The sequence below is a fragment of the Coenobita brevimanus genome, chromosome 111 (genome assembly GCF_032717465.1).
Source record: "Coenobita brevimanus isolate Jiangsu-jjx chromosome 111, ASM3271746v2, whole genome shotgun sequence".
Taxonomy (NCBI): domain Eukaryota; kingdom Metazoa; phylum Arthropoda; class Malacostraca; order Decapoda; family Coenobitidae; genus Coenobita; species Coenobita brevimanus.
Window position 1 is genome coordinate 34,398,856 of NC_137064.1, and position 256,579 is coordinate 34,655,434.

At 41.9% G+C, this 256,579-nt stretch overlaps 4 protein-coding genes across 6 annotated transcripts; 1 reads left to right on the forward strand and 3 right to left on the reverse strand.

Annotated features, from left to right (window-relative positions):
- Positions 1–99,784: 99,784 nt before the first annotated feature.
- On the reverse strand, positions 99,785–115,054 carry Kyat (Kynurenine aminotransferase). 2 transcript variants are annotated; one of them, XM_080286418.1, is made up of 11 exons: positions 115,026–115,054; positions 112,445–112,663; positions 110,852–111,005; positions 110,101–110,227; positions 109,412–109,521; positions 108,626–108,748; positions 107,594–107,714; positions 105,455–105,621; positions 103,509–103,695; positions 101,425–101,588; positions 99,785–101,076 (listed from the first exon to the last, which is right to left on the reverse strand). In XM_080286418.1, the coding sequence occupies exons 2-11, from the start codon at positions 112,654–112,656 to the stop codon at positions 101,002–101,004; spliced, it is 1,440 nt and encodes a 479-aa protein (XP_080142544.1). In that variant the 5' UTR covers positions 112,657–112,663; positions 115,026–115,054; the 3' UTR covers positions 99,785–101,001. The 2 variants fall into 2 exon arrangements, with proteins under 2 accessions (XP_080142544.1, XP_080142542.1); XM_080286416.1 differs by having other exon boundaries at positions 99,786–101,076; positions 114,939–115,049.
- A 6,937-nt stretch (positions 115,055–121,991) lies between these two features.
- On the reverse strand, positions 121,992–147,681 carry LOC145417890 (nardilysin-like). The gene is made up of 20 exons (XM_080286504.1): positions 147,429–147,681; positions 145,750–145,826; positions 144,155–144,336; positions 141,585–141,725; positions 140,616–140,784; positions 139,890–140,149; positions 139,030–139,262; positions 138,084–138,204; positions 136,977–137,195; positions 135,933–136,062; positions 135,187–135,442; positions 131,518–131,668; positions 127,841–127,974; positions 127,495–127,639; positions 126,338–126,433; positions 125,412–125,555; positions 124,209–124,345; positions 123,449–123,656; positions 122,559–122,718; positions 121,992–122,191 (listed from the first exon to the last, which is right to left on the reverse strand). Exons 1-20 carry the CDS (start codon positions 147,662–147,664, stop codon positions 122,055–122,057), a joined length of 3,336 nt encoding a protein of 1,111 aa, XP_080142630.1. The 5' UTR covers positions 147,665–147,681; the 3' UTR covers positions 121,992–122,054.
- Positions 147,682–151,095: 3,414 nt separating this feature from the next.
- On the reverse strand, positions 151,096–213,351 carry LOC145417893 (uncharacterized). 2 transcript variants are annotated; one of them, XM_080286508.1, is made up of 4 exons: positions 213,221–213,349; positions 193,553–193,770; positions 156,476–156,637; positions 151,096–155,768 (listed from the first exon to the last, which is right to left on the reverse strand). In XM_080286508.1, the coding sequence occupies exons 3-4, from the start codon at positions 156,616–156,618 to the stop codon at positions 152,030–152,032; spliced, it is 3,882 nt and encodes a 1,293-aa protein (XP_080142634.1). In that variant the 5' UTR covers positions 156,619–156,637; positions 193,553–193,770; positions 213,221–213,349; the 3' UTR covers positions 151,096–152,029. The 2 variants fall into 2 exon arrangements, with proteins under 2 accessions (XP_080142634.1, XP_080142635.1); XM_080286509.1 differs by lacking the exon at positions 193,553–193,770 and having other exon boundaries at positions 213,221–213,351.
- Positions 213,352–224,239: 10,888 nt separating this feature from the next.
- Positions 224,240–242,859, forward strand: Vap33 (VAMP-associated protein 33kDa). The gene is made up of 6 exons (XM_080286494.1): positions 224,240–224,380; positions 227,029–227,099; positions 227,747–227,932; positions 233,438–233,590; positions 234,804–234,902; positions 239,650–242,859. The coding sequence occupies exons 1-6, from the start codon at positions 224,323–224,325 to the stop codon at positions 239,818–239,820; spliced, it is 738 nt and encodes a 245-aa protein (XP_080142620.1). The 5' UTR covers positions 224,240–224,322; the 3' UTR covers positions 239,821–242,859.
- The last annotated feature ends 13,720 nt before the right edge of the window (positions 242,860–256,579 follow it).

The window sequence follows — 256,579 nt, forward strand, 5'->3', positions numbered from 1 at the left end:
TTCCCCCATTTCCCTCCTTTTTCCATCCCCCACCTTCCCTCTTCCTCCCCTCCCCTACCTCCTCGTCTTTACGAAGTGTATCTGTAGTCTTGTCATCCCTCCTCCTCTTCCGCTCAACCCGGCTCTTCCTTTTCTCATCCCTCCTCTTCCTCTCTGTCTCCCTCCTCTTCCTTTCCTCGTCCAACTTCTTTCTCTCCTCGTCAGTCCTCTTTCCTCTTCCTCTCTGCCTTCCTCCTCTTCCTTTCCTCCTCTAACTTCCTCTTCTCTTCTCTCCTCTTTCCTCTTCCTCTCCTCCTCCCTCCTCTTACTTCCCTCCTTCCTCCTCCCCCCCTCCTTTTCCCTGCTCTTCCTTTTCTCTCCCCCATCTTCCTCTCTGCCTCCCTCTTCTTCCTCTCCTCCTCCCTCTTCTTCCTCTCCTCCTCCCTCCTCTTCCTTTCCTTCTCCAACGTCCTCTTCCTTTCCTCCTCCAACTTCCTCTTCTCTTCCCTCCTCTTCTCTTCCCTCCTCCTCCTCTTCCTCTCCTCCTCCTCCTTCCTCTTCCTCTCCTCCTCCCTTCTCCTCCTCCCTCTCCATTTCTTCTTTTCTGCTGCTTCTCCTCTTCTTGTCTCTCTCTTCTTTCCTGCTTCTTTTCATCTTCTCCTCCTCCTTCTCTTCTTCATTTCCTCCTCCTTTTATACACCCCTTCCCTCAACCTATACTTCCCCTCTCCCCACCTATATGCCCCTTTCCCCACCTATATGCCCCTTCCCCCACCTATATGCCCCTTCCCCCACCTATATGCCCCTCCCCCACTTATACGCCCCCTCCCCTCACCTGTATGCCCCCTCCCCTCACCTGTATGCCCCTTCCCCTCACCTGTATGCCCCCTCCCCTCACCTGTATGCCCCCTCCCCTCACCTGTATGCCCCTTCCCCCTACCTATACGTCCCCTCCCCCCACCTATACACCCCCTCCCCCACCTATACGCCCCCTCCCCCCATCTATACACCCCTTCCTACCTACCTGTTCATCCCTTCCCCCATCTACATCCTTTAGAAAGGTTATGAAGGTGTCATAAAGTTAGTGTATTTTTAAGTGTCCCAGATTTTATTAATAACCAGTCTTTCTAAACTTATGTTGTTCTATATAGATTATCTGTGAACGCAATAATTTGTATGACTTGTGAAGTTGTATCTCTGGATTCATAAGAATTTATAAATGTAAGTTATAAAGATGCCTAAGTTGAAAAATGTAAATACACAAAATCTGTGAAACAAATACAACCCTATCATAAAATACCTTAAATTCATTGAGATTGTTTCACAGATTTTTGTATTCACATTATTCAACTTAGGCATCTTTATGACTGTGACTAATTGTAAATAAAATATTAATAAAAGTTTTTTTTATGACAGGGTTGTATTTATGAACCTTCTATAGGGACCCCTGACACATATAGGTCGAAATTCCAGGGTGGAATGCACCAGGCAAGTTCATTTTTTTAAGGCGAAAAATCCATATTTATAAAGATTTTTAGGCATATATTTATAAAGATTCTTAAGAATCTTTATAAATATGGCTTAACTTGGAAATCGGGTAAGCCATATTTATAAAGATTCTTAAGAATCTTTATAAATATAACTAGTTTCAGCACCTTTATAAATATGACTTAGTCATATTTATAAAAATTCTTAAAAAGCTTTATAAATATGGGCCTAAAAATCTTTATAAATATGGATTTCTCGCCTTAAAAAAATGAACTTGCCTGGTGCATTCCACCCTGGAATTTCGACCTATATGTGTCAGGGGTCCCTATAGAAGGTTCATAAATACAACCCTGTCAAAAAAAACTTTTATTAATATTTTATTTACAATTAGTCACAGTCATAAAGATGCCTAAGTTGAATAATGTGAATACAAAAATCTGTGAAACAATCTAAATGAATTTATGGTATTTTATAATTGGGTTGTATTTGTTTCACAGATTTTGTGTATTTACATTTTTCAACTTAGGCATCTTTATGACTTACATTTATAAATTCTTATGAATCCAGAGGTACAACTTCACAAGTCATACAAATTATTGCGTTCACAGATAATCTATATAGAACAACATAAGTTTAGAAAGACTGGTTATTAATAAAATCTGGGACACTTAAAAATACCCTAACTTTATTATGACACCTTCATAACCTTTCTAAAGGATGTAGATGGGGGAAGGGATGAACAGGTAGGTAGGAAGGGGCGTATAGATGGGGGGAGGGGGCGTATAGGTGGGGGAGGGGGGTGTATAGGTGGGGGGAGGGCATGTATAGGTGGGGGAAGGGGACATAGCTAAGGGAGGGAACAGATAGCTGGGGGCCGTATAGGTGGGGATAGGGAGCGTATAGGTTGGGGTAGGGGGCATATAGGTAGGGGGAGGGGGCATATAGGTGGAGGAAGAGGGTAGCAGTGGTGGTGGTGGTGGTTTTAGGGAGGGTGGCAGGGTGGTGGTAGGAAGGGTAGCAGTGGTGGTGGTGGTAAGGAGGGTGGCAGTGGTTGTGGTGGTAGGGAGGGTAGCAAGGTGGCAATTTTAGGGAGGGTAACAGGGCGGTGGTGGTAGGGAGGGCAAGTGGTGGTGGTAGGGAGGGCAGCAGTGGTGGTGGTAGGGAGGGTAGCAGTGGTGGTGGTAGGGAGGGTAGCAGTGGTGGTAGTCGTATTAATGGAAGTGGTGGAAGGAAGTGGAAACAGGGAGAAGAAAGGTAGGAGGGAAGAGGAAAAAGGAGGGAGAAGAAAGGGAGGAGGGAAGAGGAAAAAGGAGGGAGAGGAAAGGGAGGAGAGGAAGAAAACGAAGGAGTAGATGGGCAGAAGCCTAACTATAAAGTACACAGGATATTATATACAAAAACCAGAAAATTACACAAGTATCTTTTCTTTGTGTTACAATGCCTACAAGAGGTATGAAGCATTTTCGTAATGTTTTTAAATTTGAGAAGGGATATAGTTTTGAAACTATGATCCAGTTCTTGCTTCTGTTGTAAATTTTTAAAAATAAACCCAAATAAGTAATTCCTCATTCATGATACTTTCAATAAGCACATTTTCACTATAAATCTGTCAGTCTAAACAGGAACACTTTTCACACTGTATACTTGAGCAATAAAGGTGCGCAGTAAAAGATCAAGGCTGATCAAGCAACACCGTTTGGACGATAAAAATAATATTACTAATTTAAACTGTCCTTCCACTTAACACAGATCTTGGTACTTAGCAGAAGTCTTAATAATTATGATCCTTAAATACCTGAGAAAAAAAAAAATCTTTCCTGCTGGAACCTAGCCCTCACTTAAAGGAATTTTCACCTGAAAGTAATTTACAAAAATATATACTAACTGTTAAAAGGAGGAATTACTTTTTGTTAGCATTAAACACAAAAGAAAATCACAATTTTATAAATTCAGTTTGTAATAGTGTAGAAAACGTGCCATTAGTTCTCAAATGAATGCATTTAAATATATTTCAGTCCTATGGGCATATATACTGAGGTGGTGCAATAGCTTTGGAAATTCAGACTGCAATATGGGCCTGTAGAAGCAGTTCAGTAGGATATTTTCATATATCATTTATAAAGGCTCCAACATGCATGCATCAGCCTTGGTCACCTAATGGTAGCCCTCCATGCTGCCTGATCTCTGGCAGCCTCCCTATTCAGTCCCTTATCACCGAGATCACACACTATGACCTTATCCCAGGTCTTTTTCGGTTTTCCTCTTGCAACCCTACCCTCGACATTCATGCTTCTCACTTTCTGCACCCAACTGTTATAAATATGTGATGCTGGAGAGAGACTTTCATGTAATAGCACTGATATAACCAGGCCATGTCCAGTGAAAAGAGCCAAACAATCAGTGACCATGTGCAAATATATTTCTCTACTTCATAATTATCTACTCTATAACTTTCCCATTCCAGACCAACATCAATGCAATAACCGCTGGTGTTCTCAATGCCAAAGACCTCCAGCCTATGTACCTCTTCAAAATAAGTTAGTTCATTTTTATGACAGAACTGGACCAATCCCATGAAACTTAGACAACGTTAGTTACAAGACAGGAATGAATTTCCTTGGTTACTAATTAGACAGACAGACTAATTAAACTGACTCTCCAGTGTGACCTCACTTTGTCAGAGAAAATAAGCACATTACAGTCATTCAGCTCACCAAGAAAGTTGTACTTGAGAACTCACTTGACCACTGCCCCCCACCCAAAAAATTACCTACCCACACAGGGCAAGTACTGTACAGCCAACAAGAAATATCCTGCCAAAAAGAAGCCTTCAAAAAACCATCACCAGACACCTACCCTTTAGAAACAACCTTACCCAGAGAAACAAAAGTGCACCTATGTTCTCTCTCCCTCTCTCTCTCTAACTTGGTCTAAAAATGCCTTCTGCATTCCCATGATATGATGGGTTCTAGGTATACAGTCCATAAGCATTAAAATGTGATGCCTGTCAAGAAGAAATGCTGTGGAAAGAAGATATTCAAAACCTACTCTGCACAGTGCATCAAAAACATTTCTCATCCTCGACCCAACACTAAATTTCACAGATATCTTTTTTTATTTTTTTCTCCACCCTCAAAATGACCCCCATTCAAAAGGAACTGTGCTGTGAAAAGTATTTGGTATTTTTTCACAGTACAGGTCATTGGCTCCGACCATCCTATTCCGCCAACGACTGTGGTCATCATCCACATTTTTTTTTTTTAATGGATACTTTATTTCTGCTATTTCAGACTGTACATAGTCACTACCTACACATGCATGGCCACTGCAGCCATCCAAAAATCTCCAGCCAAACAGGAACCTTCAAAAATCATCACCAGTCATCCACCCTTCAGAAAAAACCCTACCCAGAGAAACAAGAGTACATCTATTCTCTCTCTCTCTCTCTCTCTCTCTCTCTAACTTGGCCTAAAAATGCCTTATGCTCTCTTATGAATGCTGAGTTGTAAGAACAGCACATAAGCACTAAAATATAATGCTTGCCATGAAGAAAAACAATGGAAAGAATGTAGGTTTGTAATATTTTTTTCTGCCACTGAGCAATGTTAAAAAAAAAGCTGCAAAAACATGAAAATATCTGCCAAGTTAGAGTTATATGAACACAACCAGACTTGAACATGGCCATCATCTTTCTCTGCTTTAGTATCAACACAAATTACAACTTACAAACCATCCACTATACCCACAGTATATTGGCTTCTCCCACACCAGAACACACATGTACCGTACCACAGTGTAACGCATCTTCCCACACCACACCACATTCACCACATGTACCAAACTATAGCACCACACTACCATAACAAATACATGTACCACACTGTCACAACAGACAATCTTTCAACACTATATCTTTGGGGTTGCTAGGATTCCTATGGCCAGTCCCCTGGGTTAATGTCTAGATGAACCTGCAGCTGCAACCACCACCATCAACCAATTTACATCTATTTTATCCAGGGCCTAGGAGAGAGGGATGTTAACCATGTCAAAACACAGGAGCGTGAGTCCAGAGAAAGCCCACAAACCAAGCCAAAATTCACTAACATGTAGCAAATATTCTTCAAAACTGCATAATCTTCATCTCTTAGGTTCATCATCTACAGACAAAGGAATAAAATAATTCATAAGAATTAACTTTTCTGCCTGAAGGGAAGGTAGGGGAAAAGACTCAGCACAGGTGATGGGAGGGTCAGAGGCCTGTAATTATTTTTAGCATTAGGGCACCAGGCTCTCTCTCCCAGTTTTTTTTTTCTCTCTCTCTCTCTCTCAAATCTATTTCCAGCTAGAACCACTTGAGGTAGGAGCCAAGAATGGGCAGACATTAAATTGGGTGAACTATCAGTACCATGCCCACAAAGTGGACTAAACATCATCATCATCGTAAGCAATTATTTTGCAATCATCATCATAACCATTTTTTTTCTTTTTCAAGCAATCATCACCACCACCCTTCCTAATTTTTTTTTTCTACATATGGATGAACTCTACAGGGCCCATAATGCAAAGAAGAAGCCCAACAGTGAGAGAAACTAGCCAACTGCAAGCCCACTAAAATGGATCAAACACTCTTTCACTCACCATTCAAATCTCAGAATCTTCAGCACACAAACACACACACACACAATCCTTGCTCACTCCAACACTGATATCAAACACCTGTCATTTGCATACTTCCTCTCTATCTCATACCTCACATACCACATGTTTTCCAAATCCATTTCCTCCCAGTTCACTGACTCAAACTCCTTTAGTATCCTTAAATGATATTCAACTGTCATTGTTTTGTTTCTCTCTCTCTATTTTTCTACAGAATCACGACCACCACAACCTACCCTGACAAACACCAACACTATCACAGACACCTAAAAAAGACCCACAGACAAAGAAAAAGCAACAAAGTAGGAGAAATATCAAAACCACAGCCTAAAAATAACCTAAAGAATCATGACTACACCTTATAAGCATAAAAATCATCATCTGCATCAACAAAAACAACCTGTGAACAATGAGAGAGCATCAGAGTGTGAGAAATATCAACAGCATATGCAGTGAACAGCTCTACGAATATGCTCTTCTTCATATGCATTATATTAACTCTGAAAACATACAACTGGCTGTGACGTTAGAGAATTTATAACTTAATCCTACATAGGCTGCCCAACATAATACTGCATACCCGGTACTGCACAAAATCAACTGCTCAATACATAATATTGCAGATTTCTGAGATACCATGGGTTAATAGATGACAGGAAGGGACTTGACAGGCAAATTAGTTCTTGCACATGCTTAAGAATATACGGCAAATGACTATGTGCTTTGAAACAGTATACCAAAATAGTTTAGTCCACTGGGGCACCTTTACAGCTAGTAAAATGGCACGCTTTTCCACACTACAGTAATACAAATAAGAAAAGAAATGTAAAAACAGCATACATATTACAGTTCAATACATAAATATAGTCTGTTTTCATATGACAGAACCAGGCAACTTCTATAACTTCAGTACTAAATCATGGGTGTATAAAATTCAAAATGCCATAGTGTTAAGGTAGGGATCAGCCTCCTTGGTTACAAGTCAAATTATGTCTCCAGTCTGACTGCACTTGGCCATCAATCAAGCTAAGGGCTTGTGAATCTCTGTCATGTGAAAACAAACTGACTACAGTATAAATCAATAGAAATAAAATGGCACCAAAAGACATATCTGTATCATTATATAAATAAATGTAGCTCCAGTTGGCCACAGGAGAAAAAAAAATATTTAAGCCATACAAGTGTCAAATGTGTAAACAAGTAAATGAAGAGAAAAAAAAATTAGTATGCTCGTTAATCTCTGACATAAATGTGGGAAATCAACTGAGGATGTTTAATGAAGGGAATCAACTCAGAATGATTGTTATTCATGGATATAAATAAAGGGAAACAACTCAAGATGCTCATTCATATCTGACATAAATGGAGGTTAAGCAGGATGCACGTTAGTTTTTAATATCTCAGTGCTGTTCAGGGCAGTAATTTTCTTCCATGCAAAGAAACTGAAGACTGAAAGAAATAATAAACAGAAGTGATCCAAATTTAAGATATGTTAATTCTGAAATTCCTGCACACATTGTGTTTAAAAGACTGGAGATTATAGGTGGAGGGAAATACAGATTGGGGAAGACAATTTCAAAGTTGACTTGTTCCCAATTAAAATCTTCTAAACAAGGACTATAGGTGCATATTTTTTCAGCATATTTTTTCCTGTGGCAGACTGTGCAGTACATCAATATGACATGGCAATAATAAAAATTCAAAAATAACACACATTAAAAGAGAATAGGCATAAACATGTAACAACCAATATCAATACTTCAGGCATAGGATAATAAATGCAAAACAATGATTTTTATTGTTTGACAGAAAAGAATTATGGTTTCAGAAGTCCTTTTATTTGCCACATTTATTTATGATCTTTTGGGCTGATAATACATGCTGTTGTGGTGGTCCCAGGTTCATTTTAGCTACCAAGAATTACAGTAAATGCTAGAGAAACTAAATACTGGAATTTAATGAAAGAAATGAGGCAATATGAGCTCCAAAATTATCCATATAACACAGATTATCCTCTAACAATCTTTTTCAGACATGTGTGTGCATCTTACTACCAGCAGTCTATTCCGAAAAACGACATGCATATATCCTTAGCAAAGTTTCTCAGCTCATTTAGCCACATCTCATTCAAGAAGCTAGATGATCAGCACACACAGATAAGCTACACAAACAAAATGACAAAGCTTTGCTTAGTCAGGGGGCAAATACTGTATCAGCAAAAATGCTGAAACTGACATATCAGTTCAGAGAAGTGGTTTCATTAGAGTACTACCACAGAGGAATACAGGACCACAGCAACAGCAGCCCACAATTTACCTAACTATAATATAGGGCAGCCCATATATCGTCTGTGTTGTCGGCTCAGTCTGCTGGTATAGGGGATGTGGGTATTTTGATGACTTTCAGAAATAAAGTAGCTATTCAACTATACTGTTTAACTGGGCATTAAATTATCAACTTTCCTTTGTAAATGCTAGATGAAACAAGACTGTAATGGTGCTAGTCAAGAAGAAGTGCTACGGAATGGATGTCAAGCCACAGTATTATTTGTTCTGCCAGTGAGAAATGGAAAATGAATCTGCATAAAGGCAAAAATTTCATGTCTCTGTGTGTCATGTTTGTGCGTGTCAGGCCTTTGTGTCATATCTCCTTGGGTCATGTTTCTGTGTCATCCCCTTGTGTTATATTTTGTGTCATGTGTTTGTGGTGTTCAATTTGTATATGGATGGAGCTATAAGAGAGACAATGGGCAGGGATGTGAATATACTGGAGTGTCTAATATGAAAGGGTAAGATGTGGGAACTTATGAACTGTTGCTTGCTGATGATGCTGTACTGTTAAATGAGGATGAAAGTGAACTGCAAGGCTTGGTGATTGAGTTTAGGGGTGTATGTAGAAAACGGAATCTAAAAGGGAATGTATACCTGAGTCAAGTTATGGTCTTTCTGGCAAATGAAGAGCAACATACAGGGTGAGACTGGATGGTGAAGACATGGAGAATGAGAGTGCATCCAAGTACTAAAGTGGTGTGATAAGCAAGGATGGAAGGAATTGCTTGAATGGGTACAGCAGGTTAGAAAGGTTATTGGATCACTGAAAGCTGTGAAATGGAATAGGAAACTGAACATGGAAGTGAAGCCTGGATCCTGCTGGAAGGACACCGGTCAAGAATGAGTGTATTGGAAATGAAGTGTGGAGTGTATGGGGTTTTATAGACAGACAGACAGACAAATGAGGAAGTAGAGTTGTGGTCCTATTAGGAGAAATACTCTGGGATGGTTTGGTCATGCAGTGAGGATGGGGAGTGCGAGATTAACTAGAAGAGTATGTAAGTGAGATGGAGGGGGAGACCAGTGATGAGATGGAAGGATGAAGTGGAGAGATATATGAGGGAAGGGGGTGGAAGTGAGCATGGAAGTGAAGCTTGGATCCTGCTGGAAGGAAAAAGGCTTAAAGTGAGAGCAGCAGCAATGAAAAGAGGAATGTGTGGAGTTTTATGGACAGACAGACAGAGAGAAATGAGGAAGTAATGAAGCATTGTGGTGCTGTTAGGAGAAATGCTCTGAGAGGATTAGGCCATGTAATGAGGACTGAGAATGAGAGACTGACTAGAAGAGTGTAAGTGAGTAAGATAGAGGGGGGAAAGGAAGAGGAGGAGACTAAGGCTGGCATGGAAGAATGGAGTGGAGAGATACGAGGGAGAATGGTGTGAGTTGGAGAGAGGGCAGTCAAATTGCAGAAGACAGAGTGACATGGAGAGAATTTGTTTGTGGCCACCCCATGTGAGACTGAGCCATCTAGCAATAGACTGATAAGAGACAGAGAAGGGCAAAAATCTCTGCTTACTTAAAATGAGTGAATTTTATGCAATTACTGGAAGCAAATGCAAGAGGAGATATTTGATTACTTGACAAAAAATAATGCAAACAATGGATGCAAACAAGCAATCACTATAAAGTAAGAAAGGGTTATGGGAAAAAGAAAATGATGCAGCAGACACTGATAATGGTGACTGAGCCTTCACCACATAAATCATCATCATTTTCATCATCATCATTATAATAAACATACTCCATTATGCTCATCTTTGCAATCATCATCATCATCATCATAACCTCTCCTTCCCACCTAAGGATAGAGAAAGGTATGGTTCAAATAGCAACGACAAACACATAGAATCAGACATGTGATATCTGGACCACCCTGTATCTTTAGCATCTGTGGCATATAACCAGGACTTCCTGCATCTGTGATGTACAGGCATGTGCAAAAGTATGCCAACAATACTCTGCCAACACTAATTTGTATTTCACATCTATCACGCCTCCTCAAATGACAAGTGAGTAACATTCCTTCTCGTACTCATTTTACTGATGCTTAAGACAGACACATTCATATGGTAATGATCAGACATTGAAGCTGTCAGGTTATACTAACAGCCTTCAGTTCCTTTTACAATCCCTCTAAAGGAGGTTGGTGAACTATGAAGGAATGGTAACTTTGGTCAGCAGACACCACCTTCCATTCCTACAGTTAGCAAAAAAGTGTCTACATACTTTTGCTCATGCTCAAGACAGGAGTCTTGGTAAATATTATAGCCTGCAGCAGCATATGGCTGGCCAGTTGTCTCTAACCTTAGTCGCTAAACTCGAATCTGGTGAATATGCCTTCTTTCAGAGCTGACAGCAGGATGTAATGAAGTTGGTTGTTTGATACGACTACAAATGAAAGTGGACATTTCGTGACTACACTGAGTGAAAGCAAAGTGTCTTCTTGCTACCCAGGATGCAATTTACTACACTTGGTGGTAACATACAACTAGACAGACACATGGTGGTGTAAGGAGTTAAGGCACTACAGCTGGATGTGGCCCCTACGTTATTACATCTGTCAGTAGCTAGTCCCAGGTCTCTTGCAAAAAGGAGAAATGAAAAATTGATGAATGAATGGGTGGCTGTGAATGTGTTGTCCAGCATCTCATAGATGTGAACAAAGTGTGCAGCATCCGGCTTGCGATAGCCACATTAAGGGCGAATGCCCGATCATTGAAGCATTGCGTGGGTTGTAAAAATAAAGGAACAAAAGAACCGTGATAGCAACCCCCTCAGAAAGCATGCCGCCCCCTTACTGTACGGGCACAACGTGGTTATCGCAAGCAAGGGCTGCGTGCATGTTTACTTATATAATCATCCACCTGTGCGCCACTTATCCTTCCAACATAAGCAATGGAGACCCCTTCTCTTTGTCAAAAATTAGAACTCCAAAGCCTCACACATACCGACGTTGTAACCGATATATATCATGGCACACAATGGTGGGTTGTGTGTACTGTGAAAATGATACCCACCCCCCCACTCATTCCCCAATGCCCCAAAACCCCACTAGAAGCGAAGGGACCTGGGACCAAGCTACACGACTTATTGGAATGGCAGGCGAAATTGTACAACAGCAAATATTTCAACAAAAAATTAATTTATTTTATTAAGCTGTGGAATTTTCGTTCACTTATTGCCGGTGTAAAACTTTAATCTCTTGAGTCTTATTTGGCGCATATTTTTTTTACATGTGTACTTAGCATTCTAACTTCCAGCATAAAACTTTAACAACTTACATATTACTCTGCCGCCTCATGTCATATTTTGGTAGTTATTCCTACACCACACTAGTTACTAACCTTGCTCAAACTTTTCATACATTTTTAAAAGTACATGTCTAGTTGATGTTAGGAATACCGTAATCGCTTTTCCTGCTGCACACACTTTCATGGAACAATAAAGTTAACTACAGACAAAGGGGAATCAACAGGGTTGAGGTTTGTATACAACGAGCAATGCCAACATCGCAGGGTTGGTTGGTGTGGGTGACTGAATTGGAAAACAATAGCAGAGACCTCAAAAAGTTCAGGGAATACTGTAATCTTGAACACTGATAATGCTACAAGGAAACCCGAGTTAAAACGTATAATGCTAAGTGGAGGTTTCTGGAAAATTGATCATCATATTTGGGAGCTTACAATATATACAAATACAGTATGCTAATCCAGTATGCTAATCTGAAGTGTCTGAATTGAAACAACTGGGCATACCACAGGCTATAAGAGTTTATCCACTGCACATCTTGAAATATACCTTAGCAATAAATAATAACAATCACAAATATTAATAATAATAATAATAATAATGTGTATAATTTTCACTGGGGTTTCTTTTGGGTGGCATAGGAGGATTGCTATGAAATTATTTTTGAATATCTCCACAGCCACAAAGAAGACAAGCTACTTTCACTGAACTAACACCAGACATTGTTCAACTGAGAGAAATACTGTACTAGCAGTTAAAGGAATAAAAAATAACATGGGGTACATTTCTGTCTATCACAGAATTCTTGCAATATATCTACCTAGCTAACACTTATCTTGCAAGCTATCTGCTATGTGTATCTGTAATGTTTATCTATGTGTCCTTGTCTATCAAGCAATCTATCTATGTGTATGTGTAAGGTTTCTCTATCAGTGTACTTGTCTATATACTATCCATGTTTATCTGTGTAATGTTTTTCTATATATCTGTGTAGCCTACTTGTTTATCTATCTGTCTATCAACTTGGCATAAGGGTGAGCTGATACAACAGCTTAGCAAGGAGACATGCTAATCATGAAGAAGTGCAATGGAAAGGTTTCAAAACAATCTGCAACTGTATTGGCATTCCTGGGGAATTTGCTTCCTATACTCATCTAACCTGGCATAAAATTATCTCAGCAATAGTTTATGAAGTTGAATGCTGGTCAGGAAGAAGTGCAATGGAAAGGATGTAGACCTGTAATACTGTGTTATTCTACCACTGAGCTACATGAAAAAAGCTGGTGAAGGGACAAATCCTAGGCCATGTTAAGGTGCAGGAACTATGACAATTAACCACAGACTAATATAAATAATTAAAAAAGTTAAAAATAAAGATCATTATTATCCTTAGACCAGAGCATCACTCTCAGTTTAATCAAACCATCTGGTGTTAGTTGGAATAAAGACAGTTGCTCTCCCACTTACGAACATCTGAGCTACGAACTATCGTTGTTAAGATTAAAGACTTACCAGCTTGAAATTTTCTTAGGCTTTGTGGTTGTGTTCTTCTTAATAAGCTGAGAGCCTAGTGGTGCCAGGGATTGGTTCCTGAACCTGCATCATCCTACTCTATCATCATCATTGTCGTCATCGTCATCATCGTTGTTGATCAGCAAGTAAAATCAGTACCTAGCTTACGTTAACTGGCCTTGCATGCCCTATTGTGGAATGATCTAGTTATGGAGCCTAGCACTGCCACTGAGCATAATTATCATCCTCATTAGGCATTATCATCAGTCTTACCCACTATTCCCACACAAAGATGGGGTGGGGAATTCTCAATTAAAATCTCGTAAGTAGAGGAGCAACTGTTAACAAACTCTGTCCACCTCAACTTGGCTTAAAAGTGATTTGGAAAGGATGCAGAGCCACAGTACTGCTATCCTTGTCTTACTCTGCTGCTGGGCTACAGGGATTAGGCTGCAAAGTACAAAATTTTCCGCTGAGTCAAGGTGGACAAACCAAAAAATTTCTAACTCAGATTTCAGAAGGGTGGTAGTAGCTGTAGTTGTCGTAGTAGGAGGCGCAGGAGGAGATGAGGTGTAGATATTAATTTTCAAGACTGATGGCTTACGGGAACCTCTTAAGGCCAGTCAGAGGTACATCTCCAGAGGTTAGAGGCCACTGTTGTAATGAGAGAAAACAATGATCCAGCACCACCAGCATGGCAGCACCACCAGCACCAACTCCAGCACGGCAGCACCACCAGCACCAACTCTTGCACGGCAGCACCACCAGCATGAACTCCAGGAAGGCTGCACCACCAGCATCAACTCCAGCAGCAGGAACAGCAGCATGAGTAGCACAGGCAGCACCTGAAAATACGGCACTTTTTAGGAGATAATCTCAGGTTTGTTGACAATTTAACCCTTTGTCTGTGGAGGAGTTCAATACAGATCTTAATTAACCCCTACTGTACTGGTGCTGGAGTGGCACTAATAGGATGGGGGGTTCTGCCTAATTATATTAACATTTCCCAATCCCATCCCTATCCCCCAATAGGAGAATGGTGGACTACAGAAGGGTAACTCAGCCTGCAGTCCACTGGGTTAAAGTTCTGATGAGTTTGGGGTTGCAACTACTAGCACACAAGACCTAAGATGAATAAATCCAGTTTACATAATTTGTCTGGCTCAAATCCCTGGTTATAGTCCCTCAAGTACTTCCTTATTCCCAGAAAGGAAGATGGGTAACTTCATGCCTGCAGTCCACTGGGTTCCCATTTCAGATGAGCCTGGGGCCACAATAACTACCACAGCTTGGGGAAAAGTGTAAAATCTACATCAGAGGGAGAAAACAAACTTTAATAAGAGTCTAACAATCTAACAAACTGTATAAAGATGATGATGATGATGATTATAATTATAATAATAATTCTGTCTTTCTTTCCTTTATTCTTTCCTCTTCCTTCTGCCTATGGGTGACTCTACACTGAGTGACAAGTCAAATGGTTTCCTGTACACCAGGAAACCATTTACTATGCTAGGTGGTAACCATATAACCAAATTATGGTGCCTGGTGGTTTGGTGGGTATTTAAAGTGCTCCAATCGGCTTGAGCCAGTGAAGGTTTATATCCAAGGGATGGTTGGGGTTTATTTATTGCTTACGTAATGCCACTCAGGGATGAGTGAGGCTAGTCATTCTCATCTTAAATGCCAGGACCAACTTGCCTTGCCCCAGGCTCCAATGCTACTTGTGGGGCAACATAGGATTGGATGATGGATGGATGGAATAATAATAATAATAATAATAATCATAAAAACCATCACCCCATGGCTTTTTCCCACCCATACCCCAATGTTCTATCTAACCATTCCAATACAAAGTCTACAATCTGTACTACAAGGATTATTACAGCTATATCTAACCACTCTAATCTGATGGTGGAAGGTGAGGTGCGCATCATCAACTCACTTCATGTCTATCATTCTTTTTCTGCATCTGTCCTCCTCTCATTGTATTTCTACCATCTTTCTGTCACTATTTATTACCGGTTCTCTTCTCTCCATTTCTGGTGGCTCTACACTGAGTGACAAGCCTAATAGTCTGTTGTCCCCTCCCTCACAGCAACAAACCATTACAACACCTGACTGGTAACGATAACCAAATAACGGGGTGATGTGGGACCTGATATGGTGCCCATGTTAATGGGTGGAGCGATGCAAATGCAGCATCCACCCAGGGAAGAACCATCCACACTAATCCTCACGCCTCGCCACAGTGAGGCTCTCTCAGCTGCATGGAAACATCAGTTCACTACACAGAATGACCCTGCAGGAATGGTTACTTGCCTGCGGTTAATGGGTTTGCTTGATCAGAGACGGGGGTAGCACAACAACAACAGCTCCAATCTGAAAGGCCTAACTTAGGCCGAATCAAATCAGGAATTAAAAGAATGTCACTCACCTTCATGGGGTTATGTGAATTACCACAATGCTATTTTGCACCACATCAATCTGATCACATTATACATTAGTAGAATAGCCTATACTGTTTTCCTATTGGTGAAACCAAAATATACTGTGGATTACTGGTGACCAGTGCAGTACAGTATGAAGAATCTGTACCAGGTGACTAAATTACGAAGCCTTTGGAAACAAACTTCATGTGCATCTCAAGTTAACATCATCCAAACCCAATTTCCCATATTCACAAGGGGTAGGGGAAGATTTTTAACATGGGTCTTGGATCTGTAGACAAGAATCTGAGGAGAAAGGAATCCCCAGATACATTCTCTTTCCTCCCTGGGCCTCAGAAGGTATGAGGCAGTTTGCAACAATAGGCAGTAAGTGTTAAAAAATTTACTGTGAATAAGTGAGGGTCTTACCCATAGAACAGTGTATTGCTGATGATGATATATGTGGGGAAGACAACTCATCCAGTGTTGCTGTTTAAGTTGTACTATGTTTCAACCTTTATCATTCTCATCTTCTATCTCTGCAACATGCTGCCACTCCATCTTCCATACTTGATTCCTTGTTATGCCATCAATCTTCCACCTCCACATCCCAGGGCTCCTCAAGTCATCTTCACCGCCATCCACTCCCAGCATCTTCACTGCCCAAGCATCCACCATTCTGAAAGCAACACTGCAGTGAGAACAAGCAGAACCAAATGTATCTAGTACCATAATGTTAGAATGGCACAGAATGACTAAAATCACACCACGCAATAAACCATCTCCATGTGCACTCACCATCAATGAACAACATGTATATATATGATACTGTAATAAACTGAAAAGACTGCAACTACCAAAATAAATGTATTAATAAATATAATTATAATAAAAATACCCTCAACACATTAAACTTTACAAACCAGCCTATCAAATTCTGTCCCAGCCATCTCAATGGAGGATTCCCTGGAGGAGTAATAATGATAATACAACAAATTCCCTTAATACAGTAGGCCTACAGTATATTCTCCAGCACTACTACAGGACAACAGAATAGACTCATTGAAGCCTACTGATATACTGGCACTCCACTCTCAGGCTTCTACACCCTGAAGAAGACAGTAACTACAATCTCATCACCCTCCATGCCACTTGCCACAGGTAACAAGTCATCCCAATATCCATCTTTTTCTACATCATCCTAGCCAGCCTGTGAAGCATACACTGAAAAAAATGAAATCCTCAGTTTGCCAAACAATATTTTCACTGATATAATCCTTACATTCTCTCATTGCATTCATGACACATTCATTTTTCAACCAGCATTGGATACCCACACCACCATATCTGCCTAAACTTCCCTGCCACAATAGCTTATATCTACAGTCCCTCCCGGCAATAATTCTGGCTGATCCTCCCCTATATATGACCTCTTGCATGGAACCAACATTCACCTACCTCCTAGTCAAAGTCTCCGCCACTTCTGCTCTACCCTAAAGATACCCGCATTCCATGATGCTACTCTGAACCCCTTGGATGATTTAATTTCCTTAGACTTGCTTTTGTTGTTTATCCTCATTTCTTTACAAATCAGGAAAATAAAAGGGACAGACAGACCACAGGCCCTACCCACCTGCACAGTCCCAAATTCAGGCATGGGACCTGGCACCCTTAGTCCACCAGCTGTGGCCAGTGACCTTGAAGCACCGTGCCAGGACAACAACAGAGACTCTCTCCAAGCACACCTTTGTACTGTAAGTGTGACCTCGGGCAGGGACTGAACAGGGAGGCTGCCAGAGATCGGACAGCCATCACTAGGTGTGTTGGGGCCTTTATAAACAATACGATAAGAAACAATACAATACGTACGAAACTGATCGCTGTTCACTAAATTCTCATGCAATTAATAGTCACATACAAACTCGCAACAAAATACTTGTAGCTACCGAGCAGATGTAGCACACCCTCCTGTGAAAAGGTGCTACCACGTGACAAAAACAGCCCGTGGAGTCACTTTGGGTGGGAGACTTGAGTTCCATTAAGCCATCACCACACTCGGCTGAAAATGGCTAGTTGTAGTATTAGCAAGTAGCAGTAGTAGTAATAGTAGCTGCAGTAGTAGCAAAAGTAGTAGCAGTATGCAGTTGTAGTAACGGTAATACAATGTAGCGGTAGCAGTACGGTAGTTGTTGTAGTAGTACCGGTAGTAGTAAGAGTAGAAGCAAGTAGTAGTTTAATACCAGCAGGAGTGGTAGTAGTAGTAGTAGTTGTAGTAGTACAAGAAGAAGCAAATAGTAGTAGTAGTAGAAGTACCAGTAAAAGTAGCAGCAGTAGTAGTAGTAGCAGTAGTTGTAAAAGAAAGTAGTAGTAGTAGTAGCAGCTGTACCTAAATACTCGTGGTAGTTGAGACCTATGTACCTGTAAAGTTTTAGTTGCAGTAGTAGTCCCACATTGATCTGAAATGTGAACCCAGTGGAATGAAGGCTGAAGTTAGCCTAGGTGCGCGTCCACAAGTGTCCTCGAACATGTGTTGACAACACAGCTGGCAACATGTTTGGATGCATGTATGCAGCAGTATTTGGACAGATGTATACAAACATGTTTCAGTGCTGCTTCGAGCTTACTGGCAGCCGAGGTGATAAGGTGTGTCCATAGGAGGCAGCTGAGGTTCCATCATGATGTAGCCAACATGATCTGGACGCCGCTGTTCCATGCATGTTAGCAGCTTGTTCATTATTGTGTTGTTTACTTGTTGCCAGCACTTGTTCTAGCACACGTGTGGACGCGTCCAATTCTGCACTCCAACATCCTCGTTTCGTATCTATTTATTAAGCTTTTATGCCTTACAGCGCTTTATTAATTCGGTACATACTACTTAATCTACAGTGATATGAAAGTTAAATTATATATGCGAATAATACGGTGTAGTTTGCAGAATAAATCGCTTAGGAGCAATGTTACAGGACGGGGCAATGCGGGGCCAAGGATGTTTAAATGGCCGAGTTAAAGGGCTGAGGAAAACAAAGGGCTTGAAAAGCATTATATTCAAATCACATCTTGAATTAGACTCAAAATACTCTCCAGGTGTTCAAAAATATATACACATACTCCCACATGGCCACACATGATGTAGAGGCTGGGGAATCGAAATAAAGGTGAAAAATATTATCACACCCATACACACACGCACACAATACACTCGAAAACTCAATTTCCATTAACAGGTAACTCAAACTACTCTCCAAATATTCAAAAGTAAATATACTTACTCCAAGACGACCGTAGAGGGCATCAAGCCGAGAAAACAACACAATTAAGGGAACAAATCGAGCACACTCACTCCACCAACATTCGGTGGAGGACGACTGACAAGTGAAGCGGCTCATGCGTGTTACCCCACGCTTTCCTATTTCTTATTATCATATATCAAGGAAAAGCGTGTTCATAACCCCATATATGTTACACATTAAATATATACTGATATATAAGTGATATGCAAATGAATAATGACAGTATGCGTAATAACTGGCGAAGGAGGTAAAGATACACGGCCTCGTAGGTTGGGTAGAAGACGGGTTTATGTTCTGCGGCTTCTTCAGCATTGTTTATGATGTTAATTCTTCCTATATTGCGTTAATAACTCTAAATATGTGTTATTTATCAAATATATACAGATATTTACGTCTTAGGCAGAATAAGGACGAAGGTGGGGAGACAGGCAGCTCCGGGAAACTTGAAAATAAAATCAAGTATCAACATCAATATTTATTTATATAAACCTCTTAAATACGGGTGACCTTTTTTTTTTTTTTTTAGCTTTATTCTTAATAATACCATAATCTTTTCATAGCACTTCTTCGTGACTAGCACCATGTTCAACTGTTCGTTGTTACTCAGCATTCAAGATGGGGAGGTGACAATATAAGGGCCAAGTTACAGTAGAAGGCGTATATATATCCCCCTATTTTTCAGGACTTGGTGTAAAAATAATAATAACATTCTATAAAACATCAATGACATATAGATCGAAAACCATGTGTGTTACTCTCTACCACAATATAATCTTATCCCTCAATATTACTGTCACTATATTACTCTCAACCATAATATTACTTTCTACCATAGTAATACTCGTAAACAGAATATTACGCTACCATTAATATTACCATCTCTCCTTCAGTATAAGTCTTTCTGCCACAATATTACTCTCAACCACAATATTACTCAACCACAATATTATCATCCACCACAAAAACAGTATTACTTTGCCACAATGCAGTATTACTCTCTACCAAGATACAAATCTATTCTCCACCACAGTTTTACGCTACCTCATTATAATAATTACTACAATAGCATTACCGTCCACCATACTGTACTCTACTACAGTACTACTCAACCACACTGCAATATTACTCGACCACAATAGTGTTACAGCACTCTACCACAATACAAATATTACTCTACTACATTACAGTATTACTCGACCACAATACAGTATTACTCTACCACAATACAAGATTACCACAATACAGTATTACTGGCTACGACAATACAATATTAATCTTCACTACAACACAATATTACTATCCATCACAATACAGTACTATACCACAGTGCAATATTACTCTACCACAGTACAATATTACTCCATCACAATACGGTACTCTACCACAGTACAATATTACTCCATCACAATACAGTATTAATATTCACTACAACATTACTGTCTACCACAATACAATATTAATCTCCACTACAATACAATATTACTCTCTACCACACTAATGTACCACAGTGGCAGCCCCCCCCCCCCGGGCTTACACAGGGAAGGTAACAGGGGCTGGAATCCTGGCGCGGGAGCAGATGACATTCCACTCAGGTTGCCATCCACCCTTTGCAAGTTGGTTGGTAAAATAAGTAACTGGGGTAATATCTGGGGGAGGGAAGGTGGTAACTGGATGATGTAGTGGCCTTGTATCCCAGCACAGTGAGTGAATAACCCGCTCAGAGGATTAAGTTACGGAGAAGAGAACCACGGTTAAGCGCTTCATGGAGTTTGCCCCCAATCTTTATCACAAAATTACTTTCTACTATAATACCACTCTCTACCACACTACTACTGATACCTGACACAGACGGCGAATCAGAAGTGTGGTAGTATATTCAGTGGTGTGGTGGTGGTGGTCTCTACGTCGTGGTATTTGGCTGTGGTAAGGCGATGGCTTGTGAGCGTCCAACCTCTCATATTCAGTGGCAGTCAGCGGGGCTCGAACCCACTCCAGAGCATCCCAAAAACGCAAGGCCAGTACCATATCGACCAAGCCACCGAATACACACAGGGCAGTTCTCGGAGGATACACAGACTGGTTCGACGTGGCTCCTCACACACCATACGGCCCCTGACCACTCCAAGGGACCCTCCATCATAGTCCTGGCTGAAGAGGAGATACTTTGATATGTTGAAGAATGGATACAATATTGGGTAGAGAGCACTGGGAAACTCTCTCTCTCTCTCTCTCTCTCTCTCTCTCTCTCTCTCTCTCTCTCTCTCTCTCATAAGACTTTAACCCCAGTCTCACTTTCAAAAAATATTTAATGAATTCCCCTTGTTACATTAAGACTAGATCAGTACTGCTTATCAAACGAGATCACAAAAAATAAAAGTCAAATAGAGTAACTAAAAAAAAAAAAAAAGTGGTGGTTGCTGCATCGGTATATAGAGAAAGTTACACACACAAAAAAGCGAGACTACAACTGAGAGTCGATACTATTTTGGTGATAACATAAGGAAATGTTTGAAAATGATGCTCACGTGATGTTTAGTCTTCTCAGAGGATAATCTTCCCTGAATCATCTCAGCATTCCTCGCCAACCCCTACTGATGATATTCTTGCCACTCCGGGACGATTTCATTCATCCTGGGAAGGACCTCTCGTGTTTATCCGTGACTTCTGCTTCAGGATGGCCACGTGGTTTTGTTGACAGACGACCACGTGGTTGTGTTGACAAGTGACCACGTGGTTGTGTTGACAGGCGACCATGTGGTTATGTTGACAAGCGACAACGTGGCTTTGTTATTGTTTTGCCTCGGCCACGTGGAGGAGACACCAGCAACTTCTTTCATCCCCTTCTTCTTCACCATCTACAAAATAAAGGAACCTGATAGTATTTATGATCGCAGGCATTTTGAGGGGAAGGAAGGAAGTGTAAATAGAAAGAATGACTGGAGAATAAATGGATGAGAGATAGAGAGAGAGATAGATAGAGAGAGAGAGAGAGAGAGCGGGGGCAGACGGGGGACAAAAGGAAAGGCGTGAGGAAGCAGAAATGAAAAGCAAGGGGCAAAATTAAGGAGAGATAGGAGGAACTAAGAACAATATAAGAACTGGAGATAAAATAAATAAAACGAGAAGGGAAAACTGGAGAAATCAAGATGAAACGGAGGAAAGGAAGTGGGTGGAATAAAAAGAAGAGGTGTGGGAATGTAGGGAAAAGGGATGAAGGAAGGGATAAAGGGAAAAGAAAGAGGGGAATGAAGAGAAACGGTAGGAGGGAATGGAGGCAAAGGGAGGAGGGGTGAGAAAGGAGAGAATAGGAAAAAGAGGAAGGAATGGAGAGAAAAGGAAAGGCAGGAGGGAAGAGAGAGAAAAGGAAGAAGAGGAGGGAATGGGGAGAATAGGAAGGAAGGAAGGAAACCAAGAAAAAAGGAACAGAAGGTGGAGAAATAAAGGAAGGGGAGGAGGGGGTGGAGAAAAGGAAGACAGGAGGAAACAGAGAAAAAAGGAAGGATAGGAGGGAATAAAAGAGATGGAAGGAGGGGGAGATTGAAAGAATGGGAAGGGAAGGAAAGGAGGAAATGGAGAGAAAAGGAAGGATAGGAAAGGGGTGAATGGAGAGAAAAGGAAGGAAAGGAAGGGGGGGAGAATGGAGAGAAAAGGAAGAACAAGAGGGAAAGGTAAGAAAAAAGAAAAAAGAGGAAATGAAGAACAGGAGGAAAAAGGGGGAGGAGAGGATGAAAAGAATGGGAAGGAATGGAGGAATGATGAAGCAGGAATGAGGAGGAAATGGAATGAAAAAGGGGAGCGAGGAAGGAATGAAGAGAAAGGGAAAATTAGTAAATAAAAAGGGAATGAGAATAGGGAACTGAGAAAAGGAAGGAAGTGAGGGAAAGGAGAGAAAAAGAAGGAAAGGAGAGAATGGAGAGAAAACGAGGGAGAGAGAACAAGAAGAAAAGGAAGGGGAAGAAGGGGTGGAAAGAAAAGGAACGGGCAAAAGGAATAGAGAGAAGGAAGGACGAGGAAATAGAGAGAAAAGAAAAGAAGAGAGGAGACAGAAACGGAAAGAGATGAGGGAATAGAGAGAAATGAATGGAGGAGGGAATATAGAAAAGGAAGGAAAAGAGAGGAGAGAAAAGAAAGAAGGAGAGGAGATAGAAAAGGAAGGAAAAGAGAGAACAGAGAAAAGAAAGAAGAGGAGACAGAAAAGGAAGGAGGAGAGGAGACAGAAAAGGAAGGAAAAGAGGGAACAGAGAGAAAAGGAAGGAAAAGTGGGAACAGAGAGAAAAGGAAGGAAAGGAGGAAATAGCAGAGGAAGGCGGAGAGGATATAGAAAAGGAAGGAGGAGAGGAGACAGAAAAGGAAGGAAGGGAGGATATACAAAAGAAAAGAAGAGAGGGAAGAGAGAAAAGGAAGGAGAGGAGATAGAAAAGGAAGGAGAGGAGATAGAAAATGAAGGAAAACAGGGAGAAAGAGAAAAAGATGGAAGAGGGGAAAAGAGACAAAAGGATGAGGAGATAAAATGAGAAGAAAAAGAGAAAGTGGATAGAAAAGGAAGGAGAGGAATAGAAAAGGGAGGAAAAGAGGGAAGAGAGGGAAAGGAACTTGAGGGAACGGAAATAAAGGTTAGAGAGGATGGAGAGAAGAGGAGGGAGAGGATGGAATAGAGAGGAACAGAAGGAAGGGAGGGAAATGGAATGAGAGGAGGGAATGGAGAGGAAATGAAGGACAGGTGGGCTTGGAGAAAAAGGAAGGAGGGGGAAACAGGAGAAAATGGAGAGAAAAAAGTAAAGGACAGGATGAAATGAAGAGAAAAGGGAGAGGATCATGGGGAATTGGAGGAAAAGAGGGAGGAGGCAAGAGGAAATGGAGAGAAAAGATGAAGAAAGAGGAGGAAGTGGAAGGAAAAGAGGGAGGGGGAAAAGTAGAAAAAATGAAGAGGAATAGGAGGAAGTAGAGAGACAAGATGAAGGAAGTGGAGAGAAAAGATGAAAGAAGTGGAGCGAAAAGAGAGAAGAGAAAGGAGAAATAGAGAAAAGAGAGAGGAAGTGGAAAGAAAAGGGAGAGGAAGTCTAGAGAAAAAAGGAAATATTAGAGGAGGAATGGAGAGAAAAGAGTAACAAGAAGATGTGGAGAGAAAAGAGAGGGTAAGATGAAAAGAGTGATGAACAGGAAGAAGGGGAGAGAGGAAAGCAAGAGGAGGAAATGGAGAGAGGAGAGCAAGAGGAGGAAGTGGAGAGAAGAGAGCAAGAAGAGCGAAATGGAGAGAAAAGAAGAAACAGGAGGAAGTGACGATGAAATGTGGAGGCGGAGAGAAAAAGCAGAGAGGGGACGGAGAAAGGAAGGAGGAACAGGAGGAATGGAGAGATAAGAGGGAGGAAATGGAAGGAAGCGGAGAGAAAAGAGCTAGGAAGAGGAGGGAGTGGAAAAAAGAGTTAGGAGGAGGAAGGAAGTGTAAAGAAAAGAGGAAGATTAGGAGAAAATGGAAAAAAGTAAGGAAGAGGAAGGAACTGGAGAAAAGAAGGAGGAAGATGAAAGTAGTGGAGAGAAAAGAGGAAGAGGAAGAGGAAGTGGAAAGAAAAGAGTAAGAGAAAAAAGGAAGAGAAAAAATAGGAAGAAAAGGAAAAGTAGAGAAAAGATTGTGGAAGTGGAGGAAGTGGAGAGAAAGGAGGAAGATATGAAGGGGGCGGAGAGAAAAGAGAAAGATTGGGAGGAAGTGGAGAGGAGAGAGAAAGAGGAAGTGGAGAGAAAAGAGGAAGTGGAGGTTCTCATGAGAGGAAAGTAAGGAGTGGAAACAGAATAAATAATAAATAAATAAATATGAGGAGGAAGGATTGAAGAAGACGAAAAAATGGTTGTGTGTGTGTGTGTGTGTGTGTGTGAGAGAGAGAGAGAGAGAGAGAGAGAGAGAGAGAGAGAGAGAGAGAGAGAGAGAGAGAGAGAGAGAGAGAGAGAGAGAGAGAGAGGAAAGACTAAAAAGAAGAAAACTAAGAGGAAAGGAAGAATGAATATAATGGAGCAGAAAGGGAGGAACGGGAGGGAATGGAGAGAAAGGAAATAAGAAAAGGAGAGAAAAGAGGGAGAAACAGGAGGATATGGAGAGAAAAGGGGGAGGGAACAAGAGGAAATGGGGAAAAAAAGAGAAGAGGAAAAATTAAGAGAAACGAAGAGGAAACTGGAGGAGTAGAAAAAAGAGGAGGGCACAGGAAGGGGAGCAAAAAGAGGAGGGAAGAGGAAGGGGGGAAAAAAGAAGGGGGAAGAGGAAGGGGGGGGAAAAGAGGAGGGAAGAGGAAGGGGAGAAAAAAGAGGAGGGCACAGGAAGGGGAGAAAAAAGTGGAGGGAAGAGGAAGGGGAGAAAAAAGAAGAGGGAAGAGGAAGGGGGGAAAAACGAAGAGGGAAGAGGAAGGGGGGAAAAAAGAAGAGGGAAGAGGAAGGGGAGAAAAAAGAAGGGGGAAGAGGAAGGGGAGAAAGAAAAAGAGGGAAGAGGAAGGGAAGAAAAAAGAAGAGGGAAGAGGAAGGGGAGAAAAAAGTGGAGAGAAGAGGAAGGGGAGAAAAAAGAAGAGGGAAGAGGAAGGGGAGAAAAAAGTGGAGGGAAGAGGACATTGAGAAAAAAGAGGAGGAACAGGAGGTGGAGGAAAAAGAGAGAACAGAAGGAAAAAGAAAGAGAGAAAAAAGAGGAAAAAGATGAAAGGAAGGAGAAAAAGAGGAGAAAAGGAAAGAGGGAAAAGGAAAGGGAGAAAAAAAAGAGGGAAAAGGAAAGGGAGAAAAAAGAGGAGGGGAGAGGACATTGAGAAAAAAGAGGAGGAACAGGAGGTGGAGGAAAAAGAGAGAACAGAAAAAATTAAGAAAAAAGAGACGGAAACAGGAAGAAGTGGAGAAAAGATGCGGAATTAGGAGGAAATGAAGAGAGGAGAGGAGGGAGGAGGAAGAAATGAAGGAAACAGAGGAGGGAAGAAGAGGAAATGAACAGAGGAGGGAAGAAGAGGAAATGAAGAGAAGAGACGAAGGAAGAAGAGGAAATGAAGAGAAGAGACGAAGGAAGAAGTGGAAATAGATGAGAACAGAGGAGGGAAGAAGAGGAAATGAAGAGAGGAAGGACTGGCGGGGAAAAAAAGATACAAGAGATGCGAAAGACGAAAAAATAAAATGAGGAAGTGAAAATAAGAGGAAGAAAAAGAGGAGAAACAGGAGGGATGGAGATAAAAGTAAGGAGGAGGAGGAGGAGAAAGAGGAGGGATGGAGATAAAAAGATGAGGAGGAGGAGAAACAGGAGAGAATGGAGAGAATAGGAGGGAGAAGAGGAGAAGAAACAGTAGGAAATGGAGATAAAAAGAAGAGGAGGAGGAGGAGAAACAGGAGAGAATGGAGAGAAAAGGAGGGAGAAGAGGAGGAGAAACAGGAGAGAATGGAGAGAAAAGGAGGGAGAAGAGGAGGAGAAACAGTTAGAATTAGGAGACAAAAATGGACGAGATAGTGAAAAGGAGGAATTGGAGATAGAACGAAGGATATGAAGGAAGAAAGACATACTGAAGGATTAATGAAGGAAGGACACAGGGATAATGAAGGAAGAAGACAGGGATAATGAAGGAAGGACACAGTGATAATGAAGGAAGGACACAAGGATAAGGAAGGAAGGACACAGTGATAAGGAAGGACACAGGGATAATGAAGGAAGGACACAGGGATAATGAAGGAAGGACACAGTGATAAGGAAGGACATGGTGGTAATGAAGGAAGGACACAGGATATAATGAAGGAAGGACACAGGGGTAATGAAGGAAGGACACAGGGATAACGAAGGAAGGACACAGTGATAATGAAGGAAGGACACAGTGATAAGGAAGGACACAGGGATAATGAAGGAAGGACACAGTGATAATGAAGGAAGGACACAGGGATAACGAAGGAAGGACACAGTGATAATGAAGGAAGGACACAGGGATAACGAAGGAAGGAGACAGGGGTAATGAAGGAAGGACAGTGATAAGGAAGGAAGGACACAGTGATAATGAAGGAAGGACACAGTGATAATGAAGGAAGGACACAGTGATAATGAAGGAAGGACACAGTGATAATGAAGGAAGGACACAGTGATAATGAAGGAAGGACACAGTGATAATAAAGGAAGGACACAGTGATAATGAAGGAAGGACACTGATAATGAAGGAAGGACACAGTGATAAGGAAGGACACAGGGATAATGAAGGAAGGACACAGGGGTAATGAAGGAAGGACACAGGGATAATGAAGGAAGGACACAGGGGTAATGAAGGAAGGACACAGGGATAATGAAGGAAGGACACAGGGGTAATGAAGGAAGGACACAGGGGTAATGAAGGAAGGACACAGTGATAAGGAAGGACACAGGGATAATGAAGGAAGGACACAGGGGTAATGAAGGAAGGAGACAGGGGTAAGGAAAGAAGGAGAGGAGAGATAATGAAGGAAAGGTAGGATAAGAAGGAAGGTCTACTGAAGGACAGAAGAAGGAAGGAGAAAGGGATAAAGTAGGAAGGAGAAGAAAGATAATGAAGAAGAGGAAGGATAAGAAGGAAGGAAGGCATATGGAAGGATCAGAAGGAAGGAAGGAAGGCATATGGAAGGATCAGAAGGAAGGAAGGAAGTCATATGGAAGGATAAAAGCAAGGAGACAGGGATAATGAAGGAAGGCTAGGATAGTGAAGATGAAAGGAAGAATAATCAGTATGGAAGACACAGGGAAGGATAACAGATGAGAGGAAGGAAGGAAGGAAGGAAGACATGGAAGGATAAAAGAAGGAGGGAAGGAAGACACGGATGGGTAAAGGATGGAAGGAAGGAAGACATATGGATGGATAAAGGAAGGAAGGAAGAATGACAAGGATGGATAAAAGAAGGAAAGAAGGAAGGATGTCATGGATGGATAAAAGAAGGAAGGAAGGAAGGAGACAAGGAGGAAGAAGGAAGGAGAGGAGCGGTGGAGAGGTAAGGAAAGGAGGAATAAGAGAAGGAAAAAGTGGAGGGACTGAAGATTTTTAAAAAAAAGGAAAAGAAAAGGGGAAGGAGGAATTGGAGATACATGGAAGAGGAAGAGGAGGGACTGGAGGTAAATGAGAGAGTTAAAGAAAGAGAAAGATGAAGAACTGGAGATAAAAGGAAGGAATGGAGGGAGAGAGAGAGAGAGAGAGAGAGAGAGAAAAGGAAGAAATGAAGAGAAAAGGAAGAATAGAGAGAGGAAAAGATGAGGAGGAACTGGAGAGGAAAGGAAGAAACGAAATGAGAAAAAGAAGAGGAGAAAATGGAGAGAAAAAGAATGAAGAGGGAAAAAAAGATTGGAGGAACTGGAGAAAAGGAAGGAATGGAGAGAAAATAAACAGGAGGAGGAACAGGAAGGACTGGAGAGAAAAGGGAGGAATAGAGAAGGAGGAATAGGAGCGAGAGGGAAGAGGAAGAGGAGTGCGAAGGAAGAGGAAGAGAAGGGAGAAGGAAGATGAAGTGAAGGGAGAGGGGAGAGGAAGAGGAGGGAGAAGAAAGAGGAGGAGGAGGGAGAAGGAAGGGGAAGGGGAGGGAGAAGGAAGGGGAAGGGGAGGGAGAAGGAAGGGGAAGGGGAGCGAGAAGGAAGAGAAAGAGGAGGGAGAAGGAAGAGGAAGAGGAGGGAGAAGGAAGAGGAAGGGAATAGAGAAAGAAGAGGAAGAGGAGGGAGAAGGAAGAGAAAGAGGAGGGAGAAGGAAGAGAAAGAGGAGAGAGAAGGAAGAGGAAGAGGAGGGAAAAGGAAGAGGAAGAGGAGGGAAGAGGAAGAGGAGGGAAAAGGAAGAGGAAGAGGAGGGAGGAGGGAGAGGAAGGGGATAGAGAAAGAAGAGGAAGAGGAGGGAGAAGGAAGAAAAAGAGGAAGAGGATGGAGATGGGAGAGGAAAAGGGGGAAGAAGGAAGAGGAGGAGCAGGGAGAAGGAAGAGTAAGAGGAGGGAGGAGGAGGAGGAGGAAAAGGAGGGAAAATAAAGACGAGCAGGAGGAAATGGGGAGGAACAGAAGGAAAAGAGTAACTGGAGAGAGAATAAAGATGGAGGGAAAAAGTTTAAGAGATGGAGCTTAGCGAAAAGTGGAGGAAGAGAGAGAAAAAAATGGAAGAAAGGGAGAAACAAAAGAGAGGAAAAAAAAAAAAAAGAGTATGGAAGGGGCTAAAGAGAAAAAAGAGTAAAAGAGGAGGGCAGGAACTAAAGAGAAACAAAAAAAAAGAGGCAAAAGAACAAGAGAGAAAAAAAAGTGTAAAAGAGGAGGGAAGGAATTAAAGAGAAAAAAAGAGAGTAAAAGAGGAGGGCAGGAACTAAAGAGAAAAAGGAGCTACCAGGAGGGAAGAAAGTAGAGAGAAAAAGACAAAAAACGGAGGGAAGACAAAAAGCGGAGGGAAGGAGCTAAAAAGGACAAAAGAGTAAAGAGGAGGAGGAAAGTAAAGAGAAAATGAGGGAATGGAGCAAAAGAGAAAGAGAGGCGAAATTAAAGAGAAGAGGAAGTAATGCATAAAAAATAAATAATAGGAAATAATACAGATAAAGAGGAGGGATAAGGGAAAAAAAGAGAGTGGAGACAGGAGGAAAGAGAGGAGGAAGTGGAAGAGAGGAAGAAATGGACAAAACAGGAAGGAAGGGAGAGAAAAAGAAGGAAGGAAGAAAAAGGAGGGATTGGAGAGAAAGAAGGAATGAAGTGAAAAGGAAGGAATGGTGAGAAAAGGAAGAAATGGAGAGTAAATGTAGAAATTAAGAAAATGGGGGGATGGAGAGAAAAGGATGGAATGGAGAGAAATGGAAGGAATGGAGAGAAAACGAAAGAATGGAGAGAAAAGGAAGGAATGGTGAAAAAAGGAAGCGATGGAGAGTAAATGTAGAAATTAAGAAAATGGGGGGATGGAGAGAAAAGGAAGGGATGGAGAGAAATGGAGGGAATTGAGAGAAAAGGAAAACATGGAGAGAAAAGGAAGGAATGGAGAGAGAAGAAAGGAATAGCAAGAAAAGGAAGGAAAGAAGAAAGAAGGAAGGAATGGAAAGAAAAGGAAGGAAATGAGAGAGAAGGAAGGCATGAAAAGAAAAGGAAAGGAGAGAGAAGGAAGGAATGGAAAGAAAAGGAAGGAATGGAGAGAAAAGGAAGAAATGAGGAGATAGGAAGGAATGGAGAGACAAGGAAGGAATGGAGAGACAAGGAAGGAATGGAGAGACAAGGAAGGAATGAAGACAAGGAAGGAATGGAGAGAAAAGGAAGAAATGAGGAGAAAGGAAGGAGAGAGACAAGGAAGGAACGGAGAGAAAAGGAAGGAATGGAGAGAAAAAGAATAAATGAGGAGAAAGGAAGGAATGGAGAGACAAGGAAGGAATGGAGAGAAAAGGAAGGAATGGAGAGGAAAGGAGGGAATGGAGAGGAAAGGAAGGAATGGAAAGGAAAGGAAGGAATGGAGAGGAAAGGAAGGAATGGAGAGGAAAGGAAGGAATGGAGAGAGAAGGAAGGAATGGAGAGACAAGGAAGGAATGAAGACAAGGAAGGAATGGAGAGAAAAGGAAGAAATGAGGAGAAAGGAAGGAGAGAGACAACGAAGGAATGGAGAGAAAAAGAAGAAATGAGGAGAAAGGAAGGAATGGAGAGACAAGGAAGGAATGGAGAGGAAAGGAGGGAATGGAGAGGAAAGGAGGGAATGGAGAGGAAAGGAGGGAATGGAGAGGAAAGGAAGGAATGGAAGGGAAAGGAAGGAATGGATAGGAAAGGAAGGAATGGAGAGAGAAGGAAGGAATGGAGAGACAAGGAAGGAATGAAGAGAAGGAAGGAATGGAGAGAAAAGGAAGGAATGGAGAGGAAAAAAGGAATGAAAGGACAGAAACGAAAGGAATAAACAGAATGAAATGGAGAGACAAAGAAGGAATGAGGATGAAAGGAAGGAATGGAAAGTAAAGGAAGAAAAAGAAAAGGAAGGAACAAAAAGGAAGGAATGGGGAGAAAAGGAAGGAATGGGGAGAAAAGGAAGGAATGAAGAGAAGGAAGAAATGGATAGACAAGGAAGAAATAGAGGGAAAGAAGGACTGGAGAGAAAAGGAAGGAATGAAGAGAAGGAAGGAATCAAGAGGAAGGAAGGAAGGAAGAGGCAAGGAAGGAATGGAGAGAGAGAGAGAGAGAGAGAGAGAGAGGAATGAAGAGAAAAGAAAGCATTAGTTAAAAAAAAAATGAAGAAAAGGGAAGGAATGGAGAGAAATGGACGATACTGTAAAAAAAAAAAAAAAAAAAAAAAGCAAAAATAGAGAAAGGGGACGAAAGGAGACAGGGAAAAAAAAGCCGGAAAGAAATGGAGATAAAAGAAAGGAGTGGAAAGAAAAGGAAGGAATCAAGGAAGGAAATGATGACAGGAGGAAATGAGAAAAAGGGAAGAGCAGAGAGTGATGAGGAACTGGAGAGGAAAGGAAGGAATGGAGAGAGAAAGTTGAGGAGGGACTGGAGGAAAAAAGAAAGGAATGGAGGTAAAAACAAGAGGGGGTGGGGAAAATGGAGAGAAAAGGAAGGAATGGAGGCAAAAAAAGAATGACAGGAGAAACTGGAAGAAAGGAAGGAATGGAGAGAGAAAATGCAGGAGGAACTGGAAAGAAAAATAAGGAATGGAGAGGAGGAAGAAAGGGAAGACGAAAAAGAAAGAAATGGAGAGAAAAGGAAGGAAAAGAGGGAAAATGAGAGGAGGAACTGGAGAAAGGGAAGGAGGAGCGAGAAAAGTAGGGAATGGAGAAAAGAAAATGGGAGGAACTGGAGAAAAAAGGAGGAAATATAGAAGGAATGGAGAGAAAGGGAAGAAGTGAAAACAAAGAAAAGAACTGGAGGGGAAATGAGGAAGAGGAGAAAATGAAGTGGAAGAAATGGAGAGAAAAGAGTAATGAACATAAGGAAGTGGAGAAAAAGAGGAGGAAGTGGAGAAAAAGAGGTAGGAAATGGAGAAAAGGAGGAAGGAAGTAGAGAGGAAAGAGGAAGCGAAGAGGAAAGAGGAGGAAGTGGAGAGAAAAGAGGAAGTAGAAGGAAAAGAAAGAGGAAGTGGGGAGAAAATGAGGAAGAAGTGGAGAGGAAAGAGGAAGAAGTGGAGAGGAACATAAAGAAGTGGAAAGAAAGGAGGAGGAACTGGAGAAAAGGGAGGAGGAACTGGAGAAAAGGGAGGAAGAAGTGGAGAGTAAAGAGGGAGGAAGTGGAGATAATATTGACAGACTGTAGAGAAAAAAGAAGGAAGTGGAGAGAAATGAGAGAGGAAGTGGAGAGGAAAGAGTAGTAATTGGAGACAAAAAGAAGGAAGTGAAAAGAAAAAGGGGAGGATGTGAAAAGAGGAGGAAGTAGAGAGAAAAGAGGAGGAAGTGGAGAGAAATGAAGAGGAAGTGGAGAAGAAAAGAGGAAGTGGAAAGAAAATAAGAGGAAGTAGAGAGAAAAGAGGAGGAAGTGGAGAGAAAAGAGGAGGATGTGGAGAGAAAAGAAGTGGAAAGAAAAGAGGATGATATTTAGAGAAAAAGAGGAACTGGAGAGAAAAAAAAGAAAAAAAAAAAGAGAAATGAGGTGAAGAGAAAGAAGGGAGGAAGAGCAGGAACTAGAGAGAAAATGAGGAGAAAGAGAAGGAAAGAAAAAAAAAGGAGAAACAGGACGAACATGAAACAAAAGGAGGAGAAACAGGAGGAACTGAAAGAGAAACAGGAGGAACTGAAAAGGAGAAACAGGAGGAACTGAAAAGGAGAAACAGGAGGAACTGAAAAGGAGAAACAGGAGGAACTGGAAAGAAAGGAGGAAAAACAAGAGGAACTGAAAAGGAGATACAGAAGGAAGTGGAAAGAAAATGAAAAACAGGAGGAAGTGGAAAGAAAAGGAGAAACAGAAGTGGAAAGAAATGAGCAACAGGAGGAACTGGAAAGAAAATGAGGAAAAACAGGAGGAACTGGAAAGAAAGAGGAGAAAAACAGGAGAAACTGAAAGGAAAAAACGGAGAAACAGGAGGAAAGGGAAAGAAAAAGAGGAAAAACACAAGGAACTGGAAGGAAAAAAGAGGAGAAACAGGAGGAAGCGAAAAGAAAGGAGAAATAGGAGGAAGAGAAAAGAAAGGAGGAACTGGAGCAATGGGTGAGAAAGGCAAAAGAACTGAAGAGAAAATGTGGAACAGGAGGAGGGGATTGGAGACAGAGTGGGGGGAGGGAGGGAGTGGACAGATAGAGAGGGGGAGAGAGGGACTGGAAAGATAAAGAGAGGGGGAGGAAAGGAGCGGAGATAGAGAAGGGGAGGAAGGGACTGGAAAGAGGGAGGAAATGGGGAGACAGAAAATGGGAGAGACAGGAGAGACAGAGACGGAGAAGGAGGGAGTGGAGAGATAGAGGAGGGAGGGAGGGACTGGAGACAGAGAAGGAGAGGGAGGATCTGCAGAAATAGAGAGGGGGAGGGAGGAAGTGGAGAGACAGGAAGGGGGGAAAGGGAGTGGACAGATAGAGAGGGGGATGGAGTGAGTGGAAAGATAGAGGGGAGGGAGGGAGTGGAGAGGTAGAGAGGGGAGGGAGGGAGTGAAGGGGTAGAGAGGGGAGGGAGGGAGTGAAGGGGTAGAGAGGGGAGGGAGGGAGTGGACAGATAGAGGGGGGAGGGAGGGAGTGGACAGATAGAGGGGGGAGGGAGGGAGTGAAGGGGTAGAGAGAGGAGGGAGGGAGTGGAGAGGTAGAGAGGGGAGGGAGGGAGTGGAGAGGTAGAGGGGAAGGGAGGGAGTGGACAGATAGAGGGGAAGGGAGGGAGTGGACAGATAGAGGGGAAGGGAGGGAGTGAAGAGGTAGAGAGGGGAGGGAGGGAGTGGACAGACAGAGGGGGGAGGGAGGGAGTGGACAGATAGAGGGAGGAGGGAGGGAGTGAAGAGGTAGAGAGGGGAGGGAGAGAGTGGACAGACAGAGGGGAAGGGAGGGAGTGGACAGATAGAGGGGAAGGGAGGGAGTGGACAGATAGAGGGGAGGGAGGGAGTGGACACATAGAGGGGAAGGGAGGGAGTGGACAGATAGAGGGAGGAGGGAGGGAGTGGACAGATAGAGGGGAGGGAGGGAGTGGACAGATAGAGGGAGGAGGGAGGGAGTGGAGAGATAGAGAGGGGGAGGGAGGGAGTGGACAGATAGAGGGGAGGGAGGAAGTGGACAGATGGAGGGGAGGGAGGGAGTGGACAGATAGAGGGGAGGGAGGGAGTGGACAGATAGAGGGGAGAAAGGAGAGAGTAGACAGATTGAGGAGAAGGGAGGGAGTGGACAGATAAAGGGGGAGGGAGGGAGAGAAGAAGTAGAGAGGGGAGAGAGGGAGTGGACAGATAGAGGGGGGAGGGAGGGAGTGGAGAGATAGAGAGGGGAAGCGGGGGAACGGGACAGACAGAGGGGGGGAGGGAGGGAGTGGACAGACTGAGGGGAAGGGAGGGAGTGGACAGATAGAGGGGAAGGGAGGGAGTGGACAGACAGAGGGGGGGAGGGAGGGAGTGGACAGAAAGAGGGGAAGGGAGGGAGTGGACAGATAGAGGGGAAGGGAGGGAGTGGACAGACAGAGAAGGGGGAGGGAGGGCGTGAAGAGATACAGAGGAGAAGGGAAGGAGTGGAGAGATACAGAGGGAGAGGGAGGGAGTGGACAGATAGAGAGGGGAGGGAGGGAGTGGAGAGACAGAGAGGTGGAGCGAGGGAGTGGACAGATAGAGAGGGGAGGGAGGGAGTGGACAGATAGAGAGGGGAAGCGAGGGAGTGGATAGATATACGGGGGAGGGAGGGAGTGGAGAGATACAGAGGGGGAGGGAGGGAGTGGACAGATAGAGGGGGGAGGGAGAGTGTGGACATATAGGTAGGGTAAGGGATGGAGTGGAGAGACAGAGGGAGGAGAGGGAAAGAGGGAGTGGAGAGAGAGGGGGGTGGGAGTGGAGTGAGTGGAGAGATACAGAGAGGGAGGGAGCGAGTGGAGGAGGGGGGAGGGGAAGGAGAGAGTGAGAGGAGGGGGAGGAAGGGATTGGAGAGATAGGCAGGGGAGAAAAGGGACTGGAGAAACAGAGAGGAGGGAAGGAGGGACAGGAGTGACTAACAGGGAGAGAGAGAGAGAGAGAGAGAGAGAGAGAGAATGAAATGGGAGGAAGCAGGGAAGTAAAAGCAGAGTAAGAAAAGAGACTGAAGAAAAGGGAGCAGGAAAAGAGAAAAGAAGGGTAAAGAAGAAAAAAAAAAGATTGCAGGAAAGATAGAAAAAGAAGGCTAAGGAAAAGAGGTAAATAAAGAGAAGAAATTAACAGGAAAATAAAGAAAATAAAGAGATAAATAAAGAGCCTTTGGGGGAAAAAGAGGGAAGGGAGGGAAAAGGGAGGAAGAAAGAGAGTAAGCTGTAAGAAAGAAAAAGAGAAAAGGCTGAGGAAAAGATAAAGAGAGGCGACTGATTGAAAAAAGAGAGGGGACTAAAGGGAAAAAAGAGAGGAACAAAAAGAGGACGCTGATCGAAAAAGAGGAAACGCAGGGGAAAAAGAGGAATAAAAAGAGGACGCTGATCGGAAAAGAGGAGACTGAGGGAAGAAAGAGAGGAACAAAAAGAGGACGCTGATCGGAAAAGAGGAGACTGAGGGAAAAAAGAGGAGTAAAAAGAGGACGCTGATAAAAAAAGAGGAGACTGAGGGAAAAAGAGAGGCACAAAACGTGGAAGCTGACTGAAAAAGAAAGAAAAAAAAAGCTAAGGTAGAAAAAGGAATGCAAAAAAAAAAAGAGAGTGAAGAGAAGGGCCAGGGAAAAGGAGAAAGAGAAAAAAATGAGAAAGAAACGGAATGGGTGAGAAAAAAGGTGGCTAATGGAAGAAAAGATAGGTCAAAAGAAATGTGTGTGAGAGAGAGAGAGAGAGAGAGAGAGAGAGAGAGAGAGAGAGAGCGGAAGATGAGGGAAAGTATATAGACAAGACAGAAAAAGTGCCCCCAAAAAAGAGAGAATGAAAAAGAGGTGGCTGGGGAAGAAAGAAAGAATGAGAAGGAGTGATACAGAATAAAAGGGAAAGAAAAATGGAAAGAGAGAATCAACGAGAGGAAGCTGAAGAAGAGAGAAATAGAGAGAAGTACTGATCAAGAGAAAGAGAGGGGTAACTAATGAAAAAAAAGTGAGAGAGAGAGAGAGAGAGAGAGAGAGAGAGAAAGAAAGATGCTGTGGCATAAACTGTGAATGAGAGACCCTGAAAAAAAAAAAAAGAGAAAGAGGAGGCTACGAGAAAAGAAAAAGAAGACTGAATGAGAAAACATGAAAAAAAAGAGAAAGAACGGAAGGAAACTGTGAGTGAGAGAGAGAGAGAGAGGGGGGGAGGGGGAAAAATAAGGAAGCTGAAGGAGAAGCGTAAGAAAGACAGAACGAAGGACAGTCAGGCAGAGGAGGGGAAAAAGAGGAAGCTGAAGGAAGTATGAGAAAGACAACAGGATGAAGGAAAGAGAGGAGGAGGAGGAGGGAAAGAGAGAAGAAACTGAAGGAAGAGTGTGAGGAAGACAACAGAATGAAGGAAAGAGAGGGGGAGGAAGGGAAAAAAAGAGGAAGCTGAAGGAAGTATGAGAAAGACAACAGGATGAAGGAAAGAGAGGAGGAGGAGGAGGGAAAGAGAGAGGAAACAGTGTGAGAAGAAAATAGAATGAAGGAATGAGAGGGGCAAGAGGGAATGAGAGAGGAAAGTGAAGGAAGAGTGTGACAGACAAAAAAAAAAAAAAAGGAATGAGTAAGGAAAGAGGGAAAAAAAAAGGTAACTGAAGAAGGAGGTGAGAAAGGCAACAGAGTGAAGGAAAGAGAGGAAGAGCAGGGGAAAGAAGAGGAAACTGAAGGAAGAGTGTGAGAAAGACAATAAAATGAAAGAAAAAGAGAGAGAAAGAGGTGAATGAGGGAAAAGAGGAACAGACGAAGAAAGACAAGAGAGAAACAGAAGGAGGAGGAGGAAGGCGATAGAGAGAGAAGGCTGAAAGAGAAAGAAACTGAGAAAAATTATTGAAAGAAAACAGAAAATACAAAAAAAAAGAGAGGAAACTGAGTAAAAAACAAGATGACGGAAAAAGAAGACTGGAGGAGGGTGTAAGGATGGAGAAGACACAGAGGCTGAAGGAAAATGGGAAAAATATGAGAGAGAGGAGAGAGAAAGGCGTAAAAGAGAGGAGGATAAGGGGAAAGAGAGAAAAAAGAGAGAAAATGAGAAAAGAAGTAACGAGAAGAGGAGACAGTAAAGAGAAAAGTAAAGCAAACTGAAGGAAGAGAGGAGACTGAAGGGGAAAAAAGAGAGGGATGAAAGGGAAGAGGCTGTAAGGAAAAGAGAAGGGGGTTTAGGAGAGAGTACAAAGAGAGGATGCTATTAAATAAAAACTTAAGGGATGTGGAAGAGAAAGGGAGATGGACAGAGAACAATGAGAAGAGGAGAAAGAGGAAGTTGAAAGACTGGAAAAGAGAAAGGAATACAGAAAATGAGAAAGAAAAAGCGAGGAGGTTGAGGAAAAACAGAAAAAAAGAAAGAAATGAAGTTGGAAAGAAGAAATGAAAGAAGAAAGAAGAAAGATGAACGAGAGACATGAAAAAAGAAATGAAAGAAGAAATGAGAGTTAATGAAAAGGCTGAGAGAATGAAACACACAAAAAAGCTGAGAGGAAAAAAGAAAGAATGACAGGAGGCAAATAAAAAAAAAAATGCTGAGAAAAAAAAAAGAATGAGAGGAGGCAAAAAGGATGGAAGAAAGAGGGAAGACAAAAAGAGAAAGAAAAAATGGAAGAAAAATTACAAAGGAAGCGAACAGGAAAGTAAAAGAGTTGGCCGTACGAAGAGCAGAGAATGAAGATGGAGACTTAATACAGAAAGACGACTGGAGGAAAAAAAAAAAAAAAAAAGAGAAGATAAAGAAAGGGGGTGAAGGAAATGAAAAAGAAAAAAAAACGCTAAATGAGCCAGTGTGGAAGAAAAAGAGGAGACTGACGGAAAAAGAGGAGGATGGAGGAAAAAGAGGAGGATGGAGGAAAAAGAGGAGGATGGAGGAAAAAGAGGAGGATGGAGGAAAAAGAGGAGGATGGAGGAAAAAAGAGGGGGATGGAAGAAAAAAGAGGAGACTGAAGGAAAAGGAGAAGGTTAATGGAAAAGGAGGAGGCTGAAGGAAAAAGAGAGGACTATAGGAAACAGAAATGACAACAGAGAAAAAAGAGAAAGACTGGAAGGATGCTGAAGAGACAGAAAGAGAAAACAGAAATAAAGTAGAGAGGAGGCTGGGGGGAAAGGGAAAGGAAAAAGAGAGGAGGCTGACGAAAGAGAGAAAAGAGAGAATTGTACGAAAAGAGAGGAGGCTTTGAGAAAGAGAAGGAAAAAAGAGAAAGAAAGCAACCAAGAAAAACAGGGAAATACAAGAAGAGGGTGAGAGAAAAAGAAAGAGAAAGGTGAGGAAGAGAGAGAGAGAGAGAGAGAGAGAGAGAGAGAGAGAGAGAGAGAGAGAGAGAGAGAGAGAGAGAGAGAGAGAGAGAGAGAGAGTAGGGGGGAACGAGACTAAAAGAGATAAAGAGAGAAAACTAAGAGGAAAAGAGAAAGAAGTAGATGAGACTGAGTGGAAAGGAGAGAGAAAAATGAGAAAAGCAGCTAAGACCAGATTTGAATGAAAGGAACCTCAGAGAGAGAGAGAGAGAGAGACGAAAGGGAAGGAGAGAGTGTTAGAGAGAAAAGGGAATGAAAAAGAGAGCAAGAGGGATGGTGAGAGGGAATGAGTGGAGAAAGAGTGAGAGGGAAACAGCGCTGAGACAAGAATTAAGAAAGAAGAGTCGAGTGGGAGAGGAGAGAGAGAGAGAGAGAGAGAGAGAGACAGACAGACAGACAGACAGACAGACAGACAGACAGACAGACCAGAGATAGAATGGTAACTAGACAGAGATACAGACATAGATAGACAGTATAACAAACAGACTGATAGATAATAGACTAGATATAGTGAGAACAGATAAATTTATAGACTGACAGAAACACAGAAAGATAAAGATACGTGGATGGATAGAGACAAGCAGATAAAGACAAGACTGATCGACAGACAGACAAATAAATTTAGATAGACAAAGACGAAGACATATATATACACAGATAGATAATGGTACACAGACTGATGGATAGGCGGGTAGATAGAAAAACATAGATAGATATAAACAGATAGACAAGGAGGTAGGTAGATCAGATAGGCAAAGACAGAACATAGATAGATAGATACAGAGATACAGACAGTTAGACAGACAGACAAAGAGAGGACCTATACTGTAGATATGAACAGGAATTCACTGATAACCAGAAAAACAGATTTGGCTACATATGCAGACAAACAAATAGACAGAAAGACAAAAAGAAATAGAGAGAGAGAGAGAGAGAGAGAGAGAGAGAGAGAGAGAGAAACAATGTGAGGAAGAAGAGAGAAGGAGAGAGGAAGTGAAGGAAGTAAGAGAAAATGAGGAAAGGAGAGAGGAAGTCCCGAAGGAGAGAGGAAGTGAGGGAAGGAGAGAGGAAGTGAGGGAAGGAGAGAGGAAGTGAGGGAAGGAGAGAGGAAGTGAGGGAAGGAGAGAGGGAGTGAGGGGAGGAGAGAGGAAGTGAGAAAAGAGGAAAGGAAGTGAGAGGAGGAGAGAGGACGTGAGGGAAGGAGAGAAGAAGTGAGGGAAGGAGTGAGGAAGTGAAGGAAGGAGAGAGGAAGTGAGGGAAGGAGTGAGGAAGTGAGGGAAGGAGAGAGGAAGTGAGGGAAGGAGAGAGGAAGTGAGGGAAGGAGTCAGGAAGTGAGGGAAGGAGTCAGGAAGTGAGGGAAGGAGTCAGGAAGTGAGGGAAGGAGAGAGGAAGTGAGGGAAGGAGTGAGGAAGTGAGGGAAGGAGTCAGGAAGTGAGGGAAGGAGAGAGGAAGTGAGGGAAGGAGTGAGGAAGTGAGGGAAGGAGTCAGGAAGTGAGGGAAGGAAAGAGGAAGTGAGGGAAGGAGAAAGTGAGGGAAGGAGTGAGCAAGTGAGGGAAGAAGAGAGGAAGTGAGGGAAGGAGTCAGGAAGTGAGGGAAGGAGAGAGGAAGTGAGGGAAGGAGTCAGGAAGTGAGGGAAGGAGTCAGGAAGTGAGGGAAGGAGTCAGGAAGTGAGGGAAGGAGAGAGGAAGTGAGGGAAGGAGTCAGGAAGTGAGGGAAGGAGTCAGGAAGTGAGGGAAGGAAAGAGGAAGTGAGGGAAGGAAAGAGGAAGTGTGGGAAGGAGAGAGGAAGTGAGGGAAGGAGAGAGGAAGTGAGGGAAGGAGAGAGGAAGTGAGAAAAGAGGAAAGGAAGTGAGAGGAGGAGATAGGACGTGAGGGAAGGAGAGAAGAAGTGAGGGAAGGAGTGAGGAAGTGAGGGAAGGAGAGAGGAAGTGAGGGAAGGAGTGAGGAAGTGAGGGAAGGAGAGAGGAAGTGAGGGAAGGAGAGAGGAAGTGAGGGAAGGAGAGAGGAAGTGAGGGAAGGAGTGAGGAAGTGAGGGAAGGAGAAAGGAAGTGAGGGAAGGAGAAAGGAAGTGAGGGAAGGAGTGAGGAAGTGAGGGAAGGAGTCAGGAAGTGAGGGAAGGAGTCAGGAAGTGAGGGAAGGAGTGAGGAAGTGAGAGAAGGAGAGAGGAAGTGAGGGAAGGAGTGAGGAAGTGAGGGAAGGAGAGAGGAAGTGAGGGAAGGAAAGAGGAAGTGAGAGAAGGAGAAAGTGAGGGAAGGAGTGAGGAAGTGAGGGAAGGAGAGAGGAAGTGAAGGAAGGAGTCAGGAAGTGAGGGAAGGAGAGAGGAAGTGAGGGAAGGAGTCAGGAAGTGAGGGAAGGAGTCAGGAAGTGAGGGAAGGAGTCAGGAAGTGAGGGAAGGAGAGAGGAAGTGAGGGAAGGAGAGAGGAAGTGAGGGAAGGAGTCAGGAAGTGAGGGAAGGAGAGAGGAAGTGAGGGAAGGAGTGAGGAAGTGAGGGAAGGAGTGAGGAAGTGAGGGAAGGAGAGAGGAAGTGAGGGAAGGAGAAAGTGAGGGAAGGAGAGAGGAAGTGAGGGAAGGAGTGAGGAAGTGAGGGAAGGAGAAAGTGAGGGAAGGAGTGAGGAAGTGAGGGAAGGAGTGAGGAAGTGAGGGAAGGAGTGAGGAAGTGAGGGAAGGAGAGAGGAAGTGAGGGAAGGAGTCAGGAAGTGAGGGAAGGAGAAAGTGAGGGAAGGAGTCAGGAAGTGAGGGAAGGAGTCAGGAAGTGAGGGAAGGAGTCAGGAAGTGAGGGAAGGAGTCAGGAAGTGAGGGAAGCAGTGAGGAAGTGAGGGAAGGAGAGAGGAAGTGAGGGAAGGAGAGAGGAAGTGAGGGAAGGAGAGAGGAAGTGAGGGAAGGAGTCAGGAAGTGAGGGAAGGAGTCAGGAAGTGAGGGAAGGAGAGAGGAAGTGAGGGAAGGAGAGAGGAAGTGAGGGAAGGAGTCAGGAAGTGAGGGAAGGAGTCAGGAAGTGAGGGAAGGAGTCAGGAAGTGAGGGAAGGAGAGAGGAAGTGAGGGAAGGAGAGAGGAAGTGAGGGAAGGAGAGAGGAAGTGAGGGAAGGAGAGAGGAAGTGAGGGAAGGAGTCAGGAAGTGAGGGAAGGAGAGAGGAAGTGAGGGAAGGAGAGAGGAAGTGAGGGAAGGAGAGAGGAAGTGAGGGAAGGAGTCAGGAAGTGAGGGAAGGAGAGAGGAAGTGAGGGAAGGAGTCAGGAAGTGAGGGAAGGAGAGAGGAAGTGAGGGAAGGAGTCAGGAAGTGAGGGAAGGAGACAGGAAGTGAGGGAAGGAGAGAGGAAGTGAGGGAAGGAGAGAGGAAGTGAGGGAAGGAGTCAGGAAGTGAGGGAAGGAGAGAGGAAGTGAGGGAAGGAGAGAGGAAGTGAGGGAAGGAGTCAGGAAGTGAGGGAAGGAGAGAGGAAGTGAGGGAAGGAGTCAGGAAGTGAGGGAAGGAGAGAGGAAGTGAGGGAAGGAGTCAGGAAGTGAGGGAAGGAAAGAGGAAGTGAGGGAAGGAGTCAGGAAGTGAGGGAAGGAGTCAGGAAGTGAGGGAAGGAGTCAGGAAGTGAGGGAAGGAGAGAGGAAGTGAGGGAAGGAGTCAGGAAGTGAGGGAAGGAGAGAGGAAGTGAGGGAAGGAGTCAGGAAGTGAGGGAAGGAAAGAGGAAGTGAGGGAAGGAGTCAGGAAGTGAGGGAAGAATAGCGAAAAAGGGATGAAGTGGACGAAGGAGAGAGGAAGAGAAAGAAGAATGGGGAAGGAGAGAGGACGTGAGGGTAGGAAAGGCAGTGAGAGGGAATAAGTCTGAGGAAATGTAAAACAGACGAAAAGAGTGTGAGATAGAAGAGAAAATACCAAATATAGACAGACAGGTGCCGCAGACAGACGGATAGATTGAGACAGAAAGATGCTAAATGAACGCAGACAGAAATACAGACAAACAGATACAGATTTAGACACAGACAGACAGACAGACAGACAGAGACAGACATAATATAGGTAAATAAACAAACAGATAGATAGGTACATAGGTAAAAGAACGGGCAGGAAGATAGACAGATAGATAGATATTGATAGGCAGAGGCAGATATAGATAGAAAGGCAGATAGACAGACGAACATAGTTGTAGACAGAGAGATGTGGCAGACGGAAAGACAAATACAAAAGTAATAAAAGTGGATTCGCAGAGAGAGAGAGAGAGAGAGAGAGAGAGAGAGAGAGAGATTTATGACTGATAAAAATATAAAAACGACAGCTACAATCAAGAAAATATATTGAAATGACAGCATCAATAATCCAAAAAAGCGCTATATAACACACACAGGAGTTATAAAGACAGGAGACAGGTAAGAACGAGAAATATATAAAAAAGACAGCAGGTATAAGAAAATAGATAGCTATATACAACTGTCATCGCATATAAGACAGCATATGTATAATAATAATAATAATAATAATAATAATGATAATAGTAGTAGTAGTAGTAGTAGTATTGATAATAATAATAATAATAATAATAGAAATAATAATCATAATAATAATAATAATAATAATAATAATGAAAACTACAGCAACAGCAACACCAGGCATGCATATATTAAACAGCAATTATAGGACAGGAATATAATCAAGTCAACAGCCATAAGACAGCAGATATACAGAAGTGACGAGGTACAGCAATTAACAAAAAGCTATTAGACAAGAGGAATGGAAAATAGATATAAAAAAGTAACAGGAGCCGAGGAAAAATGACAGCAACAGCAAGACACGAAGTAGCCTTTATAATAATGAAAAAAGCCATATCAAGAAGACAGCAACTTTAAGACAATAGCCACAAGAAAGGAGCATATATAAAATGACAGGAACCATTAGACAGGACAAGATAGGAGTTATATATGATTGACAGCAAGGTATAAAACAGAAGCCATCAAGTAACAGCTCCTACAAGACAGAATTTAAAACTGACAGCAAGAATAAGGAAATATAAAAACGACAGCTAATATAAAAAGGCTATATACATAACACTGACAGCCATTGTTAGACAGCAATTGAGAAAGCATATGTGACAGCAGCTATAAAACAGGACTATAATGACTGACTATAAGACAGGAGGTAACAAAATAGACAGGAGAAAAAGAAGTGAAAGGAGATGCGGAAATTACAGGAAATACGGAACTGACAGGAGATATCGACATGAGGGAGACACAGAAGAGATAGGAGACATAAAGAGGTGATAGGAGAAACAGAGGTAACAAGAGATAGAGAAGCGACAGGAGATAGAGAAGCGATAAGAGATAGAGAAATTATAGGAGACAGAGAAGTGATAGGAGATATAGAAGTGATAGGAGATATAGAAGTGGTGGGAGATACAGAAGTGATAGGAGACATAGAGGTGATAGGAGACAGAGAAGTGATAGGAGATATAGAAATGATAGGAGACACAGAAGTGATAGGAGATAAAGAAGTGACAGGAGATAAAGAAGTGTCTGAAGATACAGAAGTGGTAGAAGAAATAAGTGATAAGAGATATAGAAGTGATAGGAGATACAGAAGTGACAGGAGATACATGATACAAAAGTGACAGGAGATAGAGAAGTGATGAGAGACAAAGAAGTAATAGGAGATACAGAAATGATAGGAGATTAGCAGATATCATACAAACAGAGAAGTGATAGGATATACAGAAATTATAGGAGATACAGATGAGATAGGAGATGCAGAAGAGATGAGAGATACAGAAGTGACAGATATTCAAATCAATACAAAGTGAGAGGAGATATAGATGTGATAGGAGATAATATACAAATGTGACAGGACACAGAACTGATAGGAGATACAAGAGTGATAGGAGATGTAGAAGTGCTAGGAGATATAGAGGTGATAGAAGATATAAAAATGCTGCTAGAAGATATAGATGTAATAGGAGATATACAAACATACAAAAGTGACAGGAGATAGCCTACTGAAAGGAGATATAGAAATGACAGGAAATTATATATACAAATGTTATAGAAGATAGAGAAGTTTTGTAGAAATGATAGGCGATACAGAAGTGATAAACGATATATAATAGAGAGTGACAGGATATATAGAAGTGATAGGAGATTATATTATACAAATGTGATAGGAGATAGAGAACTGACAGGAGACACAGAAATGATAGGAGATATATATATAGAAAAGCGAGTAGAGATATAGAAGAAATAACAACTGATATGAAAGGAGAAAGAGAAGCGATAGGAGACAGAGAAATGATAAAGATATATATACACAGAAGAGAAAGGAGATAAAGGAAAGATAACTGATGAAGAAGACTGATAATAATAGCAAAATCAGTGGCGAAGGAAAAATTCAAAGTTAGTGGCGAAGGAAAAATACCACGCGCGTCAATGACAAGGATAACACCCAACAAACATTCCCCCATACAAAGTAAGTGAGAGAAAAAGTAAAATGTGAGAGAGCAAGCAAGAAAGGAAAGGAAAGGAAAGGAAATAAGAAGAGAATAAAAAAGAAGAAAAACAAACCAAGAAAGTGAGAAACAGTACACAATAAAATCGAAAGAGAGAGAGAGAGAGAGAGAGAGAGAGAGAGAGAGAGAGAGAGAGAGAGAGAGAGAGACAAACAGACTTGAAAAAGGAAAAACTGAGAAAAAAATAAAGTTAAAAAATAGCAGACTAACAAAACAGGAACGAGAGCGTGAAAGAGGAAGAGGAAGAGATAGAAGAAGAAGAAGAAGAAGAAGAAGAAGAAGAAGAAGAGAGAGAGAGAGAGAGAGAGAGAGAGAGAGAGAGAGAGAGAGAGAGAAACAGGGAAAGAGGACGTACAGTATTGGAAAAAAAAAAAAAAGTGAGAAAGGAGCAGAAAAGGAGAAATAAGAGAGAAAAAGTAAGACAGTGAGAAAAGGTGAGAAACAGGCGAAATAAAAAAAGGGAGTGACACGAAGAAGTAGTAGTAAGAAAGGGAGAAACAAGAAAAAGGGAGAGAAAGGGAGATGTAAGAGTAAGAGAGTAAGAGAAAGGAATAAATATGGGAGATGTAGGAGTGATAAAGAGAGTAAGAGATAGGAATAAATATGGGGGATGTAGGAGTGATAAAGAGAGTAAGAGATAGGAATAAATATGGGGGATGTAGGAGTGATAAAGAGAGTAAGAGAAAGGGAGAAATGGAAGGAAGAAAGTGAGATGGGGAAAGAAAGGAAGATGTGGGAAGGACAAAGTGAGAAAGAAAGCAGGGAGAAATGAGTGAGAAAAAGCAGGGAGAAATAAGTAAGAAAGGAGGAAGAAATAAGTGAGAAAGAAAGCAGGGAGAAATAAATAAGAAAGCAGGGAGAAATAAGTGAGAAAGAAAGCAGGGAGAAATAAGTGAGATAGAAAGCAGGGAGAAATAAGTGAGAAAGAAAGCAGGGAGAAATAAGTGAGAAAGAAAACAGGGAGAAATAAGTGAGAAAGAAAGCAGGGAGAAATAAGTGAGATAGAAAGCAGGGAGAAATAAATAAAAAAGCAGGGAGAAATAAGTGAGATAGAAAGCAGGGAGAAATAAAAGAGATAGAAAGCAGGGAGAAATAAATAAAAAAGCAGGGAGAAATAAGTGAGAAAGAAAACAGGGAGAAATAAGTGAGATAGAAAGCAGGGAGAAATAAGTGAGATAGAAAGCAGGGAGAAATAAATAAAAAAACAGGGAGAAATAAGTGAGATAGAAAGCAGGGAGAAATAAGTGAGAAAGAAAACAGGGACAAATAAGTGAAAAGAAAGCAGGGAGAAAGTGAAAAAGAAAGCAGGGAGAAATAAGTGAAAAGGAAAGTAGGGAGAAATAAGTGAAAAAGAAAGCATGGAGAAATAAGAGAAAGAAAGCAGGGAGACATAAGAGAAAGAAAGCAGGGAGAAACAAGTGAAAAGGAAAGTAGGGAGAAATAAGTGAAAAAGAAAGCAGGGAGAAATAAGAGAAAGAAAGCAGGGAGACATAAGAGAAAGAAAGCAGGGAGACATAAGAAAAAGAAAGCAGGGAGACATAAGAAAAAGAAAGCAGGGAGACATAAGAAAAAGAAAGCAGGGAGAAACAAGTGAAAAGGAAAGTAGGGAGAAATAAGAGAAAGAAAGCAGGGAGAAATAAGAGAAAGAAAGCAGGGAGACATAAGAAAAAGAAAGCAGGGAGACATAAGAAAAAGAAAGCAGGGAGAAATAAGTGAGAAAGAAAGCAGGGAGACATAAGAGAAAGAAAGCAGGGAGACATAAGAAAAAGAAAGCAGGGAGACATAAGAAAAAGAAAGCAGGGAGACATAAGAAAAAGAAAGCAGGGAGAAATAAGTGAGAAAGAAAGCAGGGAGAAACAAGAGAAAGCAGGGAGAAATAAGTGAGAAAGAAAGCAGGGAGAAACAAGAGAAAGCAGGGAGAAATAAGTGAGAAAGAAAGCAGGGAGAAATAATTAAGAAAGAAAGCAGGGAGAAATAGGTGAGAAAGAAAGCAGGGAGAAATAAGTGAGAGAGTATGCAGGGAGAAACACTTGCGAAAGCAGGGAGAAATAAGTGAGAAAGAAAGCTGGGAGTAATAAGTGAGAAACAAAGTAGGGAGAAATAAGTGAGAAACAAAGAAAGGAGAAATAAGTGAGAAAGAAGGCAGGGACAAATAAGTGAGAAAGACAACAGGGAGAAATAAATTACAAAAAAGCAGGGAGAAATAAGTGAGAAAGGGAGAAATAAGAGTGAGAGAAAATTAAAAATACGAATAAGAAAGAAAGGAAGGAAGAGAGACAGGAGCAAGATAGAGAAAGGGAAATATAGAAGCAATTAAGGGAGGAAGGGAGAGAAAGGGAGAAACAAGACTAAAGTAAAAAAGGGAGAGAATGGGAGAAGAGTAAGAAAGGGAGAAGTAGGAGTAACAGAGGGAGAAACAGGAGTAATAAAGGAAAGGGAGAAATGGTTAGAAAGGGAGAAATAGTAGTAGGAAAGGTAGAAACAGAAACAAGAAAAAAAAAGGGAGAAGTGGAAGTGAGAAAGGGAGAAATGGGAGTTAGGAAGGGAGAAACAGGAGTAAAATAAATGTAGACATGGGAGAAGAAAGGGAGAAATATGTAAATGAATATAAGAAATGTGACCAAGAAGGGAGAAAAGATAAAGTGGAGTAAGAAAGGGAGAAAAAGAGAAGAGAGAAAGGGAGAAGCAGGAGTAAGAAAGGGAGAAACAGTAAGGGAGGAATAAAAAGGGAGAAATATTAAAAAGGGTCATGTAGTGAGAAAGGGAGAAATAGTAAGAAAGGGAGAAAGTTAGAGAGAAATATTAAGGAAGGGAGAAGTAGCAAAAAAGGAAAAATAGTAACAACAGGGAGATATAAAAAGGTGGAGAAAACAGCAAAGGGAGAAAGAGTAAGAAAGAGAAAAACAGGTAGAAAGGGAGAAACAGTAAGAAAGAAAAGAAGAAAGGGAGAAATACTAAGAGAAGCAAAATGGGAGAAATAGTAACAAAAGGGAGATATATAAGATGGAGAAAACAGCAAAGGGAGAAAGAATAAGAGAATAATAGACAGAAAGGGAGAAACAGTAAGAAAGAAATAAGAAAGGGAGAAATACTAAGAAAGGGAGAAACAGCAGTATGGGGAGAAAGAAAGAAAGGAAGAAATAAGAACGGGGGAAATATTTAAAAAGGGAGAAATAGTAAGAAAGGGAGAAGCAGTATGAAAGGGAGAAGCAGAAAATAGGGAGAAATGGTAATGGAGAAATAGTAAGAAAGGAAGATACAGAAAGAAAGGGAGAAATAGCAGGAGAGAAATAGTAGGAATGGGTGAAATAGTAAGAAAGGGTGAAATAGTAAGAAAGGGAGAAATAGTAAGAAAGGGAGAATCAGAAGTATGAAAGGGAGAAATGGTAAGAAAGGGAAAATAGTAAGAAAGGGAGAAATAGAGAGAGAAATAGTGAGAAAGTGAGGAACATTAAGAAAAAACAGTAGGAAAGGGAGAAATAGCAAGAAAGGGAGAAAAAATGAGAATAGGAGAAACAGTAAGAAAGGGAGAAAAAGTTAGAAAGGGAGAAACAGTAAAAAGGGAGAAATAGTAAGAATGGGAGAAACAGCAAAGGGAGAAAAGTAAAGAGGGAGAAATAATATGAAGAAACAAGGGAGAAGTAGGAGTAAGAAAATAAAGGGAGAAAGATATAACAGTACGAAAGGGAGAAACAGGAGTAAGAAAGGGAGCAAGAGGTGTAGGTGAGTAAGAAATGGATAAATAGGATGAAGTAAAGGAGAAAGGGAGAGATACGAGTAAGGAAGACAGGAAGAATAACGGTAAGAATGTAAAAATGGGAGAAGAAAGGGAGAACAGAAAAAAGGCTGAAGGGATAGATAGGAGTGAGAAAATGAGAAAAGGGAGTAAGAAAGGGAGAAAGGAAAGTAGGAAAAGGAGAAAAAGGAGTAAGAGAGAGAAAAAGGCAGAGAGGCGAGAAAGGGAGAGATGAGAGTAAGACAGGGAGAAATTGAAGTATAAGGGAGATTAAGAAGTGAAAACGTATGAGAGGTAGAAACAGAAGTAATAAAGGGAGAAAGAGGAATAAGGAGGAAAGACAGGAATACGAATGATACAGAAAGGGAGAAACAGGAGTAAGAAAGAAAGGGAGGAAATGGGAATTAGAAAGGGAGAAACAGGGAGAGGAAAGAGAAATAGGAATAAAAAGGGAGAAATGGGAATAAGAAAAGGGAGAAATAGGAATAAGAAAGGGAGAAACAGGAATAGGAAAGGGAGAAATAGGAATAAGAAAGGGAGAAACAGGAATAGGAAAGGGAGAAATAGGAATAAGAATGGGAGAAATAGAAGTAAGAAAGGGAAAAAGATGTAGGAAAGAAAAACCGGAAGAAGGAAGTAAGAGAGAAATAGGAATAAGAAAGGGAGAAATAGGAAGAAGGGAGAAACAGAAATAAGAAAGGGAGACATGAGAATAAAAAAAGAGGAGAAATAGGAATAAAAAGGATAAATAGGAGTAAAAAAAGGGAGAAATAGGTATGAAAAAGTGAGAAATAGGAATAAAAAAGGTAGAAATAGGAATAAAAAAGGGAGAAATAAGAATAAAAAAGGAAGAAATAGGTTAAAGGGAGACATAGGGATAAAAAGGGGAGAAATAGGACTAAAGGGAGCATGAAAGGTAGAGAAACGGAGAAATGAGTGAGAAAGGGAGAAGATATAAACATAAGAAAGTGACAGAATTAACAGAAAGGGAGAAAAACAGTGAAGAGGATAGAAAGGGAGAAACAGGAGAAAGAAAGGAAAGGGGGAGTGAGAAATACGACTCACAGAGAGAAATGTATAAGCAAAATTAATCAGAAATAGAAGAAATAAGAGGAAGAATGTGAGAAATAGGGAAAGAAAGTGAGAAAGAGGAAAAGAAATTGAGAAAGACGAAAAGAAAGTGATAGACGAGAAAAGTGAGGAAGAGGAAAAGAAAGTGAGAAAGAGGCAAAGAAAGTGAGAGGAAAGGAGTGAGAAAGAGGGAATGAAAGTGAGAAAAAGGAAAAGAAAGTGTGAAAGAGGAAAACAGTGGGAAAGAGAGAAAGAGGAAAAGAAAGTGAGAAAGAGGAAATGAGAGAAAGAGGCAAAGAAAGTGAAAAAGAGGAAAAGAAAGTGAGAAAGAGGTAAAGAAAGTGAGAAAGAGGTAAAGAAAGTGAGAAAGAGGTAAAGAAAGTGAGCAAAAGGAAAAGAAAGTGTGAATGGAAAACAAAGTGAGAAAGAGGTAAAGAAAGCGAGAAAAAGGAAAAGAAAGTGAGAAAGAGGTAAAGAAAGTGAGAAAGAGTGAATGAAATTGAGAAAAAGGAAAAGAAAGTGTGAAAGGAAAATAGAGTGAGAAAGAGGTAAAGAAAGTGAGAAAGAGGTAAAGAAAGTGAGAAAGAGGTAGAGTAATTGAGAATCGGGAATAAGTGAGACAAGAAAAGGAAAAAAATACCAGAAAAATAATAGGAATAAAGAAAGACAGGAAAAGTAAGAAAAAAAATAGAGAAAAAAGTAAATAGAGAAAGGGAGAGTAAATAACAGGGAGAACAGAAAGAGGAAGATAAAAAAGAGGAAGTGAAAGATTTGAAGAAGTGAGAGGCGAAGAAGATAAAGAAAAGGGAAAAGAAAGTGAGAAAGAGCAATAACAAAATGAGGAAGAGGACGAACAATTGAGAACATGAGAATAAAGTGAGAGAGAGAGAGAGAGAGAGAGAGAGAGAGAGAGAGAGAGAGAGAGAGACAGACAGACAGACAGACAGACGACAGACAGACAGATAGAGATGTAAGAAAGTAAGGGAGAAATATGAATATGAAAGAGAGGATGAAGAAAGGAGAAACGGAAGTAAGAAATTAAGAAAGGAAGAGATGGAAGTGAATGAGAAAGGGAGAAATAGAAGTAAGGGAGAAAGAGGAATCAGAAAGGGAGAAACAGGGGTAAAAATGTCAGGGAGAAATAGGAACAAGGAATGGAAAAATAAGAATAAGAAGTGGAGAAATAGGAGTAAGAAGTGGAGAAATAGGAGTAAGAAGTGGAGAAATAGGAGTAAGAAAAGGAGAAATAGGAGCGAAAAATGAGAATCATAAGTAAGGGAGAAACAGAAGTGAGAAAGGGAGAAAAGGGGGTATGGAAGGGAGAAATATGGGTACGAAAGGGAAAAATACGGGCAAGAATGGGAGAAACAGAAGTGAGAAAGGGAGAAATAGGAGTAAGAAAGGGAGAAATAGGAGTAAGAAAGGGAGAAACTGAAGTGAGAAAGGGAGAAATGGATGTAACGAAGGGTGAAATAGGAATGAGAAAGGGAAAAGTTGGGGTAAGGAAAGGAGAAACAGGAGTGAGAAAGGGAGAAACAGGAGTAAGAAAGGGAGAAGTCAGAATAAGAAAGGGAGAAACAGAGGTACAAACGTCAGAGAGGGGGGGAAATGAATCAGGAAGGGAGAAACAGGAGTAAACAATGGGGAAATAGGAGTAAGAAATGGAGAAATCAGAGTAAGAAAGGGAGAAATAGGAATGAGAAAGGGAGAAAGAGGACGAAGGTGAGAAATAGTGAAAAAGGGAGAAACGAAGAAATAGGAGTAAGAAAGGTTGACAATGAATTATTAAGGAGAGAAACAGAGAAACGAAGCAGGAAAGGGAGAAATGAGAGTAACAAAGGAGTAAATGGAGAGATACGAGGAAAAGGGAGAAAGGGAGAGAAAAGAGGAAGAAAGTAAGGTAGAAAGGAAAAGGAGAAAGACAGAATGGGAGAAATAGGAGTAAGATAGTAAGAAAGCGAGAAATAGGAGTAAGAAAGGGAAAAGTAGGAGTAAAAAAGGGAGAAACAGGGGTATGGAAGGGAGAAGGGAGAAGCAGTAGTAAGAAGGGAAGAAACAGTAACAAGAAAGGAAAAAACTAGGAGTAAGAAAGGGAGAATTAGGAGTAAGAAAGAGAGAAATAAGAGTAAGAAAGGGAGAAATAGGAGTAAGAAAGGGAGGAATGGGAATAAGAATGGGAGAAATAAGAGTAAGAAAGGAAGAAGTAGGAGTAAGAGAGAGAGAATTAGGAGTAAGAAAGAGAGAAAAAAGAGAAAGAAAGGGAGGAATGGGAGTAAGAAAGGGAGAAATAGGAGTAAGAATGGGAGAAATAGGAGAAAGAATGGGAGAAATAGGAGTAAGAATGGGAGAAATAGTAGTAAGAAAGGAAGAAGTGGGAGTAAGGGAGAAATGGGAGTAGGAAAGAGAGAAATAATAAGTAGGAGTAAGAAAGGGAGAAATAGGAGTAAGAAAGGAAGAAGTAGGAGTAAGAAAGGGAGAAATGGGAGTAGGAAAGTGAGAAATAAGAGTAAGAAAGGAAGAAATAGGAGTAAGAAAGAGAGAAATAAGAGTAAGAATGGGAGAAATGGGGGTAAGAAAGAGAGAAATAGTAAGAATGGGAGAAATAGGAGTAAGAAAGGGAGAAATGGGAGTAAGAAAGAGAGAAATAAGAGTAAGAAAGGGAGAAATAGGAGTAAGAAAGGGAGAAATGGGAGCAAGAAAGAGAGAAATAGGAGTAAGAATGGGAGAAATAGGAGTAAGAATGGGAGAATTAGGAGTAAGAAAGGGAGAAATGGGAGTAAGAAAGAGAGAAATAAGAGTAAGAAAGGAAGAAGTAGAAGTAGGAAAGGGAGAAATGGGAGTAAGAATGGGAGAAATAGGAGTAAGAATGGGAGAATTAGGAGTAAGAAAGGGAGAAATGGGAGCAAGAAAGAGAGAAATAGGAGTAAGAATATGAGAAATAGGAGTAAGAATGGGAGAAATAGGAGCAAAAGGAAGAAGTACGAGTAAGAAAGGGAGAAATGGGAGTAAGAAAGGGAGAAATGGGAGTAAGAAAGGGAGAAATGGGAGTAAGAACGGGAGAAATGGGAGTAAGAAAGGGAGAAATGGGAGTAAGAAAGGGAGAAATGGGAGTAAGAATGGGAGAAATAAGAGTAAGAAGTGGAGACACTGGAGTATGAAACAAAAACAGGAGTTTGAAAGAATGAGAAATAGAGAAACAAAATCGGAAAGGGAGAAATAATAGTGAGAAAGGGAGAAAGGGAGAAATAAGAGTACGAAAGGGAGAAAGAGATAAGAGGGAGAAAGAGAGAAACAGGAACAGGTAAGGGAGAAATATGAGTATGAAACAAAAATGAATGAAAGAAAAGGGAGAAGTAGAAGTAAGAAAGTGAGAAAGAAAAATATGGAAGTAAGAAAGTGCGAAATGGACGAATTGTATTTAAAAAGGGAGAAAAGGGAGTAAGAAAAGGAAAAAGGGTAGAAATACAGCTAAAAAAAGGGAGAAGGAGAGTGAAATAAGGGAGAAATATGAGTATGAAGGCAAGAATGATAAATATGAGTTTTTAAAAAAAATGACAAAGGGAGAAATGTAAGAGACGAAAATTGAGAAATAGGAGTACCAAAGGAAGAAAGGGAGAAAAGGAGGTAAGAAAAGAGAAAGATAGGGAGACAGAGAAATAAGAAAGAAATGGAAATAAGAAAGAAAGAAAGGTAGATGGGGTGAGAAAAGTAAAAGGGAGAAATGGAGGTAAGAAAAGGAGAAAGATAGATAGATAGAGAGAGAGAGAGAGAGAGAGAGAGAGAGAGAGAGAGATAAGAGAAGGAAATGGAAATAAGAAAGAAAGGTAGATAGGGAGAAAGAGAAATAAGAGGGAGAAATGGAGGTAAGAAAAGAAGAAAGGTAGATAGGGAGTAAGAAATAAAAGGGAGACATGGAGGTAAGAAAAGAAGGTAGATAGGGAGAGAGAATTAAAAGGGAGAATTGAAGGTAAGAAAAGAAGGTAGCTAGGGAGAAAGAGAAATAAAGGGGAGAATTGGAGGTAAGAAAAGAAGGTAGATAGGGGGAAAGGGAAATTAAAGGGAGAATTGGAGGTAACAAAAGAAGAAAGGTAGATAGGGAGAAAGAAATAAAGGGAGAAGTGGAAGTAAGAAAAAGAGAAAGGTAGATAGGGAGAAAGAGAAAGAAAAGGGAGAGAGAGAGTAAAAGGGAGAATTGGAGGTACGAAAAGTAGGTAAATAGGGAGAAAGAAATAAAATGGAGAAATGGAGGTAAGAAGAAAAAAGTAGATAGGAAGAAAGAGAAATAAAAGGGAGACATGGAGGTAAGAAAAGGAGGAAGGTAGATAGGGAGAAAGATAAATAAAAGGGAGACATGGAGGTAAGAAAAGGAGGAAGATAGATAGGGAGAAAGAGAAATAAAAGGGAGAAATGGAAATATAAGGAGAGAAAGACAGATAGGGAGAAAGAGAAATAAAAGGGAGAAATGGAAATATAAGGAGAGAAAGACAGATAGGGAGAAAGAGAAATAAAAGGGAGAAATAGAGGTAAGAAAAGAAGAAAATGGTAAATAGGGAGAAAGAGGAATAATAAAAAGGGAAAGTGAGAAAATGATAGAAAGGAAGAAACAGGAGTAAGAGAAAGAAAAAAAGCGAAATCAGAAATATAAACAGTACAAAACAAGGGATAAGCAGGTGAAGGGACAAGTAGAAAGTGAGGAGGAAGAAGAGAAAGTGAGAAAGTGGAAGAGAAAGTGAGAAATGAAGAACAGAAAGTGAGAAAGAGGAAGAGAAAGTGAGAAATGAAGAACAGAAAGTGAGAAAGTGGAAGAGAAACTGAGCGTGGAGAAAGTGAGAAAGGAGTAACAAAGTGAGAAAGAAGAAAAGAAAGTGGGAAAGTGAAGAAGTTGATAGTGGATGAGAAACTGAGAAAGAAGAAAAGAAAGTGAAAAACTGGAAAAGCAAATGAGAAAGGAAGAAAAAGTGAGAAGCTGGAAGAGAAAGAAAGAAGAACAGACTGTGAGAAAGTTGAAGAGAAAGTAGGAAACAAGAGTGTGAGAAAGTTGAGGAGAAAGTGAGAAACAAGAAAAGAAAGTGAGAAAGTGGAGGAGAAACTGAGAGAGGAAGAAAAACTGAGAAAGTTGAAGACAAAGTGAGAAGAAAAGAAAGTGAGAAAATGGAAGAGAAACTGAGAAAGTGGAAGGAAAACTGAGAAAGCTGAAGAGAAAGTGACAAGAAAAGAGCGAGAAAGTAAAGTGAGAAATTGGAAGAGAAACTGAGAAAGTTAAAGAGAAAATGCGAAAGAAGAAAAAGAAGGTGAGAAAGTGGAAGAGAAACTGGGAGGGCGGAAGAGAAAGTGAGAAAGGAGAAAAGAAAGCGAGAAAGTGGTGAAGTAAGAAAGTGGAAAAGTAAGTGTGAAAAAGGAAGAGATAGTGAGAAAGTGGAAGAAAAAGTGAGAAAGATGACTAAAAGAAAATGGTGAGAGAAAGATGACAACTCTGAAATAAAAATAACAAAAGCCGAGAAAGGAAAATTAAATAAATAAAAACAGTAGTAAATAAGGAGAAAAAAGAAGTGACAAAATAGGGAGAGTAAACTGAGGAAGATATAAGAAAAAGAATAACAGATGAGGAGGAAATGGAAAAGAAAAATGAGAGAGAGAGAGAGAGAGAGAGAGAGAGAGAGAGAGAGAGAGAGAGAGAGAGAGAGAGAGAGAGAGAGAGAGAGAGAGAGAGAAGGGGAGGGGAGGGAATAAGAAAATGACAAACTCGAAGTGAAAATAAGAGAACAAAGCAGTAAAGAGGAGGCGAGAGACAAATAGGGAATAAATAAAGAGAGAAAGGAAGGTAGAAGAAGAGGAGGAAGTGGGAATGAGAAAGAACAAAGGAGAAAAGAAATGAGAAACGGGAAGAAACTGAGAAAAAGAAAAAAAAAATCATGATGGATAATAAACTGGAGTAATCAGTAAAAATTAGAGAGAAGGGAGATGAAAAAAGAGTAAATACGAAATAGGGATAAAGTGAGAAATTGGAAGAACAAAGTAAAAAGAGCGGGAACAAGTGAGGCATGGGAACACGAAAATAAGAAATTGGGAGAAAAGACAGCGCGTAAAAAAGAGTAAAATTGGAGTTTAACAAATAATAGGAAGAATAATAAGCTTTGCGAATGATAAAAAAGTACATTCGGAAATATTATAAGGTGACAGAAGGCAGTAGGAAGTGAAAGAATGATCATTATAGTCTAAGCGGGACATATCAGAAGCAGAATAAATGAGAATAAATAATAATAAACTACATAGGGAGAAATAGTAATCAAATCATAGGCGGAATTGGCGTAGATTTTATCGTGCGTAGAATTAGTCGAATTAATCGTAATTAGTACGAAAATACATCGCACAATTAGTCGTAGAATAAATTACACAGGAATTGGTGGAAGAATAAATTGTACAGGAAAAACCAGAATAAATCACACATGCAGAATTATTCGTAAAGCAGAATTAATCGTAAAGCATATCATACATGCACAAAAAGTCGTATATTAAATCGCAGAGGAGGAAATTAGAGACAGAATGAGTCACTGGGTAAATCAGAATGAGTCATAGAAAATATCTGAGAAAGGTCTTAAATCAGGCAGAATGAGTCATCGAAAAAAAGGAAAATCAAATAATAAACTGAATGAGTCGGTAATAACGAAAAATACGTCACAAAATAAATCGAGACAGAATGAGTGCTAGAATGAGGAAGAATATCATAGAATAAATCAGTCATAAAATAAATCAGAGAAAGAATAACTTATAAATCAGAGGCCGAATAATTTGCAGAACAAATCATGCAGGCCGAATTAATGGCAACATAAATCATACAGGCAGAACTGTCGTAAAATACAACATACTCGTGCATGCAGAATCAGTCGTAGAAGAAACTGTACAGGCAGGAGTCGTACAATAGTCGTAGAAAAAATCGTACCGGCAGTTGTAGCTCGTAAATCATACAGGCAGAAATTGTAGAAAAAAAAATCATACGTGCAAAATTAATCTTAGAAAAAATCGTGCAGGCAGAAAGTCCTAAAAAAAAATAATACATGCAGAACCAGTTGTAGGAAAAAAAAATCCTACAAGCAGAGTAAGTAGTAGAAAAAAATCAATCATGCAGAATTAGTCGAAAAAAAAAAAAAATACTGGCAGAAACAGTAGTAGGAAAAAAATCATACTAGCAGGAAGAAGTAGAAGAAATCATACAAGCATAAATAGTCGCAGAAAAAATCGTACATGCAGACATACTGTACAGGAGTCGTAGAAAAAATCATGCGTGCTCACAGTCGTAGAAAAAAATCATACAGGCAGAAATATTTACAGGAAAAAATCATATAGGCAGAAATAGTCATAGGAAAAAATTATATAGGCGGAAATAGTTACAGGTTAGAAATCATACAGGGAGAAAAAAAGCATAGGAAAAATTCGTACAGGCAGAAATAGTCGTAGGAAAAAATCATACAGGCAGAAAGAGTCATAGGAAAAATCACACAGGTAGAAACTGCCGTAGGAAAAACTTATACAGGCGGAAATAGTCGTAGGAAAGAATCATAAAGGCAGAAACAGTCGTAGGAAAAAAATCATCCATGCAGAATTAGTCATAGAATAAACCATACACAAATCATCCAAGTAGAAATAGTCATGGAAAAAAATCATATACCCAGAATTAGTCGCAGAAAATATCATCCAAGCAGAATTAGTCGTTAAAAAAAATCGCACCGGCAGTCGTAAATAAAACATCCACGCAGAATTAGTCGTAGAAGTCGTAGAAAAAAAATTATACGTGAAGAATTTAGTCGCAGGGAAATATATCAAACTGGCAGAAATCATCGTTGTCGGAAATACAGTATAAATCATAAGGACAAAATTAGCGGTAGAAGAAGTCGTAAAACAAGTCGCAGAGACAAAAATAATTGTAGAATATATGGCAGAATATATCGTAAAAGTAGAATAAACAGTACAGTAGGCCATAAGAGTCATGAAAATAAATATATATGCTATGATGCAGAAGGTATCGTAAAATAAATCGTAGAGGTAGAAGAAGTAATATGTCACAGAAAAACTCGAAATACAGTGAATTAGGGAGAAAAATTTTAAATATAATAATCGTAGTAGCAGAATATACTAAAATGGCACAATAAGTAGAAAAATAAATTGTACATAAAGAAGATAGAAAAGAAGATAGAAGAGATACAAGTTAAAGGATACAAGAGAAGATCAAAGAGATACAAGAAAGGATAGAAGAGATACAAGAGACGATAGAAGAGATACGAGAGAACATTGAAGAGATACGAGAGAAGACAGAAGAGATAGGAAAGAGATAGAGGAGATATGAGAAGACAGAAGAGATAGGAGAAGAGATAGAGGAGACAGAAGAGATAGGAGAAGAGATAGAGGAGACAGAAGAGATAGGAGAAGAGATAGAGGAGATATGAGAGAAGATAGAAGAGCTATGAGAGAAGACAGAAATTACGGAAGAGATATGGGGACAGATAAGAAAAAAGCTAGAAGACAGAAGATATACGAGAAGACAGAAGATATACGAGAAAACAGAAGATACGAGATACGAGAGAAGATAGAAGATAGAGATGCGAGAGAAGATAGATGAGATGATAGAAGATGTGCGAGAAAAGATAAAAGAGATACGAGAAAAGATAGAAAAGGTACGAGAAAAGATGGAAAAGGTACGAGAAAAGATGGAAAAGGTACGAGAAAAGATGGAAAAGGTACGAGAAAAGATGGAAAAAGTACGAGAAAAGATGGAAAAGGTACGAGAAAAGATGAGAGACGCGAGAAGAAAAAATAAACACTAGAGGTAGAGGAAGACAAAGAACACGTAAGAAAGGGCAGAAGAAAAGAAATATTAAATAAGGAAGAAGAAAAGACAGAAAAAAAGGAGATAGAGGGAAGAGGACAGAAGATGAAAGAACATAAAGAAGAAATAAATAAAAAAAAAGAGAAGAGAACAAAAAGAAAGAAAACAAGGTAAAAAAAAGATAAAAGGCAGACGCAGAACGTAAGCGTAGAAAAGAAAGTAGAAATAGGAAGCACAGAAAGTATGTGAAAGGTAAGAGGCAGAAGAGGTGGAAGGAAGAAAACGATAGATGTACAGGGAGAGCAGAAGGTAGAAAATGAAGGTAGAAAGTAGAGGGGAAAATGAAAGCAAAAAGAAAGTAAACAAATAGAAAATACAAGGTAGAAGGTAGAAAAGCTAGGTAGAAAATTGTCGACGGGAGAAAGAAGGTACAGGTGCGTAGAGAGAAGGTGTAAGGTAGATGGCAATAGGCAGGGAGAAGATAGGTAGAAAATGGATAGGTAGAAAACAAGGTAGGTACAGGGTGGAAGGCAGAAGAAAGGTAAAAGGTAGAAGGCAGACAGTAAGTAAAATGTAAAGGTAGGTTAAAGGTGGTAGAAAATAGAGGGTAGAAGATAGGGAGAAAGTAGGTAGAAGGTAGATGGAAGGTGGAAGGTAAAAGTAGCAGGAAAGGTAGAAGGCAGGTAGAAGGCAGGCAGAAGGTAGGTAGAAGGTAGGCAGAAGGCAGACAGACGGTAGGTAGAAGGTAGAAGAAAGTAGGTATGCAGAATGTAAAAAGTTAACTGTAGGCAGGCAGAGGGTAAAACGTAAGTAGAAGGCAGGAGGTAGGTAGATGGTAGGTAGAAAACAGAAGATAGGAAGAAGGTAGATCGTAAGAGGTGAGTAGAAGACAGAAGGTAGGTAAAAGGTAGAGGTAGGTAGTAAACAAGGCATGCAGAAGGTAGGCAGAAGGTAGGAGGTAGGTAGAAGGTAGGTAAAAGGTAGAAAGTAGGTAGAAAACAGGAAGGTAGAATGTATGAGAGAGAAGGTAGGTAGGTATGTAGATGGTAGGGAAAAGGTAGAAGATAGCTAGGAAGTAAGAAGGTAGGAAGTACAAGGTAGATCAAAAGCTGACGGTAGGTAGAATGTAGAAGACAGAAGGTAGTCAAAGGTAGAAGATAGGTAGAAGGCAGAAGTTAAGTATAAGGAAGAAAGCAGGTAGAAGGTAGACAGAAGGCAGAAGGTAAGTATAAGGAAGAAGGTAGGTAGAATGTAGAAGGCAGGTAGAAGGCAGAAGTTAAGTATAAGGTAGAAGGCAGGTAGAAGGTAGAAGGTAGACAGAAGGTAGGTATAAGGAAGAAGGTAAGTAGACGGTAGAAGGTAGGTAGAAGGTAAGTATAAGAAAGAAGGTAGATAGAAGGTAGAAGGTAAGTATAAGGTAGAAGGTAGTAGAAGGTAGAAGGTAGGTAGAAGGTAGTAGAAGGTAGCAGAAGGTAGAAGGCAGGTAGAAGGTAAGTATAAGGTAGAAGGTAGTAGAAGGTAGAAGGTAGGCAGAAGGCAGGGTATGTATAAGGTAGAGGTATGTAGAAGGCAGAAGGTAGGTAGAAGGCAGAAGGCAGGTAGAAGGTAGGTAGAAGGCAGATGGTAAGTATAAGGAAGAAGATAGGTAGAAGGTGGTAGAAGGTAGGTAGAAGGTAGTAGAAGGTAGGTAGAAGGTAGAAGGCAGAAGGTAAGTATAAGGTGGAAGGTAAGTATAAGGAAGAAGGTAGTAGGTAGAAGGCAGAAGGTAAGTATAAGGTAGAAGGTATGTATAAGGAAGAAGGTAGGTAGAAGGCAGAAGGTAAGTATAAGGCAGAAGGTAGGTAGAAGGTAGTAGAAGGCAGAATGTAGGTACAAGGTAGGCAGAGGGCAAAAGGTAAGTAGAAGGCAAAAGGTAGGCAGAAGACAAAAGGTATGTAGAAGGTAGGTAGAAGGTAAAAGGTAGGTAGAAGGTAAAAGGTAGGTAGAAGGTAAAAGGTAGGCAGAAGGTAAAAGGTAGGTAGAAGGTAAAAAGTAGGCAGAAGGTAAAAGGTAGGTAGAAGGTAAAAGGTAGACAGAAGGCAAAAGGTAGGTAGAAGGCAAGAGGTAGGCAGAAGGTAGGTAGAAGGCAGATGATAGGCAGAAGGTAGGTAGAAGACAGAAGATAGGCATAGGGCAAAAGGTAGGTAGAAGGTAGGCAGAAGGTAAGGTGGAGGGCAGAAGGTAAAAAATATGTAAAAGATATGTAGAAGACAGAAGATAGGCAAAAGGTAGGCAGAAGGTAGGTAGAAAGTTGAAGGCATGCAGAAGGTTGAAGGTAAGTAGAGGACATGGTAGGCAGAAGGTAGAAGGTAAGTACATAGAAGGAAGCAGCTATGTAGAAGACAGAAGGCAGGTGCTAAGGTAAGTATAAGGAAGGAGGTAGATGGTGTGCAGAAGGTGAAGGACAGGCAGAAGGTAGGTAGATGGATGGCAAGGTAGAAGGTAAGCAGAAGGTAGGTAGAAGATAGGCAAGGTAGACAAGGTAGAAGGAAGGTAAATAGGCAGACGGTAGAAGGAAGAAGGTAGGAAGGTAGGAGGCAGAAGACAGGAAAAGGAAGAAGACAGAAGACAGGCAGAAGGAAGAACGTACGTAGAAAGCAGGTAGAAGGTAAAAGTAGAAGATGGTAGAGGATTAAAAAAAAAAAAAACGTAGGAGACGGAGGGAAGTTGGTAATCGAAGGCAACTGAAGAGAGAAGATGGAAGAAAGTAGATGGAGGAAGCAGAAGCTACGGCATAAAAGATAGGAGGAAGCTGTAGAAGAAAGAAGAAAAAGGCAGAAAAAGATACAGAAGGTAGAAGGGAAAGGTAAAAGAAGGTAGAAGCTGAAAAATAAATGCAGTAATAAGCACGAAAAATAAATGCAAAAATAAGTACAAAAAAAAAAAAAAAAGATAAACAAGAATAATAACAGTGTTCATGCGACGCTTTCATACATCTAGTGTCTAATCACAGTGAAAGGTGTCAGGCAGAGCAAACTAAAGGTTGGTGTAGCAGAGAAACAGGTAAAAGCAATACAACGGCTTCACAGTACATCCTCTCCACACCGATAACATTACCTCGAAACAAGCATCATAGTCTGGCGTTAACCTCTTATAAGAATTAAGTATTGAAGACGAAAAGGGCAATTTCAAGCCAAGTTAGAATAAAAATGGCACAGGTCTTACGGTTAGAAGAAAAGTAGACGGCTACCAGCAGGGACAGTCACATGTCGCACCTCCGCGTGGGAAGCAAGCCTCTCATGATGTGGGGACGTGGAAGGGAAGGTATTCATCCGCATGTCGAGATGCCTATGTATACTTTTACCCGAAACATTTATTACAATCTTCTAGGACTATTTACCGCGCTTTAGCAATGTTTTAGCAATTATTAACTTACTATTTGCCAATTTCTGTTGATTTTGGTTTGTAATGTCCTTTAACACCTTTTTGAGAGAAAATGTAGCTGACCCCTGATACCTCTGGCAACTCTAAAACACGGGTGTGTGTCTGCTCACCAGGGAAGCGCGTTGGATGTCGGAGTATAGTTTAGTCCAGCTGATCACATAACCATCAGTGTTTCACATTTATTCGTGATGACACAGCCATCACTATTTCACGCTTATTCTTTATATTTAACTATATGGGGGAAAGGGAATTAGGGAAGCTGATGACCCCTAACCCATACCCCACACCAACACAATTATTAGACAGGGGAGCATCCGGGACTGTGTTGATGAACCTGCTCGAGTACGTTGCTAGTTCATACTTTAATCTCTACCTTTACATCTGCTGTGTGTGTATTGCAGTGGAACGTACGAGGAAATAAAATGATTCCTGACTAGACACTTGCACGTCATAGGGAACTGACTTAGATCTTTTATGAATACGACCTCTGGATGCTGCTTCGCTCCCAGACAAGTCTCGGATTCAAAGGTTCGAACTTGTGGGTACCGTGTATATGGCTGCCTCCCCGTCTGAACTTTCTGTGCGAGCATTGTTTCCCAAATATTATGATATTCCTGTTCCCGTGTGTTACTGAAATGAGTGAGCGCAATTTAAACTATCATCACTTGAGCCGTTCACCTCACTGGGATATATTAATTCTATGTTGTACAGAAAGGGGTAGATATTACTGAGAGAGAGAGAGAGAGAGAGAGAGAGAGAGAGAGAGAGAGAGAGAGAGAGAAGGGGGGGGGGCGGGAAGGAGAGACGGTGGTTAGCAAGAGGTGTGTCGAGGCAGCAAAATAGGTGGCCAAGGTGGTTCATGAAGTAACTTGTTAGAACAGGGTCGTATGACTGATAGTTTCGTAATGCCTCTCCCTTGGCGATTTATTCTAACCATTTACATCTCAATTTCCTCTTGTATATTACTGATGCAAACAATGTAGCTATTGGAACGACTGACAAAATATACGAGAATAACAAAGAGGTAGTAGGCATAATAAATCGCTAAAGAATAAGAGCAACGAAGCATGCTACCTAAAATATGGCCTAAGCATAGTGTTACTGATTAATTAAACGAACGTGAATAAAAACAAATAAATACACTTACCTTTACTTAGATACTTACGCTTTTTACAAGGCTGAATTAAATCGTCCTGCCGTATCCAAAATAAATTCATATATGTATTCAAAGGGGACCAGATCACAGAAAAAGACTTATATAGGTGACTCCACGGGGTCATCAGGTGCAACCGAGAGAGGAAGTGAGATCTAGGCGTCTTCTGGTCAGATACACTAACTCTATCTGAAAGCTGAGTGCATTAGCTGGTGGCAAGAGAATTAAGCTAAGTTATAGAGGAGGCTGGCAGCAACAAGGCGTGGGACAGAATGAAACTTTGCCAGGTGTGGATGTAGGAGTGAAAAGTAGGGATAAAGTTAAATGTACACCAGTGTTAAGAAAGATCATGCATAGTATACATAAAAAATAAAGTTTCATATTGCCCTCTTGGTGTGTAAGGGTTCGGGCTTAAGTTATCGTGGGTTTCAAGGTTAGGGTATCGTAGGGTTCAAGCAAGGGTATCGTAGGGTTCGTGGCTAGGATATCATAGTCTATATTTAAGGGTAGATGACCGACCTGGTTCCCCTGATGGTATTACATGACAGACAAACCTTCAGTCTTATCTTGGCGATTGAGACTATGCACATGGATTCAGCTTCACTCCGATTCGGGCGCTGTACCACTCGACCACTGGATTATTGTGTGTGTGTGTGTGTGTGTGTGTGTGTGTGTGTGTGTGTGTGTGTGTGTGTAATTTCATGACCGAATGTAAGCTTTTACGTATGAATCGTGGCTGAGAAATGCTGTGTTTGGCTATGGCGACATTAAGCACTGCTGTCGATCTCTTTACCTGACAGAGCTGCGTCACTCCCACATCGTGAATACTAAGCTGTGGTTGCATGAAATTCGATGAGCCTTGGTTATGGGATAACAATGGGTTTCCTTGAGCTGAAAGCGGCTATGGATCTGCGTCAGGTTGGCAGTGCAATAGAAGAATGATCTCATGTAAAAATACAATATTAGGAACTGAGGTGCGGCTGTGTCTTTGTGTGAGGTTAAACTCAGTCGAACGTACGAAAGGTGACGTGGTAGAAATTGCGGAGAATCGATTGAATGTGGCACAAGTGTGTGGCCAGGCAAAAAACACGAATACAAAAAAAATCAACTGAAAAATACAAAACACAAACCATTTCGAGTTTTATATCTCACTCTTTCTTTCAAGAAAGTGAAAGGCGTGGCTGGCAACGCTGAAGAAATGAAAGTAAATGATAAATACAACATTATCACATTCGAGCAGCGAAAGTCGTGATGTGTGGGTGAAATACAAAAAACACTGATCATTTAATGACTTTCGACGATAAAGCAGCATCAAGCAAGCATAATCAATGAGTGACCTGTATTAACTGATGAAGCCAAGAAAACAGGGGTTAGGAAATAACAAGTGAGTGCAAATGCAAGTCTTTGGTCAAACTTAATCAAGAAATATAAAGAGATGTTGGACAAAAACCCCATCAGTTGGAGGTGTCTTTTCTGTTAGCGGTAGCCACAGTGAAATCAGACATCCTCGCAATGAAGGGGTACAGCAGAGCCGAACAGTACGTTTCTCAGTCCTTTCAGTACGAAAGACATTTTCTAAACTGTGAGGACAGTACAAAATAAACAGAAGGAACGTCATTGTACTTGAAGGGATAATGGAAATTATTATTAACGCCTTCAGTAAGAGAGAGATCACTTCTAAGAGAGTATGATAGGACTGAGGTAAGAATAAAATAAAGGAAGACTTCATGGTATTAAATGGGTCTGAGTGAGGGAGTAAAGGTGTGTGTAAGCCCTCAATTTCTGACGTTTATTTACAGATCAGTTAGTTATTAGCTGCGTGCACACACCTACATGCTAGGTCATAGAACTCATTCACCATGGGTAGAGAAGCCACATACATATTACTCTCATCATTTGGTTCATGTCTTGAGGGATTGCCTACACCTCTGAGGTATCTGTTTACAAGAGTAATGCTGAAACAGAAGAGATATAACACAAGCCGCATTCTCGTTGGCACGGGTTACCGTAGCGCCTCTCCCTTGGCGATTTATTTTACATATTACACGCTTATATTCTCTTGTTTACTATTTACATTATCTTGCTATGCACATAATCTGCGTTAGTACATATAAGAGCATATTAAGGTGTAACAGGCAAAATAAGTCGCTGAGGATTAGGTGTTACGAAACCTCCTGAGCCAACGAGAACACGACCCAAACAGATGGGAAGAGGGAGGCATATAAGGGTAGGGTACACAGGCAGGGTACACGAGAACAGGACCGACAAAAGTGTACCGTATTACCAGCACCAGCGGAGGGGCGAGGTTGATGACATCTTGAAGACACAGGACAAACATGCTGACCGACACACACACACAAGCAAGGACACACATGGGTTTCCTTAATACTATCGTGAGTACTTAGATTATACATGTGATTGCTTAGTCTATACATGTGATTGCTTAGAATCTTATAATTCCCATCTGCTGATTATTTACGGGCTGCTTCAAGAGTCATCACTGTGTCTGGACAGAGCTGGAGTGACAGTCTGCTTACATGGAGGTAAGTCAAGAGAGAGGGTCGAAGAACGAGAGCAGAAGGACAAAAGTTGTTCCAAGAATATCGTTGTTTACGTAATGTACATTGCACTAATTTATTCAGATAAAACACGTTGGCTATGTATGCATTATAGTGGCAGGCTTGCACAGGACTGGCATAGGTGGACTGCTCTTTTATACACGTTGAAGTCATGCAGTACAGATCGTGAAGAGCAAATGATTTTGTGACTTTCTGTCCCTGAAGAAGCAATAAAAGGATAATGTTGTACTAAGATAGGTCATCGAGATAAAGAATGGGAGAACAAGTATGGTACTCTAGCTTTCTGTGGCAAAGACTCTGTGCTAAGCATCTTTCAAGAGCAGTATATAATGAAAATTTGTTCAGGTCTTTATTCTGCGGGCTTGAAGAGATGAAGCTGTACATTTACAAGTTTAAGAGATGTTCTAACGACAACACCGCATGCAAGTGAAGCAGTCCCGAGATTATAGTCGAAAGGGAGAAGAAATCATTAATGGAAGCCGAGTGTGTGAATGTTACAGGAGACAGAAATACAGAGAGAAATAACAGATGTTTATTTGATGATATTCAAGACGATAGTAGAGTGTAGGGGTATGGCAGGACCCCGAGTTGTGGAGGGGTAGGGGAGTCTTTATCCCTCTGGAGCTGGTAGGTAGGTTGGCCGAAAAAGAAGCCACCCACGAGGAACAGGAGAGAGAAATAGACAGATGCCCACACTCATTAGACGTCCACAGGAAGAACAGACAGGCTGGAGGGGATGGTGGATGAGATGTGGTGGATGGGAGGCCGGGCTGGATAGGAGAGAGCTTGGGAACGTCCAGAACAAAGACAGATGAAGGCCAAGGGAGGGACGGTGTTTACACGATGTTAAGGAAGAGTGGCTCAGGTAAAAGGCAGTAAAAGTTTCATCCTGTCTCTGAGAACTTGCAGTTGATTTGGCCTCAGTATGTACACGATTTGTTTATAGGCGGTCATGAAAGGGAAGGAGCAATGCATTAGACGGAATTAAAGTGAGTGACATTAGGAGAGGACGACCGGATGACTCTGGTGATGGTGATGCTGGTGAGGTGTGGCGGCGATGAGATGAGGGGCAGCTAAGACAACACTCGACCCCTTGACGTCACTCGGCCCCTGCGATTGCCCAAGTTGGCCTGTAGGGCAACACATGACAGGTGTCAGAAACACACCAAAGGAGTCCGACGTAATCAAATATCTAAAAAAAAAAAAAATCAAGCACAGGCTGTAATACAAGGTTAAAAATAAAGTAATAACCTTGAATGTGATGTGATAATTATCACACGCTAACTCAGAACACTTTCTGGTCTAGCACTATACCTCCAACAAACTTGGCAATAAATCCACGCCTCTCTTAACAGTGGCTTCTATATGGGTGAGGTCATTTTCGTACTACCGATGGAATGGTCATGGGTGTCATAGTGTGTTCATAATATTCGTAAATTTCACACTCACCTTCCCCGAATCTTCAATGATGGCTGAGAGAGCGTGGTTCTACTGCCAAGCTGGCTGGCATGGAGTGTGGTTCCGTGATTTTACATATACAGATTAAATGACAACAGCTAAATTCTGACCTGATGTGGTCTACGGGCTGGCTGAGGTCTGTTGGGTGTCCTGTTAGCCGCCCTGGTGCGCTGGCCACCTGCCTCTGAGCGGCTGGCTGCCTGGCGAGGTGGCTGCCGGGCGGCAGGTGCAGATGGGGCACTGTTAGCTGCTGCTTCTGCTCGTGACTGTGAGAAGGCGCGAGGGGACTTGGCTCGTGAGACTTGGCCTGGAGGAAAAGCTGGCGATGACTGACCTGGAAATGAATGATTGAACGAGTACAGTAGGCGATCCTGGCACGTAGCGTTAAGGGTAATAGCACCCTTTTAGCATGAAAAAAAAGAAAAAACAAAAACAAAAACACATATACCACATTAACCGTCACATACGAGTCAAATATGGCACATTAAGTCCTCGTTGTATTATGTCATCTTTTTTACCGTCTGTTTTCCTACTAAGTGCACTGTACACTACGTAAACACTGTCTACTGAAAGCTACACTGCTGCCGTGGTTATAAAGCAGCTCTGCCAGTGTCCCACACTTACACAATGTTGACTGTATAAAAAATGTCTGCATTTTGGAACATTTCCCCGACATAACGCGAACTGCCAGTATGCACCAAGGGCTGTATTCGTGTTCACTAAAGAGGATTTGCAACACCTCTTCCTAGGTAGCTTATTTTGCCTATCATCATACTTTCCTGGATGTTACTGATGCAATCTACTGTCGATATTACAAAGATCTGGCGGTATGCAAGAAGATATTACGGTGTGATACGCAATATAAATCACTAAATAGAAAGTGCTACTAGGTTTCCCAATCCAACAAGAGTACGGGCCTATAATATTATAAATAACAGCACTATGGCTAACCTGACTGGCCTGGGAGGGAAGCCGCTGGAGTCTGAGGCTTAGGGAAGGCAGGAGATGCCTGTGCTGGGAGGGAGGCGGGTGATGCCTGGCCTGGGAGGATGCCTGGTGAGGTCTGGGCCTGGGAGAAGATGGGTGCTCCTGCGTCGAAAGCGCTGGAGCCTGGAGACTGGAAGAGGGGTACGCTGGGGCCCTGTCCTTCTGCCCTGGGCGAAAGGAAGAGGGGCAAGCCGGAACTCTGTGGTTGTGGTGGCGCCCCCCCTGGGAACACTGTGGGTTTAGGGGCGGCCACTGCTGGAACCTTCAATGGTGACTTTTTGGCAGATTTGACCGGCTCAGGCGGCTGAAACATGACAAAGATTTAAGAGTTAGTGGTTTATGCAGATAATGAATAGACTTACTGTCATTTTTACAGATTCGTGAAAAATATGACGTAAGGATGTCTGATAAACAAAGTTTTTACAAATAGTAGAATGAATATGCCCAAGGTGGTGAAATGGTAATATGGGAGTGAGTCTTAGGTCAGGAGAGGGCGTGGAAGGCCTAAATGATGGAATGATATCGCAGATGAAGGCGTGACGAAATTAGGTGTGGACGATGAGGAAGCAAAACAAATGACGATGGAGAGAACTGAAGAAATGAAGCGACAATGGAGAGAAGTGGAGGAATGAAGTGACAAAAGAGAGAAGTGGAGGAATAAATTGATGAAGTAGAGAAGTGGAGGAATGAAGTGACGAAGGAGACAACTGGAGGAATGAAGCATGCAGGGAGATGCCCACGAAAGGGTTTGTACCGGTACCATTTTTGAAGTTGGCAACCGATTGAAGATATCTGCCTTACATGTACTACGCTTTTTTTTTTTTTTTATGTACCCGACAATGTGTAGACTAGATAATCCATTGCCTGAGGTTTAGCAGTCCGCCACATACCCTCACTGTCTGACCACGAACACCAAATAGCCCATGGAAAATGCTAAGGTTATTTATGTGAACTCCGGTGTGTTAGAATTAGCGGAGGGGTTTTTATGACAAGTTGGTGGGTCTTGTAGTTCACTTAAGATGGGCAGACTGACGATACTGACAATTATAAATGTTTGGTTTACATCATTACAATAATCGGAAGTCCCATAAATATAAGCTTAAGTGAGATAGCCTCTGTCAATATCAGTGCTCATGAGTGAATTGTAATCACAGCATCTAAGGTAAGAGTAAACTTTCATCACTTTCTCTATAACGTAATGCAGTGTTTAGAGTTATGTAAGTTGATTTGGTCAAGAGAAGTTTTTACGTCAGGCTGTGTGTGTGTGTGTGTGTGTGTGTGTGTGTGTGTGTGTGTGTGTGTGTGTGTGTGTGTGTGTGTGTGTGTGTGTGTGTGTGTGTGTGTGTGTGTGTGTGTGTGTGTGTGCAGGGAAGTGAGACTGGTGAAGGCGTGCTGCGTGATGCCTGCCTGTGCACCACCGTGAGCAGAAAAACTGCTAGCCCAGCGCTGCGTGAGTGAGAGTGTGAAAACTGGCTGTGGCGCTGGAACACACACACACACACACACACACACACACACACACACACACACACACACACACACACACACACACACACACACACACACACACACACCTGAACCGTGAGCCAGTTTTACGCCACGCAGTCCTTTCCCTAACCAGCCTTTATCTGGAGTGGTTAGGAAGACTTGGAATGATGGAGTGAGGTGTTAGGTAAGCTTTTAACTACTGGGGTTTCTAATGACTGAGGACAGCCATCTGGTAGGCCCAAATAGAACCCTTTTGTTACGAACGGACACCTTTCCTGACGTTAAACGATGGCTCTTGAGTGGGATCAAACGCTAGGCTTCTCGGTCGACTGCAAGCGCCCTAACCCACTAGACCACGGCGACTACAGACTTCTACATCATCGCTTGTGATAATCCCCTTCCCCTGGCCTGCCCTCTTGCCCTAATTTCAGTGCCTATAACACCGCAGTTCACGCTTGCCATAACCCGTCAGCGTGTTGGAAGCGTGCATGTGGTTCCCGGCCTTGCTGACGTCACTGGCCATTACATCATCACTGCCTCAGCGGTCTCAGTGTGTTAAGAGTGTTACAACGCCTGGCCTGCAGCCTCTCACGGCGTTACCCAAGGCTTTGTTTAATGGGGTTCTTTCTGTATGTTTTTAATTAGAACATATTAGCGCAAATCTTTGTTTCTTCTTTTTTTTTCCCCCCCTCTCTTTTGACACTTGCCTACCCAACCCCATCCTAGTAAATGAGGTCTGGATGATGATGATGATGATGATGATGATGATGATGATGATGATGAGGATGATGATGATGATGATGATGATGATGATGATGATGAGGAGGAGGAGGAGGAGGAAGAGGAGAAGGAGGAGGAGAACTGACTGATTTTAACATTTGAGAGTTGAACGGGACACTTACCACTTACTTAGCTCCAGTTTCAAGACCAATTACAAATATAACCGCGGGTAATAACTAAACCACATAATTCCCCTAAAATGAACCTAATTATACCCAAGGCCACAAGAGGACGATTTATACATTTTATGCTTGCTCTCTCCTGACGATTTTATGTAATTTGGAAGGAACCTCTGTTAGTGGAAGGGTTAATGACGTCTTTATCTAACCTCCCCAATTCCAAAAGTCTCTCGTTAAGTGTGCTAAATCGTTTGAAGATAGCAAGTTAAACTATAAATAAGTCATCAGATTGAAAAGGTTGGATCACACTCAAACCATCATTCTAATTTCCTCTTTGCACGTATCTTTGGTCTGAGCCTGTCCCGTGCACGTACCTTGACATCCGTGGTGAATGTGGTGACGAGCTGGCAGCAGTCGGTGAAGGAAGCACAGCAGTATTCTGGGAAGTACTGGTCCTGTGCCGCCAGGTTGGAGCATTTCTGAGGGAAACAGGGCCGAGGAGGTATTTAGATGCTGTACTGACTAAGGCTGTATGAAGGCACTGTATAAGTAGGGGAGCAAGGCCGACGAGGTGTATTAGATGCTGTATTACCAGGGCTGTATGAAGGAGTGTGTAAGTAGCGGCTGTGTTGATTAGAGATGCTGAAAGTGGTGTATTAGGAGAGTACTGTACTGATCTGGGCTGTATAAGGTTTACTGACAAGACCTGTATGAATAGCCTACGGTAGTATGATAAGGATGCTGGTGTCCACAAATCTTACATCTTTAACATACTTATATGGTCTACATACCGCTAGATAATTCTATTTCGCTCAGAAAGGCTTCTCGTAGTCAACAGGTTAAATCCTTAAGTTTTCACTTTTTTTCCTGTAAAAATTCTAACCGTAACTGTCATGCCAATGTCAAAAAATGTTGATGGTTGTAGTGGGTGTGGTGGACAGTACTTTAGTGGGGCAGTCCAAACATAGGACAACAAAACTGCCACACTACACGCTGCCACTGCTGACACAGGGGATGACAGTGCTGACACTCAGGTGATTACAGGAAGTGTTGCCAAACATTTCGGAAGCCGGATATGCACCCTTGTTACGCATACCATTCTTGAGATCATTTCCTTTTCTTTACAATTACTAAATTCAAAATCAGCACGGTAATGAATGAAAGCAAAGAGATACAAATGAATATCGATTATGCCCTCTTAAAATTACCAGCAGAGAATTAGGAAGAAACCTCTTACATATAACTGAAAACCATTAAAAAGCACTTCATTTCTGTTTAAGCTGCCCTGCAGTGAGCAGTCTCTATACACAGGCAAAAATTCATCATGCAGCACCTTAAACGGTTAATTCAGAGTTAACCAAGAAACTGCATACAGAAACGTGCACCAGTACTTGACTATTAAAAAAAAAAAAAGTACAATATGTCATAATGGCATCCAAATGAAAACTTCATCATACAGTTTCAAAACAGTGTAAAGTTGTGGCTGATAACATGCGGTATTAAGTCTGTACTGCATGGCTCGGTCAGGACACAGTCGTTCTCCTCAGCTTACGACACTCACTGGCACTTCTTCCCTACGAGTTTATTTCTGCATACCGCACGTAAAAGTCGATATGAAGAAGATATGAATGACATTAAGATGAATAGTATGCTTCCTCATTCTGCTTTTCCCACTGCCTATTGCCTCCTATCTTTTAAACGTAATGTGTCCAGACATGTCAAAATGAACGAATCTTAAATCGGACTTTCTTCTGTTCAGTTTCGTATGGAAAGAACATATTTTGACAGCCCACAGTCTTGGGTTCTTTCTCTGGATTAATAAAGAAAAGGGAATGCTAAAAAAAAAAAAAAAAAAAATTAGGGAAGAAGTGCTTAAAAGGTCTCCCATGTCAACGAGAATGCGACCGATCATGGTGACAGAGCAAGAGTAATGGCATGCAAAGGAGAAGCTGTGAGTCTTCAGCAAGGAAGTGATCATATGCAGTGTTGTAATGAGTGACTCTGGTGTGTGGTGGTGACTTACTGTGGTGTGTGGTAGTGGTGGTGGTGGTGGTGGTGTGCGCTGCGATGTTGTCACTGGCGCGGGATGTTGTCAGTGTTTGCTTCATTACCCGTCGTGTTGTCAAGTGTTTTCTTCCTTACCCACGCTGCCTCACACGCCCTCACCCCCCACCTGATTCACCTATATGCTAGAACAAAACGTACACAGCAATGCCTACGTCCTCCATGACTTGGTAAGCACAACGTTTTTCATCAGCGAGAAACTCTGGAAATGTGACCTAGTCTGGATTTGCACACAATGCTCCTTTTACGTCCTTATACATTTCGTAACACCTTCCCCTTAGAAGTTTATTCTGTATATTATCCATCACAATTTCTCTTACAAGCCTGAAGTACTGGTCATACAGAGCTGCGTAGGCCTCAAAGTTTTAATACAGAAACTCCATTGGTTATATTTAAGAAAAAGGGTATTGAGATGTAAGGTGCTGAATCAGTCGCTAAACTAGAGATGCTACGTATGCATAAGTGAAATGTGCTGGATAAATCACTAAAGAAGAGGTGTTGCGAAGTCTCCAATGCCATCTAGAATCTCCTATACCATCTAGAGTACGGCTCTTGAAAATACGGGCGTTCGTCTCACCTTGCATGCCTGGAAGTACTGGTCACAGCAGGCGTTGTAGGCCTCGCAACACTCCGGCAGGCGGGACACCTCCAGAAGACTGCAGGACACAGAGCACTTTTGACACGCCTCGTCGCCCGCCTGGCAATGTATCGCCTGGCGGGTCCATCGGCTGAGGAACCCATGACAACCCGGCACCACCACCACCAGCATCAGCACGCCCAACACCGCCGGACCTTGCATCCTGGAGACAGACAGATAGACTGATGGATGGGTGGATACAGACACAGACAGACAGACAGAGACAGACACACGGACAGATAGATAGATAGACAGACAGATAGACGGGCAAGCAGAGACAGAGTGAGAGGGGAAGGGGGCAAGACAATCAAGTATTGCACCCACAGATTCGTTCACATCAGCCGTCACGCTCACTCAACAACTGGGCTAAAACACCGCAACAATGAACGTTTAACAAGGCATCTAACACGTGAGATACGCTGACGTTATTCTCACTCACACTTCCCTCTGACAACATCCACCGCAAATACCTCATCGGTAAAGTGAGACACGTAAATACGAGTTATGTCTGAAATTCATGAACACCTGCGGTCGAAGATGTGGCTAGCCTGCATGACAAGTTACAAAGAGACTTCAAGAATTTTCGGGGGTTTCATAAAATGTTCTTTTGCGACGTTACATGTGTATTATTATATAAAGTCAATCAGCAGAGGTTATCTCATGAGCTGGACTGGAGATATACGTGCTTCAGCTGCCAAACTGCAGTCTTATTAGTGTATAAGCATGGTAGTAACTTCCTTCATTCCGAGGACGTCACATATTTATTTAATTGCTGCTGCTGCCACAGTTCTACTCCGCTTAGAAAGGGTACCGGTATGTGGTAACGGACTCTCACAAGCTGATGAAAGCCACCTAGAATAAATCAGAATAAATAACTGACGTCATCGTACTGAAGGTGTTGAATACTAGACTCCCCCAAGGACAACCTCTTCTTTTGTTCCAGTCAACTTAAATCCTTCACTACGATGACGCCATATTTTTGCTACCTTCAAACAAATTATCTAAATTTGAAGACTACTGAAGGCTATATCCAACTCCACCAGTTCCATAAAGCTATCGTAACCCTAATAGATAGTCAGGGGATAGGAGAATCAGAATTACGTCAACAAGGGGAGGTGTTGCAAGGCGGCATTGGTCCTGCTTCTCATACCTGGCTTAGGGCATTGATCAATACAGCCTCAGCATTACCTTCACTCCATTACTAACGCCACAGAACAACGGCACGCCAGCACTAACACTATTAACACCGCCACGACAGCACTAGCACTACAAAACAGTTTAACACCGCTATGCCATCAATACCACTATAACACACACACACACACACACACACACACACACACACAAAAGCACCACATCACACCAGTCACCCACGGCACCCAAACAATGGCTATTATATCAGAATGTCCAAGCAAAGTCGTATCCAAAATGCTATGTAAACCAACACTAAATGTCTCTAACCATTTCGTAACAGTGACTTCTTTTAAATCCTCTTCTTGCTCTCTACACAGTTTTACTCAGCAACATTTTTTTCTTTTTTTCACTGGAGGGATTAGATAGAGCTTTTATTTACCCCACTGTTGGGAGCTTAACTTTGGGACTAATTTATGTCTATTTAGGTCCAGTAAGATGCTTCCAGAACCCGTCAGGCCACTTTTGGTCCGTTCAGGTCCATTTCAGATAAGTTTGCTCCAGACAGGTAAGTGGAGACCCATTTAGGCCCCATCAGGTCATCTCAGGTCCACTGCAGATAATCTAGGGCTTCTAAATAGCTAACCTATTCAGAACCTTTTTTTTTCATGCTAGGAAAATGTAACCAAAGGCCAGAAGCCTCCAAAATGGTTCCCTCCAAGAAAAATAAGTACCAAATAACAGAGAGACAAATTCAAGATACGTTCATTTCGAGTTGCCTGGCCACACTGCGTTTAACACTGGAGGTCATAGGCAATAGGAAATACACTGAGAAAGACAGTTCCATTTACATTCACTTAACATCCAATCAGAGTAATTCATGTCAAATTACGTTGAATCAGGTTCATCCAGGTTTATGTTACATTGTCATCTCCAATCACTTTAAGTCAGGTTTAAGTCAGGTTGTTTCAGGTTAATTGGGTCACTAACAAAGGTTCATTAATATGGGGTCACGTGGGTTCATTTGTTAAATCGACCAGCTCATGACCATCGAGGCCTTTCACATCCACTGGCACAATACAGGTCAGCTTATGGAGCAACTTTTAGCCAGGGGTTCAGTTTCTCGTTCAGTTTTTGCTTCCTGACAGATATACAGTACTAGGGCAGACCTTTTTCAGCGAGAGAGAGAGAGAGAGAGAGAGAGAGAGGTACCCTATGCGTGGGGGCTGACGCCATGAGGCGCTTGGCCGCGGTGCTCATCTCCGTCACATAGGTCTCTGAGCCTGTGGCGGGTTATTCACTCACTATCCTGAGATACAAGGCCACTGCAACTTCCAGGTTACCACAGTTACCTTCCCTAGCGGTGGATGTTACCTTAGGTACTGACTTAACCTACCAACCCACAAAAGGTGCGTGGACACCTGAGTCCAGTGACGACAACTGCCAGCACCAAGCCTCTAACCCTGGCGCTAATGGACCGGCAGCTTCACAATCAGTGATGCTAACCACGGCATCACAGATCCTGTTCTGGTGTAATTTGAAGAGAAAATCGTGTGCGTAAATCCAAAATAATAACCAAACAAAACAATACTGTGCAAATAGATCTGTCTATCTATCTATCTATCTATTGCCAGACGCCATAATCTCGTAAAAGACAGGTGGGTGAATTTTAGGAATACGGGCGAAAGACAAAACCATGCATTAGGATGGGTGGGGTTGATCAGAGGTATAATACGGCTGAAAGACAAAACCGTCAACTGTGTGGGTGGGGTTGATCAGAGGTATAATACGGCTGAAAGACAAAACCGTCAACTGTGTGGGTGGGGTTGATCAGGCGTATAATATGGCCGAAAGACAAAACCGTGCGCTATGTGGGTGGGGTTGATCAGGAGTATATAGATTCTGACTCGGGGTCACCGGGATCATAGCGCCTTATGGGTATCCTTGCCATTCGGAACAAATTCTAAACTATTTGAATCACCACAAAATCTGACCGACCAACAACCCTCCCGTAAAGGTCAGTCAGCTGTTCTGACGGCAGGGAGAGGTGTGTACATGTAAACTGAATAAATGACAGTATATGATATGCACAAGTGCCGACCCCTACCCCCTGCCACTGGCCGGTTATCTGCCGCAGGGTTGGCTTACCCATCCTAAGCCAGGCCTCCAGGACTGCAAGTGTTGGCCCATTGCCATCGTTACTGTCCGAATCAAAGTACACCAGGTCGCCATCAGTGCCCCGCCACAAGGCGTAAACGTGCACATTGACATGTTCCGGAACCTCCATGTCAAGGGCAAAGTCCTCTTCTCTTAAACTATGGCAAAACATCAACTTACCACTGCCAGGCTCCAGAACGAAACTGTACAAATCTTCCTTCGTTACAACTTCCCACCGCTTACTAAACCCAAACCGCTCCATGAACAACATCATTTCTTTTAGCTCCAACGCGGGTACTTTAAGAAGACGTGGATTGTATTCAAACAGTATTTCAATATCGCGATCCATTCTGATCGCGGAGGGAATAAAATGTAAAAAGATATCAACCAAGACAATTAATTACTTACGTGTACTGTCAACCAGAGCTTGGCGATAAGTGACCTTCGCCTGCGAGATGTGGGATATTTATAGGCTAACGAAGCGACACATTACCGGGCGGTAAATAACAAAATCTCATTTGCTCTAAAAAAGTTTATAATTAACAAAATACCTTTTCAATGAATTAATTTGCTTTATAAAATTAAGTATTTATAAAGCACTACTTTTCAATCAAATAAGGCACGATAAAGAGAAACTGCGCTAAGAAAAAGATCTTCACTACATCCCTGTCGAAAGATTATGTTATTATTGTTCCGCCATTTGTTTGCAAGGATTACGTAGTATTTGCCTGACGTTAAATAATTATATTACCTTTATGATAATTTTATCCTCTGTATGCTGTGATTTCATTCGATAAAAAACGTGAAATTGCAAGACAATGAAAGAGAGACAGAGAGCATTCTCTCTCTCTCTCTCTCTCTCTCTCTTTATCTATCTACCTATCTATCTATCTACAGTATTTATCACACACACACACACACACACACACACACACAAAACGTAGGTATCCAGCCATATAATATACATAGCATCACGACAGCATCACAAGACGCCACACGCACCATCAGGTGAGGGGCAGGGGGTGGAAGGGGGAGCGCTAGGCAACAGCACAGCCGCCAGTGAAAGGTTGTGGAGGAGGGGAGGGTGAAGGGGAGGGGCAGGGGTAGGAGAGGGGTGAGGGGTGAGAGTAGGGTGATGGGACAAGGTCGACTGGTTTGGCGCTCCCAGCAAGGAGAGGAAGTGGAGGAGATGGGTGAGGTGGGGTGAGAGTGGGGTGAAGGGGTGAAGGCGAGGAGGTGGGGATGCGAATAGGGTGAGGGTGAGTTGTGGGAGTAAGGTGAGAAGTGGGAGAGAAGTTAAGGAGGGGTGGTGAAGGAGAGGGTGTGGCGATGGGAAAGGGAGGGCTGGTGAGAGGTAAGGGAGGGGAAGAGACGAAAGGTGAAGGGTGAAGGGTGCAAATAGGATAACAGGTAGGGGAAGGGTGCCACTGGGGTGAAAGGTACGTAAGGGTGGGGGGGGCAAGAGGCAGGGGTGAGGGAGGTGGTGGGGGTGAAGTGAAAGGCTGGGCGAGGGTGACGGGTGGGGACAGGAGTGAGGTGAACGGTGGAGATAAAAGAAGCCATCAAAAGACATTATAAGGGTTCTTTCTACAGGTACCTTTCCTTTCACCCACCAGGCCTTCCTTCTCTGACTTCCTCCTTTACTACTAAACCTGTGAAAATAAAATATCAAAAGTGTGAGTGTCGGGGATGGGGATGCTGTGATTGTGGGTGAGGATGGAAATATTAGGTTTAAATTAACACCTATCGACTGAAAAAGGGTTTTGATTGATGTCTGTGGGTCATTTAGGCTGATATTCAATGGCTGCCATCCTTATCTTGCCCCAGATTAAGAAACACAACCGTCAAGTTTGCAATGCTGGTCCCTGTTTCAGTTCTGGGTACGGAGAGGCTGAGGTATAAACATTCAGGTGCAGGTGAGGTAAAGGATAGATGTGTGACTGGTAGGGGTGGGGTGGAGTGGGGTGCCGTGAAGATAGGGTGTGGGGTGGCATGTGTGTGTGTGGGGATGAGGTAAGAGGTAGGGTGTAGGTGTGGGTTGAGGTTCATGACAGGTTTATGTGTTGAGAAGGTGGGGGTTAAGATGAAGGACAGGTAAAGGAGTAAGGATAACAAGGAGTGGGGTGACGGGTCGCGGTGTAGGGGTGATCGTAAGATTTAGGGGTGGATGTGGGGATGTGGTGAATAGGTGTTTGAGAGCGAGGTGAAGTAGGAGAGATATGGGATGTGGGATGAAGAGCAGGGGTGAGGGCGAGATGATAGGTAGAGGTTGATATGATGGGGTGGGTGTGGGGTGAGAGGTAGGAGTGGAGGTGGAGAGAGGGTAGGGATGGATGTGGGGGAACAGAGAAGATTAGGAGGGTAGGGGGTGGAGGTGGAGGTGGGGTGGGGGTGGGGGTGGGGGGGGTGGGAATTGAGAGGTGGGGGGTGCACAGAGAGGGCAGGTCCCGTTACTTATCCCGTTCCAGCAACTTGTTGGGAACCGTTCACTTCACTCTCAGGGACGTCCGTATTCTTGTCAGCTTCTTGGGCTCTCAACACCTCTTCCTTATCCATTTATTTCTATATCACACCTTATCATTCCCTTGTATGCTGCCTACAGCCTTTTAACCCCTTCACTCCAAGGATGCATATTTCATTCTTGCTTCCTTCAGACGATTTTATTCAGCTAAGGACAGACTTTTCGAACTGGAGGGGTTAGATACAGCCTTCATCAAGCCCTTCATTCGTTGAACTCCCTCAGAAATTTACTCAAACGATCTGGACACAGGAAAGGGGAAAAAAATACGTCCATGGAATTAAGGGTTAAAATAGACACAGATGAATAAAGTAAACGATAATATTAAGATCAGATAAGAAAATAATCGATACTATTAACTTGTATGTGCAAATAATAAGGTAAGACTTGCAATAAAACCTACCAAGCCGACAGATCACAACCCCAGACACTGCGCATTAGGCAGGCTGGAGACAGAGAAATATTTATTTATGGGGCGACTAATGCAATGTCTAGATAACCACCTCACACCCAGGGCACATTTTCTAGATTGTTCATTAATATCTCCTGACGATTTTTGTTTTGTTCAGGAGACTTTCTGAACTAGGAGGGCAGACATTTTCTAGTTCATTCTTTACTATCTCCATACAATCTTATTTTGTTCAGGAGACTTTTTGAACTAGGAGGGCTGACGTTTTCTAGATTGTTAATTAATATCTCCAAACGATTTTACTTTGTTCAGGAGAGACTTTTTGAACTAGAAATCTTAGACAATGCTTCACTATTTCCTAACACTTATAAGGTAATACTTGCATGTCAATGTCTTATGAGGCAGGCGAGTGTTTACGGTATCTGTTTCTTCATTCAAATAATAAGTAAAAGTATACTAAACGAATGTGACACGCCACGAAAGGACAACAGCCGCTTTCATAATACCTGAATGGAATGCTGTGACATTCACTTTCAAATTAGAAAGTAACTTTGGAAACAGGTGATCCGATAACACGCTGCAGTTTGTTCATTCCTATTCCTGACACTGTTTTGTGACCACCAGGGTTTAATGGCTGACAAGAGTCAAATCATTATGAGGATCAACTATAGTCCTTTCACAGTAACTTTGCCTAGACTTTCATCCTTTTACATCTCATTTCCAGTGGCTCAGTGGCAGACAAAAGATAATTGCTACGGCTCTACATCTTCTCCAGAGCACTTCTTCGTGGCAAGCATCAAATTCTAGTGATAATCTACTGCCATAACTCAGCACTGAAGGAGCAGACGCGGCAATTTTAGGCTAAGTTAAACGCAGCATAATACCATACATGTCATGTCATATTTGTGGGAGCTGTGTGCATAACTGTAAATAAAAGTCATGTTCCCGGATTGCATAACTTTACAATCCGTCACACAAGCTGGAGGACGCTGGGTTTTTCCACTTCTCTCTCTGTCTGTCTGAATGTCTGTCTGTCCGTCTGTCTGTCCACCGGATGCATGAAGGTAATGGGGGATCATGGAGAAATTTAGTGGCAATTAATTCAGCTGACTCAAGGATAAAGTGATTATATTCCTCTGTAAGTGTGTCAAAGTACAGGGAGTCAAGGACACAGTTGTGCTTTTAAACAATACACACACACACACACACACACACACAATCGATCTGAGAAACACTGAGACTGACTTCCATACAGTTCCTTATATGATCGACTTTAGACATGTACGAATTTTTCAGTTTATCGGAAGTATGGGATTGACATAAATGATCTTTCTCGTTAAATAAAGAAGCAATTCAAAAAAGATCTTACTTTACGATACACACTCCACTGATGTCACACTAACTCAAGCCACCAAGACCAACACCATGGCTAACGGGTGTGCTGTGCTGTGCTGTGCTGTGCTGTGCTGTGTGTGTGTGTGTGTGTGTGTGTGTGTGTGTGTGTGTGTGTGTGTGTGTGTGTGTGTGTGTGTGTGTGTGTGTGTGTGTGTGTGTGTGTGTGTGTAAAAGAGTGCTCCCGTCACACCTGTTGCACAACGTCCCAGCATCAGCGTGACACCCTTCTGCGAGGTGAGGAAGCAGAGCAGGAATCTAGTCTTCCGGGTGGAGCAGCCTTGTGGTGGTGGTGCTCTTTGTTCCGCTCACTTAGCTCAAGGGTAACAGTAAGTGGGGGGCTGGCAGCGTAACACCATATACCACAGTTACAGTAACACAAAGCACAATGTTACCGTTCACGTTAAACTTAATGCTGGGGCACGGTAGGCAAACCAAATAAGACAGAATTCGCTTTTTCTAATGGGAATAAAATCCAAAGCTGAGAGCCAGCAGAATTTGTAGTTTACAAAGAAAAACAGGGAGAAGACAAAATTCGAGATTCGTTCATTTGGGGATGTCTGAACACAAAGCGTTTAAAGGACTGGATGTCACGGGCAATTGGAAAGAATGACAAGGACCATTCCAAAGTTGACCAGTCGCATACTGAGAGTATTAGTTCAACTTATTCAGTAGAGCTGAACAAAGAGGTGGTGAGAGTGCTTAGCACGACAAGCAAGACTTGATTTCGTCAGTCAACACTGAAAAGATTTTAAAATCATACCGCATAAAATAGCATATAAAATGGACTGAAGAAAGAAGTAAAAGTGAGGTGTGTGTGTGTGTGTGTGTGTGTGTGTGTGTGTGTGTGTGTGTGTGTGTGTGTGTGTGTGTGTGTGTGTGTGTGTGTGTGTGTGTGTGTGTGTGTGTGTGTGTGTGTGTGTGTGTGTGTGTGTGTGTGTGTGTGTGTGTGTGTGTGTGTGTGTGTGTGTGTGTGCGGGGGGGAAACACTTTCACTGGTGGCTCAAGAGGCTGCCTCCTGTATGGACGTAGATCTGGTGGCAGGGTGAGTGTGGAGAAGCCACCCGGCAATATTATGTACAGGGAAGCAAATCGAGTTTCCCCTTCTGTGATGAAGGATTTTCTTGTTTTGTGTATTTTAAATAAAAAGGACGGCTACGACAAAAGTCAAGGGCCACCGTTACTTGGGGTGAAAGATCAAGTGTTGACGGCTACCAGTTGGCCTCCACCAGACAACATTAGACAGCCTTTTTACCATCGCCTCACCTCAGCACATCCTCATAACCTCACGTCACCCCAGCACATCCTTCATCTCACTCCAGCACATCCTCATAACCTCACCTCACCCCAGCACATACTTCATCTCACTCGAGCACGTCCTCATCACCTCACGTCACCCCAACACACCTTCATGACGTCCCTCACAAAGATAACCAACATCCGTCTCATTTCTGTCAGCCTCAACGTTTTCCACCAACCCTCTCATCACCTGGCGTTCAGCATCACTAAGTCCTCTAATTTATCTGATGTGCTAAATTTTCCCATATATAAAGGTTAATCAGATCCCCACTAACAACGCTATTCTAGACCATAACAGCCTCACTGTTAACAAAGCAACTTCCCGTCACTTTAACAATGCAGGCCTAAACAAGTACACCTACAGATTACCAAAGGTGGGTTGACACGTTATGTATTTGAGACCTGACACAAATACTTCAATATATACTACTTCTGCCGCAGCTTTGACAAAAAAATATCTGACTTTGTTTTGTAATCTACTTCATCCAGAAGAAAAATTTTCTGTACGGTATTAATGCGCCTCTAAGGCAGTAGAAGTTTAGAAAGTGTAACCTGGGGTTCGATTTGATTCGTCTCGATAGCGAACATGTCACATCAGCTGTAGATACCGTTTGGACAGTGGCTGTGACGTCACTGTTATGTTCCCGTTAGCTCTTGATCTCTGCCCTCCACCCACCCCACACCCCTCACACTCCCCCATCCCATTCCTTGTCCCCCCTCCACACCCACCCCTCTTCGTCCTCTTTCCCACACAACCACTCCACTCCTCGTCCCCTCCCCCACACAACCACCTCACTACTCGTCCCCTTCCCCACAGACCCACCTCTCCCTGCACTCTCCCCGCACCCCCACACAAAAAGCTGTCCCGGTTCTGCTTCTCCCTCGTCACAAATATAGATGGGTAAGTTCTTTGTTTTGGCAGCCAGCAGGATAAGTTACGGGAGTCCTGTTCTGGAAATCTATATATGCACTGAATGTTACGGCTTACGAATGAGTGTATAGCGAGATCTCATGGCAACGTAACGGACAAGTCATGGTTCCCGGTAATAGCCCTTACTGGTATTGCTGAACCATTTTTTTTTATTTAATAGTTAACTCCTGGCGATTACATAAACTATATCTTTACAAGTTAGAAGGTTAAGGTTATCTTACAAACTTCATGCTGGTTGCAAATAGTATACATCAAATTTTAGGACCAAAGAGTCGAACACAAAAACTTATATTCGAGAGCTACAAGACAAAAGAAGCATTTTTCATAAAGTTACCTATTATTGTGTTACAGCCTCTGCTGAATAAGTAATATCTTAGAGCCCAGTATGTCATTCTTGGTAAGACTAGAACAAATCACAGGTGGCTCAGAAGAAAAGATGCTGGCAGATAGTCCGTGCTGAATATGTACAGTACGAGCAGTAGCCGGACAACGGGAACGTATACCAGTATTGTCTCACCAGTCGCTAGTCAGTCAAACAGCTGCATGCGATTCACGAGTCAGCTTTTGGCCATCCCTATTTACAGTATATTCTGATGGTCACAGCAGATGTGGACACAGCTGGAAAGTCTAACTGGTATCAGCTGATCGCAGCGTTTAGAACACACTGCACTGAAATGGCGTGTTGCGTCTTCGTCAGGCACCGTCGACGTCGCTGTCGTCGTCGTCATCACGGGGAAATTGGTCACGAACTGACACACTCACGCGGCACAAGATTTCGTCACGCCCGCGAGAAAGCTGATCTTTCTCGCTAACGGCTGAGGTGAAATGAAACCAGGGCGAAAAAAACATGACAAAGGCTCTACGTGTTTTGGATGTCATACTACGACCTCGGCTGAAATTGAAAAGTGTTGGGTGTTACAACGCGGTAACTCTAACCTGAAAAAAGATCTCCAGCGCCTTCCAGTTCAGTTGATGGTCGTGTAGTCATACTGGAGGGTTGATTGGCTAGTAACCAAGGAGACTCGTACCTACCTCATAACTGAGGTTCATCGTGTGTCGTGCAACCGCGATTTAGTACTGACGTCATGGGAGTGGCTCAGTTCCTTCCGGTGTAAACAAACTGGCTATATCTAACCGTATTTTCGTCACTTTTGGAGGACTTCAAACACCTCTTTCATGGCGATTTACAGTAGTTTGATATCGATAAATTATACATAAACAACATACGGGAGAAAATTACCATGTCATATACAGACATAAACTGGTAAGGAATGGGCAAGTGGCAGCCTTCTAACCCAGCCAGATTATAGACCAAAGAGCAATAACGTTCGAGAGTTTTTGCCTGACCTATCCTAACTTAACCTGATCCATCAAAACCCAATCTAAACTGGCCAAACCTAGTCCTAGTCCAACCTTACCCAACTCAAACCAACTGAACCTAACCCAATCACACCCAGTATAACCTGTTCTAACCCAACCCAATCCTGTCCATCCCAGCCCAACCCAATCTAATCCAACCCAACCTTACCTAACCCAACCACACCAAGAATAACCAGATCTAACCCAACCCAACCCAACCCAACCAAACCAAACCAAACCAACCCAACCAAACCAAACCCAACGAGAATACGTCTCAACGCCAACAAACGCACAACAATTCATTCCCGCTGAGTTGAAACAAAGACTTGGAAGAATTTGAGCAGTGAGAGGCAGAACAATGGCTCATAAAGTGGTGTGTGTGTGTGTGTGTGTGTGTGTGTGTGTGTGTTGAAGGGCTTGTGAGTGTCTGTGATGCAAGCTAATGGCGCCAACTGGGTCACTCTCACTCTCTCACATTAATTCACTCACACTCACTCACTCACTCACAGTTACTCATTCACACTCTCTCAATCACTCACATTCACTCTCTCTCACACTCACTCACATTCACTCACTCTCTTGCACACTAAGTCAACATTTACTTTCCTTACTGCCCGTGTTTTAAGCTGGCCATATAAGGGTTACTTCCTCGCCCATTCACTCGTACTCACTCTCTCAGTCACTCTCCCACTTTCACTCACTCTCTCACACTTCATTAAGTCACACTCTCCCTCCTTACATCGTCCCCTGCCTCACTTTCATCTTTATCTGTGTTGCAAGGTGATGCCAACTGTGTCACTCTTAACCCACTCACTGACTCACTCTCACATACTCTCACTCACTCACTCTGTCGCTAACTCACTTGTCCACCCACTAGTCTTTCAGTTACACACTTCCTCCCCCCTCTCAAGCTTTCCCCCTTACACACACACACACACACACACACACACACACACACACACACACACACACACCTTACTTCCTGCCCCCATTCCGCCCCCTAACCCCCCTCCCCTTCCCTCACACTCTCCCTCTCCCTTCAACTTCCTCAGTGTTTAGTGTTGCAATTTAGTGCTAAGAAGGTCACTCTTACTTTCTCACTCACTCACTTGCTTACACTCTCACTCACTCACTCATTGCACTCATTCAAACTCACACTTACCCACTTTCACACCCATTCACTCACACTCTCTCTCATCTCCTTACACTCTTAGTAACACTCTCACTCTCTCACTCACTCACATTCACATTCATCACCCTCTCAAAACAAACTTTCAACATATTTACGAAACATTTATAATTTCTTACGCACTGAGACAGGAATTTTTTCGATTGTATAACGCCGCTAGGGGGATTAGGCTGGTCATATATCCTTAAATTACTGGACTACAGAAGCCTAGCCTAGGGGCCCTACGCTCGAAGCGATTTCTATTTACTTATTTATTTATTTTGCCTTTAGTGTACTTATCTTCATTGCCAACAACAATCTTCGCTCACATTCTTCTCTCACCGTCTACCACTCTCTCTCTCTCTCTCTCTCTCTCTCTCTCTCACACACACATACACACACATACGAGAAGGAATGTGTCCTCGAACCACATTATTACCTTGATATTTCCTCGGACAAGCACAAGAGTGACCTTCCTCCCAGCAGCAGTAAACAGCCTCACAATACGGAACTCTACATCACACACCACCACACTTCCTCATCACACACCACCACACAACACCACACTTTATCACACATCCTCCCTACTACACACATCACCATACAGCACCACATCATACCTCCCCATCACACACTCTCCCCACTACACACCACCATCGCTCCAACTTCATCACATCCTCTCCAATACAAATCTCACCACACAGCACCATGCCTCACTACACCATACCATCACACCTCTCAAAATAGCATCGTCACACATAACCTCATCACACACCTCACCCACATCGTCGTCAAAACACGCGACACCAAACTACTGCCCACACTTCCTTATCACATACCATCACAACTTACCACCACACTTCCTCACCCTGCACCATCAAGGTTCCACACTGCACCACACCACACACTCTACAACACACCACCACACCACACGCCACTTCAACACACATCAGCCCACCACACTCCATCGCACCTAACCACACCCAACCACACATTACCATACACGCCACCAAACACCACGCCTCGACACACCGCACACCACCATAGTCTACTGCATCACATGCCTCATCACACACCACCACACCTGAGCTCCTACAGTTCATCCAAGGTACACCTGAAGGTTTCCCAACAACTTTCACACGTCACAACTTTGCACAATTACCCACCGACCGTACTGGGATATGGCACAGAAGTCTCGTTATGGGCAAGTGTGATGGTGCTGGGAGAGGTGATTTTGGGACGTGTTGGTGGGGTTTACAGATCAGCGAAAATAGTCTTGAAAATGAAATGGAATCCTTAGTCAGCTCCCTACAACATTCGAGATTTGAGCTAGTGGTCTTAGTAACTGCAACCCACCCTCCACTGATCCACCTCCTGTCCCACTGTCATACCTCCCTCGTGCAAGTAACCCATAATGACATCTGTGTTATGCAAGAGATGTGAGTCACGCAGCACTGTCTGAAGGTCTGTGCAGTATTCATGTCTGCTCGGATGTGACGTTAAATATGTCGGCCATGAGACAGTGTGCATTATAACCCACATTTAATATAGGTGACTGACATCCTGCTCTACTAGCCTTATCCTTGACTTCAGGAGATACCATAGCTATAATCTCCACTATAACGAACAGCCATGAGAGGACCAGATCAATGTATATGTCGCTACTTGCTTTCCTGTGTCCTCCTTTGTACGGTACATGTCGCAGAGCAAACGAGAAAGGTCAGAAGGCAGGCTCAGTCGTCGCCACATACACTGTCTACAGTAATAATCGGTGTGTTGGTTCACAAGATAATGATTAAAAAAAAAAAAAAAAAAAAAAAAAGCACTGAAATGGGATGCATATGAGATACACAATACTTTGAAATCATTCTTTTAGCCCAGAAACATTGTCAGAGAATATACTCATATACAGTGACTCAACTCACTGACACTGACATTTGTTTAGTCATTCTTACCAAACGGAAAAATAAACAAAAGTCAGAGAAAGTTTATGCAACGCCGAGGGTGACTCAAGATGACTGTACGGAAATCGCCCCGCAAAGTGAGCCAAGCCTGCGGTCACGGGTCAACCACAACACCGCGCTGGCAAGTCAAGGCCGGTCCACTCCCCCAGGGCACACCGTCAACCCCACTGTGATACCGTAACAGCCACTCTCTTGTTACCACCTTTGATTCCGAGACCCGAGGGTAGGTTACCGTAGTTCAAATATTAATGAGTAGGAGACCGACCTACATCCGATAGCATTAAATGGTCAAAAAATTTCCATTCACCTCTAGTGCACTGAACCATGCGAAGACAAGACCGTCACTTCGAGTGGTGCGTTCCGAACACTAGACCACCAAGAACCTTCAATAATTACACAATTTCTGGGTGACGAAACGTTCTCAAGGGCGCGTTTTCTAAAGTGAACCTCAACTGACTTCTGCAAGTGAGGGTAAAACGCGAAACACATTTATAATTCCGCAAACTGGAATAATCCCCCACTGACGACCTGCACAATGGACGGAGGATCACATGTTAGGCAGCATTAAGGTCTCTAGTGAAAGATCCTACAGGCGGCCATGGAGAATGTTCCTAATCTTCACTCTCATGGACCTCTAATGGTAACAAGAACAAAATAACAAGAACAAACACTGTAAGTAGACGACGCGGAAAAAAGGTCATTGTTACATGTCTATTTTCTGTTCTGACCCTTAGGACACTGGTCAGCACGAGTAGAAAAATTATTTAACGAAAAACATGGGATCACACACACACACACACACACACACACACACACACACACACACACACACACACACACACACACACACACACACGAGAGAGAGAGAGAGAGAGAGAGAGAGAGAGAGAGAGAGAGAGAGAGAGAGGGGCAAGCCAGCAGCGAGAGGGAGTCACGGCCTTAACCTACTTCCACACCACGTCACCACCACTCTCACTCTCTTCCATCCACATCTCTCTCTCTCTCTCTCTCTCTCTCTCTCTCTATCTATCTATCTATCTATCTATTTACCGTGTGAGAGCTCATTCTATCTTACTCCCCACATCCTCTCTTCATCTTACTCTTCGTTGGTTTACCTATTTCGGCCTCTCCACTCTCATAAACTCTCCTAGTCAGTCTCTCACCCTTCATACTTCTCCATATGGTCAAACAACATTCAGTTTACGGGGCAACCACAGAAATCTGCATCTTGAACAGTCTCGTGCAAAAATTCGCCTAATATTCCATCTTCCCCTCTCTTTCCTCTGGTAGCTACTGTTCCTACGCTGAGAGAAGCTCGATATGTTTCTCTGCCCATAGCTGGTTCTCTTTGATATGATGCGTCTGAGACAGAAAGTGACGGACAAACTTATTTTTTTTCCTAACTTAATAACAAAACCTTGCACTACACATTATTACGGACTCAACAGCTGACATTCCGAGTTTGGTCCAGACTGATGTCCTATGAGGGGGTGATTTAGATACTTCTGTGTTCTCGTGACTGAGCACCGAAGTGAAGTATGGGTGGCAGGGTGAGTAGAGTTTTGCAAGTACATTAGTCGGTGTGTGTGTGTGTGTGTGTGTGTGTGTGTGTGTGTGTGTGTGTGTGTGTGTGTGTGTGTGTGTGTGTGTGTGTATAAGAAAGAAGAGAAGACTGATGTCCTCTGAGGGGTTGTATTGGTCGCTTTCGTTCTCCTGCGAGCGGGCACGCCGTCGCAAGTGGTCGTCCCCATCAGGACAAACGCCTCGCAGGAAAAGCTTTTTTTTTTTTTTTTTTTTACTATCATTAACCAAATTTCTGGCAGAGAACTAACTACTACTAATTTTTTCGCCTAACAGGAGACAATTTTACAATGCTAAAAAACAACCATGGGCACCGAAAATTAATAAAATTATCACACTAATGTTTTGGACGAAAATAAAGAACTTATTTCCTTATAACTACGGGCGGCCGTTATCATTCAGGAGAAGGATACTTATACCGCAGCCAAAGGGTTAAATGTCATAATTAAAACAAAGAACTGCTGGAACAGGGATTCAACTGACCTGGTGTGTTGATGGTATGAGGGGAAGATGACGTGAATGGAGTGTGCGAGGGTGAGAGTGTGGTGTGGTGACGTTGAGCAGAGCCTGGCCACGTCCGCCCAGCACCGCTGACTCCCGCACACTGGCACCAGACTCCCGCATCACGCCCACCATCAACTCTGAACTTTCGCGGCAGGGAAGTGGCCATGAGAACTTGAGAGCCTCCAGTATTCATAAACTCTCCTGAAATCAATTATAAATTCTCCTGAAATCAACCTGTGTATAAGACCAATTGTTTATGCTTGTATCTTCACTCATACAGCTACCAAAAATTGCAAAACCAAACTAGAATGATTGAAAAAGTGAATAAAACATGCAAATAAAATGAGTAATGATATTATCAACTGGAGATTTACTGACAGAGTCACCTAAACTTACGGTGTATATAGAATTCCTTGTTCATGCTTTTATCCTCACTCATACAGCTGTCATACACTTCACAGCCCCACTAGAGCGACTGCCAAAACAAAGAAAGAACCAAACAAAATTATTCTTGATACTTGACGACTATAGAGACTTCATTACCTAGGAAATTGCTTAAGATTCTTGATAAATATAAAACCTGCTTCGTAACCGCTATGTTAGTAATGGACGGCAGGTACGTACAGGAGGGGACAAAAGTTTGACTACATTTGCACCTTCTTGGTTTATCACTTTCCTCTGTTTGCTGAATTCCTAGGCTTAAAGAGGTTTGATATGTTTCCCTAACCATACATGACGATTCTATAACTCTCCTCTGTTCACTAGTATTCCTAAGCTGAAAGACGCTTGGTATGTCATATTCCTAATCTAAGAGAGTCTTGGTATGTTTCCCTGCCCATACATGAAGATTCTAACTCTCCTTTTCTGGCTAATATTCCTAAGCTGAGAGAGGCTTGGCACGTTTCCCTACCTATGGATGATGAGTCTATAACTCTCGCCTGCTGGCTAATATTCCTAAGCTGAAAGACGCTAGGTATGTTTCTCTGCCTATGGATGGTGCTTCTCGTCGATATGATACTGTGCGTTAGTAAGGAGGAAAGTGACGGACATAGCCACAAATGTGAAGCAGACGCAATGGAATATTAGACAGTGACTTAGTATGATTCTCCGCCCACAGATGATTCTCTGTAATAACATGCGTCAGGGAGGGAAGTGACGAATATGCCCTAATTGTGAAGTAGACGCAGAAGAAAGAGGTATAGTATGTTTCTCTACCCGCAGATATTTTCTACTGATATGATGCGTTAGCAAAGAAAGCGAGGGACATGACTGAAGTGTGAAACATAATTATACTCTTTTCACGTTACTCTGGCCTAAACTTGATATTTATTTATCATGAATGATGGGTTGTAACAACAGATTAACGTTAGAATATGATGCTAGTCAGGAAGAAACGCTATGAAAAGGATGTAGAGCCGCAACACTGTCTTTTTCTGACACTTAGCCACATGAAATACAGTACAAAAGGGCGAAAATCCGGATCAGGGTAAGTTGAAAGGAGTACAGTGAATTATTAGACAGAGATTCAGTATGTTCTGCTACCCATAACTAATTCTCTTAGACAGAATACGTCAGAGAAGAAAATGATGGACATCCCTAAAGTGAGAAGCAGACGCAACGGAATAGTATGTGAACTTTTGTCTCCTACTGTCCATTAACGCAACGGAGCAGCAAGATCATTAGTAATCTGCTACTGGACGACCCTGTTACAGTTTCCACCTGTTGATAACAATGAGACGCCATGACGTAACTTTGTGGCCTAAATGACAAAGGTTATTCTTGTGTCACCTACGGACTGACCAAGCAAGCAGCCATGATTTATCTCTCTTCTAACGGTCCTCATTTCCACTGACTGAACCTAAAGAGATGATGTTTATGTGGCGGATCCAAAGAGGGTTTAGGGGGTTTGGATCTACCCCCCACTTTTTTTTAAAACTAGCTATGCCATTCAGGGAAAGATTACTGAAACGAAAAGGTAATTCATATATTCCAGTCCCTTATTGTATACATCTGATCGTACTGATAAGCCTTCGTAGTCTCTCACCCTACCATCCAGTCCTTCATTATCCCATCAGGCGTGTAGGGTCCTGGTGCTAGAAATTTAGTACTAACAATTAAGGTGAATGAATAACTGCTCTCTGCTGATAGGTGTTAAATGTACAGTCCCTAACCACCCCACAGATGTAAACCCTTATGAGGTCACATTCTCTCTGAGCACCAAAACCCACTGGACCATCAGGCGTTCATCTGGTTATATGTTTACTACCCAACGTAATAAATTCTTTCCCGAGCAACAACAATCCATCTGGCTTATCATTCAACGCAATCACCTAAAGGCAGCGCTACATCATCTGAGACCCACCTTATACCAAATGCTGGATCCACCTCCGTATTGTAGGTGCAGCACTTCCTATCCAGCGAGCCTGTGGAAACCTTGCTCCTTGTTCCTTCCCTCCCTACCTGGCGTCCTTGGTCCCCTGCTTGCCTGTTATGTGGCCTTTTTTGTTCACTTCAACACTACCAACCTCCCTCCTCTGTTGAGATCCCCTCCTCCCGTATATTACAGGATGATCCACGTTCCCAGGACCTGCAATACAAGTGAGGAGTTGATATAATGCTCAGCACGGGAAATTTATACTCTGTTCCCTTTAACTAATCGTAAAACTGCTCTCCCTCCATCTTGAATAATTAGCTGTAACAAGAGAAGAACATTAGAGTATCATGCTAGCCACGAAGAAGTGCTATGGAATGGATGCAGAGTAAAGTCTTATTCTGCCACTGAGCTGCGGGAGATACGTATAAAAGGAACTAAAATCTCCACTTACAGATGCTGTTAACCCGTTTAGTATGGTGTGGTCATTTTTGAATTAACCTGGCTAACGCTGAACGACTTTATGCTGCTTAAGTTTGATCTCCAGTCGTGAAGGTGTTAATTAAAAAGAAAAAGTCTCTCCTTCGCCAAGATAATCGTGGGAAGAGAAAAAGTATAAAATTAATGATACACCAACGGACTGAAGGGGTAAAGCGGTCTATGGCTCGGTTAAAAATCTTCGTTCATGAGAGTCAGACGGTAGACAAGAGAGGAGGATAAGAGAGATGGCTAAAGGTTAAAGTAAGAGTGAAGGAAGGAGATGAGAATAAGAGGGAGGACAAAAGTAAGAGGGAAGACATGAGATGAACGTATGAGGGAAGACGAGAGCTGAAAGTATGAGGAAGAGAAGAGATGAAAGTAAGAGGGAAGACAAGAGATGTGAGTATGAGGGAAGGCAAGAGATAAGAGTTTGTGGGAAGACAAGAGATGAAAGTAAGAGGAAAGACGTGAGAGGAAAGTAAGAGGAAAGACAAGAGATGAGAGTGAGAGAGAAGACAAATTATAAAGTAAGAGAGAGAGCAGGAGAAAAGAGTATGAGGGAAGACATGGGATGAAAGTATGATAAGATGCACAGTAAGGAATTAAAAGAAACAGTGATGAGATGCACCGTAAGGAATTAACATTGAAATCGTGATAAGATGCAGTCAGGTATTAAAAGAAACCGTGATAAGATGCACACTAAGGAAGGGGTACTGTGTCAAATGTTAATACTGCACAGGCGTATACATTAATCCGTGTAGGCACTGTGAAGAAACTGTGACAAGATGCACAGTGGGGAATTATCTTTATAAGGTTTTGCATTTTATGTCACTAAAGACTTGTTCTCACCAGTCCTCTGACGTCTGTGTAACGGTGCTGTCCGACTCTCTCTCTCTCTCTCTCTCTCTCTCTCTTTCTCCTTCAATCCGATGACGTCTTTGTTATATTTTTGCTATAGACTACTTGAATCGATTTTAGGGGACTGCTTTAGTGCTGAATGGGGTAGTGAAGGCTGGATCTGACCCATTCCGCTTGAAAAAAGTCGTCTGGAGGTAGCAACTGACTAAAAAAATATGTTACCAGTGTGAAGGGGTAAAACAAAGCATTTCCGATCATAATATGAAGGCTGTATCTAACCCCCCCGCCTTTCCAATTCGAGAATTCTCCCCTTCGCTGACAAAAAGAAAAAAAAAGTCGTTTGGATGCAGCAATACACTAAAAAGTAGGTTATCAGAGTGAAGGGGCAATAAAATAAAAAATAAAACGTAAAAGGTATTTCTGATAATATATAGACTTACTTATCCTGCAGACAGGTTTTTATATCCTTGACAGATACGGAACCTGTCGAACCGCAACTGTCCTTCACATAACATCCCGAGGGCCTATACCGGAGAGGGACGCCTTCACGTGGTGGCACCGATATGACAAGGAGGGTCCACTGTTCGGTTAGGCAAACATCCGTCATCTCCCTTCCTATCCCCCAGAAAGAGGATGGTGGACTGCAGCAGGAGCCTCGCCACACAATGCAAGCCTTCCTGGACCTGACGCCTGTTCCTCTAGTATCTAACTTTTTTTTTGGTCAGTGAAGCACCCGAGTTTTTTGCAATTTGCGTTAAGTTTCCCAGACGTGTGTGTGTGTGTGTGTGTGTGTGTGTGTGTGTGTGTGTTCTTCCCATCATAATTAAGCTCCATTAGCCTTACTGTTATCTATACCTAAAAACCATAACGAATGGATCCTTATTACAGTGGCGGATCCAGGAAGGAGGGTCTCTCCCTCTCCCTCTCTCTTGCCAGATCTTCTAAATACTGACACAAGCAATACGTTTGAGAATTCCTTGTGGTATGAATTTGATCCTGTTTATGAACGTTTGTGGCATATGATTTTAAAGGATTTGTTGGGCAGATGTGGCAAGATTTTAGAACCCCCCAACTCCCTTAATAAATGCTGGATCCGCCCCTTTAACCCGCTGATTTTTTTTTTTCTCTTGTCATCTCTAACGATTCTACTCGGCTTAAGAGACTTTTCGAACTGGAGGGGGTAGGAAAAAAAAAAAAAATAGCCAACCCCCTCAGTACGAGAGCCTTTCTCCCAGTGGCGTACCTGAGGGAGGCGGGGGGCCTGTTTGAAACTGCCCCCCGGGCCCCCAAAAGTCCTAAAAAATTATAAGCTAATATATATATATATATATATATATATATATATATATATATATATATATATATATATATATATATATATATATATATTTATCATCCCGACAATCCCGGCTGAGATATTAGATAAGTTTTGAGAATGAGGGGGCCTAGGTTCTTTGCGGGGGCCCCTCTCCAGGAGGGGGGGCCCCGTAAAGAACCTAGCCCCCCTGGGGGCCCCCGCAAAGAAAATGAACCTAGCCCCCAGATCTCTGCCCCTGCTTTCTCCTAACTTAAAATCGTCTGGCAGCAACAAGAATAACCTAAACTGACGTCAGCTGAATTCAAGGGAGTAATGAGAGCTTGATACAGTGACCTCCTGCTCTTCTGAAACTGAAACAGGGCAATGATGAAACTGGTTGTGGGCTAGAAGTGTGGGGGTGGGGAGTATTGGTTGAGGGGAGGGGAGGGAAGGGGGTGACACGTAATGCTCATGCTGTAAAGGGATTTTAGAACGGTATGGGGACTCTTGAGTGGGAGGCCTTCACGTGGTGGCATTTATGTGGCAGAGCGATTCTGCTGTCCGGCCATACAAAACGACCCTCAGCTCCCTCCCTAATCCCCCGAAAGGATGGCGGATCTCGGAAGGGCATTTTCAGCCGGCACTCCACCGGGTTCGCATTCAGATGAGCCTGGGGCCACAACACCAGATATGGCCCCTCCCGTCCCCTTCTTCTCTTCTTGGCTCCCTCTTACACCTTCTTCTCTTTCTGGCCTCCTCCTGCCCCTCCTCCCCCCGTGCTGTGGGCGTCCCTCACACGGCCACTTTCATATCTACACCGAGCTTGACCTCGACATCCTGGGTCATGGGTCAGGCGAACTGGTGGGGCAGGTTCCAACACCGGGTGTTGGTTCACACCTACACCACCACAATCACACCACATCAGACCATTGTCACACCACACTAAACCACACCACATCATCAGCACCATATCACCTTACCATCGTACTATTGCACTCCCCTTCCACACCGACACCGCCATCACCAGTGCCTGGGTTGCCTCACAATGATGCCATCTAGGGCACAGGCACCAAAAGGATCAAACACCCTTTGAAGGAAATTGAGCAATAACGGCTTTCATGATCACCTTATGTATTCCTTATATGAGCAACATTTTATGCCCACATACCTTTGAATCCTGCACCGTTTAACTATCTATAAAAAAAAAATGCATTCAGGCACAACCTCAAATGTTAAGTTACTACCAATAAAGAGGCACCTCAAATTTTAAGTTACTACCAATAAAGAGCTGTGGTAGTATTTATAAACGATTCTAACCAATTCATAAAAGACGACCATGAGTTCACTGTTATAGCGGACACTAAGACAGTTTTTATTTCATCATTTGTTCAATTTAACTCCAGTTTGATTTTGAAGTTTTCCGTAGCTGTGTGAGTGGAGACAAATGTAACCCAGCCTGCACAACTTAAGCTCAAAGGAATTCATAAAAAAGAAAAGAAAAAGCGATGTCTAATGCATTGATGTCTAATGCTATTTACATCAGATAATAAAATCGGCCTTGGGTAAACCTTTGCCTACCACGGGTTTCCCTCTTACGAAGGAAAAAAAATACTAAAATAATAATCCGGCCCTAAGCAATAAAATTTTAACTATTGGCCTTGGATGCTGTTCAGAGAAATTATTCTTATTGCAAACCGCTACTACCAGCATATGCTTTACAGGTAACTTTTTTTTTTAAGCTTCTCTCTCTCTCTGACTTAATTCTTTCACTATAGCCATCCTCTCTCTCTCTCTCTCTCTCTCTCTCTCTCTCATGTGCCGCTCTTTATTTCGTCCCTTTCTCCCCATATACGGACACGGACAGTATATATGGACTCGATGTGTGCGAGAGGATGGTTCGTTTGTCGTGGGCAGATGGTATTATTACTAATGAGGGAAAAATACACCTGGAGGTAATTTATCGTGGTCACACCCCTTACAGGATGCGGCGTCGGGAAATGTTAGACAGAAGGAGAGATAAAGAAACAGGTTGATTGACGGACAGACTGATATATATATATGGACAGACGGACGGACAGACAGATACTGACATGCATAGATACAGAGATATAGACAGAGGTAGATGTATAGACTGATAGATAAGATAGATATACAGACAGATACACATAGTTAAGATAAAGATGGAAACAGACAGACAGATATGAGTAGACAGACAGACGGAGACAGATATAGATATCGATAAATAGCCACACACAGGTGACTGATACAGATGAACAGACCGAATTCAGGAAGCAAGCACATATCAAGGTTACATGCATGTTTTATGACAGAGGAGCGGTATTTAATAATGATCAGCAAATATCGCCTGTCTAAAGCGGTAAAGGCAGGCGAGTTTTGTACCAAATAAGATCCCCTTCCTCATCCCTCATGTGTTGCTGTCAGTGTCTGGACTCTAGTTTCTGTTGCCTAACCCCGGGCCCCTACACTCCTGATGGGACAAGACAGGGATGGATGATGGATGGATTTATTAACTGCCTGTCTTAACTACTCATGAGCGATAGATAATACAGCAATGTGTGTGTGTGTGTGTGTGTGTGTGTGTAATTCACCGGGTCGGTCAGGATCACCTGATGGTCGTGATCGTCAGCTTTTACCCTCCCGGAAGGGAGCTGAGAGCTCATATAGTCCTATCTAAGGGCAAGGCTGTGACCTTCACACACGCACACACCCGTCCCCTTGCTCAAAGGGGACAGTAACCACCCACTTCGTCAGTGAAACTTTTCACAACCTGAGCGAGGCGCGAACTCCTGTCTACCAGACGGCAAGCGAGAACGTTACCACTGCACCAGCGAGCGGTGTAGTGTGTGTGTGTGTGTGTGTGTGTGTGTGTGTGTGTGTGCGTGAGTGCGCGCGCCTTTGGGTGTAGACTAATGGTATGTTCCCAGAGGACCAGTAGTGCTTGTTTTCATAGCACACGAACATACTGTATATACTTACTGCTCATCAAAAAACTCGCACTCGTCCAACCTGCTATTATCCCACAATATTTTTTTTTCTTTAATCTACCAGAATCTGGACATAAGCTAGGATGCCAGTTCCTGAGAGGCAGCGGTCCATCTATAACACCAAGTGAGAGCCATCATCTTGTGATATGCTGAGGATATCACATTCAGATCTGGTATTATGGTACTGAATGAGGAGTTTCCCTACTCCACAGAGTGGGCTGGATCCAGTATTTCTCCAGGATGGAGGAGGAAGTGGTTCTAATAAATAATTTTCTGGCAACCAGGAGCATCCGAGAATGCCTTGGGGAAAAAAATGCATCGCGGCAAAAAATACTGTCTTGCTTACACTTGTGCATTGTTTCAATAATGCAGCCATCAGTTTCTCTCCACTCATCAGCACATCACACTGTGATACTCCTCTCTCAAAAATCATCACCCTACACTTAAGCTGCAGTTATTGAAATTTACAAAACTCTGAATTTCTGTAACTAGCACATTCCCTGTTCACTACTGCCAAGCATCTGAATACATTAGATTTGAAATTCACCACCCTTCACTACTGATTACCAGCTTTACCTCTCTTTTCATAACCCTTATTTTGACTATTTTGTAATGCCATCCTTACATACATCTGACTGTGTTCCATCCTTTTTAACTTGGCAGTCAACAGAGTGGACTCTTCGACGAGTGAAATGCAGCATAGTACTCTGTGGACTGTGGGATCTGAGAGAAAAGAATTTTGAAGACTGATGATAAGTAAAGGGACATGTGCCACACTTTACCTAGTACTCCACTGATAATTCTTATGTATTATACTGTTCCTATTTCTGGATCCCTGCCACCCCACATATCAGTAAGAAATATGGAAGCCTGCCTTCCACCCCTACCATGCCAGGACCTTCTTGAGCCTGCAGGAGGTAATAAAGAATTGGCTGTTCCCATTTAATAAGACATTTTAAATTTTCTGAAAAAAATAAAATAAATAAATAAATAAAAATAAAAATCAGGCCACTTCATTTCCTAAGGCTTGTTAATGTAAGGATGTGGTCTCAAGTTGGTGTTGGGATGTCAGGTCTACTATATACTGCTTCGTCCTTTAGTGCTCAATCAGGTTTTGAGGCTAGGCTACTCAGTCCAGATATTTAGGGTGGGTGATCAACTACATATGTTAGTTATGTGGTCACCAGCCAACATATTAAATGGTTTCAAAAACAGATACCGTATAATGAATGTGGGATAGTTCCTGTTACTGTCTCAAAATAATCAGTTTTACTAACCTTCTGTGTCTGGTAAAAAATTTAGGCTATGCAAGAAGTTTCTGTTGTCATTCTTGTGCCTAACTCATCTAGATGTGAACCTAGCAGGCTGCTGGAAACTAGCCACTTCAGCCGGGCACCCCCAAGGATCTTTTGCCGAAGAATTATCTGTGCTGTGAGAGTGAAGTGCATGAAGTGAGTAAGTGTATTGTAATGTGAAAGACTGCACTACAATGGAGGTACAGTAACTTTTGTACAATGTATTTTGCAGTAGTACTTTCCAAGCAGCTTTATGCTGTAATCATCATCATCATCATCCAATCCTGTGTTGCCCCATGCACAGCATAGGAGCCCTGGGCTAGGAAAGTTGGTCCTGACATTTAAGATGAGAGTAACCAGCCTCACTCATCCCTGAGTGGCATTACATGAACAATAAACCCCAATCACCCCTTGGATATAAACCTACACAGGCTCAATCCGATTGGAGCACCTTAATTATCCAGTAAACTACCAGACGTCATAGTCTGGTTATATGATTACCATCCAGCATAGTAAATGGTTTCCTGGTGTACTGGAAACCATTTGGCTCGTCCCTCAGTGTAAAGTCACCCACGAACAGAAGGAAGAGGAAAGAATGAAGGAAAGAAAGACAGAAGAGGAAGGAAGGAAGGAAAGAACAACAGTAGAGGAAGGAAGCAAAGAAGGTAAGGCAGAGAGGAAAGGGCAGTCACCTGAGAGCAGCACTACACTAAGTGGGTGGATGGTGAGCACCCCCCACCCACCACTTTATATTATTATCACATTAGTAATACTGAGATCTGTCAGGTAAGGAACAAACATATAATGGAGATCATTTCTACCCCTTCACTGCCATGGGCCTCTCTTAAACAGAAACAAATTATCTGGCATTAGTCAAAACAAAATCTAGGACAACTACCTGAAAGGTTTAAGATATCAGTTTCCTGTCAGCTGCAATATAGTGTACAGTACATATATCATACAGGATGATATACTGGTTTGTTGCTGTCTTTTATTTTTTCACTAAACATATATGTCTTTCTCAATGAATACCATTCACCAATAAAATTCTCACATGATAACATACACAGTAAAACAGGTAAATAAAGTACAGTATAACAGTTGTTTAATTTCTGTATAATAAAGCTCTAAAACACGGCAACAATGCAACCAAGCTAAGTATTTAATCTCACCAAGACATTGACATCTTATTCATTTTGTTCTTGCTACTCCCTGAATATTTTATTCAGCTCAGGGAAGACTTTGCATTCAGATGGGGTTACAGAAGCTGCTGTGCTGTAACTCACCCCTACAATTCAATTTCCCAAAAGCTCTATAATATGAAATGGAGTAAAACAAAAATTATACCACCAGACTGAAGTGTTTAATCTCAAGAACACCATGTTTGCTGGACCCAAAGCCAAGTGCACAACATAATTTGCAAAAGCATATGAGCACGTCCACAACACAGCAATGCTGTGGGTAATACGACTGGTGACAGTGCTGCCATCACCTAGTGTGGGATGTTGATGTGAGTAACTGTTGTGGATCCTGCGCCAGTGTTGTTGTTGATGTGCAGTGTACAATGTTGTTAACAATATTTTGATACAGTCGCAAAATTACTGAGTTCAGTGTCAAGTGACACATTGTGCAAAATATAAAACTGTTTGCCACTCATGTGTGTACTGCATGCATCACTATACAAAACAGAAGACTGTTTACCAGTTATCTGTCTAGTGCAGACAGAAATGGCAGTTACCAGCAGTGTTGGCTACAGCTGGCATTAGTTGCTGCAATCAAAACTGTTTACAATAGTGTTTCCAACCCACCTGTGATGGCCAACATGATTTGTGTAACCAACACTAAAGTAATGTTTACAAAATGGTCTATCATTGTTTCCTTGGTGTGGACCTGACACTTAACTTTGGTAACAACACCTTCCACAATTCATGTTACTGATAATGTTTCCATTTTGTGCAGATGTGCCCTATGCTTGTATTTCCTCCTGTTAAAAAATATGATTTGCTAAAACAATCTTTAATTTTAAAAATTCTATTGAATTTTAGAAATCACTGTGACTCAAACACTTAAGTGACTATGTATTTCAACATAGTGCATGCAAAATTAATATAGCAAAGTCCTATAACATAATTAATTAGTATTACTCATGATATTGTTCATTATTATCCATTACACTCTGCCTTCATCCAGATCCTTCTTGAGTGCCCTCAGGATCTCTCCAGCCTTCTCTAGATTTTTATCCTCCTGAAGAAAAGAACTACACATTAATCTGAACATTATTGTATTACTGTACAGAAATAATTTACAATAGCAGCATAAACTAAAGATTGTGTCAATCCATTATCTCAGATTAATTTTGTACACAGCCTGGTTGAGCTAGCCACTTACTGGGTATACTTCAAAAGTTCCTTTTGAAAACAAAGGTTTTTGTACAATGAAATCCAAAGTTTGCTGCCTGATATTCAGGGCAGAATGAGAAATGGAAGACAGGACACAATGCTGGCAGGGTTTTGTCAGCAAACTTTTGTTCAAAACAGCACGATAACAAAATGGAAGAAAAGCTTCTGGTACTTTGCCAAAACAAAAACTCACCTTAATGAAGCAGAAGCGAATGTAATTCTCTCCTATATCACCATGTTCTGGGGAATAGAATGCTGATGGAGGGATGCCCTGCAGTTTGCGGTTGCGAGACAGCCACTTAACAAACCGAAAGTCTTTCCTCTCATTAGGGTCACCACCTATGTCAATCTTGTCAGCTGTAAATGAACCACACTGTATAGTTGGCTGAATAGTCCAGGGTAATGTTAATATATCTGTAGACATAAAAATTATATATGCTAGCTTGTGTCAGTTGCATACTGTACTTAGGGAATGTTTTGTATTAGACACTGCTCATAAATTCAAATCTCTAAATGTGAAACTATAGTCTGCCCACTTTAACTTGGTAAAGACTGTTGTCTTTTCACAGCTTTATTTCCCACACCTCAGTGGTAGATTAAGACAGTACAACTCTATGTGTGGTTGGTGGGGGCACTCAACATCCACTCACTTGCTGTAGTGCTGCTCTCGGGTACTTGCCCTTTCCTCTTTTCCTTCTTTCCATCCTTCTTCTTCTGTCTTTCCTTCATTCTTTCGTCTTCCTTCTGTCTACGGGTGACTCTACACTGAGTGACAAGTCTAATGGTTTCCTGTACACTAGGAAACCATTTACTATGCTGGGTGGTAACCATATAACCAAATTATGGCAACTGGTGGATTAGTGGGCAATTAAGGCACTCCAACTGGATTGAGTCTGTGTAGGTTTATATCTACAGGATGGCTGGGGTTTACGCTCATGCAATGCCACTCAGGGATGAATGAGGCTGGTCACTCTCATCTTAAATGTCTGGACCAACTTGCCTAGCCCTGAGCTATTATGCTCCTCATGAGGCAAGAGTGCATTAGATGATGGATGAATGAATGAATGAATGAATGAATGAATAAATTAATGAATGAATGAATGACTAATACTGTACAACTTTTTCATAACAACTCTTTGTGATCAGCATCACTTTCCAGAGCTAATCTCGTCACCATTCAAATCAAATAAGGTAATTTTAGATCAAGTTAAATTTAACAAAGACCGGTGATAGCTAAGCAGCAGGAAAACACTTTCTTATCTGGCATCTGTGTGTGAAACAGGAAGCAAAACAAAGGGGGAACAGGTAGGGATAATCAACTCCTCTCCTCCTCCTCCTCCTCCCATACCTCTAACCTTCTTACATACAGTTACCAAATACAGCAGGAAATTGTGTGGCTGCTTCTTAGCTATCGCTTTACTCAGTTCACTTTAACTAGGTATAAAACTGGCATCTCACCATCGTGAATGCAGAGTTATGGCAGAAGATTAACTCCAGAATAATGGTACTTGTCACAAAAAAGGTGGTATGGAAAGGATCTGGAACCATAGTACAGTACTGTCTTACTTTGTCACCAAACTGTGGAAAATAGGCTGCACGAGAATTAAAATCTCTGACTATGCATTCACTGCCAAACAGTCTTACAAGTACACTGGTAAGCCTTAAGTTTTTGTTCACCCTCTGGTCCTATCCTTGTCAGAAGGAAAGTCACAGCCACAATTTCAGGTCAAACAAACACCTGTTGTTTTGTTCAAAGTTTGAAGCTTTAGTAGACTGCATGACGAACGGTTCACAATGGTTTTGTTACAAGTGCAACCTAGAAAAGCTTCAAACTACCAAAACCAGATTTTCGTTTGGGAGAAAATGGGAGAAATGGAGTTCCCCCGAGCTAAGCCCTGTATTGGACTATATAGCCCCGCTAGGGTTACAGGAGCGAGCTACCACTCCCAGCACGGCAGCCCGGGCGAGGCTCGAACTCGCAATCCCCCGATTACGAGTCCAGCGCGCTACCGCTGTGCTACCCCGCCCCCAAGATTTTCGTTTGGCATGAAACCCTTGGTATCAATTCCTTCCAGGTAAGTGTATGGGTCGAATGTAAGCAGATACCATGCAAAACTGCAATATGGCAAGGTAAATGTGAGGTACATTCAGATAAAAACTCAATGTTCTCACAATATAGTGGACAAAAGCTGGTGTGTATGTGTAGGTAAGAATTTTGCTACTACAACAAAAGAATAGTCATCATTACATGATAATTCAGAAGAAAATGAGACTCACTGATATCTCGAACATCAGCCAGGATGAAGTAGCCTCCTTCAGGAATTATAGGATTAAGTCCAGCATCACTAAGAATCTTAACAATGTTGTCACGCTTCACCTCCAACTCAGCTGGCAGAGACTTGAAATAGCACTCAGGAGTTCCATACCGCTCCAGTTCAATTTCGAAGCCTTTTGCTACAGCTTCCTGTAAATGAGTGGCCCATGTAAAGGAGGGAGTAAACTTGACCTGACCCATTATGGACTTAAGATCCAAAATCGGTACTACAGATTGGCTGTTATTAAAATCTGCAATTTTGCAGACACCTTATGGTTTGGTTTAGAATGCCCAAGTTTGCATGAAGTAGGAGTGATATCCTTGTACAGGTTCAGTACTTCAATCCCTATGAAGCAGCTACAGTTTTTATGATCATGTAAAGCTATTAAGGGATGTAGGCTAATCATCTACACTTAAATGTACTGGATTACTGTAGTCTAGCCTTGGGCCCCTACACCATGAAAGAGGTAATACTCTATAGGTTTGACTGTTACCACTTACTGTCTGAGAAAAAGATGCAAAAGACATAGATGAACACAGGCAGAGGAAGAACAGAGGAAGCAGGTGTTGTAAAGAAACTACAAGTGTTGCAGGAGAGAAAAATAGTGAAATATAAGAGGAATGTGGAAAAGCAACTAGGTACATTATAACTTAGAGCAAAGTGATGAGGTACAAGGTATTCAAAGGGGAAATGTGCAGCATGTGATGTAGTTTGGGGTTAGAGAAGAGACAAAGGGTGAAAGGAACAGAATGGTAGAGTGAGGGGCGAAATGAACTGTTGAAGAGAAATACTTGCCTGCACAAAAGCCAGTCTTTCTTAACACCTGTGTACAATATAACACTGCCTTCCACCATCACCTAACCTAATTCTAAATGATAAAATTACTGTAATAATAATTAGTGAGCCAAAAACTACTAATAAAAAGTGACAAAATTTCACCATCATCCAGACCTTTTTCCCCACATAAGGATAATGTAATACAGAATCCAGACTCAATGAAAACGAAAGTATAAAAGCAGAACTATCAATGGTATGCCTACGAAATGGGCCAGGATCATTCCATCATTCAAGCTTTCAGAATCCTGGTCTCACCTCACATGCCTAACCATCTACCAATACTTTTTGGGGTACTGGTATTTTTCTTTACAGACACTTCACATCAGTCAATCCACTGACTATCACGTAAAAAAATATAAAGTGGTGCCAAACTCCTCTGTAGCAACATAATTCATCCAACCAACTTGATCTGTCAGTTCCCTAGCCTCATTAACTTCCATATATACCTCACCTTCTCACACTACTTACCATACATATCCATTTTCTTCTTGGCCTACCATGCCTTCCCTCTCTTTTAAATTCACCCACAAGTATTCTTTTCACCACCCTATCTACATCCACTCGCTCCATATGACTAAAACACCTAAGCACATACCTTCTACCCTATTACAAACAGATTTCTTTACTACACGTCTTTTTCAGATCACATTATCTAGTATCCTGTCCACAGAATCATTCCATTTTCTACTGTTCCTATTTCTGACTTTTGGCTCCCATGCCATATTAAGTTTCACACCCATAACTGCATATTAGGGTGGACACTTACACATCTTCACGCAATTCTCTCATAGACTCCACACTCAGACCTCTGTTTAGTATCAAGGCCCTCCTTCCAAGAGCCATACTACTTTCCATTACCTTTAAACATTTACCCTTCTTCTGCATTACTGTTCCAAGATAGTTAAATTCTCCCACAAAATGAAGTTTATATCCATTCACCAGTACATCACAGTGAGTTACTTTCTCCCTCAACAACCATCATTTTACTCTTATATATACCATATATATATACTGTACTTTCAAAACATGATGCTAACAGACATCCACAAAACAATCTGTAAAATAACTTACCTGGATTGGAGTGGTACAAGTGTAGACAGAGTGCTGGTGGATGATCTGAGGGCCCTTCATGAGGTAAGCTGGTCCATATGCCCAGCCAATCTTCCAGCCAGTCACAGAGAATGTCTTGCCAGCAGATCCAATGGTGATAGTTCTCTCCCACATGCCAGGAAGTGTAGCTATGATACAAGTGAACATTAATATTTCAAGCATTATAAGTACCTTGAAGTAGTTTGGCAATGTGAAGAGCATGGAGAATGAGAGACTAACTAGGAGAGGGTATATGACTGAGGTAGAAGGAAGGGGAGGTTAAGGATGAAACTGAGGATAAGATGAAAGGATGGGATGGAGAGGTACAGTATACAAGTGAGAGGGGCATAAGCTCGGGAGACAGCAGCTTGAAGGCAGAGGACAGAATGACATGGAAGTGATTTGTCTGTAGCCACCCCTTCCAGGATTAAGACACCTAGCCACCAACAAAGACAAATAAAATTCCTCACTTAACAAGCTTTCACACAATGCGTTTTTCACTATACAGATGTCCATCAACATATGGATACTCTTTGCATAACATGTCACTGCTCATTATTATGTGGTCAGGATGTGCAGTAAAATTAATTCTAATTATAATCACAATACATCACTTCCTTCTTTAAATTGCACCTACAAGACTAAAACTTAATTCCTACAGTAATAGTTAGTTAAAATAACAAACACCTACTAATATTTATTTGCAGTCATTAATATTATTTTTTAATACAGTACAGTAAATGAAAATATAGTCTTTCTTGCTGGTTCAAAGCCCTCACTTAGAGCAACTGCCACTTAACACAGTAACTTTTAGGAACACATCTACACTGTTCTGCAAATAATTTCCATACAGTACTTATAACTTCTCTGAAGAAAGAAAAATGTTTTTGAAAGAAGCACAACTGCGATTTGATTTATTTTAATGATTTGAGTTGTTTGGAGGAGATTTGTTTGTGGCCACCCCTTACGGGATTGTTGTGTCTGGCAACAGATAGATTGAACAGACAACTGCGAATGAATGTAAAAATATATTGGGATATGGATGGCATGATACTGAGGCAATGCTTTCATATGGAAGAGAAACAGGGCATAAGGAAAGACAAGTTATTCTGCATAATTCATGAAAGAAATTATAAGATGACACTGGAGGTACACGAAGCTGTATTTCATGAAGCATAAAGAAAAACTGTGGCATCTGAGCATGTGACAATGGCAATATTGAAAAATGTTGTGAACTGGTGATAGAAGTGAAGGGCACTGGAGAATGAAAGCAAGTGTGTTCCCAGAAACACGGTGGAAATTTTCATTCTAATGCAATTTCTTTCCCACAGCTCATGGAAGAATATGACAATGCTACAGCTCTACATCCTCATCAAAGAGGCTCTTTGTGACTAGCACCATGTTCTAGTGAAAAGTGCTGCATATGGCTAATCTGCAATTATTTCCTCATCTATTGTATTAATTTAAGGCTGAGATAAAACCAGTAAGATAGATACAGAACTGGATCAGAGTTACCACAAATATCTTTACTAGTGAAACATTTCAACACAAGCAGGACCAGAGTTGCCACAAAAATCTATACTGGTGCAACATTTCAGCACATATCATGTACTTCATCAGGATAAAACTCACAAGAAAATATCTTAGTTCAAAATGAAAAATAAATACATAAATATTTTAAAGGCCTTCATAATAATAAATACTAATAATAGAATGACAATACTAGATGAGCAAAAAAATTAACTGGTAACTCAATGCCAGATTAAAACTTCAATACCTGTAAAAGGAAATTACCAAATGAAAAAGTAAAAAGAATCAATAACACTGAACTACTAATAAAAACAAAGGAGCAAAATGGAGGATCCAATATTCCTGACGGTAGCATGCTCAATGACCGAAGCTTAATTTTATTTTTTACTTTTCCCTAACAGGTCCATGTCATTCCCACCAATGAACATGATAAAGAAATTTTCTCTTTACAAATCCCAAAATGTAGCACTAATAAAGATGCTCACGGCAACCTTGATCCTGCTTTTTATTTTACCCCTGTGGCTTCCACAGGGTAAATCCATCTCCAATCAATGAGAGATTTGCGTATCTTTTATTATACACATAACTCACCCATTCTAACGTGCTTTGTGCCAGTGTAGAACAACCATTCATAAACTTCATCCATTATAGCAACAGCATTGTGTTTCTTGCACAGTCCTGCTATCATCATCAGCTCCTCTTCTGAGAACACCTACACCATCATCAGCAAAAACAGAAAATGTGCATAAACTCAGAGCAACCTTCAAGATACAAGAACAACGTACAGTAATTACTAACATGTATCACCAGTCACAAGAGAAAAATTCAGCAGGACACCTATACTGTACATATTTCAGTTGTTAAATAATGATGCACTAGAATGTCAATGGAGCAGAATTAGAAGGTAGCATAAAACATTATTAACTTGTCTGCACGATGATGAAGCAAGCAGAAAATTACAAAGATATACAAGCAGTGATGGATGAATATGAAAAGGTATGCAACTATGCACCAGCATAGTGTTGCTCTCGGGTGTCTGCCCTTTCCTCTCCTCCATCCTTCTTTCATTCCGTCCTCTTCCATCTTTCTTTCCTTCATTCTTTTCTCGTCCTTCTACCTACGGGTGACTTTACAGTCCTTCTTCTCTTTCTTTCTTTCATTCTTTCGTCTTCCTTCTGCCTGTGGGTGACACTACACTGAGTGACAAGCCAAATGGTTTCCTGTACACCAAGAAACCATTTACTACGCTGGATGGTAACCATATAACCAAATTTTGGCGCCTGGTGTTTAGTGGGTAATTAGGGCGCTCCAACTGGATTGAGCCAGTGTAAGTTTATATCCAAGGGGTAGTTGGGGTTTACTGCTCACGTAATGCCACTCAGGGATGAGTGAGGCGGGTCACTCTTCTTAAATGTCAGGACCAACTTGTCTAGCCTCGGGCTCCTACAATCCTCATGGGGCAACACTGGATTAGAAGCTGGATGGATGGAAGGATTTCTCCATCAAGCAAAAGTATGTCTCACTAAATCTGCTTCACTAAATTACCATTCTGCCCACACACATCCTAGACTCTGAGTGCTGACTGACCAACCAGTGTTATTTTTTGTGGTAAGGTGAACTTACTTTGCCCAGAGGGTTGTTCGGTGTGTTGACAACAATTGCTTTTGTCCGATCATTAAATGCACTGGCCAACTCATTGGGGTCCAGAACCCAGTCTGCTGATGAAGTCACTCCAGTTGTTTTCCTCTGAATAAAACAGACAATATAAGTTAGCATATTTGAATACTATACGAGTATAGAATTTCATTAATCTCTTCAGTCTAATGACAGACTTTATCTTATTCTTGCTACCACCAGACAAATTGATTCAACTCTGGACACAGTTCAAATAGTGTAATAGTGATGGGGATAATGAAAACCAGACTATATTCAATTCTTTCTAAGGTTGAATAAAATCATCTGCTGGTAGCAATAACAGAATACTGTGACTGATATGTTACTGGTGTAAAGTAGTTAACAAATTAATACAACAGTATTATATTACGAGATGATGCGGTTTTGCACCACACAATCCCATGGCAACACAAGGTTTAAAGCGAAGGATTATTGTTGATATATAATGGACTACAGTACTATACTGTATTTCTTTTTACCTGACAAAGATCCCTAACCCTTTTCAGTTCAGATGGACGGTTGATTTTACTAGTAACCAAAAAGGCTCATTCCTACCGCATGACCAGGACTCACTGAGTTTCATGCAACCATAACTTAATAATCAGACTGTGCAAGTGATCAGGTTATCTCAGATGAAAAGAAACCAACCGTACACTGCACTGTACAAGAGTTCAGTGAAGATATTTACTCCTGTTTTCAGTGAATGTACTACAAATTCAATATGAGAGAACTTACAGGCCTGAGTGGAACAAATACTGGTGTTCCTCCTGCCAACTTGACCTGAGGCACATAGCAGTCAAAGAATGGCTCTATGATAATCACTTCATCTCCTTTATTCACAAGACCTGTTGACACAAGACTGAACCATTTACCGATAAGTGACAAGAGTTAAATATTTCTGAACATCACCAACACTTTCATCCAGCTTAACCCCTTCAGTATGATGATATATCTCATTTTATTCTTCTTATCATCAAGCAGTTTATTTCATCTATGGAGAGACATTTTGAACTGGATGGGTTTGGTATAGCCTTCATTAACCCCCTCATATTGCAAAGCCTATCTAAGTTGAAAAAAAAAAAATCTGGTGATGGTCTGAATGAAATTAAGTCACTCACGATAACATTTTAATCTTAAGACTATTAGGAATTCTGATTAAAATAAAGACCACTTTTTAATTCTTTGACTGAAAAAATTCTGGGCATTAGCCTGAATATTCATGGTTGTGTTTCAAAGTAGCACAAGTTTCTCATAGTACAGGTACTGTAAACTTGGTGAAACTAGAAAATAAACTTTATAGGCAGAAACCAACCTTTAATAGGTGGTCTTTTTGTAACTTACTATGGACTTGATTGCAAAATAAAGCCATTAAAGCAACTTAAAGATTTGCAGTATGTTAAAAAAAAAAAAAAAAAATGCATTACCCATTATAGTGGCAAACAGTGCCTCATACGCTCCTGCAGTGACCAACATTTCAGTCAGCGGATTGATCTCACGCTCCACCAGCTTCGAGTACAGCTTTGTCAAGGCAGCCACCAGGCGGGGATGACCCTACCAAACAACAAGCCACAATTAGATACTACACTCTACCCATTCCTGCCTGATCTTCAGTGACATCATTCCCCACAGTTTTGGGCCATGTACTGATTACCCTATGCCACATTATGTTGTAATTTGATGTCATACCAAACTCTATCCATTCCTGCTTGGTCTTCAGGGACACTGATCCCCCAGTTTTAGGGTATGTACAGTACTCATGACCCGAAGAAACTTTATGTCACAGTTTGGTACAATATTCTACCTAAGCCTGCCTGACCCTCAGCAAAATCATTTCCAGAGCATGGGGATTAGTACTGAATGGTAAACAGAGTGCCAAAGAAAGCATCTGAAAGTGAGACTGAGAGTAATGTTAGAAGAGTCAGACTGTGGTATGGAAGGGAGCAGGGCAGTAAACTGGTGAGAGGAGGAGGAGGAAGAGGAAGGGGAATGTTTGAGAGTGAGATTGGTGTGTAAGAACAAAGCACCCTGGAGACAGTTCTCTCACAGCCATCCTATTGAGGGTTCCTAAGAAGAAGCAAGGCATCTGAGATAATGATGAAGAAACAGAGTCAATAAAATACACTTAAATATCCACAGGTAGGCTATAGGGGTTGAGGAGAACAATAATATACTTACAAATCCACGTGTATACTGGTTGAGGAGAACATTGGTTTCACTAAGAGTGGCTTCAGACAGTGCTTGTCTCACAGTGTCTGGTGCAGCAAAATCTGGGAAACCTTGGCCAAGATTTAGAGGTTTCACTTCCAATGCCAGCTGAATGAACTCAACCCTGCCAAGAGAAACCATGGACATTAACACTGAGGCTCCTATGACTCACAACTAGCTTAATAAAACTGTCTAAAGTTTGCTGGAATAGAATATTTGAATTGTTCCATCCATGAGAATTCAATGGTGCAAATATTAACACTCTCTGGCTCGTGTAACACACTATTATCTAAACAAAACTGCCTGGTATTAATTAAGACAGAATACAATACTAGAGTCAACCAATTCATGATGACAGTATGAAGACTCTCAGCCTCCTATGACTCACTCTCATCTGAAGAGAATACCATAGTTGTTACGATTATGGGTGGGTCATGTCTCTATTCTCTATTGCCTCACCCCACACTGCCTCAGCAGGAGTGTAGTGGCCTAGGGCTATGCTACACAGTCTTGAAATTTAAGAAGAGGCTAACCAGTCACTTTTCCACGAGTGGCATGATGTGAGTGAGAAACCCCAACAACCCTCAGATTTAAACACAACAATCGTATGCTATATCACCCTAAAACAAAGCAAAATAGTGAGCGGGGAACTGTGTTATGATGTACTTTGAATACACAATCAAAATTTGGGTCACAATTACGGTCATTGTATAAATGCTTGACCACACATGCCATGAACTTGTAAAACAAAGAAGTTACTGCACTTGACTCTTGCAACTTTGTCAGTTTTTATATCAACACCTACACAATTGTTGGCATGTTTTCATCTAACAGATGTAGGTCACTCTCACAACTAAAACAGTAAGTCATGGTTTCATGAAATTAGTCTTAGTTACGAGATAAGACTGAGTCTCTGTCATTAAAGTACAGTATTAATCAAATCAGCCCTCCAATCTGACTACATCTGACCATCAGCCAAGCTGAAAGAGTTAGAGATCTTTGTCAGATCAGAGTTAACTGACTAAAGGCAAATTACCCATGAAAATAACTCGGAAACACTTAAAAGCCACAACCTCAATGATAATCTCTCCCTATCTTGGCTTTCACAATCTTGTCTGCTTATGACACGCAGGGGTATGTGGTGATCAAGTGGCCAGTGAAGTGATCTGCTGTCCAAGAGAATGGAAGTTCAATCCTAGACTTGGGCTGTGAACAGATTACAGTACCTTAATTATCTGAACTTCATCTGAACAGAGTTTATTGATCTTTCACAAGATCCACCAATGTCACAAAATATCCCCTGCTAATGTTCTTTCACCAGTTCTAAATGAGATAGCACCAGCATTTATTCATATGGACAACAGGTATTTGGGCTAAAGTGACAATGACGTATGAAGTTGTGTAACATGTAGGAGGACTGCTGAGCCTTTGAGAATGGGCCATCAAGTCTATGCCCAGGGCTGGACACATGCACGCTTGCATGCGCACGTACCTGCACACACACACACACACACACACACTTACCTCTCTTGCAAACTAAGTAAATATTTCTCATTTTCTTACCATACACTCTTCTCAATGCCACTGGTCTTGTCAGCAATTGTTGGCAATGCAGCAGTGTTGGCCATGGTGGTGGTGTGGTAGGGTGCAGCAGGTGGGGCTGGGGACAGAGGTGTGGCCTGTACTGCACTGTGGCAATGACAGATCACTGGGTATGATGCACAAGCTGTTCCGTTCAGGCCTCTTACGACTGCCCGACTCAACTGGCTTAACATCACCTTGCTGGAAATAGGATGGATGGTAGTGCAACCATTAACTCATTTATGTACTCATACCATAAGATGGGGCTATTCGACTCACATTTGGCCATATTTTCTTGTACTTAGGTTTATAGTGCAACATTTAGAGCACTTCAAAAGATTTACTGTATGGGTAATGAAACACAAATGATTCAACTTCATATGTGAAAATGGATTTCAACATGGAAACACAAGGAAAAGACACATTTGAAAAATAACAAAAATGTTTATCAATACCTGATGAGGGGCAATTGGACTTGGTGGGCTTTCCTGCAGTGAAACATTCAAATTTTTCATTTGAGTCACTCTTTTGATACGTTCTTGCCCAGAATTGTCCTTTGGTTGTGTACCTTCAGGAGACCCGCCTCTCTGCTCCCCCTGCTTCAGTTTGAACTGAACCAGCCAAAAGAATTTTGGTTATGTATGTCGACTGGTCCTCCTTCAATCCATGACTGCCGCAAGCATTCAGCCTTTAAACAATATATGGACTAAGGTGCTTTCCACTGGTGGTGATGGAGAATATGATGGATGATGAACTCTCTGTCATATTCATGATAAACTTTGCATGTTTTATACCATGCTGGAATATCTGGAGCTTTCCCTTAGGATCATCCAAGATGCTGGTTTCGTCAGAGTTAATGATGCTTGCAGGAGGTACTAAGACTCTCTTCTAGCCTTTTAAAGTAGGCCACTACAATCTTTTCAGAGACAGCAGCCCGCTTCCTCAATATATTTTGGCATATCCTAGAGGACAGCAGGGCTTTCTGTCTCTTCAGGGAAGCCATGTACCCAGCCTATACCTGGGAGATTATCCTTGAAATCCACGATGTAGTGTTTACAACTGTCCAGATAGTACCAGATGAAGTTGCAGCACATAAATTACCGGTACCCCAAAGTGCCAAGTCAAACTGCCTCAGGGGGCCGAGTCAAATTGCCCCATTAGTCTAAAATCATAATATTTTATAATCGAAAGCAGCTAACTTACTTTGGTAGGTGGATAAACATTAATGACATTTACTTTATTATATATCCAAGGGACAGTGGAGGAAAATACAATTACTTTTGTCTTTATTGTTGTGAAGACAGCTCAAAAAAATCTAAATACCAGGAATGAAAAATTGATCACGGTTCACTTTACTTCAGCAGGCTATCCCTAAATTTCATTTACAATATAAATTAGTGATTTTAGAATACAGTACCACATGAAAAAGTCAAATATACCCCTATTTACACTGTCTGGACCACCTGAGTCTCATTAGCTATCCCTTATCAAGTCTAATGACCCCAGGTGAATTGAATAGCCCCATTTTATGTACATGTATTTCTGCATGAACTTGCCATCCCTCCATCTTGAATGCTGGACTGTAACAATACATTAAAACCATAAAGATGTGTTACAAGGGGCATGCAGAGCTGTAGCACTGTCTTTTTCTGCCACCGAGTTAAGTGAAATAAGGGACAAAAGTACAGTAAGAAAATCTAGATCAGGTAATATGAGTACCATATAATTACCATACAAGTGATACCAACTGTGCACACTTAATATATGATTTCTTTAGCCTCTTCACCTTAATGGCACATCTTTTATTTTATTTAATCCAACATCAGGTGGCAATACAGATTAGGACAGAATTTTTTAAGTGAAGATGCTAGATTTTGTTTTAATTTACCTCTTTACCACAAGAGGTCTTCCTTAAAATTAAAAAAAAAACTGTCTGGTGATAACTAAAATATGAAATATCACAAGATGGAAATGATGAGGGCTGGGAAAGGACACAATATTTTACAAATTTTCAATCACAAATCCCTATTACACGGAAGAGTCACTTATCATCACCCACTTCTCCGTGGCTAGGCAGGTGCAGAAAATGTTTAAGCAATTATGAATATTAAATGTAATATTATGCATATTGTGTACTTCTATCTTACACTGCAACTACTGAGTAAAATATATGAAAAATGAGGGCTAAATTACACTGCCATGAGCCCCATAAACACTTATCGTACCAAACATATGGCTGAACATATTAGCGTATCTAACTGGTATGCAACTGTCAAAAAAGCACAACTATGTTAATATACGAGAAAGATAACCACAACCCTGACACCGGCACCATTCTAGGGAAATGTTCTAGTACGTGTACATTCCGAAAGGAAAGCACTTCCAAGATGCTCACTCACTTATCACTAAAGATACTCAATTAACGCAAGAACAATACACAAGATGCGAGCTATAATGGACTGAAATATTATCTAACCTTTTAAGTTGATTTTGAAAGAGAAAGAAAGCCCCAGAAGACCACAGCCTCGTGATGAATTACAAATAAACAAACACAGTTACCCACCAACCAAGTTTTAGCGACAACCAGGTCACCGACACTCGACACATACGGTACCATAGCGTCACACGGTCACAGGCAGTGTTGGAGGTTTCGGCTCTTGCGAATGATAAAACTCAGAAATGGGACACTCAGGCTACCCTTGCTGATTTCACCCCCTAAACATAGAGAAAACGTTTGTGTAAAACTATGAGCATAATATCCGATATTTAATTGTTCAAATTCCTGCAAGAAAACACAGTTACAGCAGGAAATCTTAATTCGAATTCAGAGTGGGACATGTCAGTTGAAGCCCTCGCTACATTCCCTTTGAAAGCTGGGATTCCAAGGCGTTTCTTTGGTCTCATGAGTAAATATGTAGCTAAAAACAAAATTTATCGAATGTATCTACTGCCTCCTGAAAGACTGTTCTTCTCTATCTTACATAATAGAAAGTTATTAGCCTCTGAAAACCATTGCAGTCGAGACGTGTCGTGTAGGGTCAGGCTGGGTCGTGCCGGTGTCGTATGCACGGAGTGACATGCTGGAAGTCACGCCGAATGGCCGCATGTTATCCCAAATTTTGTGCCATTTATCAACAACATTGTATGAAATATATGTCAGGAAGATAGTTGGATGTCTTATGGATATATATATAAATAAAGGTATATGTGTATGGATGAATGGATTAATCCCCGAGCTAGACCGCATCAGATCATATAGCCCTGCTAGGGTTACAGAAGAGCGCTACCCCTCCCAGCACGGCAGCCACCGGGAGTGTCGCGAACTCGCAACCTCACTATTAAGGCCGGTTCACACGAGCAAAATCGCGGCAGTTTTTTGCCGGAATTTGCTTCCCGGTAGAAATTCCGGCAACTTTTTTCGCTGGTATGGAGAGACCGACATGTCGGTCTTTTTTTGCCGGAATCGGGAGAAAGTTGCCGGGCCGATTAAAATGGAAGCACCGAACAAGACAAAGCTCTGGGAACGAAGACGAATTCGACATCTTTGTGTGTTTACAGTACCACCATTTCGACTTCATCATGCGTGGCCAACACAAGTTTATCCATCATGCCTGCCGTTCTCCAGCAATCACAGTTTCCCTCATCTGCATATTTTGTTTTTTAATGAAGGGTGTCACAAGCCCCAGCAAGTGGTGGTACTGGGTCTTGTTAGACGGATCCACTCATTTAAAGTTTGGGGATCCTCCAAGCTGAGCTCCCTCACCAGCCTGTAATACATACTCTCTTCTTTTCTCCTAGACAGCCACGGATGAGTCCAGATGCGTGACGGCTCATCTTGAAGTAGAGAAAGTGCAAGTGCAAGGGCTGCACACCTGGTACGAGTACGGCGCTCCATCTTTGTAAACACTGTTGCCGCGTTCCTGCCACTCAGTCCCCGTACGTGTGAACACCTTTCCGGGAAAAATGCCGAAAATCGGCATTTCCCCCCTGCAAATCGGCGAAGAAAACGGCCGCGATTCAGCTCGTGTGAACCGGCCTTTACGAGCCCGACACCCTACCACCAAGCTACCGCGCTCCCCGTATATGTGTATGTTACAGGCAGATCATCAAATTACTCATTTCGTGAATTAAGATTAGTTTAATTTAGGTTTATTTAGGTTAGGTTGATCTAGGATAAGGTTAGGTTAGGTTTGGTTAGTTTAGGCTAATAGAGAAGGGAACGGTAACTTTCAGCATAAAGTCACTCCGTGCATATGACACCGGATTCCAACACTCACAACCATAATGCTATATCTTTTGTTTGAAGCATTGTTTTTGTTTTCATTAACCTTTGGAATGCAGAATTATATATTAGAAATAATCAGAATTAAAAACTCTGCTGCTCAGCGGTTATATTGGTATTTTGGAAATACTTACGAACTCATAAATATCATCGCTTGAATTTATAGGGTCCGAGGGAAGAGTAAGTCTTCGAGAGAAGTGAAGTTAAGTGAATATACAGCGAGGTTGGATGAGGAGGAAATGGAGTGAGAGTGCGTTTTAAGTGTTTGGGTAGTGTGATGAGTAAGGATTGAAGTTTAGAAGGTGAAGTGCTTGAAAGGGTACAACAATGTTCCTGGTTCCTTGATAGTGATTAGTGATGGGCGATACTTGATTTCTTTTTCTGTAATCGATTATTTCGATTATTTTTGTAGTCAGTACGGGGAACGCGGTAGCTCGGTGGTCGGTGTAGGGCTCGTAATCATGAGGTTGCGAGTTCGCGCCCCGCCCGGCGGCTGCTGTGCTGGGAGGGGTAGCGCGCTCCTGTAACCCTAGCAGGGCTATATATTCTGATGAGGTCTAGCTCGGGGATTAATCCAATTGTGGTCAGTAATCAATTACTTTCCGATTACTCTTACCTTAAAATAGATATTATATGGTTATATTGGTAAAGTACAGTATAAGGTAAAATGTTATGGCTTCATTGTAGTCTCTCTCGCTCTCTCCAAGCATTGAATTAAAGAAAAAGATCCAGGAAAAGTGAAAATATTATTAATACCTGAAAATATAATTAACCAGTAATCAGATCTGCTAAGCCTCCTGCCGCAGTCACACGCTGCCACACAGCTGGAAGCTGTACAGTGCACACTCTCCACAGTACACAGTTGTACAGAAACTGCACGTATGAGTCGTATTAGATCTGTCTTCTCCACTGTCTGAGTCCTCGGCTTTTTATTCTGTTCATACATAAACGCTATTAATTCTCAGCTACCTCTTTTTTACATATATCTACGAATTAGTGCGCTTAAAAGATTAATATGTATAGGGTAAAATCCATTGAAATGCACGTGTCTATCACATATATTTACCGTGTAATTTAGGCTGGGAGTAATCGTTTGGTAATCGATTACTGGGAAATACAATCGGTTAGTGAAAAATTTTAACTAGCAATCGATTACGCCCACCACTAGCAGTGATAAGAAACAGGGAAGTGAGCATGGAAGTGAAAAAGTTACTACATGACAGTATTGTGATAACAACTCTAAGGTATTGAAGTGATTTGAGAGGAGCCTGTGGAGTCACATGGAGGGACAGACTGACAAATGAGGATGTGAAGGAGCGTTATGGTGTGGATGTGGATTGATAGGACGCGTTAGGAGAAACACATTGAGGTGGTTTGGCCATGAGGAGAGTGTGTGTCAGTGAGGTGGAAGGAGGGGGAGGCCAAGGATGAGATGGAGGGATGGAGTGGAGAGGTAAATGAGAGAGGGGGGTATGAGCTGGGAGCAGGTCAGTGAGATGGCGGGAGAGAGGGCGACATGGAGGCGATTTGCTTGTGGCCACCCCTTATGGCATTAAAGGTTCTGGCAACAGTTGGATATATAGGGTTGCTGTGGGAGAAGGTTGGTGAATGGGCTTAAAAATAAAACTGACTATTGCTGGAGATACAACCATTTCAAGTTACAGAATCCGTGAAAAGAAAAGAAAAAAAAAGAAACCAAGGGGTCGAGGGCAGCTTAACCCATCGTCTGACAGGATCTCCCCCACCTAAATAACGGATTGGTAGTAGCCCAACTGAACTACTATATTCACGTTTGGTCCTGGCCTGTCAAAGGTATTTCTGTCAGGCAGGGGTCTCCTGCTAATGAAAACTATGATTTAACATGCACTGTATAGGAGCACTTGCTTATTCCTTTATCTTCATTCATATAGCTACCACTTGTATTTAGAACAATATGCTTGGAACTTATACCACCTACCACTCGATGCCAGGATTCCAAGGTCTTGAATGGTGAGTGAATGAGAGTGTGGCAAGCTTAGGTTAGTATCTCATTCTGTTATTATTATTATTATTATTATTATTACTTTCTTTTCTGGCCCTCTGGACCCTACTTCATCCCACCTTGGGATGGGAATGGTCTGGATGATGATAATGACTGAGGTGTAGAGCTGGGTAGAGTAATAAAGCTATAACAACCAAAATTGCTTTGTAACAATTTCCTCACTGTGCATGAAATAAGCATCAGAGAGAAACACAAAATGTACAAGTTCTTTACTCCTCTAACATTTCGGCTTACAAAGCGTATTATGTGAGAAACATTCTGATGTTTTATTGTATTACCCCTTTTAAGGCAGTAGGGGCCCAAGATCAGGCCATCATTTAAACCCTTCTGTCCAGTGCCATCTACAGATACAGATACCCAGGTTTTGGAGAGACCCAGGTTTTGGAGAGACCCTTTCAGCTGGAGGGGTTTAATGTCTTAACTCACTAACAAATGTCTTACCTAAGTTTAATAAAAACTTTCTAGACAGAAAGCATAAAATTACATAAAAATTCATCACCTGACTGAATGCATTGATGATAAGACACTGATCTATTTCGGCAGAAGCATTTTAAGAACTAGAAAAAAACAAAATCCTCCTGTCACTTCCTGAGAGTACTGTAAGCTAGACTTGTGTTAATAATGTAACAATACAGTACTGTACAGTGGAATCTCCTAAAGTACCCGATTTTAAATAGCAGATTCATAATATGTGGCAACTTCCAACTATGCAACATCAGTAAATCAAGGAAATAACACAAAATTCACGGATGCAGCCTTCAAAAGTGACCAATGCCTTGAGTAATACGTGCCACCACTACCTCAAGTCCGTGCATCTAGCTGGGCATAAACCAATCTTAGTCATGCAGGGCAATTACTAAACCAATCTTATTCAAGCATAGCACTTACTATAAGCCAATCACAGAGCTTCCTTCCCATGCCAAGCATGAAGGCTGTCTGCATTCGCTGGTGACCAGTCTGATGTAGATTTAGGGATAAGGTGAGCAACTTTTCCTAGATGACAGTCTCAAAAGTAATTTTCCCCTTAAGATTAGTTATTTCTAAATTGCAGAATTCCCAAATCGCGGCGTATGCCCAGTTTCATAAGACCACGATTTGGAAGATTCCACTGTAGTAGTAGTAGTAGTAGTAGCAGTACTAGTAGCAGTAGTAGTAGTAGTAGTAGCAGTAGTAGTAGTAGTAGTAGTAGCAGTAGTAGTAGTAGTAGCAGCAGCAGTAGTAGTAGTAGTAGCAGCAGTAGTAGTAGTAGTAGCAGCATTAATAGTAACAGCAGCAGCAGTAGTACTAATACTAGTAGAAGTAGAAGCAGGAGCAGTAGCAGCAGCAGAAGGTGTAGTACAGTAGCAGTGGTAGTTGCAACCCCAGGCTGCCCTTCTTCTGCTTACCACCATCCTCCTACCACGAGATAAGGGAAGGACTGAGGGAGCACATTTGTATAATCAGGGAGTTCCACCAACTCATCATATCAGTGCCACCAAGTGAAAGTATCCCTCTCCAGCACCAAAAACAAAGTAATTTCAAACAGTAAAAATATGTACATTAGTTACTTAAAAGGCAACAATGGTTAAAATGATAATGCTGGTTCCTCTATATCACCTCAGGAATAATGTCTGATTTTCAGCTGCAAAAAGATTCTTTAAGCTATATAACAAAAATTATCTGACATACTTCACTGACTGCAGTCTGATTCCTAGTTCTTCAGCTTTTACCCTTCTCCTCCTTTCTCTGGGACCTTGCCATCTTATATATTAGTGAAAAAGTGGGTTAAGATGATAGACTGACATACAGACACATATAGACAGATAGATAGATAGATAATTATAATTCAATCTATCTATTGCCAGATGCCATAATCCCCTTAGGGGTGGCCATTTGACTTTGAGTTATTTGTTTTACAGGGAGGGGCACTAACCCTCAACCAACCCACTTGCTGACACGTAGGGAACATGTGTGGTTTGGTTATATGGTTACCACCCGGCACTGTAAATGGTTTCTTGGCTTACAAGAAACCATTTGGCTTGTCACTCAATGTAACGCCACCTGTAAAGGAAAGAAAAACAAAAAGAAGTGACAGGAAAGATGGGAGAAATAGGAAGAGAGGAGGGCAGGCACAGAAAAATAATGATAAAGGCTAAGGAAGAAGTGGGCAGCACTACATCAAGTGAGTGGATTACTTCAATATTATCATCATCATCTCTGACACACTGCTCCCTCCTAGGACTATCCCAACAGGAAGTGGCTATGAAACAAACACCTCTATGCTATTTTGTCATCCCATACCTCTCACACTCAAGTCATTCTTCCTCTCCTTTCTCTCTCACTCAGCCATTCTTCCTTCTCTTCTTTCTCACTCAGTCCCTCTTCATTCTCTCTTACTGTTAGTCTTCTTTCTTTTCCTTCTCTCTCTAAACAGTATACCATTACACTCTTCATCCATACAACATGCAGTCCTCTTCCAACAGCACCCTTAGGAAAAATCTTCAAGCATTACAATTAATAAGTGAAAAAGAGACAGTACAGTAGCTAACCCTCTAACTACTTGCGATTTTTCTTTCTTTTGATTTGCTTGAAAAGACTGTCAAGGACAAAAGTTTGTCTACTATTCCACTGAATTTATTTCACACTTAAGAGTATTTTCATCACTTTCCTCCCTGATGCATCATGTCAAAAGAGAATCATTTACAGGCAAAAAACCACACCAAGCCTCTCTCAGCATAGAAATAACAGAAATATCAGACAGCAGATCAAATAGAAATGCAGAAAAGGTGAAATATTAAACAATATTTGTCCCTGACTGTATACAGTTGATTGTGTCACCCTCATTCACCTAATGATAGCTTTCCTCATTCACCTAATGATAGCTTTCCTCATTCACCTAATGATAGCTTTCCAAGCCACACAACCTCTTGCATCTCTGTTCAACCCCTTAGCATTGAGAATATAAATATTCTGCACAACCTCAAGCAAAGTCTTCTAAGATATAGCTACCTCTTAGTGCTGCAACTTCCACATTTAAACTCAGATTTCTTTACCCAATTTTCATCCTCCATTCTTTCCACATATCCAAACCACTTTCAGCTGAACATATTACCAGTAGTTAGCATTAGCCAACAACATTAGGCAAAACAAATTTTTACCAAATCCTACCACTTCAACAAAAGTTTTTTTTTTTTTTTTAAATGTACATTACATGAAATAACCAATCATGCTTTCTTACAAGACAAAAATTTTGTTATGGTTGGTCTTGCTAGGAATCCCCTGGAGTTAAGCTACTGTATTTTTGTAAACGGATAGATCTTGAGCTTGGTCTTGAAAGCTGGTATATCCATGATGAATTGCTCTGTGGATGGCTCTGTCTTACCCTCCTCTTCATTTGGTCCAAGCAACTGCACCACCTCTGTCTGACCTGATAGTGGGTAGAGAATAGTATTGGTAACTGTTGTAGTAGTATTACTTACAACCCCCAGCTCAAATGAATGTTTATCCAGTGGACCGCAGACTGAAACAATCCATCTCCTGTAACTCACCATCCTCCTTTTGAGTGAACAGGGATGCAGATGAGGGATACTGTAAAACTGGGCCTAGTGAACAGGGATGGAGATGAGGGATACTGTAAAACTGGGCCTATCTTCCAGTTATATCAGTGCCACCACATAAAGGCATCCCTCTCCTACATCATACAAGATAATCAAGTGCATATACAACAATAAAAGGCTATGAAAGCAGTGTTACAATATCTCCTATGCCAATGATAACACAGGGCACAAACTCACCCAGTACTTGGTCCATAGTGGGCGGTGAACAATTCTCAGTGTTAGCAGATCCCATCACCTGAACACTCAGTTTTCTGTACACAGGGTTCCCACACTTTTCTGTCACTGCACATAGGCACTCTACTACCTTCTCCCTGGTGATGTCTTTGATGAGCTCAATCTGAATGGGAGAAAATGCCAGATTCAGCAGTTGTAATAAAAGTAACTGCAACCCCAGGCTCAGCTGGACATGAACCTGATGGATTGCTGGCCAATGCTATCCATCTCCTGCAGTACATCATCATCCTTACTTAGGATAGGGAGGAAACTAAAGAATGTTTACATGATTAGGCAGTAAAGCCACCCAGTTATACTGATAACACCACATGAAGGCATGTCTTTCTGGCACAGGCAGGTTCAGCACACTCTCTCAACCTCAATTCTCCTCCTTTCCTACACCTATTCCCAGTGCTTCCCTCCTTCCCTTCTGCCTCCTCAACACTCCCTAACTTCCCTCCCTGCGCTGTGGTGTGGATGTCATAGGAAGTGTTAGGAGGAACACACTGAGGTGGTTTGGCCATGTGGAGAGGATGGAGGGTGAAAGACTGATGAGGAGAGTGTATGTGAGTGAGGTGGAGGGTGGGAGAGGGAGCGGGAGGCCAAGGGTGAGATGGAGGGATGGCGTGGAGAGGTATAAGAGAGAGGGGGTGTGAGTTGGGAGAAGGGCAGTGAAATGGCGGGGGACAGGGCGATGTGGAGGCGATTTTTTTTGTGGCCACCCCATACGGGACTGAGGCGTCTGGCAATAGATAGATAGACAGAATCACAAATAAGGAAGAAAATCCCACCTGCCTCCTGAGGTAATAAAAAATGTACTCCTCACAAATCACAGATAAAGAAGAAAATCCTACCTGTCTCTTGAGGCGATCAAAAACGTACTCCTCGTGAATCATCTCATTCCAGTTGCGGTTGACTTCCTCCCTGAGAGTAAGGTCAATGGTCTGCTTCATACTGGTGAGAGTCTCCTTCAGTTGGCTCACCTCAGCATCTTCCATCTTCATTACCATTGCCATAAACTCTGCCAGAAACGCCTCAATCCTTTCATCAACATGGGAAGCACTGATGGTATAAAAATACAAATAAAGCTGGCCATGTAAAGTGAAGGGAAAGTGAGAAAATAACTGGGAGAGTGTATGTAACTGAGGTGGGGGAGAAGGGGGACACTAGGAATGATGTAGAAAGATGGGAATGAAGAGGTATCTGTATCTGTATTTGGGTGAGAATAGCATGGCTGTAGAGAAATCCAAAACCTCTAGAAATGGCTATTTAAAAAAATCTATGGTACTGATGGCCACAAATTTAATCTCTAAACATCTACATTATCTCATTTGGTGTATATTGACCCGTACAGTTGACACTCCATTATCACTGCATTAAATCAAGTTTATGAACCTACATACTGTATCTTCATATTTTCATATAAAACAATGCCAGAGATCAAGTGGCATGGAGAGCCGCCATTAGGTGACAAAGGCTGATGCATGTAATCATCCTGGGGCCTTTATAAATTATTCAATATGAAAGTACCTCCACACCACTGCATTAACTGGCAATGGTTATATCGTGTTTCTCCATTTCCCAACACAGTTTACCCATGCCACAGCAACCCACGTGAATTTATTGGCCTGAGTGTTGACGGTGATGGAGAGGCCCAGAATGCCATAGGTGTTGTGGTTGGTGCAGTACACATGGTAGCCCAGTTGCTCTCGTGTTCGCAGCACATCAAACACAGGCTCGTCCATCACCATCTGAAGTAAAGTACATGTAAAATTATTCATCATTATCATCATCCTGACTCTCTCTCCCACCTAAAGATGGGGTGAGATAGGATACAAATACAATGCAAAAGCACAAAAGTGGGAAAATTATTAATTGCCCTTTCAGTAAAATGGTCCACACAATCATCCACACACATTGTACAAGCAACAGGAATCCTGACAACAGCCATGCAAAGCCTCCAATCATGCACAGCATCTCTCAAAAAAAAACAATCAGACCTTCATCCCACAAAATGTGCCCTTCCCAGAGACCCAAGTGTGCCTAGCCAGGCTAAGCTGCAGCTATCACCCTTTCTTGCTCCAGTGCCAACACAAAATATAATTCATAACCAATCCAGTGTCCACTTTAAGTATGTCCTCACTAAGATGCAGCCCACTACCTCACAACATGGTGTTTAGTGGGGGAACTCATCCACTCACTTGATGTTGTGGTGCCTACTTCTTCCTTCATGTCTGTCATTCTTTTCTGTTTCTGTCCTCCTCTCTTCCTATTTCTCCTATCCTTCCTGTCGCTTTTTACTACTTTTTTTCCCACTGCGGGTGGCTCTACACTGTGGCAAGCCAATTGATTTCTTGTAACTCAGGGAACCATTTACAATGCTAGGAGGTTACCACATAGCCAAATAACACAGTGATGTGGAGTCTACTATGGTTTCCCTTTTAACTGCATGGAGTGATGTAAATGCAGCATCCACCCAGGAACCAAAGCTCCACATTATTCCCTGAGAGGCACTGTCAGGCACATGGAAACATAAGTTCACTGCATAGGATGGCCCTCCAGGGGTGGATGCTTGCCTGTGGTTGATGAGTCGTTCAATCAGACAGACTGAAGTAGCACAACAACACCATAACACACATACCCACCTCATGTACCTCACTCTACCATCATATAAAATCAACAAAAGGATCTGTGAGAGTGACTTGGTAAAGCAGCCAGCTTCCTACAGCCCACCAGGTTCAAATCCAGATGAGCCTGGGACCACAAAAATAATAACATTAATAAAGCTAGGCTGTTTTGATACAAGCTCACACAAACCTGTATGAATTCCATCAAGATCTCTGAATGTAGGTCGCCAGGTTTGTGTTGGTAGTAGTTGACCACCGAGGTGTTGGTGTCCGCAGGGTTAACTCCTTTCGCTTGCACCACCCAAGCTCCAGGTGGCAACTCATGGGTTTGAAGCTGGGTCATAATAATAATAATAATAATAATAATAATAATAATAATAATAATAATAATCCATCCATCATCCAATCCTATGTTGCTCCAAGAGGAGCATAGAAGCCCGGGGCTAGGCAAGTTGGTCCTGACATTTAAGATGACAGTGACCAGCCTCACTCATCCCTGAGTGACATTATGTGAGCAATTAACCCCAACCATCCCTTGGATATAAACCTATACAGGCTCAATTCAATTGGGGCCCCTTAATTACTCACTAAACCACCAGGTGCCATAATTTGGTTACATGGTTACAACCCAGTATAGTAAATTGTTTCCTGGTGTACAGGAAACCATTTGTCTTATCACTCAGTGTAGAGTTAATACTGCAATAATTATTATAATAATAATAATCTGACATCTGCTTCTCAGACCTGCCGGTTCTTTCAAAGGATTTCACTCGAGACATGTTTGCATCATTACAAGTACAGTACAGTACAAGAACTCTGACACTCAGCAGTTCATGGGTTCACAGCTAGTTTCTGACAACACAATGAAGTGGTCGTGAGAGGAAAATAAACAACAGGTACAGATGTGGAGAGAACATGGTCCTACTGTAACATGAGTACAAGAATGGAAAGATGGAAAGGCAAACTAAGGAGGGAGAGAAATAGTATTAGAAATAGGCAGGAGAAAAAAAGGGGCATAAAGAAAAGAAGGCAAGAAGGGAGAATAAGGAAAGTGAGGAAAGAAGTGTAGATAAAAAAGAAAAAAGCACAACTGACCTGCATGCCAACTATACTCACCGATGGAGTAGGGCAAGGGATGTGTCTGGGCTGCTTCTCCACTGTGGCCTTCACCATGTTGTACAGCTCTAGAGCCTGGGACCGGGTTGTGTTGCCCTGGGTGTTACCAATATAGGGTTATCTATATCATCATCACAATCATCTTTTTTCCCACTACGAACTGAATGAGAAAAAAGGGTTGATTCTGTACAATCTGAGAATGTATTTTCATATTCTTCCTCACATGCAGGAATGTTTAATACCCACAGTACAGGTATACCCCGGTTTAACGATGCAATTGGTTAGGTAAAAACCCATCGTTAGGCGGGATATCGTATATCGGTGTAGATTTAACACGTAAAGTAATGGGATGCATTTTTCAGCCTTGGGTTTCCCTCCCAGCCAAATCCAAAACCCACCCAAATGAGCCCAAAAACAAGTTTAAACCCAATCTAAATGGCCTAACAGCTGTAAAAGAAGCTAACCTAAGCCTAACACCTGTAAACAGCTCATTAAACCAACAAATAAAATCTGAAAATCGTCAAATATGTCTTGAAAAAAATCAAGTTCAGTAAACTGTACCCCAAAATGACAATGTTCATTCCACCTGTGGCTAGAACACATTAATCTTAGTTTAAAAACGGTTTATAAATAAACCTAAACACACAATTTTAGTCTAAAATATCCTCAAAATCAGTAAAAAAAAATTAAAACCCATCATTAAACCAGGGTCTGGCCATCGTTAGGGGGGGTATGGTGGTATTTCTACCCCCATTGTTATGCCTGGGTATCGCATCTAGGGATATTGTACAGTATATCAAGGTATTACTGTATTGCAGAATAAATGATTTAAACTTGGATGAAATATTAATGGAAGAGCATACTTAAAATATATCTATTATTCAATATCAATACATCTATCTATCTATCCACCTATCAAGTCATCTATCTGTGTGTATATATATATATATATATATACTGTATATATATATATATATCCCCATGAGGAGCGTAGGAGCCCGGGGCTAGGCAGTTGGTCCTGACATTTAAGATGAGAGTGAAGAGAGAGAGAGAGAGAGAGATACTGTATACGTGTATTATATGCCAACTCACTGATTTTTCCTAAAAAATTGCTTTAAAAACTAAACTTACACAAGAGATACAGTATATCAACTGACCTGGACAAGAACTCTCAGGTGTGATGATGGGAAAAGCTCTGAAACAAACTCTTTCAGTAGGTGTTCACTTGTAATGCCCTGCAGTTCACCAAGCTTGAGGTAGTCTGGCCAGTGTACCTCCTGTAGCACTGATAACCGCACATTTCTGAAACACATTATTGCAAAGGTTAATGCAGAAAGTGGACTGCATGATGGTATACTGACTGCCTTGAGCACAGACTTATCTAACCCAACTTAATGTAAACCTAACCTAAACTAATCTAAATCTAACCCTAAATCTAAAAAATTACCTAACCTAACTTAAGCTGGCTGCACTGCTGGTTTTCAACGGCTTACTCTTACTCACCTACGCACATTGGCTGGCTTGAGCACAGAGTTATGGTAGCACTTCATCTGCTGTTGCCTTATCTCGTGAAAGGTTTTTTCGTCCAGATTTTCCCCGAATGTCTCCATGTGATTTAACAGCAGTTTTAACACTTCCTGGTTGGGGGAAGCAATAAGTCCTCATTAAAAGTTGTTGTTTTCTAGTTTTCTAATTTGCTATTATGTCCAAAGCCAGTTGCAAATAGGTTACTGATATTTAGGAAACATCCCTGACATATAATGAGAAGTGCTTGTATCAGTAAGTGAGACCATTAGTAACAGGGTAATGTTTCTTTCATCCATCTAACATCCAATCCAGCACTGCCCCATCATGAGAACAGGGGCCTGGGACTAAGCTACTCAGTACATACATTTAAAGAGTGACCAGTTGCTTGTGCAATAAACCCCAACCACCCCTCAGAGATATACCTTTATGAGCAACATATAGCTGGAGTGCCAATAACATACTAGACCACTATGCACCTAAGAACTATATGAGGGCAACAGGGATAATGCACATCAATACACAGCATGAGACCCATCCATGATTTCTCTACAGCATCAGAAAACACTCCCATAAGGAGAAAGTACCTGTATTCATGGTACAACAGGAGAGTTATGTTTCCTAAGTTTAAATATTGCAAGTGGAAGAAGTGTTATTACAACAGTGGGAAATTATGGAGAAGTACAACTGAGAATAGGCTATGTGATGCTTCGTGGCATTTTTTCTAATCTGATCCCTAACCCCTTTCAGCTCAGCTGATGGCCAAATATAGTCAGAATAGAGGGCTGATTTGGCTGGCCACAAAGGATATTCATTTCTACCTCAGCTGTATGAAAAACTTGTGATATTCTGCAAAATATCATCAAAAATATGTAAGAAGGTATGGTTGAGTGAAACTGTGCCAGCAGAGTGCAAAAAGACTGTGATTGTAACCCTGTACCAAAATAAAGGTTAGCAATGTGAGTGCAAGAATTATCGTGGCATAAGTTTATTGAGTGTTGTACGGAAGGTATGTGGAACAATTATTACAGAGAAAGTAAGAGAGATATCAGACCTCCTAGTGAGTGATGAACAGGGTGGTTTTATCAGTGGCAGAGGATGTTTGGATCAATATATGCAGTGAGAGAGAGAGTGGAGAAGGCTTGTGAGAAGGGCTAGAAGGTGTTTATGGTATTTATGGATCTGGAAAAAGCATAAGACAAAGCAGACACAGAAGGATTGAGGAAGAGTTTGTGCATGTACAGTGTAGATGGTAAGCTGCTAGGTGCCTTCAAGAGTTTTTACGATGATAGTGAGGTATGTGTAAGGGTAAATGGGCATCTAAGTGAATGGTTCACGATCAATGTGGGTGTTTGACAAGGTTGTGTGATGTCCCAGTGGTTGTTCAATATAAATATAGGGGTGAGGTAATGAGAGAAGTAAAAACATGAGTAATGGAGAGACGATAGCATTGGTAATGAATGGTGATGACTCAAATATGTTCTATGCTGATGATGGAGTGCTACTTGCAAATACAGGACAAGAGCTTCATAGACTGGTGCAGAGGTTTGCTGATGTCTGTGAGCATCGTGCCTTGAGAGTAAATGCAGAAAAGAGTAAAGTGATGGTATCTGAGAGAGAAGGTAACTCCCAGTGTGATGTTACAGTGAATGGAGAGAGACTGGAATTGGTGAGAGTTCAAATACCTGGGTACAGTGACAGAAAAGAGAGGAAAATGTTCAAAAAAAGTGGACAGTAGAGTGACACAAGGAAGGAAGGTAGCTGGTACTATGAAGGCCTTGATATGAAACAGAAGCTTGAGTGTACCAGCTGCACGAGGCTTACATGAAGAGTGCTAGTGCCAGCTTTAACATATGGATGTGAGACTGTGGTGTGGCATGAAAATGAAAAGTCAAGAGTGAGAGCAGTGGAGATGGGCCTGCTGAAGAATGTATGTGGAGTACAGAGAGTGAACAGGATACGAAATAATGTGATTCGTGAAAGATGCGGAGTGAGGAAGTCTGTGGATACCAGAATCGAAGAGTGTACTGAGATGGTATGGTCATGTGAAGCGAATGGATAACAACAGAGTTGTGTAAAGGGTATAACTGAGTGAATTTGAAGGAGGGAGGAGAAGAGGTAGGCCAAGGAGAAGGTGGAGGCATATGGTGGATGAATGGGTGAGGAAGAGAGGTATGGAAATGAGGCTTGGGGACTGACAAGAAATCGAGCTGCCTGGATGAATGTTGTGACGTGGAGTACAAAGAGGATAGGATATGAAATAATGTCTATCAATCTATCTATGTATTGCCAGACACCATAATCCCATAAGGGGTGGCCATCTGACTTTGAGTTATTTGTTTTACAGGGAGGGGCACTAACCCTCTACCAACCCACTTGTTGACACATAAGGAGCACATATGGTTTGGTTATATGGTTACCACCCAGCACTGTAAATGGTTTCTTGGCTTACAGGAAACCATTTGGCTTGTCACTCAATGTAACGCCACCTGTAATGGAAAGAAAAGCAATAAGAAGTGACATGAAAGATGGGAGAAATAGGATGACAGGAGGGCAGGCACAGAAAAAGAATGATAAAGGGTAAGGAAGAAGTAGGCAGCACTACATCAAGTGAGTGGATGATGGTCGCCACCACCTACCACAATGAAGTAATGTGATTCGTGAAAGATGCGGAGTGAGGAAGTCTGTTGACACCAGAATCGAAAAGTGTGTGCTGAGATTGTATGGTCATGTGGAGTGAATGGATAACAACAGAGTGGTGAAAAAGGTATATCTGAGCGAATTTGAAGGAAGGGGGAAGTGAAGCAGGCCAAGGATAAGATGAAGAGATATGGTGGATGAGTGTGTGAGGAAGTGAAGTATGAAGGCCAGTGAGGCTATGGGACTGACATGAGATCGAGCTGGCTGGATGAATGTTGTGAGAAATGCATGATCAGGGATTTGGCACCCTTTTTAATGTGACAGCGTTTGAATTGACTCTAACGGATACGTTTATGTGAAGCTACAGAATGTGGTGAAGGCTTTTGGCGTATCAGATAGAGCCACGATTCCGGAGGCTTGAATGATGAGTGAATGGAAGCAGGCCCATTGGAGTGGGCAAACTTGGGCTGTCTGGACACTGATGCTCCTCACCCTGTCCTAGGGTGGGAAAGGAGATCCGGATGATGATGATGATGATGATGATGATTTAAGGACTTACTATACCTTTGTAAGTGAGCTTTTGTCAATAGCTGTACAGGGAGCCCCACAATAATAACTCTCAAGCAGGAAACATTAGTCCACATCAAGATTCTTTGCATTATTACAGATTTTATTACACATCTCAGATTTATTTTCTCAACAGTTGGGAAGCAATAAGCTGGTTTTGGCATTTGGGTTAATGAAGCACTGCTAAGATTTTTAAAATGAGGTGGCCCAGCAAGATCTGTTCAGGGAGGGTCTGCCTATATTCTCATGCAAATATGGAAGAGGCCAATGGTGTGGCCAGGACCACTCTAAGCACCCCTCTGGCTACACATTGTTGCTTTACCTTTCAATCCACAGAAATATTCAGTTGTACCATGACAAATGTCTGTATGAGGATTCCCTTAGGAGAAAGCACAGAATCACTGGCTTGACTGACTGATAGACTGTACAAAGAGCCAGAAGTAACTTACAGAAAGTTTTTGGTTGAAGCCATTGACCCTTAGCACTATGCCCTGCTCAGTGCCGGATATAGAGTGTGAATACTGGGCCATGGAGACTGGGTACAGCGTCTCTATCACCTGCTGCCGGTACAGGTTCAGGTACAAGTCCTGTAGTGCTGCACTATGGAAGACAACAAAAATAATATCATCATAATTATTATCATTATCATCATACAGACCTCCTTCCTCACCAGTACAGAGTGTCAAAGAAAACATGATAGAATGAGATACCAACCAAAGTTTACTCAGCTGAATGAGAAACACTCCCATTCACCTACGGAAATCCATCCATCATCTAATCCAGTGTTGCCCCATGAGGATCATAGGAGGCCAGGGGTACGCGAGTTGGTCCCGACATTTAAAATGAAGAGTGACCAGCCTCACTCATCCCTAGGTGACATTAAATGTGCAATAAACCCCAACCATCCCTTGCATATACACCTGCACCAGCTAAATCCGACGAGAGCGCCTTAATTACCCACTAAACCACCAGGTGCCATAATCTGGTTATATGCTTACCACCCAGCATTGTAAATGGCTTCCTGGTGTACAAGAAACCATTTGGCTTGTCACTCAGTGTACAGTCACCCGTAGACAGATGGAGGAAACAATTAGGGAAAGAAATACAAAAGGGGAAAAAAGAAAGGAAGAGAGGAAAGAATAGGCATCCGAGAGCAGCACTACATCAAGTGAGTGGATGCTGAGTGCCCCCAACTACAACTAACCTGATGAAATAAATATAAATGAATAATGACACTGTAATAACAACAGCAGTAACAATAACAGTAACAACAACAACAACAATAACAATAAGTAATAATAAGCAGCATCACCATCATCATCATCATAATCATCATCATTCGTTTTCGTTTTCGTTTTTTAAAGGCTCCAACATGCTTGCATGTGTCGGCCTTGGTCACCTAATGGCGGCTCTCCACGCTGCACGATCCATTGCAGCCTCCCTGTTCAGTCTCTTAACCCTAAGGTCACACTTAATGACCTCGTCCCATGTCTTTCTCGGTCTACCCCTCATAACCCCACCCCCAATATTAACACTTCTCACCTTCCTCACCCAATTATCATCCCCCATCCTCTCCACATGTCCAAACCACCTCAATCTACCTCTCCTCATCACAACACCAATACACTCCAGTCCCATCCTACCTCTCAACTCTTCCATTGTAAACCCAGCCCCTCTAGGCCTTGGATGCAGGGACGCACTGCACATCCACCTAATCATTGTCATTTCTGTACGTCTGAGCCGGCGAATGTCTTCCTCCTTCACTGCCCAGGTCTCACTGCCATACAGAATTACACTCCTAACACATGCTGCATACAAAGACCCCTTGGCACGTAGGGAGAGCCCTCTCAATGTCAGGAGAGGCAAGAGCTCCCTGAACTTCTTCCAACCACTTCTCACCCTAGCCACAGAGCTAGCTCCAGCCCCACCTCCAGCACACAACATGTCTCCCAAATAACAAAACTCTTGCACACACTCAAGAGATTCACCAGCAAGTTCAATCCTTTCACATCTGACGATAATAATAATTATCCATCCATCCATCCATCATCCAACCTAATAATAATCCATGCATCCATCCATCCATCATCCAATCTAAAAATAATCCATCCATCCATCCATCATCCAATCTAAAAATAATCCATCCATCATCCAATCTAATAATAATCCATCCATTCATCCACCCTCCAATCTAATAATAATCCATCCATCATCCAATCTAATAATAATTCATCCATTCATCCATCCTTCCATCATCCAATCCTATGTTGCCCCGTGAGGAGCGTAGGAACCCGGGGCTAGGCACTTGGTCCTGACATTTAAGATGAGAGTGACCAACCTCACTCATCCCTGAGTGGCATTACGTGAGCAATAAACCCCAACCAACCCTTGGATATAAACCTTCACCGGCTCAGTCCGATTGGAGCACAATAATTACCCACTTAACCACCAGGCACCTCATCCATCATCCAATCTAATAATAATCCATCCATCCATCCATCATCCAACCTAATAATAATCCATCCATCCATCATCCAATCCTATGTCACCCCATGAGGAGTGTAGGAGCATAAAGCTAGGCATGTTGGTCTGGACAATTAAAATGAGAGTGACCAGCCTCACTCACTCATCCCTGAGTGGCATACGTAATAATGATGATAATGATGATAATAATAATAATAATAATAATACAAAAAATTTTCATTATATGTTTTTTTTAGGGTAAATTGAAAGGTTTGGCCACGTGGAAAGAATGGAAACTGAGAGGCTGACTAATAGACTGTATGTGATTAAGTACAGGGGGGGAAGTAGTACGGGGAGATTAAGGATGAGATGGAAGAATGCGGTACAGAGGTAAATGAGAGAGAGGCTGTGCACTGGAGAACTGATAGCAGAGGACAGCTTGACATGGAGGCAAACCATTTGTGGCCATCCCTTCTAGGATTATGACATCTGGCCATGGCTGGACAGATAGAATAGAAGGCTTCTAGTTCACGACTGGCAGGGGTTAAAAGCACAAAAAACTCTCATGCTGGAAATGAAAACCAATTTATAATTCACCAGCAACTTTAAGTGAAGAAAAGGTGTCAAATTATCAACAACTTAATAATGAATCAACCTGAAGTGAAACATTTGTAAAAAAATGAGGTCTAGCAGCTTCATACATTACTGTACTAAAAATGAGAGCCTCAAGATGTAATCAAATCCTTATTTTCTGCCATTTCATTTATAGAATACAGTAAAACCTTGATATAACGGACTTCAATATACCGGAATTTGGTTTTATTGGACTCAAGGAGCCCACCAGACTAAATTCTTATATGCTGGGAAAAGTCCGATAAAGCCAGAAACGGTCCGGACTACCTGACAGTCCAGCTTGGGCAAGGGGATGGTGGAGGATAAGGATGTCTGGATAGGTTTTCATGAACTTGATGATGGGCGCCCGATGGGCATTAGGTGGTTGTCATAACCACGATGGGCGTTGGATGGGAATCGGGTGATTGCCGTGATCCTGATGATGGGCGTTGGATGGTCATTGGATGGTTGTCATGACCATGATGATAGGCATTGAATGGACCCTGGGAGGTTGTCATGACCTTGATGTTGGGCATTGGGTGGTTGTCATGACCTTGATGATAGGTGTTGGGTGGTTGTCGTGACCCAGATGATGAGCGTTGGATGGGCATTGGAGTGGGTCAGGATCTTGAGGACATATATTGCTGGATACGAGTTGGATAACAAGTAATGAAGCAACAGTGCTAATGAAAAGAAGTTGGTGTGATCCAGACCAGTGTCTGATTTATTGGAAAAAGTCCGGATTAGGAGGAAGAAGTCTGGATGTCGCTTTTATTGGAATTTCGCTTTTTTCAGAATGGCTTGGGCCCCAATTCATCTGTTATAGTGAGGTTTTACTGTACCTATTACTGTTGGATGTGATCATTCTGCATCCCACAGAATGTGAGATGCAGAGTGTAGGCTAGTTAACAATGATACTTACTGTATAGGTCATACACATTCTCTCATACATTTCAGAAATTATAAAATATTCCAGGTTTGTTGACACTTTCACTCACCCACTTTTAGCAATACAGCTGTAACTTTATGCCTGTGTTACTTACAGCCTGGGTGAGCGCATGGGGAGGCTGGTGATTAAGTAGATGTAACAGTAAGTTCTAGGCAGCTTAAACTTAGTGTCCTGCCTGTGCCACAAGTCACCAAGAGCATCCTGACATATTCTCTCAGGGTACTCGGGTATAACCCCCTCTGGTGAAAGCAATGTAAAGTCATCAGGAATGAAGGGGTTTGGGAACGGCAAGTGTAACTCTGGGTTGGCAGGCAGCTCAGCCCATCGACTCTTCCACTTGCCTGGAATTTCTGAAAGTGAAAAGCCATACACTCAATCTTTGTTATGTCACAGATGTCTTCGTAAGTATCATATGTTTTTCGACAATCTGGCACAGTAGTAGTAGTAGTGGCAGTAGCTGCAACTCCTGGCTCATTTGAACATGAACCCAATGGACTGCATGCCAAAGTTATCTTTCTTCCACAGTCCACCAACCTCATTTCAGGGGACTGGGAGGAGACTGAGGGTTTGTATCTGATCAAAACATAACAGCAAATTAAAGACGGAAACACATACTACTCAGACAAATTATTATTTAAAAAAAAAAAAGTTTAAATGTCTAGTTATGAGATGGAGGGATGGAGAGGAGAGGTATATGAGAGAGGGCGGTGTGAGCTGGGAGCAGGAGAGTGAAATGGCGGGGGACAGGGCAACGTGGAGGTGATTTGTTCATGGCCACCCCATACGGGATTGAGGCGTCTGGCAATAGATAAACAGATAGATTTCCAGCATCTAACATACCTTCATTTGAGTACTTTGTTCCAAACCACTTCTCATTTAAATCACACATGTTATGCTCTTCAAAGGTTTTGGACTTTACCACAATACTACAAGTTTCAGGCAATAATGCATCCAAGCACTCCTGGATGATCTGAAAAGAGAAAATTAAAGTGGGTATAATACATGTTATATACAAAGGGAAAGGGGAAAGAGTCATGTGTGGTAATCATGGGGACATATATGGTAGAATGTTTGTCGGAAGAGAAAAACAGAATACAAAAAGATACCACAGGTCGTATTTATAATGGATGGCAGCCAGTTCACTTCCAAGACAAAATATTTTTTTTACATTACTCTTTACTCTTGTCAATACTACACTGCTTCTTTATCTTAAGGGAGATATCATGCACCAAATATTTAATTTCTATCTCCCTACTACATTTAATCATGTATGCACATGCCTCAACACATTATCCTGGTGGTAAGTGGTTGTGATCATCATCCAATCACTTGATGTATTTATGCCTACTTCTTCCTTCACCTTTATCATTCTACTGCATTTCTGTGTCTGTTCTCCTCTCTTTCTGTTTCTTCCTTTCTGTTCTGTTATTTTTTATTATACTCTTTTCCACTTAAGTAGCTCTACTCCGAGTGGCAAGTTCAGTGGTTTACTACAACCCAAGAAATCAATTTTTTTTTTCTGCAAATGCAAGGAAGAAGAAACCAAAGACAAGAAGGTTGCAAGACTGTCCCTCCAAGAAAAAATAAAAACAAGATAACAGAGAGACAAAAAGGGATTGGATGATGTCTGGATAGATGGTCAGACCTGTGAAATGAAGCTGGGATTCTGGAGCTCAAATGGTGTGTGGCAGAGTGTCTGGCCAATTTCACTGGGCATGTTACTGATATTTGTCCCTCTATCATACACACTTTCTCTTTCCTTGTTTTCTGGTTTCTTCCTTACCCCAACATCAAAAAAAAAAAAAAAAAAGGTCACGATGATGATAACAATGATTATGATAATGACAATGATGAAAATGACCTCTTACTTTCATACTGGCTAACCTGTGGGTTATAGTCCTCCATAATGTCACTTCCTGTCAGATAATCCTGTGGAGGGTAGAGCTGCATGGCCTCTGACAATGTTTCCACATTATCTATGGTGGATAATTCTTCTGCATACTCAAAGCCAATCTTTTCTGTGCGATGAAGCTCTCTGAAGATTTGCTCCTGTGGCCCAGACTTGCGCATCAATGCCACATACTGAAAGATCACACACAGTACCTGAAAACAGGAGAGGATAATATCAAAATGTGATTACTATACTACACAATAATATCAAATAATGAAATTTAGAAGAAAAATTAACTGGATGGATGGAGCAGAGAGGTTTATGAGAGGGGAAGAGAGGTGTCAGCTAAAGAAAAAACCCTGATGGCACAGAACACTGAAATGAGAGTGATTCACTTGCAAGTAACCCAACATCTGGCTATAGTTAGATGGATGGATAGATAGAAGAAAAGTGTTGTGTTAAGCACCTCCATGTAATAGCAGAAAGGTGGAGTGAATGTGCACTGGAAGTAGAGAGTAGAGTGGCTCAGAGGGAACAAGTGGATGGCACTAAGAAGGCACTGATACAATACAAAGATCTGAGTGTGGAGGCTGTAGAAGAACTGAAAAAAAATGTGCTGGTGCTTACAATTAACATATTGGTGTGAGACTATTATTAGCTACATGAATGTGGAAAGTTATGAATAAGAGAAGTGAGCAGAGAACTGCCAAGGAATATGTGTGGTGTGCATAGAGTGGACAGGATAAGATACAGCATTCTGTTAAAGATGTGCTGGTGCTTACAATTAACATACTGCTGTGAGACTATTATTAGCTACATGAATGTGGAAAGTTATGAATCCAAGGAGTGAGCAGAAAACTGTCAAGAAATATGTGTGGTGTGCATAGAGTGGACAGGATAAGATACAGTGATCTGTTAAAGATGTGGAGTAAGGATATGTGCTGATAACACAATAGACATGTATATGCAGATAGCATGCTCATACTGGGCAAATGGATACAGATAGGGTGATGAAAAAGGATTATGTGAGTGAGCATGCAGGTGGGAGGAGGCATGGTGGGCCAAAAAGGTGGATGTAAAAAGCAGTCAACTTCACTTACTTCCTCAAAGTGGGCAAATCCTTCATCAGTGAGGTCCACACCGATGCTCATCATGGCATAAGTGCTGTTGTGTTCAAACCCTGTCTCATCATTGCCAGCATACAGACCATCAGCCCACGCTCTGTAAATATTACAGCAGACACAGTCTGTGATATCAGTCTGTCTCCTGTTCCACTGCATCTTGAGTACTTTAAACTTACCAGGGACTGATGCAGTATTTCTTGGAAAAGGAGTCAAAAGATTTTCCCCTTCTTTATCCACTGATTACAATCATGCATTTACAATGTATAGTAATACACACATATACACATACAGACATACATACACACACACACACACACACACACACACACACACACACACACACACACACACACACACACACACACACACACACACACACACACACACACACACACACACACACACACACACACACACACACACACATTGTTTGTATTGTATCATATCATTTATAAAGGCATCAACATGCCTGCACGCACTGGCCTTGGTTACCTAATGGTGGCTCTCCACACTGCACGATCTCTGGTAAACTCCCTTAGGTCACATACTGTGACCTTGTCCCAGATCTTTTTTGGTCTGCTTATCACAGCCCTTAGGGCTCTTGATATTCATACTTCTTGCCTTCCATACCCAACTGCATTCTTCCATCCTCTCAGCATGTCCAAACCATCTCAATCTCAATCTATACATACTGCATATTTTACAACCAAAAACTTCGTCAGTAGTCAAATTCACATACTAAGTAATCTTCAAGCATGTCCTGCTGTTTGTCATTAGTACCCATGGAGCTTAATTCCTGGCTCATAACTAAGGCTCATCATATTTCAAGCAAGTATAACACCATGCAAAATATGGGAGTAGCCCAGTTCTGTCAGAACGAAACATTCTGACTATAACTCTTTAAATATCTTTAGATACAAACTTTTTCTTGAGAAATGAGAGAATTGATCCCTTTCCCTCATGTCCCAAGAGATGTGAGATGTAATGGAGTGGATTGGTGCGGTAGTGTGCCTGTTTTGATGGGAGCACCCAGACAACTTCAACCTTGTGGTAGTCGCCCACCGGCACCACTCGCATCAGCCGCTGGAACCTCTCAGGAGCAAAAGGGAATCCAAAGTGTGAGTATCTTGGACGAGGGATCTGGTTGTTTGGCACCTGTGAGAAGACAGAAAGCAATTCACCATCATTATCATCATCATCATAATTTCATCAACAACACCATCATCATCACTATCATCATCATCATAATTATCATCAACACCACCATCATCATCACTATCATCATCATCATAATTATCATCAACAACACCATCATCATCACTATCATCATCAGCAGCAGCAGCACCATCCCACCTCTTTTTCCTACCAGCAGGTGGGTTGAGGTAGGGTTTATAAAGAAAGGAAATGGAAAAATATAAAAGTGGAAGGACTAATCAGCAGCATGCCCAAGGAAATGGACCATGCACACATTCACTCACTATTCAAGCCCCTGAACTCATGACTCTTATACGTACACCTTCCACATGTAGCATCATAGTAATTACCTATCAAAAAGTCAATGTAACAGGTACAATAATTCCTCACTTAACATTATTAATATATTCCTAAGAAGTATCAAATTCAATCAAGTATGAAAGATTATCCAATCAAAAATTTAAATATTATTTCCATAGCTACAAATAAGTAGCAAAATATATCTCCTGTTATGATGCATTAAATGTTAGAGTCCAAAGGCACTTTGAGGAAACTATTAAAGTATCAAGGATAATACAAGATATTTACCTTTTCAAATATCGAACAAACATGTTCCTGCAGAGAGTCCAGTGAAAGTCGTGCCTGTACAGCCAGTGTCATATAGTGAGCTGAGTAATATTTTCGTCGCAGCTTATGCAGCCTCTCATGAAGTACCTCATCTGACACACCCGTGCTAAGTGTTGCTTCGTTGCCCCAAGTGAACTTGCTCATTGGGTGACTGGCAGATGCCAGACTTGCAAAAAGTTGCTGGGCCCTATTTTCATCCTCAGGCAATGCCATCTGAAACTCTGAAATAATACAATACTGGTAGGCTATATGGAATACGTAATACAGTGCATCAGATATGTAATGCAATGTTGATTATATTACACAGGGTTCTAATAACTTAATAAGTGAATGAAACTGCTGTTAAAGTAAAACCTACAGACATACAGTAAGTCCTCTTCATATGCTGGTGATATCTTTCTGTACAACTGATACTGTACAGTAAGTTGGGATCTGAAAAATCTACTTTATTGGTATTTTTTTTTACTTTAACTTGGCCTGAAACTGACCACTGTCTTTTTTCTGAACTATATATGTAAAATAAACTGCAAAAAGACAAAAAATCTGGGTGAAATAATCATAACAGATCTTCCATAGGCAATTGTTCTGTAACTTACTGAACTTAGTAGCAAAAAAAAAGAACATCAGAAGAGAAAACATATAATGAAATATTCCTGTATATGCAAGCAGTGGGTAGAAATGACTCACCACTGTGCACAGCTTCCCGCTCCCTTGTCATAGCCTCCTTCTTCATGAGTGGCTTGATGAAGAACTGGGCAAAGCGGTCAAGCCCCTCCCTCAGATACTTCTCCTGCACCGCAAAGATGAAGGTGGTGTGTTCCATGTCTGTGTGGGCGTTGTCATGGCCACCGTGAGTCTGTACAAATACTGTACTGTATAATTAAATCTCACTTAAAGTTGCTTGACTACTAAATCATCATCATTACACTAATCTACAAACTGTAACTTGCTTAATAATAACATTATCTAATATTTTTACACTGAGTTATTTGACAGGAGCATGTGGAGTCAAATGGAGAGACCGACTGACAAATGAGGAAGTGAAGGAGTGTTGTGGTGTGGATGTGATAGAAAGCGTTAGGAGAAACATATTAAGGTGGTCTGGCCATGTGAAGAGGATGGACAGCGAGAGATTGACGAGGGGAGTGTATGTGAGTAAGGTGGAGGGGGGGAGAGGGAGGGGGAGGCCAAGGATGAGATCGAGGGATGGAGTGGAGAAGTGTATGAGAGGGGGTGTGTGAGCTGGGAGCAGGGCAGTGAAATGACTGGAGACAGCGACGTGGAGGCAATTTGTTTGTGGCCACCCCATACGGGATTAAGGCGTCTGGCAACAGACAGATAGATAGATACTGACACTGAAGTTTTTGCACTATATATATGTTGCAAAAGGACAAAAATTTCCACCAAATTAACTCTCTTATCTGGACAACTCTTGTCTGTTATTTTAGCTAATGACAGAGGCTATTCTTCAGTTGAAAGATATTCATAAGATCCTGGATACTGATACTGTCACCATTAAAGTAAACTGCTTATCATCAGGACTACTCTAGTACAGTACTTTATTCCTACTAACATTATATTAATAAAGTGAGACTGAATCATAAGAATCTGAGAACATCTGAGCCAACAAGCTAAAACTGACATACAGTTCTTTACCTTGATGAAATAATCAAAAGCATTTTCCTTAGGATACTTTTCTGAACCCATAAAAACCATGTGTTCAAGGAAGTGCATGAAGCCAGGGATTTCGTCAGGATCTTCAAAACTCCCAACTCCAACAGTAAGAGAAGCTGCTGCCTAGAAAAATGCAAGAAATTATTATTACCAGTATATTAAAACAACCTAACATAATTCAGAATAACAAGAGTGATACCATAAAGGCAATATTTTGACTCATGTACTGTATAGGCTCACAAGTATTGTTTTCATGGATCTGGAGAAACCTTTTGATACAATGGACTGGAATGAATTATGAAAAGCTATACGTACAGATGGCTGGTGGTCTGGTGGTAGAGCTCTTGGGTTGGAACACTTTTGTTATACAATGCAAGTCCCAGAGGTGACCAGAGGCTTTTTTATCATCACTACCAAAGGCATAGCTTGGTCACCTATCCTTAAAAGTTCTGGACTACAGTTGCCTAACCTTGGGCCCCTATGCTCCAATAGGGACAATACTGTATGGGATTTGCAGTTACTACAGCACAAGCTCAATTTAACAGACTAATTCAGCCAACCCCCATTCTGTTATTTCAAGTTTTCCGTTAAATCGAGTTCCATAACCGAGGTTCAATGTAAGGCAAATTTTTCTAGTATTTTGAGGTACTTTCCGCTAAATCCTCGAAGCCAATGGTCAAGCCGAGTTTCTGACAATGCACATCCAAGCCTAGCAAACTATGCTAACTCTCAGCGCTACACACAGCAGTCTGAACCCATAATTAATATCCCCACCACTAAATGCATTATTATGTACATGTTAACACTGATGCATACAGCATTCACTTAGTAATAAAGTATGCACACATAAAGAATAAGGTGAGGATAGATTGTAGTGTACTTAATACTGTAGTATTGTAAACAGGGATAGTAAACTACAGTATGGCTTACCACCAAAAGGGTTCTGCACTTGTTGCAGAAATATGCCTGACACATGTAGCCATACTGGCCCCTCCACACCTCTGTGAGGCCTGGCTGTGGTTTAGTCACTGTCAGAGTCACCCTCTATCACCACTGGTACAGGGGTGACAGAGGGGCTGAGAAACATCAGGGATGGCACTCCATCTTCTCAATTATTTCCAACTTCTGGCCAACAGAAAGCCTCTCCCTCTCCTTCTTTTCCTGAACCATAGACATGGTTCATAAAAGCTTTGGTTAGTTGGAAAAAATAAAAATAATAACTAAATAAAGCCACAATACCAAGGCAAACCAAACACACGCAGAGCAGTTGTTTACAGTCGAAGGATCACATGAAGACTGCATGCCTGGTGGGAATGTGTGGCAACACCGCACAGCGCAAGTCAGGGGAGTGTTTCTGGTATAGGTTCAATGATGCGCTTGATTTACGTGACTTTTTCCAGTAATTAGGTGGTTTTTGCAACAGAATTTCCTTAACAGAATTATACTCATTTAACAGGAAATTTTCCTTCATACTGGGCAAAAAAAAATGACAAAAAAAATGATTCTGCTGTCTTGGGCTTCAGCTAAATCGGTGTTCATTAAATCGGGCTTCTACTATATTTTTAATGCAGGTGCTGGTGGAACTGCTTTGTTAGGTATTATCAGCTACAAATCCTGAAATCTCTAATGCTTTTCTCTCCATGAACACTGAAAAACAACCTCAGGAACCACAGCAACTAACTGATGACATTATTTTGGCACAGATTAATATCATTTGCTTTAGATTCACCCAACTAATTTTCAAAGTCCATTAAGAGAAAAGCAGGAAAGGAAACTTGGCTTTTACTTCCTCTCAGTCTCTTCAGTACACTGATGTCTTTCAGTACATCATCAGCCAGACCTTTTTCCTACATAAGGACAGAGGGAGGTAGGATCCTGAAAGCAAGAAAAAACCTGATAGAAGGAGAAGTAACAAAAGTCTGCCTGGTTAAACAGGCCACACTCTCATTCACTCACCATTCAATTTCTGAATATCTCACATTGATGGCTCTCTACTACCGGTACCATATTTTTCCAGCCTTACTATGGCACTATTTGGTTTAGGAGACAACTTTGTAATGAAGTGGTTAATGATGACTTTATCAACTGGTAATCTTTCTAATTAAAAAAATATCCTAAACTGAATAAAATAATCTGGAAAATGCAATAACAAAAAAAAAAAAAGGGGGCATCACAGTGATGGGTTTCAAGAAAATGTCTTACCTGTCTAATCTGAACGGTGTCTCTTAATATAATCTGGTTACAGCAAGAACAAAATGTGAAAGAAATCACTGTATGGTCATGTGGTCAGGATGAAGAACAAAGGCCCTGAGAAAGAGAGTACATGTGAGTGAGGTGGAGGAGGAGGAGACTGCGAATGAGATGGATGTATGGGGTGGACAGGTATATGACAGGCGTGTGTGAGTTGGAAGAAGGGTTACCTGAGGATGGTAGGCAGGGTGACATGAACGTGATTCATTTGTAGCCACCATTTATGATGCTAACGGGTCTGGTGCTAGACAAATATATAAATAAACAAACTGACTGCAGAAAAGGTCAGGATGATGATGTACCAGATATTTAGTTGAGTCTGCGCGTGATCTGACTCTTCTTCCCTCATCATCGGCATCATTTATCTCTGATTCATCTGCAGATTTTATCTCCTCCTCTTCTTCTGCTTCAATGCCTTCCTCTTCTTCTCCATCTCCTTCATCATCATCATTATCATCTTCTTTCTCCTCCTCATCTGAATCATCTGGAATATAGCCTTGATGTCATTTGTGTGTGATGGAGGCTCAGGCCACCAGCTTATGGCGCCAAAGTTCGCCTAATTAACAAACTCTGATATACAGTAGTTTACAGCTTCACTTCCTATGATGTTTATTATCACATTGCCAAAGTCTATTAGGTAGGTGGGGGTGCTTGCCATCCACTCACTCGATGTAGTGCTGCTCTCGGGTCCCTGCCCTTTCTCCTCTTCCATCCTTCCTCTTTTGTCTTTCTTTCCGTCCTTTTTTCCTCTCCCTTCTGTCTACAGGTAACTCTACACTGAGTGACAAGCCAAATGGTTTCCTGTACACCAGGAAACCATTTACTGTGCTGGGTGGTAACCACATAACCAAATTAAGGCACCTGGTGGTTTGGTGGGTAATTAAGGTGCTCCAACCGAACTGAGTCGATGTAGGTTTATATCCAGGGGATGGTTGGGGTTTATTGCTCAAGTAATGCCACTCAGGGATAAATGAGGCTGGTCACTCTCATCTTAAATGTCAGGACCAACTTGCCTAGCCTCATGGGGCAACACAGGATTAGATGATGAATGAATGAATGAATGCCAGTCTAATATAAGATTGTATTTATAAAGAATCCCAATCAATCTGGCGCTGGTGAGCGATGCCTTCATATAGCAGCACCTGCATAACTACGCAGTGGAGTTACCTGTTCTACAAATCCATCAGCTCTCTCCCTATCAGCCAAAAGGAAGATGGTACAGTACACTGCATGGAATAGGCAACTTCAACCAGCAATACACCAAGTTCAGCTTCAAATGAGCCTGGGGTCACACATTAACACCCAATCACTCTCCACCATGAAAAACCTTCCTGAGCTATGAGTTGTCATAAATAATTTTGTCAGGTCATGCTTTTTTCACGTCAATATTCACTGTAGTTTGGCTATAAAGAATTTGGTAGCTATACAAGTATAGACAAAACTATAAACAAGTAGTCTTAAATATGTCTTATGCTTAAGAAACTTCATGGGTACAGTCCATTATCAATAAAATAATTTTCAAGAATGAATATTTTGTAAGTCAAAGTGACAACAACACTTTTAATTTAAATCAACATATTACAGTAGACCCTTGTTATATACCAGTATTGCAATTTCTTGAGGTGTGTTTTTGGTGAGTTAATTGTCTTCAGTAAATAATAAAAACAAAAGACTACCTACTAATCCATTCAATTCGGGGACTTTTTTCATTCCATTCTTGTTACCTAGTGATGAGGCTACTAACCAATCTGTCCCAATTTTAAGTTCCACATGTATAAAAAGAAAATAATAATAAAATAGTGATAATCTGGAACACATCTCTGACATATAACAAGGACTCACTGTATGTTTTATTTCTGGATAGGCCTATTGAACTGCAACTCAAAGTCATACCAACCTTCTTCATCAGACACAGGAATTCGACATAAATCTGATATCAGTAATGCTGTCAAGCCATTCTCAAGTTGTATTACTCTGCAAAGAAAAAGATATACGGTACAATCAATGTTTAACAGGACATACTTGACCTCAGTCATATGGAATTAAAGAGAGAAGGGAGAGCAAGAGACTGACTAGGAAAGAATATGTGAATGGGGTTGAGGAGTGAGGAGAAGGTGCAGACCAAGTATGAGATAAAGAGATGGGGTAGAGAGGTATATGAGAAAAAGGGGTGTGACTCAGAGATAGAGCAGCCTGATGGCAGAGGGGAGGGTGATATAAAGATGATTCATTTATTGTCATCCCATTTGGAATTAGGATGTTTGACTATAAAGAAAGAAAAAAGGAGGCTGGATCCTTCCCTGAATATAGTGCAAGTGACTTCTATCTCATGGTTGACACAAACATACTGAACTTTCATTTCAGCACTTGAAGCCTCTGACTTCCTAAATCTATCTATCTATCTATAGCCAGACACCATAATCCCGTAAGGGATGGTCATTTGTCCTTGAGTTAGTTGTTTTATGGGGAGGGGCATTAACCTGCTGAAACATAGGGAATATGTATGGATTGGTCATTTGGTTACCATCCAGCTATGTAAATGATTTCCTGGGTTACAGGAAACTATTTGGCTTGTCACTCAATGTAAAGCTGCTTGAAAAGGAAAGAGGAGTACTAAAATGTGACAGGAAAGATGGGAGAAATTGGAAGAGAGATGGGAGACACAGAAAAAGAGTGATAGCCTAAATGTGAAGGAAGAAGTAGGCAGCACTACATCAAATGAGTGGATGATGCTTGCCACCAGCTAATTACTCCTTCAGAGCTGAGAAATGTCAGTTTGTGTTTGCAAATTCTATGTAGGCTATGACAAACACATTCTTATAGGTCTAGTGTGTCTCCAGAAGAACTTTTTTTTTTCCCCCCACTTTAGAACAGGGTAAAGTAGGATCCAGAAAAGAAGGAAACAGAGTGTACATAAGCAGAACTTTCAACATCATGCCTTACGAGATGATCCACAAATTATTCAAACCCTCAAATCTTTGCTACCTCTCTCAAGCCTATCCATTTGAAGCAATCATTTACCATTACAAAAATAGTTGGGAAAACATAGAAAACAAATTGGAAGAATAAAAAGTGGATTGGTAAGGTCCTTCTGCTGCTTAAACTAAACTGTACATTTAGTGGAAACAGTCTGAAACTTAAAATGAAATTAGTTCAAGAGCTGCTTTGGGCACTGTCCCCAAAGTTAAAATATACAATACTATTATACCATACTTACCTAAGTGAAAGTGACATGGAAGTCAGTGCTCAGAAAGGGTGAGTATTCCCTGTGTTACAGTCCCATGCTGGTCATATCTTGACTTACATTTACACTCTGGCTAGTCACTACCAGGGAAGCTGTATCAATACTAGGCCTATTGCACATGTACTCTCTAACCTAACAAAGATCCCAGACCCATTCCAGTATATTTTATAGCTAAGTGTAGTCAGCCTGGTTGAAAAACTTGACTTGTAACCAAGGCGACTCTTTCCTATCTCACAACTAAGGCGCATCAAAATTTCATGCAAACATAACAGTAATTTATATTATGGGAGCAGCTAAGTTGTGTCGGATGAAAAGAAAATGACTATACTCACCTATACTCCTTCTTATCTAAAGCTGCCTTGATTGGAGTCTGAAGAATGCGACACTGAGGGGTACCACTGACAGCAGCAGGTGAAGGTAAAATGGATGAAGTATGAATACCGGCCTCACCACCACCGTCACCACCACTGCTGTTCTCCCCTCGCCTCATCCTCACCTTCAGCAGCTCCCTTCGTGGTTTCTTCCTAATTTGTCCGCTCACTAAAGATATCGCCCTCTTTGATGACATCCAACAATCTTCTGCTGTCTCACACGCTGGGCCACGTTTGACAATGTTTCACACCATCATATTTACTTTGAAACTGATCAGAGTCCATCAAGCTGAGTTTACAGTGACAACAAACACTGCGTAGGTCTTGTCTACAACGTTACTAACTTTAAATACTGACAAAATAACATGTCAAATAATTTAGCTCGTCTTACATTCATGACCCTTATTGTTTACGGTGAGATCCCTCTTTTCCTGACACACACACACACACACACACACACCGTTTCTCCACCACAATGTTTCCCCAGCAAACTTCGGATACCTTGCCTAAATATATTCTTGCCATCTTCTGACAGGTTTTACTAGGCTTGGGTTAAATTTTTCAAACCAGAGAAGCTAGATATAGCAGAACTAAACCCACACATGATGACAGATATTTCCTGATCCGAATAAATCATCTCGTAGTAGCAAGAATGAACTGTCACCTTGAGTCGAGGGGTAATTGACAAAACGAAAACTCTTGCTATGGGTTTGGTGTAATTATGCTATTAATATAATATTACAGCTCTTTCTGTACTAGTTACCTTCCTGAACCACATGAAGAGGTACACTACTAAACATACACTAATTATAAGACAGCCAACTGGAAGGCCTTCATAACTGAAACAGAACACTGAAACATTAAACAGTATACCCACCACAAACATCAACACCACTGTTCAGACTTTCTTTACAATTATTCAAAATGCAGAAAAAGGACACATCCCTAGAGACAACAGAAAGAGACACAATCCCAAACTTCACACCAGAAATTCAAGGCCATATCAGTCAACACAACACAGTACAACACTCCCCAGCACCCAATACACAAGACACCGTACAACAAATACAAGAACTCGACACTCAAACAAAAAAATATTAGAGCAGCAAACACTAAATCTGAATACAGTAATTATCTCCAAACACTTGATCCAAAACAAACACCAGCAAACTCCACAAAACACTAAACAGCATCACACTCTCCATCAGCAACACTACACAATCACACACTGCCATCACAGCAACAAACACCATACTCTCAAACAAACAACAAGCAAACACTCTCATCAATCACTTTTCACACATCAGCCATCTACAGTAAACCCCCATCACGACGACCGACACGTCATCTGACACAAGAGACAGTTCCCCACAGACCTAGACTTTGCACCCTTCACTTACAACCATGCGAAGCACATCATTAGCAATCTTAAGCACTCATCTGCCTGTGGCCAAGACAATATAAGCAACATACACCTTAAACACCTAGGACCACAAGACATACATGCACTCACCAATGTGTCAAACTACAGCTACTCACACAACATAATACCCAACATCTGCAAGCATGGTACTATCATCACTATCCCCAAACCCAACAAAGACCCCCTGTTGCCTTCCTCACACTGCCCCATCACACTCCTCTGCAGCCCCTCCAAAGTCACTGAATGACTAGTGTTACAATTAGTTACACCTCACATCCCCCTAGCCCCATCACAACATGGTTTTAGGCCACTACACTCCACAAACACTCTTCTTACAGACCTTACACAAAGAGTTTTTGATGGCATCAATTCAGCTAGGCCGCCATACAGAACACTCCTAGTTACACTAGACATTATCAAAGGTTTTGATGCCATCCCCTGCCACAACTTCACAAACAAAATATTCAACACAAACATGTGCAATAACACAAAAAGATGGCTGGCAAACTATTGAGTAGGCTGATGTGCACTGTAACATTTGCTGGTCAGTCATCAAACATCAGAAACTACACAAATGGCTTCCTCCAAGGATCTGTTTTGACCCCTACACTCTTGAACCTATACATGCACCACGTACCCATACCTCACACACCACAAATACACATAGCTTCCTGTGCAGATGACATAACAGTTACATGTACACACCAAAACGCAAACATAGCCGCACACATCCTCCAACCTTACCTCAACACACTACATGAATGGTTCACCACAAACAGATTCACAATAGCCCCAGCCAAATCTGCAGTGACCCTTCCCACAGACTGGACAGTACAACATAGTCATATTCCATACCTCACCATAAACACCACTCCCCTACCACACACACACACACACACACAAAACCCTTGGTGTAACATACAATATATCAATGTCATTTAAACAACACATCACAAATGTTAAAAATAAAATTGACACCAAGACTGAACTTCCTACAGTTGTCCATACAACATTTGGACACAATAAAAAAAAACACCACCACAGTATATACGTTCAACAATGAATTATGCAAGCCCTACTTGGGCTTCTGCTGTAACTTTACTAAAACACACTACAACACTCTGCAGACCATACAGAACAAGGCCCTAAAAATAATCACAGGCTGCACAGCTACTACACCTACAGACCACCGACACTAAGAAACCAAAGTCCTCAAAGTCAAGGATCATTTAGAGAGGCACACAAATTCTTGCCAAAGCCTCCACAAACCCACACAACCCACTAGACTACATGGCAGCACATCCACACACACCAAGGAAAATTAAAATAACATCAGCAGACAATATCATAAACAAATACCGTCATCTCTCTCCCCTCGCCTGCTTTGAACCAGCTCCCAGAACCATATCCATGTTCAGATCACTCGCTGCTCCATTCAGTCACTCAAAGACAACAGACAGCTACATGCACGGCCTTCTGATATCCACCCTTCTGAATCCTACCTCCCTCGTGAGGACTGGGTCCACCTGGCCAGGCTAGGATGTGGGCATCATCCAGCCCTCGAGTTATCAGAAGAGGCTGGATGGCTCCGTCACTGGTGCCCGTCCAGGATGCAACACAGCACCCCATACTATTAAGCACATTATGGAAGACTGCATTGCAAACAATCACCTGCGCCAACAATACAACATACACTCCTTGAGAGCTATGTGGGAAAGTCCGGTCTCGGCCGTGGCCTTCCTTAGGGACTCGGAGCTGTTCAGCCAGACTGCCTAAGAAACAACTACTACTACTACTGGTCCATGATCAGCCGTTCTTCTTGATACTAGCTCAAAAGTACATATAACACTTTCCTATTATTTTCAGATATACTTGCAGTATTTGCATTCATGTTGCACTACTGGACTATACAGTACAGTACTGCAGTTCATCCATCTTTACTTGGCTGAGATTTTCATATTGTTCCAGATTATTTCCTGTACCTCAGTGACAGGAGACAGTATTACATCTCTACGGTACTTCATTTCCATAGTATTGTACTTCTTTGTGACTAGCACCATATTCTAATGCTAATTTCTTATTATGGCAGTCAAAATACTGTATTAAGAGGGCAGTTTTAGACCAAGTTAAAATAGACAGAATAAAAATTATACATTATTAAGAGGAGCATCAAAACAAAATCCATAAGAAGCTTATTTTACTTAACATATTCTGTACATATCCAAGCAGGTCATTTGTATTTCTGAATGTATACCAAAACAATATCTGTGCTTTTATTCCTGAAGAATACAGGACAAGTGGAAAAAAAAATACAAATCTTATAAGAAATGACTGCCAGGTTTATGGCTTAGTGATAGTAATTACTTATACAGGTACCTTAGTAAACAAGTTGCAGATGCATCATACAAAGTAAAATAAACAAGTAGATGGAACATGTGATTTCTGACACAAGTAATTTCATTCAATGAGTTCAAGTAGATGATTTACATGACCCATTCCCACAATGGGTCTTGAGTGAACAATGCTATATAGTAGCTAAGGAGACTCATTCCTACCTCAATACTAAGGTTAAACAAATTTAATGCAGCCATGACTTAGTATTCAGTGTGTGGGAGTGGTCCAGTTCCAATAGGTGAAAATAAATGAGTGTAGTTGAAACATTAGGACAGGTACAGGAATGAGAGGTAGAGAAACATGAGTCACAGACAAAACTTCATTCTTGTCCCTTGCGCATGTTTCTATACATCATCATCCTGTATTCTATCCTTGGTTACAACTGATGCTGATAGTGCAGTGATGAGCTGCAACCACCATATGTCAGGTTAATACCACACAGTTTGTACCTCATTCATGTCAATGTAGATACAGTACTTTCTTTGTTCTGGCCCCCCACCCACCAGACTAGTGTAAGTCCTCATTATATGTTGCCTTTCTTTACATTCTTTTTAAGTTACCAATAAACAAACAAAAAAAAAGCCTATTAAAGTACCGCTGTTCTCTATGAAGTATTAAGCTGATCTGCCAGTTCCCCCAATGTGCAGTACCAATTAGATATTTGTGATACTCTGAACCCTACATCCTTGACATATAATGAAGACTTACTGTATATGCACCTTTGAAAGTACTGTACCTTAAGGTCTTACTCTGCTACCATAGATAAAAAGATCTGTCTGCCAGTCATGAGTTGCCGGTTGAGTGTTTGAATGGCACGCTGAGCATCCTGGGTTGTAGGGAATGCCACCCGAGCATCTGCAGTTGGTTGGTTAAACTCGTTGTAGCGACGGATGACATTTTCCGGTCTTAGAGGGTGGATGTCTCTGAAGAAATGAATGATGTCTTCAGTTGATGCCCGGTAAGGAACATTGCCCATTGCTACAACACAACCAGGCTTCCCAAACTTTTCTGGAGGTATGGCTGTTCCCATAGTCTCATTTCCATCATTGTCAACTGGTTTATTGGGCAGAAGAGGTGTTGACATTCTCATTCTGTTCATAATGCCATTGTCAGCTGGGCCTCGCTGCATACCCAAGGGCATTCTGTTTATCCCCCAGGGTCTGAATCCTCGTGGACCCCCAGGATAGGGACCCATCATCCCCCCTCTGTACTGCCCCATCATACCTGGACCACCACCAAGTAAGTTTGGGTTCAACAATGAGTCTTGTTGCATCATGTCCATTTCTGCTTTCTTTTCATCAGCTGCTCGTTGTCTGTTTTCCATGTCTTCAGAATCATTATTATTACTAAGGAAGCCCTGCTTGCTATTATTTCTTTCCATTTCCTCATTTTTTAGTTTGTTTGAGACAACATTCCCAGAGTTAATGGCATTCTGTCCTTTTCTTAACAATTCGAGGGGATCAAAAGGAAGGCCCATTGCTGACATAACCACAGGCTTTGCTATCATCTCCACTATTACCTTGACTTTACAAAGCTGTTGCTGGCTCTTTTCAACTGCCTTCTTAGCATCCTCTATCTTGGGAAACATTACATATGCCTGTCGTGACTCATCTTCATTTGAGTCAAAGATGTGAACTCTCTCAGGTACCAGTCCTTCATCACTGAAGAAGTCTCGAATATTTGCTTCTGTGGTATCTTTCGGAACACCTTTGACCACAACCGAATCAGTAAGCAAGTCTGATACTAGGGGACGCGGGGGTTTCTGCTGAAGTTCCTCACCATTCAACTTATCTTGTTCCTTATTTACAACTTCTGCACTCATATCTGGAGGGGCCTGTTCCAACTCCTGTGGTGGGGCCATCAAACCTAGTTGCCTGGCAGCCATCATCATCGCATCTGGGGGACAAGGTTCCATATGTATGAAGTTACCAGCAACCTTGGTGCCTCCCAACTGGTTCAGGGCATGAAGCACCTCTTCTGGACTGCTCAAACGGATAAAACCTTGACCATTAAGCTGCTGGGTCTCCTTAGCTCTCTCCATCACTATATCTTGAATTTTAAATTGACTGAACAGCTGAGCAACATCCTGATCAGTGCAGCCAGGAGGAAGGCTAGCCAGGAAGAGGCATGGGGTATCAGGCATTATTTGCCGATTCTCAGTAAGGCTTCTCTGTTGATACATGTCAACTGCTGTCTCATATTTTGCATTGGGGATCAAAGTCACTTCTATCTTATTATCAAATATATATTTTCCAGTATATGTGACAGCATTCTGAGCATCTCTTGGAGAAGAAAACTGAAGGAGTGCTACATCAATCTTTGACCCATGATCATCAGTTAACAATTTAATACCAGTCTTAGGAACAAAAATGCCCCGGAAAAACTCGCGTATTGCACGGTATGATGAGTTTAGGGGAAGGTTTCGAATTTCAACACAGCACGTTTCATCGTTTCTATCAGAGCTATTTTCCCAGAAAGGCATTAGTCCCCCTCGACCACGAAAGCCTCCTCGTCCCCTAAATCCTCCACGGAAGCCATATGACTCTTCTTTTTCCTCTTGGAATCCTCCTCCTCCAAAGCGAGGATTAAACCCTCTGCCACCTCTGTTAAAGCGTCCTCTCTCCATTCCACGACCCCCTCTTCCCCGATAGCCTCGGAAGCCACCATAGCTATCATCAAATTCTTCATCCATCCGTAATTTGTCATCCTCGGCTCCCTCCTCCCGTCCACCCCACATGCTCTCTTCACGGTTCTTCCATCCCTCTCGCCTATTTCGCCCTGACCATTCTGTCTTCTCATCTCTGTCATCCGCCTCCCACCGAGACACTCGCTCCCCATGGGCATCCCTCTTATTGCGGGCCTCCCATCCCCCATCATGTGGCCCTCGCTCCTCATCCTTCTTGTTCCTTCCATCTCTGCCTTCTGTCTCATTCCTGAATCCTCTTCCATCCCTTAGGTCCAACATCTGTCGCTCTCTTGGGTCCATATTTTCACCAAACTCGCTATTACTGCCCTGCTGCAGCCGTAATGAGAATCCTTCATTGTTTCTAAAGTTCATTCCTCGGTCAGTGAAACTTCCAAAAGGTACAGGTGGAGGGCCATCACCAAGTAAGCCTTTGGATGGTTGAGGTTCATCCCTTGCGCCCCTCACTAAACCAAATGAACCACTTCCACGTCCTCCCCTAGGCCCTCCCATTCCTTCTGTTTCCTCTATTATGACTGGTGCATCATCTGAGTCTATATTCATTGGTTCATTGAAGTTTGAAGACATGGCCATCCCTGGGGGAGGAACATTCATTCCCCCAAAGCCTCCCATCATTCCTGTATTCAATGGCTGTCCTGGTTTGAAGCCTTGTCCAGAATTCTGAAGTGTGCTGTAAGCAGGTCCTGGGGATGGTGTTTGGATGGGAGAATTTCTAATGGGTTCAGCAAGACTGCTGGGAAGCGGACCCCTCATACTGGCACTTGGGATATCGCCCAAGCCAGGGATACCCTCACCTCCCCCCATGCTGCTATCCTTATTGCCCATGTCAGGTGCACCAAAGGTACTGGGTTCATTAGTGTCCTGGCTGCTCCGTTCACTCCTGTCTCGGCCAGAACGGCTGCTGCGTTCTCTATCACGATCACGGTCCCGGTTTCTATCCCTGTTGCGGTCACGTTCTCTACTCCTGGTGCGCCTACGGCTACGTCCACTACGGTCCCGGCTTCGTGAACGAGACCGAGATCTGTGGCGACGGCGGCGGTCACGGTCACGGTCACGGGACCTGGACCTAGTACGGCTACGGGACTTGGACCTTCGCCTCCTACTGTCGCGGCCTTTACTATCTTTCTTTGATGATGAGGATGAACTGGAGGATGACTTTTTCTCTTCTTTCTTCTCCGGGACAGAGGAGCCAGAGTAGCTGGATGAGTGTGTGTCAGAGGCTGGGGTAGTAACAGAGGGTGTGTGTCCATGGGTGGATGTGTGAGGGCTGTTAGTTGAAGAGATGGGGGGGCCAGGGGGACCAGGTGGACCTGGTTGTATATGGGGGGTATTCAGGCCTTGAGGTGTCATGTGAGGGGGCAGGTTAGGGGGAACCATTTGTGGCTGTTGCTGCTGTTGCTGCTGCTGTTGCTGCTGCTGCTGCTGTTGCTGTGGACCATCAAGACCTGGTGGCTGAACTTGAAACATTGCATGATTGCCCAAAGGCTGGCCGTGTTGCTGCAGACCTGGTGGAGGTGGTGGGGGTGGATGTGGCTGTTGCATGGTTGGTGTTGGGTGGTGGTGTGACTGTTGATGTGGCTGCTGAGGTGGTGGAGCCTGTGGCTGGGAATGACTGGCCATGAGAGGGGCAGTCGGGAAAGCTTGTAGAGCCATGGCCTGCTGCCGTGCTGCCTCAATTACCTTCTGCATTTCTGTGCGAGAGGACAGCAACAGAGTGACTCTGATACCCTTCAGGCTGGAGCCAGTCTTCTGCATGGCCAGTCTGGCATCCTCATCAGTGCTGTAAAACACACACTACATTACTTTGAACTCTCCTATGACTCTAGCATTTTACTCCACCGAGACTGTCATAAGAGTCTGAACATGTTAAAAGTAACACTCCATCCATTATCCAATCCTGTACTTCCTCACCATGAGCAAAGATGTGTGGAGCTAGACTCTTTAGTTCTGTCATTTATGGTGAGGTTTATAAGTCACTTGCCCCTCGGGGGTGCTGTATCAGACCCTAACCATTCCTTGGATCTAAACCTTTATGGGCTACTTCTGGTTTGAATGCCTTTATGGTATAATAGTAATAAAATAATTTTGATAACATACAATCTTACACTACTTATTTCAGTAACAATGCATCTAATACACTATTTTTTCCTCTCCATTGCTCTCAACACCTACTGAATACTAATACTAAAAGTTCTGGATGGCTGTGATAGCCATATTTGTATGGGATATTGATAGTCAGTGGAACAGTCTGCAGCTGTTTGATCTGTAATCTTGGGTGTTGTAGTCAGTACATGACAATAATCCAGAATCAAGTAAGGCAATCAGGGCATATCCAAGCTTATCTCATTTAACCACTGCTGCAACTGGATGCCTTTCATGATGTCCACCAATAGCCCTAAAGTTGGGCTGAATGCTCAACCTTTCGAACAGGAGTGTGTTCTCTAACCCAACAGACCACTGTGGCTACAATCAGAGTGAACTAGTTACCTGAATGCAATGAAGGCATCACCAAGCTCGCCACCAACAATATGCACACCACCCTCTGGTATCCCCAGACCCTTGAAGAACTCCCGGATGTCCAGTGCATTGGCCGACCATGGCAAGTTCTGTAGCCGGATAATTACGCTCATGGTGCTAGTTTGGGCCTCTCTGAAATACAAAATGAATCATGGAGCACTCAGTGCAAAGCTTACACTCTACATTTTGGTTAAAGGGCCAAACTTATGACCTATTTCTGTGACCTTGACCTTCAAGTAACTATACTCCATTCTTACTTGACCCTCAACCATGCCACCTAGTGTGTTCAAATCATATCAAACCTGTTTAAAATGACCTTGCCTGACCCTGATCATTTCCACCTACCGTGGACTGAACTGGATCAAGTGTTTGAAGTGCCCTCATCCTCTGACCTGTTGTTTCAAAATGTGCCACTTCAACCTCTGCAAACCATCAACCCTCCCACCAAGTTTTGTCTAGACCAAATTAGTACAGGTACCGTGTCACATGGCTGAACATTAGACGAACTATCATCAAGCTTGTATAAATTCATATTTGCCTGACCCTCAACCCTTCCACCAAGTTTGGTCTGGAACAGACCATAAAGGTGACCTTGACCTCTTGTGCTCAAAACCATATCACGTGCTCCATGGTTAAATCTCAATTCCTTCAAAACCGTTGTGTGTGTGTGTGTGTGTGTGTGTGTGTGTGTGTGTGTGTGTGTGTGTGTGTGTGTGTGTGTGTGTGTGTGTGTGTGTGTGTGTGTGTGTGTGTGTGCGTGCGTGCGTGCGTGCGTGCGTGCGTGCGTGCGTGTGTGTGTGTGTGTGTGTGTGTGTGTGTGTGTGTGTGCCTGATCAAACTCTCCAAAAACCCATTCTGTACCGTAAAATAATGTTAAATCAATCCTGGCCATGCAGCCAGCCACTCTAAGGCCTAAAATTCCCCCTCCATCCTGAATGCTATGCGAAAACTGGACATCAACTTAATATTGCTTCCAGACGATTCGTTTCAGCGTAGGACAGGCCTCTCGTAGTTCATCTATCTATTGCCAGATGCCTTAATCCCTCCCTCCAGAGGTGGCCTGGCAACCAACGACTCGCCTTCATACCACTGTCTGCCCTCGCTCCAGCCCACCTCCTCCTCTCTCCTATACCTCTTCACCTCACCCTTCTATCTCATCCTCGGGGTTCTCTCTCCTCTTCTCCCCACCATTTTACTCACATACACTCTCCTAGTCAGTATTTCATTCTCCATCCTCTCCACATGCCCAAACAATCTCAGAATATTTCTCGTCGGGAAGGGGTTCGCCATATCTAACTCCTCCAGCTCCAAGTCTCTCTTAAACTGAGTAAAATCGTTTGAAGCAAGCAAGAATTAAATGTAAATGATATAAATACATAGTAGTAAAGATGAGATTATCACTTGAATAGCGATAGTCACGAAGAAGTGCTACGCAAAAAATTAAAACACCGGTATTGTCTTCGGGCCGTATTCTATTGGCTTCGATACTTCGTAGCACCTCCACCTTAGCGATCTGTTTTGCTGTTACACCTTAACATTCTCTTGCATACCAATAACATCACATTAATGCCAATACAAACTGGATAATTAGCACACGAGGACAACATGTAATATGCGGAATAAATAGTTAACGAAAGGGTGTTACGAACCTTCCTTTGCAGCTCAGATTATGGACCTTACTCCGACACAGGAAAAAAAAAAGTTTAACCTTTTCATTCTGATGACATTATTTTTTCCCCTGACGCGTACTCCCAACACCTCTTCCTTAACGATTTATTTTCCAAGCTACCCATTAATATCGTTTTTTTTTTTTTTTCTTGTCTCGTATCTTTTTACTGTCGACACAGATTGCATAACACATACGGATACACTAAGGAAACAGAATAAGAAACAAATCGGTAAGGATGAGGTGTTACTAGCCTTCCTAACCGCACGAGAATACAGCCCCCTCTAGCTGCATCTAAACAATTCACTCTCCTTATATATTTTTAACTTAGTACTGTCTCTTCACTTTATCTAGCTGTAAAACTGCAATCTCTCCATCTTGAATGCTGAGCTATAAGAAGAGATTAAATACTGGAATATGTTGCCAGTCACGAAGAAGTGCTATGGAAAGAAGGTAGAGTCGTGCTATTGTCGTTTTCTGCCCCTGAGGGACGTGAAATATCCAGCAAAAAGGCGAAAATCTTGGCCACGTTAAGGTGTGCGCACTATAGTCACGCAGTCTAAGAGAGGGATGCAATGAAACAATTATCCTCCCAAAGTTTGACGAATACAGAGGAGAAAAATCAAACCATCTGGAACACGCACTAATAGCGACAGGGGGTTTCACTGTATTTCGCCAGTCGCACAAGTCCTCCAGTTGTTTCTCTGCTTACAGGTAAAGTCGCATTACTGTCTTACTCCGCCACTGAGCAAAGAGAAATAATCTGAAAATGACGCAGTTTTACGCCAAGTTAACTAAAAAATCTGATGGCGTAATTCTAAGCTTACTCTCGGTTCCTCGACAGTTTTCTTCAGCGTCATGTACAGTAGACCCAGTGGTTACATGTCGTTTTTCCACTATCTCCATCACTGCAGCTACTCTCCTAGCATCACCTGAGTGCTGCAAGATTTAACTATTTTCTTTTACCTTAACCTAGCCCAGATTATCGGCATTTGCCAGCTGATTTCACACAGCTTAATGGCAGAAAAAGAACGTTAAGGATCATCTGTGCATACTTTCCATTGCATTTCTTCATTACTGGCATCATATTCAAGTGTTCATCTTTCACTAATACTGAGAATTCGAGACGGCAATTTTAGGGCAAATTAAACACATTATGTCATCGGAATCACGTGGTTATGATGGATTACAGTGGCAGGGCACTCAAGTCAAAGGTGAATGCCGTGCCTTAGGCTCAACACATCAAACCCTCGGCAGAAGGATGTATTATGACACTAAACTGTCTGGACGCAGCAAGAATAAACTAAGAAAATGCGTCATTGTACTGAAGAGGTTAAGTGGACAGAGTACATCAACAATCTACAGGCTATGTATAGGCCAAGTCACCAAAGCGATGCTGAAGGGGAACGCCTTGCAGTGGTGAAACCAATTTTACAGGACGGCCTCACTGCCTGGTTAAACTGACGTTCTTCAACTTTTCCTCTCCCCCGTAAGGAAGATAGTTGACTTCAGAAAGGCAATTTCAGCCTGCAGTCCACTTGCTTCGCGTGCAGATAAGCCTGAGACAACACCAACAACAACGTCATTAAGCAGTCAAACCCTTAACCCCTTCAGTCTGCTGACGTATTTTAGTATCATTTTTGCCATCAGACTTTTATTCACCTTACGAAATATAGCTTGATTAAAGAAGTTAATGATGGCCACAACTAACTTCTTCAGTTCGTCAATTATCTCAAGGATATTAACACTGTCTCGAGATAGCAAGAATACACTGAAAATACAAGAGAAAGAAAGACACAAAAGAAAGAAGAAAAAAAATATGCAGATAGAGTCAGGATTCCGTGGGCCTGGCTGATGTGTGATTGAGTGTGTGGCCCGTTTCACTGGGCGTGCTGATGATTCTTCCTCCCATTGCGTATTTTGTCTTTCACTGTTTTCTGGACTCTGCCTTAAACCATCCTTAAAGGAGGGGGAGGGGGGGATCGATAATGATGAAGTGATGGTGGTGGTGGTGACGATGATGATGATGATACTTTACGGCAGCCATGCCTCAACATTCTTCACTTCGACGGAGATATCGTGGAGTTGGTTATTACCTTTTAACTCTTCAATACGATTATTCTTTTCTTGTTTTATTGTGATTTCTTTTTCTATTATCATTCTTGTTTTCTCCAGATGATTCCATTCAGTTCAAAGACTTTTCAAACTGGAGGGTTAGATATTGCCTTCATTAATCCTTTTCATTATCGGGGTGTTTTCGTATATGAGAGAGGGGGTCTAAGCTGGAGGAAGGGCACCTAAATGGCAGGGAACAGGGCGACATGGAGGCGATTTATTTGTGGCTACCCCTTGCGGGATTAAGGAGTCTGATTATAGACAGATAGACAGACAAACCAATCTGCATGATGCGGGACAGGGACGTCTTCATATGGTGGCACCAATTTAACCAAGCGGCTCAACTGCCAGGGTATATAAACCTCCCTCAACAAATTCCCTATCCCCGACAGGAAGAGGATGGACTGTTAAAGGAACAATAAAGCCAACAGTCCACTGGGTCCACGTTTCAGATCAGCCTGAGGCTTTGGAGGCTACGATAATACTTCATCATTTGCGAGTTTTTTCTGCACATTACATTTGAATATCCCTTTCTATGTTTATAATGCCAGGTATGATGATGGCAACACGACAGAAATAACATAAGACGAATATTAAAGCGTTACAAAATAGAAATCGGCTGAGGATCAGCTGCTACGAAGCCTCCTACACCAACCACAATAGGGCGCTAACATCTCTTCACTACGTGGAGTCTCAAATTAATATAACCGTCTGAAGACAGTAGGAATGAGATATAATTAACGTCATCGTAGGAAAGAGGTTAAATGGGTTGCCAGGACTCACGAGAACAATGGGGTTAGAGAAACTGGAAATGTTAGGTGGGAGAGACAGACAGGTCAGAGCTTGAATTCTCTGAGATGGGTTGTGTTGCCCGAAGAGTTAGAGGGAAAAAAATCAAACTCTAACCTGCCTCTCTCCCACCCAACAATTCCACTCGTCGCAATGGACCATCTACATAGGTTAGAGAAGTGGTCTGCCGTAGGTTGTCTGCTAGTCCAGTTCCCTGGCTAAAAAAGGGAACAATGTAATAAACTGTGTTAAATACTCGACTGATCCACAATTCCCACCGACATGTTCAAACATCTCTGCAGAAACTCTACGGTAAAGTCAACTGTAATAGTGTGCTTAAAGGTTTACTACGATTAATTGCATAAATGCAGCATCTATACTCATATCTCGCTGAAAATACTCACACGCATATGTGCAATTAATCTCGCTGGATAAATGTACATAAATTCATTTAGCTAACGGAATCTCTAGCGGTAATAGTTATAACTCCCGGCTCGTCACTGTGAATCCGGTGGAGAGCAGGCTGAAGCTGCCCTTCTGTAGCCCATCATCATCTTTTCGGGGAGATGGGAGGGAGATGAAGGACGTTTGTACAAGCACACACTTCCACCACTCAATTATACTGACACCACCAAATGAAGGCGTCCAAAGGTTAATACTTTTACATATTTTTCACCCCCCTATCTTCTAAATTCCTCGGCTGAACAAAACCGTCGTACGGTTGTCCAAATAAAAACATCATAATATGTCCATGCAGCTTCAAAGTCTTCAGCTCCTAAAATCTACAATGTTGCGGAGATGAGAAGTGCCTTGGCTTTATGTTTTCTTATTTAATTCAAGAGTGATACAGGCTCACCACAATATCATAACATTGTAGTTTTTAAAGCCTTACAGTACATTATAAGAGCAAATTGTGTCCTACTGTTTGTGCACAGCATGGTCGTCGTCCTTTGTCATGCAGGAAGCTAGTAGAATAGACCAGTAAGGCGGGGACCCCTCTACTTACGATACTTTATTTTTCGTAGGATTGTCTTGGCATAATAAAAATTCCCATTATTTTTTCAAGGGACCTTTCTGTTTTACGATACTTTTCGTAGGATTATCTTGGCATACCAAATTCTAAATATATATATATATATATGCTATTTTGCTTCTCATGGGATTCACTAAGCATACTCTTACCTGGTGTTATGCTTGTGGCTTTCCATGTTAGGCAATTAAGCTTGCATAAACTGTATACCCTAATTGTATAAGAATATTTACATAATTTTATGAGATATTTAGACCTTAATAAGCTCTTAGTCATTCTAGAATTTGCTCCTTATAAACATGGGAGACGTACGCGTATATGAACAAAAGAAACTAAAATGTACTGGTACTGGATATCTGAGAACGTGTGGGAAGTCCAGCAGCAGTGGAGATATGACTCTACGGCCCTCTTCAACCCGACATTTCACGCATCCTGGGAAGTATGAAGTAGATTTACGGGGTATAGTACCATTATTCATTGCTCAAATGTTAGGTGTACATATTCCATGTTCCGGAAGAAGAAATTCAACAATAACATGAAACTTATTAAGGTGTAAATAGCTCACTCAAGTGCCTAACATCTTTAGACTAAGAGTCGTGCCTAAAAGTACTTACAGATCCGAGCTACGAAAATGATCTAGTCACGAACAGAATATCCATGCCCTCACTTCCAATTTCAATGAGCACTTTTCAATGTCACACTGCATGACTGACAATAAGGTGGTCTTTATGAATGAGTCTGTCCTTCCTACACCCAGGTGACTTCAGCGACCTCAGGAAGTAATCCTTATTGCTGAGAGGGCTTATGAAGGTATACGTTACAACTGCTGTGCCAGAAGTCTCCTTCAAGCTGACGACAATCGTCTGGAGATAGCAAGTCTCCTCCAAGCTGAATACAATCGTCTGGAGATAACAAGTCTCCTCCATGCAGATTATAATCGTTTGGGAATAACAAGTATTCTCCATGCTGACTAGAATCGTCTGGAGATAAGACTCCTCCAAACTGACTACAATTGTTTGGAGATAAGTTTCCTCCATGTTGATTACAATCGTCTGGAGATAACAAGTTTCCTCCATGCTGATTACAATCGTCTGGAGATAACAAGTCTCCTCCATGCTGATTACAATCGTCTGGAGATAACAAGTCTCCTCCATGCTGATTACAATCGTCTGGGCATAACAAGTCTCTTCCATGCTGATTACAATCATCTGGAGAGGAGACAGTATCTGTCAAGCGGCCGCAGGGTGCGGGTGTGCCGAGATGGCCTCCCGCAGCCGTTACCGCAAACGCCGCGAGTTTCGCCCTGCTTATCATACCTACAGCAACACGGCACACACTTAAACCTGTGATTAGTCTCCCGTCCTCGTAGAGTTACAGGGAAGGGCAAGAACTTCCTCAAACACGAGAAAAGACTCTGGATGGTGGTGCCGATGCCACGGTACAAGCGACACCATGTGTCACAAATGACATAGGACCGAGTGTCAGAAAACGACAACGCACAGGGGAGGACGGTGATGTGCAAGCTGATGAACATGAAATGGATTTCGGTGTCCCGTTGGAACGACGTGATGCCAGAGTGAAGCTGAATTTCCTCTCGGATTTTGAGCTCTCCCTTTCACAAAAAACAATGTGGGCCATTTCAGTGGCAAAACAGCTTCCTGAGTTTAAGATACTATTAAAGAATGTTTGACACATCCGTATGTGACTGTGAACAGCGGTCCTGCAGTGGATTGCCTGACCAGAGATGGATTTCAGAGCGTTGTCTTGGAAGCTGTGATCAACCGCCCCCATGCCGGGATTATTGTTCATACTGTTTCTGTCTATGGGCCGTGGAGGACATTGAGATACCACAAAATGTCCTGTGGATGGAGAGAAGAATGGTTGGAAAACATCCCAGACAACAGCTTACTGCTGTGTTAGACGGGGATGTTCCCGAGAAAGTATTCATCAGGACACTGGGATACAAGAGAGTTACACGTTATGTTTCGGAACCTGACCACTGCTACCGCTGTAGCAAATGGGGGCACCTGGCATGGTAGTGTATAGCGCAGCATACAGGTGCCGCGCCTGTTCTGGGAAGCACCTGTCTGGAAAAAATCAAGAGAGGATAACATTTCAAACCCAAATGCTGGGACTGCGAAGGGGGACACAAAGCCCACTCGTCCCTGTGTCTCCCAAAACCACAGACGACCCAGGCACCACGGCACACTGCCGCTCAAACTCATGTAGTCCAACCACCACCCCCACAACCAATAAGTCTCCTCCATTTTGTCTCATCTGGAGATAACTAACTTCTTTCATGCTGATTACAATCGCCTGGAAAACACAATATTCACATAGAAAATATGCCATGGGACTGAATGCGTAGGTGGGGGCGCTCACCATCCACTCACTCGATGTAGTGCTGCTCTCGGATGCCTTCCCTTTCCTCTCCTCCATCCTTCTTCCCTTCCATCCTCTTCTGTCTTTCTTTACTCCATTTTTTCCTCGTCCTTCTGCCTATGGGTGACTTTACACTCCCTCTTCTGTCTTTTGTTCCTTCATTCGTCCCTCTTCTGTCTTTCGTTCCTTCATTCGTCCCTCTTCCTTCTGCCTGAGGGTGACTCTACACTGAGTGACATGTCATATGGTTTCCTGTACACCAGGAAACCATTTACAGTGCTGGGTGGAAACCATATAATCAAATTTTGGCGCCTGGTGGTCTAGTGGGTAATTACGGAACTGCAATCGGACTGAGCCAGTAAAGGTTAATATCCAAGGGGTGGTTGGGGTTTATTGCTCATGTAATGCCACTCTGGGATGAGTGAGGCTGGTCACTCTCATCTTAAATGTCAGGACCAACTTGCCTAGCCCTGGGCTTCTACGCTTCTCATGAGGCAACGTAGGATTGTATAATGGATGGACGGATGGATGGACTGAGTGTGTAAAGTGTGTTGCCCACTACCGACGCTGCTTTACTATCCATGGACTTGTACTCTGATCACAGTAAATAGGCGTGAAAATGCCGGTTCTACATCTTGAAAGTTGAGATAAAACTTGAGATTAACACTTCAATGTGGTGCTAGTGACGAAGAAGTGCTGTAAAGGATGCAGAGCCGCAGTATATTCCTATTCTCCCACTGCGCTACAGGAAGTAAGCTGCAAAACGAAAATCTCACTCAAGTTATGGAAAATGAGCTAGTGTCTTAAACCCAATGCAAGTGACACTGGTGATACTGATCCACAGCCCAACAGTCATGATGATACTGATCCATAGCCCAATAGTCACCTGTTAGACGCAGCAGCTTCACTAGACTTATTTTCAGATCATGCAGAGAAGCAGGAGAGGCGACAGGACTTAGTTCTCAAAAGTACACCAAAGTGGGTGTTCAGTGAAACATACTGCAGCTTCTACTCCAGTAGCAACCAAACGTTTCCGTTCTGTGCCCCCACCTCACCCCCCAGAATGGGCTAACATACGTGGCTCCCATCTATTAAATTTTCAAGAAAAATAGCCTTGCTCGAATAGCCATGCTCGGTTTAAAATATTAACAATTCTGGTAACTAACCACAGATGCGATGCATGCACGTCAAAAAATACTTGAGTGAACTAAAAATTCCGAGTTCTTGATATTTCATTTTTGCCACCAGTTGGGTTATCACTGAGTAGGAAACGGGGACCTTATTACGCTTCCAATGTGATGCTTGATGGCTGGGAAAACTTTTGCTTTGTTGAGAGAGGTATACGAGATCAGCAGAAACAGACAACCAGCATGATGCAGCGTCCCGTTCTCACCCACTCTTCGCCACGCCCTTCTCTCCGATTATTCAACGGCAGATGAATCACTTCGAAATCCTAAGAATTTGCCTTGCATTACTGTCTGATATTCCCTGCACGAAATAGAAAAAAAAAAAATCAAATCTTGACGCAAACAATTAATTATAAAGTTCCCTCACAAGTGAATCCAGACATTCTATGGCTCCCCAGACATAAACACTATACCCCCCAGGGGCCACGGCGCCCAGTTTGTAAATCACTCGAGTCCTAAATTTCCCGAATTCCAATTCACAAACCTTCTTGAGTTTAAGTCAAGATTGCTTAGTTACATTTTTTCTTCAGGTACAGTGACATTGCGTCACAACAAAATTAAAGTGAATAATACTAAAGTGATTTAATACTTCACTGCTAAGTATTTTTTTTTTTTTCGTAGAACGTTAAAATACTTTAATATCGCCGCTCTGACTGCGTCCTCGCACTACAGTACCTCTAACCTTTTCGGTTAGAGTACATGCTTTTCATTTTAATCTTGCTATCTCCAGACGATTTTATTACCTTCAGGCAATCTCTCTCGTAGTGAGGGGGCAGAATCTAACTACTACAGTTCGAAAAGACTCTGCTAAGCCGAATAAAATCGTCTGCAGATGGCAAAAATAGACATGAGAACTAATGGAATAAAGATGTGTAAAATCGTCTTAAGGTGGCATGTATAACAATCACGTTCTCTGAGTTAGAGTTTAGGTGGTGGTTCTCGTTCCCAGGCACGATCCACCTTCTCAACACTCGGGTTCCTGTGAAGCATTCTCAACTGAATCAAATTGTTTGACGTTATCATGAACAGAATACTAAACTAGTCCCAACAATGAGTGGGTTAATGGCACCAGTACTGACACTAGCAATCTTATATACTGTATACTCTCTGATAACTATAATCGTATGTCCGTAACAATATTTCTAATGCTAACCCCATCATGAAAAGGCTATTGGCACCGGCTCCTGGGGTGCATCGCAGCTGAGTAAAATCGTGTCGCTGACTGGAATCACGAGCAGGTCAATGGTACCAGTATGAACACTCCCTGGCTCCAGCGTTTAATCTTAGCTACTTAAAATAGTATGAAAGTTGGTCTCGGTGAAACAGAATAGGCTCTACAAATGTACCGCCCATCACAGCTAGCCCCTGCAACACAGACACTTTTTTTTTCCTCTTTTACTTCGACGATATCCTTTTCATTTTATTCCTGCTACTGTCAGACAATTTTCCTTCATTTTCGGGGAGGCATCTGGTTGTAGAGTAAATGAAATCTAAGTGCCACAGCGCAAAGATCACAGGACACTATGTTATGATTTGAAGGAATAACAAGGAGTTGGGAAGACACGGCAAAGGATAATTAGAAACTAAAGGGGGGGATTTTATTAGGTGAAGGATATGGATTCTGTGGAAAAGTTAATGAATGATGTGCCTAACCCTTCTTGTTAGTAGTCATTCCTAAGCTTGAACAAACTTGTCTGGCAGTAGCATGAACAAATACAAAATACGTCATTGGACTGACGGGGTTAAATTTTGTTTCTGGTTACCATCAAATGATATTCTCAGCTTGTAGAAGATCCTTCTTGAACCCAAGGGTTTACCTTCACCCCTTCACTACAAGCACCGTACACCATATTTTTGTACTTCATTATTGTTACTGTACTCATTTTACTGTACCTCGGCCTGCAGTCCTGATGGACCCAGGTTCGAATCCCGGCTGGGGCAGGGAACAGTTTAAGGATTTGAATTTCATAAAAGTAGACTTTCCTGATCTACCAGATGACCCGCCGACATGTCGTAAAAATACCCCCGCTAATACCAATACACCAATCCTGTATGAGACAGCCCTAGCATGTATTCAATATGGACGGTGGGTGTTAGCGCCGAAGTGGTGACATGTAGAGAGGTGTATGGTATGTAGGACTACTGGGCCTTGAGCGCAGGCTGTGAAGCCTATGCCCAGAGTCGGACAATAAAAAAAAATAAAAAATAAAAAATCACCATCTATCGTCAATGCTATTACAGAAATAAAGTAACGCAAGTGTTATGACAGTAGTCTAGCGGAATACTATGGAACAGATGCAGAGCCATAGCAGTTTTTTTCTTCCACTGATCTATCAAACATAAGCTACAAAAAGACGAAAATCTGGGCTAACAATGTGAAAGTACCATACCAATCGCTTACGTTCAGTTGAAGGGACTTAACGAAGTGGAGGGGTTTAGAGACAGCTTAATTAAATTCACTTATTGAGATCTTCCCTAAATGAAATCGTCTGAAAGTTGTATGAATCAGCTAACAAGGTACCTTCTTCGTGTTGCTGGGGATTAAAGTAAATGATCAGTCATTCTAGTATCGTGCCGTGGTGTTAAACGAGATCAAGCACAATACTGTGATCAGTCTGATCGTACCTAATAGATCTGCATCGTCTGCAGCACAGTATGTTATTTATTTAATGGCAGAATAAAATAATACTAAATCCATATATCATTCCCTTAACATTTCTTCCTATCTTGCAATATGCTTTACGATCCATCTCCCACAAAAGTCCAACATTCGTTATCATAGCAGTTTTCTGCCAGGTGAGAATAAACCAGCTATAGTACAGTGACCTAAAAATAAATTAACTAATAATAATAAAAATAATAATAATGGTAGTAGTAGCAGTAGCAGTAGTAGTAGTAGTAGTAGTAGTAGTAATAATAATACCAGCTCAGCATCAATTATCGAGGTAGCAGTTTTTTTTTTTTTTGTCAAGAATAAACAAGAGTAGCTTAGAGTAAATGAACAAATAATACATAAATAAAATAACGCTATAAATCATAAAGATGTGTGTACATACTGTGCGAAAATATGGAGATCCTGGACGTTAGATACTGGGACGTGCATGATGTTTTCCCAGCACGATGGCATTATACGTTGATTCGTAGTGATTTTTCTGCCGTACAGTTAATATACATGGTATGTTTTTAATGACAAATAGCACACACATGAGCTTCTAATTTTTAGCAGACACTTATGGAACACTGATAACCGTTAAATGTATAACTTCAATGTCTGCATCCCATATTAAAAGAGTGAAGTCAGGAACAATACATATAGTGGGGTGGCTTAGCTGAATGAAGGGGACAGACTGGACAAAAGCACCATGTTTCTGCATGTAAGTTCCCTATGTGTCATATATCATTTTTCAGTTATGCGCCAATGACACAGATCATCCTGAAGCTTGCAGTTACCTTTATTAACAAGGTTGGCGGAGGGTTAGTGCCCCTCCCCGGAAAACAGCTAACTTAAAAGACGAACAAGAAGCCTCGGACAAGGACTGACCAAAAGATGACGACCAAGGACCGGACAAAGGACATGGTACGGATCGCGACGTGGAATGTAAGGGGTGCGAATGATGAGGTGAGATTGTCTCGGTGCTTGTGGGTGCGAAAGTGGATGTATGTGGAGTAACTGAAACTAAATGGAGAGAAGACAGTGCGAGAGAATGGGAGTATGGATGGGGTATATGTGCAGAAGCAGGTGAGAATGAGAGGGCAAAAGAAGGAGTGTGTATTGTTGTGAGTAAATGATGGAAGAAGAACATAAGAGAGTATGAATCAGCTGGCTCAAGGATTGTGTGGGAAAGACTGAAAGTTGGAATACAAATGTGAGCGATTGTGTGCGTGTATGCGCCAACGCAAGATTGTGCAAGCACAGTGAGAGAAGAGTTCTGGACAAATGTGGAAGTGTGCATGGAAAAGTTTGGAAGGAATGAGTGTTTTTGGCTGGTGATATGAATGGTAAAGTAGGGAATGTGAAGGTGGATGGAGTAGTTTGTGAGTGGGGTGTGCCTGCTGAGATAAGTGAGAATGGCAGTGCGTTAGTGGACATTTGTGCCAGAAGGGGGTTGATGATAGCCAATACCCTCTTCACGCACAAAATGATCCACATGTACACATGGCGAGTGATGGGAAGGGTGAGTGGCGAACTGAATGAAAGGAAGGCAATGACTGATTATGTGTGTGTGGATGAAAGGATGCGAAGATGTGTAATGGATGCAAGAGCTTATAGAGGTTGGGGAAGTGGACTTTCTGACCACTACTTGGTGGTGGCCAGAATCAAGATCCAAGTAAGATGGAGAAATAGAAGGAGGGAAGGACGGGAGGAAGGAGTAGTTGCAAGGAGAGTGGAAAGGTTACAAGAGGATATGAAAAAGGCAGAATATAAGACAGAAGTGGAGGAACGATTGGATAAATATGAACTGGAGCTGATGAGGGGCGTGGAGGGTGTGTGCAAGATATTCACAGAAGAAATATGTGCAGCATGTGATGTGGTGTGTGGGGTGAAGAGAAGACGGAAGGGGGTGCTAGGAACAGCATGGTGGAATGAAGAGGTGAGACAGGCTGTGGCACAAAAGAAGAAAGCATAAAATGAATGGATGAGAAATAGGGGCATGGAAGAAGTTGAAAGCCGGAAGAGAGTTATATGTAGAAAGGAAGAGAGAGGTGGAAAGATTAAGAGAAAGTAAGAAGAGAATGGATGAGGAATTTGGAGGGAATCTGAGTGTAAAGTGGAGGGACTGTAAGAAAAAGTTCTGGAAAGAGGTGAGGAGAGTAAGACAGGGTGACAGTGAAGTTTGCAGGGGAGTGAAAGATAAAAATGGTAGATTACTAGTGGAGAAGGGAGAAAAAGTGAGCAGATGGAGAGAACACTTTAAGGAATTGTTGAACATAGAGAATGGAAGTAATGCGAGTATAAGTGGCTAAGGAATGGCTGGGAGAAGGAGGGAGGTGAGAAGACAGGAAGAAATCAGTAGGATAGAAGTTGTGGAAGCAATGAAGAAAGTCAAATTCGGGAAAGCCCCAGGAATTGATTGAGTGTGGTGAAATGCTGAAGCATGGGGGAGAGATAGTAGTAGACTGGATGTGGAAGATGTGCAGATTGGTCTGGGAGGAAGGTAGAGTCCCGGAGGAGGGGAAGTCAGGTATAATTATTCCTTTGTACAAAGGAAAAGGGGAAAAGAAGTGTGTGGTAATCATAGGGGCATTTGTCTTCTTAGTGTAATAGGAAAAGTGTATGGCAGGATACTTATTGGCAGAGTTGGGGAAATAACAGAGGAATTAGTTGGAGCAGAACAGGGAGGCTTTAGGAAGGGAAGAGGTTGTGTTGATCAGATATTCATTCTTAGATCTTTAGTGGAAAAGTTTCTAGAGAAGGGAAAGAAGTTGTATGTTTCTAGAGAAGGGAAAGAAAGCATATGACTGGGGGGACAGACAAGGATTGTGGAAAGTATTAAGAATATATGGAGTAGATGGGAAGTTGTTGAATGCTGCGAAGAAGTATGTATGATGGTGCTAAAGCTGCAGTGCGTGTGGATGATGAACTGAGTGAATTTTTCTCTTTGAAGGTTGGGTTGAAACAGATATGTGTCATGTCTACATGGTTGTTCACCCTGTACATGGATGGGGTAATAAAAGAGATACAAGGTAGGGCAGTGGATGTTTGAGTGGCCCTAGTGAGAGAGGGTAGTGTTTGGAAACTCCCTGTACTGTTGTTTGGAGTTGATACTGTGTTGTTAAGTGAAGAAGAAAGGGAGCTGCAAGGCTTGGTGGATGAGTTTGGGAGAGTGTGTAAGAAAAGGAATCTAAAGGTGAATGTAGGGAAGAGTAAAGTGATGGTCTTTGAGAGAGGTGAAGTCAGTGAATGTACTGTACAGTGAGTTTGGATGGTGACGAAATGGAAAATGTGAGTATGTTTAAGTACTTGGGGAGTGTGATGAGTAAGGATGGAGGTTTAGAGGGTGAAGTGCTTGAAAGTGCACAACAAGGAAGAAAGGTTGCTGGTTCCTTGAATGCAGTGATAAGAATTAGGGAAGTGAGCATAGAAGTGAAAAAGTTACAACATGATAGTACTGTGATACCAACTCTAAAGTATGGAAGTGAAGCTTGGACGTTGCTGGAAGGACACAAGTCAAGAGTACGAGCAGTGGAAATGAGTTATTTAAGAGGAGCCTGTGGAGTCACATGGAGAGAAAGGCTGACAAATGAGGATATAATGGAGCGCTGTGGGGTGGATGTGGATGTGATAGGAAGCGTTAAGAGGAACATACTGAGGTGGTTTGGCCATGTGGAGAGGATGGAGGGTGAGAGACTGACGAGGAGTGTATGTGAGTGAGGTGGAGAGTGGGAGAGAGAGGGGGAGGCCGAGGATGAGATGGAGGGATGGAGTGGAGAGGTATATGAGAGAGGGGGATGAGTTGGGAGCAGGGCAGTGAAATGGCGGGGGACAGGGCGACGTGGAGACGATTTGTTTTTGGCCACCCCGTACGGGATTAAGGCGTCTGGCAACAGATAGACAGACAGACAAGGTTAAATGCATTTAGGGGCAAGATTGGTCAGACATGATCTATTATCAACACAATGATTCAGAAATTATCATACAAAAATTTGATGCTTGGCCACATTCTCCACTCTCTCTTTCAGTAATACGGCACCTACATCATTTTTTTAGCCTTGCAATAGCATTATATCCCTCTCTATCACGAGCTGAACGTATAATTTCAGAAATCATTGGACACACCGTCAGATCCTGGGCCCAAACGCCAGGTAAATGACAACATCGCGAGCTTATCTTGACCTTAGAGTTCGAGAAAACTTTCATATAACCTTTCACTGCACACAAACCATCAATCCTACATATTCCATTCACCAAGGATACTCTAATGCCCCCTCCCTACCCCATCCTGCACCACCTAAAGCTTTCAGGTCATTCCTCCCACTGCTTTCATCCCCACGCTCATTTCTTCACCCTCCCTACCCCGGACACTTCATCCTTCAAGGGCATTTTGAAATAAATATCCACTTCACTCAAAGAACTCAATCTGCAACACCAATTTTCACAGGAAATACTCCTCTGCCCTAACCCCATTGCCCATCAGATTTTCAGCCAACGCCACCCATTCCTTTACTTACAACGCCCATGTCTTTACACCCCTTCCCCCTTTGACGTTTTCACAGCGCGACGAACACACGCGATAGAAGGATGCACATGGTTAACCCTACAGTACTGTACAGTCAACTACAAAAGTCTCTTCGGCCCTCCTGACTCTCTCACCGCTGAAGTCACAGATGCCTGAATGAGATGTATTGGACAAAGGTGCACATCACCCACGTATGGATGATTATAGGCATATCACTCCACTGCGTCACATGGTAGTGTCTCTTCAGTTCCGTACGTCACATGCAAGCGTTGAAGTCCAGGAGTGAGAGGCAGGAGAAGCGTGAGAGGTAGGAGAAGCGAACGGAGTTAGTCAACTGCTTAATCTACTCAATGCGGCGACGCAACTATAATGTAGCTACCAAGGCTCGTATTCGCGTCGGTTACGGAAGCTCCCTAACACTTCTTCCTTTACGATTCATTTTTGGATATTGCTGGTTAACAGGCATTTGTGCGTTATTCATGCAAAGTATGGCGATAATGGAAGGATTTATATAACACAGAAGAGGACAGTAAAGTGTAATAAACAAACTACATAACTTAGGAAAAGGCGTGACGAAGCTTCCTCAAGCGGATAACTCTTGCATTAATTCAACTTTTGCCTCCCTCAGCCGCAGACGACGCGATTTAACTCCTTGAATCAGACGACATTTTTCTTAAATTCTATTCTTGCTATCTTCAGGCAATTCGGCACAGCTTACGAAGTGAAATCGGGTTATGAAGGCGTTAATGGAGGTTTTCAAACACCAGCACTACAAATGGTCTGGACAAGAATAAACTGGGGAAGGAGGATGTCATCAGATTCAGGCAGAGAGAGAGAGAGAGAGAGAGTGTATTACCGTGTCGTAGGAGTTAAAACTGCGGGAGTAAGAAAGTTGGTACAGTGTGTGTGTGTGTGTGTGTGTGTGTGTGTGTGTGTGTGTGTGTGTGTGTGTGTGTGTGTGTGTGTGTGTGTGTGTGTGTGTGTGTGTGTGTGTGTGTGTGTGTATTACCGTGGCGTAGGAGTTAAAATTGCGGGAGTAAGAAAGTTGGTACAGACAGCTTAAAGAGAGAGAGAGAGAGAGAGAGAGAGAGAGAGAGAGAGGCCACATTACAGCACAGAATAACTACTGGCAAAAGTAATGTTACCAAGAAGAAATGTAATAAATGGCCCAGGAAGTCAAACAAGGTGAACCTCACCTTTTTACAGTTTCTATAAAGTTAACCTCACCTTTTACAGTTTCCATAAAGTTATTATCAGAAACCAACTAAGAAGTACAAGAGGGTATTTAACGCATAACAACTACGGGAGCAGGAAGAATTCAAAATAAACACATCGCCCCTACCCATCCCTCATCACAATTCTACCTCATCCCATCAATTTCTTTCCCGTGTCCAGGTCTTAACCTGCCCCCCCCCCCTCCGTGGATATGAAACACTAATGAATTTAAACCAACAATCCTACACCACTCATTTCAAAGGGTATAGTATAGTGCAGTGCCCCTGCCCCATATCTCAACAACATTCCAGCCTATTCCTCTCATACCTTTACTAACTACATCCATTTCTTCCCTCCCCACGAAGATTTCATGACCAGTGGAAGAATGCACTTGACACTCTCAGGCTTCTAGATAAGTAAATAGTCTGATGCTGTTGGAACAGTTACTCGAGTTGTCCCGGCCATGAAAGGGCTAACAATACACTGTACTGTACAGGGCATTATAAATACCAATGTAACTGTCTTAACATTTACCCCCTTCGTGGTATTTTTACCTCCCTCAAGGAGAATGTGATTTTGACTTGGTTTGTCTGTCTTGTAAACATTATGAAAAAAAGTATATATATATTGGATGGAGATGCGCCCAATAGAGAATGAAGACTGAGGACTCAGAGGAACAAGTGATTAAGTTACTGGGTAAAATGGGTCACAGGTCCAAATTAAAAAAGGAGGATGGTTCTGCCATGGAGGAGGTGTTCTCGAGCATTGTGTTTAATGAAGAGCATTGCACACACAGCTGAGTTCAGGAGTGCCTTGTACAAGCTGAGTTCTGAAGTTCCTTGTACAGAGATCTGAACAATCAGCTTTGGAAGGTAAAGTAGGAACCCTTACTATAAGTAGTTAATATTGTAAACTGACCACCATATACAGATCGTCTCTGGCCGACTAGCTCAATGTACAATACGAGGACATAAACTAATAAATGTTTACACGGTGAGCCCCTCACTGTATCTCAACACATCCAGGAGCCAAATCTCCTGTTTCTCCGTGCCTTGCTCTGGCGAGGCACTGTCCATCGCAAGGGAACATCGGCCCACTGCACGGAATGGCCTTACAGAGGCGGCTGCTTGACTGTGGTTGATGGGCCTACTTGGTCAGACCAGACACCGAGGTTACTCAAAAATCGGGTGCTCTCGAGCTGAATAAAGCTGCCTACCAAAAACAAGAATAAAGTAAAAACTCCACCATCGGTGTAAAAAAAAAAAAAAAAAAAAAAAAAAAAAAAACTTCTTCACTCAAATGTCTACCAAGCAGTTTAAAATCCAAATAAGTGAAAAATGGCGGGGGGGGGGGGATTACTGTGGAGATTGGTTTACCATAAGAAACTGGTACGATCCGCTGTGATTAAGAGTCCATGGGCCCAATTTACAGACACTGTACCTTTGAGCCCAAGGACGTACCTTATTCTTACTGTCATCACTTGACGATTTTGTTAGGTTAGGGGAAGATTCGTTTTACTGAAGGGAATAATGAAGATTTACCTATAAACCTTAAAAAGTTCCAAAAAATCTGTCCTGGGCTGAAGTCTCGAAGCGGCGAGAAAATGAGGCGTCATCGATTAAAGGGGTCAAGCTAAAGTTGTGCATATGATGTTTACCTTCACTCATAAGGCTACCAAATAAATCACATGCCTGAATATGAGGTAACCAGTGACCGTCTGCCTGACCTTATCCACAGTATTTACCTCCGCCAACGAAGCTGGAGGAGGTCATGTATTCACCTATGTTTGTCCACACGATATCACCAAATGTTCCCAAAGAATTTCGATGAAATTTTGTGGAAGGGTGGGCCATGGGCCAAGAGAGAACTGACTGAATTTGGGGGCAGATCCGGATCGGGAGTGTCCCGCACATTATCTCCAAAAGTTGCTGATGAATTTCGATGGAATTTTGTGGAAGGGTGGGTCATGGGTCAACAGAATTTTTGGGGCAGTTCCGGATCCTATGTATCCCGGGCAATAACTCCATAGGTTCACAATGAATTTCAATAAAATTTTGTAGAAGAGTGGGTCGTGGGTCAAGGAACAACTGACTGAGCTTGAGAGCGGATCTAGATCCTATGTATTCCACACAATCTCTCCATAAATTTGGAACCTTTTAAATGGCAATGGCATTGATGGAGGCATGCACTCTCTAAGTGCTTTACAGTTTCTGTAATACACGTTTTTCATGAAGACTGGAGGAGAGTTTTCTATTGTACTTTAACCACAAATACGCATTATCAATGTTTTTGCCCCACTCCTAACCTCACTGATAAAAGGCAGGCATGGGAACCGATGATTCTGGGTTGTGGTGATATGTAAAAATGTGTCTTCCTCTTACCTAACCTATCCTAACTTGTTTAAACCCAATCTAACCAAGTCATAACCCTCACCTCACCTAACCTAACCCTGCCCACCTAAACCTAACTTAATCATGACCCAACCAAACCAAACGAAGTCTAGCCTGAACTCAATTTATTAAGTGCACTTCCGGCAAACTTCCAGCAGGCGAAACCCCCTAATTCAACAAAATGGAAGGGGGGAGGGAGAAAAAGCTATTAGAAGATGGTAGCTTAATTTTTTATGTATTTCATACCTTAATGAGAGGGATGCAGCTTTGAGAGAACACAAACCAACAGCACTGACTATAAAACGGTGTCATTTCATCTGATGGAACTGGATCACCTACATATTAAAAATTTTCACTACTGCATACAATCTGATGGGCCTTAGTTATGAAGCAGGAATGTGTCTCCTAAACTAGCTAACTGCCAAGTTAGCCCCCCACTCTGGGTGTACATTTGGCCATCAGCGATGCTGAATTGGGTTAGGGATCCGTCAGGTTACAGTAAATGCTTTGATATACTGTACACCTTCATGGAGCCAATGAAAATAGAATTGGTGATTCTTTTTTTGTTTTTGGAAATAACTTTGTTGCTACGTATTTCCTGTAAAATTCCAACAGTAGAAAAGCCCCCACCTCCCATCTCAACTAATTATGACCATTAAACAATAAACAAAGTACACAGTCTGGCCTCCCCTAACACACTAAAATCCATCAAAGTCTATTTCACAAGCAACACTCCAAACATTTACTAGGTCCTCCATAGCTTCTTCATCCTGCTGTTGCTGGATATCCTCTTGTTGTAGACCCGCGGCAGCTTGTCTGGTTAAGTAACAAGTGATCAGTGACTGTTCACGGCGGTTTACTCAGCCAGTGTGCCTGTGACTGTAGACACTGATTGCATCAATGATCTGCTTAGTCACGTCGTTACCTCTAGCAAGGGAAGAGTCGCTGTCCAGGATGAACTCCATCAGAGACTCAGCTCGACTCAGGATTTGGCTTAAAACTTCACTGCTGGGTTCACTTGCTGGTCTGGCCTCCCTCTTTTCCTCTAGCTGTTCCCTCTCCTCTTCGTCCCTGTCCTATTGTTCAGCTTCCTGCATAATCCGCTCACCTGGTGTCACTGGTGTCCCAGGCAATCTCCATCACCTCCTACACCGTCACTTCACCTCAACCTGGCACAGAGCGCGCACAGCCCACCTGGTTCAAATTACCGCATTACGCTAACAGTGCTCGCATTAGAATGTTTATTTCCCTCCGCAAAATCGTGCTGTTAGAGCAATATCGCGTTACGGCAAACCGCGTTAGGTGACGAAACTACAAAGAGTGTAGGAAGATAAGATGTATATTCCAATTTCCACTCAACACCGGCATGCCACAGGGATCAGTTCTGGCACCAACCCTGTTCCTGGTCCATATTAATCTCTTATCTGTCACCCACAATCCCATCCATTCATAATCAGATGATTCAACACTTCATAGTTCTTTCACACTCGTACACCCATTTACAAAGTCTAATATCTCTAACTCTCAACTCAGTATGGCCATCTCCATAAATCAAGACGTATCTACGATCAATGAATGGCGACAAAACAACCTTGTCCCAATTAATGCTAGTAAAACCAAATATATACAATTTACTAATAGACAGAGATTGCCAGATTTGTATATTACCTTCAGTGCTACTCATACTCCCATCTCCAAAAGTATTGAAATTCTCAGCACCTCACTTAACAATGCCCTCAGCTGGACCTCTCATGTCAGATCACTTGCTAAAACTGGCTCAAAGAAACTTGGATTATTGTACAGAGTCCGTAACTTCTTCACTGATGAGCAGTTGGCAATAATTTATAAGTCAAGTGCGCTCTCAGCTTGGATATTGCTCACCCTTGTGGAATGGATGTGGAGAGGTTGCATTAAAACAACTAGACAAAATTCTGAACAAAACTGTTGGAATTATTAATAACCCTGCTATTATAAATCATTCTACCTCCCCTACAAGTAAGAAGGAATGCTGCCTCCCTTGCCTTATTTTATAGATATTTTTATGCCAAATGCTCAAATGAAGTTGCATCCATTGTGGAACCTCTCCATGCCTTCTCTTGTTCTACACAGGCATCTGGTAGTGCTCATGACTGGAACGTCACTCAGCCATATTGCAGAACTTCTGCCTATCAGAATTCTTTCATTCCCCAAACTGCATCTCTCTGGAACTCACTTCCCCAGAGTTGTTTCCCTCCAACTTCAACCTACAGCTGTTCAAGTCTAATTGTTACAGATATTTTATGAATGGAGGGCACCAGTAATCTGGTGTATGGATTATTATTTTTTTTATTCATTTTTTCCTTCCTCTGTTGTTAAAAAAAAAAAATCAAGATTAACTATTAAACACTACTGTAAAAACTCAAAGTCAAATGGCCACCCCTTACGGGATTATGGCGTCTGGCAATAGATAGATAGATAGATAGTAAAAATTGTGTGGCAAACAATACTGTCCAGAACAATCTGTCATGAGTTACTTGTTTATCTTACAAACTGGTTAAGAATACCTGTTCATCTTGTAAACTGGTTAAAGTCCTTTGCCAATATGATCCTGAAGTCACCCATGCCTAAGGCCTTGCATGTTGGGTACTGTGTAACAGAATTCAACATTACAGGAAACCCTCGATATACCAAACCCTGTTTTAATGAATTTTGGTTTTAACCACCACCTTGAGCTGGCCGAATGTTATATTAATGAATTTTGTTCAGTAAAAGAATGAAACCATCCACTCACTCAATGCAGTGCTGCTCTTGGATGCCTGCCCTTTCCTTTCTTCCTTCCTTCCATTTCTGCCTTTCTTTCCTCTTCCTTCTGCCTATGGGTGATTTTTTTTTTTTTTTTTTTTTTTTTTTTTTTTTTTTTTATGTGTGTGACTCTGGGCATAGGCTTCACAGCCTGCTATCAAGGCCCAGCAGTCCTCCTACATACCATACATCTCGTTTCCTGTACACCAGGAAACCATTTACTACCCTAGGTGGTAATCATATAACCAAATTATGGCACCTGGTGGTTTTGTGGGTAAATAAAAAGAGCTCCATTCGGATCGAGCTGGTGCAGGTTTATATCCAAGAGATGGTTGGGGTTTACTGCTCACATAATGCCACTCAGGGACGAGTGAGGCTGGTCACTATCATCTTAAAAGTCGGGAAGAACTTGCCTAGCCCCGGGCTCCTACGCTCCTCATGAGGAAACACTGGATTAGATGATGATGATGAAAAGAATGGACACATGGGAAACACCCATCAGTGTGGTGTCCCTAAACACACATGCAGCATGCACGCATGCACACACCTCCCCATCCCAAAGAACACCACATAAGTTTCTGGGTGACCACCACTTTGAGGGGAGCCATAAATAGTATTTACTGAGAAAATGAGCCATTTTGACCTAGCTGTATGTTACCATGTACAACTGTACACCCAAACGACACTCTGTATTATGATCTTTGTTCAGTAGAAGCCATGATGCTTGGGAAATTAACGAACAGCGTGGTGCTCAGCTTTAACATCAAGGTTCTGGTACCAATTAGTTCATTATATCGAAGATGTACTGTGCTCAAACTGTGGAAAAGAACATTACCTGAAAGGGTGATATCTTGCATTTACCTATATGCTATCTTGCAGCATAAGCCCCCCCATCCCTATAAAACATTCTACTTAACTTTTCAAATTTTACCTTTGGCTACTATAACCTTCTCCCCCACCCTCCATACAATATAACGTCCTCACTTTCAGGCTTACAGCATCAGTTTGTCAACACTTGACAGCTAGCATGGAATGCCACACATCTGTACGGTTGTTATTTATTATCTCTGAAAATGCATTATTTTTACCAGTTAAGTGTTGAAATGCCAGAAACAGGTCCAACATATTTTAACACAAAGCATCAAGTCTAATAAGTAGAGATACACTGGAGACCTGTGCTGGTTGCAAATCTTCTAAGACGGTTGGATCTGCTGGAAAACTTTTTGTAAGTTTTACACATTAAAACATAGGATGAAGCAGAAAGTGTGGAGGGCACAATGCATGAATGTGTACCCAGGTAACATATCAAAGATGAAACAAAATAAGGTAAATTACAGAAATTTATGGAGAAATATTACAGGAGGGCTGCATGAAGGGTTCACGCCCTTTTATTTTGACTCCCTGACTGCCTAGGATGAAAATGAAAAAGGTCTTTATCCCAGATATGACAGTAAATCATGCCTGTGATGCTAGTGAATTCCACTTCAGTTGTGGAACGTTAAGTAAGCAAAGTGAAGCCAACCATGAAAGCTAATGAATGACCACCAAGTGAAAGTCAATGAGTAGAAACACTACACTGGTGAGTGCAAGACAACTCAAGGATGCTTGCTGATCCCCCTACATCCTCTTATGATTTTGAAAAAGGCTACTGACTAATTAGCTCTAAAATCTGAAAAACTTTAAAGCTGCAGATGAAAAGACCCACTTATTTAACCATGTGTGCAACTGCCAAACCACAACCAGAGCATGTCTATGACACTGCATATGCTTTTGAATTTATTAGTGCTATTCCTGTATGTATTTTTTAATGATTCTTGAAATATTTCTCCAATATCCAAATCATTTGGTTAGTCATGTTTAGCAGCTGGAAGGGGGGGGAGGGGGGCAATCACATGGTGGTTGCAGCTCTGCTGCCCAGCTACACAAACATCCTTCAACTCTCCCTATACAATATTCTGAAAGCAGGATGGTGGAGCAGAAGATAGATAACTTCGGACTAAAGTCCACCGAGTTAATGTCCAGATGAGCAGAGGGAGCCACAAATCATGTGTTTTTGCTTGACAATAGCAAGATTATGCAATGACATCACTGGTGCTGTTCTAAACCCTTATTCTTTACTGCTGTTATCACACAAATGAGTAAGGTGCACAGGTAACAGTTTGTTTATACTCTTGACAATGTTACCAAATAGGCCCCTTCAGATCCCAGAATAGGGTAAGTATGACTTTCTTGGCAGAGGCTACATATTTTAATGCCTTCCTTGCTGCACAAACCAACTGCACTTCATCAGACACACTTGTTCTTCCATGTTTGCACTTTTTAACCATTCATAAACTTTCCACTGGCACCTGCAATTACCACTACCTTACTGTGCTAATATTCTAGTGACTTTCTGTAGGTTTAATCCCTTCCGCTAACAGAAATTATCATAGGATACTGCTCAAGGATTGTGCAATCAGATAAAAAGAGGAGTGTCCGTGCTGACACAGTCACAGTTTGAGGCAGACTGACAATACTGCCCTGCACGATGAAGTTCAAACCTGTCAGGAAACCGTTACAAGTGGTTACACTAAGTTGGCTGCTGGAAATTGTGCTGACTGCTTATTTCACCTATTGCTTTTACCTGATACAGTGTTGGGAACCTATGGGATGACCCTATAGTGGCAGCTACTTCCCTGCAGTTCACAGGTTTGTCTGGCCAGACAGACCTGGGTTAAGTTACAACAACAACCTTCTTATTTTCCCTCACATAATAAGCACTACCGGTAAAATCATGTAATTTGATTTATTCACTTAGATGGGAGCCATATTAGACAAGTTCCAGGTCTGACAAGGGCACCACATATATCATACAGACATGAAATTTTCTAAGTCCACATGGTCCAGGTAGGATTATTGTGGACTTCCGTATGGAGTTCAACCCAGCTGTGCCTGTCTGAGCACTGATTATGAGCACATCAGCTGCTGGCAAACAAAAACACAACAAAAGTAAACTTCCTACATACAGATGTTCACAAGTATACAGTACAGTGTATACATTTGTAAACTTGGCACAAGTGCTTGTGTCTGCATGAGTTATGAAGACCAAGTCTGAAGATCCAGGCAAAACTCAACAGAGAAGCTTAGGATCAATTATGGTTATGAAGAAAGAACACAGCCTACTGGGATGTGCTCTATATTACGTACATTCTGTCCAGCCACTGGCATTTGTTCTGCCAATGGTTGAACATTATGAATATGGCTTAAAGATTTCTGAGTCCTTGCTCCTGCTTGTAAACATACACCATCCTTCCCCCCACTCCACCCCCCAAATACACCCTGTGCCTAGAGGCACCCATTTCAGAACAGGTGACAGGCATAATTCAGAAGACATGTATTGCCAACTTCCAGAAGGTCCTTAAGATACCTGCTTGCTGCTCACATTATCTATTCCCAGGTGCCTCAATCCCGTAAGGGGTGGCCACAAACAAATCGCCTCCATATTGCCCTGTCCCCCACCATCTCACTACCCTGCTCCAAGCTAACATCCACTTCCCTCATATACCTCTTCACTCCATCCCTCCATCTCATCCTGGCTTCCCCCTCCCTCCCTCCACCTCACTCACATACACTCTCCTCGTCAGTCTCTCGCTCTCCATCCTCTCCACGTGGCCGAACCACCTCCATGTGTTTCTCCTTACACTTCCTATCACATACACATCCACACTACAACGCTCCTTCACTTCCTCATTTGTCAGCCTGTCTCTCCATGTGACTCCACATGCTCCTCCAAAATAACTCATTTCCACTGTTCTCTTTACTTGTGTACCAACAGGGACACAAGTCCCTTTACCAAAACATCCAATGAGACTGAAAATGCTAGACATAACTCCTGTCATGCATAAGATCACATGTAATTACTCTCTCACTGTCCAGTAAAGACAACGACTAGCCCGACACTAATGTCCCTGCCTGGATCCTACAAGGTTGACACCATAATGAGGAATGAAGCACCTCAGTGTGGACATCCCTGTAAACACATTCTAGTTCTGGTTTTATTTTCTCTGCTACACTTCACTTAATATATTTAGGTGAAATTCTAATACTCATGACCAGATCTTGATGTTAGTTCTCATCCAATCAAATGACCAGATCTTTATGTTGGCTCTCATTCAGTCAATATATCTCTGGGATGGGGAACTTTTTAATAGAGTACCATTTTTTTTTTTTTTTTTTTTGGGGGGGATTGACCAAAGTTTTCCTTTGCAACTCAATGCATCCAGCATTTTCATGCTTTATGTAATGCTGCAGTTAATAAATTCCTAAACCCCACATTCTGATGAAGTTAGTTAACATCAGTGTTTTCTTATTTGAGGTGTTTATACAAGTGTTCTGGAATGGACCATGAGTGAAGAATCCTGTTCGTTCCAGTAATATTCCTTCTCTCTTTTAGAACTTGCTCACCTAGTTTTCCTCCAACCAGTCTCCCAACAGCACTCATCTGTTAATGTAAATTGTTCACCTACTCATAGGTTATTTAATGCCTAAACGCCGGCTGACGTGTATAGCTGTCAGGATTTTGGGCGCAGAGCATTGCCGGTTGACATGTATAGCCGCGAGCATCTTCCTGCGACCCTTTGAACTTTTAACTTATCCTTACTCATCTATGGGACCACCTGGAGACATGGGGTTACTTTCATTTGAAAGAGTTGATGAGTCTTTGTATTTTTTCTCTACCTGTTACAGTTTGGCAGATATTAGGGTTTGAAGTAAGAGTATTTTTTTCTGTCACGGATATCCCCCACAGAGAGGAGTGAGCAACATCAGAAAATCCCCAGCGTGTAGGGGTTGACCGCAAGGAATGCAACATCTCCAGCAAATTGCTCATGATTAAACCCATACTAATAAGTTGATACATGGTTCAAAATCTTCCTGTCAAGATACACCGTACTCTGCTTGCAGTTACTTCCATTATTTTGGTGGCCAAGTGGTAGAGAGGTCATCTATTGTCTGAGATGACACAAGTTCTAGCCTATGATTCCTTCTTCCTTGCATATAATACTATACAGTATATACATATATAAAAAAATAATAAAAAATAAAATGCTGGTCCTCAAAGAACAGGCTGTCAGGGCTATCACTTCTAGATCTGTTTTACACACAAACACACACACACACACAAATAAATAAATAAGCCCCATCACATTACCCAGTTTAAATTTCACACACACACACACACACACACACACACACACATGCACACAAATAAATAAATAAGCCCCATCACATTACCCAGTTTAAATTTTACCCTTACACACACACACACACACACAAATACATAAATAAGCCCCATCACATTACCCTGTTTAAATTTCACCCTAATATAGTTCTAGATCCATCCATGTGAACAGTTCAAATTTCTAAGCACTGTACGGGCAGTCCTCACTGAAAGTCCGGGATATGTTCCAGAATAGTTGAGTATTTCCCATGGGACTGGTACTGTAAAACTGGTAGACTGACATATCAGCCTTATTGGTAGCCAGGGAACTTTTAAAAGACCAATTTTTTCTGTTATTTACTGCAAACTTATTGGCAAAAAAATTATATATATAAAACAGGCAACTTATAACTGACATAATGCACTGCAGTATATCAGTATATCCTATATACTAAAATCCTTTTGTGTATGTGTGTGTGTGTGTGTATGTGTGTGTGTGTGTGTGTCACAGACAAATCCGAAAAAAGGATTTTATGAAACGTGGTAGGATGGTTGCAACTAAGTCACAGATGGGCCTGTTTCAATTTCATGTTGATTGAAGTTTTCTAAATTGGTGTTTTGACCCCTAATTGTTTCCAATGTTTGCAAGAGGAAACTACTGGACCACAAAGGAATTGCACCTGGGTTGACATATAAATCATTGATTTTTAGCAAAGTGACGCATGATCCAAAAATGGCTCTCATTTGAGCAAGTGCTGAGCTGCCTGATAGGGAAACGGTGTGTTATTAGACTGTAAAGTCTGAGTCTTAAATTTATTCATTCAATTCTCTACTGCTACCTCAATTTCTTGACGAAGATGGTATTATCTGATTTCATTCTCCTCACTCTGACAATTTCACAAAAACTGGGGGTACTGGTAAGTTACAGTAAAATGTTCAATAACAGCATCCATGAGATTAAAAGTCATAAGCCATAAGGGTCGAAACTTGGAGGTCGTCAAGTTTTACCAAGACCCCTATGATATCTAAATTCACTGCATTTTAGCTGTTCATGATCCTTGAGTTTGATACCACACCCACATTCCAACCTCTAGGGTGGAGAACTTTACCCTGTTTTATGGTGATAGGAATGACTTAATGAATTATTTGAGAACATAAATACTGCAGTTCCCTTAAAATTAATTTTGCTGCATTTGCAATATCATACCACTTAACACAAACCAACTATGTTTTTAAAAATTTTAATTTCTATCTATCTATCTATAGCACAACGCCCTAATCCCGCAAAGGGTGGCCGCAGACAAAATGCCTCCAAGTCGCTCTGTCACCCACCATTTGACTACCCTCCCCCCAACTCACCCCCCCCCTCCCTCATATACCTCTCAACTCCATCCCTCCACCTCATCCTCGGTCTACCCCTCCCTCTTCCTCCCTCCACCTCACCTACATACACCCTCTTAGTCAGTCTTTCATTCTCCATTCTCTGCACATGTCCAAACCACCTCAGTGTATTTCTCCTGATCTTCTCAAAGAACGAACCATCTTATGGAATGATATACAAAAACATGTTTACTAAAATCATCTCAAAATCACTGTTGCTGCAGCACAGTAAAAACATTTCTAATACCGTACCCCAAAACATTTTTTTGGAGGTCCCCTTTTCCCCATACTCCTAGGGACTTCACCAGATTACTGTGAGGGCCTCCACTCACAAATTTAAACTCCTTCACAATGGAAGGTCTCCCCAAAGCTAAACATTATTGTTAGCTGTTGTAATAATAATGATACAAAAAAGAATTTTGGTACGAAGGGGAGAAAGCTAATCTGGTGTCAGTATATATATCATACAACAAATTTTATTAACACTCACGTGATGTAGTGCTATTTCTTCTTCCTTCACCTTTATTGTTCTTTTTCTGTGTCTGCCCTCCTCTCTTCCTACTTCTCCCATCTTTCTTGTCACTTTTTATTACTCTTCTTACCTTTATAGGTGGCTTTACATTGATTGACAAGCCTAATGGTTTCCTGTAAGCCAGGAAACCATTTACAACCTTGGGTGGAAACCAAATAACCAACATATGTGTTCCCTACGTGTCGACAGGTGGGATGGCAGAGGGTTAGTGTCCCTCTCTCTCTCTCAAAAAAAAAAAAAAAAAAAAAAGCCACCCATTACAGGTTTATGGCATCTAGCTATAGACAGATAGTTTTTTATGAATTTCAGCAACATAAAATTATCTAGGATTAGCTGAAATACTGTACACTGTACAACACTGCACTTGTTTTGACCATGGGAGGATTAATGCAACAATTATCATCATTCAGGTCTCTGCACAACGGTTGAACTCAATTATTGTCTGGGTTAGCTGGAAAACAGTGCTATAGTTGTTTTAACTATGACACAGTTAATGGTACTAACATTATAACCCAGCCAAAAAATTTTCTTTGGCAATTTTACTTCCATTATTTTTAATTACTTTTTTTTTTCCCCTTTAGATGCATTTCACATGCACCAAGTTATTACTTCTCTCTCTCTCTCTCTCTCTCTCACACACACACACACACACATTGATGGCTAAGTGGTACCACCCCTGTGGCTGAAAGAAAACTACTGATTTTAGTTAATGTCAAACGAAAAGTACTATCGTATTCTCTTGTTATCCAGTACTTAGGCATAGCAACTGAGATAATGGAAACCTAAAGTAAAGTAACAAATGATGCAGTTATTCTTGGAAAAAATAAAGCTAATGAAGACTATCAGCACATGACAGACAAGATTTACATTGTTCATTTCTGAAAAACAAAAATCTGTGCACTAGCCTGACATCTACATCAGAATGTCTGCTTGCATACCTCCCCTATAACAACGGACATACAGTGCCCATCTAGCAATGCACTCATCCGTTTTCTCTCCAATTCCAATGGAAGAGGTGACCAATATACAAGTCTTTCATATATTCAAATGGTAAGTCTGAAACTGTCCTATATCAAGATTTTCTTTTACCTACAACTTCTAAATGCTGTGTATCCATGCAGCTTCAAGCATAATTCTGAAACTGTCCTCTTTAATCTAGACTCCCTTTTGCAAATGCAGAGTATCCAAGCATCTTGATTTAGGCTCCCCCCCTCCCCCGAAAAGCTTTTTCAGGCTTTCCCTTTATTATATATATATACATATTTTATATATATATATATATATATATATATATATAAGGCAGTGATGTATCCTTGCTTTGTCACATGTGCCTGCCAGTGTAAACCCAGGAAGTTAAAATATGGTGTCCATACAGTATAGCCTGATACTGTATGTGGCACCATGTCTACATCATCACTGTGCACAATAACTATGTTACTTTGAATCAACAAATCTATACTACTAAGGATTCTGAAAATGGAAAGAATATATCGACGTTGGAAAACTAAACAGCCTGTCAATAGAAATGGACCAGATGCCTATTCCCACATCATTCAAGGCCCTGGAATCCTGATTCCACCTCACAGACCTAACAATCATCTTTCTTTACTGGTGTACTTTTCACTGCCTGCCAGTAAGTCAGTCAGTTTGTCAATTTCATCAGAAATGGGATGCCAAATCTTTGTCATGTACATCTTCATACAGGTAAAATGTCTGGGAGCATCCAGATAAACGGATGCTTTCCTAATTGTCAGCTGGGTTCACTTCCCGATGCAATTGGGGTTGCAACAACAAAATCATTAGCATCTTTTGCTATGTGAGTGCTTCTCCTCAGTACTCAGTAAGGATAAAAAAGTTAGAACCTTACACTAATGGTACATTACTGGTACTGCAGGTTTCAAATTTTCTTAGTACTGTACATAATATTTTCATTACTTAAAACGCCAAGATTCAGAGATGAAAATCAGCAAGCACTAAATATCTGATCCCAAAACTGTCACACTTTTCTTTTATCTTTTATATAAATATATATATATATATATATATATACTGTATATATTTATCATCCATCCATCATCCAATCCTACGTTGCCCCATGAGGAGCGTAGGAAGCCAGGGCTAGGCAAGTTTGTCCCGACATATAAGATGAGAATGATATTACAGAATATATATATATATATATATATATATATATATATATATATATATATAAATACACAGATATATATAGATAAAGATATAACCAACGCTAGCCAGATTCAACAGTCCATTCCCTAGGGTCCAGCAATCCACCTACCTCGAAGATAGTGCTACCCTCCTTTACTAGTTACCACTTAGGCACTAATTTCCACTTTTAATACCAATTATATACTAATTAATTCAGGACTGGTGTGTTGTATTAGCAGAAGTGACATGTCAGTGGGTCGGGGGGTGGGGGGGGAGTGTATTTGCAAATTTCAAGTCTCTGCAATATTTCCAGTCCTGGCATGGAACTGACCTTCCTCCTTATAAAATGGCCATCTACTACTCAATCAAGTGACAGTCACCACTGTTGAGTTTAGAGTTTGATTTTAGAATGTACAGTAAATAAGCTGAGGCAGCAGAATCAATTAAGAAAGAAAGGATTGTCGAAACTGCAATATGCAAGACAATGAGAGGGAGTTAAGTGGATGAATGGAAAGGTGAAACATGTACTGATAGAGTGAATGAAGCTAGTATGCTGAATGACACTGAGTAAGCATGAATATAATAATGTACTTGTAGATGGTTGGGCCTGTGAAGCTGAGACACAACTGCAGTGGACTAACTGATGTGTGAATTAGTGTTCAGCATATTTCACTAGGCATGTCTGTTGATATTTTTCTTTGAATCCTCTCCAAGTTTTTTAGTCAGGATGACGATGACACAAATGAAATTTCATGCACACACCGAGCTCAAGAAAGTCTGTATATTAGACCCAGGGAAGGGTAAGTCGTCATTTGCTCTTTGCATCTTGTGGGGGTGTTGATTAATATATATGTTTAAGTGTTCCAGCTCTGGAGCATTGTCATTTTGATGAGGATATGCTGGAAAGTGTTGCAAGTACAATACCCTGATGCTTAGGCCACATGGAGTGAATGGAAAATAAAGATTTATTAGGGCGGTGTAACTGGGTGTAGTAAATGGTGAGTGGATGACCAGGAATGAGATGGAAGGAAAGAGTGGACAGATGCATGAATAATGGCAGAAGACAAGGCAACATGGACCCAAGTTCATGACAAGGATTAAGATGTCTGGCTTAATACAGACGGAGTGCTGATCAATTCTTCCTGGACACAAAATCGTGGGCATTTGGACATGGCAACAAGGAGACAACTTGTTCATGTCAAGAATTAAGATTTCTCGCTACACAAACTGATAGATATTTTGGCCAGCAAGTAGTTGGACTCTCAAGCTGTTGTATGTAAGATGGACAACTAGGGAGGCTTCCTTAACATTCAGGCTGCCTTCAACTGCTGACCTGCAGTCAACAGGTCTGTTTGACCAGACAGACTAGGGTTATGCAAACAAGAGCAGCAGCAGCATTAAACACATTGGGCACATGATTCTTAGTGCTTTTCCAAGGGCTCCAATGATTTGTTTATAAGTGTCTGGTCAAGTTCTTGGTCAAGCTTTCATTTTCTATGTTTTCTTAATTGTCTCATCCCATTTTATATATACAGTATATACTCAAAAGAACGTGGGCTGAAGAGATTAATGAAGGTGGTGGGATGTAGATGTGTAGAAGACTTTTTTTACTGTATTGTTGCAACTGGAGTGGATATTCTTGTCGGACTGTCACATAGTGTGTTGGATTACAATGCTGTAAGAGATGGAAATGTTGCTGTCAGTGTGATCGGGCCATACTTATAACTGGTGCTTGTTCTATCATATGTTTCACATACAGTAAGGAATGCTGACTTCGACCCCAATATTTCGCATCATTGCTACATAGTAATGTATCATGCTACAGTCGCAATAAAAAAGCAATATAAAATTGAACGATGTTTGATGGACGGATGGATGACCATAGCACAGTTTTTTTATATGAAAGTACAGTTACTAACTCTGTAGTTTTTTGTTTCTTACACTAATTTTTTTTTTTTTTTCCTGTATGTATAACTGACAGCACTGTATGTGTTAATCCAGCCATGTTTCTCTCCAAGATGCAATGAATGTAAAAAGGCAGAGTGGTACAGCCAAGAGGCATTCACTGAACCCCTTGCGCAAAAACATTTTTGTTTTAATTCTAGTCTTCTAATTAATTTTTTCAGCTTAGGAGTGACTTTTTTTAAACATGGTCTTTGTCAAGTTTAATAAAATCAAGTGGCAGCAAGAATAAATTAAAAATGCGTCACCCAGATTTACAGGGTTAATGCAGCAGTAACATCTCACTGACCACTGCTTTCATGTGGTGTGTTCAGTACTTGTTAAGTGTGAATGTGTGAGCCAGGGTCAGTCACAACAGTTCTTATTTTTGTGTGGCTGGAGGCTTGTACCTCTTCCATAAAGATTTAATTTGCAGAATATACATTATTATTCTTTTGTATGTTACTTATACCATTTTTATATCAGGACAGCATTAATAACTCAAGAGCATATTAATGTGCCACATGCTGAAACAAACTGGTAAGGATGAGGTGTTATGGAATTTTCACAGCTGACAAGAGCAGGGGCCAATGCCTCTTCCAAAAACGAGGAACTGACAGGCCAGAGTAGCTGCAGATCCTCTACCCCAAAGAATGAGAAGTGTGTGTCTCCAGGAGCATGGCTTCGTGCCATCATTGCAGCAAATCCTCCTCCATTCAGATGATGGGAAGGTGGCAGAAGGAAGACTGTACAGTAATCAACATCCAACCAGTATCCACTCTGTGTAATATCACAATCCTTAGTTATTTTATCTTCCTGGCTCAAGGGAAATCGAACCCAGGACTAAAGAAAAGCCTGGTGAGCGAACAAGGTTAATCTAGCAGTCTGATGATGGTTCATGATTATGGACTGACTCTCACATATCAAGCCCAACACTGTCACTGATGCTTACCAAATAACCAGTCATGGAATATTACTGAAGTATCTGTCATAAAATGCAACTGGAAAAGGAAGGAATTAAATACTGTACCAATTTATGCACTAGGATTCTGGGCTTCTCATGCATACTGTGAACTTGGTTTATGTCCAAACTGTCGTTTTCCAAGTGTTCACAGTACTCCTGAAGCATAAGGCTAATAACAAAGCAGTGACTGAACAGGTTTCATGAGAAGGAATTGAATGCCTAAGAAGAATGTGTTTATAATACTGCTATCTGCATACTGATATAACTACGATATTACCCTAATAAGTCACTTCACTGTTATAATAATCACAAACTATGAAGCTGCTTTGAGCAAAACACTTGAAAAAAGACAGTCTGGACATAACCCAGGTTCACAGAATGCATGAAGCCCAGAATCATTCAGTGTAGTATGTGATATTAATGCCTTCCTGTTTCAGTTGCATTTAATGAAAAATATTTCAGTCATATTCCATGACTGGTTATGTGGTAGGCATCAGTGACAATGTTGGGCTTGATGTGTGTGAGCCATTCCATCATCATGAACCACCACCAGACTGTCAGATTACCATCTCCACTAGTATGGCTTTTCTTCAACCCTGGCTTCGACTTCCCTTATGCCAGGGAGTAAAGAAACTAAGGACTGCAATAGTATACTATAGTATCCGTATGCACAACAGCATAAAAGCTGCCTTGTACTGTACTGTATTGTCACATCTATCATGTAATGTTACCTCACTATATCTAAAATTAAGTACAGTACACGTTTTAATGTTTTATACGAGATTCTTGAATGTCTCCTATATACTGTATTACTGTTAGAAATCTACTTTATGTATACACATCCATTACAATGTTCTTTATTAAAAGAACCATAACACTGTACTGTGCATAATTTTAAATTAACTTCGTTTCTCTCGTCAAATAGATGGGTTTATGCTTTCACATTTAATACTATTGTACACACATTCATGGTACATATGTAAGAAAACAAGTTCAATCATGATGAATTCACTCAAGGCCCAAAGTCATCAAACGCATAAGACTAATTACTCTTAATAATGCAATTCTGCTGACAATTGTGTTCCACAATATATTTTCAGTGGGCTCTGATTTAACACTACCTTTCATAATGCCATTCATATATAATATTAATGACTTTTAATCAGGTTCTAAAGTTTTTCATAATGTTCCTTGGAAACTCTAGACACAGACCCAAACATACTGTACCCCAAAAGGCATTTTCAGCTACTGTACACACTAGCCTCCCATTGCACCTGGAACCTGACTGCTCAGGCCACTTCACATCTCCTCCTCCTCCTCCACAACACCATGCCTTTCTTCCATCACAGTTCATCTTGGTTCAATACAAGTGTTTGTTAGGCTTATAAATGTTTGGTAGCTTTAAAGCCAGCTTGATGTGGTTTGGGGGCCCATTTGGGGTGGCTCTGGGTAAGGTTGAGACCAACTTTGTTTTCCCCCTTGGGCTCTGTCTTCCATAATGCAATTCTGCACAATACTCCCTCCTCTGTGCACCAAATTATGCTGTAGGTGAGCCCACTGTACAATGTACATGTAAATGAAAGCTTCTTAAAATACCTTTGTAATGAAACAGAGCCTTTAAACACGTATTTGTAATAAAGAATACCGGTATAGTTATTCACTGTTAATATAACCAGAAAACCCAAGCTGCAGCTAGACAGCACCCTACATAAGCAATGGTTGTATGAAGGAACAAATAAAAATATTAAGTGCTTCACTTCTCTCTACTCATATCTTTGAACAATATATGAACATTCAACTGGTCAATTATCAGGCACCCATAAAACTAACAAATGCAAATCTGACTGATCCACTCACCATTAACCTTTTCCAGCCAGGGATGTCTTTTTCATATTATTCCTGATATCTTCATATAACTTTATATAGCTCTGGAGGTGGTTTGATAACCCCTTCAGTACAATACATAACTAAATAAATAAACAAGTTAAACAAAATTGTCTGAAGGCAGCAAGAATAAACTTAAAAAGAAGACTGGATGGAATGGGTTAAGATCCATTAGGCAATATGTTATTATGAATGCAAAACCACCAAACTACTTAAATCCTACTATACAGTACAATATAAGGGGATATACCTGGATATAAGGAAGAAAGAACACAATCCACGTGCTCCTTGCACGTAGTACAGGGCGATTAAAAGTAGCAGGAGTGTGGGGCTGCAAACCCTTCTTCTTTGTACTGGCACTGGGATGTGGCGATCCTACCACCCAGCACCTGTGTTGCAGTCTTGTACCTCCAATGACATAGGAAGGTGACTGTACCAGGGTCTTCCTCTCACTTCTGATTATTGTCCCTAGAGATGAAAAAGCTTGGCTCTAATATCTCCCCACCACATATCAATATGGAAAACTGGTTTAGGCAAAGAATACATGAACAGGCATCCTAATAATGTCACGCATATATTGTAGGCTACTGTAACAGTAACTGCTGATCCCATGTTGCCCCCTTTGCAGCATACAGCACCGAGGCTAGCCTCCCAAACCTTTAGGGGTATAAGGCCGACCTATAGCCCTGGTGGCATTTCCATAATAGAAAAACCTCTGACTTCCTCTGGGTTACTTGTTGTTTCTAAAAACAATGTTCATGTTCATTTACAAACTCTGCAAATAATACTCATATTTCCTAATTCAACTACAAAATTCAAGTTAACTTGCAAATTCCTTCCATTCACTTTCATAGGCTTGTCCAAAATTAGGTAAAAAGAAAAAAGGCAGATAATGCCAATAAAATTTGTAAATAACATATCCAGTGAGTTGAGAGTCTACTGAACATTATTTCACTCACAAAGCTCAGCAGAGCAAAACACTGGTGCTCAGTAAATACCTCCTCCTCAAAAGGTGTGTTTATGTTCTGAATACTGTAATGATTCTGACAATACATACCTGTACTGTACGAATAAATCAGCTGCTCTTCAATTGTAAATTGTACAGCACGTGCTGTTAAAAATAACCAGCAATATATGCTAATTTCCTATGCCACTCTCTTCTGTGCTTAAAAACATTTACAATAGAATAATGTTGTGTTCTTTCTTCTTACAGCCAAAGGGATTATTCCTTGAGCTGGACCTAGATAAATAATACAGCCCTGCTAAGGTTACAGGAGAGCGCTACCCCTCCCAGCGAAGGCAGCTACCTAGGAAGGGCGCAAAATCTCAACCTCATGATTCCGATGTTCTATCAACGAGCCACCCCCGCTTCCCATTCTTACAACCAAAGTTATCCTCTGATCACACCAAGCGAACTGCTTTACACAACCATATGTGGTATGTTAGAAGCAACTCTTTTCAGGTCAGAGTAGTGTAGGCATATTTAGGAGATTACTCTTTGACAGTACAGTATAAGGCATATTGCTTCTAATGCAAAGAAAGCCCTTAACTAATTTAAGACCAGCTGATGGAAAAGTGTAGTCAGACTGAAAGTTCAATCTGATAAGTGCCATGGATTCCTTCCTTCCTTAAAACTCAGGCTCATCAAATATCAAAACAACAACTTAGTATTCAAGTTGTGGGAGAGGTCATCACATGAAAACTGGCAATCTACAATGACCAATGACTCATTCATACCTCATAACTAAGTTCACTAAAATTCACACAACCACAACTTTGTATTCCAGATACGGGAATGACCCAGTTCTATCAAATCCAAACCAAACCTACTATATTAGGTTATTCTGACCACTTACGACATACAATTATCACTCAAAGCATCACAACAGGAAAGGAATTATAGAGAAAAACAAGGCGCCGAACAGGGATCGAGTATATTCGACATTTTGGCAATGCTGCCTTCTTCAGGTTATTTTTGAAGCCAGCTTTGGTTGAACATCCAATCAACTGGGCCCATTCTGAACTTGGGATTATCATACAAACTGCCACTGCCATTGCCGTACTGAGAGTCAATAGAAGAATTAGTTTACGCTTTCATGGTCACACCTATCATATGTTATTCTGGCAAATGCCAGTCTGTTCTTTATTCATTATAAGATTTTCGTGTCGAAGTCTGACAGTTTATATTAACATCATTACCCTTCTGGTGTTGGAGAAGTATACCTTCACAAGTGACACTGATAATATTGGGCAGTGGAAATGCCGTTATATAAATATCCTTACCCTTTGAGAATGGGATGGTGGACTGGAAGGGAAAGGCAACTTCAGCTTGCAGTTAACTAGGTTCAGATCCAGATAAACCAGAGGTAACAACCCCTATCATGGTCAGGGCAATTTGAGTATATGCATTCTAATTTACCTCATGCCACGATTTTATTCGGCTGTGTCAAAAGTGACTTACACTGATATCATTAAACTGATGGACAGGATAACTCCAGTACTATTCTATTCTATCTAATGACAAATTTACTATGCTGAGTGAGACATACAAGTCTGAGTGCACCAATGGTCACAGCAGCCCCAATACATTCTCCTTTCTTTACTTTGTAACTGTGAGACAATATGCAACATAAGGCTGGGCAGTGAGGTCATCATATCACTACGCTAACACAAACTCAAACTCACAATTCCCACTCCTTATTGTGAACTGTTTACTTTTTTTTGTTTTGAAATGCTTTGTGCGGCTTTCATAAGTTCAGCTCACACTTCCCATCTCTTTTATCAATCTTCACTTTGTTTTGTTCTGCAAGGCTCAGTACAAGTCAACTGGCATGTGTCAAGTCCTATCCACCTGATGACAGCTTTTAATGCTATCCAAATCTCCGGCAGCACCTCTGTTGCCACTTAACCCCGAGATTATTTTTTAGAACAAATCCCATGTCTCCTTATATTTAACTGTTGGTGCACTACCTATCACAATCACTCTAAAAGGTGTTTTCACCTAATTTTCATCCTCCATTCTTCATACAAGAAAAGACAAATTTACATAGAAAGCATTCTAATCCCCTTATCCAAAATAATAACATGGTACAACAAATCTTTTGTGTGTTACACCTTTACTGCCCCATCAGGAGGCCTGGGGGGCTAGGACTATGTGCTGAGAGGAAGGATGCGATTGAACACATTATTAATGTGCTGAAAAGGGGTAGACTGAGGTGGTTTGGACAAGGAGGGGGTGGTCGATGACACTTGGACAATGGAGAGGATGGAGGGTGACAGATGGGTTTGGAGGGTGAGGGGTGTGAATGTCGAGGATGGAGTTGCAAGAGGCAGACCGAAAAGACTTGGGATAAAGTCAACAAGTGTAATCTCAGGCATAAGGAATAGAAAGGAAGCTAGAGACTGAGCAAAGCAGAGGGGTGCCACTGGGCGACCAAGGCCGATGCATGCTAGATGTTGGAGTTTTTATCTATCTATCTATTGCCAGATGCCTCAATCCCATACTGGGTGGCCACAAACAAATCGTCTCCATGTCGCCCTGTCCCCCACCATTTCACTGCCCTGCTCCCAACTCACACCCCCCTCTCTCATAAACCTCTCCACTCCATCCCTCCATCTCATCCTCGGCCTACCCCTCCCTCCACCTCACTCACATACACTCTCCTTGTCAGTCTCTCACCCTCCATCCTCTCCACATGGCCAAACCACCTCAGTGTGTTCCTCCTAATGCTTCCTATCACATCCACATCCACACCATAATGCTCCTTTATATCCTCATTTGTCAGCCTTTCTCTCCATGTGACTCCACAGGCTCCTCTTAAATAACTCATTTCCACTGTTCTTACTCTTGCCTTGTGTCCTTCCAACAACGTCCAAGCTTCACTTCCATACGTTTCAGTTGGCAAAACAATACTGTCATGTACTAAGTTTTTCACTTCCATGCTCACCTCCCTGTTTCTTAGCACTGCTTTCAAGGAACCAGCAACCCTTCTTCCTTGTTGTACCCTTTCAAGCACTTCATCCTCCAAACTTCCATCCTTACTCATCACACTCCCCAAGTACTTAAACGTACTCACATTTTCCATTTCCTCACCATCCAACCTCAATGTACATTCACTGACTTCACCTCTCTCAAAGACCATCACTTTACTCTTCCCTACATTCACCTTTAGCTTCCATTTCCTACACACTCTCCGAAACTCATCCACCAAGCCTTGCAGCTCCCCTTCGTCTTCACTCAACAATACACTATCATCTGCAAACAACAGTACAGGGAGTTTCCAAACACTACCCTCTCTCACCAGGGCAACTCCAACATCCACTGCCCTACCTTGTACCTCTTTTATTACCCCATCCAGGTACAGATTGAACAACCATGGAGACATGACACATCCCTGTCAACCTTCAAAGAGAAAAATTCACTCAGTTCACCATCCACACGCACTGCAGCCTTAGCTTCTATAAACGACAAAAAATTAAGCAAAAAAACGGGCTACTTAGTACAGTAGAGAAAGTAAGAATGAACAATCATCTTCCTCAGAGTGACAGTAGGTGAACAATAAACTTCCAACTATCGCTTGAATTGAAACCCTTTACAGGTCATGGCTGGTGGAAGTGCCTAACCAATCAGATCACAAGCATTTATATGTCATTTGCTCACCATTAAACAAGCTAGATGGTTTCACAGGTCATAAGAAAATACCAGGCTTGTTAATAAGTACAGTCATTGTGAGTACCACTGCACATAAGTGAATGGTGGGCAACCTTAGTTAACAGCAACTAGTTCTATGTAACAGTATTCTATTCCATCAGTAGTAGTAATTCATCACAAAATGTTTCAATTGCAACAGAACTGTCAAAACAATGTGAAACTTCACACCACACTCTGATATTTACTAAACCACACTCTCATCATAATACAATATTCATCCATCCATCCATCTTCTAATCCTGTGTTGCCCCATGAGGAGCATACAAGCCTAGGGCTAGGCAAGCTGGTCCTCACAATCATAATATTCACAATACACATGATGATGATGATGATAATTATAGTCATGATTATTATATCAGTATCCAAATCTTTCTTCCCATGTAAGAATGGGGTGATGCAGGGTTCAGAAAGGAAGGAAGAGCAAACACCAGCAGGGGGAAAGCTAATAAGCAGCATGCCCAATGAAATGGACCATACACTCATTCACTCACCACTCAAGCACTCTAATCCTGACTGACACATCTCATAGGCATGACCATTTTCCCTTCACTTTTCCCTAATGTGCTTTGTATGACCTACTAGACAGCCAATATGCTGTCATGTTCTTACATATTTCATTCAACCAAGTCGAGCCCCTGTCAGTATCCTGACTTCACCAACCTCTGCATCTCACAGTACACACCACTTACCATACCATATCTATCCACATTCTTCTTGACCTATCATGCTTCGTTCTACCTTCACTCGCATCACCCAGGTTTCGCTCTCATCCTCTTCATACATACTAACCACCTCAATCTACACCTACATATCATCAGTGGACTCAATTCCCAGTTGACCTCTCAGTTCCTCATTCTAGCATCATTAGCTTTATCATTCAGGAAAAGTATTAAACAACTTTCTAAACATCCTTATCAGTACACACAAATTAGTCTTCCCCTGCAGCCTCACACAGTTTCATCTTGACCCTTCAGCAAGTTTATCTGTACTCATATTCAAGGCTCCATGTAAGTATAAAAATGTGATGGTACTGGAAATGATTGGAAGTATGTGTAGTAAAGTTCAAAAGCAATTTACAAAAACAAATGATGTATGAAAATATGTCAGTGGGTCATTCTGACACTGACACTTCACTGTATGCTGTATCCTGACCACTTAGTAATGAACAATGGTGTATTATGTAATAACTCCTGCGTAAATGAACAGCTGTATGTTACAAAACATTAAGAGTTAAATGAGCACAGTAATTACCAGATTAGTGAGGGATATTACGACTGGTGGGTCTTACAGATCTGTTAAGATTGTATTAGTGAAATTCAGGCACCAAACTGTTCCCTGCTCCAGTTTATGATCAAACTCACACTTTCATACAACAGATAATTTCTCTAACCACTTGACCAGGCACTGAAGAGGAACAAAAATAATACTAGTTTCCATTCCCACTTTTTTTTTTTTTAAATTCCCCTAAGTACCCCTTTCGATGAATGAAACTAATGCCTTACCAGTTACAAACATTTCCACTTGCCTATAACAGCTTAAACAAATTTGCTGATGCTAACAAGAGCTAGAACCATTACCTTACCCCTAGAGTTCAGGATCATCTGTTGATTCCTGCTGCTACCACATTCAACACATGAAAGGCTTCTCATACTTAAGGAATTTATCAAGGCTGAATCTAACCCCTCCAGTTTAAAAAGTCCATTTTAAGCTATATCAGACAGTCAGGAGACAGCAGAAAAATAACAAAAGTCCGCAGGCTGAATGGGTTAACATATAATCCTCACCAGTCAAATTTACAACTCTCCATTATTACTTATATATATATATATACACAATGGTACCTATAGACTGCCAACTGCAGTTTTGGTATGATGCCTGAACTTTCACAGTTCACACTGACTGCAATGTTCAACTACTAATATTCTGACTATTGCCAACTCTGTACAAATTGGAAATCCGAAACAATATAACATAAGCATCTGCAACATGTTTTTAAAAATTTCCTTTCACTCTCAAATTTTTTTCCAGCTCTGAAAACTTTAAACTGGAGTGGTTAAATGATGGTGACCATCATGCACTCACTTGATGCAGTGCTGCCTGCTTCTTCCATCACCTTTATCATTCTTTTCCTGTGTCTGCCCTCCTCTCTACCTATTTCTCCCACTTTTCCAGTAACTTTTTATTACTCTTCCTTCTTTTTCAGGTGGCTTTACACTGGGTGACAAGCTTAATGGTTTCCTGGCTTACAATGCTGGGTGGTAACCATATAACCAACCATACATGTTCCCTTGGTGTCAACAAGTGGCTTGGTGCAGGGTCAGTGCTCCTCCCTGTGAAACCACCAACTCAAAGACAAACGGCCACCCCTTATAGGATTATGGTGTCTGGCTACAGACAGACAGAAGAGTTAAGAATACTGTAGGCATCATCGACTCCCTCATCATGAAGGAATAGGGCTCTTAAATATACAGTACATTATTAAAATTCCATGGCATTACCTAGAATTTTTTAAAGATGTTCTCAGGTTGAAGGGGTCATCCAAAAGACAAGGAATGCTGGTCCTTTGGGAATGAACATACCAGTATTTGTCAAGTCAGGGACACATGCCCATAATTTTATTCAGCTTGGGCAATCTTTACTATCCAAGAGGTTAATATATTGTATTTACCTTGACTTGTTCAAGAATGGTGCTACATCTCTAGCTTATTACCCTGGCAAATATATAATTTTATTCACCTCTGGTTTTTAAAAAAATAAAAAATAAAAAAAAGGGTGGGGATGCATTTTCCTTCAATGTCAATAGCTTTAGTTGACTTTTTCACAAAAAAGAAAATGGAAATGAAAAATGCATAAATTAGTCAGGAGGGAAAACACAGAAAAGTTTAAGTTCTTTATTTCTTAAATGTCTGGGACAAACAGGGTCCACCCTAATACTGACGAGTAAAGGATTAAAACAGGGTATTCCTCACCTTTCTCATGACACTGGTGAATGGAGAGACGAACTGGTGGAAGAGTGTACGAACCTCAGTGAAGTAATAAGGAAGGATAATAAATGTGTTCAAGAAAAATAATAGTGTAGATGAGAGAGAGAGAGAGAGAGAGAGAGAGAGAGCTAAAATGACCTTGAGAGAAAACAGGACTGAGTCAGGAAGCTGCAAGACGACTGCATGAGGATACATCAATGCCCACATTTCTGTATGAGTGTGAGATCTTGGTATGAAATTAAAGTGAAAAGTCACACATAAATGCAGTAGAATTGGGGCTGTTACGAAAAATGTGGATTATGTAGACTGGGTAGAACAGGAAACAAATTTGTTAAAATATGTGGTACAAGGAAGTCTACTGATGAAGGGGTATGAGAGAATGTAATAAGATGTTATCCATATACTGCAGTCACAGAGAAAGTAGAGAAGAGGCGAAAAGGGCAACACTGAGTCTGAAAGTATGAAGAGGTATAGAAGTCCAGGAAGACAGACAGACATATAGTGAATGAGTGTCTTAAGAAAGTGAGGTATGGAGACTGATGAAACTATGGAACTGAGCAAATCAAAATGGCTGGGTGAAGTACGGTATTTGTGGAAATGAACATGCACTGGAGTCCTTTTATTTAACTTGCAGTCGAAGCAATAACTGTCCAATTGGCAGAGGTGTGTGAAGGACATCCACAACTAATAATTTTAAAAACTGCTCATGGTTTGCTAAAGAGGTGGAGCCAAGATTCTGAAGGCTTAGATGATGTGCTAATAACTGTGCAGTCCATTTACCAGCATGTCTCCTATTCTTTCTCATTTGTTTCCAGATCTACCTTAGTATAATAATACCTGTTATAATAATAATAATAATAATGATGATCATCTACGATGGGGGGATGGGCATGATTGAACATCAGGCTTAAATTCACCTCGTCCTGCATTCCCAGGGTGATTATGAGCTAAGTTCTGCATCTCCCCACCCCATGGGAATGTAACAGCTGTCAATACATCACCAAAATTTGTATGGCTAAAGTAGGCAAGTGGAAGCATTTACAAGTTGTAAACACGGTAAAGTATTCACTGGGTTTAATAGACGACTAATAGTTGGCACTGCAGTAATGACGAATTGTAACCTACAAAGAAATATTTCAGAAAAAAAGTGTATCTTACAGTGTGCCAGAAAACATGATACTGTACATGTATATATAGTAAGGTTCAAGCCATTTTTTATTTTTATTTTGTTTAATAAACAATTGTTTATATAGACTGGAAGTACCCCCCCCCCAACTCTGGGAATAAGCTTCACAGCTTGCTCCCAAGGCCCAGTAATCCTCCTACATACCATACACCTCTACATGTCACCACTTCAGCACTAACATCCACCGTCCATATCGAATACACGGTAGGGCTGTCTCATACAGGACTGGTGTATTGGTATTAGTGGAGGTATTTCTATGACATGTTGGCGCGTCTTCGGGTAGATCAGTAAAGTCTGATGTTACGAAATTCAAATCCTTAAACTGTTCCCTGCCCTAGCGGGGATTTGACACCGAGTTCAGTAGGACTGAAAGCCACCTCTCTACCGATTGAGCCACCGCTTCCCCTCAAACCATTATCCACTCAATGTAATGCTGCCTACTTTTTCCCTCATCTTTATCATTCTTTTCCTCTGTCTGCCATCCTCTCTTCCCATTTCTCCCATCTTTCTATCACTTTATTGCTCTTCTTTCCTTTTCATATAGCTTTACATTGAGTGAAAAACCTAACAGTTTCCTGTAAGCCATGAAACCACTTACAAATCTGGGTGGTAACCATATAACCAACCCATACACACTGAGGTTGTTTGGCCATGTGGAGAGGATGGAGGGTGAGAGACTGACAAGGAGAGTATATGTGAGTAAGATGGAGGAGGGGAAAGGAAGGGGGAGGCCGAGGATGAGATGAAGGGATGGAGTGGAGAGGTATATGAGAGAGGGGGGTGTGAGTTGGGAGCGGGGCAGTGCAATGGCGGGGTACAGGGCGACGTGGAAGCGATTTGTTCGTGGCCACCCTGTACAGGACTTGTCTGGCAATAGATAGATAGATATACGTGTTCCCTGTGTGTCGACAAGTGGGTTGACGGAGGGTTTGTGTCCCTCCCCATAAAACAACTACGGTAACTCAAAATCAAACAGTCACCCCTTACAGGATTATGGTGTCTGGCTACAGACAGATAGATTGATGGTATGATGACTGCCCTCATAAATGCAATGAACTCTGCCACTCCTTCCTTTACTTGACATGTCTAACATTCTCTCTCTCTCTCTCTCTCTCTCTACTAGCCACTGTAGAGCATCCATCGTCCATGCAATAATCAATCAATTTGTGTTGGCAGTGGATTCATATCTGACAAAGTGCAATGAATCACCAGTACAGATCTTTCAAAAGCATGACATCATTACCAATTTTTTTTTTTTTCTCCTGTAAGCTGTGAGGTTGGGTTTCCCACTTGTGGCATGGTGCACAAAAAATAAATATTCTAACTTCACTACATATCAGTTTTACTTCCTTGCTTTAAGAGAGAACATTATGAAGTATGGGTATCTCAAGGATGTCAAGTCCTCTCATAGGTTAATCAAAATGCTGTTGTTTCAGGATTTTCTTCCAGTCAGAAATACTAAATCTGTATAGTTTTTTCACCACAGGCAGTTTTTAGCATGATGAGTTAAAACAGCATAATTAAAGGTGTAATTATTCCAATCTGAGGGTCAATATCTACAGTACTATAGTACACTCAGGCTGAATGCTTCATGATTCTAATTTTAATAATTATAGCATCAAAAACATACCATGAGTAGGGGTGGTTTGATGAGGTTGGAACAGCAGAGAAAAGCTCCAGATGCCTCCACATGATCTCTTTCAAGTCATTAGTCTCCTATTCACATCACGACAAAGAACAGACAGTTCAATTTCCTGCTCAACCCACATAATGTATATCACACTTCTCAGGTTAATGGCCATATTGCCTTACTGCATAAGTTACAGTCACCACAAACTGTTATCTGTGATGATGAATAACCTCTGTTTGTCTGGCAGAGCAGATGCATTGACCACAGGTAAGCAACTGTTTCTGAGGAGTCTTCCTACAGGTACAGTACAGTACAGTGCACCCCCACACAATGCAAACTCACGCAATGCGAATCACCTACAATGTGAGGTCAACCCAGAAAATGCTTATTTTTATCAAATGCGAAATCTGCTAATCGAACTTCCCAACATGCTAATTGGTTGTATGATTCCAAGGCAAAAATGGACTTCCCACTGTTACGAATGTCGGGCTGGACAATGCGAGTCAGTTACATGAAGGCAAGTGGCTGGCAAAAAGCCAGATTCAAAATGGTAGGCAGCTGGCCAGCTATCTGCATGCTATCTACAGACTTTCCTGGATAATCAGACACTTCACTTCCATACTGCCGCAAGAACACGTCGTACCTCGAATCCTATGGTCCGTTTTAGTGTCACAGCAGTTCCCACCTGTTCATCATGGTCTAAGCTGTCAACTTTGAAGGCTTTTGGCACCTCCAGGAGACCTCAGCAGTGACAGAGTGACAACAGGGCGCCCCGCAGCAGGGCAAGAGTAGACGCCCCGATGAGCCTCGGATACCCACCTCCCTCCCTTCTTAACAAGCCCAAGTCACTTAAATAAAGGTACATGGTGTACTATTTGTTGGTCCAACTAGAAGTACTATTAGACAAAGTATTAGCAGAGCAGAGTAGGCTGGAAGGGGACATGAAGACCAAGCCCTGGGTGGGCTGTCCACCATATACCTTTTTCCCCATAAGTTCTTTGGTTCACACAATGCGAAATCGTAGAATGCGAGGGCTTCTGCTGCCCATAAACTCGCACTGTGTGAGGGTGCACTGTACTAAGCTACACTGTGTAGGGAACTGGTGCCAATTTGTGGCAGGCAGCACCTTGCCAGCAGCCAGGGTCCTTCTCCGCAGCAAGATGCAGGGACATCCGAGGTTTGGCTCCAAGGTGGACACCACAGCTGCTTCACTCCATCCTGGATATACTGAGCCACCACATGAAGGCTCCTCATCATCACCTGTTATATTACATAGGCTGCCAAAGCTTCAAACTAACACCATAACAATGGACACAAAGTCTTCATTCAGTGAGAAACTCAGGCTACCACCTCCCCCCAGCCTGTGGTAATTGAAGAGGGACAGCTGAAACACAAGCTGTTTACTTGTTCTATAAAGGTACTGAAGCATACTTCATGTAAGAGTCTGACACCAAAGGCAAAGGTTATTGCATAATGCCCAAAGATTCCACAATACATTCAAAACATGCTTTCATGACTAAGCATTAAATTGTTTGCCTGTGACATTTCCTAGTCAGTATTGTATTGTTATATGAATATCCACACGATAATAGATTAATTTTCTTGGGACATCATGAGCTAAAATGATGAGTGTGGATATCACTGCCTCCCATCTGAGAGATACTGTACTTTTTAAAGCTTGTGCACAAAACCAAGTCACATCACCCAACCCACTGTAAAGTGACTTCAGTACAGTGACTTCTATTTCACTCTTATTACCTCAGATGATTTTCTTCAGCTTTAGAGAACCCCCTAGCAATAAAAGATAAATGTAGGATACATCTAACTTCTCCAGTTCAAAAACTCTCACATTATGTTACAATTATGTTACCGTATGTTACAATTATGCTAGTTTCCAAAATTATGTTACCATATTCAATTTTGCAATATTATAACAAATAACATGTACTTACTTTAACATGAATTGGTTAGCTATATAACATATTTCTGTATAATTACGTAGATTGTAATAGCAAATAGGTCGATGGTACGACAGTTTGGCATGACCGAGCGATATACCGTATAAGTATTAATATGTCAAATGTACGAGTAACAGATATGTAATAATCAGAGGCACTAATATATATCTCAAATCACAATGTGCAGTATGTTGTGTCTGCTGGAGATATACACAGCTTCTCAACAGGAATGTCAATCTACATGATGTACATCAACAATCCTGTTGCCCCAGACCATCAAGAATGTCAAGACATATAATGTACAATATCTCAAACAATCTCTTTTTAGTTTAGAGGATACAAGAATCTCATAATACAAGCTGTTTAACCAACTTGAGCCTGTTATCCGATGTCATGGAAACTACCCGCGGAAATCTACCAGACACTGCATCCCCTCCAAGCCCTATGCATTCTCAAATTTTGGAGGGCACGGTCAGAGAGCCCGATAGAATGATAGAATACAGAAGCTGGAAGACAGGGTAGCTAGGAGGTTTGCCATCACACTACGTTACACTGTCAATCACATCTCGATATAACTGTGTACTTTTCTGTGTCTGCTCTCCTCTCCTCTCCTATTTCACCCATCTTTCCTGTCACTTCTTATTGCTTTTCTTTCCTTTACAGGTGGTTTTACACTGAGTGACAAGCCATATGGTTTCCTGTAAGCCAAGAAACCATTTACAATGCTGGGTGGTAACCACATAACCAAACCATACGTGCTGCCTCTGTGTCAACAAGTGGGTTGGTGGAGGGTTAGGGCCCCTCCCCATAAAACAAATGGCTCAAAGTCAAATGACCACTCCTTACGGGATTATAGGATCTGGCAATAGACAGACAGATATGTAGACAATAAACTCCGTAACCCGAGAGTGCCAATAACTCACCTCAACAACATTACAAGACAGAGAGGCCAGTGAGACAGAGCGGCACCTACCCCGCAGCAAGCTTTCCAATGCCTCACGATTTTATCAACAGCTGCCCACATTAATCTCCATTTCCTGAGCTATGATCATCTACATGGGCAGCACTATCAACACTAGTGACTACTGCGACCTACAACTACAATACACCTACAACATCTCTCTATCACCTACAATACAACTACAATACACCTACAACATCTCTCTATCTAATTACACCTCGGCTACACCTATCAACAATTAAACTGAGACTTGCAGGTTAGTGAACCATATTATGGCAAAGAGGATTCACTTTAAGAGAGACTTTTTTCTATTAAAAGAATGATAATAAACAATCAGACAGAGAACAAACTCCAGATATGCTTTGCTGACCCTCCAGCAACTTATGTGCTGTATTTTACTATCCACAACACCAGTCAATTCTAGTTCCATCTGCCAGAACTTCGTCAAGTTCCAAATACTGAACACTGGCTAATACCGTATGCCAAAGGTACAGTTCCTATCCTCTACGAAGTTGCCAGGAAGACACAAAAATACACATACTGTCCTCACTATACATCAGGGATATGTTCTGATATATAAAAATTTTTTCTATACAACTGGTACTATAAACTGAAAAACTGGCAAGTCAGATTTTGTTTTTAAGAACGGTAGCACAAGAGCTTTTGCATGCAATTTTCAAGGGGCATTAGAGAGAGAGACAGAGACAGAGACAGAGACAGAGAGAGAGAGAGAGACAGACAGACAGACAGACAGACAGAGACTTATGAACAAGGATTTGCTGTACATCAAGGCAAATGCCAGCTATGTAAGCCACTCAGTCTGTGGCATGAACATCAGTATGGTAAGGATGGAAGAAATGTATCCTGACCCACATACAGTAAATGTCAGAATTCATAAGACACAACAATTTCAGTCAAACCTGACCCTCTGCAGGCTGGGCAGAAATCATTCTATTTAAAAAAAAAAAAAAAAAAAAAAAAAAAAAAAAAAATCTTCTTTTTGGGCAATTCTGGGTATGTTGAAAAACCAGACTATCTTCAAGGCTGACTATTGCCTTAATCTCATGAGACAGCCACAAAACCTCCATGTCACCCAGTCCAATGCTACTAAGTTACCCTCTCTATAATTCTCTTCCCTCTCTCCTATACTTCTCCGTCCCATCCCTGCACCTCATGCTTGGTCTCTCCTTCAGAGACCATGGATGAGACTGACAGTTACTGAGAATTTAAGCCTTTATTGTAGGGTCGTGTTCTACCTATTTATAAGTCACATACAGGCAAACCCTGATTTACAATACCCCTAGATGCGATACCCCAGAACAGTGATGGGGTAGAAATACCACTCTATCCCGCCTATTGTAGGCTCACCTCCAGTTATGCGATGATTTTTGTTTAGTTTTTTAATGATTTTGATATTATTTTGTACTTAAATTTTGTGTTTAGGTTGATTTACAAACTGTTTTTATAATTAGATTAATGATTTTAGTGACTGGTGGAGTGAACACTGTCATTTGCAGTATGGATACTTCCAAATCAAATGAGGTACACAAAACAGTGTGGACAACTTGGCAACTCAACAAAGAATATTTTGTGTTTGACCATTGAACATCTAACCTATTATGGATTATATAATAATAATAATAAATAAATATTAATAATTATGAAAGCCACCCTTTGCGGGATTAGGGCGTCAGGCTATGGATAAATAAATAGATGAATGCCTTTAATAATAAATATTTCATGCATTGATGAAAACTGTGACATCAATACATCATGTGTTTATATTCGGGCTGTTCAAGGGAAAACGCTCTGAAAATACAAAGGAAAAGAGAAATGAAAATAAAGGAGCTCCGCCACCAGAACAGTAACTAAAATGACATAAAGAGGGGCCACTGAAAAGGCTATCCTGATCACATCATCGATCGATAAATCATGTGTTTACATTCACCCTCTTCAAGCGAAAACGCTCTGAAAATACAGAGGAATTTCTAAATAAATGTTGGAAAATAAAGAGAGAAGAAAATAAAACTCAGCAATCAGAACAGACTAAAACAACATAAACAGGGGGCCATTGAAAAGGCTATCCCGATCACATTCCCCGTCAATACATCAACGATTCTGTCTATCTATCTATCTATTGCCAGACGCCTCAATCCCGTTTGGGGTGGCCACAAACAAATCGCCTCCAAGTCGCCCTGTCCCCCGCCATTTCACTCCCCTGCTCCCAACTCACACCCCCCTCTCTCATATACCTCTCCACCCCATCTCTCCATCTCATCCTCGGCCTCCCCCTCCCTCTTTCCCCCTCCACCTCACTCACATACACTCTCTTCGTCAGTCTTTCACCCTCCATCCTCTCCACATGGCCAAACCACCTCAGTGTGTTCCTCATAACGCTTCCTATCACATCCACATCAACACCACAACGCTCCTTTATATCCTCATTCGTCAGCCTGTCTCTCCATGTGACTCCACAGGCTCCTCTTAAATAACTCATTTCCACGGCTCTCACTCTTGACTTGTGTCCTTCCAACAACGTCCAAGCTTCACTTCCGTACGTTAGAGTTGGTATCACAATACTGTCATGTAGTAACTTTTTCACTTCTGTCACAATAGACAATTCTGCGTCATTTATACATTATTATTATGCATTACAGATGTTTATCTAATTGTCCTGGGACTGTCTGATGCTGGGATTGTATACAATGCTGCTGCTTCTTCTCTACAGAGTTTGAATATGAGTCGATCACATTCTCCAGCAACCTTGACTGGGTACAAGTGAGATGGGCACTGGTTTTAGGCTTAGGTTAGCTTCTTTTACAGCTGTTAGGCCATTTAGATTGTTCATTTGGGTGGGTTTAGGACTTGGGTGGGGGAGGGAACTCAAAGCTCAAAAACACATCCCTATACTTTACAGTACCCCATGATACAATACCCCGCCTAGCGATGGGTTTTTACTTAACCAATTGCATCATTAAACCGGGGTCTGCCTGTACAATATTCAATGTTTACCTAATATCTACAGTACAGCAAAATGCCCATTTCTGAGATAGTCTACAAACCCTACCAACCTAATCAAACCTAACAGAAGTAACCTATTCTTGCCCAATCTAATGCTATCACACACCTCATCACCCTGGTCTACTAGCTCCTGGGTAATATTTCAATGGAAATTTCACAACTATAATTATCCATCTGTAAGGACATTTCACAGAGAATAAAAGCTTGTACCATGTGAGATACACTGACCGGAATGGTAATCCCCAGATGGAGTCAGGAAGAGTACATGTCTTAACTGTGGATGGGGGAGGGGGGTGTTCCAAAACTGAAGTAAGGTCAATTTGACCAGTTTTTGGAGTTGGTGCAAGCAAACAACACCCTTGTGGTTAAAACTATGGTAGACTGGGGGAAAGAGGAGAGAGAGAGAGAGAGAGAGAGAGAGAGAGAGATTCTGTACAGTATACAACAACTCAGTAACTTGGTAAAGACATTAGTACAGTACTGTATAGTATTAACATACATATTCATCAACCTTTTCCAGGAAACAACGCAGGTGTCGGAGCAAACATTTTCCAAGGTCCACTGCAATGATGCAAGTGCTGGGTAAGATATATTAAGAACCGTTTCTCATATCAATAATCCTAATTCACCACCCAAAACCTCATGAAATTTTGCATTAATCAGGTTCACAAATAGTGCTAGCCATTCGCAAAGCTCTGATTATGAAAAACTGAAAAGTAATTCACGTGTTTCCTTCGTCACCAGACAGAAAGGCAGTCATACCCTAGTCTTTCAATTAGTTTAAGCTCATAACAAATAGCAAATATTTTGGAAGTGTACAGTATTGTGTATGCCAACAAAAACAAATTAAAATCCACTGTTGTCAGGGATGGCAAACTGACCAATCGTTTAGCCATAAGAACTTCCCCAAGGATTTTTTTTTTTTTTTTTTTTTTTAAGAGCACAAACATAAGAACGTGCCCATTAAACTTTTTAAACCTACAAGCAAATTACAAATTGAAGATTTTTTCTTTTTTACAGACAGTCTAAGATGGCACACAGCTTTTCTGAAAATGTGGTAGATCCAGAACATGAACAAACTGTAAAATCAGACTTACTAGATTTTGGAAAAGTATGGGATACAGGTGTGAAATTTAATTTTGTGCCTCATTAACTAAACCCAATATATTATCAGTAAAACCACAACACCCCACTGCACTGTACAGTACAAACACAATTAATACTGTACTTTACCAGATGGGCACGGGTTTTCCAAATATTCTATTTAAATGGATCTTTCACGGGTTGTTTAGGACGTTATGTTAGGAGTTTCTATAAGAGTTGGCGGCTTCCAACATTTCAATTTGTGGTGGTTAAAATCATAGGAGGTCTGAGAGACAAAGCCCCCTAGTTAGTATACACTGACAAGATTGTCGGTAAACAAGCCACCATGAGCACAGGTATTATTTTACAAGTTGCCAATATGTAGTTCTGGGATATTACCACCACAAACACATAGTATATTACCTAACAATGCTAATGAACCCCTATAACCCCATCCAGAAATTGATATTTACAGAGATAATGAATTTAATTAAAATTTCCCCCAAAAACGTACATTGGATCTTGGCCAGTTCGAGTAAAAAATGCGTGCGTTCATACGTGTTATTCTCTTTCCATCGACTCCGCATGCTTCTGCTAGGTCTGTTTCACTCACTCAAAGGCATACAGTACTTTATGTCATGTGATGGTATTCTACCAATCAATTTGAAACGTGGTCTTTGATTCCTTCTGGGCGGAAAATTCAAATCCTTCTCGCTGTGGCTTCTGAAGAAGACGTGATCTGTGCACTGGGTGTAATATTAAGTATTTACGCATTGTTTCCACTCAGAACTGGAGGAAGCCGTTGAGTTATTGAGAAAACACGGTGTATTTTTTTATGGTTGTTTTTGATGAGATTTTGAGTGATTTTGACCTTCATTTTTGTCGGAAATGCTTCATTTAGCCTCTTTTCCAATCATGAACTTAGGCTAGACGAGGAGGTGAAATGAAGCATTATCAACAGAAAATGAAGGCAAAAATCACTAAAATCACATCAAAAACCACCAGAAAAATATACTGCACAACCTGGACCATCGTATCTCTAAGGTAAGCATTCAGCTGCAGCACATTAGGTTAGGTTTGGTTTGGTTAGTTTAGGTCTGTTTGGTTAGGTTAACCAGTTGTGCAGTGTATTTTTCTGGTGTTTTTTATGCGATTTGAGTCATGTCAAGTGGGGTTGGTGGAGGATTAGTGCCCCTCCCTGTAAAACAATTAACTTTAAGCCCTTGGCCACCCTGTTTGGGATAAATGGCATCTGGCAATGAATGAATGAATGAGTGATTTTTGCCATCGTTTTCTGTCGGTCAGGTTAAATTAGGTCTCTTTGGTTAGGTTAACCAGTTGTGCAGTATGTTTTTCTGGTGGGTTTTGTCTTTTGATGCGATTTGAGTGATTTTTGCGTTCATTTTCTGTCGGAGATGTTTCATTTCACCTCCTCATCCAGTCAAAGTTCTTGATTGGAAAGAGAGACAAAATGAAGCATTTCCAACAAAAATGAAGGACAAAATCACTCAAATCTCATCAAAAACTACCAGAAAAATATACTGCCCAACCTGAGGGGTGTATTGGCAACTTGTAAAAATTTACCTGAGCATCCAGGCAGTTATCTAAAAAATCCCATGATAGGTAAAATTTATTTGTTCTACATGTTTTGTGATCTAAAATCAACAAGCACTTATCTATTTTGCATACTGCACTAAAGTTACTTTCCTTAACATTATCAGACATAAAAAGATAGGTGGAACTATTGCACCCATGTGGTAAAGCTTTATCTAATGAGAAATGTTCATTTGCTATTTCACTGTCTACATCACATTTAAGGCCTGTCCATCACTTTCCCCCCTGATGCAGCAAAGAGAATAATCTAGGGGAAAAGAAATTATTGTAAAAAATAATGGTACTACTAGCCAGCAGAGGGAAGTGTGCTGTACACAGAAGGTTTATACTGTACAGTATTGGGCAAGCTTTTGCCCTTACTGAACCGAATACAGCCAGAAAACAGATATGTCAGAGGCATCCAAAAATTTGTTAAATATTCTGTCAGCTATATGTTTGTATTTGCAATCTAATAACTACTGTGGCGATAGAAAGAAAAAAAAAAAAAAAAGTTTGGTACTGATGATTGCTTTGACCATGAAAAATGTGTTGGCCTTATAACTTCATAGTATATTGTTCACTGGGCTGATGCAATCTAGACAGCACACTGCAGGTTCTGGTGATTATGATGATTCCCTGAGAATAAAACACTGTAAAAAAGAAATAAAGATGATGCTCGCCGCCATGATTTCAGCAACCGCCATGACCACCACCTCCAGTCAGACGCCCGCCATCAGTCAGGTTGTTTTCCTAATAAGTCCTACAAGTTTCACGACTTCACTAGTGCTTACCAGGACCACTGCTTCACAAGTTATCAGATGCTATCCCTCCTCTCAGCTAAATACTGTTGTCAAAGTTATATTTCCACTATATTGGCCTAGTGCGTCAAGGTTAATCACACGACCATCGCCGCAGCTCCACGGCGTCTGTCCTTTAACTCCTTTGTTTATAGTCTTTTAAAAATCCTTATTGTATAAACATAGTGTGTAATTATGTGATTTTTCCAGTCTGGATCCTAAGTACATTCCACATATGCTTGGCTATATTCAGACAAGACATCATAGTCATTCCTGTATTCATTAGAAGTTATTTTCAAAAGTATGTATTGCTGGAACCTCGCTGATAATAATGGAAACATTTTTTAAATATTAATTTTTAATTAATCAATCTGTCACTGCTGAATTAAAATGTGATTTAATGAGAAAGTTCAAGTATCCTATACGTTTGAGTGTTGTTTGGGGCTTTTGTTATGGGGGATTGGCTGAGGCAAGATCTGAAGACTGGCTGTGGTATCTCTCATTCCGGTGACGTATATTAAATCTTATTCTAGTTACCTACAGTACATATGATTTTATTCGGATTAGGGGATCCTTTTCAAACTGGAGTTAAATGCAGCCTTCATTAATTCCCTGAGTACGAGATCTTTCCTTCATCATTATGATCATTCTGACCCTCCCTGATCATGACCTCTTTTCCCCACAGGACAGTGATTTGGGTAACGGGGGAGGGGGGGGGAAGGTCGGACTCCTATACAAACCCCTAGCTTCCCTATGCCCCCTCCTTTTCTTGGGAAGGGGGGGGGGATTGCTTAATGTGTGGATAAGAGAAACGTCTGAGGAAGGACTAATCAACAGCATAGCCCACTGAGTGACAGGCTACACATTCATTCGGCTACCATTCAGGCCCCCGAAAATCCTGATTCCATTTCAAATCGTCCCTCAGACAGGCACTAGGCTATACGTTATTTGAATACTATGAATCTATGACTGATTACTCTTTCAGCTACGCACAATGTACTTTCTAACATGCTTCTGCTTTATGTAGGCTACTTTTTTTTTTTTTTAAAGGCTGGCGCAATAGCAGTTTTAGGCCATTCTATATTCATCTTGTCTGTACACCAGTGCGTAGTCCCTGGAAAGGCCGTCCAAGTAAGATGTTCAAGATAAGGTGTATTACCTACTACACAGTCAGATTGAAAAGAGGGTGCCAAGCCCTTGTTATGTGCTTCACACACAATTTATCCAACCATCTGGATCTCCTGTCATTTCCTTAGCCATATAAACCCCCATATATCACCTTCTCACGAATTCATCTACCATATCAATCTACCATCTTCGTGCCCTACCATGCCTCCTCACGTCTTACAAACTCATTCAAATATATCCCTTTCATCACCTTTACATCAGTTTTCTTGAAATGCGCGCTTCCACTGCCAGACCCCCCCACCCCACTACGGAGCCGCAGCCCCACCCCCACCCCAGGAGGATACCACAGTGGGCCAGGCGAGTGCGACGCCGGCTCAGCGCGAGACAGGCTTAGGTGCGCCCCGACGTTGTGTCCCTCTTCCCCTCAACCTGTCCAACCACGACGTCGCAGGGATGCGAGACTGCTTCTCGGCCTGACCAGCCCTCGTCAGGATCGGGGTGGGACTGCTCCAGATACAGTCCCAGGCAGCACCATGGTAACGGCCACTGTACGTACCAGGGAAGGGACGGCCACTACGCCTTTCTGCTGTTTCCCCCTGCAGCCCCGCGGTAACGGCCACTGTACGTACCGGGTAAGGGACGGCTGCTGTATGCCCTTCTGCTGCAGCCACATCTGGAGCCCGCCTCAGTGTGACAGCCACTGTACACACACTGACAGGCACAGGCAGGAGTGGAACCGTGACGATGGCCACTGTACGCGTCGGGGAGGGAACGGCCACTGTACGTCTCTCATCCACCTCCTCCTCCTATGGGAGTAGCACCGCAGTAACAGCCACAGGACGTACTGGGGAGGGAACAGCCACTGTATGTCCCTCAGCTACTTCACGTTGGGTAGGCAGACCCGTGGCGACTGCCACTGTACGCTCCGGGGAGGGACTGGCCACTGTATGTCCCTCATCTGCCTCTTCCTCTTTCGGGAGCAGCCCTGCAGCGACGGCCACTGTATGAGCCGGGAAAGGAACGGCCACTGTACGTCCTTCTGATGCTAGTCCAAGGGACTGGAACCGCGACGACGGCCACTGTATGCGTCAGGGAAGGGACGGCCACTGTACACCCTTCGCCCACAGTCCTGAAGATTCTTCTGGAGGAGAAGGTCCCTTGCGCGGCCCACTCTCCACCATGCGGCTGCGTGGGATGCCCTTCTGTCTCTCCCTCCAGGTGTGGTTCCCCAGAGGTGCTGCTGTTCCAGGAGTGGTGGCGAGGTCCTGTCGCTGAAGGTGGGGTTCACGCTCTCCAGCCTGTCTCTGGATGACACCGAGTCCTGACAGACGCCCCGTGGTCGAGGTGCTGCAGTCAACCCCTGACGGCGCCCCAACCTAGAGGCTACCGCAGTCCCAGGCCCCCCAGGGCCAGCCCTCGGACCCCAGGGCGGGACTGCCCGAGCCCCACTCACTGTCGGCCCTCTGCCTAAATTAAGAAGCGGCAGGCCCAACTCCTGAAACTGGCCTCAGCCCCGAGGGCCCTTCACCAGGTCGAGGCCCTGACAGGAAAGGGCCTCCCTGCACCCCAGACCAGAAACGTGCCCGGGCCATGACGCCCCCGAGAGCTGTCCCTTGCCTTCTGCAGGAGGTCTCACCAGTAGGGCTCCCTCCGACTCCCGGGCGACACCTCGAATGAGCCCTAACCTCGGCAGCCCAGTGACGACATAGTGAGACCCCAGTGTCATATTAGAGACTCAATAGTGACAGTGACTGTGTGTGGTACAGAAACAGTGAGACCGGAACGCCACCCGTAAAGTGTCTCTACCCCAGTCTACTCAGAGTGCTGTGTTATAGTACCTAAGTTCCCAGGAATAGAGCAATATCTAAGTCTGTGGCGATACCCAAGTGCAAATAGACATGTACTATGCAGAGGCCAAAGGACCGAGTGTATGAACAGTGTCACCACCCCTATGTGATATTTTCTTGTGCAGTAATTCAGGTGTAAGCACAGTGCCTATGTGATGTAATGTACCAATTAAAATGCCGGCGGCCGGACCTTCCGCCCCGCCACCCCCCACACCACCACCGGGCCACCACCACCCCACCACCCGAGGAGGAGATAACGGACAGGTTAATGACCCAGGACAAGAGGGTCATCCAACCACCACAGACCTGTGCCCCTTCTTCCCGCAACTACCTCAACACCAGGTGAGCCTAGACCCGCAACAAGTTACACGGCGGGTTAACCATCGACAGCAGTGGGGTGGGACTGATACGTCAGTCCCTCGTAGTCTTGTGGTGACGACCACAGCTTCACCCCAACGGGACAGGAGGTCCCTAGGTGAGCCACGAGGTGTTTACACCTACTGCCACCGCGAGCCACGGGGAAGTACCTTCCTCTGCCGCAACAACCCTGGTGAGCCACGAGGGGCTTGTATCCTCTGCCACCGTGAGCCACGAGGGCGTAATACCCTCTGCCACAATCAGGACAGGAGGTCCTTTGACGAGGGAGGAGAGCCCTCTATAACAAATAGGGCAGGAGGCCCAATAGTGGATTGTATGGGGCTCACGCCCCTAGCCACTCTAAGGGTAAGAGACCCTCACACACCGCCACAAGTGGGTCCCAGGACCGATCAACCTGGTGCCACGGCAATTGTAAAGACAAGAGAGAGAGTCGCCTCTATGCTACCCTCCATAAGTGCAAGAGAGACCACGGCCTCCGTGTGTCCTCTAGAGTCAGCTAACTCTTGCAGGAGTAGCTGGACACCATCCGGGGGAGTTGCCCCTAAAGTGTCACCTGAACAGAGGCCCGGTCCCAGTTGGGACCTACCTCCCACCCCCGGGAAATTCTTGTCTTCCCCAGGTACCAGCAGGAGATGAGGCCGCAGCCCACAGCAGACCTCCGCAGCCCTCGGACCCCCAGGCGAGCCCAGCAACCTGTCGACGCCGACCTCCCCCTGCCGCAGACCCTACGACGTCAGGCCCGTCTGCTACACCTGTTTGGCCCCAGTCCCTAGGGCCAACACAGACAGGCCTCCCTTCACAGTGACCAGAGGAGGGCCTACAACAGGTCGAGACCCCAGGCAAGAGGGTCTCCCTGCACCGTGACCAGAGGAGGGCCTACAACAGGTCGAGACCCCAGGCAAGAGGGTCTCCCTGCACCGTGACCAGAGGAGGGTCTACAACAGGTCGAGACCCCAGGCAAGAGGGTCTCCCTGCACCGCGACCAGAGTGAGGACCTACACCTTATAGTGACAAAGTGATATCGCCCCAGAAACTCGGGCAAGAATAGTGACTTTCCCCTTTCCTGTAGTGAGACAGAGATAGTGATCCAGTGACAGAGTGAACCAGCGGGATTACACCAAAAAGTGTCCGTAAATACCTTCCCCTGGAAAAGACTATAAGTTCTGGGTTCATACGACTAGTGCTATCCCCAAGTCCAGTCTAGAGTAGTCTCCCCCCTTGTCAGTGTACGCGCGGGCGAGAGTTGCCGCGCCGAGCCCAAACGGTGAATTATAGTGCTCTACCCCCCTTGTTATTTTATAGTAATAATCCCTCCTCGGCTCATCAAGCCCAGACATCTCTATTGCCCCAGCACACTAAGACCTTTTGGACTTTGATGCAAGTTAGTCTCATCCACTTATGGACTCTTAACCTATTGTAAAGCATAATTAAAGAGTGTGTGAATATCCCGTGTTGTACTAACGTAACTTTGTATATCTGTATCCTCTGTCCATAATACCATTCTATGTAATATTGTCAAGGTGTTAGAATTAAGGTAATAGATGTGTTAAAGGTGGACTGCCTAGTTTTTATGTCCTGTTCCTTTGTTAGTGCATTACTTCCGGTCCGGAAAGAGGACCCCGCTCAGTAGCTAGTGTTTTTAGTACGAGGAGTCGGCCTAAAAACACTCAGCATAACACCAATATTAACTAACATGTCACTATACCCCATCCACATTCAGTGTACCATTGTATGTATATTGTAAGGAAGTTGGATTAAGGCAATATATGTGTTAAGGTGTCTTGACGAGTTTTTATGCCCTGTTCCTTTGTAAGTGTTCTATTTCCGGTCTAGAAAGAGGACCCTGCTCAGTCGCCGGTGTCTTTAGAACAAGAAGTCGGTCTAAAAACATCCAGCATAACATTTTTATATGTAAATTAATCACTCTCTTCAACCCTTTTATCAATAGTCTCCCTTTCTCCACATCTTGCACGAATCACATTATTTCTTATCCCAGTCACTAAACGCACTCCATACATGTTCCCCAGTAACCTCATTTCCACTGCTCCCATTCCTGACTTTTCATTTTCATTCCACACTTGTCCCATAGGTTAATGTGGGCACTAAAACACCTCTATGCAGTCCTCTTGCAGTCTCCACACCCAGTTCTCTGTTTAGTATGAAGGCCTTGACAACAACGGCCACTTTCTTTCCCCGTGCTACTCTAATTTCCACTTTCTCTGCATATTTACCTATTTCCTGTTACTGCACCCAGGTGCTTACCTGCCCTCCCTCCCCAGTCCGTTCAAGTCTCTCTCCATTCACCAGCATATCACACTAAGAATAATCTTTTCTCTCAATAGCCATCACTTTACTCTTCTCTACATTTAGATCCTCACAGACACCAACGAAACGCTGCACCAGTTTGCATGGCTCTTCTTCAATATCTGCAAGAAATGTAGCATCATCCACATGCATCAGATTTGAGGTACTCGATCCTTCATGGTTTCAGCATCCACCCTCAGCTTTCTTATAACTCAGGTTTTTACCTCTCTCGTAATACAGATACTAACTTACCCTAATACAGATAATATCTGTATTAGGGTAAATGGGTGTCACCACTATCATAAAAACTCTTAACACAGTTCCACACAGTCAGTCATTTTATTTTACGGTCATAGTCTGCCCTGTTACAGAATCTGAGAGAGAGCATACCTCTGCCGATGCCAATGAAATTTATTACTTATTCCTGTTTCCTGATCCGGTTCCTCCTCAAACTCTCATAAACTCTTCCTTGACGCAGTGTCCACCTATACACCAGATTTCATTGAAATTCACGGGAAATATTTTGAGATAACTTGTACACAAAGAAACACAAGTGAATACGTAACTTCCTGCTACTTCGTTGGCGGAGGTAATCACAGGTGTGCCAGTACATGACCGTGGAAAGTTAGGGACATGCTTACACCTCTGTACATTCAGTTTTATTGGTGGCCCACGTCCCGAAAATTAAGCCTTCCTCTTTCACAGGCTGATTACTATTATTATTATTATTATTATTATTATTATTTTTATGTTTCCAGCTCTGGACATAGACTTGACAGCCCATCCCTTAAGGCCCACTATTCCTCCTACGTGCCACACACCGTCACCTGCCTTCACTGCGGCACAAGTACCCACCTTCCATACGGGTACATGATAGAGCTATAGAGCTGTCTTACCCCGAATGCTGTGATGGCACTGGGGAGAGGAGGCGTATTTATGACGTACGGTGGGAAATGTGGATAATCAGTAAAGTTTAGGATAGAACTCCCATACTTTTAGACAACAGATCACTTCTCTCTGCTAGTGCAATGTTTGGGGGGAAGGAAGTGGACCATGGGGCAAACGACATCACTTGTTAGGCTTCACCGAGTGTCTTGTGAGGTGCAACCAAGTCTCAAGTGGTGTTGTATGGCTCACGGGGGGAGGGGGCGCTCACAGATGGTGGCCAAGTGGTTAGAGAAGCGGTCTGTTATTGGAAAGGAAGTGAATTCCATCTTAGAGTTGGGAAGGGAAGAATCTGATTATGTGGGTTGCGTTAAATGAACTTCATCAATCCTTCATAGGATGCTATCGTTTATGGCACCTATACCGTGGGGCGGGATTCAACCCCCCCCACCCCCACGCGCGCGCGCGTGCGTGCGTGCGTGCGTGCGTGCGTGTGTGTGTGTGTGTGTGTGTGTGTGTGTGTGTGTGTGTGTGTGTGTGTGTGTGTTCTTACCGAATTGCTCTTACCTAATTATATCTTTATAGGAATGAGTCAAGCTCGTACTGTCCCGTGTGTTACACCATTTTCATCATACATATCCTTAAATTTATGAATAGTTTTGGCACACACTATTTCATTCGGTAGTGTGTGTGTGTGTGTGTGTGTGTGTGTGTGTGTGTGTGTGTGTGTGTGTTAACTCCTCCTAGGCTGTATGATGGGTATGAATGAAACTTCCCAGGAGGGTTTGTTTGGTTACTCCTTCCTTCCACTATATACAGTTTTCAAACCATGACTTTTAGGGGGATCATCCCTTCTCTCAAAAGAAAAATATCTCAGAAGTAGTGAAGGAGTGCAGATATGGTTTTGATATAATTTTCCTTTATCATTCTTTATCTGTGCTTGCCCTCCTCTTTTCCTATTTCTCCCGTCTTTTCTGTCACTTCTTATTGATCTTCTTTCCTTTTCAGGTGGTTTTACATTGAGTGACAAGCCTAATGATTTCCTGAAAGCCAGGAAACCATAAATAACGCTGAGTGGTAACCATATAACCAACCCATTCGTGTTCCCTACTTGTCAACAAGTGGGTTGGTGAAGAGTTAGTGCCCCGCCACGTAAAACAACTAACTCAAAGTCAGACGGACACCCCTTCCAGGATTATGGTGTCTGGCTATAGACAGACAGACAGATAGATAGACAGAGACATATTATGGAAGCGCCCCCCTACCCCCTCCGTGATTCTTTGGGGTCAGCCCTCCCAAAAATAAAAGCGATCAGAAATGAAGGAAAGTACGCGTATGAATTTCAACGAAACTTTCCAGGTCAGTTTGTCTGGCACCTTCATTGTCTACCACTATATAAAAATTTCCATCATTATTTTAACGAGGGGGATTAGACTCTCTCCAAATCCTATAAAGAATATAAAATAGGGAAAGGGGAAAAAATATTACTTTGGTATCTTGGTAGCCAACATGTAGAATGGGCTCCCATTCGCTAACTACTACTACTACACCTACGACGACGACTCAATGTATCCTGGGATACGGTATGACCCCTTCTCAACAAATATATTTCTTCACTCTTGGGAGATATCCTATCATGTCATTGCGGTCAAGGACGTCTTTTAGGTCTACCTATCCATAGCCAAACGACTAGTCTTTTGGCTGTGTTTATAGTCAGACGCCTTAATACCGTAAGGGGTGGTCACAAACAAATCTTCATATCGTCCTGTCCCCTGCCATTTCGCTGCCCTCCCCCTAACTTATACTCCCTTCTCTCATATACCTCACTAAAATCGGTATGCATGTCGCAGGACTGAGTAGGCAGTTTCCATGCTTTCTCTAAATGCACAGAAACTGCACAAATATTTTATTGATAATCCGTACGGCCCAGTGACATATTAAAACACCCTCGCACGTATCAGTCCTAGTACCGTATATATGCAGTATGGACGGTGGTCATTAATGCTGAAATGGTGACATGTATATGTGTGTGGAATGCAGGAGGTTCTGGACCTCAGGAAACGGGCTGTCAGCTCTGAGCCCAAAGTCTATCTATCTATCTATTCCAGACACCTCAATCCCGTTCGAGGTGGCCACAAACAAATCGCCTCCACGTCGCCCTGTCCCTCGCCATTTCACTGCCCTGCTCCCAACTCACCCCCCCCTCTCCCATATACCTCTCTACCCCATCCCTCCATCTCATCCTCGGCCTCCCCCTCCCTCTCCCCCCTCCATCTCACTCACATACACTCTCTTCGTCAGTCTTTCACCCTCCATCCTCTCCACATGGTCAAACCACCTCGGTGTATTCCTCCTAACGCTTCCTATCACATCCACATCCACACCATACCGCTCCTTTATATCCTCATTTGTCAGCCTGTCTCTCCATGTGTCTAAACAGGCTCCTCTTAAATAACTCATTTCCACTGCTCTCACTCTTGACTTGTGTCCTTCCAACAACGTCCATGCTTCACTTCCTTTTTCACTTCCCTGTTTCTTATCACTGCTTTCAAGGAACAACCTTTCTTCCCTGCTGTACCCTTTCAAGCACGTCACCCTCCAAACCTCCATCCTTACTCATCACACTACCCAAGTACTTAAACGTACTCACATTTTCCAATTCCTCACCACACAACCTCGCTGTACATTCACTGACTTCACCTCTCTCAAAGACCATCACTTTACTCTTCCCTACATTCACCTTTAGATTCCGTTTCTTATACACTCTCCCAAACTCATCCACCAAGCCTTGCAGCTCCCCTTCGTCTTCACTCAGCAACACAGTATCATCTGCAAACAACAGTACAGGGAGTTTCCAAACACTATCCTCTCTCACCAGGGTCACTCCAACATCCACCACCCTACCTTGTACCTCTTTTATTACCCCATCCATGTACAGATTGAACAGCCATGGAGACATGACACATCCCTGTTTCAACCCAACCTTCAAAGAGAAAAAATCGGTAAAACCATGAGTGTTGCAAATCATTTGGAAACCTTTTTGCACTGAAGCCACCAAAATGTATATTCTTAATATCAAAGGATAGATGATAATCAATAAACTTTTCTAAATTTCTGGGGATACTTCTAATGTTATAGGATAATATTTTTAAGCTTGTAGTATGCTTACTTATGATATTCTCAAAGTTATTTTGAAAATAGTACTGTGTCCGATGCTGCAGCCACTCCGCCATCACGACCACACTAGCCTACTCCCCGTAGACAGGTATGGGAATAATGGGACTAGGTTTATCATGGTTATATTAGTTGGCTATGGTTATCATAAGACAAAAAGTTATCACCATAATTTGTTCTAGATAAGTTAATAAATTCATTATTACTAAGATGAGAAAAAGATAATGTATATGTATGTGCATGTACGGTATATGTATATATATACTCATGATGAAAGAATGAATGTATGTACATGTATGTATGTACGTATGTGTTTATACGATGACTAACTATATAAAGCCTCAAGCCGGTCACATGTGGCCAAGTCACAGAAACACCACCTCGCCATTTGGCCACATCTGAATCACCCATTTTTCGTGCTCGAGTTGACAGCGGGGCTAACTGTTGGCACGAAATAAGGTATATTACGTGTACTGAGGGAAGGGTATACTTATACAGATTACAGATTATTCTCGGTTGATCCTCGTGGATATCTGATATGATGCCAAAGGAGAATAAATTAAGCTTCAGGGCGGGTGTGGAATGTCTCCTCAAGCTTCTTTGGGTCACTCAACACTCTCGACTTTATTTAGCTCCACCCGGGTTTTGTTGCTGTTTGATTTTTTTTTTTTTCTAACGCGTGGTAGATATTTTTGTGCTGAAGCATGTAAGGTATCTTATTTAAAATAATCTTTTCTGATATTTTCAGTGTTTCGTAAAACAAGAGTGCATATATGTAAATGCCTACCGGAACTTTCGGAGAATTTTGCTGGGGAATGAATGGATTTCTATTCCAGTTTTTAATGAAAAAGTACGTTCGAGAATTTCTACCTTATATAAATATTTCATAGTTTAAATGAAATGCAATTTTGCCTGCTGTTACGTAAAACGTGTCTGAAAGCTTGGCCTTATATATTGATCCATCTGCCAATGCTCGAGCTAGAATAATTAGCAGCAAAAAGTGTTTAAAGAGAAGGGTAAATGTAAAAATTTGAGTACTCAGTAGACTTATTACAAATAACGCGAACTGAAAAACGTAATAAAAACAAATATATGATAAAGTGAATAGAACGTGAATGCCTGTTCTGCATCCCATAAAAATTACATTTATGCCCTGTGCATTAATTATGGTAGATATTTTGCACAGATATTTGAAAGAAATATTATTTTCTATATAAATTTTGCTATAGGTGTGTGTCATGGTGTAAGTGATTTGGATTATGACGTCACACTGATGTTTGGCGCACGCGCTGTGAGGTTATCGGTTACCCTTCTCTCAGTGCGGGTCTTCCTCTGAATTCTTCCCAAATATTGGATTCTGTGTGAGGATTAACTTTAAAAATGGCGAAAGCGGAGCAGGTGTTGCTGTTAGATCCGTCCCAGGAGCTTAAATTTAAAGGTATGTTGATGGAAAGGATGTTATAAGAGGTGTAATGATATCACGTTATGGGAGCCATTTTAGGGGGGTTAGGGGGAATGTTTATCTGTCTTGGTAACTAATGGGGTCGGGTGGAATGAAGGATCTGAGAATGAAAAAGAGTTATTGAACAACGAAACTCCGTCCTTGGAGGCCGTGAGGGAGGTGAGATGAAGGAGGGCAGAGGAATGGAAGAAAAAGGTGTGCCCTCCCCTACCAATCCCGGTCCTGATCAGCTGTTGAGGCATGTATATTTATGTCGCTTACTGGTCAAGTATGGTGACAGGGCGCCCTGGGGATGCTGCCGAGACACGGGCGCTATATATTTGGTATTGGTTTGAGGCAGAGAGTGTGGGTGTGGTAATGAGGTGGCATCTGTCAGGTTAGGGCAGGTAGGGTTATGGTAGGGGTAGGCTGTATGCTGGTGAGTTAAGTTGGTGCATGGTAGTGTAGTGGTAGCCATCGGGTTAGTTTAGTTTAGTAAATTGAAGGTAGTGTGATGGCATCTGTCAGAACAGCACAAGTTAGGTCAGGTTAGTGTGTGTTGGCTTCTTGTCATGTTGAGACAGGTTATGATGGGTCAGCATATGCCAAGTTCAGATACATTGTTTGTGTGTTAAATTACTGTAGTGTTAGTGGTATGTCATGTTAGGTTATGGTTGGCCAGTGTGTGTTGTTAGCTTAGTGCATGGTAGAACTGGTACATGTCAGACTTTGTTAGTGTATATGATAGTGGGATGACATGTCAGATTGTTAATTTAGTGTGGTAGTTTAGTAAAATCTGTCAGGTTAGCTTAGCTTAGGTTAGTATATTGTAGTATGATGGCATCTATCGTAATAACATAAGTTTGGTAAATTTAGTGAGACAAAGTCATATGGTAAATAATTTATTCACTGTAGATTAGATATCTGGTGTTGTAGACTATTTTTTGGGACTACCACTTGTAATGATGGAGAAGAGCATTGTTTAAATGTTCTGTAATCTGTGTACAATTTTATCAATTTTAGAAAATGTAAAGTCACAGGTTAAAAATTACGTATTCCGGTATTAGTAACCAACATTACCAATTTTCATTAAATTGCATCCCGAACTATTCTAACTAAGACTTACCTTTTAAGCCTCGTCTGAGTTGAGGGACCAAATTTTGTAGGGGTAGTCATGTAGTGGCTTAGGTTAGGCTATCGCTTAGTAGCGGATGATTGTCGCCCCGTATTGGCTGGTGCAGGTGTGTGCACTCGGTCTATGCAGGCCCTAGGTTAGAGTAGGTTAGGTTAGTTTAATGCAAAATAGTGTGTTTTTAATTAATTTTGATCTTGATTTGGGGGGGATAAACCCACTCTTGGAAATCTTACTCTACATTCCAAAAGGGGGATATTCCCCCCAAAATGAAGGTCAAAACTAATTAAAACAGTATTTTGCATTGAAAATCATAAAAATAATAAAAGAAAACATTGGTTACTTCTAAAAATTTACCTGCATTCTTGTTACTGTTGTTTGAGACAACAGTATTAAATGTAATGGCAGAGGAGAGCATTATTCAGTACCCATCAGCCCCTTCATTCCTAGGATATCTTTAATTACCCCATCCATGTACCATACAGATTGAACAGCCATGGAGACATGACTCATCCCTGTTTCAACCCAACCTCCAAAGAGAAAAATTCACTTAGTTCACCATCCACACGCACTGCAGCCTTAGCACCATCATACATACTTCTTCACAGCATTCAACAACTTCCCATCTACTTAATATATTCTTAATACATTCCTCAATCCTTGTCTATCCATCCTGTCATGTGCTTTCTCCAAATCCATGAAAGCCGCATACAACTTCTTTCCCTTTTTCTAGAAGTATGTGATTGGCAAAAAATCCTTTGCCGTACTGTAACCCAGAATACCATCAGGTGTTTGATTAGAATCTATTGTCAGTTAATCATGAAGGGGCAGATGCCACGGGGTGCGTAACCTCACTCACCCTCCGACTCCACCCACTTGAGTCCCTGTGTGCAAGCGACTATTCCTCCTCTAAGTATCTCCCAACAGGAGTGATCGACTTGCTCCAGCTATGAGTTGCTTGGCCTTCCCCTTGACCTCCTCCACCTTGGGTTAGCTTGTTTAGAGATCACCATGTGAACACTATCAGCCTCAGGAAAGTGGGCCATGTGCCCATATAGCTGAAGTTAGCATTGATGTATTATGTGGGCAGTAGGCCTCCGTTCAGTCTCACGAAGTAGTCACCCGTTACACACCCAATTGTGCTTGTTCAAAATGTACTGTACAGTATTGAGATAGTCAGATAATCTTTAACTTTGTATAGCTGTTAACCCATTTACAATTTTTTTTTTTTCTTCATCCAGGTACACTTTTTAAGCACCCAAGTCTAACAAAATCATATAGAGGCAACTAAAATGATACCTTATAAAGATAGAAACATCTGTGGTTTGAACAGGCAGAGGATTGTCTTTTGAGGGATTGGCTGCTGACAAATAATTTTGGACTGGGAAAAATACTGGATTATGTTGTTTTGCATATATCCATTTATGTGCACAGTTAAAATATGTATTTTGTTCATGATGAAGCATATATACTGTATATTGCAAAGTTTGAGACTTGGACATTTTTCTTACAGGTCCATTTACGGATGTGGTCACGTCACAGTTAAAACTAACCAATCCCACAGACAAGCGAGTATGTTTTAAGGTGAGTACTGTGCCAGTATTACACCCAGAGTTTGTAGTCAGGAGCTAAGGTTTGCTGACAGTCCTTTCATTCAAGTTGTTTCATTCCCCTAATTGTCAGAATATTCTTCTGTTTTATATTTGTTTCTTGTGTGCTTCATACTGCTGTCATAAAAATATTCTCAGTAACACCTCCCATTGCTGCAGGTGGTAGGGAATTGTTAGTGAACTTCTGATTGATAATACAGCTGGTCAGTAAGTGCCATACCAGTATTTGCACATTATCTCAGACAATCTGATGGTAATACAAAATACCGGTACAGTATGTCTATTGCATTGTTACCTGAGTACAGTAGTATAATACAGTACGATATTGAAGAGGTCCCTTTTTAACTTCTGCCATCTAATGACTTTTATTTTTTATTTTTTTATTTTATTTTTTTTTTTTTAAGTACTTGCTGCCACCAAGTGATTTTTACTTAGGAAGAATCTTTAATAGTGCAAGGGTTGATGGGCTGTATCGAACATCACTTTAATGGTTTGGTTAGTACAGTAGCTCCCATTGTCAATTTTTTTCTTGTTCTGTAGGCCCTAGTTCATTTCATTCTTAGGAGGGAAAAGAGGTCTTGATGTATTGTAGAATTCTAATATGAATGTACTATTTGCCAGGTGAAAACGACGGCCCCACGGCGCTACTGTGTGCGACCCAACTCGGGGCTGGTGGAGCCGCATCAAACAGTCAGTGTGGCGGTCATGCTTCAGCCCTTCGAGTACGATCCCCATGAAAAGAATAAGCACAAGTTCATGGTGCAGAGTCTCTTTGCGGGGGAGGGTGACGTCAACCTTGACACTTTGGTTAGTAATGTGATGGCTTGGGCACTGTTCACACCTCTACACTGTGTGATGCATTGGGTGGGAGTGGGTTAGTGTAGCTTTTTGACTACAACCCCCACAAAAAGAAAAAGCATAAATTCATGTTGCAGTCTCTCTCTTTGGGGGAAGGTAATGCCAAATCTCCTTGCTTTGGGGTTAATAATAGGAAGTCTTGTACCATATACTCTTCACCCTAGCTGTACTTTGGGAGTTAGTAATGTGATGTTTTGTACACACACCACCTGTACTGTGCATTGACTTTTTGGTTAGTAATGTATTGTCCTTTACACAGTCCTCCACTGTGTGTGAAACATTGGGTGGGGGTGGGTTAGTGATGTGATCTTTTGTACACATTCCTTCTTTACTGTCATTGAAGCATTGTTTGGTGGTTAGTAATGCCATGTCCAGTACAGTATTCTATGCAGAGGTTGTGTAGATCAGATATTCATTCTTAGATCTTTAGTGGAAAAGTTTCTAGAGAAGGGAAAGAAGTTGTATGCGGCTTTCATGGATTTGGAGAAAGCATATGACAGGGTGGATAGACAAGGATTGTGGAAAGTGTTAAGAATATATGGAGTAGATGGGAAGTTGTTGAATGCTGTGAAGAGTATGTACGATGGTGCGAAGGCTGCAGTGCGTGTGGATGGTGAACTAAGTGAATTTTTCTCTTTGAAAGTTGGTTTGAAACAGGGATGTGTCATGTCTCCATGGTTGTTCAATCTGTACATGGATGGGGTAATAAAAGAGGTACAAGGTAGGATAGTGGATGTTGGAGTGGCCCTGGTGAGAGAGGATAGTGTTTGGAAACTCCCTGTACTGTTGTTTGCAGATGATACTGTGTTGTTGAGTGAAGACGAAGGGGAGCTGCAAGGCTTGGTGGATGAGTTTGAGAGAGTGTGTAAGAAACGGAACCTAAAGGTGAATGTATGGAAGAGTAAAGTGATGGTCTTTGAGAGAGGTGAAGTTAGTGAATGTACAGCGAGGTTAGATGGTGAGGAATTGGAAAATGTGAGTACGTTTAAGTATTTGGGTAGTGTGATGAGTAAGGATGGAGGTTTGGAGGGTGAAGTGCTTGAAAGGGTACAGCAGGGAAGAAAGGTTGCTGGTTCCTTGAAAGCAGTGATAAGAAACAGGGAAGTGAGCATGGAAGTGAAAAAGTTACTACATGACAGTATTGTGATACCAACTCTAACGTACGGAAGTGAAGCTTGGACATTGTTGGAAGGACACAAGTCAAGAGTGAGAGCAGTGGAAATGAGTTATTTAAGAGGAGCCTGTGGAGTCACGTGGAGAGACAGGCTGACAAATGAGGATATAAAGGAGCTTTGTGGTGTGGATGTGGATGTGATAGGAAGCGTTATGAGGAACACACTGAGGTGGTTTGGCCATGTGGAGAGGATGGAGGGTGAAAGACTGACGAAGAGAGTGTATGTGAGTGAGGTGGAGGGGGAAAGAGGGAGGGGGAGGCCGAGGATGAGATGGAGGGATGGGGTGGAGAGGTATATGAGAGAGGGGGGCGTGAGTTGGGAGCAGGGGAGTGAAATGGCGGGGGACAGGGTGACTTGGAGGCGATTTGTTTGTGGCCACCCCAAACGGGATTGAGGCGTCTGGCAATAGATAGATAGATAGATATCTTTACTGTGCTTGAAGCATTGGTTGGTGGTTAGTATTGTCATGTCCAATACTCTGGAGAGAGCATTACAACTGTTGTTGAATGATGAGTTTGATAAGGACAGGGAAGGTCTAGATCCAGCGGATCATGCGTCTGGCCCTTGGCCTCTGATTGACGCTGATACTGTGAACAGGGCATTAGGCATGATGCAGGTGGGTAAGGCAGCAGATGTGTCAGGATTGACTGCTGAAATGTTGAAAGCCTTACAAGATATACTGTATGAGTGGGGTTAGTCACTGATTTGATAAATACAATTATATATGAATGTGTTGTCCCAGATGACTGGCTGAAGAGTGTAATTGTAAATGTGTACAAGGAGAAGGGTAATTCTCTGGATAGAGGAAATTATAGAGGCATAGAGCTTTCAGACCAGATAATGAAGATAATGGAGAGAGTTCTAGAAGGTATGATTTGAGAAAGAGTGAATATTGATGAGATGCAGTTTGGGTTTATGCCAGGCAAAGGGACCACTGATGCCATAATCATTGTTTGACAGCTTCAGGAAAAATATATAGTAAAGAAAATGGAAATTCTCTCTCTCTCTCTTTTTTTTTTTTTAACAGGCCTTTGACAGTCTCTAGCGAGGTGGTGGAGTGGGCAATGAGAAAGGTTGGGATCAAGGTGTGGCTGGTTGGGGTGGTTATGGCCATGTATGTGGGTGCATGCACCCAGGTAAAGGTGAATGGAGGTTTGAGTGCGGAGTTTTGCGTGAATGTTGGTATGCATCAGGGGTCAGTCTTGAGCCCCTTTTTGTTTAGTATGGTACTTGAAGCCCTCTCACTTGACTTCAGAAATAGACTCCTGTGGAAGATGTGTGCTGGTGATTTGGTGTTGATTGCAGAGAACGAAAGGGAGGCGGAGGAAAGATTTATGAAGTGGAGAGATGGTATGGGACACAAGGGCTTAAGAGTAAAGGCAGATAAAACAAAAGTGATGGTATCTAGGGCTGGGGGCAGTACTGTCATAGAAGAGGGCGAGTGGCCATGTGCGATCTGCCACAAGGGCATGGGAAGTAATTCTATCTTGTGTAGTGTTTGTGATTAGTGGGTGCGTAAGAGATGTAGTGGTATTAGAGGTAGACTGCGAGATAACGCTGATTTCATATGTGCTGTGTGTCGGGAAGAGCATGTAGAGATTGACAGGCGTGAAAGGATTGAACTTGGTGGTGAGTCTCTTGAGCGGGTGGAAGAGTTTCGTTATTTGGGAGAAATTATGTGCTGGAGGTGGGGCTGGAGCTAGCTCTGCGGCTAGGGTGAGGAGTGGCTGGAAGAAGTTCAGGGAGCTGTTGCCTCTCCTGACATTGAGGGGGCTCTCCCTCTGTGCTAAGGGATCTTGGTGTGCGACTTGCGGTAGGAGTGTAATGCTGTATGGTGGTGACACCCGGGCAGTAAAGGAAGAGGATATTCGCTGGTGCAGATGTACAGAAATGGTAATGATTAGGTGGATGTGCAGTGTGTCCCTGAGTGCGAGGCCTGGTGGGGCTAGGTTTACGATGGAAGAATTGAGAGGTAGGATGGGACTGGAGTGTATTGGTGCTGTGATGAGGATGGGCAGACTAAGGTGGTTTGGGCATGTGGAGAGAGTAGGGGATGAAAATTGGGTGCAGAAAGTGAGAAATGTTAATGTCGGAGGTAGGGTAGCGAGAGGTAGACTGAAAAAGACTTGGGACGAGGTCAATGAATGTGAATTTAGGGATAAGGGACTAACTAGGGAAACTGCCAGAGATCGAGCAGCATGGAGAGCCACCAGTAGGTGACCAAGGCTGATGCATGCAAGCATGTTGGAGCCTTTGTAAATGAAATGATTGAGTTTATCAGTATATATTAAAAGTTAAAAGACCATAAAAAAAAAAGTGTTGAGATCAGTGCTAATGTAAGTTCTGTCAACCCAGGCTCTGCACATCCTGACTGCTTAAAAATGACTAACAGCATGCTGAGTGGAACTTGTTTCTGCACTGAATAAAAGCTTTATAGCGAAGAGCCTGTTAAGTGAGGAATTGCAGTAGTGTGATGCAAACATTAAACACATAAATGGTAGTGGCACCCATTTAGCCATCAGATGGATGCTTAATTGTCTTGTGTGTCAAAGCACTTAGGCTGGATGTGGCTCTTAAGGGTTGAAATTTGAGAAGTGGTTGGTGTTTACTGCTCATATAAAATGTCATAGGGGCAAGTAACTGATCAGTTGCCTTAATGTCTGGACTGCTAATCTTGTCCTGGGCTATTGTACTCCTGATGAGGCAGTAAGGGATAGAGTTAGATACATAGTGTTGAAGTCAGTAGTCCAGAGGCATGAATGGTGAATGAATGAGTATGTGGTCCATTTAATTGGCCATATTTCTGGTTACTTTCTCCAGTTTTCTCTCTCTCTCTCTCTCTCTCTCCCTTACTTTCTGGAACCTTCCTCACCTCATCTTTAGGTGGGAAGAGGTCTAGCTAATGATAGACGGTGTACAGCATATAACAAGTATCATATATTTTCCCAGTAATTATATTTAATCTAAAGTTGAATGTTTGTGGTACGGATTGATCTATTTAAGTCATGAATTTACTGGATGAATAGTGTGCCTGTCATAGTGAGTGAGTCTGGAGATTAGTGTGGGTTGTAAAGGAAATTCTAAATATCATCTTATGCATGAAAACTGCTTCATCATGGGGTATTGAAAAGCATGTAAGATATGGCCAGTCAGTTGAGAAGCATCATACACATAGTCTTAGGTAACAGACTTGCTAGTACATGTAATTGTATGTCGCTGTACCCTGTTCCCTTTACTGTAGATGTAAAATTTGCCCAATCTTCACGATGAATGTTGAATACAGGAGATACTGTAACACTAGAACTGGAATATGTTACTAGTAACAATGAAGTGCAATGGAAAGGATGCAAGACCATAGTATTGTCTTATTTTGATATGGAGCTACAAGAAATAGGCTGCAAAAGGATGAAAGTCACTAAGTTATGTGAATAAACTTTACATGTCAGTCGTGTTAGAGCTCAGCATTCAAGATGGAGAATGGCAATTTTGACCAAGGTAAAAGTGGATGTAGTGGAGTTATTATCTGTAAAGACATTCTAGGGAAAAGTTTTGTGATGGAATGTTAACTGTACCCAAAATTGGAAATGACTGTTGCTGCTGTGACTAGGTTACCATATGTGAAACATGAACCTGGTGGATGGCAGGCATAAATTCCCCTCCCCCTGCAGTCCACTGTCCTCCTTTTGGGGGGATAGGGAAGTAACCTTAGGCAGTTGAGCTGTGTGGTCACATCTGTGCCACCACATGAAGGTATCCATCTCCAGCATTGAAATAATTGCTTATTAGGAAGATAACAGTTTCAGTTTGAATAAGACCTATAGGTGTATATGACTCTTCCACTGGTGCCAGTATTACCAGATGGTGGAGCTGCCTGGTGTTACAAATGTCCCTCATTCCCCTCCTTGTCCTCCAAATGAGAATGGTGGGGTTCACATTCAGATGAGCCTGGCGTTGCAACTACTGCTAGAGTTCAGTGACATCAAGATAGTTTTATTCTGTTTTATTTCCATTTTATTTCACAGAGACTGGTTAAGGTTACTTGATTGGCTGTTGTTGTGTTTGAGGTACCAGTGAACTTTACAGCCACAATATATTAAGTTTAGTGAAGAAATGTGTCTGATTAATGACTTGTGCAGTTTAGAAACCAATACAAGTCAATTGATAGATTTGTGCAGTTGATGAACTTGATTTTTGAGATACCATTGGAGTTCAGGGCTGAAATTCCAGTATAAGTTTTGTAAATAAATGTTTGTCTAATGAATTCATTTTTATGTTCCAGTTCAAAGAAGCCGATACGAGTCAGTTGATGGACTCAAAGTTGCGGTGTGTGTTTGAGTTACCGATGGATTCCACGACCCAGGCACCCCAGAACAACATCGATGCTTCCCCGTCACCGCAGCCGCACTTGGAGGCATCCAAACCATCACCCAAAGTAAGAGACTTGTGTTTGGAGTGTGGCAGGGATTCTTGGTCATTGTGGTAGGCTACTTGTCTTTCACAACCCATCAGAGGGTAATGGTATATGATACATGTAGGCATATAAGATGCGTGTGTCTAGTCTTTGACAGGCTTCTTGGGGATTGCTGACCCTAGAACCACTTGGGAGAGGGTTTGTCTTCCCCAGTCCATGATAGTTTTATGATAAACAGTATGTTGATACTTGGAGGCGTCAAAACCCTCACCCAAGGTAAGAGACTTGGGTTCAGACTTTGGCAGGGATGTTTGGACAGGATGTTAGTGTATTCATTTTCTACAATTAATTATGCAGTAGCTTTATGGTGTATTTTAATACTTGGAGGCATCAAAACCCTTGCCGAAGGTAGATGCTTATAGCCAGTCTTTGGTAGGGGTTCTTGGACATTGTTGACCCATGACCCACTTGGTAGGGTGTACATTTGCTTCAGCCCATGATAGCTTTATGGTATACAGTATAGAGGCATCTGAACCTCTGCCCAAGGTAAGATACTTGTGTTCAGCCATTGACGGGGGTTATTGGTATTTTGCTCTACTAAATCCATCACTGCACGAAGGTGGCCAAGGCTGGTGAATACCTTTTAGAGGATTAACTGCACATTATGGGGAAAATGGAAATTAACCCAAATCCCTGTACATGGTTTTCATTGCCACCTGGGTAAAGATACTCATCCCACTTAGGTAGCCAGATAAAGTATCAGAAGTAGAAGTACAAATATTTAGTCTAGTGAATACAGCATTTAATCTAGCTGATAAATAATATGAAGGGCATGAGTGTAGATGCTTATGCACATGAGATGGAGTCAGGATTCCATGGGCTTGGATGATGAGTGTGGCCCATTTCATTGGGTACCAGGTATGCTCTTGATTAGTGGCACTCCCGCCATCGTCTTTTTCTTTTCCTTTGCATTATGGATCCTACCTCACCTCACCCGGAATGGGAAAAGGAGGTGGGATGATGATGATGATCGTCATCTCCCAGCAGTGATTTTGAACTGGAGTGGTTATAACTCCCATTAACTCCTTCACTACAGGATGTCCCTCCTGGGATATAGTCATGTGGAAGTAGCATGAATAAAATTAAAAGTGCATTATTGGTTTGTAGGAATTAAACATTCTGTAAAAATTTTTTGGTTTCGGTCAATAGCCTATATCCATATTATTTTTAACAGGCAAACAACAGTGATGCTGAACTTAGGAAGGCTGGTGATGAAATCAAACGGCTTCGGGAAGAAATTAGTGGTCTGCGTCAGGAGAATTTGCAGCTTAAGGTACTGTGTTAATTTTATACACAGTCATTTATGAATCTTACAGCATAACCATTATTCCTGTGGCTTCTGGCTTACGAGGACATGAATGTAGTAGACTGCAGGCTGGTGATGCTGTGCTTTAATCATCCAATGTTCTTTTAGTGGATAGAGACTGTCAGGGAGGGAGTTGAGGGATGTTTGTAGAGCTGCCTGTTATTGTGGTGCCACCACATGAGAGTCAGGGTGTTAAAAAAAAAAAAAATGTTTAATGGTTTCTTTGGTTTTAATGTTTTTTCTATATTAATCATTTTGATTTTGCATGTGTGTATATAAACTGTACATATACATATATATATATATATATATATACAGTACCCTTGCGTCCAACACGCGTTTGTCCAGCACGATTCGTGTCCAGCACGGAGAGCAATAATTAGTAAGATTTAATTCGGTTTAATTACTGTAACACGGGTGCATTAGCTTAACACGGACGGAGCTCTGAGAAGTGGGCGAAATCCGCAGAGTTCGCCTCTAGCACGATCACCCCTGGTCCAACACAGTCATACTGGACGTTCCCGTGATGCTGACAGCCAATCAAAACTTCCGATCAAGTAGCCTCCCCCGCCCACTATCGTGAGGTGATTGTGACGTCGCCCAATTAAAAACGTTTCTGCCCTCACGTGATGTTTTGTTTAAATTTCTCCTGTCACAGTGCCACTCTGTCGCATAATTCGCATTGGAAGGTGCTTTTTTCTTGGTGCATTTTCTGCCCTTGTTATTGAACTTTATCCTGCTCACGATGCCTAGGAAGCCTTCTGAGAACCCCAAGAAGCGGCAGCACCTCCCTCGGGCCACCAAGCTAGAAAGCATCGAGAGGAAGAAGAAAGGGGAGAGGAAAGTTGACATTGCCAAGGCCTACAACATGAATGAAGCCAACGTGAGGACCATAATAAAAAACCAAGACAAGATTCTGGCAGCAGTGAAGGCTTACAGAGTGCTAGGATGGGCAGAAGTAAGACCTTCCATGACTGTGGACGAAGATAGTGATTCTGAGTGTGATTTCAAAGGATTTATGAGGGAGGTTGAGGAAGAGCAGCAGCCATTACCCGCTAGTGACGCCAGCAGCCATCCACCGGGGACCCAGTAGGACTACCTACAGCCTTGGATACCACCTTCCATTCCCAGCAAGCCCACCAACACTATCCTAAAAGGTTAGTTATCATTTATAGCACAGTACCATTTATTATAATTACAGTAGTACCAATATATGTATAGGTATATGGTAGGTATTTAGGGTGACTTTTCCTAGGGTTGCTGACATAATTCATTTTTCCCCATAAGCTCTGTTGTTTGTCCAACACGTTTTTGGTCCAACACGGGACCCATGCATGACAATATTACCGTGTTGGACGCGAGGGTACTGTATATATACACAGTAGACCCTAGTTATCTGCGGGGGTTAGGTTCCAGAGACCCCCGCGGAAAGCAAATTTCGCGGATACTCAAGTCATGATCACAAAATGACATATTATTTCCACATAAGCCAAGCCCATCCCTGAAAAAATAAAAACATACTTTAAAATATTACAAATACATATTAACACTTACCAAGACTATGTGTTCTCATCATAACATTCATACAATGATGACGATTGCTGTATGACGATGATGATTGCTGTATAGATGACGATAATTGCTGTATGATGACGACGATGATTGCAGTGCAGTTCCTACAGTGCCAATGTGGAGAGGCGATGAGATGTGTGGCAGCACTATAGGTAAGCTGAGAGTCTAATCTGACTCTTCTGACAGGACGCCAGATAACACGTTACGCTCTCTCATTCACTTAAAAGGATTGCTTTTATCTTTTCCTTGTTTTTGCAAGCCATTTTTCACTTACACAATGAAGTACAGTAGAGTTTTAAACACGAGAAAGGTGACGACAACATAGGTAACGAACTAGTTGGTGTTTACAATGAGACTGACGGAATGGAGGGAATGCCTGTGGGTGAGGGTGTGCTAACTGTAGCAAGTGCGAGTTGCGTGCCAATTTCAAATTAAGTTACAGTGTATAGAACAGTATTAAAATAATTTTGATCCGCGGAAAAGTTTCCACGGATTCAGATTTCGCAGGTAAGAAGGGTCTGCTGTATATATATCCATCCATCCATCATCCAATCGTATGTTGGCCGATGAGGAGCGTAAGAGCCCGGGGCTAGGCAAGTTGGCCCTGACATTTAAGATGAGAGTGACCAGCCTCACTCATCCCTGAATGGCATTATGTGAGCAATAACCCCAACCACCCCTTGGATATAAACCTTCACTGGCTAAATCCAATTGGAGTGCTGCTAAACCACCAGGCGCCATAATTTGGTTATATGGTTACCACCCAGCATAGTAAATGTTTCCTGGTGAACAGGAAACCATTTGGCTTGTCACTCAGTGTAGAGTCACCCATAGGCAGAAGGAACAGAAAGAAAAAAGGAGGAGTGTAAAGTCACCTGTAGGCAGAAGGACGAGGAAAGCATGAAGTAAAGAAAGACAGAAGAGGAAGGAATGAAAAGAGGGAGGAGAGGAAAGGGCAGACACCTGAGAGCAGCACTACATCGAGTGGGTGGATGGTGAGCGCCCCCACCTACCACTATATATACAGTGTATATATACTGTATATATATATATATATATATATATATATATATATATATATTTATCCCATCCATCCATTGCCAGACGCCATGTATCCCAAACGGGGTGGTCAAGGGCTTAGAGTTAATTCTTTTACAGGGAGGGGCACTAATCCTCCACCAACCCCACTTGACACGTAGGGATGCCAACAGCATCTGGTGTTCCCAGGCGGTCACCCATCCAAGTGCTAACCAGATCCAACGTTGCTTATATATATACGTATATATATATATATATATATATATATATATATATATATATATATACAGTATATACGGTAATCCCTGTACCATCCGGACGCCCACTATCCGGACTCCTCACTTACCAGACGTTTTGGGACCGGGCTTTTGGGGGGGGGGAAACGATTTTTTTTTTTTTTTTTACAGCACTTTGAAATTGGCAAACAGCACCGACCAGTTGTGTTTACCCTCGCTGCTTGCTTCCCCCATCCCTCCCGACCTCCCCAGTTACCACCTAACTACCATCCTGACTAGACATTCATTCAGTGGATGCCTCACGTGCTTGTGTTTGTGAATAAACAGTGAATAAACTGCAATACCTTGCCATTAGATCACATGGAAATTTACAGTCTTGTGCAGTTATGAAATTAGAATTCAGAGTGCAAAGATTAAGTACAGTACAGAGTGTGAATTAGCAGTTGAAACTGGTGTGGTGCAATCAAGAACAATATGTGCTGTGTTAAACAATTATTGCTCATAGTGCATAGGATTAAGTGCAGCACAACACTGGATTACTGTATGTGCTTCAAGAGCATTTTCACCACTGCCAGAGCCTTAGAGGAGGTGGTTTAACCTTTGTAACGAACGGCCACGGACGTGTTGTAAGTACCCTATACACAGCAAAATATTTTCCATACTCACTTCTAATTTCTCATTCTCTGGTTCCTTTTCATTTATTTCATAATTTCTGTCCCTTATTTGTGTGAATAGGGTGTTAATTTGGTGCTATGCATGTCCAGTAGAGAGTTATGTAGGTGGTTTCTGAGTTAGGCTGGGTTAGGGTCCGTAAGTACGAGTACCAGTCCAGGAGGCCGGGGCCCACTATCTAGACGGACCTACTTTCTGGACATGCCTTTGGCTCTATTACATCGGTTAGTGGAGGGATTACTGTACATATATATATATATATATATATATTTATATATTTACTGTATATACTGTATGTATATATAAAGATATTGTATATATAGTGTAATTAACTTGTATTATCGAGAACACTGAAGTAAAGTGATTGAGTCATTTCTTTTTGGCAAGGAATACTATTTTTTAAATTTTTGTGTACATTTTTTTTCATTTCACTGCCTTGCACCCAGCTCACACCTCCCTCTCTCATATACCTCTCCACCCACTCCATCCCACCATCTCATCCTCGGCCTCCCCCTCCCTCTCCCCCCTCCATCTCACTCGCGTACTCTTGTCATTAGTCTTTCGCTGTCCATCCTTTAATAATCTGGACTGAAATGGTTTGAACATGGTGAAAGGAGGGACCAGTGGAGTTGGGGAGGAGTTGTAGAAGTTTTTAGGTATCAGACCATTGATGGAAATGCAGACCAAGGAAGATATGGAAGGAGGTGATCTATACTGACCAGATGAGTAGATGTGTTACAAGAGGGCTGTTGCAGGACAGCAAAATGGCTGTGCTTACAGGTGGACCTGTGTGACCTGTTATATAGAAATGGGGTGTATACTGAAGATGATCATTTATAAAAACTCATGATGATGGTGATGACTTTTCTGAATATGACACAGTCCATTGTGATCAGTGGTGGTGAGATCAGACAGCATGGTACTGTCTGCAGCATTTACTGTTTGTCTGACTGAAACATATTATATGCTGAGATTCTGTGTTCATTCATCTATCTTAATTTTTTTATCTGCACACATACGTGACCATCATCATTGTCATCATAGCCCTATTTCCCACCCAAGATGTGGATTGAGACAGGAACCTAAGCAAAGCAAGAGAAGGCACAGAAGAAGGTGGAATATTTAACAGCATGTAAGGTAAAATTATGTTGTATGTGATATGCTGATGTATTTCGTTCTTGTTTACTGGGAAACAGGAGGATTCATTGAGGCAACGCAGCCATGGCAGCTCTGCAGAGAAGAAGCAGACCGTTGTAGCGAGTGTTCTGCCACCCCAGGACCCCCACCAGGCCAACCCAATGATGCATGTGGTTGCTGCTGTGGTGATTGCTCTGGTTGGATACATTCTGGGCAAGTTCATCCTTTGAACATCTCCCTTATATGCCCTGGCCTCTCACCATCACCAGGCACTAACTGACTTTTATACCACCATCAGTGTTAACACATTGGAAATTTATTGTGAGGGTCGGTTATGCGGTGTGACTGCTTTAGTCACATTTTGGAATTGTTGCCATCTGCCTTCAATCAGTGTAAGACTACTATCTGGCCCTCATTAGGTGTCACATTTTTATACTAAAATTAGCTTCAGAGATTACGATGTAAAGTAATGAGTTTTCCACCACCACTTCTTATGGCTGTGTATGCCTCAAGAAAGGTGTTATGTATGATGATACTCCATTAGAAAAAAATAAAAAGCAGTTAGCTTGCTTCAAGTAATTTAACCTAGGATGCAAAAGTGGCAATACATTAATTGAAAGGAAATGTTCTGTACATTTAGTTTTAACCTCTTCAGTCTGATGAAATCTTTTACTTCCTGCTGCCTCCAAATGAATTTATTTAACTTGGGGAAAGATCTGTTGTATTGAAGGGATTAATGAAGGCTGTATATAATCCCTCCTGTTCATAAAATATCTCTAAGCAGAATAAAATTGTCTGAAGGTACCAGAAATATATAAAATACATCACCAAACTGAATAGGTTGAGAAACCTTTATTTTATACAAAATACAGAAGTAAATCTAATTTCCAGATGTTGCATTTGCATTGTACAGTACATACAGTGTATCACTTTGCCTGTGATTAGTTATTGTATCACATTGTCAAATATTTCATGTGCTCTTTTCAAATACATAATTTAGCAATAGATAAGGTATTAATGGCTTAACTCCCTCAACCCAATGGTGTATTTTTTATTTTACTCTTGCTACCACCAAATGATTTTTATTCAACTGAGGATTAATTGTATTAAAATGAAGGCGTTAATTAAGGCTATGTCTAACCCATCCAGCTCGAGAAGTCCCCCTTAGGCTAAAGAAAATCATTTGGTGGTGTTAAGACATGGGTAAAAAAGACATCATCAAATGGGAGGGGTTTAGCAGCTTGGGGAACCTTGTTCGTTGCACAGCCAACATTTTACCCATCTGAATTGACATTAATAATGGCAGTATGAATATATATATATATACATATAAATACTGAATACATATAAATGGAAGTTCAGGATGATTATCTGGAGACTTCTCTTTATTAACTTCCAACTGAGAAAATAAGATGGAAGATCTTTGCATTTTCAAAAGTTATAGATTTTGAGTTTTATCTTTCCAATAGTCTAACCTATTTTCGTGTAAAGGTATTTCTTGCGTAGTTCTGTGGTAGGTAATGTTAATGGATTTTGTACCTTTGTCAGAGAATTATGATTTAGTTTAACTATGTATACACCCTGTTCCGGTAAGGACTCGTGTCATAAACTTTTGTATGTGATCCTGGTCATGTTTTCCTTACTATTGTTTTTCTTGCACATAATAATTATTGAGATTTTGGGTCTACAGCATGGCCTTGGATATAATTGTTGAATCAAATCTGGATATGTGATTTGAGATGGAACATAAGGGGAATGAGAGAGTTTTACAGGGTTGAGTAGAGGTCATTTTAGGTATCAGTTAAAGGAGTGTAGGTCATAGGAAGTTTGATTATGTAGTCTCCAAGGTTGCTAGCAGAAAGAGCTTGTATTTGACCCATGAGCAAGTGTGGAAGAAACTTGTCTCACTGGCAACATGACATGAATCCGTTCTGTCCCATGTAGTATTTTCCACTGTTCTTGCTATGTATAGATGATTTTGCAGTATTTAACTTATGACAGACTGCTAGTAGTGTAGGGGTTAGTGAAAGATATATACAACTCCTCCAGTTCGAAGTCTCTTGTAAGGTGAAAAAAATCTTCAAAGATGGTAAGAACAAAATAAAAAATGGGTCATGGGATTGAAGGGGTAAAATATTTAGCTCTTATAAATACATTACTCTGAAATGTGCAGCCCTTCAAGGTGTGACCTGTCATGATCCCACACTCAGTATATCCTGTCACGTGTCTGTGTTTGGGTTTTGCCAAGGTAGTTATAGTTATTAAGGTAAGAATATATTATACACTTGAAAAAAATCTCCTGAAATAAACCTGCAGCTGCACTCTTCAGATAAGCAGACTAGTATATTCTGGCTTGAGATAGCTACCTTTGTGAAACTGACTGAGTTTGATTTGTCAGTCCTTTTCCTTTCTGTATATTATTGTAGTATGGAAGAGCTGTTTGTACAAAACTGATAATGATCCCTTGTATATAAGTTGGTGTGGTATGCTCTTGTGTCCTGAGTCAGTATACTACATTTCTGACTTTCCTTTGCCACCCTCCCCATCAGGAGGTTGCTGCTGTTCTCAGTCTCTTCATTCATTGTCATTACTTGCGAACTGTTAACATATGTTTGTAAACTTTCACCAGTAATTTTTAAGGACATTGTAGTTGTTTTCACACCATCAGAGAATATATATATACTGTATACAGAGAGTTTCCTACATGTGTGAACATTTCAAAAGAAAATCACTTGCTTGTAAAGGTTTCTGTATGCACTGAAGTAATTCGTTTCAGGGATGGGTCTGACAAGTTTTGGTTTGATTGGTTACACAAAGCTACAGTATTTGTTGCTCCTTGTACAGTCATCAACCGTAGTTTGTGTTCACCCTCTGCTCTTGTCATTGGCTGAAAGGAAGTTTTCACCTGTGTCTCTTATTGAATTATCTTTTGTTGATAGCTTGAAGCTTTACTGGACTGCATGAGTAACAAAGTCATTTTGAACTGTTCCTCGTGTAGCCTAACAAAACCTTGAATCACTACCTTAATACTGAATATCAGGCTTTTGTTCGATATGAAGTTCTGGCTTTGACTTCCATTCAGCCAGGGGCAGGATTGGAGGGTAAGCATTGACTGTGACTCATGACTGTGCCAAAGTTTTGACAGTGTAATGAAGCCTAGCAAGTGTATTTTTCACACTAGTTTGTAACACCAGAGGTCAGTCAGGGGGACTTTGTACCCGATGTGTACAGTGTGCAACGTGTCATGATAAATGTCACACCTTAATGTACTGCTTGCTTTCATTTATTCCTAGTCTTATATATACAGTATATTAATTGGAAATAAAACATCACAATCACAATTACTAGACAGTTTAATGAACCATATCTTGAAGTATATACTGAAGTATCCACATTTCTGCACATCTCACATTCAAGTACCAGTTCCTATGGATAACTATTAAGTGCAGAACTGAAATTTCTTCATTATTGGTCTCAAATGTCTAAAATTGTAAAAAAGCAGTTTAAAATTGCCTTGGCTATTTTTTCATGAGCTGCGTAGTAACTACTATGCCAGCTAACGGACACCTGGTAGTGTAGTGACTTAAGGTGCTCCAACCAGACATGGCCCATTAGGATTCAAGTCCTAAGGGTGAATGGAGTTTATTGATCAGGGGTTAGTGACTGGTCCCCTCACTTTAAGTGTCAGGACTGTATAATCTATCTGGTAATTCATCACCCCTGCACTCCTAATGGGGGCAATGTGGTGTGACATCCTTATCAGTCTCCACATGACATTTCTCTCTCTGTCTTATTCAGTTGGGGAAGGAGATTGAACTGGAGGGCTTGTATAACACCTTCATTAAATCTTTCAGTATAAGTGGTCTGGAGGCAGCAAGAACAAAATGAAAACAGTTTTTCGGTTGAAGGGGTTAGCATAATGGTCAATGACTAGGTATTAAATGTACTTCATGGGGAAAATAATGAAGTACAGTGTCAACAGATTGCAGTTTCCCAAGAAAATACATTGAGTAGGATCCAGAAACAAGGAAAAGCAGAAAGTAATGCTCACTAACAAAGGGTTATGTGTTCAGTCATCATATTAACTTTCCCACTTAAGGATGGGCCAAAGTAGGATCCAGATAACAAGGGAAGAGAAGGTATGAAAGTGTGACAACTATTACAGCATGCTCAGTTAAATTGGTCAGACATTCATCTCAACACTTCAGAATCTTGGGTAAAGCTCACCAAGGACATGCAAAGGTAAGACTCAAATGGACAAATCCCCTGCTTCTGTGCTTCCGGTTACAAAGTGCCCTCATAGATACTGTCACCAGGTATTTTCATACTAGTGTGGTCCCCTCTCCTGCCTCCCCCCATTTTTTTTTTTTTTTATTTTTTTTTTTTTTTTTTTTTTTTTTTATAGCTAAAGCCCCCACCTCCCAAACTGTTTGTGCATGTCACTGCACCTCACAGGTGTATTGTATAAACTGGTATTCGCAGACAAGCTCAAAAACACCCGCCAGGTAACTATGACAGGGATCCATACATGCTTCTGTTTTGCTCTCATTCATCAATGTACCGTTCCATTCTTTTCTACACACTGTACAGCAACTCTCTTCCATTATTACCATTAGCTGTATTTTTAGACTTTGGCATCTTATGTCTGTTCTTATTCTGTAGCCTTTTTGATCACCTTAGGTTATCATTATTTCTGTCCAACCTGTTTATACCTGCAGTTATATATATATATATATATATATATATATATATATATATATATATATATATATAGTATGCAGCTGGCGGAGCTTAGACAAATAAGAGAGAGGCAGGACACAAAAACTCAAGGCAACAACCTCACACGTGTCGTGACTAATTCTATTTGTGGGACAGGTAGATGTGTCAACAACAGGAATCTGGGTAATTATGAGTCATATACTGTACTGGTATCGTTGTATTGTGCAGGATACTGTTTGGTCAAATAGTTCAGGATAGCAGGTGAATGGCATAATAAATAGTGTTTGTAGTATTTCGGGCGGGGAGAAGAGCTCGCTGTCACTTGGAGGGAAATAGAAGCTGTACTAAGGCTGGGCAAGTATTACACTGGTCTTGTAGTGCAGAAGAATTACATGATAAAGGCTGAGTCTGATGTTTACTAAAATCACTGCACTGTTATGAAATCTCTTTTCTTACTCTCACTGTGTCACTGTTTGCCTGGATCTTGATTAGCACATATTACTAGGCCTTGGACTTATATTCTGTTGGATATCACCTGCCCAATATTCTAGTCACTGCACTATTCACTGTCACTCACTGTCAGTGGGGCGGCAGCGTGGTTAGTGGGGCGGGGGGAGGACTCACAGCCTGACTCCTGGTGGTAGCTGAGTCCCGCCTGTGGCCTCTGTATCCAGCGGCCACAGAATCACTCGTAGGGGAGTCCTCTCTCGTCTGGGGCTAGGGGCGGCGAAGGGCTCTGCACTGTCAGGGCTGGGGGTTGGAGTGCGGCCCTCAGGGCTGGGGCCGAACAGCTCCCTGAAACGTGCACTCAGGTGCCTGATGGAGGATGAGGGTCATCAGCGTCGGGGTGGGGAGAGGCCTTGCTCAGAGGTCCTGGGGGCGGCCGCGGGGGCCTAGCGACCGCGGCCTCCTGCCATCAGGAGTGAGCTGCGGCGTCTGTCGTCATCGAGTCTGTCAGGTTAGGTCCCTCTGGAGCAGGCTGGGCGGAGTACAACCCTGGGGATAGCACAGGGCCTCTCCACAGGTCCTTGGGACTGGGACCCTCTCCTGGAGGATATCACGTCGTGGGGGTATGGCAGCACCTGACGGAGGAGCAGCTGCTGGCTGCCTCTTGCCATAGGGCTAGGCTACTGGCCATGGCCTGTGTGGGGGAATGGCTATCGGCTGTCTCCTGAAGGAGGGGCAAGCGACTACTGGCCGTCTCAAGGGCACCTTTGGAGCGACTACCGGCCATCTCCTGAAGGAGGGGTGAACTGCTACTGGCCATCTCAAGGGCACCTTCAGAGTGGCTACCAGCCGTCTCAAGACAAAGGCGGGAGCAGCTACTGGCCGTCTCAAGGGCACCTTCAGAGCGGCTACCGGCCATCTCAATACAAAGGCGGGAGCAGCTACCGGCCATCTCCTGAAGAAGGGGTGAGTGGCTGCAGGGCGTCTCAAGAAGGGCGCGGCTACCGGCCATCGCTGGGGTGCTGCCTGGAGCTAGAGTAATAGCTCCACCCTGATCCTATTGAGGGTAAGCTTGCCTGCAAGGTAGTCTCCTTTTCCTGCTATGGTAGCGGGGGGGTGAGTTCTGGGTCATATGGGCGCGCAGCACGGGCGGACTTATGTCCTTGTCACCCGGGGTCGGGTCGCACTCTGTCTGCTCCACCGTAGGCTCCTCCTGGGAGTGTTGTGTTGCCCTCAGTTGCTATTCCCGGCATTTTATATACTATAATTATATATATAGATATATATATATATATATATATATATATATATATAGTGGTGGGTGGGGGCGCTCACCATCCACTCACTCGATGTAGTGCTGCTGTTGGGTGTCTGCCCTTTCCTCTCCTCCATCCTCCTTTCCTTCCATCCTCTTCTGTCTTTCTTTCCTTCATTCTTTCCTTGTCCTTCTGCCTACGGGTGACTTTGCACTCCCTCTTCTGTCTTTCTTTCCTTCATTCTTTCCTCTTCCTTCTGCCTGTGGGTGACTCGACACTGAATGACAAACCAAATGGTTTCCTGAACACCAGGAACGTGAAGTCATCCTTCATTTCATCAGCAGCCTCATTTGTCGGAGCGTACCCTACAACCATACTGATATTACCATGGTCAGATTTTAAACGAGCATAAAGCAAGCGCTCATTAATTGGTTCAAACTCACATACTGCCTTACAAGCATCTCTACTCAGCAGTAAGCCTACTCCTTGGTAATGATTTCCATCACTCCTACCAGAAACCAACATAGTAATACCATCTTCCAAATTCATTTTATCAACTCCAAGCAACCTCGTTTCTGTAAGAGCACAAATATCCATCTTGTATTCTTTGAACACTGAAATAAGCTCTTCCAATTTACCAGCCTGACTGAGGGTTCGAACATTCCAGTTTCCTATTCTTAATGTGTTGGATCAAGGTTTAATTATAAACCTCCATGGTGTGGATCTGCTCACAAAATGAGTAGGCTAAGTTCACTGTATATTGATTTTCTGTCATTATCATCATCATCTGGACCTCATTTCCCACCCTACAACAGGGCGAGGAGTAGCAATGTCCAGACAGCCCAAATTTACCCAATCCAATAGGCCACGCTTCCATTCACTCATGCAAGCCCCCGAAATCCTGGCTCTATCTGATACGCCAAAAACATTCGCCATGTTCTTTAGCTTCACATATCCGTATCAGATAGGGTCAATCCGGACGCTGTCACGATAAAAGGGGTGCCAAGTCCCTGATCATGCACTTCTCACAATATTCATCCAGCCAGCTCGATCACTTGTCAGTTCCATAGCCTCACCGACTTCCAAACTTCTCTTCCTCACACGCTCAATCCACCATATCTCTCCACCTTCTCCTTGGCCTCCCTCGCCTCCTCCTTCAAATTCGCTCAGATATATCATTTTCACCACTCTACTGTTATCCATTCTGTCCATATGACCATACCATCTTAGTACACTTTTCAATTCTGGTATCCACAGACTTCCTCACTCCACATCTTTCACGAACCACATTTTTTCGTATCCTATCCACTCTCTGTACTCCACATACATTCCTCAGCAGTCCCATCTCCACCGCTTTCACTCCTGACTTTTCAGTTTCATGCCATACCATAGCCTCACATCCATATGTTAAAGGTAGTACTAACACTCCTCCATGTAAGCCTCGTGTAGCTGCAACATTCGTGCCTCTTTTTCTAATCAAGGCTTTCATTGCACCAGGTACATTCATTCCTTGTGTCACTCTACTTTCCACTTCTTTTGCACATTTTCCTCCCTTTTTTATCACCGTACTCAGGTATTTGAACTCTCACCAATTCCAGTCTCTCTCCATTCACCGTAACATCGCACTGGGAGTCACCTTCTCTCTCAATAATCATCACTTAACTCTTTCCCCACATTTACACTCAAGGCACGACGCTCACAGACATCAGCAAAACTCTGCACTAGTTTACCAAGTTCTTGTCCGGTATTTGCAAGTACAGTAGTAGGCTACTGCATCATCAGAATACAACAAATTTGAGATACAGTAGCCTATTCCATCCATCACCATTTATTACCAACGCCATCCCCCTCTCCATTATTCGTGCTTTTACTTCTCTTATCACCCCTATCCATATATATATATATATATATATATATATTAACCATGGGGACATCACACAACCCTGTCGCACGCCCACACCGATTGTGAACCATTCACTTAGATGCCCATTAACCCTTTACACATGCTTCACTACCATTATCGGCATTTGTAGTTAAAGTGAGAGTAAATTTTCCGACGCTTTCCCCCCCAAAAACACCGTCTAATTCCCGGTGAGGCTATTTATTTGCCGGACTAATATATTACAAAGACGAGACTGCCTCACAGACGCCTCCCCCCCAAAAAAAAAAAAAAAAAAAAGTGCAAAGAACTACGTTTTGGAAATGACTTTAGAGACGTTCCTCGTATTTTCAGTGTTTTCACACTGCTGATCATCTTTATTTAAGGCGTATTTCTCTTGCTTCGTATCCTAACTGCTGACACTTGCTACCCATAGTACGAGGATGGGACTTGAAAACTGTGGGGAAATGCTGGATTAAAATGTCAGTTTGAAAACTAAAAATAGTCAAAATAAGGGACATACGGGGCTGGGCACGAAAGTCCGTTTCGTGTTTGCCGCGTTGTCCTGTGCGTACATGGGATAGTCCGTCGGGTCTGAAGTGTATTTGAGGGGGTCAACCCCCCCCCCCACAACCTCCTCGCATTTCGAAATGTGTGTGTGTGTATTTACCTATTTGTATTTACCTATTTGTAGTATAGAGGAATTGAGCAATGCTCGTGTTGTCCTGTCTCCATATCCACATTTATCAAGTCTACCTTTACACACATGTTTTTCTCATGCACCACCTCTTTGTCTACAGTAAGTCGTTCCAAATATTTAAGTATTTACCTAATATACCTAATTGTGATATACACGGAATGTACTATGCTCGTGGGTTTCCGTCGCTGTTTCTCAATAAGTCGAATTTAACTTTAAACTCGTTTAAGTTTTTAGACTGGACGATCTCTTTGTCCAGGCTATTCCATAAGTCTATACTTCTGTAAGGAAAGCTATATTTCTTGATATCCTTCAAGCAGCTTGACTTTTTCAATTTCATTCCATGTCCTCTTGTTGCTCTCTTATCCCATACAAACAGATCTTTGTCAATTTTATCTACTCCCACCATGGTCCTGAACACCGCAATCATGTCTCCCCTCTTTCTCCTTTCCTCTAACGAAGGTAAATCCAGTTTTTGCAGCCTCTCTCTGTATGACAGGTCTGTCAGACTGGGGACCATCTTGGTTGCTGTTCTTTGTATTCTCTCAATCTTGTTTATATCTTTCTTTTTGTGTGGGGACCACACTACCGCTGCATATTCTAACCTGGGGCGGATCATGGCCACTATCAATTTTTTCATCATTTCCTCATCCATATAATGAAATGCTACTCTTATGTTAGTCAAGAGTTTATAAGTCTCTCCAACTATCTTGTTAATGTGCTTTTCTGGTGACAAACTATCTTGGACCAGCACTCCCAAATCTTTCTCTTCTCTCCTTTTTGTGCTTAATTCATTACCCAAAAAATAATTCAGTGATGGTCTCCAGGTACTTTTACCCATTTCCAATATTTTACATTTCTTTACATTGAATTTCATTTCCCACGTCCGGCTCCAATTGTGTATCCTATCCAAATCCTCCTGCAGTATTTTACAATCCTCCTTAACCTCTATCTTCCTCAAGATCTTTACATCATCAGCAAACAGACTTGCATAACTGTTCACTCCATCTGCCATATCATTTACGTAAATCAGGAACATTACTGGCGCCAGCACCGAGCCTTGAGGGACTCCACTTGTTAGGGGAGAGCAGTGATAGTTCGGCCAGGAGGATGGTTCGGCCACTGGCCTTCCCGAATAATGTAGGGGACCTAGATCATTGAGATTTCACATGAAGTTGCGTGATCTTGCCGACAAATGGCACATGTGTTTTTGTTTTGGTTGGCCGGGAAACAGCAACATCAGGTTAGATTTTATGATTTTTCATGACCCCTATGTACTTTTTCGGTGATCCAACGTAAGCAGTAGCTCCATTAATACTTCAGGGTTGTTATCCATATATAGTGCAAATATCATTTATTGTCTATAGGTGACGTGAGAGTAGATAACACTCGAACAGCTTATGAACTCTGGGTTTCGGGGCGCCATGTGTACATCTTTATGCATGGGGGATGATACGGCCACTTGAAGTGAGGGATGGTTCGGCAGGGTTGCCAGGTGGCCGAACCATCTCTCATAATAATCTAATGATTTATTTTCTTTATTTAACGATTTTTTTCTATCTATCTATCTATCTATATACCTAGGCTGCTTCCCCCAAGGATAGGGAGGTAGCCGAGACAGGACGACACACTCCCCATTTACTCATCCATTCAAACACATTCATTCTCATCTTAGCCCCAAAGGGTAGAACGGACTGATCCTCACCGCACCACACCGCACAAGGGTCAACTGCGCAATGCAATCAGTGACATCTGCAGCAGGGCCCGACAGCAGAGCTGGTTTACCCCTGCCACATCATAACAGACTCATCCCCTTACCTTTTTTTCTATAAAATTACATATTCTCTCTCTCTTTCTCTCTACTTTCCCTCAGAAATTGATGAAGCTTCTGTTTCAAGAAACGCTATAATTGGAGTATTACCTGAACCAGTTTCACAAAGCACTAAGCGAAGGCAAAGGTATTACAACTTTGGATTTTTGTTTCACCGGATTTAAAATGCGTTAAGAGTAAACAGCATGTAAGAGAAGTAGCTTTCATTTGACTCGGATATTTTCTTTCACAAACTTATAGTTTTATTTTATCTGAGATAGGCAAGAGTAGAGCCATTTAATTTCATTATAAGGAGATTGTTTGTTCCTTGTTTCATTAAAAGGAGATTGTTTAGGTAAAAATAAATCCAATAAATCATGTCAGCACAGATGAAAATTTGATTCTTAATTTTCCTACTGTATTTAATTCTTTAATTGAGCCCCAGAGGCAAGTGGCCAAATCATCCCACATGGTGGCCGAACCATCCAACGCCAGTGGCCGAATCATCCACACCAAGAGGGATGGTTCGGCCATTTTGGAGACCTTAAGAGTTTGGATTACTGCCAAGAAATGACGTAAGTTTAAGAACTGACAATAGCACACAAAAGAGCCAAAAGATGTGGCTTCCTCTTGGAATAAGCAGATTTTAAGAATTTCTTAAACTTTATTTATTATGATTTTTTTTTCTCGAAAAAGTGGCCGAATCATCACCGCCCTCCCCTACTTCCCTCCATCCAGACATCTTTTCCTTTATTACTGTCCTCATTTGTCTGTCTCTCAAAAAGTCTCTCATCCATTCCAGAAGTTTCCCCTTTAGTCCTCCTATATATTCTAGTTTCCACATTAGTCTCTTATGAGGCACCTTGTCAAAGGCCTTCTCTAAGTACACACAATCCACCCAACCATCTCTCTCCTGTACCACATCAATCGCTCTTGAGTAAAAGCTCGACAAGTTTGAAACACATGACCTTCCACTTCTGAATCCAAACTGACATTCAGCCAAAATATTCATCTCTTCCAGATATTTTATCCATCTGTCTTTCAGGATTCTCTCACACAATTTTTGCGACCATGCTGGTTAGAGACACTGGTCTATAATTCAGGGGTTCTTCCCTGTTTCCTCCCTTGTAAATTGGTACCACATTTGCCCTCTTCCATTCTTTTGGCACTTTCCCCTCTTCCAGTGAGCATACAATTAAGCTGTGAATTTTATCCGCCAGTTGTTCTCTGCATTCCTTCAGTACCCAATTAGAAATTCCATCAGGTCCTGGGGCTTTCCTTACATCTTGAGTTTCCAGTAATTTATACACTTCCTGTACCTCCACTTTTATATCTTTCATCACCGGAACATTTCTAATCACTCCCTCCCCTTCCACAAGCTCCTTTTCTTTAGTGAAAACTGACTGGAAACGTTTGTTCATTATTTCTGCTTGCATTGCCGCATCCTTAAAGACCTCTCCTTCTACTTTCAGCTTGGTGATTCCTTCCTTTTGTTTCAGTTTGCCATTAACAAATCTATAAAACAGTTTGGGTTCATCCTTGCATTTGTCAATTATACCTTTTTCAAAATTCCTTTCTTCTTCTCTACGTATTTTGTGTGTGTGTGTGTGTGTGTGTGTGTGTGTGTGTGTGTGTGTGTGTGTGTGTGTTTCGCAATCACAACATCTGTGATGTGTTTATGTCTAAGTTTATAATTGTGAATAACAGTGTACAGTATAGTATTATTTTTCTTGCTGTATGATTCCTGGAATTCTCGTTGTTCAGTAACTGGCACTAACCTTTTTATGTACATCTAACAATCATTACCGGTACCCTTTCCCTCACATACACCTATCTACCAAAATGTCTTAACGTGGCACGATCCATTAGATTATCACTTCCACGATATATTTCTTTCATGAGTTCTCAGCAACCCCTCCCCCCACACACAATATACGCACTCATATACCTGTTATCAGAGTGGTAATAGTAGTAGCATAGCAAAAGCAAAACTACAATTTTTCCTCTCCACCTTCAGCATCATCATTCTCCTCTTCCCTAGTTCGTTCCTCTACCACCGCTGTTCTAGTTATTGCGTGAATATCAAAGCCGGACGGAATGCTTTATCATTTCCTCTTTGAACTTATATGTAGCCTGGAAGTAGTCTCAAATGCGTCGAAATAAACGTACTTGACTAACAGTTAGGGTTAATTAATCTACATCGGATTCGTCCGGCAGTGTTAACATGAACAAGAAAAACTGTCACCTAAAGCGTATGAAATAAAAGACCGTTTAGAAAGAGCAAAGCATGTAAACCAGTCTGCATGGGTTCATGCATCGTAAATCTTGCCTATCATACATACTGAATGCAAATCAAATACGTCAGAAATTAATAAAACAATGTCAGAGGGTTCTAGGATTCTAAAAACACACTTAGACCATTAAGTGAATTTTCACATGAAAACTGGCAGAAAATAATAGTTTTGCACTAGCCGTACTAGAAAAGTCTACAAAATGGGGTGCTTTAAATGAGTGGTTACAAGGATAAAATATGTAGTGTACTGGACAGGGCTTAAAATCATGCAACCCGAACGGAACTCGCAGACCAGGGGGGAAAAAATACGTTTTGGCAAGGAGACTTGGGTACAATGGATAAGTGGAATAAGTTACGAGTGATGTACAGTCGGTCCTTCGGTATAACTTTAGAAGTAACCAACGTTACCAATTTTCATTATATTACGTTCCTGAACTATTCTAAGACTTACCTTTTAAGTCTAGTTTGAGTTGGGGGACCAAATTTTGTAGGGGTAGTCATGTAGTGGCTTAGGTTAGGCTATCGCTCAGTAGCGGATGAATGTTGCGCCACATCGGCTGGTGCAGACGTGTGCACTCGGTCTATGTCAGGCCTTAGGTTAGGTTAGGTAAGGTTAGTTTAATGCAAAATAGTGTGTTTTTAATTAATTTTGATCTTGATTTTGGGGGATAAACCCTCTTTTGGCAATCATACTCAAAATTCCAAAAGGGGGATTTCCCTCCCAAAATGAAGGTCAAAACTAATTAAAACACAGTATTTTGCATTGAAAAACACAAAAATAATAAAAGAAAACGTTGGTTACTTCTAAAAATGTACCGGTCCTTCCATGAAGTTCAACAGGGTAGACAGACATGACAACATTTTCAGAACCATGGAGTATTTTACGTTATATTCTGGCTGCTGACAAGCATTTAAATAAATCTGGGAATGACCTTTAGCACTCAAAAGGTAAATTTTAATCTTCACTGACCTTTAATACGAAAGATCTCTCCTAAAGTGAATATTACACATGGTGAGCCAAGGTAAACAAACGAGAAGGGAGTTGTATGTGCTGGGACTATTGGCATCCATGGACTACTTACTGTAGACACCCATTCGAACATTCACAAAAGCCCGCTCAGGTTCATTTATGTTTGCTAGATCGGCATAATACGTTCGGTAGTGTTTCAGTACGTTCGCCAAGAATAATTCCACGCTAAGACCCACGACGAATTTAAAATACGCCATCGTATGGAACAAAGGAACATTAAACATGAGTGTTCACTAACTCCTCATTTTCAGACTTAAATTTTGCACTTATTACACATTCCATGATCCTTCCAATGCATCTATAAATATCTGTTTAACATGATCTACTTACTCTTTAGCTACTGCAGATGTAGCGGCCACTGTACAGCACTAAAGTAGAAGTATATCGCGAACGTTGCTCCTCCGACTTTAAGCGTACCGATACCAACCTTCTTCTTCCCTATCGAATCCGATTTTTTTTTTTTTCTGGGCCTGGCCCGGGTACTAATATTAACTTTTTTTCTTATTTTCCACAAATTTCCGAGTTACCTTCGTGCCTTGCAAACCCTTGCTGACAACTCGACTGCCTCTCTCCATTTTTTCTTCTTCTAATATTACAGACGCCTCTATCCTATCTATATCTTTCGACTTCCTGTCATCCAGACATTATATTATATATCCAGTTTATTTATTTATTTTTTTTTTTCGATTCTCTACAGTGCTCGCACTTTCCTAACAAATGGGCAAGTATTTCCTCACTCGGGCCACATTCATGCCCCTTCATTCAGTACACTCATTTCAGCCACCATTTATCCCACTCATGCCAAGGAAAATGCTGGATGAGAATATGGGGTGAATTAATATAAAGTTGCTGCTTTATTATAACTGAAGTAAGAAATTAATGTAGGATGTATTTGCGATTTTAAAAATCTGCATACATAATGCTGGGTGGTAACCTATAAATGGATAATGGGGTGATATGAAGCCTGCTATGGTGCCCGTGTTAACTGGCTGGAGACGCAAATACGGCATCCATCCAGGAACCAAACCTCCATATTCTTCCACACACCTTACCACAGCATGTGAGGGCCCTGCATGGGGTGGTGGTTTGCTGCAGTTGACTGGTCTGCCTGGACAGGCAGACCAGAATTGCTCAACAATTGTTGTAACTTTCAAGTCATGGCCATAATCTCATGGAAGAAAATATCCATCCTGGCACATACAGTTGTGCTGAAGGATATAGTGAAAATACTGACAAAAAGCGTGTAAAGTTTATGAAGCAAGTCCAGAATACTCATCCTTAAATCTAAAGTGACAGCGGTATCACTAAAATAACATTCAGTACTCTTATACTTTAGGCTAATGTCAAGAACATTACAGAGTAGGAAAAAAAAAAATTATTATTATTCACTGCACTAGCACTTCATCATCTGTAGTAATTTTGCCAAACTTCTTTGTCCTCTGTGGACCATTTAGTGTCTTCTGTTCATGCTAAATTCAAACTATTTTATTCAGGTAAGGAAAATTTGAGCATTTCAAAGGTTACTTGAGACACTTACCAACCTTCTGACTACTACAAATTCTCTCAACTGAAGAAAGATGTCATTGTGGTCACCTGATTATATAGTGTGTCCACAGAAGGCAAAATGGTTAATGCACTGGAATGTCAGAGAGTGATGCCGCTGCCGCTGTCGGTGGACTACAGTGGCATCAGGGGGTGTCCAAAATGCTGTAGCTGTCAGGAATGTTTAATATTGTGGGGAAGGTTGCTGCAGCTGGGCTTTTTGGACACAGCCTAAGGACAACAGTAGCCACCCTATGGCCTGAAGGTCTCATGGCTATTTTCCCACTGGCATAGTAGACTTTGTAGTTCCTCTTCCCTAATGATTTATTTTCCATCTTGCATCTTACTTTCTGCTGTATGTTATGAATGTTTGTTTAATATCAACATAATCTGCATCAATGACAAAAAAAGGGAATAATCAAGGTGTAATGTGCAAAATAAATCACTGAACAGGAGGCACTATGAAATCTCCGAAGCTATATGGAAACACAGCCTTTGGCCAGGATTCACAAAGATATGATCAATTCCCTGTCGTATCTAAGATCTTTTCATAGGAAGGACAAGGAAAGGAGAGGACAGATATCTCCCATGTGCTTTGTCTTACCAGGAAAAACAATTCCAGGGTACAAGTGGGACATGATCATAGGATACTTTGTGCATCTCAGTTCTTATCATGTAAACTGACAGTCCTTAATACTACAAAGTGATGTTTGTGGCATTTTGATTTAACTTTTCTGTATCTCCTCCTGGTAGGTAAGGCATTTGATGTTCTCCAGTTCCTATCACTTACCTTCAAGTGCTTAAAATCGTCCTGCATTAATTGGAATAAAATAAAAGATGCTACAGGAGAGTTAATAGCTGTAGTCTCCATCAATTCTCTCATGCCTGCATGAACTCATGCATTCTATCAGAGTTAACACCAGACAATTTTACTCAGTTGTAGATGGGCCACAAGAGGAGTGTCAATGTCAGAACCCATAAGGGTACACTTTCTGGGAAAAAAAATCATAAACAGTAATGAGGTTGCACTAGAGATCTTGGTCCAGATGTCTTTGAAAGTACAGTATACATCTTTGGTTTCATCATAAGCTTTGCTTATAATTAATACCATTCATTATGAGTGATGTTCAAGGATGACCATGAATTTTCTAACTGACACAATACTGTACCCATTTTTCTTCAAGATTTCATTTAAATTACAGATGCAGTATTATAAAAACAAACCAGTCTTCAAGCTGCAGTTGCAAAGCCCTGTTGATAAACAGTTTAGTCAATTTCCTAACTGCCACTAGTTATGAAATGAAGTAACATGTTTT

Coding starts and splice junctions, on each gene's coding strand:
- Vap33 (XM_080286494.1), top strand. CDS start 224,323: ATGGCGAAAGCGGAGCAGGTGTTGCTGTTAGATCCGTCCCAGGAGCTT. Junction 233,591..234,803: donor CATCCAAACCATCACCCAAA/GTAAGAGACTTG, acceptor TATTTTTAACAG/GCAAACAACAGTGATGCTGA. Junction 234,903..239,649: donor AGGAGAATTTGCAGCTTAAG/GTACTGTGTTAA, acceptor ACTGGGAAACAG/GAGGATTCATTGAGGCAACG.
- LOC145417893 (XM_080286509.1), bottom strand. CDS start 156,618: ATGAGCGTAATTATCCGGCTACAGAACTTGCCATGGTCGGCCAATGCA. Junction 155,769..156,475: donor GATGCCTTCATTGCATTCAG/GTAACTAGTTCA, acceptor TGTGTTTTACAG/CACTGATGAGGATGCCAGAC.
- LOC145417890 (XM_080286504.1), bottom strand. CDS start 147,664: ATGTCATCAAAGAGGGCGATATCTTTAGTGAGCGGACAAATTAGGAAG. Junction 127,640..127,840: donor AAGCCAGCCAATGTGCGTAG/GTGAGTAAGAGT, acceptor AATGTGTTTCAG/AAATGTGCGGTTATCAGTGC. Junction 124,346..125,411: donor TCTTGATGGAATTCATACAG/GTTTGTGTGAGC, acceptor ACTTTACTTCAG/ATGGTGATGGACGAGCCTGT.
- Kyat (XM_080286418.1), bottom strand. CDS start 112,656: ATGTTAAGCCAGTTGAGTCGGGCAGTCGTAAGAGGCCTGAACGGAACA. Junction 109,522..110,100: donor ACTGTTTGCCACTATAATGG/GTAATGCATTTT, acceptor TTGTGTCAACAG/GTCTTGTGAATAAAGGAGAT. Junction 101,589..103,508: donor GGCTGATGTTCGAGATATCA/GTGAGTCTCATT, acceptor GTTCATTTACAG/CTGACAAGATTGACATAGGT.